Consider the following 252,627-nt stretch of genomic DNA (forward strand, 5'->3'; position numbering starts at 1 on the left):
AGGCTTCATCCGTACTACATTTTCGTTTGAACACGTGTTTCAAGACCCATCCATACTAACACACATGAAAACACTGGTCATCTGATAATAGGTCGTTGTAAAATGCAGAATTTAACTGCACAACAGCTGTTGGCAAAGACAACAGGGTCAACATTTGTAATCGATTATCCATGTTGCTTTCTACACTGGTAGCCCAGGTTAATGGCAGTAGTTTTTTCCTGGAAGGGGGTCTTGTGATAAGAGCTTGACAAATCAGCGAAGGCTCGTGACCAATGAATCCCAATCAGCAAGCGATTGCATGTTTCCAAACATCTCAACTGTTTCTGTTCATCCAGACTAACTACTTCTCAGTTTCAGTGGCTATAAACGTAGAGAAGTGTGGACACCAGGAGTATCTGTTGATGCGTGTTCAAAAGAAAACATAGAGACATGGATGTTGCCAGACTGTGTGTCACACCAGCATGGTTTGCGTGGATTGTGAGGGGGGATAACAAACAAGCTATCTCCCTCTTCCTCTCTTCCTTCCTTCCTTCCTTCCTCTCCTCTCCTCTCCTGTCAGTCATTTCTCATCCATAGGACTGCATCATGATGGTGGTGTGCCTCTAAAGTGTGGCCTACTTTCCTGCTCTCACACAGAATGGAAATGAGCTCAACTTATTTCTTTGGGACCGTCTGTCTGATTTTAATTAACATCACAGTCAGTGTGATACAACAGCGCTCTGTCTATATCTTACAGCAACAAGATCCCCCCCATCCGCCTGCTGTGTGTGCATGTGTGTGTGTGTGTGTGAGGCGCAGTGACAGAGACAGTGAACTGAAATCTATAATTTAACCGAATGCCCAAGAGCTGCACACAGCAGCACTGATTTCAACACGCTTCTCTCAGGTCTCACATGAACAAGTGTTGCTGAACACACATGAACACACAAACACACACCCACAGCCTCTCGCACAAACCCAGCCTTCTCCTGTATTTTTAATTGTTGTTCGTGTTGTGTCCTCCCCCAAACATATAGCATCGCAGAATTCTGTTTTGTGTTAGTGTGGCACTGTCCCCTTTCTCTCACTGTGTGTGTTTGTCAGACGGTGCACAGATTGTATTTATAGCATGTTCTGTCAGACAGCGTGGTGCATTTGTGTGTATTCATTTGGAAATAATAACATTGACAAGTGCTCGTGAGATAGAGGGGCTGAGAGAGGGAGAGGGACTCATTCTGAGCATGTATCCACTAACGAGCTGTATTGTGCTCCAGGCAAAGTGTATGATAGCTTGAAGCCGCTGTGTGTGTGTGTGTGTGTGTGTGTGTGTGTGTGTGTGGGTGTGTGTGTGTGTGTGTGTGTGTGTGCATGTGTGCATGTGTGCATGTGTGCGTGTGCGCCCACTTATTGGCAGCTGAAAGATCTTAACAGTCTCATTTTTTCAAAATGTTCTCTTCTCTCTCCTCTCTCCTCTCACTTCTTCTACTTTCCTCTCTCCATCTCTTTTCCTTTCACCCTCTCTCCCTTCCCTCACCTTCTCTCTCTCCTCCTATCTGCTCTCCTCTCCTCCAGCATTTTTCACACTTAAAAGTAGGTTTTGTTCTATTACGGCCTAAACTCCCTCTTCCATGCTGTTGTTTAGAGTGTAATGCATTATCCATCTCCATTCCACTTTGCTCACTCCACTTCTCTTCGAGTAGCTGCAGCTTATGAGCAACTCACCCTCACACGCATGCACACACAAGTACAGAAGACACGCGTATGCGACAGGCAAGCGGTACCACGATCCCATTAGCTTTAATATTTCAGCAGCGTCATAGCATTCACCAGCGGTCTTGTCACCGCCTGGTCCCCCGGGATGCAGATCCTAGATCCACACGGGTCGACCTTGCCCTCCAACAACACCGCTACCACCAGGACGGGGGGGAAAGCACTCAGCTGACCTCAGAGCTGAGCCCATTCTGTGCCCACCCCCCCCCCCCCCCCCCCCCCCCCCACCATACCCATCTTCCCCTGCCATCACCACCGCCCCTGCCGTCTCAAGGGAGGTGCAGGGAGAGGGGAAGGGGAGAGGAAAGAGGGCTGGAAGGGGGGGAGAGCGGAAGAATGCCGAGGCAAGTCCGTGGGGGGAGAAGGAATAAAAATAAGATGAGCAGAAAAAGGAGAGAGATACAGAGAGAGGTTGTGTGGGTGGGCTATGGGGTGCTGATTAGGCCCTTGGTTTCAAGTGCTCAGCGGCTTACCCTTATGGATGTGCACACACACACACACACACATTGTTTCACACTGTATAACTCATTCAGTGTTACAAAGGTATAAGAAGTATACAGTGAAGACAATGTGCTGCGTTCAGCTATTCTGTTAGAAATTCCCTGCACTTTGAGGTGGAATATTTCCCCTTTTGTTCTGAAATTCATGCCTGTGATAAATTGGATGGAGTGGCCCTCTGCAAAATATAGCTGCCCATGCATGTGTGCATCTATACATACATATGTAGCTGCATTTTATCTGCCTGCCCGTGTCTGTCCATCTGTGTGTAAAGAATAAAGCTGAATGCGAAGAACTGGCGACAACTCTCTGATACGCCAGGCAGAATTTTGTCTTTGTGCTCACCTGAGGCATAAAAAAACCCTCATCACAGCAGAGAGGGCGCTTTTGTACTCGGACAACACAATGCTCTAACTCCGCTCTGTTCATTTCGCCAAGGTCTTAGCGCTCTTTGGCTATATGGAGGCTGTGAGAGCGTGTGGACACAAATCCAGACACACACACACACACACACACACCCAAACAGCGTAAGCTATGTCCTGGGAGTTATAACTCATGCATGATCACTAAATGGAAACATTTGTTATCTCCACAACAATACAGCCAGAGGAGCTGAATCTTTTATGGTTCCCTTGGCCCCCCACCAAAGCCCACACACACTCACACATACACCAACGCACACCGAGACACACACAACACACCCAAACGGAAAACGCCTGCCACACGTTGGAGCTCACAGGTCATTCTCTTGTGAATAAACCCAAAGAGGACGCACCGAGGCATAAACAACCACACAACAGCTTCCGCCTCAAATCTCAAACCTTCATCAAACATTAAAACTGGGCTGGGCACACACCTTCATGCAGACACACACACACACACACACACACAGGCCTTCACGCCTTGATAATAGTACAGCTATGAAACATTAACACAAATGTATCCCAATTGTCTTGCTATGAAACATTGAGGATCTTGTTCAGACTGATACATGCTCTCGATGCTCATCGTCTATGCATGTGGCCTAATCCGTGACTTCAGCATCTCGTCTGCCACCTCAACAAATGTCTGACTTCCCAACTTGAAGTTCTGACCTACTTAACAGAGCAACACAGACATGTCCACTGTAGATACATCAGTCCTGATGAAGAACCATATCAGAGTTTCTGCTTGTTTTATTGAGTCGACTTCGCACCGTATGAACTTTGTATTACTGCCGACTAAATGGAGCTGCACGTTTTCAGATGGATTCATTCAGTCATTTCACTCCAGTGTAAAAATCGACTTAGGACTTCCTTGAGCTCAGTATTCAGTCATAAGATTTACTTTAATAATAGTAATAATGTATGTCCTACCCAGGCACCCCCCCTCACCTGATGTCCCAGACAATCTTCTGTTGTGTTCATAGGTGAAAGGAAAACTCCAGAAATTTTCCAGACTTTTCTGGAGTTCCTGTCTGAAACCAGCTATAACTGAATACACATCTGAGGTACTTCACTTGATTATTTACACTTTACACTCTTTTGTACATTGAATCTACTCCACTCCATGTAGATAGCAATCTTCTATTGTAGATAGCAATATTAAGATGTAGTTACAAGGTTTTTCAGTTGATGGTTTTTATTCTTTTTATCTAACTTTTTGTTTTATGTTTTTTTCCCTATTATTGGTGACTTCTCCTGCTGGGTTCTGGAAAAAGTTCTGTTCCAGACAGTTTCTGGAGTTCATGTAGAAAACCTTTTGGTTGGCAGTCGATCAGATAGATAGAGATAAAAATAGATAGATAGATAGGTAGATAGATAGACAGATGAGAGAGAAATAGATGGATGGATAGAGAGAGAGAGAGAGTTGGACAGACAGACAGATAGATAGATAGATGTTAAACAAGTACAGGCATTGGAGTTAAAGTGAGAGACACACTAGGAAAAAAAGAACCACAAAGCAGCACCATGAAGAATGCCTGGTTGGAGAATGGAGAGAGAGGGGTTGAGTGAACACACGTTCGCGCACACACACACACACACACACACACACACACACACACACACACACACACACACACACACACACAGAACCTAAATCATCATTGGAAAATCATTAGAAATCTGGCGAAGTAGAGGGGCACAGATTGAGGGACAAACCCCCCATTCAAGCACACACAAAGACAGCGCTGCACACACACACTAACACACTCACAGAGAGGCAGCCGGGTGGAAGGGAAGTGGGGCGGTTCCAACGATACACTGATGCACACACACACACACACACACACACACACACACACACACACACACACACACACACACACACACACACACACACACACACAAACACAAATCGCTCCAACCTCACAAACAACCTTCCATACTTCCCACCCTGCCATGCCCGCCCACCTCCATCGACATTTATTGCTCCTTCTGTGTGAATGTCTGAGTTTCATTCACATGTCAGCCACTGTGTCACTGTGTGTGTGCGCGTGCACAAGTATCTATGGGTTTGTCGCTGTGAATGAGTGCTCCATTAGTGATTCATTTGTGTGTAGTTAACCATTGTGGAGAGAAGGCTACATTTTATTTGTCTGAACCCAACCCTGACCATATGGCAACACCTACCCCTCACTCACTCCTCTTCCTCCACTGCACTTCCCTCTGGACTTAACACTTCTCTCTCTCTTTTACTCCCCACTTTTCTTCTTCACCCACTGTTCATTTGTTCACCCCTTCTCGTCTGCATTTTCTACCACCCTCCCTGCCTCCTTCCTTCAGCTGACTTTTGGAAAGCTATCATACAGCGTGTGTGCACATCTGTGTGTGTGTGAGTGTGTTTGTTCTAGGTCGATGGGGACAGGCCTCTTTGGCTGTCAGCTACAATCAGCCCTCACGTGTGCCAGTAATGTTGTGTATTGTCCGAACACATCACTGGAGGAGCATCTGAGACGTCCATTAAAGTTCAAAGCAATTTATCACAATCTCCCTCCTCCTCCTCCCTCCGTCTCCCATCTTCCCTCGCTCCCTCCACATTCTCCCCATGCTGTCACTTATTTCCTCCTTCTCTGCTCCTCCTTCTACTCCTCTGCCTCCATCCATCCGCCCTACCTCTTTTCCTTGAATTAAAATTAAAATGCGATTAATCAGCACGGTTTTAATTTGTTGGCTCCAGTACGATGTGCAATGTGCAAAATGTAAACATAATTTCAAAATTAAGATAAAAAAAATATATATTTTGGAGGCGCTCTTCCTCTGTGTGATTATGTTTTGTATGCGTCTGTCTCCCTGCCTCTGTCTGTCACACTTGCTAATGCTACGATGCCCTTGACATCTTGAGTGTGATTTGTGACAAGCTGAAACTCCTGAAGGCTTTGAGCGTGCACTTCCAAATGTGTGTGTGTGTGTGTGTGTGTGTGTGTGTGTGTGTGTGTGTGTGTGTGTGTGTGTGTGTGTGTGTGTGTGTGTGTGTGTGTGTGTGTGTGTGTGTGTGTGTGTGTGTGTATGTGTGTTTTTTTCCTGTTTGGCAGGAGCCACCCTGGGGCATGATAACTTTAGATGCCGAGTTTAAATATTAAACTGGCCTTAACAACTGACAGCTCTCCAGCACCCGTTCAACAGCCGTTCAACATGCATGTGTGTGCTCTGTTTCGCAAACACTCGCCCACACATGTTCCTGCCTTGACAGTAAGTAGCTTTCCTCAGCATACATGGATGTGTGTGTGTGTGCAAATTGTATATGTGTGTGTGTATGCGCGACACAAGGTTGGATTTGGACTTGTTTTTAATCAGTGGGATTTTGCAAATGGCCTCGGGCTTCTCCCAGGGACTAATTAGTGATGTGACTTCGGCATAATAAATAAACATGCACGCACACACATACACACAAACACACGTGCGCTCCAATACAGCATCAAAACACAAAAAAGAACACAGAGGAGAGAGTAACGGGGAGTCAGGATTTCCAGATCAGATGAAGAAATTGTACATTTACAAGCGAAGTAAACAAATGTGCTGATTCTGCCTCCACGTTGTTGCTTCCTGACTCCAGCTTAATTTCTTCTCTTTTTCGCCTTTACGGTGTGTTATAGTCGAGTTTTCACTTTCTATTTCTCTCCCTCTGTCACACACAAGCACACACACGCTCATAGATTCCACAATTTAATGTGTTGACAGCCTGCGCCCAAGTGAGAGCAGAAGGTTGACGGCCTAAGAGAATTCCTCAGGCTTTTCCACAGTGCACCTTAATGCGCACACACACACACACACACACACACACACACACACACACACACACACGCAAACACACACACACACACACACACACATATTCTGGCTGTGTAAACCAGAGAGATTAGCAGCTCATTACCATACCACAGGGGGCCTACACACAAGGGACTGTGTATTTTTGTGTATGTGTGTGAGTGTGTGTGCCAGCGCACCTCAGAGCATTGTCTTCTGGTCATAACAACAACTGTTCCATTATTTGTGTGTCTGTGTGTTAGTGGGTGTGCGCCAGAATGAAATTGTCTTTAATCAGGAGGAAAGAAAAAAACAGCAGCTAGAGAGAATTACTGAATATGTTTTCATCGTCGACACAATTATCAGATTAAACAAATTCACCTCGTTAGGCACTTAATCCATCTATCCAATCAGCAGGCAGGACAGAGGCACTAACACCTGCTCCCCAGTGGTGACCCCGGACAGATGTGGGGATGTGGCGATGATCCACTTTCACGGGCGCTGCTCAGATTAGAAGGAGGATTGTTTCATCCTTTTGAAGTCTCAGTTTTGGCATGAAAAGGAGAATACAACCTAGTTTACAAAAACTGTACTTTCATTTGGAAAGTTGATTGAGCTAATGGCACTTTACAAATAAAAGTTCTGCTTGACTGCTTGACTTTCCTGCAGTAGATTCACCACAGCGTCACTTGGTATCATAAAAAAAGTTTCTTTAGAGTGTAAGGCTACTATAACCTTTGACCTGGAGATGAGGTTTGGACTAATAAATCAATATTTCCTCAGTCTTCATTTCAGAGTAATTATTGCTCACACCTCCACCAAACAGCCTCCTTATGTTCAGTCATGCTGCACCAAATTTCATACACTCATAGACATCAGTTCCTTGAATATTAATTTTAAAATCGATATCCATGATCTATTACCTGGGAAATTGGTGAACATGTCAAAAAATACCCTGTCCTGCAATATTGAAAAAAGTGGAAAGAAATTTCTGGATCCGTCTCTTTGTCCAGATCCACAACAAAACATAATGGGTCCTTCTTGGCCCATGTCCAATCAAGTTCAGAGTCTCATCATAAAATCGTAACTATTTTGCCAAAATGGATTGTCAATAATGTTAAACAGAAGTTATGTGTAATTTATGTTATATGAGCGGTAGATGTTAACACCCGCAGACCTATAGGCTGTCTTCCTAAATATGGAAGAAAGGTACTCAGTAAAGCGCATAGGCTGCCAAGTTCCCCACATTTAATCAAGCTTTACCAAATTTCACGCATATGTAAATATCAGTTCCTTAAATCTGCCTTACTTTTTAATCAAGATCCAGAAATGATTCCCTGATAAATCCGTGAAATGTCAGAAAATGCCTGGCAATGTTAAAGAAAGTGATTTTAAAAACCTGTATCTGCCCCCTTCTCTGTATACCCACCAAAATTTAATGGATTCTTTTCTGACCTATACAGCATCTTTTCAAGTTTCCAGAAATCTTGTTGACAAACACACATATACCAACAACAAACAAACAGGCAGGAGGTGAAGAGATAACCTCCTCGGCGGAGGTGAAAAAATCCATAAATTACGCTGATACACTCATGTTTTGATGTACCGAGCTTTGCATTCAACTTATGCTTTTTAACAACTGCACTGTGGTTTTACAGAGGTAAATAAAAAAACAGCTATCACTCACTTCAGTCAGCCTTGGTTAGGTAAATCCAGCACAGTCTGAATCAGATTAAGTGATTAAAGGCTTAGAGGCTCATTTGGAAACCAGTGATTTTATGTGTGAATTATTTCCTGTTAATTATTTCTGATTTATAACAGGTTTAAAAACTGTGTACTAAACTTTGAAATAGCAGAAATATGGAAACTTTTATCGTCAAGAAATCACAAGACTGGATCAAGATGTCATTTTCAACTTCAGTCAAAAGTGTTGTCTCTATGCTGGTTTTTGTTTGGTGTGATAGTCAGAGGAAAGTGATAGTCGAAATACAGCAAATACATAGAAAAAAACTATCTAAGATTACACCTGCTTTTTATTTCAAATAGACGTATATGACTTTATGTGAAATGTATATTTACAATTATATCATCTTTGCCACCTGTATTTATATTTTCAACTTTACAAATGCTTTGTTAATCATATTTGTTGTTATAACAGTAAAAAATACAACTTTATGTTGATATACTTTGTCAGAAAAAAACACCTAATTGCCTGTTCTTAAAGGCAATGCTGTGTTGAAAAAAGATACAAAACAATGGAGAGATAAACATGTTTTCTATGTATTAAAAAGGAGTCCTTCAGGACCCCCAAGAGTTAATCTAACCAGACGCTTTGTGAAAGATGATGAGAGATCTTTTAACTGGAGATTCTCAGTGAGGTCTGTTCAGCACATGTGTGAACAAACCTCTAACAATGAATCTTTAAACTGACACTGATCAACGTTGCCTCTGAAACAATCAACAGCAGTGGAGCTGCTCACTGTTGTCAGTGATTCAGAGTGAGTTACTTTCTTGTTAAAAGCTAATGAAAAGACAGTGACAGCCACAGAAACAATCACAGCCTGACGACTCTGTCAGATAACAGGCTGTCGAGCTAACAGCCCTGTGTGCAGCGTACCATACTGAACTGAAGAATATGAGTCATGATGTATGAATCATGACGCGTCCACTTGTTCATACTGAGGTTAATTTGATATGTAATGCAACCAACACAAGTGAGTAAACTACATTATCAGTGAAGACAAATCTTTCAACTGAAGTCAACAAATCTATATAATAAGTCTGGAAAACTCTGTCTGTCTGTATGTGACTCATATATCTCGAGGAACCGTTCAACTTATTCTTGAGAAGGCCCCAATGAGGCGCAGTGTCGAATGTGGTGTGATTTGGACACACAGTACATTCAGACCAGCACTCTACAGTAGCGGTGTCGGGATGTAAGTGGTTGTAGATCATGCCACTGTGTTCACAACGGGTTCATTCATGACAACAGCTAGGACAACTGATTCTCCAGGTCAGGATTGTGCTTGGATCAAACTGGTAAACAGCTCTTTGTGGAGCAGCGGGGGTGCAGCTTCTGGTTCTGTGGACTGAGTCCAGCAGCACATCTTCTCTTGTCACAGCTCAATTTCTGCAGGTCACACTGACCTGCTTCCATCATTAAATTGAGTCAAAACCAGAGGTCAAAGTAAGTTTGTATTGCAGAATCTCAAAACTAATGTTACGTACTAACTATCTGTTTTAGTCACAATGATCAAAATGCAGTATAGCCACTCACATACTAAATATTTAAAATAGAGCACCTCTTGTGCAGTGAAACTGAATTATAGCCTTCATGATCTTCTGAAGATCGATTGAGTATGATGGACTATTCAGCTTGAAATGAAGAATTGCTGCATCTTTGTTTTCATTGAAAAATGACACAGCAACAGGACACAGCCATAGATGAATGGGCTAACTTGCTACTGAAACAACAGCAAATCATCGCTGCCTCATGACAGCAGCAGATCTCCTGCTGGGACATTTCCCAATGGCCTGAGGGTCGTTTTGACCTGCTGACAGTTAACTTGACCAGAAATAATACAGCAAGCAGGAATGAGTTGATGCACCTCACGTATCAGGTGAGACTCTCACTCCTGGAGCAGTATCAAAATTTACCTAATCATGTTGACTCCAGTGTAGCTTTAAGACATACACTGAACTCCAGTAACTGAAATTATCCAGAGGGGCTGTCAGTTTCTACTGACATTCTACTGAGTTATTCCTGCCAGCTCCCTTGAAAAATGTCTGGAGAACGTCCCAGTGAGCCCATGTGAGAATACTGCAGGACAATGTTTGCAGTATTCACAGTGAGCGAGTGAGCATGCTAATGACATTGAAACATGGGATTGAAGCAAAACTGAAAAAAAAACAAGGGAATACAAATATCCCAGGATGAAAATGTGGTGCCATACATTTAGTAGTGGGAGCCTGGGCAGGGTGAGCGCTGGATGGCAGGTCCGTTAGTGACAGGCAGGTACAACTGACGTGTTTATTACAATCCTTTGAGGGCCACTGACATCTGAAAGTCTGAACAACTCTACTCTAACGCTCTATGCAGACAAAACACCTTACTGTTATATACCCTATATGTACTTCTATATATACATTAGACTGTAAACAAACTTGTTTTGCATACACTTGTACTGTATGAAATTCCATCTCTCAAACAAACTTGTGTTTGTATTGAAAAACAAGACAAAATCTAATCAACTACAAAGCAGCTCTGGTCCTGTCAGACGCTTCCTACAATTATTTATTGTTTTTCTATTTTCCTGGGCATTAGTGAGACATCATAGGCAAAGGACAAGCAGACTCTTGACTCATGTTTCTGGCTGCAGGAGACAGCAGGTGGTGTACACAACAGACACATCCTGGGGCAAATCTATTTTAAAGATGATAGTCGGCAACGATCTCCTTTAAGAAAACGGAAGTGCAACATGAAGCCTTGATCAGGACAAAGGTTGAGATTTATTTAGACTTAGGAAATGATCACAGCCGTGGCGGTGAAAGTGAGTAAGTAAAGTGTGTGTGTGTGTGTGTGTGTGTGTGTGTGTGTGTGTGTGTGTGTGTGTGTGTGTGTGTGTGTGTGTGTGTGTGTGTGTGTGTGTGTGCGTGTGTGTGCGTGCGTGTGTGTGTGTTTTACCCACACACACACACACCTCTTCACAATCAGAAATCAGTGCCTGGCTGCAGAGAGAAAAGAGAATTCATTAAACTCAGCCACCCACGCTGGGCCATGGAATAGACGGGGGGTAGCGAGAGATGGAAGGCGGGTAGGATGATGATGATGAGAGAGAGAGAGAGAGAGTGAGCAAAGATGGTGAGAAAAGAGAGAGTGAGAGGGAGGAAGATGAGGGAGACATGAGAAAGAGAAGGGGATGGAGTCCTCTTAGCAGGGGCCCATCAAATGAAGTGGAGAGGAGGTCAGATGAACAGAAAAGCTCTTTAGGAGCAAAAGGATGAGAGAGGAAGGAGTAAAGAAATAACAGAACACCAGAGGAGTGAAGGGAGCGTGACTGTGTGTGAGAGAGGTGTTAGATACAGTAGACTCTGTCCCTAAACAGAAGTAAAAAAAATTAACCTCACAGAACTATTTTGTATTGTATCATCGAGTATCATCGAACCATCTCACCTCCAGCCAATAGCACACTGTAGCTCAGTAAGTCAATAGGCTATCCAACGAACTTCTCCCAAACCTGAATACCAATCAGATGATGCAGTCCTGGTCATCGTGGATGTGAGCTGGGGCCGACACATCAGCCTTTCTCTATCCTCATCCACGGGCCTTAATCCACACTGAGCTAATCTGGTTAACTAGAGCTGTTTCTGAAATGAACAAAAACCTAATCTAATTCCCATTTAGCACTAATTAAGAGATTATTGACCTCACATCCTATTATCATAATCATCAAGCTTTGGTAAACCATCAATCAGACAGACACAAAGCAATCAATAAAATGATGGAAAGAGTTAAGAATCAGACTCTGGTGTGATGTTGAGGTTTCTGTGTGTGACAACAGAGCTCACTCAGATAAGAAGCAGAGATACACCGCAGGAAGAATTGTGAGGTCCCTCAATCTCTCCATCTGCCTTTGACGCACACACACACACACACACACACACACACACACACACACTCCCCACCTTGAGCCTTTTACTGTCCAGAATGTCAGCAGGCATCACCGGCACCATGGCCTGTCACACAAAGTGAGGGAGAGGAAGAGCGAGAGTGTGTGAAGTTGGTGTGTACATCTGAAGTGTGTGTGCGTGTGCCTGTGTGTGTGCCTGTGTGTGTGCCTGTGAGTGCCTGTGTGTGCCTGCGTGTGTGTGTGAGCAAGAAAGAGAGAGACAGGGAAAGAAGCTGAGGGACGGAGACATGCAGGAGGGAGGGGTGTCCTTGAAAGAGGACAGAGGTGTTCAGCTGGATCTAATATGACAGAGGAAACAACTGGAGCACACAGATACACACACACACACACACACACACACACACACACACACACACACACACACACAAACACTACTGTTGCATCAATAACATTCCTTTCCAGGGGAAAAAAAAAACATTTGTTGGAATAAATTCACATGAATCCGCAATCCGGCCGGGCCAACTAAATCTGTTTGTCCCATTCAGCCCTCGACAGACCAGCCTTTTATATCGCCAGTATAGGAATGGGAGTGAGAGCCCCGGCCTGGGTCTCTGCAATGGGCCTCAGCATCATTATCATCAGCAGCGGGCCCTCTCAGATGCACCAGCACAAGATCAAAGGAAAGCCTCTCAATCTTCTCCCCTCACTGAGGCAGCACAGAGCTGCTCTATAACTGGCATCTTGGTCCTGCGATAATCCTCCCATTGATCTACTTCACAGAGTTCAGTCAGTGCCGAGGCTTCTGGGTTGGGGGTTAAAGATGCCGAGGAATGTCTGTCAGTTTGCAGCGCCGGGTGCCAGATTTTATTAAACCATAAGCTGGACGAGCTGTACTTTGCAGTGTCCTTTTTTATTGAGGCAACTTGTTTTCAAGGTGCTTCGCTTATGAGGTAATGTTTAATGTTTTATGAGGGCTTCTAGCATTTGCATAGATTCTACCCAGATCATCATTTAGGCATTTATTATGAATACAAAAATAGGTTATGTATTTAGCACAAGCAATTAAAAAGCATATCCGCTGCAACATGTAGGCATGGAATGGGGGGGTGGGGGGTGGGGTGGGGGGGAGAATTAATTCACCTTATTTTCTAGTTCCTTCCTTTCCTTTGAAGTCCATAGGGTGGTGGTTAGACTGGAAGGCAAAAGCAGAGGGTGGATGGTGAAGATGAATACAGGGAACAATAGACCAGAGCCATTACCTCAGCTCTGCCACTGGGCCTCCCTCCATTCAACGTCTCCACCTAATGGAGGCTCAATGAACTGCTGGCTTGTGCCGCACTGTTCTGCTGACTGGCACTGCTTAGTTGACAACATGGACGTCAGTTATTATAATGTCTAAACCAAAATTTCAAAGGAAAAAGTAAAGTATGCCGCACTGCATTTTGAGACTTGTCAAATATATAGTCTCTGTAAACACATTTCTAGGGACAAGTGGAGCAGTTACAGCAGAAGAGTTTGACCAAACCCAACAGAAACACGTAGCCTTGCTCTGTCCAAAGGTTAAACAAAAGTCTGCCTTCCAGTACCTATAAAGTTCTCTAATCATCACATAATATCTCGTTTGCTTACTACTTTCAAATATCCAAGTGTAAAATCAATATATTGTGGTTTTTCTGCTGAAATTCTTGAGAGGCTTTAAGCGAGAAAGGAAATGTCCAAGTGAGAGGCTCAAAACTTTGTGCGGAGTTTTCCCAGTCCACCATCTGGTATGATCCATGGAGTGAGTAGATGTGATGATGATATTTGTAACAGACAAAAAAATTACAAAAACGAAAAGAATACAAATATCTCTGGATGAATGAGAGGTGCCACACACGTAAAAGGACACCAACGACGAGAGCTTCTTATGATACTGGCCGACACTGGTGTAGATGTGCTGTTAAAAAAAACACATAGTAGTGGAATTTATACGTTATGTGATGTTGAGTGTTACCGGAGAATCTCCTGCGATGTTCATCAGGACAGATAAACCTCTGAGAAAGTCCAGGCCCTGATGTGCGGACATCCTCCAGAGTTCATGTCTGAAAATGGCTCTCGTCGCCAAGCAGAGTGCTTCATTTTTATGCTATGGTTGTCCCATATTTTACCCTTGAATTAAAAATCGCAAGTCATCTATTTTGAAGGATTTAAGATGTTAGTGAATGAGGATTTTGTGTATCATGGTTTAAAACTTATCAAAGTGGATAAAGACCATTGTTGTCTATCTTCTCGTGTAAGTCTTGGTAAGAGAACAATAGTTTTTTCTCAAATTGTCAAAATTTCAATGAATCGAGCCAGATTTGCCAGCTTATCATACATAGCATGCACAGGTGAAGCAGGTAGAAGCCACAAAGCAAGGAGTTAGTCTCAGGCTTTATATTCCAGATTCCATAATTTACACTAAGATGACCTGCTGTGGGCTGTGGCTTCATATTCATCACACACGCATGGTGAAAAAAACAAATGTCCTAAAATGTAAAACTAGTCTAATAATCTTTTCACTTGGATGTGGACATGGATCAAAGTGAGGAATGTGCTTGCTCTTTGTAAACCAGTGCGTGTGAGAAATAAGAGATTGAGCAACAATGTGGTGTAGAGGCATGTGCTTTGGTCAGCATGTATTAATGTGAGTGTGTTATTTGTAGCCAACTGTGAATGTATGTGTGTTGAATGAGACTTATCGCATGTGTTTTTTGCCTCATAAATACTATAAACACACACACACACACGCACACACACACACACAAGCCTCTGCTTCAACCATACGATTTTCCAAGCATTGATAAGCAAGCATACACACACACACACACACACTGCAGTGTGAAATTGGGTCAGCAGTGGAGAGTGGGCTTTAATGCTGAGCACATACGCTCTCTAAAACTGATCTGCATATTCATGTGGGTGGCTATCCAAATGACACACACACACACACAAGTAATCATGCGCAGATACATGCACGCACATAAGTAAGTATGCATGTAGACACTGGCCTAAACTTATCCATCCCACACACATTCACCCATGCTCACGTACATGCACATGCAAATACACACACACACACACACACACACACACACACACACACACACACACACACACACACACACACACACACACACACACACACACACACACACACACACACAGTGACAACCAAGCTCAAAGAAAACCCTGACTTCATCGATATGGTTACTGTCAGGAAGCTACAGGGGGCATTTATGTTCTACTCATTCTCATTCTGTGGCTAAAAATGAGCTTCTTCTTCTCCCAGCGACACCATGTCAATCATTTTTCTTCCATTCAATTCACTTCTCTTCCTCTATTTGCCTCCCTCTCCCGCCGGCAGAATCAGTGACCACCTTTCAGATTCCTGCTGATGTCGGCCACCGAGCAGAGCAGCCTTTGTCGAAAGTCCAATAATTGTACACTAAAAACTAAAGAAACTAAAGTAAATTAAAATTTAGATTGCCAAGAAACATTCTACAGAAAGAGAGGCAGAGTGAAAGAGAGGTGGGATAGAGGGAGCGGGGCAAAGGAGAAAAATAGGAGAAAGATGGAGAGAGGCAGAGAAAATAAGAGGTCTCTCCCTAAGGATACACTTGTCAAAAACCCCTACTTTGCGTTTCTGACTTTTGCGGCAATGAACAACAGTTTTCTCTGACAAAGCATTTTCCTGCTTATTTGCAGACGGAGGGAGGAGACGGGGCTCAAGTGGGAACGTGAGAAACTGAAAGGATGCAACAAAGGATTCGGAGCTAGTAAGCAGATAGCTCTGAAGGCCGCTAGGGGCTGGGTATGGGGGGGTGTTGGTGGGGGTGGGGAGGAGGAGGAGGAGGTGTGGGCTGGTGGTGTCTTTTGAAGAGAGAGATGGTTGAGGGAAAGAGAAAGGAGGAGATGGAGCGAATGAGACTGAGAGTGTGTGTCTCCTGTGTATGTGTTTGGGGACCCACACAGTGAGGCCCGAGCATGTGATTTATTTCAGAATACTAATGTCTCTTTGATCTGCTCTGCTTAAAAAAAAACACCCTGCTGGGATTGCGGGTACACACACACACACACACAGGCACACACTAACACACACAAATGCATATATGTATTTATCCACACACTCCCGCACATACCTATCAGTGTGAACACACACACACACACTCACTCCAGGGCGTCTAATCTACTTTAACTATCGTCCATAGAGATCCAATTACAAAGATAGAGGCATATTTGTTTTTCTCTGTGCATCCTAAAAGACTAATTAAATTTTCATGTAAAGATGAAATTATTTGATAAAACACAAATGTCTTTTGATTTTGATAATTGTAATTTAATATGTTTTAACCGGGAATCCTATGACTGTCTCTGTCTATTTCAGCTGTACCTCTAGGCCTGTACAGACAGAACAGTGACTTTCACTACTTACCTTTCTTTCTCGTATCATTCTGTCATTATTCCAAGTTGGCCATGGGAGCCAGAATGTCCCAGTGTTCCCTGGGCAGGAGGTAATCGATCACAGGGCTAAGTTGAAACACAGACAAACAAATAGTGACTCAAAGCTCCAAATTTTCTGAGTTATTGTCTTGCACCCATAGACTATAAGTATTACTCTGTAAATATATAAACATAGACTGTATGTTTAGGAGATAGAAGTAGGCAAACAATAAGAATTTAATGAAAAAGAACAGAATCCCATTTACAGCTCTGAGTCATTTCCTGCCAATGTATAATTGTATATATAAAAATGTTAATTAACCATATTTCGTGAACAATACTACCCTCCACTGCAAGTCGTGACCTCTTGTGAAGGAAGCAGCACAGTGAAGAAAATTAACATCACGTCTGAACAATCCTAATGTCCTGAGGTGCCATACGACATAAGTGTTGTATCTCCCAATGTCTCGAACCCAAACCAATTAAAACTGGATCACACAGGACAGACATGTTTACTTCAACACTCTCCAAGCAGACTGATAAGAGTTTCTCTTGAAACTTTTCTCTGTATTCTTACATCTTTCACACGTTTTATTTAGCAAGTAGTTTTTTAAAATGAAATGAAAAATTAGGGACACATTCAAAAAGTAAACAAATATATATATTTAATAATAATATATTTAAATTGTCAGCTCTGGAAAGCTGCTGACAACTTCTAGTAGTCTAACTTTGGTCAGATATCTGCAGCAATGAGGAAAACTACGCCACAAAGCAACACAACAGACCCAGGAGTGGTTGGTGGAATGTCAATGGCTGTTGTCCGGGTTAAAAATGTTTTACGGTGTGTTTTCTCTCAACATGTCCATCCATTCTGCTCAGGCTTGAAATAGAAAGGGCTTTAGTAAATTATCTCCCCCTGCCAGCACCTACAGTGTCAGTTGATACATGGTATCTGTTTCAAACTCCAGTTCCTCCTTGATGAACACCTTCAACAGCCTCAGGGAAGTTAGCGCGTGCAGCTGCCGATCAGGCACTTCTAGGTTTTCCGACCTTCCTCCTCGCATCGAACAGCAGATGTAGCAGCTGGGTGATGCCACCTTTCATAACAGGCTGCTGCAGGGTGGCACCATGCACTCCAGCCGGTTATGGACTCTGATGTGTTCAACAAAGGTGTAGATTTTCTGACCTGACGTTTCAATGAGACACCTCAAAAAACGAGCTAGCACCTATAGCAGAGGATTTCAAAGTTTAAGAGCCCTGATATGTGGAGACCAAAACAGAGCAAAAAAGAGTAATGAATGTTGTTATCTGGCCAGCAACTTGAATTGCAAAGTGATGTAATAGATAACTAGCAGTTAATGTGTTAACAAATATCAATATCCTATCAACCTGTGATAATATGCCAGCGTTGGATTTTACTGCCAAAATAATGAATTGATGCAATAATGCAGCACAAACAAACAAACATAAAATGAAACCTACTACAGTTATTCATCCATAGACCTGTGTACACTTTTCAAGGGGACAGTAGCACTGTCGCCTCACAGCAAGAAGGTTACCAGTTTGAATCCCAGCTGGGCAGGGTTAGGTTTACTGGAGAATCCAAATCAAACATAGGAGTGAATGTGAGTGGGAATGGTTGTTCGTCTCTGTGTGGTGGCCCTGTGATACACTGATGACGTGTCCAGTGTCCCCTGGGAAGGGCTCTGTGACACTTTGCTTAGAGATTCATGAATGAAATTCTTGCATTGCTTCATGAAGCTGCACACCTTATTACCAAGGAGGTTATGTCTTCACCCTTGTCCAATTGTTTTGGCCTGTGCATACTGTATGTGAAATTGGTAGCAGCGTGAGTGAATTTAAGGGAACTGTTGGGTGCTCGACTGATAACCATCATAGTCTGATTTGAGTTCAGACTTTGATGAATGCACCCTGCACAGCTTTGAATGTTATTGTTTGTAACACCGTTGTTACTGACTCTACACCTGCATGTGATATTTGTGAAGAGTGTAATATTGACTGAGTCATGAGGTTTCAGCTGCAGCACTCATGAGTCAGCCTTTAGTCTTCAGAGCGTTTACCTGTGTGCAATAGAAAGCTTTCTTCATCTGCTTCCCCACTCTCAGATCTATGGGGTTCGGTGAAGCACCAGGAAAATGTGGGAATCAGTTTACTGTGGAAAATAAAGCAGGGAGGCCAAAACACTGGTGGTCATACAGCATGTTGCTTTACGTCACGGATCTCAGACCATCACAGACTGTGACACCCTCCTTGGACAAGCAGGTGTCGGGCAGTGACTTTCAGCCTGAGAGATGCTGAAGCTCTCAGGCTTCCTGTGGATCTCTGCAGGAAATCTATTTCATTTACATACTGCAGTTTACAAAGCCGATGGCGCCATCTAGTGGTCTTTGTGTGACTAAACCGGAGTGGGTGGAGCTACGTAAGAGGATCGTGATTGGACTAGCTGTGGTTTCTGTTGTTTAGTTTCTCAGGAAGTGAGAAGGCCAAGATGGTGAGTGAGGAGTTGCTGCTTCGTCTCAACGACAGTGAGTATAAGAACTGGCTGAAGGCAGGACGGTGTCTGCTCATTCTGAAGAGTGGCCTCCATCCATTCACCAGCCAGCACATGAGAGGTTTCCACAGAGATCTGCTCACACACAGCCCGGGGCTCAGGAGGCCCTGTGAGACCAATGCATGCAGACCCAGAGGGAACAAGGTGAGATCAGCCTGTCATGTTAAGACATGATTTGTCAAGTGATGCATTAAAGTGTCAGTGGATGATTGTATGGTTTTACAAATGTTTCTCACTTCGGACGAATGTTACTTTTCCAGAGCATGAACTTTCTCCAGGAACTGAGAATCTTTGCAGGAACCAGGGTCTGAGTTATGTTCCAGACAAAGCTCTTTTTACCCCTCAAAATATAATCAGGTGGATAGCACTTGTTTTTGCCAGCTTTAACCTTTAGTAAAATTGCATTTGGTCTCTTAATGGATGAGAGTAATTTGACCACTTGCCTGAGATTCAGCACGTTTTTGAAAGAATTGGAAAAGCCCCACTATTTATATAAATATTATTTATCATACAAATATATAATATTGAATTGAAGTTTTTTATTTAAATGTTTAAAGGTCTTTGCAAACTGATTCTCTGCTTTTGTTATTAAATAAAAATCATCTCGGGACTACAGTGGAAATGCAAGACAACAATGATCTCCCGGAACCATTTAGTTCTTTGCGAAAGTTCCTGGGACTAAAGGATTTTAGTCGAAAATTAACTAAACATTCCCAAATTATTCTCACTGCGTATTATTCTCATGTTTGTGTGTGTAGCCCTCCTGGGCATGTAGGGTGTGTAGCGAGTGGAAGACGTTGATCCTGGCGCACCACAGACAGCCAAATGTCACCGTGCACTGGGATAACTGTTCCCCTCCCTCCTGGGGAACAGACTTCTGGGAAGTGGCCAAGGTATCAATATTAAGAGTAGTAATTTCAAACCAGCATATTACTATATTTATTTAGGGCTGCAGCCTACACACACACACACACACACACACACACACACATATTAGTCTGCAGACCTGAGTTTTCTGAAAAAATCAAGAAGCTCCTTGACTCAATTCGTTCAAATTATGTCATGTTAAGTCAAATATATCACTGTAAATCTTTTTCTCTCTCTCTCACTCTCTCACTCACTGACTCACTCAATCTCTCAATCTCTCACTCGCTCACTCACTCTCTCACTGTAGGCCTACATGCCACGGGGTCAGGGGAAAGTGAAGGGGGCCAATCAGTGCGATGCCTCTGCTTTGCTCAACCTCATCAACTTCTGTGACTATTTCCAGACTGTGGATCCAAAAATAGTGAGAGAGGTACTTTTTATTATTTATTTTTTTATTATTATTTATTAAAATGTATGTATTTTTTTAAATGGACACACTGTTCTACTGTTGGTCACTCACTGATGAGCTGTTGAATCAGAAAATGATGACAGGACCTATACCACAGGGGGGCTGCGGGTCAAAGTCATGTCTTAAATTCAATGTAACAAATATTAGTGCTTTTAGTGTTCAGGCATATCACTGCCAAAGGTCAACAAGAAAATGTTCTAATGAGGAATTTGTACTTTGTGTTATTAGTTCTGTTTGTGGTTAGGTTTTAGGTTTCAACCTCGTGCTCTTCTAGCAAGCCTGTTATGTACCTTAAAGTTTACAGATAAGTGGCTTCAGAAGAGAACTTGTGATGTTTAGAGCCACTGTGAGGAAGTGAAGATGAACTTTGAATAAATTTGACATGAAAGTGATCATTTTGAGGTGTGTGTGGGTGTGTGTGTGTGTGTTCCAGGTGATCCAATACAGGAACGACTTAATGCATTCTTGTGAGTTGCGTATGAAAGACGAGTGGATGAGACGTTACCAGACAACTCTGAAACACTTTGTGCGGCAGTTCAGCCACGTACCTCAGATGGCAACAGTTGGAAAAGAAATTGATGAGGTGAGTGTGTATGTGTGCATGTTGTTGCTGTTAAAATATATGTCCAGTGTTGAGAACCACTCTGTCACATTACTGTTATTTTGCCTCACAGCTTGTTTGCATGTTTTGAACAGATGCTGACTGTCGATTTGTCTGTATGTGTCTCTGGTTTGGACCAAATGGACGCTGCTACTGCACAGGGTCTAGAGTGTGATTCTTTCGGCCAATCGAGGGCCATCGTTGACTTAGTGAGCCAATGGGAAACTGAGTTGCTCCAAGAGAAGCTGCAGGAGTTACTGCATACTGATGACGATGAGGATGCTGAGACACGGGTGCGTAAAACAAACAACACATGTCCATATACACTTTCGCTGTGAGTTAAACTAAGACATAAACAGATGAAAATAAATATGGCATGTCATTTGAACTGTTTCTTCATTAGGACACTGAGCAGCTGAAGAGGCTTGGTGGTTTCCTGCAAGCGAACAGAGATTTGGGGGAGAGGTTTTCTGCAGAGCTTCAGGCCATCGACTCACTACAGGCCAGATGAATGAGAAAAGACGAACAAGGAGCAAATTGAACACTATGTATTTTATTTGTATTTGAATTTAAGTTGAAGATTTGTCACAGTGTATGTACATGCATATAATATTTTATTAAAAATGTAAATGATTTTCAGTGTTTTTCTTAACTGATGATTGATCAAAACTGAAACACCTTTACAGCTTCATAATAATGTCTTATTGTCAAAGCAAGGTTATACAGTAATAGTGACCAAAAGAAAAGTGTTTAGCTTATATTTTATTACACTTCTACCTTTACCTCTTACAATACAATTTTCACAAACAAGTAAACGGTTTCTTCTTTACTGAGTGAGTGGAAAAAGCAAATTACACTTATATATTAACCTTAAAATAAACAATGAACAATAAATACCTCTTAGAGCAATAAGCCCCCTATGCTCGTGTACAGAGATATTTTGAATCCTTTGTTATCATCTCACGTTTCTATATAATTTTTTTAGCTCAACAGAGTTTGTCACCTGCACACCACATCCTGGTGGGGTGACATCTACTGCCATCAGAGTGAGACTGTCTTATGTGTAAAATTTACATGAATTCCCACGAAAGAATGTGACAAACAAATGTTTACACACAGGCTTTTAGAAAGCAAACTAGTGTGGTGTGTGTAGTAGAACATGAGAGAAATAAGTAGATTTCTCTTTTTTGTGATGTGCCAAGGTCCTCAAGTAAATATCTTTTCATTAGAGAACGTTTTATTTAGGTCACAGTGCACAGCGTGAGCTGCAAGTTTCATGACATAAAAGTGTGAAAACCAAAGATGCTTTTCCTGCTTCTTCTCCTTACAGACCCTCATCTGCTGCATCGGCACTCATTCTACACTCACATGAGTGCTGGCCTCAGAGGCGACATGGAGCACGAGGGGGAGCTGGTCCAGTCCATTTACTTTGGGAGAATTGGGAGTGAGACCACGGAGAGGCTGCTGGAGAGGTTTGGACATGATGGCAGCTTTCTGCTGAGAGACAGCGACACCATGCAGGGGGCCTACTGTCTATGTGTGAGGTGAGATGTGAGGTGGTGGTGCCAATAACACCTTATTTTTTGTGGGTTATACACTTGAGGGTTTGTAGGATAGTTTTTCATTTAAACAGTTTATTCCTCCTCTGTCCCTGTTGTATTTACAGTTTATATATCATTTAGAGACAAGCTGAGAAAGCCAGTCTCTGTAAAATAATTTTGATATAAGTCATTCATAAAACTTTTCAGCCATGTAAAGCTGGCATAGATGTTAATATATTGTCTTAAAGCTTTAAACCTCTCTTGGATTGTATTTGTTGTAATAATCTCAGATTCTAATAGATACTACTGTTTAATTTCTTGTTCCTCAGCACAATTATACTGAACTATCAGCAAAAGCTACGCTAGATGTTCCTCTTCTTAAGAAATAACACGTCATTTTACACATGAATTAAGTTTCCATCTGGTTACTTACTGAAAAATTATATCATAAACACTATATGGCAATTTCCTTCCAGCTGCCAGAAAGGTATGCACTATGTGGTAAATTTGCAGTGCTGCGTTGTGGCTTATTTATTATGTGCTACACTGTTCAAATGTTTTCACTTTTAACCACAGGTGATTTTTATAAAAATTAACAAAAATATGAAATAATTATAACAGCAGTCCAGAAAAACTCGATTGATGATGCCAGTGTAAAACAGAGATGGTAAAAATGTATTTTGAGGGCATGTGTGTGGTAAAGTTGCTCATATCAATGTTGATATGATGAGTATTTTTAGTTTTACATAAATTAATTTGCGATGAACATGAGTAAATATTTACTGAAACAGTCGGTGACTGGAGTAAAAAACATGTTGTGGATTTCCAATCACCATTTCAATTGTATAAGCTATGCTTGTACAGTGCTTTCAATTGACTTCCTATACATTAACATTAAGCTAAAATCCTGTGCTGTGACCTTGACATTTTATAGATTTGAAAAAAAACATAAAGTGTAAATAATGAACCTTCTTAATGTTTATTGCCATTATAGTTTTGCTCGATTTCTACGAGTCATTTATGCCGTCACCTGGTGGAATAGAGTTGAACATCATGTTGTGACATTGGTTGTTCATACATCGGGTTAATTTATCTCACCTCTCCTGCTCTATAGTGCAGTAGAAACGCAGGAGAACAATGGACTGCAGGAACAATTTAGTTTCCTGTAAAAAGTACCTAGGACTAGAGGTTCAAGGTGATTTTGGTCAAAGTGTATATATAGAATAATCATATATTTCACATGAAGTGAATCGGTTATACAACTCTACAACAGAGGCAAATCCAGGGTTGGGTATTTAGATAAACTACTCACTGACTAACAATAGCAACAATAAATATGACAATTTCTCAAGAATCTTTATTTTCAAAGCTTTTTTAAAGTATAAAAATGAGCTTGAACAAGGAACAATTTTCAAAAATAAATTCAATGATATGTAACTTTGCTCAGAGCAACGGAGATACAGTAAATGAATGCTTTAAATGTGCACCTTACTGAATCAGGAGTTTTGCATGGATGTTTTACATATAATTGGTCCCTCTGTGTAAATTGTGGCCTCTTTTTTTCCCCCATATTTAAAATAAAAATCTTTAATCTGACACTGCATTACAAAGATTTGTAAGGAGGAAATGGAAGTTTGTTTCACTTTCAGTGTGTTCAACATGAAAGTGAAATCAGTCATTCTTTGCTCCAGGTTCACTTAAAATCTCTTTCAGATTGAATCACTCATTTCAAACAGGAATGTACATGTAGTCAAATCATACAAATTTCACAGTAAACCATTTAAATCTCAGAAATGCATGTTTTCCAGGAAATCTCCATTTGTGTACACCTACCGGCTCGTTCACACCACCGACGGCTGGAGTCCTCAGGTGAGGGAACATCAGCATCCAGATCGCACATAACATATCACAAACATATAAACAAGGAGGTTATTTGTGGTTTGTGTGTTTGTGTTTGTGTTTGTGTTTGTGTTTGTCAGCGTCAGCAATCAGGCCTCAGACAGCAGAGCTTTAGGACACTGGAAACACTGATAAAGAGCTACAGAGAAGGTTCAGCCTCTGGTGTCCCAACAGTCCCCCTCACACACCCACTGGACAGAACACAGCTACAGTACATCAGTACTGGACAAGGTATGACACACACATACACACATGCTTTCCTCAGTATGTTACAACATAAAGTATTTTATTTTGTGTCAAATGAAAAACACACACATTTTCTTCAGCATGATATGATATAAAGTATTAAAATGTTCTTTAATAATTAAAAACTCATGTGTTTATATTTTCTTCAGAGTGTTAAGATGTAAAGTGTTTTATTTTATGTCGAACTGAAAACATACACATTCACACAAACGCAGATCACGCATGGTCGTGTTTTTGGATCATCAGTTTCCTTTTGCAGCGGTTTGTGGTGACTCATGACCTTCTCACTCAGTTCTTTCACAGTTCCTGTGGTTTCTTCTACAGAGTTGTCCTACATGGAAATGAGCAGCTGAAGCAGCTGAAGCAGCTTCGTCTGTTAAGGTTGTGCTTTTAGACGAGTGGACCAATGCTGTTAATCAGGTGGACAAACTGAAGATGAGAGAAACATGCAGAATGTGGCAAACCAGGGATCTGCCATATTTTTGGTGTTTATTTTTTTTATCTTTATTTGTGTCACTTTAATATCAGTTTGAAATTTGATGCATGGCTGTTTTAAACCCGTGGCTGCAGACCTTTCACCATGATTCACATGTGACCCACAATAATGTGCTCACTTCAACTTAACTATACTGATAGAGTTCAGCAAGACTATAATTTCCTCTATGTGTGTCAGAGTCTGCAGCTCACTGTAATTGTTCTTTTGCTTTGTTGTTTTCAGTGATTCTGTTCATTGGTGCTGTAATATTTTATTCTTATTTATAGTCTGTGCATTTGTTGCTCTGTGGCCAAACCTGGTTTAGTTTGTTAGGTTCATTCAAGTCAGGCTTATTACACTTTTGAACCATGGAGGTTATCCTATTGGTCTGTTGGTAGACGACACTTTATCTTTCTTATTATATAAAGAGGAAGTCCCAGCCTAAAAAAGTCCAACTTTCTTCAACTTTTTATACACACATTTCTCTTAGTTAGACAACAAAGAGCTCTCTGAGACAACATGTAGAAGAGTGTAGGTTGTCCTTGAGGTGGGTGAGAAGGACTTCAAAAGCAGTCAACATAGTTTGTTGCGATACTAAGCGAATCTAACTGCAGTTTCATGTTTAACGGAAAGATGGTGTAACAGTGGTGTTCTCACCATCTTCTCATCTAACCCTCTGCCAGAAAGCAAATGAGCAAATTTCATAAAATGTCAAACTTTTGCTTTTATTTATTCTCCATCTTATTTATTAAATGCTGCTTTGATGCTTTTTTTTTTTACAGTTCCCTTAGTGTTAACATTTGTCTAAATGCTGGATTTTAGCTTTTGCTGATATCATCCTGTAAACAATGAGCTGCAATAATAAAGACTGCAAACTGCTGTACAAATAAAGGTTGATAAATTAATAAATGAATGACTGGATTTTAAAAGAGCAGATGATGCATCGCTGAACTTTATTACACACACACACACACACAAAGGTACATACATTTTGTCAAAGTGAAAAGCTGCTGGTAGAGGTGTGTGTGTGTGTGTGTGTGTGAGAGAGAGAGTTTAAAATCTATAAAAGAATCTGCAAATGTGTTCTGAAATGTATGAAATGAAAGCGTATTTAGATTTATACATGTATAGACAAAGTTGTAAATGCATAAATATATCTGTGAATATGTAGACACGTCTGCAAATGCGTGTGGACATTTGACCATATCAAAAAACTTTTTGTTCACCCTGAGCTAAGGTGTGACAAGCGAAACGGCCAACAAGGATTGAACCATATTAAAGTGTAAACCTAAGCTAATGCTCTTGACCTTGAGACCATTGAATATAAGGCTGTAAAACACACGACCCCCCCAAAAAGTGGTGGGGGTAAACACTGTCAATTTGAAAGTGTCCCTCCTGTATTGCTTTTAAAATGTCTTTCAAGGGTTTTCCTCTTTGTCCTCCACCTTAGTGATCACCTCCTCAGCCTTAGATTGCAGCATAGGATGGAAGAACTGCAAACACAACGCAAGAAGCAAAACAATGGCACCCCTCGTTCATGAATGTGGCTTGGTAAGTGATTGACATGATATGAATATGTGTGCGAACAGTACTTACAATGAACGTTTCATTTTCTTCCAGAAAATATATGTACTTTGGCGGTGGGCAAGGAATCGGAGGAAACAGAAGTTTAGACAGCCTAAAACACACACACACAAACAGACTGCAAAGTAAGTTAAGTGTGTTATGTTTGGTGGTGACTTATCATAGAATAACAACACCCACCCAGCCCTTCTCATTTCTTTTCTTTGTTTTCTCGCCTAACTAGACTGTGTCTGCTGACATAAGTATCAGCTCAGACTTCTGTTTGACACTGATCATTTTCAAATTCAAAATAGAGGACACACTTTCTGCATCAGGCAGTGAGGAGTCTGTGAGGAACTGTGTTTATATCTGGATAAGTGCGTTTGTGTACCTCTGATGGTGCACCAACAGCAGCAAAGCCAGGAGGATCATGGGTATTCCCAATGAAATCGAGATGATCAACAGCATGTTGAGTTTATCTGGCTGACTTGACGATTCCACCGCTGCAAACAGATGCACACATGAATATTAAGATCACTGTGTCAGCAAATGTAACATTAGCGTAATCGTCTGTCCAGTTATCAACAAATCAAAAAATGAATAAAGATGACGACAATAAGTCGACACCAGTTTTTGGTTCAAATCTACTGTGACATCACTCACTGACAGTAGGACTCCATTCACTCCACTGAGCAGATCCAATGCACTTGTCTGTCTTCCTTGTCCTCATCCTCACTCTGTAGGTGAAGGTAGGATCTGCACTCAGCTCTGTGTAAGACAGCTGGGAGCGCAGGTGTTTAGGAGGTTCCTATTATGAAAAGGGTTATCAGTTCAAAAAAACAGTAGGTTTATATCATTTACTGTGTTCATAGAGCTGATCAAGTCTAACAAGCAGACTTGAACATTGTTCCCATTACTATGTGCAACAGAAAACAAGATGATAAATGTTATGTTAATCTTTAATGAATGGCACTCAGTAGAGAGCATACCATAGGTATGAATTAGTTCTTGTATTAGAAATATCAAAGAAAAATCAAGTAGTTTGCTACTTTGAGTTATTCATTTTTCATAAAACATTGTTAAAAAAGTGAAAAAAAAAGAATTCTTCCCCCTGATATGCATCCGCACCTAAATTTAAAGGGCACTTCCCAGTCTTGATCTCTCCAGCAAGCTAGAAATTTGTTCAGTAGTTTTTGTGTAATCCTGCTAACAAATAAACAAACCAAGAAACAGACACAGATGAAAACATAACCTCTTTAGCTGAAATAAATTGAATGCATAACTACACCAAGGCCTAACAGTCCCCTTACGAAACTACATTTAAATTCACTGTATACAGATTTTTATTTAGATCAGCACCAAATTGCACTCAAGATCCATGATTTCTTTTATCTAAGAAACCTACCAAAATGTTGTAAAATGCCCTATCTCACAATGTTGAAGAAAGTGAAAAAACAGTCCTAGATCTGGTCCCTGATCTGGATCCACACCATGACTTAGGTCTTGGCCCATGCCCTAATCTAACCTGTAGTTTTTGCGCTATCCTGCTAACTATAAAACGGACAAACAAACAAGATGAAAATATTCCTCAAACATACCTCCACCAAAAATAATTGGTTCACAAAATCCGAGCCGTTATTCAGATCCACATCAAATTTCACCTGCTCATAGGTATTAGCTCTATACATGTGACTTATTTATTTTAATCATGATCCATATATTATTCTCTGAGTAATTAAGGAAAATGTTGAAAAAGCAATAATCTCACGATGTTGAAGACAGTAAAAAAATTCCTGGATCCGCCTCCTGACATGAATGTACACCACAATCTAGTGGGTTCGTCTTTGACCCAAACTACTCACTAACACTAAAAACAAGACTAATGCCGATGAAAACATAGCCTCCTTGGCCGAAGTAATAATTAACCTCCACAGTAATACTTACACACACACACATGTACTGTACCTGGTTATCCAGGTCTAGCTGGTATTCAAAGCAGGGTGGTGGGTCATTTTTGGGTCTTCTCCACGTCACCAACAGGCTTCCATCTTTGACTGCTGCAGAGATGTTTGAGGGTGGGGACAAAACCTCTGTGGCGAAAAAACACATTCACTGTAAAGTTCAGCTGTGGATTATCCTAACATCAACCTTCGGTTTACTAAAATAATGATTTTATCCCTCAACATTTACTGCATACAGTGCCATTAAATATTCTACATTCATTCATGCTCCCCAGAGGATATATATTCATGACTGTGATCCTTTGATATTTCCTCTAGCACCACAGTGAACTTGACATTTGTAGTTATGAGTAAAATGCCTTAACAGCTACTCTCTCTAATCTGTCTACAGTGTCTAATTTAAACACTGCTAAGACTTTCTTACTTGTGCAGCTTCAACATTTAAGAAGATGCATCTAGAAGGAACATGCCTTGCATCAAAATAATCTGACTTGCTAATTTGATAGCTGTTAACCAATGTCTAAAGTTAAAGACAGCACATTTAATAATATGCTGCCTAATGGCACTGTTTTTATATTTTGGACTGAACAGAATATCTTTTATTACAATAGATTCTTCATTTTTCCATGGACTTTTGTGTGAAGCACTTTGTAACCTCCTTTAGAGTTATTATTCTTATTATTATTGTTGTTATTATTATATTAAATATCTATTTGTCCACTGTTGAGCCTAGTGGAATCAAAGTTAAGTGATACCTTGTGCATTATTCATTAATTAAGACCATCTATCAAATTAACATTTTCAAATACTCAAAAACAACTCAACGCTTTACTCTGGAGACTCACCCAGGTCATCCAATTCATACATGTAGGTGTAGACTGTCCACTTGTCGTGCTGGGACATGTTGAATTGAAGTATTACAAACAAGTCCTTATGCTGCTGCAGAACTAAAGACTTGGATCCGACGTGTTCCTCAGTCGATTGGCTCAGAGACTGAACCATTGTGTCATCATCACAGACACTTGATGAACACACAGAGAAACAGTTACACTGCAACTGATACAGCTGAACTTGACTTTGATGTAAATGTATGAATATTTCATCTCGTAAACGTGAACAGTTTTCCACTATAAACATGGCAAATTGTATGGTTTGTGGAACTTGATTGTGTTATTGTTTCATCTAGAACCACATGAATACCTGATACAGACAGAGAGCTGCATATCCTCCTCTATGAGGAATGACCAGGAGCAGTTGAGTCGATTTGATGGGTAAAGGAGGCAGGTGAAGGTTTCCTTTACATCAGTCTTCTCTAAACGTATCTCATGGAGCGAAGAATTCCTGACGTGGAGCTGAAATAGTTTTTAAAAAATAAAAAAATCTATATAAATCCAGCAAACTTCTATTGTGCATGCATGATTTTTAAGGTTATTAGAGTGTTTCGATTCTCACCTCCTCAAAAAACTTTTCCCCCTGACAGACGTCCTGATTGTTGCCCTCCATCACTGTTAAGAGAACACATAGTTCATGCGGACTTAAAGCATGAGGAGGACCAATAGTAGTACAGATTTTAGCCGTAGATTGTCAACTTGCACTCGATTGCATGCAGGTAAAGTCCATCAAAAATAAATAAACACATATTGTGCTTTTCATGTTTTTATTTCCTCTAGTGTTTTGTAGGTTTGATTAGCACATCTGCAAAGCGGTACTGAGCTGATACTTCTGGGGTTTCATCCTGTCCAACATTTGCTTAATGCACACTTAACAAAGAGCTGGGTACTCTGCTACTTTAGAAATGTTGTTGCTAAATTCCACCTCACCCTATGCGAGTACATAGTCTGAGATGCAAAGCCAGAGCTCACAAATGTTTGGTCGGATTGTTTGACACGACCTGACTGCTCAAACTGTACATGGTCGTTGGCTTCTCCACACCAGCTCCATGTTTTTGTCAAAGAAGGAGTTGAAGTTTGTTCTAACAATGCTAACAAGGGAGAAACACTCTGCCATGAGCCATTCTGTGACAAAACATAAAAAAAAGAGGCATTGGCATATGGACACATTGTTTTGTCGCTGCACAACACACAACACACAACACACACCGAAACAGAAAATCTAATCTACAACTAAAAAATCACGTCAAGCCACCCACCGCCTTCTGATTGCCACATAACCAGGAAACTGGACCAAAGAACAAGGAGCAGCATCACAGCCAAACTACAGGACACACACACACAGAGAGTGAGAGAGAGAAAGAGTGAGAGAGATGCATGAACAGTGACGAGTTACAGAAAGAACAGTCAAGCTCCTCCACACTGAATAATTTCATGGCTTTTTTAAACTTCCCCTTTTTCAAGAGCTCACAAATAGAGGTGGTCTGACACATCAAATAAAATCTTCATCTCGTTCTCCTCTAAGTTACATCTGATTGTGAGTTTTAACAACGCATGCATTACCGCCACATACAGAAACCTTTAAAATATCTCTCAAATAAATAAAAAATAAAAAATAGCTAAGTTATCAGTGTTTTGTTTACACACTCAGCTACACCACTCTCTGAAAAAGGACAAATGAACATACTCATGAACAATTATCTCTCTCATGGGTAAGTTACACCAAGTCCTACACAGAACATATTTTAATATAATAACAGTACTACTGTGAATATGATAAAAAGAGGCTGTTACCGTCTGTTGTCCTTCCACTCTGTCGCTTTCACGCACAGGCTTAAGACAATGACACATTTCTGGAGAAAGAGGAAGCATGACGTCACGTACTGTACAGATGTTTAGGAAACCAAGAGCCTCCTTCTGATTCATACTCTGTAGATTGTTGGTGTCTATCAAGGACCAGAAATGACTTAAGTATGAATAAATAAATGTATAAATAAATGTGGAAATAAATAAATAAATGCATAAATAAATGTGGAAATAGACAAATAAATGTCTCAATTTTATTTCCACATTTCGTTCTTTCTGTATTTCTGTGTCCATATGCAAATGAGTAAAGGCGGTCCTAACCTCAGTCTTGGGCAGGAGTGTGATGATCCAGTTGTACTACTTCAGCTGTTTGCAGTGTTGTGTCAGTTCACACTTAAAAAGAAGAAGTTTATAGTTCATCTATTATTGGGATGATTGAGTAACCACCTACTCATGGTTTTTGTTATTAATCGATGGTGTCGGATCATGTCTGCATGTCGATCCAGTCATTTAATCATGAGTCATTTCTCATGATGTTTATGAGTCTCATGAACTCTGGAATCAAACAAACACTGAGTTACTTCATGTACTGATCAGGTCCTGATAACTAGTGATGAGAGTTTATTATGGTGTTAGTTAGTTACAGTGAGAGCAGGTCAGAGTGGAGGAGGAAACAGAATTAACTAGTGATGGTGTTAGTTAGTTATAGTGAGAGCAGGTCAGAGTGGAGGAGGAAACAGATTTAACTAGTGATGGTGTTAGTTAGTTATAGTGAGAGCAGGTCAGAGTGGAGGAGGAAACAGAATTAACTAGTGATGGTGTTAGTTAGTTATAGTGAGAGCAGGTCAGAGTGGAGGAGGAAACAGAATTAACTAGTGATGGTGTTAGTTAGTTATAGTGAGAGCAGGTCAGAGTGGAGGAGGAAACAGATTTAACTAGTGATGGTGTTAGTTAGTTATAGTGAGAGCAGGTCAGAGTGGAGGAGGAAACAGAATTAACTAGTGATGGTGTTAGTTAGTTATAGTGAGAGCAGGTCAGAGTGGAGGAGGAAACAGATTTAACTAGTGATGGTGTTAGTTAGTTATAGTGAGAGCAGGTCAGAGTGGAGGAGGAAACAGATTTAACTAGGGATGAATGTTAGATTCCGGGTCCACAAAACGTGTTCCCTGACCGGGAATCGAACCCGGGCCGCGGCGGTGAGAGCGCCGAATCCTAACCACTAGACCACCAGGGACAATTGCTCGGCTCTTTGAACCATACAGTGTAACGGCTCATCACTGCCCCCTCTTGGTGGGAAAACACCATAGACTGTATATAAGGAGGAGAACACAGAAGTGTTCAGGAAACCGAGTGTTTCCGGCTCGGGGCCGCCCCGCCCCGCCCACGGCGTCACTACCGCTTCGAGTTGGAGGGAATGCTTCGAACGGTTCCTGGTTTGTAATAAAGTCTTTATCTGATAACTGTGTGCTACGACAAGTTCACAGTACCGTTCTTCATTTAAGCTATTTTGGATGACCGCAGGGTTTAAGTTAGCTCGGTTGAATTCGGACTGTATAACTGCGTGATGCTATAATGTTTCCAGTGGAGGAAGTTAAAATGGATCGAAATCCTACTTGCTGTTAACCATTAACATACATGAAAGGCATCAAATCAAAGTTTGCAGAAGAAGTTAGCTGATAAAATCTTTTGCCTCATTCTCGCTCCTGTGCGAAGTAGTCGGGAATACGTCGTAATGAACATGTGTCATATCGTGATACTACAATGGTACTACCATAGACTGTATAGGCCGACGAATGTCCTCACTGAAATTGATGCACAAACATGTATTTAGTTTAGATGTCAGATCATGAATCGGGATTGTATCTGTCACTTTTTCAATACATTTTATGTCAATTGCCCAGCCCTACTTCAATATGAGCAGAAATAAAGACACATTTGTGTAGCTGTTTTCTTGAATATTGTTTTTCTCTGTGTTATCTCAGAATCAACATGTCTGCCAAAAACAACCTGCGGTGCAATAAAACAGAAATTATAAGGGTTTTGTCTGCAGACCACAGGCTGATCCTAAACAAAGCTCAGGAGACAGAACTGATAAACCAACGTGAGTACAATAACCTGAAAAGCATCAACAAAGAAGATGTGGAGGGACACGTCACTGAGCTTGTGGATAAGATCATGAACAAAGGAGAGGACTCCTGCAAATATTTCATGGACCTCCTGCAAACCGACGACATAATAAGTACTTACCCTGAGCTGAAGAAGATACTGAATGACACCTGCCATCTACCTAAGCCTGTCCAAGAGTCAGCAGGTATGTTAACATACACAGATTGATTTGAGCCTATAGTGTGTTTCACATGGAGCTTCAACCAAAAAAATGTTTTATGTTTGGAGGTTTCATTCTGTTTCACTCTGGTTTCCTCAGATGCTATGCCACCAGAGAGCAAGAGGGTCAAGAGGGTGAAGTTTCTGCCTGATATTCAAATAGTGCATGATATGTGACAATGCATGAGTAGTACTTTTAAGTACATTTTGATAAAAAGACTTAAGAAGGGAATTGCATACTTTTTCCTCAGATAATCCCAAGACATATTTTGTGTCTCCAGACAGATGCGTAGTACTTTGTATTAACATAAAGAATATTTGTTCTTATTTTTCTGTCTTTATTCAAGAAAATGGTGTTTCAGTTCTAGAGTAGGACTTATTGAATATATATTCAGATTTTAGGATTCTCTCACTCAAAACCTGCGCTCGCACTGAATTACACCTGCTCTTCAGCTTCATCTCCTCTCCTTGTGCTCTCACTGATTCTGTGCACATGAAACCTCCGCTATTAGATATTTTCTCCTGCCCTTGGATTTTTTTGTGTGACAAGTCCATAGTCTTGCTCTGAAACTGAAAGACCACACTTTTGAATAAAGAAAGGAAAAATAACCATAGAATATTTGCTTTGTAATACAGTAGTATAATAGCATTCAAAATGTAATCTAGTGAAAACTCAACTCTTAATGTTAAGTCTTTCTTATGTTGGTCTTCAGTTGCTTTCATTGTTTTAAGGAGGAGCAGTACCAGTTGAAGAGTCAGCCCGTCGGCCTCTGTGTCATCATAAACAATGAAAACTTCAATGAAAGCAAAATGAGAAGAGGAACCAATAAAGATGCTCGTATGTTACATAACAGACAGCTGCACTGTTTTACACCATTCTCTCTTTTGTTAGTGTTTGAGGCTTAACTGAGTTTTTTTTTTTTTAACCCTGTCCTGCAGAATGTTTGGCAGAGGTGTTCACCTGGCTGCGCTTCAGAGTGCTGATGTGTAAAGACCAAACCAAGGACCAGATGGAGCGAGCGCTGAGCTGCTTTGCCTCTCTGAGCGACCCCTCTCAGCTGCAGGAGTTCAATCTTAAGGAGTGGATTGACAGCAGATTTGCTGAACTCCAGCAGACACCTCTGAAGCATGGAGATGCCTTCATCTGCTGCATTCTGAGCCACGGATCAAATGGGGTAGTCATCGGGACAGATGGGTTGCCCCTCCCCATTAAAAAAATTACTCAAACTTTCAAGTCGAGCGACCAGTCTGCCCTCACCGGTAAACCCAAAGTGTTCCTGATCCAGGCCTGCCAAGGAAAGCAGATACAGCTTGGAGTGTTGTCAAAAGACCTGGAGGCTGACGATTCAACCTCACCATTCATTCCTGAAGGGGCCGATGTTCTGGTTGCTATCGCTACTGTTGAGGAATGTGTATCATTTAGACACCCAATCGACGGGAGCTGGTTCATCCAATCAGTGTGCCAGCAGCTAAAGGAGGGCTGTCCCAGGTAAATATAAAACTCTAAATGAAGTATGTATACGATGCATAAAATATAAAAGTGACAATATATTGTAGATCTGGTGACATAACCATTAATATAGATTCATTAATGAATTGCCTTTCAGGGAAAAATAAAGTTGTTTTGAATTTGAACTAATATTCACTTTGTACTATGCATTATTTGATCATAATCTGTGCCATGATAGTTATATTAATGTTTTTGTACATTTTATTTATTCAAGGCATGATGATATCAACACCATCCTCAACCGTGTGAATAATGAAGTAAGCCAGAAAGAGGGCTGTAAACAATGTGGAGCAGCAAAGCAGATGCCTGAAGTCAGGTTCACCCTGAGGAAAACACTTGTGCTGTCACCCCCTTAATTTAGTGTGAATTGTTAACTCGGGAAGAGTTTTCTTAATTGTACTCAATCATTTTTTATCTTTCTGAATTATCTCTCAATCATAAGAATGAGGACTTTTATACTTTTCCAGACATGTCAAAAAATAAAGTTTACTAGTGGTGGTTTTAATGAAGCTTCAAACCGTGTGTTTATTGTGTGGTACCACAAAAGTAGAACAGACAGAAGCCCATGCAGCTGAATCCTGGTGTTATTTAAAACCCAAAAGAAAAGATTCTCATTAGAGTAACACTATCAATAAGTCATTAATGTTTAAAACAAGACCAATACAGCTTTAACATATTTATATGGGGGATGTAAACAACGTAATTATTATAGAATAATGTACATTTTGACAGAGAGGAAACATTTGATAAGCGTCGGTACTTTCTTTTTAAATATTTAAGTGATTATTATCCTTATTCCATATAATTGTGCAACTACTAAGTTGTGTTGTTACAACTGATGTTTGGGTCATAACTGACTCATGTCATATATTGTCATTTTTATCTTCTTGATTTTTAGTGGCTTTTTATTGCCATAGATATATTGTTTTAACTCTTGTAGTATTTACATAGCTTAAAGCATCAGGATCATATAATTTGTTGTGTTCTTACAAAATCTGTCTACTGTATGTGCTGATTTACAATTTTCCATTCACAGTAACAAAACAGACAAAATGTAACATTGAGTGGAAATATATAAACTAAACAAACAGACAAATTGACAGTGAATTTGAGAAATCTGGGATCAACATATTATACCTTTCTGTAATCCTTTAGAAGTTTTCTAACCACACCAGAAGAAATAATGGAGATCTCATACTCAGAGGAGACACAACTCAGATTTGAGTATTCTCTGCCAAAAAGGAAAATTCTGCCTGAAGTTGATGATCTGGGACGGGTCACTTTGTAATCTGTATTTTATTCATAGAAATCTCCTTCATTAATTTTGACTTATAAAAATCCTATTTCTTTCATAAGGAACCCTTGAATAAATAAAGAAACAATGAAATCAATTTAAAACATTCTATTTAAAGTTTATCATAAAAAACAATTTGGTAATTCACCATTCTGTTGGGGCTGCTTGTGGAACCTTTTAGCTGAGAGACCATCATCATCGATCACTCCACATGCTCACTGAAACCAATGGATGCAGATCACAGAACGGATTACGTTGGGCTAACTCAACAGACAGGGGCAGACTGTATTTGCCATTAATTCCTGTCTGACAACTGCAGATCAGATGCTACATCTCTTTAGTTTACCATTGTTTTAATTCAGTCCCTGAATGTATATTTCCCACATTTGGAAAATGTAAATGACTGTCCCAGATTATCCAAAGCATGATGTCCCACATTATCAATCATGTTTGATAAAGTGGGACGACTATTTTTTTTTTTTAAAACAACTCAATGCACATTTTGTTGCTTCAAAGATCACAAACATAATTAGGAACAATTAGGAACATTGTCTTAATAATTGCACATTTATATCGTTAACATGAATCTTATCAGAATATTAATTCATTTGTGGCATGTTGTGAGCAGGTATTACGGTAATTTACTTCCGGATTCAACCGCGCACGTACTACCGTCTCTATGGTACCGCAGCGTCGTTGTCATGACTACTGGAAACCGTTCGTCTTCTTTTCCGATGAGGCTGTAGAAACAAGTCCCGCAGATTAAAACAACTAAAGATGATAAAAACGAGCTCAGAGTCTCAAATGTCCTTCTCTTAAAGCTGATCCAGACACACTGGGACTTATTGCACTTCCTGGATTATCTGCCTGAGGTAAAGGCACAAACAATGGAAGCCTCTCTGGAGGTTAAGACTCCTGCAGCAGCTTTAACTGTGGGTGAAGGACCAAGTCATGGAGAAGAGCTGAAAGCCTCTGATGAAGCCATCACGTTCATGTCCAGCATTGGTGAGAGACTTTTCTGTTTAATGTCTGAGTCTGGAGCCTCAGCAGCAAACAGAACCTGTCTATGTCTGAGAGTCAGCACCACCTGCTTTTGACACATCAGCCACGTAGAGCTTCTACATTTCATGGGAGCAAAGATCAGTAAATAGATTTGTCGTCTTTAGCATTTTCTTTTTAAAAGCTGCCCATTGTGGCTTTGTTCTCCTCTGTCCCCTGCAGAGCCTGCCGAGCTGCAGAGGTGTGTGTTCCCAGACTCTCTGGTGACTGTGTCAGAGGGCGGCAGACAGGTGGGGAGCTTCAGTGTGACTGTGGAGTTCGCCCGCAGGATCCAGCAGCCCTGTGTGCGGCTGCACGCTCAGAGCCAGGGAGCCATCGACGACTCCCCCTGTGGAACAACAGTGACAGGTGACTGGGAGGCAGGGGCCGCTCCTGATGATCTCCATTGTTTCGTCAGTTTCTACACATGTGTCCGAGAGAATTTTAGAAAACACATGCAAGTTGAAATTGCAAATTAAGAAAACAACTTAGTCAATCTGAGAACACATTTGTGAAGTTATTGGTCTGCTACTCATCAGTGGTGATGGAACTTCACAAAGCATTAAAGTACAACCAGGTTCATCACTTTTTTTGGATCCTCTGGAAACATTTCCATCGTCATTTTTCGCAATTTGCAGCACGTTTCTGTATTTGCATGTGTTGTGACTTTTTGCAGTGCACGTGTCATCAAATTGATGAAGTTGTTTTCCTAACTTGCACGTGTACTTTTCTTTTCAATTTGTAATGTGTTGACTTCTCTCGGCCACCGTACATGTTGTCTTCACTGGCAGAGTAAACTTCCATCTATATGACACATAGCTGCATATTTAACCCCACTGACTCTGATCAAGTTGATAGTCTCAATGGCTGTATCCTGGATATAAAATGATGGAAGGCTCAACATTTCTCACAGTTAAATATTGGCAATAGTGAGGTAATGACGATTGGCCCTGACACTGTCTTTACATTGCAACACACACACAAAACATTGGGTACAAATGTAAAAACCTTATTATCACATTTCATTATGACCTCACCTTAAATAAGATTGTCAACACAGTTGTCCAGTCGTGTTTTTTGCATCTCAGGAAACTCTCTAACATCAGCATGTTTTTATCCAGATGCTTTAATTACATAATAATATAAATTACAAGTCTTCCGAAATGCAGCAACCAGACTTCTCACTAAATCTACCAAAAGGGAGCACATTATTCTGATTTTAGCCTCTCTTCATTGTCTTCCAGTTAATTTTAGAATTGATTTAGAAATCTTAACTTTTAGGCTTGTTCTGGACTTGCTCCCAAGTACAATTCAGATCTTTCAACACCATATGTGAAGACCATAACCGGAGCTCCTCAGTGAAGGCCTTGCTCACAATTCCACTGAGGACCAAAGGGGAGTGGGTCTTTTCTGTCAGGGCTCCCAGTCTTTGGAACAATTTCGCTGAATAGATCATTCAGGCAAACTCCTCATCCTCTTTTAAATCTCTCTTAAAGACACATTTTTATAGGTTCGCTTTCTCAGCAATTAAGAAACACTTTTTTAAATTGTTCTGACCTTGCCAATTATTTTAATCATTTAACAATATTTTATTTTATCTTGTTTTCCTTTTTTATTTTTGTATTTGTGCTCTAATGCTATTATTGATAATTTCCAAGTATACCTGACTACAAACCTGGAGCTGCTGGAGGAAGATTACCACGAGTATGTGAAGGTAAGTCATTGCTGGCTTTCACCTACACATCTACATCACCTTATGTGCCCTTGTCTGTCTTACATTGTTGTGCCACGTCTTTCTGGTTTCATTTTTCATTTTTCATTTTGTCTTTAAATATCCTTTTTTCAGCTTGAAGGCCACATTTTGGAGAAGAGGTGTCACATGGTGCAGCATGACGGGCAGATGATGATCAATAAAGTTACTACTGTAGGAGAGGTAAGAGAGGAATGTCTGGAGTGAGCGTTAACAGCCTAAAATCCTGACGACAATAAAAAATACGTTCTATCAGCTCAAGACCTATTGTAAACATTAGTATTTTGAATAGATGCCTCTACTGTATTATGGCTTTTGTCATAGTTAAAAACCTGAGACAACAAAGCTGCTTCCATTTAGCAAAACTGGGATCTAATGACTCTGATATTGTTGTGATTTGACTCATGTTTCTCTCAATGCTATTCTACCATCCATAAAATTCTTGTATGAAGATGTAAACAAAGCTCGTGAGGTGTAGTCCTTTTTGTGTGAACGTGCATATAGGAGGTGACGAAGGAGAGTGTCTCGTATCCCACATCTGTCACAAGAGGGCTGGTAACCGAGGGCTCCATCCTGCTGCTGATGCGCCTGATCGCTCTGAGGAAGACGATGCCCCAGAACATGACCTTCATCTCCTTCAACCAAGGGTTCCACATGTCCCACATCACCTTTGTAAGTGTTAATTAGATTTCTTGTTCCGTCAATGGCTTCTATGAAAAGTGAACTCTGGTTATATGTGTGTCTGTGTTTAGAGTGAGCTGGGTGTGAAGCAGATGGACATCGGGGGTGAGACAGTGGAAGTTTTTGGGATGGAGAGGACTGTTCACTCTGTGGAGGACGGCCCAGCTACCTGGCAGTGCTACTTCCTGGAGGACGGGTAGGTTCAATGACAGCCTCTTAAGGTTCTTACACTTTGTAGACACTGCCCACCCCAGTGCCCACCCACTGTCTCACTGCTCAACACAGTGGATCAAGTAGGCTTCGACTGTTGATTTTACACCATTTCAATTATTTTGAAAGGGCCATGTAATCAATTATCAAAAAGTTTTGCTACCTGATTTTTAAAATGAAGATGCGTGCATAAAAAAAGAAAAGAAACTGTTAATGTAACTTGATGAATAAAATGTTCTGTGATCAGGCACTTGGCCAGTAGAGTGCACGTGGGATCACCAGTCACTGTAAGGCTTCTGCAGCTGCCATCACAGCCAGGAAAAGGTAATTTCTGATTCTCTAATAAAAGTCAGTGATGTTTGTGTGTGGGCTTAGAATGTGTGTGTTCACTAAATCTGTTCACACTGTCACATTATGGTAAATTGTCTTCCATATGGTGACAAAAAACAAAGCAGATGAAGGTATTAAATGTCCAGTGTGTAAGATTTAGGTGACAGGGATCAAAAAAAGTAATCCTAGTGATGTTTTCACTAGTGTGTTTCATCTAAATTGTGTGAATTGTATACTTCATATTTACATCAGGAGTGGGTCCATTCTATGGAGGCCACCATGTTTTTTTACAGCAGGTCAGACTAACAAACTAAACAACTTTAGAGTTTTGTGACCACTGAAGGCTCCCACAGGTTCTCTTTCATGTTTGGGAGCGGAGGTGAGGAGTATTCAGTTGCAAAATGCAACTTCATCACTAAATGTCACTAAATTCTACACACTGAACCTTTTAGGTGAAGACATGTCTTACGGTTTAGGTTTTTATGGGGGAACCGTGTGAACTGTTAGTGTTGCTGGGAATGATTGCAAACCTTGGTAATGGTTCATATTGAAAAATGATATTGTTGCGTAAATGTGGATGAAATGAGTCAGTGATGCTGTGCTTACGACACTAGTGGTGACTAACACATATGTCACATCTATGTCAACAAGAGCTCCTTAGACCTCCACTCAGTGGCTGAACAAGTGTGTGCGTGTGTGTGGTTTTAGGTTTTGAGAAAATCCCCCTGGTTTGGGAAGAAGACATGGAGATGTGCTCTAAGTTCCTGGACAGAAAGGTGAAGGTGGATTTAAATGGACTTAGACATTAGCTGAATAATCAGGTCTGTCATACATCTCCTCCTATTCAATAAAACAGAATGTAAATGTGTGTGAATGTCTCCCTGCGGCAGGAGGAACTGAGGGTGGACAACAGCTCGTACTTTAGTAAGCACCCAGAGATCCGTGCTCTCATATCTGACTTTCTGCAGTTGTTGTTGCTGAGGAAACCAGATGATGTCTTCCGATTTGCCAGCGAGTACTTCCTCCCATTCGCTTCCCAGCGAGCTCCAGACTCAAACCAGAAAGCCTCATTGTTCTGAAGGCACACTCAAGGGCTCACACAATCAAAACTGTATTTCATAACTTGCTGTTAATTTATCACTATCACTTATGCTTTTTCTTTTCTTCAGAGTGATAGACAACTAGATGGTCCTGAAGAAAATATGGTGGAAATGAACAGGAACTTTTAAACATGAGACTTCACCTGAGCGATGTGATTTTGCAAAAAAAACAAAAGAAAATTGAATCAAAATGAATTGTGAATAAAGTGGTTTGTTTCAAAGTGTTTGTAGTTTGGTTTTGCTCATGGATGTGCATTGCAGAGGGCTAAGGTTAGCCTTTAGTTGCCCCTCTGAAGAAACGTTTTTATCATTATTGTATAATAGCTGCATGAATATGAATAGCTGCTAGTTTGACTAAATTACATACCAATATCATCCAGTCATAAAAGATTCAAGACAATGATGTGGAGCGATGCCCCCTGCCCCTAATCATGTGAAGCCGTCCAAACTGATGCTTATGTAGTGACTCAGACTCGGAATTTCCAAAATTTACATTTTAAAGTTTATTTTTAAGTTTGAATATTGTGGTTTGCAATCGGATATATGTCAGTGCTAAGTCAGGGTGCAAAATCACATCACTGCTTAAAGTAGTTTACAGGAAACTATATCCCATCTGTACTAATGTGTTCATTTACACGAGCATGGAAGATGGTTTGTTTTTTTCAGGTTTGAGCAAAGGCCCCTCAAAGTGTCTGTTCAAGACAAATGTAAAGTTACACCACGTCTAAGTCAAAGCCTGACTGCTTAGAAAATAAAAGCAAAAAATGTAAATAAACCTTCTCCACACTTGTCAAACTGGAGCTGTAGGCCAGTCTTTTCCACTGTGCTAATCATCACTGTGACAGGGAGATAAACGCTTGATGATGTCATTTGAGTTTTGTATATTAAATGCCTCTGAATATTCATTTTCCGTAAACAAGGCGTTTATTTTGAAGGAAAGCGGAAACGTCTACTCGTCACTGACATATTGGACAACATATTACTTCCGCTGAAAGTGAAACCCAGGAACACTCGAGAACTCAATGTTAGACTTGAGGAAAAAGTTTTGTCGAGTTGAAGAAGACGAAGAGTTCCGCTCTGTGAAGGCGAAGAGAAGGAGACAGACGAGTCCTCAGCGGAAACCTTTTAACTTCGTAAGTTACCGATGTTGAATTTCGTCTGTTGAGAAGTCAATTCAAAGTGAACTTGTCGTCACTGTTCCGCCGCCCAGGCTCGAGTAAGACAAACTCTATAACTTCAAACCTTAAGAAAGTTTCCATGTTGTGAGATCTGACGTCACAGGCGATAGGCAGGGTGGTAGCAATGCTAATACTAATGAAGGTTAGCTTCAAACTGTTTAGATCAAAATGTGACAAACAAATGTGAAAATGTATGATATTAACAATTATATAGCAGCTTTCATCCCAAAGTTCAATTTTCTTCACAATAAGACACAGATGTTGACATGAAGACGGATGTACTTAAATAATAATGTAATTATTAAAATAATAGCAGAGATTGAAATGATGCTAATGTATCCCTTCTCAGGGGTATTCAATTCAAAATCAAAGAGGTCCAGTTTGAGAGAATTTCCCCAAGCAAAGGTCAGAAACATCATAATGTCTCACGTGTTATGATTCAGTGCCATACCTGTTGAAGTAGGCTGGTAGTTTTATCAATGTCTGTATGAAGTCAAAAACTAAGTTCTATTCAATAGTAATTCAACAATGTTTATTATTAATTTTCACATTGAACTGGAGGGTACTCTGACAATAAAATAAAAGTTATTTTCTTGTTTCAAGTAAAATAAGGTTTGGTTTAAAAATAAAGAGCTTTTGAAAAAGGCATCTTTAAATAAAGTGAAATAGAAACACTCAAAATCGAATAATATTTCTGGGTCTGGATCTGGTCCACCCATTGGTGACCTATCGTATAATTTACATTAAAACGCCCACTCAGCTGTCAACATCCATCAGTTTTCTGACTAGTCCACTGTAGAGGTGCTGATTAGTATTTCTCTAGTTATTTGAATGTTATTGTGATATCCGTTGGTATATTTACTTTATTAAAGCAACATTATGCAACTTGTTTAACCTTTAAATAAAAGATTCTAAACTAGTTTGATGTTACACTGACTTAGATTAGGGAGAATTGAGCTTTTTTCATTTCAGCTCGTCACCCTGAGCACCTCTTGCACCTCTTGTATTTTTGGTGAGCGGGTAGGATCTCCTGTAAGAATTTTGTAACTGACTGGTTGTCACATCTTAAAGGTAGTGTTTTTATGTTTTAATCTTATTTGTTGAAATCCTCTTCACGTCCCAACAGCCATCAAGGAATAAAATCATCTGAGAAAAAAAGAGAAGAAAAAAAGCCAGCACCTGTGGCCATCGCAGGACTTTAATAAACACGACCAAGAATGAAATGATTGGTCGATGTACCTGTCTGTCATTCACCAACCTGTCAGCCAACCAACCTCTGGTTTATTAACTTCTCTGTCTTCTCCGACAGCACTGACCTTTGAGCAGAGCACCTGGCTTGTGTGGGAGGGAGTGGGCCTGTGATGGATAGACTGAAGCTGTCCCGCATAGATGAGGAGCTGGACTCCTCTGAGGTGGCAGCACTTTGCTTCTTGTGTCTTGATGTTGTCAACAAGAAACGCTTGGAGGGGGTGAGCACCACACATTTTTATAAACAGTATATGGTGCAGAGTGAACTTTGTTTTGCATGTGTGCAGCTTATATATAAGTTTGATGGATGTAGGCTATTTCAGAGGTGAGTAAAAACCAGAGTTCAAAACTTTTCGCAGTAATCGATCTGAAGCATTGCAGCCATAATATGAATCTTGTACTTTTACTTTGAAGGCAACTTGCCAAACAGGAAGTGATTCTATAAATGTTGATGGAGACCCTCACCTCCACTACAGTGCTTTTTCTAAAAAGTCAGTGTGTTATCATAGAGACATTCTACTTACATCTTCTGAAATTATGTTTTATTTTCCCCATTTTCTTTTGACATCAACCTGTATTAATAATCATTTGTTTTTCTATTTCATTATGTAGGAACACTGTCTAAGGTGACTCTTATTTGTTATCATTCATTGGTTCGGCACCCTGTCCCACTTCAATGTTGATCTTCTCAAAATGTTGTGAACTGTTGTTTTGTCTGATTCTCGGTTTGATCTCATACAGATCAAGGATGCAAAAGGGCTGTTCTTGAGACTAGAAGAAAAGGGTCTGCTGGAAAACAGTTTGTTCCTTTCTCAGCTGCTCCAAACTATCCGTCGAACAGATCTCCTCAGCTACCTGGAGACAGACAGCAGGCAACCAGAGGAAACAGATGCCAGTCCCACCCTGTCGAGTTACAGGTAAGAGCAGTACGGATTTTACAGAAACTGTAAGAGGTGAAGATATGGCTCGATTACACTGCAGTCTTTATAAGCCCCAGATCTTGTGAGTGTTTTGTTGTCTGTCTCTTCCCTCTTTTTCTCTCGTCTCTATTCTTTCTGTCAGGGTGATGCTGTACAACATATACGACGACATGACTCGGGAGAATCTTGAGAAGTTGAAGTTTCTGTTGAGCAGCAAGTTAAACAAGAGACAAATAGAGGCCAGCGATGTGAGAACACACCCACCACTGTCACATAAGAAATTATGACATGCTGATTTTACTTCGTACTTCTGAATGAAAAATCCTCTCCACAAGATTAGGAACTAAACGTATAGTTAAATTCTCTTCACGGTAATGTGCATGTCATCATGATTGCGCCTCCCATGAACATACATAAAGTTACATCCAAAGTGCAATGTAAACTGCAATTTAAGGGAAATCTTGTTTCGTCTTTTTGTTTTTATGAGTCAACAACATATTACCCTTGTAAACTTTGTAACTCAGCTCAGTAAAGTTAAAACTAAAGTTTTTGCCAATTATGTGCAATTTATACAGTTAAGTACATTTTATTGTGGTAAATATGTATCTTTTCATCCAACATATTTAGGCAGGAGCTGCTGAGGGTAGTTTCAAATAGGCCTAAGAGATTTATTATATTTATATATATGTCTTTATGTTCAGTGCAACCGTTTCATATCAAATTGGAATTAGATGTATTTTTTTTTGCATGTTAGTCGAATATGAACATCATTTGATTTGATACGATGATTTGAAAGCTGTACATATTTTGTTACCATTGTGACCTCGAGCCATTTTGCCTAAACATTTTTTGTGTTTATATTATGTTTTATGTGTTTCATTGATTGTTTTCATGTTCTTTACCAGTTGCTATCACTGCACCAGCCTCTATACACACAGATAAAAGTGTCTTCTTTTCTTAATTCGCAGACTGCATTGGATTTATTCATTAAAATGGAAAAGACCGGTTTACTGTCAGACACAAATCTCCTGGAGCTGCATGGAGCTCTGCAGGAGTTCGATCAACAACTGGCCTTGACTGTGCAGAACCGTATGAGACCCACTCACACACACAAGCACAAGCACATGTGCATTTTAATGTTTTGTTACTGTGAATTTCATCAAGCGATTGTTCTTTTTGCAGAGATAACCCCACAGGATCAGACAAGAGTACTGCCTCAGGTCAGTATGGATTACCAGGTGTGTGTGTGTGGGTGTGGGTGTGTGTAAATGTGGGGTTTATTTAACAGTCAATCCTCCAGTGAGTCAGTTTACTGAATGCTGTGACTCTTTTTGTCCACAGAGTGTCAACAACCGCTCTCAACCTTCACTGTCCATATCAGAGACTTGGCCCAGTTGTAAGAATTCATTTCTCATTACTCACAAACTTCCCATTCATTCATACAGAGTCACTGAACTATCTACCACATTATTCTTATCACACACCCAAGAGATGTCATTTTCAACTGTTTCTGTTCTTCAGATGATCAAGACAGAATTAACTGTGACGCAGAACCAAATGAAGAGCCATCCTCTCTTTCTGATGAGGTAACCATTCACAAAAGCACAAATCCCTCTCATTCATCCAGTTCAATTTTAAATGAAAAATTAGCGTTTATGATTTGTCTGTGTGTCTGTGTGGACCCTGTAGTCGGAGTACTACACTCTGAAACATAACCCTCGTGGTTTGTGCGTGGTCATCAACAATGAGAAATTCCCGGGACTACAGCTGAAAAATAGACCTGGAACTCAGGAGGATGCAAGTACGCATTTTTGTATTTGAACAGGATTTATATATGTGCTGTTATCTAGTGCCTCATATACTTAATATTTATCATGTGTGATACTATGTTGGTATTCTTCAATTTGTCTCGTTTCTATGTGATTCAGAGGCTCTGCGTTCAGTGTTCACCCGCCTTGGCTTCACATTGGTGTTACTGAATGACATGACTGCTGACGCCATGCGACAGGAGTTAAACAATCTGGGCAGAAATAACTTTATTGATCATGATGCCTTGGTGAGTAATAGCACACACACTCAGTGCATTATCATCAGTGCCTACTGTTAATACTTTATTATTCACACTATAAGGCAATAGTTTAGAAAGGCCCTTTTTGCTTAATTGCATAGAGTCAGGTGACATCAATAGCACTTTCATATCTGTGCTGTAAATATGAAGTTATATCCAGCCAGTAGCCTGGAATGGTTTGCCACTCAACCGCCTGTGTAACTGCAACTAGTGAACTTAAAAGTTGCTGCATCTCTGTAAAGAGACAAACAAACAATTGTATCCCCTTTCTCTAAACTCACTCACGCTCCCGCTACTTCTGCACATGGGAAATGTCTGCTCCTGGATTTTTCTTCTGCACTTGGACTTTTTGTGCCATGAGTTTGTCAAAATTCCCCAACTAATGGAAAGCTGGGAGATTGAGCACAGGGGAGAGAGCATTAAAACATTTCAAACATGAAATCAAAAACTCCTGCTCTCGTCCTGAAGACCTGAAAACATTTTCTTTAAACAATGGTCAGAGTTTCTGTATTTATTGTAATTCCTTGCATATGAAATTATCTCATGTTTGAACCCCAGCTAAGTTTTATTATGTATCATCCTGAAACATCTCTAAAATCAAAAGTTGAAAGGAGCCATAATGAAAACTTTAAAGACATATTCATCTGTGATCTCAGGTGGTTTGTGTGCTCTCCCACGGAGAAAAGGGATGTGTCTTTGGGATAGATGAGCAGGAGGTGTCACTGCGAGAATTGACAGAGCCCTTCACGAGCAAAAGAGCCTGCACCCTGGCAGGGAAGCCCAAACTGTTCTTTATCCAGGCATGCCAGGGAAGTGGCTACCAGAGAGGATCCCTGCCATGTCCCCCGACACCCAGACAGGAGGAGGAGGTCAAACAGAGTCGTCTGGAGGAAGATGCAGGCCGCATCCATGGTGAGACGGTGCCTTGGGATGCAGACTTCCTGCTCGGCATGGCCACCGTGCCTGAGTGCAGATCATTTCGAAACACTAGCACAGGCTCCATCTACATCCAGGAGCTGTGCAGGCAGCTGGTCCGATCAGCAGAAAGGTGAGAGATTCTTCCACACAAAGTTAAGTAAGAAGGGTTTTTGTTGAGCTTTGACATCTTTATTAATAAAGAAAGTGTTTATATAAGTAGTATATGAAAATGTTTTTCTCTGTATCAGTTATAATGCCAATCCAAAATAAAACACATGAAAATGCATTTCATGTGACCTATCGTGTGCAATGGTCATGTGCATACAGTAGTAAACAGGAAGCAGATTGTCCACTCTGCAGTCGGTGGCTTAGTTGCTGAAAATACTACAAACCAGAAACCAATGAATATGTGAAAATGTTACTGGCAATAAGTGTCATGACTGCAAAGAGACAATCACAAAGCTAATGCAGGTGACTGTCTCATTGATCCCTAATTTTTGTGCTTGCCCAGAGAGAACTAGAACGTAGCTGGGTCAGCAGTGTTTACAAACTTCTCGGTTTAAGGTGCTTGAAAACACCAGAGTAGGGTGGACGGCAGGCTCAAATCACTGTGTGGATGCTGATTTAGTCGGTCTGTCTGAAAGCTGCATTAGGTGAGCACTTCCGGTTAGCTCCAACTCAAGATGGCAGCATAGGTAATTAGCTCCCGATCAGCACTCGATAAAAAAATCTCCGAACTCGACAAACCTGATAGATATAGACACATCTGAGGCAAAGATGGAAAGGGTAGGAAAGTCAAGAAGACAAACAAACCAAAAGATTCCAATAAAACAACCTAGAATGACCACCGAAGAAGGAGGCGTTAATGCGGACGACCCTGACGGAGAAGACGCACACGCGGAGACTGAAGCGGCTGTGGCAATACGAAAAGTACAGAAAGACATCATTAAGGAAATCTAGGATTTTAAAGCCGAGTTAAAAGGACCTCACCACATTCAAAAAAGAAATTTAAAAAAAATGAAAGAAGAACTTGAGGATTTTGAGAAAGGCTTCAACCAACAGCCCAGAAAAACAACAACAGAGCTGGCCACGCAAAATACGAGAATCGCGGAAGCCGAACAGAGAATTAAAGAGCTGGAAAACTGGAACATAGAGGCAAAAGATGCTCTAATTCAATCCATAAAACAACAGAAAATCCAGCCTGACCCGCTACTTCATGTAAAAAAGCAATAACAAGGAACTGGTGTAAGAGTGAACCACCTACTATAACTCAGTGGTTAGAAATCTTGAGAAAGAATGATCTACAAGCTAAGAATGAAGGAAAAAGTTTCTATAGTGAAATGGGAAAAATGGATACAGTATGACACAGAGAAGAATACTTGAAACATGACTGATTATGATTTATGTACAATTAATTTTGAAAATGGATGCAGATAACCATGCCTACTATGCCTTGTCTTTTTCGTCTTTCTGGTTGTTTTATTTTCCATCGTAACACACTTTCCTTGTTTAAATTGTAAAACCTAGTTTAAAAAGAAAAAAAAAGCTGCATTAGGTGGGATCACTAGAAAGATAGTTGATTGTTGAGTCTCAACCAATGGATGTTAAATATTTACATGAGCTATACATGCACATGCAACAGGTGACTCTGGAGCCTTGTCAGACTTTATATTAGACTCTTATCAATCAAAAAGCATTGTTGTGCTGTAGCTTCTGCCATCGACTTTTAATAATACATTTTTTGGTTGCTAGTAATAAGTGATAAATTGTTAAATTGCATCATTTGTCATGTGTCCTTGTGTTTTTGTGCAGCCTGGAGGATGATGACATACTCACTGTTCTGACACGTGTGAACAGGAACGTCAGCCGAAAAGAGTATTTGAACTTCAAACAAATGCCGGAGCCCAAGTACACTCTGACCAGGAAGCTTGTCCTCAAATTTGTATGAGCTTACTGCAACCAAGTGCAATTGCAAATGCAAAAAAGTCCAACTGCAAATGTTTCCTCATCCTCATTCCCTCATCCGTGTGTGTGTCTGTTTTGGGGTGTTTGTATGTTTATTGTCCCTGTATGATACAGATTGCTGAATGAATTTGTTGTTGTTATCCTGAGAAGCAGATTTCCGTTTATTTAGAGAACAAATCACTGCAGCAAATTAAAACGCTTACTAAAGTCTCTCAGTAGAAATGTAATATTTGAAAGATTAACATTCATTCCCATGTGATTCATAAATCCTAAACACAATGACACAACCTGAAGAGTAATTATTTTCAACGTTTGCATTATTACATTATTACATTAGTGAATGTACATTGAATGTTTTATCAATTGTTATTTTCTTGAACTTCTCTTGTACAAGTGACATATATTGCACTTCTCTCCATCCTGTGAGAGAGATGCTTCCTATGTGACTCACTCTAACGTCTCTGTGTTTGTCTACCTTGTTGCAATTAAAGCCCTATCAGGCAAATTGTGAATATAGTTTCTACAAATAATAAGCACATTGCACAACAGTTTCAGAGTTGTGTGTAAATTATAGGAGTGAACTCATCATAATTTACTTGCCTTATACTTTGAATTGGTCGAGGTAGTACACAAAAACACAAACATCATCAAGAAGTACCCTCTTTTGTACCTCAGGAAAAAAATAAGTACGTGTTTAAATATACTAAAAGTATTAAAAGTGAAAGTACTTTTTTACTTTAAGAGTGTTTTTAATTACATCATTATGGGTGAGTGTCATCCTCTGGATTCATTTCAGTTTTTTCATCTTCACCAGTGATGTTGCTGATTTAATGTGACATGTCTGCTCTGATTGGATCAGTGGATCAATTCCATTCTATGAAATTGATTACTTTTTAAAATATAAAGATAAAATCAATGCAAGGCAAAGCATTGAAAACTTGTAACGGAGTATTTTCTGGTATTTTCTGATATATAGTGAAAGTGCAAAGTACTGATACATGAAAAATGTACTCAAGTAAACAACGAACGAAATAAATGTAACTTCTGGTTGCTATGTCTTTCATTCAGTAATCTGAGACGTGCCTGTAGAAAGTGAGTCAGCTGGGAGTGACAGGCCCTGTAGACACACACACACACACACACACACACACACACACACACACACACACTCCCTCCATCTGGACTCCACCCTGGTTCTCACTATGCCAGGATATGTTCTGTTCATCTGCAGCAGCTCCACACACACAAACACACACACACGTGAGGACAGGGGACAGCCGCTGGACACGCTGACAGTGTCCTCGTCTCTCAGTGTTTTGTGGAGTTTGTAGTTTATTTGGAGCAGAAGGGCGTGGCTGTGGCTGACGACAGGAAGCTCTGACATTTTGGGTGCGACGAAAGTGCCTGCTGCGTTCACACCTCACAGTCGGTAAGTGAAGCTACTTTTTCAAACTGTTTGTAACGATGTAAAGCCGCAGAAACATATTTCAAACCAGGCTGTTGTTAGTGTAATGTGCTCAAGGTGCTGCGGGGCCACCTCTCCCCCCCTGGGACGTTTGTGACTGGGTGTTATTCATGGTTGTTTATCGTGAGTCACCTGAAAAGGCTGTTTGTTAGCTGAGGTCCGCTGCTGGCGGAAAGGGTGGAGCGGGCTGCTGGAGGCTCAGTGCCCGGCCTCGGGTTCCTCTGCTGGGCACAGCCCTCTGAAGTGACCCCTCTGTGGGAAAACTTGGACTTCTTATCTTGTTCTCAACACTCTTCAACCCAGAGTGGACATTCAGTATAACGCAGGGCGGACATTTTGACAGCTGTCACGTGAAGATAAGGACAGGTGTCACTAATAACATGTTATGGCTCAGCATCCATCCTGTCATTATCCTGGAACCTAAAGGGAATTAAATACCAATCAAATCGTATTTTACAGCCCATATTCACAGTTTGTCTCATAGGGCTTAACAAGGTGTATTGTCCTCTGTCTTTAACCCTCAACAAGAGTAAGAAAAAACTACAAAAAAGACCTGTTAACAGGAAAAAACCTAGAAACCTCAGAGAGCCACATGTGAGGGTCCCTCTCCCAGGACAGAAAAGCAACAGATGCTGTGTAAATGAGAACATCAACAATATAATAGTATTAACATCACTGATTAGAAAGAAACGTTGTTAACAAAATGGAAAGGTTAGTCAATGTTTGAAGTATTTATAGATGAGAAAGTGTCTGATAGAGATGAAGGGAGAAGCAGTGACAATTGAAATGGGAGTTATTGCCAGTAATGGTAGGATATGTGAGTAGTCACACTGTATATCAATCAGTCTTGTTATTATAATCCTTGATCAGCCCCCACCATGATCCACAATCCACTGTTACGATCCTAGATCAGCTGCCACTACAATCAAGATCCACTATCTCGATCTCTGAATCGCAATCCACCTTCATATGGTCCACGATCACATTATAGAATCATGTTATTATTAGTACTGCTGTCTCCCCACATGTGAACTACTCTGTAGTAGTCCAACAACCCACAACCCAAAGATATTCAGTTAACCATAGTTAAACATTGTAGAAACTAGAACCTTTATGGGTTTTTGCACTTTTTACAGAAAAAAAACTGAATTGATTGATCAGAAATGTTCTGTCAACTAATTAATTGACTACTATTGTAAGATATTACCTATATGAAATAAAAAATATAATCAATGCAATAAAAGACATATATATAAATAAGGGAATATAATACCCTCAACATTTCCTGATTCCCCTTCTCTGCTACGAATTTAAATTGCACCTACTAACTAACTTTTCTGTGGATGAACTCAGCAATGTTCTGCAATAGTACTGTAATTAAAATTCACAGTTAATTTAATAAGAAAGTTTGTTTGTTTCAAGTTGTTAACATTTGATAATGACATACAAGTCATGATGACTAAGGACAAAAACAGGAAGATGTCAGTTGTGAGATAAGTCCTTGACATTTAATAAAACTCTTATTTCTTCAACAACAGCCTCAAAGTCAAATCAAAAGCTTAGACGGTCTCAACGAAATGTGAAACATTCTTTGCTGAACCTGTTCTGACTGATGTTGTCTTGTAAAGTCTTTGTTATTTTGTCCACCCACACGATAGACTTCACAAGCCTGTTGGGCACAGTGACGTGTAAACAGATATTCTATTTGAGGAACTGTAGTTTTCATTATGCAACGTCATGGAAGTAATTCCGACGTTAACAGGGTGTATACTTTACAACTAGGGCTGGCTGACATAACTTGTAGAGCAGAGTTACGTCCTGCTAAACTACTTAAGTCCTGTCATTTTCTAGCTGTGACCCAAGAGTGATTTGGTCCAGCTCCTCCGCGCATGTTTCTGTTATTCTGCAGATACTCTGAGGCACTTTTTTCCATTTAGTGTTTTCTGTCCTGTTGCTTGGCGCTCGGGTGATGTAACGTCAGCACAAGGTGGAGCCAGCTCTTGAATTCCTTTACTGTGTGTATTCCCAGTGAAATGGGAACTTTGAGAACATTTGGCATTTTCTAAATAAATGATCAAATAGGAGCAAACTAGTAAGACAAATAATAATGCAATGGCTTAGTTTCTATTGGAATATAATGAGGAGAAAAATGACACGATTTTCTACTAAATGTTATGAGTGTAAATCCATTATGGATTAGTCTCTATGAGTAACATTGTAGATATTTCCCTCAGCTGAACCATGCACTTTAACCTGATAAAACCCCACATGCATCTTATTAGTTTAGTTCAAGTATGATTGTCACCCAGCCAAATCCAGTTGTTGGATAAAACGTCTTTATCTTGTATATCTTTGGTTTTTGGTCAACTTGCGAATTTGAAAGTGCCCCACACCCATGGAACATTAAATTTGTATTTCCACCTCTCAGGACTGTATGTAATAGGACACTGTTTCTACTCCAGCTCAGCTTTGCTGCCCCATTTTCTGAACCACCATTTGTTGTTCATTAAGCAAGCGTCAATATATTGTGTCAGGCCCAGGCTCAGACTCATCTGACTAAGCCAACAGTGTTGTTTCTTTTTTACTGAAAGCTGCTGAAAAACACACTTTGTCACTACTACCTCTTTTACATAAATTTAGTCATTTAATCAGTTCTCCAATGCATAAATATTAATTAGATGCGCATTAAAAGCCTGTCTACAAGTGGATGTGTTTCGATTAAAGCCAGTGCATATTGGCCGTGGCTGGGAATGGTTCTCGTTGTTTGTTCTCTGCTTATCACACACTCCATTGTCGCCTTTTGTACATAAAAGTGTGAAACAGATATGACCTGCATTTTCTCATACTTCCCTCCTTTACAGACATCATGTCCAGGTCAGACTACCCTCCAGGGTATGAGGAATCTCATGGCCCGCTGTATGCACCTCAGGACGGACCTTACCAACCTCCCCCTGCCTATGGCTTTCCATCTTATGGTGGTTTCCAGCCAGGCCAGCCGTCTGCTCCCTACCCCACTGGACCAAACACTCCTTTGTACCCAGGCCAGCCAGCTGGCTACCCTCCTGGCCCATACCCAGGACAGCCTTACCACGCTGGGCCTCCAGGGGCAGGCTACCCCAATCCACCTCCCATGCCCCCTATTATTCCACCTACCATACCATCAGATGTCCTGAGCTCTGGTAAGAGCAGGGTACCAAGCATGTCAGTGTGTTTTATAATGGAGCTATCCCTTTTTTAAAGCAAAGTGAAATACATTGACAGTATTCTCTTCTTTTTTGACAAATAATACAAATAATTTCAATGCATTATTCAATCAATTGGACAAAAACAGAAAGATCAAAACAGCAGATTAAGACAAACCTTAATACCAATAGTCAAGACCAATAGTCACAACCAACTCCAAGACATTTTGGTTTAAGATCAGAAACATAATTATGCAAAAAGACTTCCAAGTTTCAGCTTTTGTTTCCTGGTATTTGCATCTATTACCCCATATACACCTGGCATTACAATGCTTTTTTGGTAACTGGATTGCAATCAGATAAAGCTCGACCGCATACGTAAATGTCGAAACATTGAGAACAAAATAAGATCTGATCAGAAAAACCACAGCAGAAGCTGGTCAGGGATGCATGTGACTACATTTAATAACTACAATGCTCAATCAAATCTCACTGTGGATACTGACATGTTTAAATGTAAACAGGTCAAAACCATATTTATATACAATGAAAAACATTTTAATCCCAGGTCTATGAGTCAAACAACTTGGGATATTGCACCTCTTGTATCCGACCACACCAATTTTAACTGAGCAAAAGTGAAGGAACAGATAAGTCATTTAACTTCAGCTTTTAACATTTCAGCTATGGAAGCAGATTTCTTGCTGCATGGGTGTAGGACTAGTAAAAATTGCACAGAAAAAAATAGAAGTTACACTAGACTGTTGCATTCTTCGTTAGTGTTGCTTTTATCAGACCTCGACCGCAGCCTCTCTCAGATCTTGTTTGTTTGTTTGTCTGTTTCTTCTCATAAGGACAGGAAATACTGCTCAGTTGGGTTATGATCAAATATTTGTCAGTCACATGTTCCAGTATTTTTTGCTCACTTGAAAAATGGGTGGTTTCAAACAGAAGGAGCTATGTAGTATGTTGTGTAACATGTCTGGATGCAAAAACCAGGAAGTAAAAAGTGAAATTCTCTCATTCATGATCTGTAGCCTAAATGTCTTCAGTGTACTAAGACAACAAAAACAAATTAATAGCTCCTGTAGTTCAAACACATTTTTTCCAACCATATATGAATGGACTTTTTGTAATTTAAGTTTTATTTGGCATTAACTACTTTCAATTGGAAACAGCTAAATCCGGCTCATACATTTTTACATGTCATATGATGTAATATGGATATTCATGAAAGACCGTCATATTTACATTCTGCTAACTCAGTCATTTGAACTCTTAATTAATCTGCTTCTCTCTTCTACTCTCTATGCTCAAATACATTATATACACATACATCAGAATTCATAATGATCATTTGCATGATGTTTGGTTTCTGTTGTTAAACAGAACAAGTATGAAATAGTGACTGAAACATGGTACATTAATAATTATATTTTAACCAGCAGTCATTGCAGAGGACATTTCTAAGCTTCTGCTCTGCCATAATTTTATAACCTAAAACAAACCTTTTCTGAAAAACTTCACTGTTCACATAATTCAAAGACAACACAGACAAGAACCATTCACTCTTACAGTCAATTTAGAGTCTCCAATTAACCCTAACCCCAAACTGTATGTGTTAGGCATGTGGGAGGAAACTGGAGTACCCAGAGAAAACTAATACAGACATGGGTAGAACATGGAACACAGAAAGACCACCATGCTGCGTGCAATTTCATATTTACCTGTAAAATGATATGTTGCAGGGAAAGTGAATTCACTCAGACTATGTTAGTTGAATTAGACAGAAATATCAGCAGAGGGGTTGCCTGACATCACACTTGAGAAGCTGCTGTCTTATAATTCAGGGTTGAAGAACTTTGTTTTGTGCAAGCACAAAGAAATCGCTGGAAGCGTCATCCACCGATCAAATTCTGCCTTAATTTACAAAGGAAAATGAAAAATGTAAAAAATTGGCAAATATATACTGAAAATATAAAAATAAGCTACATAAAGTAGCCAAGAGTTCAACAAAAAGTTTAGTTTTTCTTGGTAGAAAGTCGCCTGTAGGAAGTCTGTAAAATTGATGAATGTAGTTACAAAAGTGCTCTATTTGCTCAGTGCTCATAATCTGTCTGTTCTGGTGATGTCACAGGTGATGAGTTTGCTGCAAGCGGCAGCAACTGGGACAGTCTGAGTATTCGGCATGCCTTCATCAGAAAGGTACAGTATTCTGGCCATGCAAACCTATGTTGGTTAAGTACCAGTTTGGGAAACATTACACTGGAGTCAGAGCTAAGCTTGTGATGAAAGATACATTCATTCATTCCACAGACTCTTTCTAAATGCATTATTTTGTTTTAAGCTTTGACTGTTTCACAGCAGTTATGTTCCAAAGCACAAAATCAACCTGCTGGAAGAGGTTGCATTGCTAGGATGTGTGTAAATACAGATATGAATTCAGCCCAGTGCAGCTTGTCTGCTGTGAGTGACAGAGACACCTCCAATCACACACGTAGCTCTCTGTCATGCAGAGGCACGTTTTTGATTCAAACTGTATTCACGTGTAGAGGTTTCTTGTAGATATCTACAATTCAGTTGGATTGTTACTGTTATCTTTAATTCCAGTTTCCGATATTTACACTTTAATTCTGACTAGTCTTGATATAGCTGCATGGTATCTACACCATTCTGACTAGTTCAATTAATAATTTCACATATTTGTGTAAGATTGTATATTTTTCTTCTGTTGTATGACATATGTAAGACAAGATAAAAAACTCCAGGGTGTAATGTCCCTTTTGGTTTGTTTGTGTTTTTAGGTGTATTTGATTTTGGCGACTCAGCTCCTCGTCACCACAGGCATCGTGGCTGTGTTCACCTTTGTGTGAGTAGACTGAGTGTGTGTCTGTGGCTGTTTGTACATGTGTCTGCGTGTATCATGCTGTAACCTTGCTTGTGTTCCCCACAGTGAACCTGTCAAATATTTCATACAGCGAAACCAAGCTCTCTACTGGACAGCCTAGTAAGTCTTTCTCAGTTTCAACAGTTTCTTTTCAGTGTATGAAAATAAACGTTTTTGAATGTTGACATTATTTCTTTCAGCGGTGTATATATCGTCGTCCACCTTGTACTAGTCTGTTGTAAAGGCCCCCGGTGAGTGATTGCTCAGTTTTACAACCAATAATAATATAAAGAATGCTTATAGCAGTTCTATTGATCAGACACATTTAAAGTTCTACAGTGTGATATATCTGGTGCTTATAATACTTATAGAAAACCCCTGCTGTGAATTTTTCTAATCCCACTCTCTCTTTGTAGGAGGAAGTTCCCATGGAACGTCATCCTGCTTGTCATCTTTGTAAGTGATCTTCAGACTTCAGACAGGAAATAAACAAACACAATTAATGATGCTTTCCTGGACTTGGATTAAATTTATTTTTAGACTGATATACATTAACTTTGAGCTAACTAGCCTGTGTTTGTGTTGGAGATTGAAGTTTGATGTTGATATCAGAGCTAACAGTTCCCACACTTGACTCGGCCTGTTTGCATAATGGTTTTGATACGTTGTTTTCATTTTATCAGCTCTGAGAGCAAAAAGGCCCCGTGTGTTACTTCATGACTCGGATTAGTCAGTAGAGGTGGACTGATGTTATTCAGCTTTGTTATTACACATACACAGACTCATTTCTACATTTCATTGTCAGCCTGTTTGGGATCTGACAGGCACGCGCACACACACACACACACACACACTCTTTGAACTGCTGGCTGAGACAGCCGCCTGGGCAGGTAGGCGTGACTCAGCCCCACCCCGCCAATATTTTTTATAAACATTTTTTTTTATTTCCATGGAGAGACACTTCAGCCAAATGTTGAGGGTGAAGTTACACTTAAACTATTTCAGGCTACGTTTCATTATAGTCTGAAAGATTCCGTTTTTCCCACATTATGCTATTGCATGATCATTTGTGGGTACTTTACCTTGTTTCATCTTTTTTCTAAAATTAACTTTATTTTGGTTGGATAAATTGGTTTGTTGCTATTAAACCTTCACTTATGCTTATTTTTTATCAGACGCTGGCTTTGTCCTACTTGACTGGAACAATATCCAGGTACTTATTAACTTTTACAGTTCAGATAGTATGAAAACTTCCAGGCACTTTCCTTCTGTATTAACTGCATGGTGCTGTTTTAGTTCCTATGACACAAAAGCAGTGTTTCTCGCACTGGGGATCACCGCTGTTGTCTGCATCGCTGTGACCGTATTCTGCTTCCAAACAAAGGTAGGGTGTGAGTGAGTGTGTGTGAGGATGTTTGTGACAGTGTAAGAGAGAGTTTTTGAGTGTGTGTGAAAGAGAGAGCCCTTTTCTTGTTTAAATGCCAGCAGTCTTTTGTAAGTAATCAACATGGCTGTTGGTTGTTTCTCTTTCTCACAGGTCGACTTCACCAAGTGTCAGGGTCTCTTTTGTGTCCTGGGGATCGTAGTATTTGTCACCGGCATCATTACAACCATTGTGCTGTCCTTCAAATATGTAAGATAAAGCTAATGTGTACAACACAACACTGTTCTTTACGACACATCTTCAAGATGTCCTCATTGGAATAACTGTTTGTTGTTGCAGATTCCGTGGCTTCACATGCTTTATGCAGCTTTGGGAGCCATAGCCTTCACTTTGGTGAGTATTGAACGTAATAAGTAATAACCTCTATTTGTATAACACTTTTCTTAACAAAGTTACAAAAAGCTTCACAAGAGGATAAAACTATATAGAATTAAAAGAAAAGAAATTGGATAAAAGCAAACAAAAATAAATGTATTTATTTATTATTTAGTTTAAAGAGAAAAAAAATCTGTTCCAGATGAAGCTTTTCTGATCTCAGCTGCCTAGTCTTTCCAGAGTTTGGGGGCCTGTACTGCAAAAGCACAATGGCCTTCACAAATCAGGATCTGGGAAGACGATCAGCTGATCTAAGATGCTTGCAGGCTCATAGGGAGTCATCAATAAAATCTTAAAATCAATGCGAAAAAACAAACAGGAAGCCAATGCAACACATCTAGAATCTGTGTTATGTGGTTAGGATTTCTTGATCCAGTTATAATCCTAGCAGTAGCATTAGCCATTACCATGGTATTTTACTTAGAAGCTGTGTAAACAGTTTCAACTATTTGTCACACCTCCGTATGAAGTTTATCTATTGCCCTTTTACACTGCATGTTTTTATGATTTTTTTTTTTGTGCTTGTAGTTCCTAGCGTACCACACACAGCTGCTGATCGGCAACAGAAAACACTCCATCAGTCCAGAGGAATACGTGTTCGCTGCTCTCTCTCTCTACGTCGACATTGTCCAGATCTTCCTCTTCCTGCTGCAGATTATTGGCGCTTCAACCAAATAAGTCCACAAGGTGCAAACAAGCATCCAGCTGCAAAACCATTCAATACTTTTTTAAACCTCTGCTTGTTCTCACTCAGAATGAGAACAAATGCATGAAGTCATGTTGTACTTCAGGGAACACAAAAGGAAGAATTTGAGATTTTGAGATTTTGTCATAGTGTAGTTTCATCATATGCACAAAAAAATGCACTTTTTTCTGAAATCGGTATTTGTCTGTATCTGCATTAACAACTATCCAATATTAGCTATTACCAAGAATATTAATACTACACTATAGATATCTGTTGACATTTGAAGCTGCAACATTTATTCATCCTTGCTGGACTTCAGTTAAATTGATCGGTGTCACATTTTTCTCTCCATGAACATGTACTGCTACATATAAGCTGTTATCTATTCTGTATACATTTTGAGATTTTTGATGTAATAGTCAGTCAGATATTGCCAACTTTATCGCTGTTTCTAGTAGGGGTGGGCATTATCCAAACCTCTAAACCAAGTAACCTGGCCAGGATTGTGAAATCCATACAAACTTTGAATCATTAATATTCATATTCATTATTGACAGTAACAAATGTAGAAATGTGCCCTAATTTGTGACATGAATTTATAATTAATAGGCTGCATATAAGTATGTTTCACTTACCGTGGGATGTGACTTACCGTTTCTTTCCGATTCTCTGTCATTTAAAGGGATAGTTCAGGATGAGCATTAGATTGTGTGATTAAAACCATCCATAAGTCTGTTCTCTAAATTAAAAGTCTGCAGACAGTAGACGCTTAGCTTGGCTTAGCATAAAAAGCTGTAAATAGAGGGAAACAGCTAGCCTGGCTCAGTCTGATGATTCAAAAAAAGAAAAATCAGCCTACCTGCAGCTGTAATGCTCACAAACGAATGTGACACATCTTTAGTTAAATCTGTATAAAAACTGGAGTACAACACAACAAATATGTGTGTGGGGAGGGGGTTCAATCTTACTATACTAGGTTTCAGGAGTGCAGCACATGACCTCTAGTAAAAACAAATGGATATTTTTACACCAACATATACGTTTCCTCAGCAGCATCTGTGAAGTTTGTATAATCTATGATGTGTATATTAGGGTCAGAGGCTGGGAGGTGGGTTTCGTTTCTTTTGAGAGAGCCAGGCTCATTGTTTCCCTCTCTTCCAACCATCATGCTATACTTAGCATGATTTTACAGAGACCAACAATGAGCATGTTTCTCATTAAGCTATTATATACACGTTAAAAGGCAAAATTGGATGTTAAATAAATGTTAAATGGGAACTCTGACTACTCTTAGAACAGAAGCTAAAAAAAGAAACAGTGCTGCTCTGTAAGAAATGTAAATGTTATGTTTGGTATCGATCCTACTGACTCTTAATGAAATGCAAAACTTCCTAATGATTGTATCAATACTTTGGAGCTTAACATGCCCAGCCCTGAAGTACAGCTCAGTAATGACAGCATCAATGGTCTTTAACACACTTGTTCTAATGTTATCATTAATATTCAACATCACTAGTGCCTTCACCGTGACGATGTTTCAGAGGATTACATCTGTTTTACTTAAAGTGCAGGGTTATATTCAATAAGCTTTTATAGTAGTTACATACTGTAAGTGCCTCTTCATGTATTAGTCAGATTTTGTTCAGACGCTTAGAGTCAGCAGGGCAGGTTTTTCCACTGGAAAGAACAATCAGTGCCATAGTGTTGAATTACTGGAACACTTATGAACGTTGGTGCGTTCCAGCTAAACTGGCACATTGTCCAATATCTTTGACATGATCCGCTCCGACCAGCGGCACCTCCACACACACCTACACACCACTAGCTAATGTTAAATATAACGCTCGACTCTAAATCAACATGGCAAACATTTTGAGTGTGCAGCATGGACAGTATGTTTGGGTTTGTAAATATATAACATCAGTGCTAAAGAATCTGTTTGCTTTTTAATATCAAATAAAACTGTTTAGTTTGAGTTGTGATGTGGTTCATTTGCAGCTATACCAGTTAGAACTCACATTTATCTAGGAACTCATTCATAAATATAAATTTCCATTTATTTCCACTATTATTTAACAGAACATCAGCGAGATGACAAATAAATACATTTTCAATGAAGCTGTCACACTTCACGGCATCATGAGCCATCTCTATCCTTGAATAAGGAAGACTCTTTTAAGATTACAGGCTTTGTCAAACATGTCCTTTCACAGACTTCCTCCATCAACACAAGAGATATTCAGTCCTGAATGTCTCTGAGCTTTCAGGTGTTTTAAAGTTAAGCTCATACAGACGACGTCTCTGTGATCAGTCTTAGAGAGCGGTGCAGTAGCAACATTCAGGCTATGATGCAAATCCTCAGAGCCAACCGTTACCGTTACTGGTCCACGTTCACCCTCTCCGAGTGACGGTGGTAGCGACTACCTTCATATTCTCCCTCATTGGACATTCTCATCCTCTGTCGAACCTTCAGCTGCTTCAGTCGGTTCTTGTCCACCTCTCTCTTGGCTAGGATGAAGCTGATGACCCCTGTGGGGAGGCCAATCATCCTGCACAGAGGCCACAGATATTTAAGCCAGTCAGTAACACAGATCCATGAGCATACAGAACATCAAACAGTAGAAACAATTATTGAACACATATTAGACAGGTAATAAAACGGGTTTTCACTATGTCAACACAGAGCATCCACGTCATGATAAATGAAATGGATGAATGTGGAAACTCGGCCAGTGTGTCACATCTGAAGACCACTGCTTTAAATGACCTTGTGGAGTTTTGTTTTATACATGACACAATCAATAACATGAATAAACAGTAAATAACTTACAAGGCTCATTACTGACGCTGACACAAGTATAGTTGTTGTATGTGCTACAACAACAACAACAACAACAACATCAACAACTAGTGCAATAATTAAAACTTCATCAATGAACTGGTTTCCACTGGTGGGAGTCATTGTTGATCAGGGAGTTATAATCATCATGTGCTCTGGGGCTGTTAAGGAGAGACTCACCAGGCATATCCAATGTTCATCATGGGGTTCTTCGCCTTTCTGTTCGGGATGTCCTCCTCCTCCTCCTCCTCCTCCTCCTCCTCCTCCCTGGCTCTCCTGCCCTCTGTGGGGCTGCTCTTCTGCGGCTCCGTCCTGGAGCTGGAGCTCAGTGAGGCGGCAGGGGAGACGTGGAGGAGCCGACACCGAGCAGCCTGCGGCCGGGCACACTGGCACAACAACGCCGGGGCCTGGCCGCTGTGTGTGAGGAGCCACCGGCCGCGATCGAGGTGTAAACCTGAGGAGACATTTTATCAGAGACTTCAGGGTCACGTGATGAGTTCACTCCACGTGACGAGGAACGAGTCACCTGTGCTTTTCAAACTAATCCGAGCAAACACGACATGACGTCATTCCCACGAGCCTCCGTCCACTGTCATCAGAATGTGACCTCAGTGAGACCGAGCGTAACGAGTTAGTCTTTTACCTTTCACTGTGGACCTGAGCGCTCTCACGTAACCCGCCGCCATGTTTGATGGAACTGTCGGACATGCGCAGTGTGGTCCTCTTCAGACCTCAGACTGCTGCCACCTACTGGACGTTCTGAATGCTGCACTCAGTGAACTGCAGCAAATGAAGAAAAGTCCAGGACCATGATCAGGACTGAAACTGACCAGAGGAAAAAGACACAAAGGAAGAAGTGACTCCGGAACACTCACACGAAATGTACTTTTTAGATTTATTAATTTATTTCCACATTTATTCACGTTATTCCAGGTATATTTCTGTATTTCTATATTTATTTATTTGTCGACCGGTGTGGGGCCAAGAAATATACAATCAATCTATTCACCTCCTGATGAATAGATTGAATATCTTTATAGATATAAAGATATACAGAATTTAAACATCCTCAAATTGACTATTGCACAACAAATTAAATGTGGAAATGTAAAGACATATTCATACTAAATGCAGAAAGAAAGAAATACACGTAGAAGTAAAACAAATGAAGATAAATGTAAAAAAAAATACATTGATAGCCTATTTCATTAAAACTGTGTATTTTAGTATTTATTTTGGCATTTATTCTTTATTTATTTTAACTTTGGCAGTGTCAGTCCTCCACAAAGCAGATTTGTGTTTTTAAACCACAAAGAATAAACTTAATACATTTTGGAACATCTGGAACTTCTGAAGGATAATAATAATGAAGCAGTTCATTTGAATGTAAGTGATCACTACTTAAGGCTGATATTTAAATTGTATTATTTATTTAAAGTGCAACAATGAGGGCTGCAGCATCACAATACCATTATGTACACCATTGTGCATTTGTATATTTTCTGTATATCTACATAAGTTTGAGAGAATAACTGCTGGTATATGTAATTCTTTAGTATAACTACTATTATTACAATAGCACATAGTGTTCATTATTGTGAATTCTACCTGTTAACCTATATGAGCCCTCCTATTCTGTTATAAAATTTTTCAAAAACAAATGGAAAAAACTTGTTTAAGTCAACTTTTTTTTTTTATTTAACCAACATTTCAATCCACATCATAATTTTACAAAAAGACAGAACATGAAACCACAGAAGTGAGCTGCAGCGCACACCCTTAATATACAGTTACAATAACAAACAGCAATTACACAATTCAGGGCAGGTCCCTAAACTCAAACAGGAGCCAGAGAACGACTGGCGGAACGAGCAGCATATTTACATAAGTCCCTCTGACAAAGACAAAGCTTTTTTTTTTTTCTTTAAGAGCCCTAGAAACAAATCTTTTTACATTAGAGATATTAACTCAAAAAACAAGTCTAATAGCATCTCCAGTGCTACTATTATGTACGTGTTACATATGAGCGTTCATATTCAACACCTTGAACTGAAGTTGTGGAAGCAAAACAGTTTAATCCTCCAGGTTGTAGTTGGGGTTGACGACCAGAACACTTTCTTCCTCTGAGCTCTCAGACTCTGAGCCCTTCAGCCCGGTCTGAGACAGCTCGATCAGGATGTGATCCTGGGGAGACACATGCACATTGTCAGTTATGTCCACACACACGCTAAAAAGATCCCAGTTTGTGTGCTGGTTTAGAAAGTGATTGTGTTGTTGAACTGACGCTTGAACTCACATAGTGCACCAGTCTGTGAATGACTTTCTCGATCAAGCCCTTCCTATTGACCAGCTCCTCCTCAGAGTCGATCTCTGACTCGATCTCCTTCAGATACCAGTTCACCACTGTACTCTTCTTCAGCTCCTCCTCTTCCTCAGCTATAGATAACAGGGAAAATGTGAGATTTTAAAATACTATTCATGAAGCAGATGAAGAAGGAGACAGTAAGGAAAGGGAACAGTCCTTACCCTCCTCTGCTCTGCGCAAATGCAGGACGAGCAGGTTGGAGATGCGTCTGTACTCGGGGAAGGACAGGCGGAGAGACGGTTTGGCCTGGCTGCCCGTCTCAGCGTGGCCGTTCACACCATTGGTTTGGCCATTGACACCATTAACATGGCCGTTAACACCATCCACATGACCATTCACTCCATTGGGGATGTTGTTTCCTGAAGAAACAAATTTGCATTAGATGATTTGTTTTCTTTAGATACAAAACCTAAAGCTGTATTCAGACATACACTGAACTCTAGTTAATCTCCTGAAGTTATCCAGAGAGGCCACATTGCAGACATTTTCCAGGGTTGATGCACCTGTGTGCTGGTCTCCAGGAGAGAGTGTTTACTGTGTGACTGTACCTTCCTCCTGCTGCTCCTCTTCCTCCAGCTCTTCGTCCTGCTCCAGGTTGATGTCGGGCGTCTCCACTCGGATGATGGATTTGTTCAGGAGACGGAACGCTTCCTTCACATGTTTGGGCTGCACCTGGAGAAATAAGGATAAAGGACAATGGTATGACTTAGAGTAGTTACATGAGTCAATATTCAAACAATAAAGGGCCACGTTCCTGACTTCATCAAGGACTAAACCCCTTATGTGACTGGCCCTTCACTTAGATGAATGGTGATGTGCTGGTTATTCCCAGAATCCTGTTCGGTGATTAACAGTGACTAGGCCTTTGCAGTTAGAGCCTGAAACTGTGGATCAGTTTGAAATCAGGACGGGCATCATCCTTAATTCCTTTTAAATCTATTCTTTAAGCCTTTTTTTTTTTTTTTTTATCGCAAAGCTATTATGAATGTTATTTTCTGTGTAACTTAACTTTATTGTCGTCTTGTTTTCTTTCTGTTAAGCACTTTGTAAGGAAAGTGCTATAATAATTCATTAGTACACACACAATATATATATATATATATCTTTTGATTTTCTAACTAAAGCAGCTGACTTTCAGATTACCGTCACTGCAGCAGTTTCATAGCTGCTTTATGAAGTATTGTGTTACTTTGTGTGCTTCATTTTGACCTGTACCCAGTGTGTGAAACTTTTACTGTCAAACAAACTGTGCCCAAGTCCCTGCTGGCTGAGCAGGAGAGATTACTTGTACGCACCTCATCACAGCAGTGCATACGCGCCATGGACTCCGACAGGCGGATCATGCTCTCCAGCTGTCGCACCGTGATCCTCCAGGCAGACTTGGACACGCCGCCTGAGCCGTCGCGCTGACGGAGACGCTTGTACTGCTCGACGATGAACTCTTCTGATTCGCTTGAGATCTGCGGACGAACAGAAAAAGATGTAATAATAAGAACCAATAATAAAACCTGTGAGAGCAGGTAGAAACTCAAGAACACACACTCACCTTAGGTTTGAACTGCCTGGCAAAGAGAAGATATCTGCGGATCTCGTCCAGAGAGTAGAGTCTGTCCACTGATTCCTCCACACGGGAGTGCAGGTCCACGATGCGGCGGGCGATGGCGTAGTCTGTCACCTAGGATACAGTATTGAACAAGGTCAGCATTACAAACAGGACGGAAGAAATAAAAGACAGATATGGAATAAACATAATGACCAAACAGCTGAACAAATGAAGGAATCAGAGTGTATAAACAAACACAAACTCTCGTACCTCGTTGCAGTCGTCCACCAGGATGAAGAAGAGGTCAAAGCGGCTCATGATGGGGGCAGACAGGTTGACGTTCTGTTTCAGACTCTTGCTGCGTTCATAGCGGCCACCGACGGGGTTAGCAGCAGCCAGGATGGATGTACGAGCATTGAGCGTGGCCTGGAGGAGACAGAGACGAGGTCGGGTTAGTGCACTTTGGAGATGGTTGAAAGGCCTAATGGGTAAAAGAAACATCTGGTTCACAATGGTGCAACTTGAAGAAAAAAATGTAATTAATTAATTTGTGTATTTTACAAATGCCACCTAGATGAGGTGAGGCAACATTTGCTAGAACAGAGAAAAGCCTTTCATTTCTAACTGTGTTATTTCTTTATACTATAACTGAGCTGTGTGGTGACTAGATTAAGTGGCATGTTGATTTCACTCTGTTACCTTGACTCCAGCCTTTGTGATGCTGATGGTCTGCTGCTCCATGGCTTCATGAATGGCCACCTGGTCCTTCAAGTCCATCTTGTCAAACTCATCAATGCAGCACACACCCTGACAACAAGTAAAGCCATTAACACCAATAAACAGACACGTAATAAAGTCCTTCCCCACCCTCTATAACTCCCATCACTCACGTTGTCGGCCAGCATCAGTGCTCCGGCCTCGATGACAAACTCATTGGACTCTTCGTCTCGGACCACGGCGGCTGTCAGACCCGCGGCACTGCTGGCTTTGCCACTGGTGTACACTGCTCGGGGACTGAACTCCTCCACGTGCCTGTACACACACACACAGTTTGATATCACTATTACAACAAACAGCTCTCCAAACAAGACTAAATACACAACACACACTCAGGCGTGCATGTGAATGCATCTGCACACTTATTGATGTTATTGCTTTTGTCTTTATTTGGTGACACATGCTAATGTTGATTTGTGAGTTTTCTGCCCCCCCGGACTGTATATTATTATTGTACATGTATTTTCTATTTATATTAATTCAGTTTTATATTTTCTAGTTGCTAGTGCAAATTGTGACAGGAGACGGGATATTACCTACATGTGACCCACCATCAAACCAATCAAACACTACACATTCATTTGTATTTATCAGAGTGGATATACTTTTTCACATAATGGTTGCCCTGGAAACTTGTGTGTAACCTGTGCGCTTGTGCTACATACTTGAGGAACTGGCTCTTGGCTGTACTCGGGTCTCCGACGATGCAGACATTGATGTCTCCCCTCAGCGAGGTTCCCTCCATGGTCTTCTTAGGAACGCCTCCGAACAGCATCAGCAGGATGCCGCGCTTCACCTCGTCATTGCCTGTCAATCACAATTATTGTCAGTATTTAGAGGATAATTCACCGTTTTTTTAAACACCCTGAGCTGAAGTATCTCTGACGGTTCACGGCAGCTTCGAGCACTGACCGTGGATGGTGGGGAAGAGGCTGGTGCACAGGTTGTGATACAGGTTTTTGTCCTGGCTCATCTCAAACACTTTCTCCCACTCCCTCTCCGTCATCTGGCTCTTGATGCTCTCTGCAGTCTGCTCCTCCTCCCGCAGCTCCTTTCCACCAAACTACAACAAAGACAACACATTTCTAATTAAACCACTGGCATGTTTAGGGATCATTCATCTCTTTATTATCCTGAAAGGTGGAACAATGACGTACGACTCACTCCTGTCAAAGGGTTTGCGTTCTTTTATGGAAATACAGGCAAGTAATCTGTCTGTGTGTGCGTCTCTTACCCGTGGGTTAGTTGGAGCCACGTTGCAAGCCAGGAAGGCCAGTCTGTATGACAGCTCTCTGACTCCCAGAGCTTTCAGCCCCCTCAGACCCTCAGACTCTGAGCCCTGGGGTCCTCCAGCTACACGGGTGCTGGTCTCTGATCGCACACCTGAAGAGGAAAATCACAAGGTGTTAAAAAACCAATTAACACAATTCTTCTAAGTGCTTTTGTCATCATTTGTAGACTCAAAGAGTGCGGTCATAATTACCAGGAGTGCTGAGCTGAGACACGTCCGGCACCACGATGAGGGTCCCTGTTAAATCACAGCGGTCTCCGGCCTGCGCGGTCTCCACAGCCTCGGCCCTCAGCACGATCTCAAGGGAGCGTGGGATGGAACCACGTGGCAGCTCCGCCTGCGTCTCCTGGATACGCACCTGAACACACAGTTCAACTCAGTCACCAACATCTAGGCCTATGCTGTCGTCTCTACACGTTCTTCTTATACACACACGTCCTGATAGATACCTTCTGGAAGTCGATGAACTTGGATTTGTGTGTGTCCAGGTGGAAGCGGGCGCGGTTGTTGCAGACGGGGTTTCTGCAGATGGTTGGCGGAGAGTATTTGAACTGCTGAGGGACGTCTTTGATCACCGCCTGGCAGTCCATGCACAGGAAGGTGCCGCTCACCTGAAACCACAGACGCAACACAAGCTCATCAGTGTATTTATTCATTACATTGATTCTAATTACCTCCTCCAGGGAATATATGTTTCCACCCCATTTGTTTGTTGGGTGTTTTGTCTATATTTGATTTTTAAACAAGATTACACAAAAAACTACTTGACAAATTATTACAAAACTTAGTGCAGATCAGGAGGGAGAGCCAGGACTTTTTTTCCCCAGGGAATCATTCACTGATGTTGTTGGGAAAAAAGTCTAAATATGTAGGCAACTTGTTTCAATGAGTGTGTGAAATTTGGTGGAGCTTGATTCAATTTCCAGGGACTGTTGGGACTCTAGTGAGTGTAGTGCCATGTGTCTTACCAGTTCAGGGTGTACCGGGTGTGTCCTCACCACCTGACCACTGATCCTCACCAGGGTGCCAATACGCATGGACGACAGCTCACGGATTCTAGATCACACAGTTAACAGATAACCTTTAGATTAACTAGAATAAGAGTGTGCACATATTTAACATGAGTATATATCACAACTAAGAAAAGGGAGATGAACTGAAAACACTGTGCACTACGATTTAGACCGAACCAAGCAGCAGCTTGTTCGGTGTCTTACTTGTGTCTGGTGGGAAGATCCTCGATGGCAACGTAGAACTCTTTGTTGAGAGGAACATTCCCATGATCCCGAGCAAAGTTGCGCACTGCACGACACAGGAAGGGATAAACTCTGGAGGCGGAGAAAGATCCATATTATTGCACAGGTGTAATCAAAACATTTGTTCAATTGAATTCTAACAATTTCATCAATTTGCAACAACTGGTACAAAAAAACTGATGATACAAAATACAAGGGACCTGGTTTATCCTCAGTTCATATCAAATTTAAGACGGTGTAATAATAGCAGCCAGATATTTGAATGGTGTCCATCGTGCATGATGCTCTTCTTGACTGTAGAACTATAAAATGTATCCCAGCTTCACTACTGGGACTAGATTCCAGTTTGTCACACATCAAGGCTGCAGGGGACACGTTGTGTCCACACTCGGGGGTCTGACCTGTAGTACTCCTCCTGGATGGTGGTGGCCAGCTCCTGGTTGAAACCCTCCAGGTCTGTGAAGCTGACCAGCAGCGTGTTCCTCTCGGGCCTGATCAGCTCCTCGGCCTCACGCACGTACTTCACCTCCCCGTCCCCGCTCTGAAACCTGCACAGGACAAACAATGAAATCTAACACACACACACACAGAGCACCTGGTCCTCACAGCTACTGACACAGGATATAGAACTGATGTGTATCCGTGCGATCAGCTCGCGTGCAGCGTGTTGCGACTGTGCAACAGCACAAAGACGAACTTACTCCTCTAAGAAAGCCTGGAATAACTTCTGACATTTCTCTGCCAACTCGTCTTTCACCATCTCCCCGGCATTCTCCGCGGTTGCTGTGGCAACGTCCATGTTGAAATCCCGTGAAAGTGTGAGAAAAGATTCAGAAACTGCCGATGAGCCTCAGACACGCTCAGCTTCTCTCCGGAAACAGACACGCGATCACCTCCTCACAACAGAGACCTCACTTTCGCGCGAAAAGGAGACCACGTGACGTTTGGCGCGCCGCTGCCGACCAATCGGTGTCGCTCTCCAAATGTCCCGGGGCTCGCAGCCAATCAAAGGATGGAGATGTAGAATGACGTATAGTCTCTCTCCTCTTTTCCCGCGGCACACTTCCTGCTTCAAACTTCAATAAAGTTTAGTGAAAAAAACAGTGACATCATCACATCTGTCTTCACACGGTGAACCTGCTGCTGTCCAAACATTTAGAAACTGAGTGATGTAACTGGTGTTGATATTTATAATATCTGTGATCACCAACAATGAGTTTAAAGTATAAATGTTTAGAAATCACAGGATGTAGTTTATGTAGTTTCTCACTGTGGCCGCTAGAGGGCAGTTAACACCCACGACACAATGCATTAATTTCAACTGCTAAACCCACGTCCAGTGGAGTTACTACTACAACTATAACTAGTACTAGTACTACTACTTCTACTACTAATTATAATAATTATAATAACCAATTTGGAATAACGATGTTACAGATGAGAATAGAGTAAAAATGGAATTAAGTAAAACATTATAAAATGATTGAAACAGTTACAAAGATCAGAGTTAGGTTTAAAGTAAATAAACAAATAAAGATAAAGTTGAAGGTGAACTCAGACCCCAAGTCGTAAAGACAAAGTTCTATAGGTTTTCTTTTCTTAAGAGAGATTTAAAAGAGGATGAGGAGTTCTCAGTGGAATGGTCAGCAGGGCCTTCACAGAGGACCTCAGGTTACCGTCTGCACGTATGGTGGGAAAAGATCGGAAATGTACTTTAGAGAGCGTTTTATGTCCGGGATTCAATCATTGAGAATATGAGCTTGATCAGATTCAGCAAGATAATAACTCAGTTAAGATAATACATATATTTGTGGTCCAGGGACAAATGTTATTCCACAACATTGAGCAGAGTTGGTGAGTTGAGCTGTGAACACAGCCTCCTCCTGTAATACTATCATAGTGGTTGTTAATCTAAACATCCATAGACACATTCTTATATGGCTCCTGCAGCATCATCACCTTCTCAACACACTCAGCAGTGTGTAAAGATGCTGGGGCTTGGAGCTTAAAACCGTGTGTATGTTTTACATGTGTGATCAGAGTGTTTGAAACAAACTGACTGTACAGAAGTGGACTATTCTGCCAGACAGATTTGAGACATGAACACTCACCTATTTACACCAACCTTTTGATATTAAAAATCAATTATTTTAATGCAGTATCGCTTTACGAGATAAGTTCTATAATTTCAGTAGGAGTGTGTCCTGGATCCAAAAAAAAAAAAAACCTGCAATCCCAAATGTTCTTCGATCTTTTGTCAGTCTCGTGTCTCATCACACACTGGGATGTTGTCTGAGACAAAAGCATCCCTTAATATGTGGTGTAGTGACTTTGAATGACCACTAGGGGAGGCTGCAATCAGAGAGGAAAATGAGCACCACGGTTATATACTGATCATACCAGGACCATACGTCACAGTTCAAATAACTTTACCAATATAGAAAAGACACTGGCCAGTTGAGGAAAGTGGCACAATCATTTATACATGATATATAAATACAAACAGATAGAACATTTAGATAGTTTTGTTTGAATCAACGTATTTGTCAACTCCTGTGAAAGAGCCAGATCTGGTGTGTAAAAACAAATAATAATTGTAATTGACAATGTAACATAACAGTTGTCAATATGTTCAGTGATAAAATATTAACAATTAGTTGAATATACATGTGTTACACACTGTATTAAAACATTGACTGCAGAAATATAAAATGTATCTCAGCTTTATTACTGGGCCTAGATTACAATTTGTCACACAACCAGGCTGCAGGGGACAAGTTGTTGCCACACTCGGGGGTCTGACCTGTAGTACTCCGCCTCATGTTTTCTTTCCCTGCAACAACTAAGAAAACAGATAAAAAACAAAACATTACAGCTGAGAGAGAAATCTAGTATGTGGAGCTAAGTAAGTATTTTTTGTGAAAGGGACGTTTTCAAGGTTCAGAAATCTTTAAACTCATTTAATCTGAATGAGCTTTATATTACTAAGTTAGTTGATAGAAGTTCTCACTGTTTAGGAGCAGTAGGCTGTTGGCTCCTCAGCTTCCAAGGCCTTGCTCATGAGCAATGGTGGGAGGACAGGAGACTTCTTCTCCTGAAGGACAGTCATGCAGAACAGTGAATGGGCCTCCCAGGACCATCTGTCAGACCAAACACAGATTCACTGTTATCCCATGCATTTCTATTTCTGTTCCCACATCATTCTCACGTCTCCACCTGCTGAGGTTTGAGACAAACACTCTTGGCAAGCTATTGGTTTCACCTGTCACACTGAATGAATCCACCAGGAACAGAGCAGGAAGTTATCCTGGGCCATTTGGACACAGACCAGTCTTTCTCTCCCTCTTTATTTCTCCTTTTGTCTTGACCTCTGGTTTTCCCACGATTGTTCAGCGGCAGGAAGCTCAGCTCTCCTGAGTGTGAGGAGGGAACCTGACCATCTGTAGGTAAACACACACACACGTGCACACACACACACGCACACGCACAAGCACTATCACTAACACATACACACTCATTTGAGCTTCATTGCCATTAAGGTTAGAGAAGATTCATTATTTTTCTTCACAGTATAAAGAGGTATAAGTGTATCTAAATAATATTCATATATTTACTGTACTATTACTGCTGCTACTACTCATGATACATATCTGCATATACACATACAGCAGGTATAGATCAAACCGAGTCTGTAGTAACACCCTGTAATCGTGCAGCAGGCACCAAAGTGGCTCAGTGCAGAGAGATGAAAAGTTTGAGGGTGTCAGGTTTTTGGTAACAGGTGAAAAACAAGACGATTAGAGCAAACAGTTGTGAGAGCAACAGGACATGAAAGAGAAGAGGGGAGAGATGGTTGAATAGTTTCCTGGATTATTTGTATACAAACCGCGACATGTTTTCATTGTTTTTGTGGTTTGCTCACGCACACACGACCTGAAATGAAGCTGCGGCTGAGGAGTAAGTGACTGACAGAAATCAGCAAGAAGTAAAAACAGGGTAAAACAGACCTGGGAGCATCACCTGCAGGACAAAGTGTTTGCTGATGCCTGTGGGTCATTGATTTTAGACAGTCTTCACTGCAAAGTATTGAATATTGAACATGGAACCTAAGTTTTTCTTCACCACAATTATTTTACCATAAACAAAAGTTTACACATGGTCTAATACAGTTTGTGTAATTTCTCCCAAAATACACCTAAAAGGTAGCGCTTAAACCTCATCAAATTAAGTTTAATTATGGATGACATTTGCTATTTAGCACTTAAAGGTCCAGTGTGTAAGATTTAGGTGAAAGGATCTATTGGCAGAGTTTTAATGTAGAATAATCCTCATGATGTTTTGACTTGTTCGTTACATCTAAATTGTATGAACTGTAGTTTTCTTTACCCCAGAAAAGACCCTTAATATTTAAATACTTTATATTTACATCGAGGGGACCCTCTCTACAGAGGCCGCCATGTTTTTTACATTAGTCCAGACTGGACAAAATAAACACCTTTGGAGTTTTTATGACAACTGAAGACTACCACAGATTCTTTTTCATTTTTGGAAGGAGAGGATGAGGTGAGGGGTGTTCAGCTGCAACATGCAATTTCAACACTAGATATCACAAAATTCTACACACTGCACCTTTAACACAAAGTACAGCTGATGGCAATGTCATTAGTTTTGCATGTTTCAACCATTATTTTATACTAATTGAAAAGTGGATCCAAAGGCACAAAAGGAAAAATGAATTGATCACTGACCTCTAGGGAAAATGTGCCTTTCTGCTTTGCTTGCCAGGTATTTGGTAAAAAATCTTAGAACAGAGGTATTTGTGAACGGTGGGGTCAAGAATTGAAGAAAGGCACTGAGCATGTTTCAGAACCATGAAGCCACCCAGTCACAGAATGACAGCTAGTTTGCTGGAACAGCAACAAAGACAGTCTGTCCCACCACGATGTTGTACAGCAGATAGAGACAGACAGTTCTACTGAGATCAGAGAAGGGAGTACGCACATGTCAACATTCTCAAAGAGGCTGGGCACCTCTAAGTCTGATCCTACAATCGGGAGTCACATATAATTCTGTCAAATAGTTGTGGGCGTATTTCACTCTGGATCAAAGTTGTTCACCGACCTGCCAACAGACAAATAAAGCAGAAAAAGTCATTTGGTCAGGTCTTTTCGAGCCTTTATATATTTTCAGTTCTAGTCTTATGTTCTAGAAAGAACAACACAAAGCCTGTAGGTTTTGCTCAAACATATCTTATTAAGAGTCAGGTAAAAATAATATCTCTTGTGTTTGTATTTTCCATAAAAACGAATGACGTGGAGATTTGAATAATGTACTGATTTACTGTATGTTTACACATCTCCATTGTACCTGGTTACAGATTACACTGGATAAGTGTTGAGTGGCCTTCGATGTCTCCCTTGAGTTGTTGGAGTGATTTACTTTGTCGCAGCTCTCTGTGTGGAGCTGCTCGGCTGTTTGATTGTTTTAGTTGCTTGTTTTTCCTAAAATGAGCTGCAGGAAGTCTTTCCTGTTTTGAATACACTATGAATAGACAAGAAGAATTGTGTGTGTGCATGTGTGTGCCTGTGTGTATGAATGTGTGAAGAAAAGAGAAAGAACAGGTTCCAGGTGTGCTTTTTCTTTTACATTTTCTTTCAATATTCCTACACATGCAGCCACTTGAGTGACCCTGATGATTCAGTTAGTCACAGTGTAACAGTCATACCCTTCATTGTGGTTGTGAGTTACTGTATTCTTCCTTTACGTCTCTCTCACAACTCTCCTCTTCATCCTCCTCCTCTCAGCCACAGGAAAGGGGACACAGTAAACTTCCAGCTTCTGTTTCTCTCACTTCCATGTGGAAGTAGGTATGTGGGAAGCACTTTGTGTGTGTTCATGTGTGTATGTTTGTGTGTGTTTGTGTTTGCGTGCATGTGTGTATCAGTGTGTATGCATAAAAGCACTGGAAAATGGACCTCCTGACCCCCTCATGCTCTCCTCTGTCCCACGTAAGAAAAGCAACTGTTTATATCATTAACGCAAATCTTACCTACAGCCTCAAAACACTTGACACATCGACACACACTCCCTCCCTCCCATACACACACACACACAAACAGTGTGTGCGTGTGTGTGTGTGTGTGTGTACACCTGGTTATTACACATCACATTTTCATTTAGCACAGTTTCATTTCTCAGATTTTACCATGTGCATGCTCTGGATCAGTGGATTCAGGTGGCAGACGGCTGTGATCGTGAATGTGATCTGACGCTGATGTAAAGATGAGAAACAAACTACCAAGTGATTGAAACACTTTTTCCATGAAACCTGCCCCTGTGAGCCGCCACCTCTGCCCCCAGATACGTCAAACACAAAGTAAAACCCTAGTTTTTCCAAAAGCAAAGATTATTTCAGGACTTGGCCGAGGCTAACAGCTGTCGACTGACAATGAAACACTGTGTGAGATCAAACTCACTTAATCTGGGCTTGTTGTTTTTCCAATTACTCCTTTCCTGTCTATGTGCTTCAGTGATAAAGCTACATGCCATTAGCTTGATTAAAGACTGGATTATTTGAGTAATCTACAGTATCTAATAATGTGACTTGACCACATAAAAGTGTGGTTGTGATGGAATGGTTCACGTGCAAGCCAGGTGTTAGATAAGCTAAGATAAAACTATATTGATCCCACGCAGGGGAAATTTAAAGAATAAAGAATAAAAAAGGTAATAGACTAAAAATAAAAAATCTAATATATGGATGTATGGATGTATATTTGTAGAGACATTTACTTGAGTAAAGTAGGTGGTAGGAGGATGTATACTGTATAAGTGAATTTGTAAAAGGTAGGTATGGTGTACGAAATGAGTATAAAATGTTAAATACATATTAAAATGGGTATAAATTCAGTGTAGTATACCAGAATATTATATATATATAGTATATCATTATAAAGATGTTTAAATACACATATATAAATTCACAATGGTATACAATATATGAGTGTAAAATGTTTTTTTCACAATAAGAAGTGTACAAGTTAACTCATTTTCATTTAGGAAGTGAGACATGTAGTTCATAATAAAGGCCACTTTCACAAATATGTCTTGTTTTTCTATTTTATTACAAACATGTATAAAACAGTACAAACTCAGCAGGACAACAACTATTTACAAGAGAAAACACCACGATGAGGAAGAGGACGAGTCATGAGCCAGCAGACTGTTCGCTCCTTACTTTCTCAGATACTTTGTGTAAACTTCCTCATGCACACAAGCACACACACAGTATATACAGTACACACACACACACACACACTCAACAGCACAAGTCAACACTAGCTGGAATGTAAACTGGATGACTCAGATTCAGTGGTCGTAGAGGCCCCAGTTCTTCTTCGTGGTAAAATCTTCAAACTGGATGCGCGGCTCAGTGTGAGGGCTCTGCGGGCTGAACTCTTGAACCCGGCCCCTAGGAAGGCGTAAAGCAGCGGGTTCAGGCAGCAGTGTGCGAACGCCATGGGCTCGGCCACAGCCAGCCACACGCCTAGAACAGCCTCCAGCCTGCAGCTGCGTGGCAGGACCTCCAGACGCAGCAGAGCGTCCACAGAGATTCCCGCTCCGTAGGGCAGCCAGCACACAAAGAAGCAGAGCACCAATGCGATGGTGGTCCTCACCGCTCGTCGCTTTTGCCTCTGGCCCCCCAGCGGGCCCCGGGTCAGCCTGGTGACGATGACGCAGTAACACACCAGCAGGACCAAGCCAGGGATCACCAGGCCCACTAGGACCAGCTGGACGTGGAAGACCGCAACCCAGAGAGGAGCGCTGTCTGCTGGGTAGAAGCGCTGGCACAGAGTGGCCCCCTCTCCTCCCTCCTGAGTCCTGGCAAAAATCAAGTCCGGCACTGCCAGAAGGCCAGCAGGCAACCAGGCACCTGAGGGAGGAAGACATGAAAATACATGAGGGACTGTGGGATGAGAGGACACAAGAAGACACAAGGGGGGGACATGTAAGATACATTGTATAACACCCTGGACACTCACCTACATACACCAGTTTGTGAGCCAGCAGCTGCCTCAGCCCACCAGTGTTGGTGTCTGTGGCGCGGACGACTGCCAGGTAGCGGTCCAGACTGATGAACGCCAAGATGAGGACGCTGCCGTACAGGTTGACGGTGTAAATAACGTGCACGCCGGTGCAGGCGGCCTCCCCGAAGCGCCAGTCAGCCAGGGCTGCTTCCACGGCCCAGAACGGCAGCGCCAGAACAAACAGGAGGTCGGCGGCTGAGAGGTGGAGGCGATACCAGTCTGTGAGGCTGCATTTTGACCTGTGAACAAAACACATGAGCACAAATCCAGTCAGGCCACTTCCGACCTTTCAAGGCCACAAATATACCAAGAAATTCACTGAGGTCAAAAAGTCATCAGCCACCAACCCTCCATCCATCTCTCACCTGCGTTGGCAGCCCAGCACGACGACCACCAGGCCGTTTCCAGTGATGCCCAGGATAAAGATAAGTGCGTAGACCACTGGCAAGAAAACATGCTGAAGCTCGGTGGTCATCAAGTGTTCCACCTCGCAGGGCTCCTCCAGATCCACACCCAGCTCGCCAAAGCCAGAACCAGAACCTGAGCCTGTGTCATTTACGTCGTAGTCCAAGAGGATATGCTGGAGACAGAAAGATGGATGATGATGACTGAAGGAACGACGGGAAGGGAAGGGATGGGTGGACAAATTGCATCCTAAACAGAGATTTGTGTGTTTGGATAAAAGTATGCTTGCCTTACCTCATAGTACGACATGATGGAGACAGTTCCTGTCCTTTCTCAGCTGAGCCAGTGGAGCCAGACTTGTCTCCAGAGGCATTTTATAGCTGTGTTCATGCTCCTCCCCTCAACACTCCAGCACATCTGTGTTGCTGCTGAAATGTTTTTCCTGTTTTCGAGGTGTCAGGTGCTGATAGTGGTTCTATCACAGGATACCCACTGACTGTTGCGTTTGTGTGAGCTCTGCTTGAATTGTTTTGGCCCTGAGACCTTTGCTTTGTGATAATCAGGACCTATTGGCAATAGAAAAGAATGATGATGAGAATCAAACAATGTGTTATGTGTGTGTGTGTGTCTCCAAACTCCATGCTCTGATAAATCAGGACAAGTAGCAGCTCTCAGCAGAGTGAACACACTTGTTGTGTTTGCGTCACTGTCTTCTATGATTCCAGCAGGCGTGTACTGTGGGCATGAACACTGTCTTTCACTGGCAACGGACCATTAGTGTGTGTTTGTGTGTGTTCAGAACTTCACCTCTGTCTCATTTAAACACTGATATCATCAACATCTCTCTGCAGTCTGTGCCACTGTAATAATTAAAGACTTATACATTGTTTAACTAAGAATTAATAAAATAACCATTGAAAAATGTGTTATGAATTAATAATAAAATAATTATTTGTTTAGCACCCTTCTTGAACAACTGCCACAGAGTGCTTCACAAAAAGGACAAATAATAAAAAGAATATTCAAAATAAAACATAATTTCAAGTAATCAAGTGATTCTAACATCTGTGTAGTTTATATATAAGTTACATGTGAACAGTAATAAAACTAATTCAGTTTTATTTCAAAACATTCACTATAAAAACTTCATTGCAGATAAACCAGGCAGATTGAAAACATTTTCTAACTTCACTCTGCACCATAAACTCTGTACACAAACAATAAAGTGACAGTATATTGTAGAACTGTTTGAGGAGGACTCACTGATGACAAGGAATCATTCTGAAGCAGCTCCGGAGCATCAACACAGGACGAGAGAACATTCCCAACAGGCAGGTTCAGAACAGACACTGACCTGGTAATGCAAAATCTAAAATTAAAGACAAGAGATAAAATGATGTAACAGCATAACTTAAAAAGAAAAGGATAAAAGAGGTTCCAATTAAATTAGCAATAGGTTAAAAAAGTTATTACATTTGGCAATGTATTGATTGGTTATAACTCTATTTCCTGATTGTGTATTGAATGAATCAGGATTTGATTTTACAACTTGTTTTTCTGTTATTCCACACACTGTTAGTCCATCAAGTTCCATCTCAAAATTGTTTCCTGCTTCTCACATTTACAGTCAATCAACAAATGCCCCTTTGAGATGGAACATGATGGGCAGACACATCAAAAGATATGACGTTAATTTAAAATACAGTTTTAAAGCTTTTGCTCAGGAGCACACGCCCCTCAGAGTATAAACAGTATAGATAATGGATGGATGCATGGATTATAAATCATGCATTCATTGATTAGAATTCAACTCCATGTGTGTAATGCTAAGTCAGACACGTTTCCTAGTTTGGCAGCTCTGACTGTAAATCCCCATCCATCCTCTCACAAAACACTAATCCCACAAGTAAACAGCCCCTTATCTCTTACCCATTTTCCCCACCCTTCCTCCTCATTCACTGGAATCAGCACCAAGATCTCAGAAATAACATTACTGTGTAAAGCTCCTCAAATCTCCAACACTAACTGGTGTTCTAAAAAAGAGCCATACCTGCTTTATCCTCTGCAAAATCATCCAGATACTGTAACTCTGCAAAGTTCCTGCTCCGAAAGAGAGTTTAGAAGAATATTTTATTTCACTGCAGCATATTTTTTAAGGCAAGGCAGTTTCATTTATAAAGGACCTTTAATTTAGAGGTAGATTTAAGGTGATGAGCAGGGTCATCAAAAACAACACAGAGACAAAAATAAAAGAAAGCTAATTTCAGGCAAAATGAACAAATAAAAATAGCAGAATAAAAGAGGTAAAGAGATTCCAAGTGGTACAGAAATAAAAATAGATTTTGATAAATTTAGATATCTAAAGGAAAATGATACAAGAGTCGAGATGTGTGTTAATGAGGAACAGGTCTGAGTCACTGCACTGCTGACGACTGCACTGACTTAGGAACAGGTCTGAGTCACTGCACTGCTGACGACTGCACTGACTTATAGCAACTCTGTGCGTGTCTGTGCTGTGGAAGTGTCTGTGTATTTGTTCTTGGCATTAAGAGAAAGCACAACAAGCGCTACTGGAAGCCAGAACAATTCTATCTATGTTTGCATACTCTTGGATAAAAAGGTGATTGTGAAGAGAAATAGTGCCACCATGTGGACTTTTAGAGGAGGAGTCTGGTTTCCACAAGTCCAAAACTTGCAGATAATCAGTGTGTAGAATTTAATGAGAACATCTAGTGGTGAAGTTGCATGTTGCAGCTGAACACCCCTCAACTCACCCTCCCCTTCCAGACAGAGAAACTGTGGAAGCTTCAGGTGTCATAAAAACTCAAAAGGTTTTTAGTTTGTCCAGTCTGGACTGCTGATGTAAAAGTATCTAAATATGAAGAACCCATTCTAGGGTAAAGAAAACTTTGTACAATTTGTACAATTTAGATGAAAGATACAATTGAAAACATCAGTAAGATCTTTATAATCAATTTCTGAAAATAGATCCCTTTCACCTAAATCTTACACACTGGACCTTTAAATCTACTTGGTAATTAGTGTTACACCTCGTTCAAACCTCTTTATATACAGTCTATGGTTCGAACTGAACACAGCAGGTATCACATTTAAATATTTTGATTTTATTTTAAGTTAGTATAAATTAAATTTCCACTAAAAAGCTAGATTTAGTTTTCTGTGAATGTTCCCAGAATTAAAGCAGCTGCTGTTTTCTTTGAGCACTGCATTGTGGGGGGAAAACTGAGTTCATCCATCATTACTCTGAAAAAACAAGTGTTTATTAGTATGCAGACAGTTTGTTTTGGTAAAATGTTTTAGTCACAAACAACAAACAAAAACCCTGCTCATAAAGATTGTTATGGGCAGTTTACAGTATAAACTAAGATTTATAACATACCAAAGTGAATTAACTTTGAATTTATAAAACATAACTAAGAAATGTGATCGAGGCTCGATATTTTACAGTTTAACAAAACTTTATTATAAATATCTATAAATTAAGAGAAAACACAAATACAACCACATATAAATAACCTGAATTAAGAAAATAAAGATAATTGTTTATGTAAAATGTAAACATAAATGTGCATCTTTTCTGCATTGTTTATTCTATAAAACAAAACTTTTTATATCAGAAAACATAGATAGATACCGATATCTGAAAAAGATCGGCTATATTATCGTCCAACTGAGAAATCGGTCGTGCTCTGGCTCTGAAGTTTTTTACAAACTCACATTCAGAGAACATAGCCAGTACCCCGTACACACCTGGTATTAAACTGTGGTTTTTCCGATCCGATCACAGCTCTAAGTACAGTTCTTTTAGCAGTGTGAACGCAGTGTAAACATCCATCTTGAGCCACAGGGACCTCCTACTCAGCTGACGTCCTCTGAGCTGCTGCAGTTTCACTATGAATCAAATCGTTTTTTTTTCTCATCTCGTTGATTGACACTGATCACCAAATAATGATCGATACTTTCGTCAAATTCGTCAAATCTTTCTTCCCAGCTGCATTCAGAGATTCCTGACTTGCCTCTCTACCTTGTCCTCACTTTCCAAAAATGTCCTCACTTTGTGGGGTCTATGCTTAAAACCGTCCTGACAAATATCTACAGGAACATACACAGTGCCATCGGACCCCTCTGTTAACTCAGACTCAAAACAACATTGTTTGGTCTTAACTAACACAAAAGATGTATGTTTTAATTTGCTTGTAGAGCGGGGGAAGTGAGATCCGATCACAAGAGACACTTTAATGTCAGGTGTGACCACATGTACTTAGCGCTGGCCACTTGTGATCGGATCTCTCAGGACGGATGTTAATACCAGGTGTGTATTGGGCCACTGAAAACCTACAGAGCAGCACAAGAACAAGCTCCATCAGCACTTGAACACAGCAGCTGATTAAAACATTTAAAGAGGAGTGTAAAACAAAGTGAAGTCACCTCACTAACATTTTTCTCTGACGATCATGCTGCTGTTGCCGCGCAGCTGGGAGAGCAGTTCTCTGAATCCACTCTTCTTTGGTGTTTTTTTCTTGGGGGTAAGATCTTTCATCTTGATGGATTCCAGAGTGACTGTGCAGGGTCTCACCTCAACAGACTCAAGTTTGTCGGATCGATTGTCGCTTTTTCGATCGTCACATCTCTCAAAAGCCTGACAGCTGCTCGGACTGCTGGTTGGCTGAGGGCTGCTGCCACAAGTATAGCTTCCACTGAGGTGCTGGTGGGGACTGTTGCTGTGAAGACGTCGTTGCTTAGCAGCACGAGAACCCTGCGAATCACCTCTTGCCCTCTTCCTCCTAATCTTCTTCTTCCTCTCCTTCGTTGGCACTCTGACACAGCACCGAAGGTTCCTGAAGCAAACACACAAACAGGAAAGTCATTTTTGACGGACGGACCTGCTTTGATACTGTAGAAAATCTGCGTTGAATGTAAACAGAAGCCTCACCTCTGTAGGAAAGCGTGCGGTCGTGAGCAGGTTGATGACTTTCTCTCGTACATCTCACTTCGCTTCCCACCTGTCTTGAGTCTTTTCTTAACCAGCTTCACATGGGTCATTAGCTTCCTGACAATACAGAGAGGCAGTAATCATAGGTTCAGACCTGGTATTAACATCCTCCCGAAAAAGATCTAAGTTTGTCTTTTCACACCTGGCATTAAAATGTGTCTCCTGTGAACACTTGTGATCGGATCTCACTTCAACACTCTTATTCCTCATTTGTGTTCTTGAATACCAAATAATGCTGTTGTTTGAGTTTACAGATATGTCCGATGACAGTGTGTGTGTGTGTTTGTGTGGCCAAAAGCAGAGAGAGAAGGAGAGTGAGGGAGGGCTGAATGAACGATGTGTAGCTCTGGTATGAAGAAAGATTTTACCAATTTAATAAAAGTATTGGTCATTATGTGATGATCAGTGTTGATATTGTGACCATGAACAAATCAAACATATGGACACTGAGAAGTGAAAAAATGCTTGTTTCATAGTGAAACTGTAGCAGAAGAATTAGTGAGTAGTTGGTCATTCATAGGTGACCAACTATGCATTTGCTTTAAAACAGTGAAAGGGATGTGGCCACATGTGTCCCAGACCACCTCCCCATGTGGTCCGAGCGATCAGATCTCAGGACCACTTGTGATCAGATGACTCAAGCCGGATGTTACAACCAGGTCTGAGCGGGGTCACACACTCAGGCAGTCTTACCCTCTTGCATAAGTCAGCCTTCTGGGTCTCCACTGCTTGATCAGGACCCAGTGGTCACATGTCAGAGAGTTGGGATCTGAAGAAAAAACCACAAAGAGAGGTCGCCCATGTCAAAATCCATCTGTGCACTGAATACAGACCAGCACAATATGTGCCATAATATTCTTAAATATTTCATACTTATTTACTGCTTTAAGGGGTAGTTCCCACAAAATAATTTTAAAAAGTGATAAATAATGTATTACTAAGGCTGATTTATGTGGAGACTTTGACCACCACTCCATCCATCCATTCACATGGTGAATTTAGTTTCTACCTAACACCAATCTACAAGTCTTTGGACTGTGGGATGAAGCTGGAGTACCGGGAGAAAACCCACGCAAAAACAGGGAGAACATGCAAACACCACACAGAAAGATGTTGTAACCACTCCATCACTGTGCCACCCCACTATGCTATCTTATACTGTCTCTATTCTTTCCTGTGTACTTGCTGTGGCAGTGACCAAATTTCCCTTCAGAGAGATTTTCATCTTGTTTCATACACAAGAAAGAATGGACTCACCATTGTCTAAGAGTTTGTCTTTGATTGGCGTTTTCAACTTCTCTGCTCTCTGGTAGAGCTTCTGACAGGCGGAACATGAGCTCTGTATAGACCTCCATCTCTTGAGGTTGGTGGGACAAAAGGAGGAGGGACCGGAGGCGATGCTGCTGCTGCTGCTGACAGACACGCAGTCTTCATCTGACTCGTCCACTGCTTTAGCACCGACCTCCACAGACTTTCTCTCAACCTCCTCAGCCAGAGGTGTGGCATCATGCGTGTCATTGATGATGTCAATGAGGTCCCAGTTGCTCCACTTATTTGTATTAACTGTATCGTCGCCAGTTTCGGTCTTCTTCTGCCTCTTCTTCCCCTTCAACTTGCGCTTGATATCTTCCTTGTTGGGGCTGGGACTTCTCTGAGGGCTCTTCTTAGAGGCCTTTTTGAGTCTGGAGGAGCGTGTGGAATACATGGACTCTTTCCACTTTAGACAATATTCAAACGAGCTGTGACAGAGAGAAAAAGTGACAATCTGTGATAACACACCTGCAAAGTGCCGTACATGTGATCATTAAGGAGCGTAAGGTTTCACATATATGTGATAATTCACTGGAGTCATAATCTGACTTTCCTTCTTTAGTTTCATATGGGTCCTACCTGTAATATTCTACTCTTATAGACAATGAATGACTGAGCGACTCCAAGTCATCTGCCTCACATTCACTGCCAGACGCAGGTCTGCTCATCTGAAGACAACAAACCACTTTCATAACAGATTACAAATACAGCATGGTATTCAAAATATGATCATGTTTCTGTTTGATGTCACTTGTGACTCGCTTAAAACTTTGTCAATAACACACAACATCTCAACATGTGGGTTCAGAACAGCCCGAGCAGCAGCAGAGTGATCTGTGGGCACAGAGCAGCCCACGTGTGGCAGCTCCATTGTACTTTAGCCTTGAGCCCCAGCAACCAAGCAGAATTATGCTGCAACACATCCTGTTCTCCAGGTGGTGCAGGAAGTACAACTTTTTACACAAGTAAAAATGTAAAGAATAAGTAGAAAAAAACTTCTGACAATTCTAGACTGGGAATGAGAAACTTGTGCTACCGGCTCCCGACATTAGAGATTACACCATCAAGTGAGACAAAAGATGTGGTGTATAAGTATTACTTTAGTGTGTTTAATTTTTTTAAATGCACTGAAGTTTTCATTGGAGAACTATGTATGGGGCTAAAATAGAAAAATAGAAACCAGGGTTTTTGGTCAGTTTAGCCAAAATCCAGATTGTTTACATGACTGGAAAAGAAGATTTCAGGTTTTCTAGGATGCGTGGGAACCCTGTTCTCTCATGCAGCTGTCTACTACATCTTTAATCAGAGTCTCCACCTCTTCTGAAACCATGTGAGATGTGTCTTCATCAGTGATGCTGCTGCTACTGCTACGGGGGGGGGGGGCTCACATTGATTGGAACGATGGACCTATTCACCTGGAGTTACTTATTACTTTAAAAAAATATTTAAAAAAACATTGTAAATCATTCTAATGTTAAAAAGTGTAGTGGAGTAGGAAGTACAGATATTTGTTAATATGTGTAGTGGAGTAACAGTGATATGCACCGGTAAATAGAGTATCAAGTAAAGTACTGATACATGAAAAATGTACTTTGTGTAATCAAGCACAATGTCCACTGATCTCATGATGATCATGGACCAGGACTGACGTTGAGTTTAAACAAACACTGGACTGAAAACTGTCCACACCACTGCTATCGATACAAATACTACTACTACTGGTTTGGAGTAGCTCACGTTAGCATCCGGGCAAAGCTAGCAAGACTAAAATCCAGAGTAAACACTAAACAGACTGCTGCTGATCTTCACTGAAACTCGGTTCACTGTGAGTTTAACACGGACTGCGTGACGTTTACCGTTGACGCAACTTGTGCCGGTTTAGAAACAGCCTGAAAGTGTAGATCAGCTCAGAGTGTGTTGAGTAGGACTTGTTTACGTACTGTCTCCTGTAGAAAGCTCGCGGGGCTCACGTTCACTTTTATTCTTCCACTACAACTTCCCTGAATGTGCGCGCGCTGCAGGTCAGAATTCTTCTTTTACTGCTCTGCCGCGGGGAGTGAGCCGCACGCTACCGCCCTCAGCTGGACAAGCCTCTGAACTGCAGGAACCGATCATTCAAAACATGTTTCATTATTTTAAGTCAAGTCAACTTTATTATCAATAATGCCATATGTGCAGGACATACAGAGAATTGAAATAGCGTTTCCCTCTAATCCCTGGTGCAAACAGCGTTAAACATGAAATATGAAATACAAAAAATATAAGTAATTAAAAGATATAAACAGGCAGTGGCAAATCTAGACGATATAAAGAGTATAAATATGGCAGATATGGCGGGATGAACAGAATGAACAGTATAAATATAAACAGAATTAACTTTACTTCTCTGATGTTTAATCCCAATATTTCTTCTAAAAAACATTATTGAAGATTTTGATAAAGGTTAGACTTATTGATGTGCAAATTAAAATGAGATATTACTTAAATGAATTGAAATTAGAACAACCAGTGTATCCACTGTAACTCTACACAAGTTACCCCCCCTGCAACAGACTCACAGTGTAACAATAAAACTGCAGCAAACTTTGAGCCTGGACTCTGGTTGATTTTCAAACAAGGACTTTGGACACACCTCAAGCTGAAAGGAATTTCAGCAATCCAGAGCCAGAAACGGGAACTTGAGTGTTTGGCTACATGAAGAACTAAGCACAGCCTGGGGGTTGTTTTCTTAACTTGTTTTTTCTTTCACTCTCTTCCACCTTTAATTCTGTCTTGGACACAGTGAGGTGTGTGGACACAGATGAAACAAGAACAATGTGGAAAGCAGCAGTGTTAATGTTCGTGCTGCTGCACATAGATATGCAGGTGATTGGTGATTTAGAGACTGAGACAGAAACGTACGAGCCAGAGAACCAGGAGCAGACAGACGCCATTGTTCCAAGTGATGCTGCCTCCTCTGCATACTCAGGTAAGCTGCTAGTGGTACCCATGGATGGGAGCCACTGGGTGACCCTGAAGGCCATTTCCCAAGAAATGGGTCGCCGTGGACACCAGGTCACCGTGGTGATACCAGAGGTCAGCATGCGGATGGGTCCGGGGAAACACTACGACACTGTGACCTATCCCGTTCCATACGACAAGGCTCATCTTGATTCTGTGGTGTCCATGCACAAAGAAAGGTTACAAAAATCTGCACAGCCTTTCATGGAAAAGATGAAGAAACGATTCTCACAATTCCAGAGAGTGATAGGAGTGATCCACACCACAGCAGAGAGTCTACTGTTCAATAACAGCCTCATTTCACATCTGGCACAGCAGGTGAGTGCAAATACAGTGGCGGAACACAACCTCTGGATCAAAAGTTAGATCCAATATAACAATGTTAACTGCACAAATTCAGCATTTATCAGGAATCTGAATGGGCTACACCTCTGGAGCTACTTGCTGCATCAGATTGCATATAGGTGGTTATGTTACTGAGATAAAACGTTGTATCTACTAACTAATTCCACAAACGTCTGTACCTTGAACACATATCTCGCAAACTGCTCATCTTATTGGTTTCACACAGTTTTGTATATTGCCAGAGAAAGTTCAGGGCTGAGTTTCGTGGGATCCGGACAGGCAATTCATTCTTTATTGATAAAAATGTAATAAGCAGGTGACCAGAACAGTCAGTGGGAGCAGGGCAGCGTGCCGACAGTCAGTCTATGGACCCAGCTGAACAATTTCAACATACCTCCCTTTCTCCTGTATGAGTTATTGCTGACTATGAGTATATTTATCAAAATGAGAACTGAGATGCAATAAAAAAGATTTACCCATCATCCTGTCTCTCTCTCTGCAGGGCTTCGATGCCGTGTTGACAGACCCCCTGATCCCAACAGGGGCACTGATTGCTCGGAAATTGGGTGAGTTCTGACCCACTGGTATTATCTCCATGCTCGTACATCTGCAGTGTTTTGTCCCCTCTCATCGCTGAATCGTTTTCAGGCATCCCCACTGTGAATCTACTGAGAGGAATTCCATGTTCCTTGGATATAAAATCTGCTGGCTGCCCCTCCCCGCCTTCATATGTGCCGCGCTTTTTCACTGGATACACCGATACGATGAACTTCAGGCAGAGAGTTGTCAACACTTTGGTGAGCATGTGTAGGCAGATTCACACTAGCAACAATGTTTTTATTCTTTAAAATGACCACCAATGGCCACATAGCAGGACCACAGATACTTCAACTATAAAACAAATCCTCACTGAGGCAAATCTTGCAGTTTGAAGAAATTAAGTGTTTTTTGTATGCTTATAACCAGCTGCACCAGGAAAACCAGGCTGAGTTGTCCATGTAAAAAGGAGTATTATAATCTCCCCATGTCACAGTCGCCACATACCAATAGTCGTCACGTGGAGCTAATCTATTGGACAAACACCCTGGCACGTCTCACTGAGTCATTGTTGTGTTGTTCCTTTCTGTCGCCTCAGTGTCCTCCAGGTGTTATTTATCTAGCTTCCTAACTCAACCCTGGACCCTGTGCAAATACAGCAGAAGCTCTTGTTGTCAGTCTCCTTTTTACTGCACATTTGCAGTCACACAGTTCATGAGCGGCCAGTTAAGCTAGGTTTACTGATTTACTGCATATTAACTGCTCTGTCAAATATCATCACCTCACTTTGTGCATGTGTTTCCGCTCCTGACGCCTGCAGGTAGCTTTGCTGGAGCCGCTGTTCTGCCGACTGCTATACTGGCATTTTGACCAAATGGCCTATGAGTTCCTAGGAGAGGAGGTGGGCGTCGCTGAGGTGCTGTCAGACTCTGATATCTGGCTGCTGAGGTAACATGGGTTGACGGTCTCATATAACACTAAACAGGAAGATTTTACAGCTGCTTTACTTTCCTTGTGAACGTTCACGCCACTGAATGTCAAATAAATCTCACTCACACATTTTCCGACACTGTGTTCAAATACAGGATCGACTTCACACTGGAGTTCCCACGTCCTCTCATGCCTAATGTAGTGCTAGTTGGTGGCATCAACTGCAATGTGAGAGCTCCTCTCCCTGAGGTGAGATCCCCCATGTTACTGGTTTGGACGAATAGATAAATTAATATATACATTTCCTAAATACTACAAATATATAATATATTTGTTAAAAGGTTTATTTTTAAACATTACCAGTTGAGAAACACAACAGTGTAGATAATTGCAAGGGCATTTGAGGGAATACTAATTATTCATATTTGTTTAAAAACAGAAGGTGAATGTAAACATACCACTAAATATACCACTTTTAAAAAAAATTTGGAAGTATTGTAAAAGTATTAGTTTGTGGATATCATTTAAAGTTTTTAATTATTGGCATGTCAGTTGACATTTGTATCATGTGGATTTTCTAATTGCTCATTGTAATTTGACAAAACTTAGACTTAAAGTGCAGTTTAACAATGAAAAAACAAGAGTGAAAGTCGTGTTTTGATTTTTTTTGCAGGATTTGGAGTCCTGGGTGTCAGGGGAGCACGGGTTTGTGGTGTTCACTCTGGGCACCATAATATCAGATCTGCCAGAAGAAACGTCGTCTATCTTCTTAGAGGCTTTCAGGCAGATTCCACAAAAAGTTAATGAATACATACGAACACGCATTTTACCTAATTGAAAGAATAATAAATGACAAGACAGCTTTTTTTGACAGGTGATATGGAGATATACAGGTCAGGTTCCTGACAACGTCCCAGAAAACGTGAAGATAATGAGCTGGGTGCCTCAGAATGATCTGCTTGGTCAGTGAATGTGTCACATATTAAATATCTTCAGACATCCTCCATTGTTTTGCCTCTTCGACTAACCTTGTGCATTTTTCTGTTAGCACATTCTGGAGCCCGGGCTTTCATCACGCATGCTGGATCACACGGCCTCTTCGAGGGACTGTGTCATGCTGTTCCCATGGTGATGCTGCCAATAGGCGGGGACCAACCTGACAATGCAAAGAGGCTGGCGAGCAGGGGAGCAGGAGTCGAGTTGGATATTTATTCTATCACGACAGAAATCCTGCTTCAGGGACTGAATGAGGTCATAAATGACATCAGGTGAGGGGTCAGGAGACTGCTGTCGCCATGTGGTTGCCAGTTTTCAGGTCTGCTTTGAACTGTTTTATTTCAGTGTTGTGATCTTAAACTCTCCTGTTTCACGTGTCTGTTTCCAGGTATAAAGAAAATATGCAGAAGCTGTCAGCTATCCATAAAGACCGGCAGATCGAGCCTCTCGACTTGGCGCTGTACTGGACAGAATACGTGATGAGGCACAAAGGGGCGAAACATCTTAAATCAGCCAGCCAGAAGCTCAACTGGATCCAGTACTTCTGCCTGGACGTGATAGCGCTCCTAGCTACCGTTGTTCTAGTTTTAGGAATACTGACGGCAAAATGCATGAAACTATGCTTCCGGAAACTGAGCAGGAAAACAAAACAGGACTAAGTGTTTACAGTTTAAATGTGGGAGAGTGTGTAAGAAGAATAAGTGAAGTCATGTGGTGACCAAAAAGACATTTAATAAAGGAAACATAATATTACACTCCAGTATGGTGTGGTTTTGAGGGACTATGATGAGCATTAGTGTCCACCCTTCTTTGGTGGGAACAGGGCGTACTCTACAGCCAGAGCCACAGTAAAGGCAGCAAAGCCCCACTTGAATCCTTTCAGCAGCACCTCTGCAAAAGTCACAGAATGAGCGAAGCCGCCGGAGAACCTCCACGCCTCGTTACTGCAGAGAGAGAGGAGAATGACGGGGAGCAGTGTCAGGAAGCGTACTAGTTACACAATAATGTCAAGTATATCTCATGCAGGTAAAGGCACTGACCGTCCCCACGGGTCCTTGAGGCCCCTGGCTGCCAGCCTCTGCTTTGTGACCTCCAGAGGTGTTCCCTCCACCTTCCACAGCCGCCAGTCTGGCATGGACATTTTGCTGTGGCCATGGTCACCTCCCATTCTGATAACACACACAAAAGCATTTTGTCAGTGGTTGTCTTTGATCTGATATAATGTTAAGTTATAGTAGTGAACTAGAGCTAAACCTCCGCCAAGGCCCAACAGTCCCCTTATGCAACTACATTCAAATTCACTGGATCCAGATTGCACACATTCATAGATATCAGAAACATGCCTGATTTTTTTCATCAAGAACCATGATTTTTTTAACTGAGTATTCACAATCAGACATCTTGGGTTAGTTATTCATGACAATTATGAACTGATGAGAACCATGCCTCATAAAAACAGACCTCAGAAGACTTACGACTAACAGTTGTAGATTTGCATAAAGCTGGAGAATTATAGTAATCTTAAAGAGTTTAGATAATGATCTTTACACACTGACAAACTGTAAACAGAGATGATTTCATTCCTTTGCCCAGAAGTAGTCCAGAGAGGTCTCCATAGACAAAACACAGTACTCAGTGAGGTCAAGTGAAGCACATAATAGGAGCTAAATGATAAAAAATAATCATGGGAGCTGGTAATTATGTCTGCAATTAGTCTACCATCTATAAATCATTGACCTGGCACAGAGACCATGGTAGGTGCACCATGGGCACCGCCACCAAGGACACCTTGACAAACAACACACAACAACACTACTGGAAAAATCTTCTGTGGACTCGGAGGAGTACAGAGCATTACATAAAAACATCTCCAATCGTGTGAAGTAAGGAGCATCATGATTAAAGGTTTGATGCTGCCTCTGAGCCACGAGGGGAAAATCATACCTGTATGCATTGGTATTAATGTGTTTTAAACAAAAACACTTGACCTCCACAGTAGAATTTATACGTTACATCCTGCTTCTGCACCACCCCTCACCTAAATGCTCGGGAGATTACTGTTTTGTTCTGCACATGTTTGAGCCATAGACTGTATATAGGTTTGAGCAGAGATTCTCTTGCTGCTTTATTTACATGTGAAAAGCAAACTCCAGAGAGAGTCTGGACCTGTGGGCATTCTCCTCAGTTCATGACTAAAGGTTACAGCCCCATCACATTACTGCCCAATCTTTGGTTTCTGTCTTTGTTTACATCCAGAAATAATGAGGAAGTGAGGAAACACTTTGGAGTGACAGGTAAGATTTGAGGGCATATTATCTACATGAGCAACGTTTTGGAGAACACAGTGCTCTGTGTCTATCATTTGTATTTCACATAAATGTGATAATCTGTGCAAAAGACAAGAAACAGTAATAAAATCATAAGCACCAGAGAGCAAATAATGTACAGTGCGGGTGCTCTGTGTATAATCCTATTCGGGAAGTTTTGGAATAATGTAATTTCATGATGTCAACATATTGTAACGTCATAGGTTGCAGATATATATATTTATGATTTATATGAAAATTATGAAAGGCATAGTTGGCTGCTTGTTCATTGTGGCACTCATAACCTGATCATGTTAAATATTATTTTTTTAAACTCCTGGAGAGGTGACGCAGATACTTCACCTCACTCTTGTTCATGGGGGACCTCCACTGTCAGTATGAGAAACTTGACATGCAGACACTGGGGGTCGTCACTGATCATCTGACACAAGGCTAAAGTTATCAACTCTGAAACCAATCACTGTCATTGATTTCTCTGGTAAACTGCAGAATAAAGTAAACGTTCATTCCATACATCGTGAAATCAAATGATGAGAACTTGAATGTGTGGCGGAGGCGAACGTCGTTAGCTGGATAGCATTACGCTAGCTAGCTACGATCGTACGCCTCGTGAATACAACTGTTCTCTGACACTTTGTTGACGTAAGTCTTCGTGTGTACAGATATGGTATCATCCAGTGAGACAGAGTGAGCAGATGCCATGATGAAATCAGATTTATGAAGAAAACCCACGTACCTGAGCGGTTTGTTGTGACCTCTGCTGCTGGACTAAACGTTGCGACAGACAGCGACAATTTACGACAGAGCTACGGCAGTGCGCCAGGACCAAAACACGAACGCGGTTGTCTGTGGAGAGCAGAGCAGAGCCCATCCATTGATACTCAGAAACTCTGCGGTTTCTCCATTTAATATCAAAGATTCTTAACATTACACTATTAGGGTTTCGACCTTTTCCTTTATTGCTGTTGCAATATCAGTTTGATGGTTTATGGAAATGATAAGGCAGAAGCTGTTTGAGCTTCACAATATAGAACAGAATATTAATAACCCACATTTATCATGAATCGTTTCCAAGATGTTACTAACATGCAGGATCCTAAGAGATAACTCAAAATGTTTTTAAAGTACACACTTATCCCATCATAAATCTTCTAGTAGGCTGTTTTAAAAGTAATTTGCATCCACTGACATTTTTTGTGATATAAATATATATTTTTTATTATTTTACTATTTTAATGACAACATTTTTTACATCTGTATCATCCCCTTCAAATTAAAATGCAAAGAAAAAACAGCATAACATGTCATGATTTTATACAAAGATGTGTTTGGTAACATGTTCCACTAAGATGGTGTCAGTATACATTATAACCGCGTGTCAAAGACATTTTCAAAGACTTTCACCATTTTCCAGAATTATTTACAAATATTACATTCTTGCTTGTGTCTCTTGTGTTGTTTTTTTGCGAAGCGCTTTGCAACAATTTGGCAATTGTTTTAAACAGCAGTATGTTTAATTACAAAGTGATTTGAGAAAGAAAATTGCGCTTCATATTTTATGTCACCCACAATTAGCCAAGAAATAATGCACTAATGTTGCTGTTACAAAAACAATTATGTACACAACTGGAATAATCAAAAAACATCCATGATGCCTATTGGCTAATTGTGCCTTAATGTATTATAGTCAGACTGCATTACAGTTTGCTTTGTGGGTGGAGCAGGTCTTTCAGAGCATCCAGGTTCTCGCCCTCTGGGGCTTCAGGCCAAGAACTATGGTCTGGAGAAAAACAAACAAGAAGTTAGAACATACTGCAAACATGCATTAACGATAAAAGTGTAGAAGAATGGATGCTTGTATCTTAAAAGTGTTCATACTGGGTATCTCCCACATGGAGTGGTATAGACTCTGTCCTGCATCAACCCTCAGAGTGGCTCCAGAGATGTAGGAGGCAGCGGGAGAGAGCAGGAAGCACACAGCTGATGAGATCTGCAGAGAAACAGAGATATTACAAGGCCAGACAACAGTTATTGACGTGTGGTGTTTTTAATAAGCAGTGTCAGCTATGATTGCACTGATTCTTCACAGAGCAAATGATCATATATAGTCGATGGCCACTGACTGTAGATTAGGTGCACCTCTACACTCAAATGCAATGCAATGCAAAAGCTCTGCCACAAACTGTATCATGATGTTCAGTTAGTCGGAGATGTTGATCCAAACTTATAAGCAGATAAGAGGGCCATTATCAGATCATTCCGCAAAAAACATACTTTCTGTGATTAAAGAATTTGAACATTTTCACTTTACACTATACTTGAACGTGGCAGCTACAGTCTAGTTGAGGAACTTATTTAGATAACTAGCGCAGAGCCTGTTCTGAACCTGCCTGGTAACGCAGGTGGCAGCATTCATTCTGAAACTGAAAAGGTGATCTGCAAAGTAAAGACCTTCTGTGGATAGACAGATAGTTAGATAGATGTATTTAACACTATGAAGTTGCAGTTATTGTGTCACTCAGTACTAACACACCTCTTCTGGTACTCCCAGTCTCTTCGCAGGGCTATGTGGAACAGACATCTTGAAAAGACTTGGTCCAAGCTCTTTGTAGTTCTCCATTGCAGTTTTAGAAAAGATTGTACCCTGCAACCAGAAAAATGCACAGGCATGAAATTGCCACTTAATTAAAAGAAACCTGATTCTGCACCGGTGACCGGTACGTACAGGTGCCACAGCGTTGACTCTGATTCCTGCTTGGGCCCACTCGATGGCCAGAGTCTTGGTTAGATTGTCCACCGCTGCCCTCGCGGCTCCTGTGTGACTGCACAGGAAAGAGGTGTTTCAGGGAAAGAGCGTGCGAGTTTGTATGCTTGTGTGTGAATCTGTAGGGAGGTGGAGCTTACGCCATGCCTGGGAATCCCTTCCACATGTCGGCGATGATGTTGATAATCACACCTCCGTGCTGTTTCATCCATGCAGTGTAGGCTGAGTGGAGAGGACGGCAACACAGTCACAAGCGAGAATTTCAAAACACACTAACTTGGTGTTCGCTGCCTGCAGCTCACCCTCCTTGCAGCAGTGGAAGGTTCCAGTCAGGTTCGTGTCTATCACCGCCTTCCAGCCTTTGGAGGACATGTGTTCTGCTGGGCTGCTGAACTGACCTCCGCCATTGTTCACCAGATAGTCTATCCGGCCAAACTGCTTCAGCACCGAGGACATGAGAGCCTTCACCTGCAGCACAGGGAGTGAAAAAAAAAGAAGATTGTTCCATACATCCAGTTGATGATGCACGATCAACATGGGGGTGGAGGGAGGCTCACCTCGTCCTCGCTGCGGATGTTGCACGTTATAGGAGTGACGCGTGCAGGGCTGGAGGGAGGGATTTTTTGTCTCATCTCCTGAGCTGCCACTTCCAGCCTCTCAGCCTTTCTGCTGGAGATCACCACACTGCAGCCTGAAGTGACAAATGTAGTCAGTTCATCTTGAAAAACAGCTGCTGATTATAAGCTTGTGTTGTGATTACCCTGAGGAAAGGTTTGCAGCCCACAACCGTCTCTTCTTTAACTCATGAGAAATTTTGCATCTTCTTATTGGAACATTACTAAATTCTGATCAGTTTCTCCTAAATCTCCCTTCAGAGAAATAAGAAGCAGAGATAAGATGAATCCAAGACTCAAGTTCATGACCAAGAGTTTTTCTGCTGTGCTCGTTGGTTTCTCAGAGTTTTCTTCTTTGTATCACTAAGACAAATGTCAGCTATTGAAGAGGCTCATGTGTAAAGCCAATCAAATTACTTTTTTTAAATCTAAAGAATCTCCTTATTTGAGCCAAATAAAGATTAGTGGAGGGAGACAGAAACAGGAGCATTTCAAATTTGAAACTTAGGATCAGGCTGAGACAAGAGGAGGGCTATTTTTCAGGGATTGAATTTAAGAATTATGAGAAAATAATATGAATCTCATATTGATCTTTAATTGACCTGTGACAAATAGGAGATCGTATTCTAAATTTTCCTAAGTGAAGACGCTTTGAATAACTGCTCCTGTTACAGCAGCCACTGAAGATCCAGTGAATTTTTGTATCATCTCAGATCATCATGTGAAAATGATCTTCATCCAGCAATATCAATGGTGGAGTACATGTGTATTAAACATTCTTTGACCGTACTGAGATTTCTCTGTTACATTGACAGGTGCTGCCAATGTTTCCATCGTGCTTTAAAACTCACTGCAGTTTGAGTTTGTGCCTCCGCTGGATTTGAACTGTGCCACTGGTGTCGTCAGCACCAAGTGTCTAAGTGTGTCGAAGTTCACTTGAGTGCTGCTGACAGTCAGACACATGCTGTTCACTTCAACAACAGCAACCCGCTGAGAGGACCGAGCCTCGTGCACGCCCCACTCACCCAGCTCCAGCAGCTCAGCAGAAATAGCTTTACCGATACCGGTGCCTCCTCCCGTCACTATTGCGACTTTGTTGTTGAACAAGCCCGGTCTGAAAACACTGGAGGCCGCCATACTTGTTTCTGACGCTGCAGAGCAAGAGTGGGCCTGGCTGCAGAGCTCCACTGTGAGGCCGCTTCCGGTCCGGGCTCCGCTCCCCGGACAAGAAATTCAGGCAAAAAATACAAAATAAAATCGAGTAAACACTTCCGATTTACGCGATTTGTTCGTTGGTTTCATAGACTGTATATAAAGATTTTATCACAGTTTATAACAGGGGTCACCAACCTTTTTGAAACTGAGAGCTACTTAATAGGTACTGAGTCATACGAAGGGCTACCAGTTTGATACACTCTTCTGAACTAACCAATTTGCTCAGTTTGCCTTTAGTTATATATTATTATTAATGATAAATGATACTCATCTATGTGAAGACACTGATCACGTTAATGATTTCTCACAATAATTATCAACAATGACTTAACAAGGTGGGAAACAGATAAAATCAATATTCAACACTTTATTTCTATTAATCTCAGCAATTGTTTAAATTTTCAGATGATCATGACCTATTTATCATGTATACTGTATATATACAGCAGGCTTCTCTGTTGTGCCGGACAGTAGAAAATACCAAGATCTATATTTACTTTTTCTTCAACTATTCATTCAACTTCTAGACTGTAAAAAGTTAGTTTAAATGTATGTATATTGCTCTTGTTTATCATATGGCTTCCCTTGTGCATTTTTATTTTATACACGTATTCCTCCCATTTGGTTCTAACTGCCTGTGCTATTTCCTACCTTGTGCTGCCTGGAACACTTAGCCTTAGTGAGGAGGCAATAAAAGGCTTATCTCGAAATATTATAACAAATTAGATCTGTGATCATCGTGCTTTAATCAAGATTAATAATGAACTGCTTTATGAAATAAAACAGAACACAAACTTAAAACAATCAAACATTCTGTTGCACTTTACTCAATAAAGCACAGAAGAATTTCACATCAATTTTATGAATTGTTGGGAACTCTGAACAGATGTCCGTCCATTGAGAATGAGCTACAGGGCAAGTAAGTTAAATAATTCTAAAGGGAAACAACATTTTACAGAGTCCTTCACTTGTTCCTGCCACCTACACATTTCCTAAGAGCTGTGCAGTATCTGCCTCTCTTTCCCACATCTTGTATGTTTTGTGGCAATTGATGTCTGTGGCGTTACTTTGCTGCCATCTTGAGAAATTCAAATTAATATTAATATAAGGTAAATTTTTCTCAATATGCAGTGTACTTTTAGATTACAGTGTTGTGATTCAAGTGTTGCTTTATTAACTGTTATATTTGGCAAAATCTCCATACTTGCCCCTGCCAATTTGACCTACTCGTTTCACCATGATTTTGTATTTACACCATCATTCCCCTTATTTATAAATGTTTAATTGTAGCAGATTATTTGTGTGTTTTCCCACTGACTCAAAGACTGAGTCACATATAAACTCATGTTATGCAAGTCTGTTCAAAGCAAAAATATCACAATGATACTGATTCACATTAAGACACATGGATACTGGCCTCTTACAGAAGCATTAGTGGAGCATCTAAGAAACACACTGTCATAAGCAGGACAGATACTTGGACTGCAGCCTTTATTGATACTATACCTGGTATCTGTCAAGCCAGTACCTGTATTTAAACATATCTGTATTCCAGAATTAACATAAACATGAGTGTTTATCAAACAACCATTTATAATTTCAGTTTTATCAGCATATGTTACCCCTTTGATCTGAGTCAGTGTTCAATTTGCTGCAGATGTATTGGGCAGAGAGCACTGGGTAAATACAGCACCCTTAACTCAGTGACACCACTGAAATCTGTGGGTTACTCACCAAATTTACTGAAGGAGTAGTGCAGGTGTTGTCTGCAAACATGCAGGACAGGAGAAGACCCTTTCTTCTGTGATATCACCCATGTTTTAATTTGAGTGCTACATTATAAGGCAAATGAACAAAGAGACAAACAAGGGATTCCACTCCAGACCGCTTTATTTTGAGACGTTGTCATGTCCAGCCGGTTGATTTATAGAAAACTAAGTCCCATATCCACCAGTGATTGATTCACTGGTTTACTGGTCCTTCAACTCCTTCAGTCTCCTGATCGCGGACTTGACTGTGACAGCGGAAGTTGTGCTGAAAAATACAAAAAAATATTACTTACAAAAGGTGCATTTTAATGATTAGACCAACTCCAACAAAGTTTGTTTCTCAACAGAATATATTTCTTTAACTTGAAAAACTGGCTACACAAAATTGTTTTGGATGTTGCAAAAAAAACATATCTTCATTTTCCATAAGAGTCTAACAAGGCAATGGCTTTACAATTTCAATTAGGCTTCATGCTGTGTAATTAACAGTTTTCTCCACTCACATATACACCTACTGAATTAATGCATTACTACCTGGGAGGCAATAACCAAGGAATTCCAATTTCTAAAGAGCACAGGTATCTCCAAACTGTCCCATAATTTAAATATCAAAGGATTTAACCCTGAAATTGCAGTATCATTTGCAAAACCTATCCCACAGTTGAAATTATGGTCCTGTTTTCATGTCAAGAGTTCATGCTGAGGGCTGAAACATGATTGAACAGTTGACGCTGCAGTTCTCAAACCAAATCTCATCCACAGAAACTACTTCATTGTGTCATTTCACCGGACAGAGAGAAACTTACTTGTACGTCCAGGCGCCTCCAGCCACTGTCTTCCTACAGGACCCACAGTGCCAGATACCAACAGCCCTCCTCTTCATCTTGGTCTGTGAATATAAGTAAAACAGGTTAATGCCACATAAAGACATCTCAATGTCCAGATTCAAAACACACCCTAATTAAATTTGTGTCAACTTCAAACATCAATCTCAGCCATCTAGTGGTCTGATCCAAAGCTCCTCCAGTCCTTGGACAAGATACTTTAACTAAGACACCAAATGGCCCCTCAACAGTTGAGTGTATGAATGGTGTGAAATGGAAGAGCTGCATGGGTCAGTGTAAATGCATTTTGAGTCATCAATACTGGAAAAGCATTGTATACATTCAGTCCATTTGCCTTGCAATGAGAGGGTTATTAACACCACTTTCTGCACAACATCAACAGAACTCTTAATCATCCCCGGGGCTGTCCTTACTTTGCCACAGAAGGAGCAGGTGTATTTTGCATGCTGGGAGATCTCAATTTTCTTCACCATCTTCCTCAGCGACGCGCCATAACGCGTGCCGTATTTACCAACGATCCCCACCTTCTTGGTGCGCTTGGCCTGTGGACAGGAACATACAATGACACAATCAGCAACATTATCGAAAGTGCAGACATAATACTGAAGGACTACAGACAGATCTGTCATTGAGTTTCCATCAGAACATTTCAGGGTTAAAATGGGTGTAAACAGTGTCCTGAATAGTTTTTAGCAAATCTGAGCTCAAATAACCCTTTGAAAATATATGTATTAAAAAATACCAGCTGTGTTGGAGAAAACACCATGTTGCATCATCTATTTTATTATTGAACATATTCTACTTGCAGGCAGCATCAGTAGAACCTAGCTCCCTTCAGCAGTGGTGTGACCTGCTATATTTCACAAGCTTTCGTTAGCATGTTAGCCACATAGCTAACTTCAACCAATTCAACAACCCCGTACTAAGTTAGGAGACGACGGGCTCCGGTTAGATCAGAATATTCCATTTGACTTTAAAACTGCCGCTCCCCTGATGAACATGAAGTGTGAGCTAACACGACCAGCCTGCCCGGCACTAACACCTAGTGAGTGTAGCTATGGTGGCGGCCATTTCTGTCTCAATGGGACATGAAAACATCGGTTTTTCTGTCAACACGATCACTAAACGAACACAATAAACAATCGGGTGTAAAAGAGGGAACATGACAATTCTACAGAATATTTCATTGAGTCACTTATGGCACAGAAACCCTCAGATTGAGGTGGATTAGACCGCGGACGTTCTTCGCTCACCATCTTTTCAGTGGAGACGTGGGTCCAAAGAGAGAGAGCTCAGTGCGCAGGCGCGATTTACCCACTCCATTCCGCTGCATTGTGGGACATGGAGTTTTTACGATAATCGCATGCAAGACATTTAGATAAAACTTCACCCAGAATAAACAGCTAAATCATCACTGCTTGAGTAAAAATGAATAATAAGCCTTTATAAAATTATAAAAAATAAATGAAGGAACTCGTAACTAGGGACGCTTCAGTCGATCCGCGCATGCGCACGCCTGTGATGGACGACAACATCCTCACTGCAGAGTTGAAATGTTTGCCCGCTCGACATAATGCGGCTTTTGTCGTTAGTGAAGATATTAAACTTTAGCTAAATTATTTATCGTAGACTCGGTTAGCGGATATGAAGCTAACACGGAAACTGGTGCTCGCTAAGGCGAAGGCCTCCGACCTGGACAGCGTGAAGAAACTAAACTGCTGGTACGTGTTTACATCGGAGCAGCTCCCCTCTGGCGTCAGAGCTCATGACAGCTCCAGCTTTTATTTCTACATATTCTATTTGTGGTAACGTTGCTTTTTATCGTTTGCAGGGGATGCAACATTACTGACGTGAGTACTGAAACAGCTGATGGATATCTTATGTATTCTGGTGCAGTGGGGGACAGTAGCTAAGTACATTTACTCAAGTACTGCTTGTACTTTTCATTAGTAATGGCATTTCTACTTTCTACTCCACATTAGTCTGACAGCTGCACTTACTTTACCGATGTCAGTGTAACAATGTTCCTCCAGATGTGTTAATGCTGAATACAACAGTCTGAATACTTCCTCCATCACTGTTCTGACACTAAATGTACTCTTAAAACCCAATCTGACTTCTATTGTTCTCTGTTGTTTATAATATGAATGTTCCTTTATAATCTGTCCTCCAGATTTCTATCTTCTCCCAAATGCCCAACATTAAGGTGCTGACACTGAGGTGGGTCTGACACACGGTTACTGTTTACACTGACATTACTGTTACACTGATTCATTCTGCATTAACAACAATGAATCCTGGCTGTGTTCTCCTTCCTCTCTCTGCAGTGTCAACAGCATCTCATCTCTTGCTCCTCTGGCTGACTGCCTGTCTCTGTGTGAGCTCTATCTGAGGAGGAACATGATTCCTTCTCTATCCGAGCTCTTTCACCTGCGCACGTTGACACGTCTCCGGGTGCTCTGGTTGGCCGAGAACCCCTGCTGTGGAACTGAGTCCAGCCATTATCGGCTGACAGTGCTGCGCTGCCTGCCTCGTCTCCAGAGGCTGGACAACCAGGGTGAGTTTGCAGATGACTGTGATATTTTCAAGGTGATTTGGATCAAACAAAGACCTGTGATGAGGTTAGAAATTATTGTATTAAGGCACATCTGTATGTTGGGGAGGCAATCTTACCTCAGATGCTGATCAGATCACATGATCTTCATTAAAATCAGTTTTCATTTTTCAAATTTTCATATTGGCTTTAAAGTTTTAGGTTCATTCTTACCTTGAAAACAGCAGTTCACAAAACAATGGCAAGCTCATACCTGTGATGTGTATGATGTTTTGTGTGTGCAGTAGTGACAGAGGATGAGATTGCACTCGCTATGATGGACGGTGATGTGGTCACCACGCCACCAGACAGCATCCAACACCCGCTTTCTACAAACGGACTTCCAGAAGCAGAGACAGAGAATGACCCGCTCAACTACAACATGGAGGAGACCAAGTAAACATCACTAATATACACAAATGCTCTAGACTAGCACTCAGTAGAGCTCATACCTCTCCCAAGGCCCAACTGTCCCCTTTCATTCAATCAAGCTGCACTAAATTGAACACACTCATTGATATCAGTCCCCTAAATGTGCCTGATGTCTTTCATCAATATCAATAAATATTCTCTGTGAAAATCACAACATGTTAAATCAAAATTGAATAGCTTCTTACCTGACCCATACCACATACGTCCACCAAGTTGAACAGAAATCCGCTCAGAAGTTTGTGTTACCCTGCTTACAAACAAGCAGAGGTTATTATAGGAGCCTTGGCTGAAAAAGATGCCAGTTTAATGTTGACATGTTAAGATAACATATTCCTTTCTTTTTTAGTAAAATCAGGGAAGAGTTGGGGATGAAGCCCCTTTCCAGAGACAAGTTCTCCTCTCTTTCCTCTCCATCACCCAGAGAAACCAAATTATCTACGAAAAAGGTAGCCTCTCATCTCTTTAACAAAACTCAAAGTGTGATCAATGTTCTAAACATGTCAGCCATTAACTGATCACTGTAAATGTATTTTCAGACACACACCCTTGATGCAGTTCTGCTGCTGCTGAACGATTTGGATGAAGAGGAGCTTCACATTTTGCAAACAGCAACACAGAACCGACTCCAGACGTACACACTGGACCCAGACACACTCAAAGATTCATTGCAGTCACACAAAACCACTGACATCCAACACTGAAACAACATGGTCCGAATCATAGACCGTATATAAAGATGGATGACATATCAGCTCCCCAGAAGTGAAGCCAAAGCATCTTGATCACCCCCTGGTGGCTGGCTGCAGTAAAGGTCATAAACCCAGTTTCCTCCATGTAAGTGGATTGAATCGTATCCTAATAATGTAAGTTCAAGTCTTCAATCTATTAAAACAGGGTGAAAAATATTGATTAACAGCTGAAACTGACTCATGATTTGCCAATTAATGTAAGGAACTCGCTACCGCGGCGCCATGCCTCGATCACTACTGGAATCTGGCTCTAAATGTGCAAGATGGCCGCGTTCATATCTTAAATATTTTAGCCTCATTTCTGGATAGTGGGAGGAAGTGAAGATGTGTTGTCCATATTAGGTCTATGGTTCTAACACACACATGCTCCTTCTGATTTCAATAAGCACGTCTTCATTGCACGTCACATGGAAGAGAACTGAATCATTTCTTTGGCTTTGTTTTTTGTTTTGGAGCAGCATGCCTACCTGCCTTGTAAGAACAAAAGAATGTATGTTTTGCTAAAGGGAAATCTATTTCTGTAATTAGAGAGAATAAATTGCAATACATTAACTTTCAGTGTTTCAGTTTAATTACACAAATGTTGGCAGAAAACATTCTGAACACATTCAAACAGAGTGAATATCACAATGCTACAAGGGGACATTTAGGACAACAGTTCATCAGTAATTTGATTCAAACTGTGCAGAGCCTGGAAGCAGATGTAACTAAGCCTCTGTATCAGTGACTGATCCAGTCAAAGTGTCTCTGCTGTGAGAGCCAGTTCATGAACTCTATTTAACAGGAGTCTCAAGCTTCCACTTTTCAGTCGCCCTCCTCATTCTCCAGGAAGTCCATCAACGTGCTCGCATCCACAGCAACGAGCAGGTACTCCACTCCATCTGCACCCTTGAAAATCATGGAAATATATTTTAGTGAGGGACACTAGAGTCTGAATAGGGTTATAAGACTAAGTTGAAAACTAAACAGAGCTCCACCTTGCGTGTGCGGATCAGTTTGTGGTCTCTGAACTCTGTCAGCTGAGTCCTCAGAGTGAGATCGGAGTTGACCAAGAAAGCCTCTCGACAACGCTGGTAGAAGTCTTGGAATGACAATCCTGCACATAGCAACAGGAAAACTTTAAAATCATCACTATAAAATGCTTTCAGACATGTACTGAACTCCGGATAAATTCCTGAAATTATCCAGAGGGGCTGTATGTGAGAACATGAATGTCTGAGTGAGAGCCTCCGGACATTCTTTCTCCTCCTAATAATAACTCTGGATCTGCATCTGTGCAGAATCTCCCACTGCGTTGTTCATGTGTGAAAGACAAACTCTGGAGAAATTTTAGGGAAAAATCTGTTCAGCATTTTGAAGAATTGAACATTAGTGTACCTGTATATGAAGGATTGTCTTTGTTTTCCAGCTGAAATTTCACCAGCAGTTCGAAAATTCCTCTGCAAAAAGAAAAGACGCATCCATGGGAACTCTAAAAACAATACATCAGCCATTTAAAAGCTCTTCGTATCATCAGGTGTGTGGTACCTCGCATTGGATGTCAAGCTACGGAGCACGTGTGTGAGGGAGGACAGTGCGAGCGCGCCAGTCTGCTGCACCAGGAGAGAGTTTTCATATGATGTCTCCTCTGCGTAGTGCTGAAACGTCACACACTCCCACCACAGCCAGTTAAACTGACTCTGCTTAAACTGGTCCCACACTGAAAACACAGGACATATTCAGCTGCAAGCGTCCATCGCAACATAATTAACCCTGTAGTATACACACACACAAGCACTCACCCAATGGAGCGTTGATGTGGTCTAAAGAAGCCACTAAGTGCAGGTTCGGGAGGGATGCCAGCTGCCCCAGTGCACTCTGGATCTTTTCTCCGCGCAGCATCTGTCCATCGATATTATGGATTAGCAGGTACACATGAAGATCTGGGCCTGTGAGAACATGCTTCATTGTAAGATAAACAATTCCAAGCAACACAAGCTATATGACAGAGATAATTTATATACTTCATTTGTGTTCATGAAGATCAAATGATGCAATTTTTTTCCCCAGAGTGAGTTTACAGATGTATTCGTGTAGCTGTGTCCCAATTCAGGGCTGCCTCCTTCAGACGATGCATTCATGAACAGAACATTTTAATGTCTCTTGGTTTTTAAAGTGTGTACCATGAGCTTTTTCGGTTGAGTTGAAGCATGATAGTTGCAGTATGCATCAGATATCCCGTCGCTTGCCCACAGCATTACCTCTTAAAAAAAGGGTTCATCCCTGAATCGCAATGAACCCTGGGATATGCTGTTTTGAGGGATGGAAGGACGCATTTGGATGTGACTCGAAATTAGACAGCCTAATTGCACCACGCTGCTGTGACACAATCTACCTTTAAATGCAGCCTCTAAAGGATGCAGGCCCTGAATTGAGGCACATCTTCTTTGTCACAGAGTGCGTGCGTCTGTGTCGAGCGAGCAAGTGAGAGAAATGGGGAGCGTAGAGATAGAGTCAGGAGGGTCTGAATGAATCAATGAGCTGCAGCTATATATAAAGATTTAACCCATTTATCGGTGTTCAGAGAAAAATAAAAATCTGTTCTGCACATTGTGAAACTGCAGTGGGTCAGAGGCATCAGCTGGGTAGGCAATCTTTCATATGTGGCCCAGGACACATTAACATGCACTTGAGTGCATTCAGACTTGTATTCAGCGCTGATCACTTGTGCTGGGATTACTCATGACGGTCATTAATAACATGTCTGAACAGGGTCAGAGACACACTCACTGTCTTTAAGGGTCTGAGCGATAAACTGGATCTGGTCTGAAGGTGTTCGGAAACTTCCCTGGTGCTCCAGAATCTCACATGTCAGAGCATTTAAGATCTGCAATGAAAGCATTGATGAAGAAAACCAAATAATCCAACATGATCAATATTGTTTCTTCTTTGAAATTTCAACTTGTAGACTCATTTTGACTTTTGTTCCACTCTTTCTCCAGGTAAAGACTTTAATTTATGATATTGATATTTACTATGATACTGACCGATTTGAGAGTAATGGAGGGGAAGAATCCATTAACCACAAGGTGGATCTCTTCAGCCAAGTGAGACACACGGAAGTCCTCCAGCAGAGATTTTTTACTCCCCAAACCATAGACGAGCACACTGAAGCCCAACCTACATGCAAACACACAAACCTTACGACTTCTACCAGTTTACACAAGCAAAACCCACTAAGCTAAGAAAAAGCAATCAATAACATTCACACTTACTGTAACTGTAACATCCATTTGCTGAAGTGCTTTTGATGTTTGCTGTGGAGCTGCTGGATCTCTTTTACGTAGCCTGACGGCTTTCCGTCTAAAAGCTGCACCAACGTCTCCTATTAGAACAAACAATCAGAAATTCTAGCTCAGAGACTTGGGAAAGCAGCAGCTTTAATAACATGTAGGCTAGAGGCTGCAGTGCACTGACCCTGTCCAGTTTAGGGGTGTTTAAACGCTCGAGGGTGCGGTCTGATGTCAAGACTTTTGAGCTGCCATGGGCCTCAAAATACTCGTCAACCATACTGAGCTGGTTGACGGGCTCAGGCGTGCTCTTACTCCTCTTGGCAGGAGTCTTGTAGAGAGCTGCAGATAAAACTTTACTTGGTGTTCGTGGAGTTTTCACATTTTCTTTATCGTCTTTCTTCACTTTCTGCTCTTCTTCCATTTGATCTTCATCGTCCTCACCAGAGTCTGAGGGCGACAGCTCACTGTCGCTGTCAGAGCGAAGGCTTGGATCTGAAAATATCAGACAAAATAAAATTCATCCTTAAATAGAGGGTGTTAGAGGTGTTAGAGAGGCTACTTTGATTGTAACATAAACTCACTTGTGATTCTCTTCCTGAGCCTGTGGGGTGTTGTAGAGACAAACTGCACCTTCTTGTTCTGTCATACATGAAGCAAAGGTCACACTGAAAAAAACATCATTAACAAAGCAGCAGAGCTACAGCTGAGAGAAAAATTACAAGAAAAAAATATAAGCCTTCGAGTCTCACCCTCTGTGGTGTCCTGCTTTCACCTCGGTGGTCTATAAAGCAAGGGAGAGAGGAAGAATAGATTTAGTTGGGTGTAAATGGACAAAAGACGGGATGGACACAAGGAGATAGGTAAGATGTACTGGACTCACTACGTCCTGTTCTAGTTGGAGTGGAGGGTTCAACGTTAGGGTTCTTGCTGAAGCTCACGCTTTTTCCGGGAGTCCGCGCCAACTCACTTGCTATGTAAAAAAAACACAAAAACTTGTGTAAAGCCTGAAAACAGTTAATAACCATCTGATAAATTTAGTTGATGTTACACAATATAATAAGTGTGTGAGTGGAGGTTCTCACCAGTCTGAGCCATGCTGTGGCCTCGTTTGACTTTCTGAAAGGTGAAAATGGAGGATCCAGCCACTCTGGACATTCCCTCATCGTCCTCTGTTAAACCGAGAAAAGAAAATACAGCATCACTTAGAATCACTACTTTTATATCATCATCTCCAGCACTTATGTTAATATAGGCTGTACCAGGAAGAAGTAGAGTGGTTGACCATGTGTTTAATAATAATAATAACAACTTTTGAGTACCTCCCCCACCTTTCTGCATTGATATAAATGAGAGGTAGAGAGGGTCGTCCACTAACAAGAAGGTCTGTGGTTCGATCTCCAGCTGCTCCTCCTGTATCTTGATGTGTTTAAAGTGTATGATGGAGGAAGCACTGCATAAAACTACTTAACCAATTTCCATGACATACATTTTCAAGTATGGTGAGAATCCCAATCAGTGGGCAGATCTGGGAAAATACAGGGCATTTTGTAACACTTTTTCCTCAGAGAACAATTTAAGGATCTTGATAAAAACAAAAATCTGGCATGTTTAAGGGACTGATATTTATGTGTGTGCACTTTGGTGCAGATACAAATAAAAGATTTAGTGAATTTAAATGTGGTTTCATAAGGGGGCTGTTGTGCCGCGCAGGAGGTATTGCTATTCTAATTTTGCATTATGTGGCTCCAGAAAAGTTTAAATATAAACTATAGGAAAATAAGTGATCCAGCTAACATATATATTTATAGATTCTAAATTGAAAAGGGTTGCCTATCAGCAAGGTTCACCACCCACAGTGGGTTTTCATGGATTACAAATGTCCCACTCACCTTCTGTATTGTCTGTCCCTAAAGCTTGAATATAATTCTGCTCGTCCAAGACTCCATTTTCATCCGCATCATCCTCTGCTTCCACTCTGGCCCGTCGTCCTGCTGGGCTCTTAAACGTTACCATCTTCTGCACAGAGCCACCATTACTCTGAACACCTGACCGTCACAACACACACACACACACACACACAGAGGAGGTCAGAGAGACTGAGGAGTCAATGAACGTATCCAGAACGAACACACTGAAGTGACTCTGCGCTCCATACCCTCCTGTTTGTCCACGATGTGCTCCAGAACGTCCCCATCACTGATGAACTTCACCTCCAACACGCTCATGACTGAAGAGACACACAACGTACACAGTGTTATAAACACAACAAACACACACTCCAGAATGTATAAGGTCACTTAATTTGTTCATGGCAACCAAACCCTATTTCAGAAAGCAAGTTTAGGGAAAACTCAGTTAGTTGACTCAGTCGGTTACAATGGCAACATACTCTGTCCTCCAGTATCCCTGAGTTTCTCCTTCTTTTTAGCAGAAGTGGTCAGACTGAAGGACCAGTCAGGCATAAGCAGTGTCCAAATTCAATGGCTGCATCCTTTAGAGCCTGCATTTGTAGACCGTAACCTATCCAGGTTTCATCGCACTTCAGTGAAGGACCATTTTTCAAAAGGCAACGGTGCTGGCAAGCAACGAGACGTCCAATGCTTGAGTATCAGGCTTCAACTCAGCTGTACAGCTAATAGTACATATGTTAAAAATCTAAGAGGCATTAACATTTTGGGGTGTCCAACTTCAGCTCTGTTGCTAGGCAACAGCAATAAGGGCAGGACAGCTGACCACGGAAATCCTCTGTAGACCAGACCATCTCATTTTGGTCGGTCTATGTGGCCCATGAAAGAGGAGGTCTTTGTGGGCCATGTATGCCGCGTCCTCTGAAGGATGCAGACCCTGAATTGAGACATATCTATGGTGTGATGTTTGCAGTCAGAGACATAATATAATACACTCATTTCTGACCCATCACATAAATGCATGATTCCTCTGTTTTTAGTTTTTTTTGCCCGTCTACCATCCACGACAAACATGCACTGCTGTCAGACACAGCCAAAGACAGTAAAAACATTAGTTGCACCACAAAATGAAAACCTTACTTAGCTAGTCTAGACTAGCTTACTAATAACATATTAGATATACATCCAAACACACACATAGACACTTATGTGCACATGTATTTTGTGTAGATCAGTGGGAATATTATTGCAACTTTGAGTGAATGGAACACTCAAGAGAAAACTTCTTTTTTTATCTAAACTCCTGAAGCAGTTTAACCTTTTTTCTTTATTAAATGCTCATCAGTGAGAGAGAGGAAGGATGACATGATGACAGGCTATCTGTTACAGAGTATCTGCTACAGTTAACTAAACTCAGATTCAAGGTAAACTAATCTTAATCCCAGTGATGAAAGCAGTGACTCAGTCAGGTTCACTCTCAGAGTTTGTGAAACAGGCCGCACATCATCACACAGTGTTCAGAGGAGAGAAGCTGTGATCGGTCCAAACAACACAGCGCCTGTGAACTACAGAACATGTAGCAGCGTAAACTTACTGGATGATGTCCGTCACAATGAGGAGAGACGTCAACAGAAGCTTCACAGCCTGACAGAGACACGGGAGGACGGCGTGACAACTTCCCGCGCCATCCTGCTGATGTTTTTAAATCACGTGACCAGTGAAAGGTCACACGGCGGCCAATCAGAGCGGCCGCTTCGGTGAAAACAGCATTTCCCAGCATGCTCTTCGGCAGACTAAAAAATCTGCTGAGATTCTTTCAAACGAATTTACAATTAATAAAGTTTTATCAAAAACTACAATATAAAAACACTACTTCTACTACTACTGCTACTTATAATAAGTAAATACTAATAGTAATATGGAAATAATTCTTGTTGATGAGAAACTTTCATTAATTCATAAAAAAATCAGCAACATATTAATAGTATTATTATTATTTATAATAATACCATAACAATCATAATAACATCATCATGATCATAATAGAAATGAATATTGCATGTTTCTGGAAAAAAAGTTTATATATATATATAAGTATGCAGAATGACTAAGGGTGTTAACAGTAATTTAAAATTCAACATTAAGTGGGAACATGCAGATCATTGGCTGACTGAAGCATCATACTCTGTCCTTGCCAAAGCAAAATGTTTTGTTTAAATCCACAAACCGACACATTTTAAGAACACGGCAAAGTGACACTGATGGAATGATGAGAAGACAACATTGTCCTAAGGCTTTGATTTATTCAGACATTTAAAAAGTTTGTGTGTATTTTTTCTACATTTCTTTTCCCACATCACTGCAGAGACTCTGGGGAATAAGAACTATATTCTACTACTCATATGTCTTTATTACCCCCAGAGGGGCAGAGAAAGAAGAGGTGAATATTCCTCTGCCACTGGTTTTGAATTCAAATACAGGCATCAAAAGTTGATCCAAGAAGTCGTTCACCAGCCACGAGTAGGTGTCCATGTTCCCAGCAGAAGGCCCTCGGAGTGCACATGGTACACAGGGTGCATCATGGCCGTTGCACAAGACTAAAGAAATTAACAGAGATAGTCAGAGAAGAGAAAGTGACACAGTAAAACCAATCAAGCAATACATTTAGCTCCACATTAAACAGTACTAACGTGGAAGGGGATCAGCATGAGGAGAGAGCCGAGGGGGTGTTTGCTGTAGTCTAGCTCTCCTGAGATAGGCTCCACTCTGCCATGCTCCTGGGTCATAGACAACAACCTGGAGGGGAAAAAATTCTCTCATCAGAACTTCAGTCACACTTTAGCTTAGTGGTAAGATAAGAAGTACGAGTGATATTATTACTTGAGGTTCGGATGTCCTTCAATCACAGCATATCCAGTGGGAAGTTTTCCAGCTCCATCCAGACTGAGAGTGGTGGAAAACAGCAGGTGAAAGGTTATGTCAGGACCATAAATGACATGTTCAACCAGCTAACACTCAGAGTTTTGGAATCCAGGATCTGACTTCATCACTTCCCCAGATATGATTAGATAGATATGACTGGGTGTGGTGAGCAAAAAGGGGGATGAATCTAGAGACATTAATACTGACAAAGAGCAGCAGAGACATTGACAAGCAAAGGCAAAGATGGGAAATCTTAGCAGCTTAAATAGACCATTAAATTGTGAGGGCGTGTATGTTAGCGGGTTGTATAGCTCGACTGCCTGAACTGGCTCACAGTTGAGCCTCGCTCCATTAATATAGCAGTGAGTAATGTATTAGCTTCACTTGCTATAGATACTACTGATTTACACAAATGTATTTTGTCAACTCTTAATGTTTAATGGTTTATCTGTTCAATCTCCAAATTCAAAAAGGGGAAACAATACTAACGAAGGTACCTGAGTCCAGACCATCCGCAGTCGATCAGGAGCTGGTTCCTGTGAGGACAGTGTCCAATGACTCGTGTCAAAACCCTCACAGCCACGTCCTCCAGACTGCAAGAGCCAATCACAGACTGCTGCACATCTAACAAAACACCAAAAATGACCACTGCTGTTTAGTGACACAAACCATTTTCAAACACGAGCTCTGGAAATTCTTTGCCTGGACATTTGCAGCGGGAGATTCTCAGAGTTAGACGCGTTCTCAAAAACAGGAAAATCTTCAGAGCGTTCAGTGGAGGGGTTTCACCTGGGCATATCATTCAGGGGTCAGGACATAACACATACATTTCACTGAAGAGGTCACATTATCTAGAGTTTTTACTAGGGGAAGAGAAGGAAAAACTCCAGAGAATGTCTGGAGCAAGTGACTCGGACATATAGCGTTCTCAAATACATGTCTGTAAGCAGCTTCTTTTTGGTCATTATGGTCATTCCAATTTTTAACCTAAATAAAATGAACTGGTACACTGATGTGACTACATCTACATCCGTCTACACACCAAAGAAGACGTAGTTTCCAGGATGCACCTCACTGAGCTGCTCCATGTCTTTGACTGGGTGACTGCAGGAGGGGGTGGAGCCAATGCTGGATTTACAGGTGATGCCGACGGCCTTCAGTCTGCCAGAAACAAGCCCAGAGAAGTTCATTCATGATCATATCAACACAGCATTCAATAAGGCATAAATCTAAAAATGTATGTTATTAAATAAGTGCTGAGGCCAATACCTATCAGCAGGGTAATACAAGTTAGACCCAACAAGCTGTAAACACGACATTGATTCTGCGTTGAAATAATCAGAAAATTTGTTTCCAACTGGGGAAATTCACGTGAACGTCCTCTTAGGTCTAGACAACTTGGAAAAATGATCCAACTGTCCGACAAGTGTTCTGGACCATCTAATCGCTCCTCACACCCCCTGTACACGGCATGACATGAAGATGCACAACAGAGCTGAAATTCTGTGCAGCTCAAACGTGACTCAGAAATCGCGGCTGTTATGATTGGTCTCATTTGTAGTTTTATTACAGCCAACTATTATTTGTATTACTGAGAGGGAACTGCAACACACAGAGACCTTACAAACTATGTTGCCAAAACATTTAGCTCATTTAAAAGGGCATCGTAAGTAGCCTAAAATGATCATTAACATAAATCTCAAACTCAGTCCTGAATTTAACTGGCAACCAGTAAAGGGACGCAAGGATTGGCGAATTAGAGACCTAGGGTTTGTTTTAGTTCAAATATGAGCAGCAGCATTTAGAACAAGCTGCAAACGGGTTACTAGGGTTTGTATGTATGTATACCGGGCATTGCAATAGTCCAGGTGGGAAAAGACAAAGGCATTTATTAGCTTTTCTAAGTCAGGGAGAGATAGAAGTGATTTAATTTTGGATATATTTCATAAGTAGCAGGGTTTACTAATTTCATTAACAGCAACACACCAATAAATCTTTTATGATGTGAAAACGAGCTGTAGATGTCAGGAGGGACAAATGATTGTACTGCCTCAAAAACAGTGGTACACACCAGTAACAGTTCACATGACTCTTACTTTTCCACAAACTCTAGAGTCAAGCTGGTGGTTTCCCGGGCAACAGCCTGTACTTGCTCCTCTCCCCTGCAGTTGTAGGTGTTCCCACAGTGAGCGTACACTCCCGTTAGCTGCACGCCCTCTGTCTCAGCGATGTCCTGAGCCAATCTGAACGCAGCGGGATCCGAGTACAGCGCACCAGCTACGACAAAAGAGCGAACATACAATCAACACGCGGACAGTCAATGATGACCAGCTGAGTTGTGGTTCCCCTACCTCTCCCATTGCCACAGTCCAGCTTCAGCCAGACGTGCCACTGCCGGCCGTCTCTCAGTGGTCTCTTTCTGAGCTTTTCCAGAGCATCGGGGTGATCCAGTAAAACCTGGAAGAGATCCAGCCTCTCTGACAGAGCTGCACAATGCTCTACCTACATGCACGCACGCACGCACGCACACACACACACACACACATAGCATAAATCACTACGAGTACAAGTAATTTGACCAAGGTCAGAACATTACAATTAACACGTATATTATAATCTGTGTCAAACTAATGTCTGCTTGCACTCAGATAGTTGGTTGCTCGGACAGATTTCCTGCAGTTCAGCCTCAGCTCCTCTCCCTGTGCTTATGCTGCTTCTGTGCGTTCTTGAAACTTCTGCTCTTGGGATTTTTTTCCTCTGCTTTTGTATTTGTTCAGCTAACAAGTCTTTAGTCTGGTATTTCCCAGACTAGTAGATTCCCAGGTGTAGTGACGGTGAATGAAATTGCCTCGCCCTTGTTTTGGTTACAATTGCTGTTGGTCCTGTCCCTATAAAATATAGGAGTAAAAGAAACAGGGCGGTGTCTACAGTGTTTTTAAGTTGCTAGCAACAGTGTTTCCATAAAGTAAAAAAACTTGATTAAGATCCTTGATTTTGCGACTCGGATCTACTGGACTCCTGCTCCATGAAGGTGTCGTCCTTCTTTCTACAAGCACACCAATGGGAAGCCGCTGAATTAATAAAGCTATGGAGTGTGCAAGTGCTTGAACTGAGTTAAAGTAACCGCTCACACAGGGACTCTCAAAGGCATAAGGCCAGCACAACCCCAACAAGGGCAGGGCACTTTTCAACACTACACCGCACATTCTATTGGCTGCGAAATGCAGACTTGCAGACTTTGCAGAAGAGAAGTTCTAGAGAAGAAGTTTCACACACACACACACACACACACACAGAAGTGCAAGGAGAGGAGCTGAAGTCCTGCTCTCAAACTCAAAGACCATGCTTTTGAATAAAGATAGGGAAAAAAATCATACACCTGTCCTCCTGCTATGATGAATAATGTCTTCGGTGTCCAATTCCAATCTATATATTCAACATGTAAAGTATGTGCTACATAATATTTGTCGTATAAGGTGAGTTGAGAGAACCTTATCAAAGGGAACAGAGTATGCATATAGGATGTCATCATATCCATGGTCAGCATAGAAACAGGCCTCTGCAAGTGTTGATACCACGATGCACCTCCGTGATCCACCCGTCATTATGTCAGCACACTCACTAGACATGAACAGTAACACACATACTCAAGACCTGAGCAGTACTCTCTCAATATGACTGAGCTATATGAAGTATTGTATCAGTGTGAGAGTGTGTATTCGTACAGGGTCTTGTGTGTCTTCATGTGAGGACGAAGCTGGACCCCCAGCTTCTGACAGCGTTCAGTCATCCTCTGGGCATTTCTCTTCACTTTGTCCACATCCACCACCAGAGCAGGGGAACACAGGGCTGAGAGGGGCTCCCCATTCATACTGACAGCAACTGCAGCACACACACACACACCGAACACACACACATACAATTCTCTTGCAATTAAATTTTAGCGCATGAATGGCTTCAACTAGTCCCACAATGACACTATTATTATGATAACAAACATACATGAATAAACTGTTACATAATCAGCATACAAGAGTTATTATTTTTTACAGTCCTGTTGCAATGCTTCAGGTTCTGGAATGTTAAGACCATTAATCTTTGAATAGTAAACACCAAGATTTTAAAGGAATGTTCCACTACATACTTACAACCTTTGAATGGCATAAAGAAAACAATTAAATAACCAAAAAATCATTAGAAATTTAGACATGGGCTGGGCAATAAAACAATCAATCAATCCATCTCAATATAATTTTCATTAATAGCAGTATAACAAAGGTTCAATATATATCTTGATATATTGCTTATGCAGTGTAACATAAACCATCAACCTCAGATTTCTAAAATGTTTTCTTGTTTGTCATGTGTTTGCCATTCGCTACTCATAAAGATGAGTTTAAAGCCTTCACATACTGACTGATATTAACACTTTCATCTTGATATTTTGGACCATATCACTCAGTCCTACTTTATATTACCATGAAGCGTAAGCTACAAGTATTTAAAAACACACCAGATTTGTAATGCTCTAGATCTGTCTTTCTTTCTTTTATCAATCAATAATACTTTGATATATCTCAACAGATATTCATAGTAGACTCTGTATTAAGCTACACATCATTAAAGATGACTTACCAGTTGGCAGCTGTAGGTGAGGCTGGATGGTTCAGTAAAGGTAATGGTGGCCAGGCGGTGGAGCGTGATTGGTTTAATGGTGAGTATAGGGTGGATGACTGTGTGTATATGGTCTGCAGGAAACAAACATATGCAAGATCCACCATGAACAATCAGGTTACACATTAAGTGTTATTATAATCAAAATACCACAGACTGTAACTTACCATATAGAGACTGCAGGTTCAAACTATGCATGCACTCCTACATCAAGGACAGATGTAAACATTGAGAGCTGTTGCTCAACGCTTCACCTCAGTCTGAACTCTTGGACTCTCTTGTTTAACTTGACCTCTTTCCTCAAATACCTGCACATCTACACAGGCTCTGCTGCAAAACTATTTACAAATATGAGTCTCAGTCCGTCTGTGTGTTATCAGATTTGTGAATGTGTACAACTGCATTGCATCTGCAAATCCGGGTTTAGAATGTGTGTGTGTAAACAGATTTGAAAATGTGTAAATATCTGCACACACACCGACATGATCTGGCGGCTGAGGGGGTGGAGTAAAAAAAAAAATCACACAAAGGATACAAACACAAGCTGAACTAACAAATATGCTCTTACTTTTCTTAACTGACGCTGACGACAGGACACTCACTGCTGGTTTCAGTGGCCGGCTGCAAGTGTCTCTGGCTTCTTTCCCCTGCTTCCCTCCAGAGCTGCAGAATGTGGCACAGTGAGCGGGCATGCGTCTCAACCCCTATAGCCTGAACCTATGGTCACAATCATGGTGGTGAAACTAACAAGCCGCTGCTTCAAATGTGAGGCTCCTCTATTCTGGGTGCTACGGTACAGGTGCTGGGAGCATCCAAAAAGGACCAAGTGGAAAACGTGCATCACATTGTACATCACATAACAGCAATAACAACAATAAGCAAAATATAGCAGTCTCTTATATAGCACAATAATGTCACATAATATGTACATGTTACATGTGACTTTATGGAAAACAGACAAACATAACAATCTAAAGCTCAACTCATTTTAATCCTTGGGGCAATTTAAGTTTTTAATCTCACTTTATTTTACCTCCACCTGTTTTAGTTAATTCATTTGCTTCAATTGATTCATTTGCTGTAAAATTAAATTTCATGAACTGTATTTATTCCTTAGGCTTTTACTTTTGCACTTGTTTTTACTATTCTTATTTGTGTTTTCTTGTTGTCCCTTTAATGTTTTGTTTAATTTATGTACTTTACTATATATATATTTTACTTTAGGTCTCAATGTATTCGCATGAAGTTTACATGTCGAATTTAAAAATAAATCTTGAAAGTTGACATGAAACTTTAAATGGATTCCTGTTTACAATGACATCTAGTCTCTGTCAATGTCAAGTTTTGAACAATTTCACTTCAGAGTTCAAGTTATATGAACACACATTCATAACTTTCTCATATTAAAAATGCAATAGATGTCAGGACAGTTTTGTATTCCTTTGTCCAGCAGAGGGAGCCAAACATTAGTTGGACAAAAAGGGAAGGCTCTTAAAGAAAAAAATCTGGTACATTTAAGTAATTGATATCTATGAGTGGGTGGAAGTTTAGTTTAGCTTCATTGTATTCAAGGGGACTGTTGGCCTTAGCAGAGGAACGTGTTCTACTGAGTGCCAAACATTATAAGAAGCATAGAAGGAAAGTTCTCTACTGGGATCAAAATGAAATACATTTCTCTTATGGGGAGAGGATAAATGTAACATTGTAGCAATTGGAAATATGCATTCTTTTCCTACATATTTATTCTTTCTTTTTCTGTCATTGCTGTAAGGTAACAGTGATTAAATGACATATTGCACATGGATCAAAAACACATTCATATGTACATCTTGCAAACAAAAAACGCAGTATTGGAGTGACCACATTAGGCTTTATTTGGACTTCATTTTTACAGAATGGGTTCTTTTTTCTGTCTAATTAACTACACTATATGTGTGTGTTTATATGTGATTCCTTTGTTTCCATGGAGATGACATGTCTGCATGTGCTTTTTTTATCCCCTGAACAAACTACAGTTATTACAGCATTAACATGATGTACAAAAAAAGTTTCAGAACCAGTCAGATGGCTTTATCCTTTTTTCTGTTTTAGCACCTTTAATGAAAATAATGTGACTGTGAAGAGAGAGAGAGAGAGGGAGAGGGAGAGGGAGAGAGAGAGAGAGAGAGAGAGAGTCTATTTTCTGCAAACTGAAAATCAATACAAAAAAAACAAAATAAAGAATACAATTTGTTTCATACCCATTCAATAATCATACACCTCTCCACTATATGTATGAGTGTCTTTGGTTGGAAGAGCTGACCCTGGTTTAGGGCAAATAGTACTAAGTTACAAATGATACTGCAAGCCTACGTTTTTGAGTCTGTGTGTGCTACTGCTACGTGGATTGTATTGTCTTCTGTAAATTAACCTTCACCAATAAAAAGATGAATGTGGCTGTTTCAGCACCTTATATCCATCATTCATAATGATAATGACAGCAGAGGTTGGTTGATGACTGTGTGTGTTTACACTGAAGGCATTTCTTTCCCTCCATAGATTCTAAGTCTGTGGTGGAGAGCATTACAGTTCCTCACTAGCATATCCAGCGGATGAAGCGCTCAAAGAATGAGGGTTTGTTCATAATGGTGTAGTCATCTCCTCTAAAGATGGCCGACATGTCCCCTAGCGACACCTTCCGCAGCACCTCTTCGTCTGTGTCGGTTCCCATGGCGATCACCGTGGGAACGCCTTCCGCTCGTCTCATGGCGGTTATGCCCTCATCCAGCTGCTCAGTTGATGTGATGCCATCAGTGATGAACACAAAGGCCACCTCAGCATTACGGCGAGTCTTGCGCTCTCCCCTCTACAAACACAACAGGGCCATGATGAAAGAATAAGTCAGAACATTTTTAGGAAATACACATTTTCTTTCTTTTAACACGTTGACACATACCAGCAAAACTATTAATTGTCATTTACTTTTATATATTAAACAAAGAAATACAGTGTTTTAATTAAATGTATTCTCAGGTTTATTTTTGAACTTTGGAGAGAACCATGCAAGCTGTTTTCCTGATTCCTCTAAGCTAAGCTAAGCTGAGCTAAACTTAACTAAGCTACACAAAAAAGCTCCAGGCTCCAGCTCTATACTTAAATTAATAATTTTAATTTTGGAAATTGCAGAATGTTAGATGAAAATACAGTGGTTGGACGAACAAGTTTCACTTATAAGCCAGTGGACATAATTTTAGAATCAGCTCTAAAGCGTAGCTTCTACTGTCAACTTGTCAAATGTTACACTTGTGTCATTTGCAAACACAAACTGAAGGTTTAGCTCTCACAAGCCACACCATACACCATACCTTTTAGCCAAAACAGACATTTTTTCATTATTATGCAAATATTGGAAAGCTGTGTCAAGATGTTTTTCGATTTAATGTTTTTTCTACATTCCAACTTCAAAGACCTTCCGAGGAGCACGTGAATGCACAGTAATTCTTGGTTGATTGCAGTGACTATAGTGGGAAGTCCCTATGTCTGGCCAAGAAATAATTCCATGTGAAATCCCCAAGAAATCCACAGATCATCAGTTTTTGTATGGTTAAAACAAAAACCGATAATGAAATTTGTGAGTTTCTGGTGAATGCAATTTAATTTTTGGACAGAGCGAGGCTAGATTGTGTGCTAGTGTGTATGTAATACACGTACCTGTAAAATCAGCACATTGTTGACAGCATGGATGATAGCGCTGCCCAGAGCAGAAGAGGAGTCCATGTAGTTCACAGACCCCAGTGAATCAGCGATCAGAGTGAGATTGTGTGTGAGCGGGAACTCCACTCTCTGTTCTGTGGGGCTGCCGTACTGCAGCAGAGCCAAGCGGGCATTCCTCTCATCTGATGGGCCGTTGGCCAGGGTGAGGCGACTGGCCACATTTTCAATGAACTCTTTGGCCCTGCGGTGGTTCTCTATTCCCATCCTCTCAGAACCGTCCAGCATGAACACTACATCCACTGGTCTCTGAACACAGCTGGCCACAGCAGGCTCTGGAACAGACAAACACATATAAAGTTTTTAATCAAACATCGTGTTCAGTGAGATACAGTTGGAATGTAGATCCTCAGTTGTCAAAGCCAGCAAAAATATCATGAAACATGCTATTTTTTAAAACATGCTGGTCCCAGTGAAGCTTAGTCTAAACCTTCTTGGGTCTCTCGTGTCATGATTAAGAAAGCTCTTTTAGTTTGCTCTGGCATTTTATTATCTTGAGACAACAGTACAAGAATACACTCCATTTTATATAAAACAATATAATTCACATCAGCAAGTTGCAGTCAAAGAGCTTAAATTTGGTTATGGCAGCTCTGTAGTCATTTTCCACTAGTCACCTTACTTACTAGCTAAGCCACATGCAAAAAACTAAACATGCACCAGTCAAGGGCATAACATACAATAGTTCCTTCATTGTCAGTGCCAAGTAAATTAACCAACCAACCAACCAACCACATATACCCACTTCTGACTCATATACAGTATACTGTGTCATGTATAAAACCAGATATTTTCCACATGTAATGGCCTTTTCATCAACATGAGTCATTCACACAACACAATAAAAAAACACATTAAGGCCGTAACCATGGATATGTGCAAAACAGCAAAAAAAAAGAGTGATTCAGCGAGCTGATGATTCACAGTGGAAATGAGGTTTCATCAAAGAGCTACTGTTCTCTATGGGAGCAACATGAATGGCTCTACAGAGGAATTGGTCTCCAACAAATGGATGACATCCGCTTTCCATGTGAATGAAATATGTTCATCCACTAAGGTGGAAGAAGTGATATGTATCATATAATTAACGGAGTTACTTTTCTGAGAGACAGCCCCACCTACGTACAGTAAGTTAACTGAGAAATACTCAGTGAGGAGACATGAATCCACATTTTGACTTTTGGCTTTCATATGCAGCAACTATACATATGGCTCCTATATAGCGTTATGAGGCCTGCTTCATATCATGCGGTTCTTTTGCATTAGCCCAGGTATGTACTGTACCCACAGAGTTAAAAGAAATGCCCAAAGTTTTAATAAAATATATTCTATGTCCAGCATTAAGCTTATTAGTCATTGGCATCCATTTTTGCGAGGTAGCATGGTTAGGATATTAGCATTAGCAGAGTCCTATTGCTTTCTCTGGATCTCCCATTATGTCCCCGTAGACATATTTGAAGGAGTTGATGAACAGCTGGGTCCACTGCTGCCTGTCCGCTCCCTGGGCAAGTTTGGCTCTCTGGGCTGTGTATGCCATGGTCGCCACGCCAACCCCATACTGCTGCTCGCTCAGGCCGCTCAGTAGGCTGGCCACACTCTCCAAAGAGGTGGGAACCAACGAGGGGCTGCCTTCCTCGGCCAGTGGCTTCCAGGGGGGAGGGGCTTGCCCCACAGTGCTGCCCCCTCCTGCAACAAGTGGGCGGAATAACATTGTGGGCGGGGTCCCACAGACACGACGCATCAACACAGCCAACTATGATGCCAAACGTATATCGAGGTGAACAAAAAGGCAACAGTGATTGTGTCTGTTGGTCTTATAGCCACATAAATGATTAGATAAATTGAACTCAGCTAAAAATGCAATGCTTCTAATACTTAACATGGATTAATGGCAATATGCTTCAAATGTATGGACATTTATAAAGGCAAAATGTTTTACCTGGCAGCATAGAGAGGGATAAGATGGGATGAATCATATAAAAGGGAATAGCAGTGTACACTTTCAGATAGTCATTAGTCATTCATATACATACACTTGGTTGTGATGGAAGAAGTTGTGAAAAGAAAGAAAACCTAAATCCTTCCTCACTTCCACATACCAAAGTGAGCATACACTCTGATGTCTGATTTCAAGCAATTTGCTTAAACAATACTGACGCCATTATAATGCTGGTAATCCAGGCATTAAATTATGATTCAATGTGTATGAACTTTGATCAGAAAAGCCAAAGCTTTGAACAATGATTCAAACTTTTACCTGATTTACACGGGAGATCAGGACACACAATGATAGGTTCTGAAACCAAAGACAGAGACACAATGTCAGACAATAGGGTCGAAGCCAAAATAATTCCTCACAACAAATCTGAACACAATGCACAATGTGTTTCTGAAAAGTACCTGGGCAGAGCACGTGTTCAATCTTATCAATGAACTCCTCGGCCACCAGGTCTGCAAAGCGCCTCATGCCCAGCACCCTGCCGTCCTTCTGGCAGGCAATACTCCTCAGACTCTCATTCTCCTCAAACTGGTCGAACATGTCTCCGATACCGATGGCACTCACATCAACACTGGCATCGCTGCTCACATGCACCCAACATATAAATACAAGTAATAAGATAAAAAGTTAAGTCTCCTTCAAAAATGTTATCATACAGCCATGGTGTCAGGCAGGCACCTGCAGAGGTAGGTGAGCAGTGAGTCGTCATCTCTAGGGTCGAAGCGTCCATCAGTGATGACCACGACAGTGACGTTGGCTTTCGCTCTGCGGCTGTCCCTGATCAGGTTGTCGTAGGCGTACTTCAGAGCAGATGGAGTCCACGTTCCACCAGCGATCCACTCCAGACGCTTCACTGCATTCTGAATGGCGGAGAAGGCAGCAAGTGAGCGATGTGTTCACTGTGTAGTTGAATATGATGTAACTACTCATTTTGGTATGCATTGGAGCATGTTGGAAAAGAGGAGATACCAACAGCTATCAGCTGTTTTCTATAGAGGATCCATGACAAGATTAATGTTTCTATGCTATGTGCTAGAATACCTGTGGCTAGCATACATGGTCTTCCAGCTGTTAAAGATTAAAATTTCTGAGTATTCAAAATGGCCACCTTGAGGACAGATTTGCTCAAAATTCATTTTTTGCAAACTAAATATAGTGTAAGAGAAGATATTTTACTTAACTTAACTTGTAAAGATTATTTCAATAAGTAAAGGGTAGATATGAACTTGAGGTTTTTCCATTCCTAGTATTTACCTAAAACATTTAGGTTGTATAGTTTGTAGCAAAAGTTAAACGACAATAGACAGAGCATTTGTTTGAAACAATTTTCAGCAGTGGATTAATACACATTGGGAGTATGTAGGATATTCCAAATAAACCTAATTAAAGAGTAGGTAAAAAGTTAGAAAATCACCACATTTTTTATCAGAAGTTATCTTTCTAGGTGCGTCTACCATTTTGCATCCCAGATTACATATAAATGTACATTTTGGTAAATGTAAGAAATATATGCAACTGCTATGACTTCCATCTGCTTTATGCGTGCAGACTGCACATGTGGTCTGATCCGGCCTGATTAATTATGGAACATCTGTACACTGAGATAAATGAACAGTCTGTGTTACGTCCTAAAAATAGACTTCAAAGCAGTTTGCATGTTTGTATCTGGTTGTGTGTGAGACCTTGAAAGCAGACAGTGAGTCGATCTTGGGGTCATCGAGTTGGATGGCCTGGAATGTCCCGTTGTGACTGTACTGAACAACTCCCACTCTTGTACCTGGGAACACAAGCCACGTTTACGCATTTGAGCTCGTAGACAATTGGAAATTTCTAGGACAACCTCAGATTTTGACACCACATAAAAGAAAAAGGTTGCGCGTTCACCTGTGTCTGACTTAGGGTCTTTGGCAAGCGATCCCAGTCTGTTGATGGTGTTTATGACAAAGTTCTTCTCCAGGGTGAAGTTGGTGAGGCCCACTGACTCTGAGCTGTCAATCACAAACACAATGTCCAAGGCTCCGCAGCGTTTCTCGCAGTCTGGAAACAAAAAAACACAAACTGTAATAATCTGACAGCCTATCAGAGTGTGCTTACATCAAGAGTGGGAACGCAATGCTGGATATATTCACCACAGCAGCCACATGTCTCCCTGATGTAGTTCATGACGTCACATTCCTGCAGGAAAAAATAAGACACATCATTATATCCACTGTATCATCTGTGTGTTTCTGCTGATGAATCAGTGGTTAGAGGAGAAGCTCTTACAGTGAGGCCGGGGTCTCCCTCAGGACCTGGATCTCCCTGTAGAGGACACACCAAATCACATCCTGTCTCTCAGCTTATGTCTGATAGATAATAATGCTCATGACTTTAAACATACAAACATGTCAGCTTTTTTCTGTTTGGATGCAACTGGATTTTAGACAGTCAGTGAACAGGAAAGCATATGTATGCATAGTATTCGAGGTACTTACATCACGCCCAAGATCTCCTCTTGGTCCTCTCAGTCCAGGCTCACCCTGAGGCCCTGGCTCACCCTATTATAAACAAAGAAATCAGAAAAATGTAATTATACCAACACTTTTTCTGAAGTAATAAAATACAGTGTATCCAACTACAGCAGGTTACTCACTTCTTCTCCTGGATCTGCTTTAACTCCAGGCCCGCCTTTTTGACCACAGTCTCCCCTGCTGCCGCGAGGTCCACGGTTACCCTTCTCTCCTCTGTCACCCTGTAGAAGAGCGGAGGGAAGCTTTGTTAGCAGAGTGTTTTATTGCAACTGACAAAATGTAAGGATATGCAGTGCATGTGTATGTTACCGATGGTCCTCTAGGTCCAGGATAGCTAAAGCCAGGTCTTCCAGGGTCTCCCTGAATTGAGATGAAATAAGAGATGAAAACAGCCCAAGGAACATACTGCCAAATATACACACTTTAAGACTTAGTATACTCTCTGGGATAATTTAATAATTTATTTATACACCTTACCTATACATTGCACTTTTCAATGCTGCACTATTATATTGCACATCATATACTTTTTTAATTGGTGTTGTCATTTATGTAATTTTGCTGTATCTATCCATCCAGCCATCCATGTGTTGTTGTGTTATTGTTATGTCTGTATGTGAATATTGTCATTGTATAATCTGTGCTCTGTTGAAAGCTGATTTTCCCAAAACGGAACAATAAAGTACTGAACGGAACTGAACACAAAAACCGACCTTTGGTCCAACCTGTCCGGACTCTCCTCTAGGTCCAGCATCACCAGGGTCACCTCTGGTACCCTACCATACAAACAGTGTTAAAACAAGCTAAATAAGACACTTTTTGATATGATGCCCACAGTTTATCTTTAACCTACATTTCTCCCAGGCTCTCCTGGTGTTCCTGGTGATCCTCTGGGGCCTGGCAGACCATTGTCTCCCTTTTCAGAGCAGATAAGAGTGTTAACAAGATGTGCAGTGGAAGGGAGGGAAAATCATGACGTCCATATGAACATATACAGATTGTAGGGATTGTAATTTAATTCTTCTTACCTTTGTACCTTTGTTTCCTGATTCTCCTGGAAGCCCTCTCAAGCCCTCTGGCCCCATTTCACCCTGAATCAAAGTAGAATAAGCCATGAGCCCTCTTGTGGTGGAATCATATTTTCAAGTACATCTGAATAGATATAATTTAAGCCGATGCAAAAACTTCACCATGTAGAAAAGTTTTACACTGACAGTGACTGTGTGCATGAAATTATACCTTGTCTCCATTAGCTCCATCTGGCCCTTGACCACCTTTTGGCCCGTAGTCCCCTCTTCTTCCCTAGAACAGAAAAGCCATTAGAGAACAATCTGGCAATGCAAAGACAGACAAAGACAGACGAAGGGGTCATTAGGTGAGTCAGGTTTTCTTACCGGCTCTCCTTTGGATCCTGCACCTCCAGGTGTTCCCTAAGAAACAAAGCACACAGGTGAGCCACCTAATATACAAACCTGTTTGATGTATTTCTGTTCATTGTGATGGACTTAGTCTTACTTTGATTCCTCTCTGTCCAGGCACACCAGGTATTCCAGGACCTCCCCTCTCCCCCTGTAGAAGAGAGATCATATGTTAGCCTTTTACGTCCACTACTGAACGCTAAACATGACTTCTGGCCTTCTCCTCTGTCACAGGAAAGGGACTGGTTTACCTTTGGGCCAGCCTCTCCAGACAAGCCAGGGGGTCCAGATCTACCAGGACGTCCAGGATCTCCCTGAAGACAGAACACAAACACAAATGTATTACATGTTGGACAAATGATGGTTTGTGTTTTGAGTGGAGAAAAGACTGTTTACCTTCTCTCCATCAGTTCCGGAAGGACCACGCTCGCCAACATCTCCGGGGTGACCATCAGGACCCTTCAAGGCATCAAATACACATCATAAATATGCCACAACACAGTATGGATGTACCAAAATGTTTTGTTTTTGGTCCAATGTCATACTCTGTCGCCTGGGTCTCCTTTGCAGCCAGGAGCACCGATTCGTCCAATTTTACCCTATAAAATAGGAAAAGACATAAAATTACATCAAAAAAACCCATACAACCAAAATTAGATCTTCATGTCAAAATCAGACAACCACTATTTGAAATTTCAGATTTGAACATTTGTACAGTTCAACACAAGCTGTTCTTTAAAATTAAGTCTCTAAAATGTCCTACCTTCTGTCCATCAGTCCCGTTGCGTCCTGAAATTCCAGCAACACCCTAAAAAACAAAGAGAGAGACAATTAGAGTAGAAAAGACAATCACTATCCAGGATGAGGAATGACTGACACGATTGTTAGTAAATTAGACATAGACAATGCAAGACGTACCTTCTTCCCCTCAGCTCCTATCTCTCCCTGTGGCCAGACAGAAGATCAATAGTCATTTCAGGTGCAATGAGTCAGAGCACAGCTTTTAACAGATTCATATGTCATCACCATGGGAACTGATCATGCATTCATCTAAAAACCTAGTTATTTATTCAAAATCTCAGCTACTTGAATTGATGTCTCACCTTGTCGCCTTTAAGACCTGGTTCTCCCTATGGAGAGGGAAAAAAGGAAAACACTCAAAATAATTAATGTATGTATATATCATTTGTTGCAGTGAGTGATGGGTAAGAAAAAATATGGAGTCTTACTTTGATACCGGGCTGGCCAATGGGACCCTCGATACCTGGGTCTCCTGGGCGACCTCTCTCTCCTTTCTGACCGGGGTCGCCATTGTCACCTTTAGCTCCCTGCAGTCAGTGAGTTAGAGGACAAAATGTCTGTGAGGACAAAAGTGACTGATGCATAGAAAATAAAGTGTGTGTGTGTGTGTGTATATCAGTGTGTGTGTGTACTTGTACAGATATCTTTGTGAGACCATAGCCTAGGATTTATGGAGTGAGGTCATATTGGGAAAGAGAGGACATTTTGGCCGGTCCTCACCTCTTCAATGGGCCATTTGAGGATAAAGACTTGCTTTTAAGGTAAGATTAGGGTTGGAATAAGGGTTCTGCAATTAGGTGTGATGATGAAGGTTAGCGTAAGGGGCTAGGGAATGCATTATACCAAATTGTGTGTTTGTTTGTGTGTGTGTGTGTGTGTGTGTGTGTGTGTGTGTGTGTGTATGAAACTCACTTTTTGTCCTCTGTGGCCTGTTGGACCTGAAGACCCTTGTGTATTCAAACAGGAAACGTTGTAGCACTGTTTTAAATAAGTAATGAAGAGAAACAGTCAGTAAAGAAACCGTCTGAAACATAAAAATTCACATTTCTGATTATTTGCTCTGACTGCAGTCTTACCTCTACATATGCCAATTGTTTCTGTGAAGGCAAAAAAGACAAGGTGTTAATATAGAGGCAAAGATCATGTTTAATAGTTATCTGTGTGTCTTTGTGTGTGTGTGTATATTACCATAGTCTTAATGATGCGGTCAATGGTATCCGTTTGTATGATGGCTCTCCCCTGGCTCAGATCCACGGCCATGAAGTCCCTCCTGTAGACTGTTGCAGGAGAGTTGGCGATCTCCTTCAGATTTGTTTCCTCAACATTCTTCGATGCTGCTACGACAAATATCCGGATGCGATCTTCACGTGCCCTCTCTGCTGCCACCTTGATGCCTCCACATAACTCTCCGGTCTCATGGCCATCAGTGATGACCACAGCAAATCGGAGGGCCCCCGGTCTGGAGGGTGAATTCTTCATTTCCTGGGTCATGCTGGTAAGAGCGCAGTCGATGTAGGTGCCTTTACCCAGGTAGCTGATTCCTCTGAGAGACTGGAAATAGTGGTAGGTGAGTTGTCATCAAGGTGGGATTATTGACTGTGTATTTTATTTTTTCATTATTTTTAAAGATGTATGCTTGTATGATTGGAGATAGATGAGAGAAGCAATACCACTCACATGACTGTCTGTGAAATATGTGACTATAGCCAGCAGCAGGTTTGTTTGTTTTAAGAACGTTGGCCTAGCTGTGTCTACAGGAAAGGAACCCCGTCTACAACAACCCTTTACAGACCCACACATTCTGAATCTGTACACAAATCACAAGTACAATTTTTTTTAAAAGGGGCTGCATGCTGGATTGCTTTTTCTTGGCAGTGTGCATTGCCAAGAGAGAAACATGTGAAGATGTTAGGAAATTACTGCTCCCAGGCAAAAAAGAGCCCAACAAAAAATCATGTATAAAACGCAATATTGACATTTTAACACTAGTGGCTGGAGGCTAAATGGACAGCTCTGAGAGTGGTACTGATCTTCTCATCTTACTTTCCAAGGAAAAAAAAAGGTCTGAAACAAAGTGAAGAAAAATGTCATTCTAATTCATTAACGTAAACAGTCTTGAGCATTTTCTTAACAATGCCATGAACAAAACATTTTGCTTGAGGCTGAGTCTTTAGTCACTATAATAGTGTTGAAGCCATTTTGTTTTTATTTGATAGCACAGTGAGACAGGAGACACCTGTTGAGAGAAGGTTCATTGATGGAATCAAAATGATAACCTGCAGTCTCATAGTAAACCACTAGGCCACAAGTACAGACTTTGTTTAAAGATGGAATAAGTGAATCCATCTTTCAGTGCAAATAGCTTCAACACTACTTGTATGTAGTAATAGTTTGAAATGTCTTATTTTAGTGGGTCCACAGCTAACTGTTGATTTTTGCCCCTGGGCCCCTCAGCAGCTGAACCCAGCCATAGTCGTGTCAATGTTAAATTGCCAAATTAAATTTTAAAATTATAAAAGAACTATATTTTTAGTCTGGTATCTGTGGTTTAGCAAATTTTCCTAAAGGCAACAACTTTTCACACATCTAACTGTCATCGGGTCTGGTCACAGGTAAGAAATATTCAAGACGAGTTTTGTAATTTTAACATTTCCCTCCATTTAGAGCTGCCAACACAAGATGAATATATAGTTCAGGATTTAGGTCAAACTCAAATACCTCTATTTCAATACTTATGTATACACATAACACAACTAAATTAAGTCTGAGCTGAGTGTATGTGATATATATGTGTATGTGATGGTGCATCACTCACAGTGATAAAATTGTTCTTGGGTCCAATGGCACTGAACACCTTTTGCTGCTGGGAGAAGTGCAGTCCTCCGATGTTCCAGTTGATCTTCACAGCACCTCTGAACTCATCATCCTCTAACTTCAGAACGAATTCTTCTGTGAATTTCTACAACAAGACACCCAGACATTATACATCAAGACAAATACAGTTTGGTCCAAAACAAACAAGATATTTTGTGTAGATGATAACATTTCAGATAAACAAGAAACCTTAATGCTCTCCACTAGTGATCCAGGGGGCGGCTCCTGCAGGGCGATAGTCTCAGATGTGTCGATGGTGAAGTAAACGTCTATGGGACATTCATTCTTTCCTGAAGGGAGCACACAGAAATTAACACATATGAAACCTTAATGGAAAATACATTCAAATCAACAAAACCAGTTGTTCCTGTCAGTAAAGCTTTGTTGACATGTTACTCTGGCTGTGAAACGACTACAGTTCAGGTTCAGGGCACTCACCGCCGCACTGTGTTGTCTGGCAGTGAGCCAGGGCTCCAAACAGAAGACAGGGCACGATGACCTCTAACCCCAGCATCTTACCCCTTCTCCTGTCACACACAAAGAGGAACATGGCACATGCTTGAGCCAACGATCAGTTTGTTTCCTTTTTTATTAGATGTGGTGAAAATGTCAAAGAAAAATGGAAAGGAAAGAATCAGGAAAATAGTTTCAAATTTTATGTTTTAAATAACATTGTCCTAGCCTTTACAGTAATATAGTCTGATGTGTGGAATTTCTTCATCATTTAACTCACAATAATAATAAAAAGAAATGATGATAATATATGATATATAATATAATATAATATGAAGAAGAAGAAGAAGAAGAGGAAAGGAAAATTATTAACTTTATTCATATTGCACTTACACAAATACAAGAAGCACTTTGTATTTGTGTTTTTTTTATAGAGTATAAGTTATAAAACTGAAAATAGAGTAAATGTAAATGCATGAGAAATACCATAAAAACTAACAGATGAGTGGTTTAAAGCAGTATACTCATACCAAAACTAAAATAAAGCAATAAAACCATTATTGTCATGTGGCATTAGTAAACTTCTGAGACACTTCATGAATAATAATTTCCTTCATCTTGATTCTGCACCTGGTGTCAGTTTAGCAAAGTCGTATAAACAAATGTCTAATGACTGTTGCCAAGGGAACAAAATGGCTGCCACAGTTATGTAATGGGTTTTGGGGCCATGACATGAGTCGAACATGGCTCCTCTTTTTGTTTTTAATGATACAACTATGAGTAGAATAAGTGACTCGATGTCAACATACAATGACATTTGCTGCATTACAGCTTATTCATGTTGACACCAGGACAAAGGCCTATCAGTAATCAACAGACTGTTTGACCAAATTAAACTGAAGACCAAAACTGGAACAAATTGTCAAAACATAATACAACACTACTCTTCAAATATTCATTTTGTTGACAACATTAAAATTATGAATTTAGTTTTGGCGCCTGATTCCTGACGGAACATGGTTAGTCTTACCTCTCAGTTTGAACCACAGGATTTTACAAGGCCACAGTCTGCTGCCCCCCAGAGGATTTCCCTGCACTCACACTACGCCCAGGTTTAGTTCGATGCCATGTCCGATTGTCCCACAGGGAGTGTTTTAGTGCACTGACCCATTTTTATAATTTTGGTAAATTGCCTTATCATTTGAGGGGTGCGTATCCCAAGACAAATGTGTAATCAATAAAATCACCAAAACCACTCAATTGAAATTGAATAGAAGGCCTTTGGGGCGCTTGACGGTCTGGCTGTGAGGCCTCCGGAGGATAGATGACTGCCCTCAAACCCAGTTAACAATTGACACTACAAGCAACATGTCACTGGACCACATGCCAATCACTGACCATTAGAGCAAATTGTTCTTTTCGCTGTGGCTCCCTCTAGCGGACAAACAACTGTGATCTGCGGAGGATTTGAGTGGCAGTCCCCAATTTTTTTGTTGCAACACAGCACAAGTAAATATAATGCAAAGTTGTATTGAGTAAAAAAAAACACTACTTGTAGCATTCACAACCTCCATAAGCAAGTACTTTGTGGATTTTAAAGAATCAACTCATCCAAAGTTTGTTGGCGCAACAGTTTGGTTTGGCTGAAAAAAAGAACAATGCAGCGGATGAGAGTTAGATTGAGATGCAAAGAGAATGAGGAGAGACAGAGAGAAAGACGGAGAGAGATACACGAGGAGGACAGGGGAGAAATAGACAGGGAGAGAACAGAGTCCTGCGCAAAGTGGTGCGTAAAAGCCGTACATACCTAAACTCTTTCCAACAGCTTCAAAACTTCGTGGGCAGTTGATGTTGTGCTGATTATCTCATCTCAGCAGTAAAGCCAGTTCAGGAAGAAAAGGAGACCCGAGATGAGAAAAATGGGAAATAAAGCCTCGGATGCGCGTTGACTTCACGCAGAAGACCCGTGCGCTCGATCTCCTGTCCCGGTCCAGCCCCAGCAGCAGATCTCTGATCCCTCCTCCTGTACGCGCACAGCGTACCCCCAGTGCCCGCCACTGTCCGCTTGGAGGCGCCGTGGCTCCGCCGGAACCCGTGTGTGTACGCGTGCGCGTGTACAGATGTGCATTGTACCAGTATTGCTGCAATGCACCAGTAGAAGCAGATGCCAAAGCACAGCTGGTTTTGAACCCCCCCCCCCCCCCCCCCCCCCCCCCCTCGGAGGCGCCTAGAACCCCACCAATAGATTTGAATGCCTGTTTAGCATCAGGACATGACAATTGTATGGATGTGGCCTCAAGCAGAACAACATGGCAGCACCCCTGGGGGCCTCACTGATCTTACATGTCCCTGGGATAGAATATTTGGGAGGTTTTACAGTTATTCTCCTACAATGTGTAAGTCAGGATGAAATAGAACAGCATGAAAAGCAGACTTATTCCCGCCTCCATACTAATACTCATAAACACACACACACACTCACAAATGGCCCTTGCTTGGTCTGGTGGTCTGGTTGCAATTAGTAGGCAGAGTTAGAGGAGTTTATACTCGGCATAAACATGGAGGCTGTCCATGAATCTGCTCACCATGTTTATATGCATGTAGGTGCCTCTGCCGCCCGTTTGCCTATTTGTATGTGTCAAAATCTTCTGCAACACAGTGGGAGGTCTCTCTTCCAGAGGATTTACCAGTACACATCTGCATACATATTTACAGTGTAAAGCATTTTCTTAATTTAACATTGTTGGTGGATGTGCTCCGGTCGCAGCAGCTGCAGCAACGTGAACATATCAGAGAGTCCGATTTGCTGGGATTCTCTTATGTGGGCCTGCAGATCTCCCAGTGCATTAACCAGTAACACTGCCACTAATGTGTTAACCAGCCCAGTACACAGGAGGCCATGTCAGCAAACAGGGGTTTCATCCAAGTCTACATCCGTTACATGATAGGATCAGATTGGAGAAGGAGATGAAGGGGTCATTTTGGTTAGATCAGTATGGAAGATGCTGATGTGAATGACCAGAAATGGGCCAGAGATCAATTTGCGAGTTATATCTCCAAGAAAATCACCTTTAAGAATTAAGGAGAAGATTTCTCACTAAAATTAAGAACCTAGATCTGATCTATACAGTCATCACAAATTGTTTTCATCACTTAATATGACACAACAGTGGGTTACGTTGTGGATGGAGATGAGGCAGTAGTCAGCATTTTACTAAGGGAACCAATTAGGAGGGGTGGGGGGTGAGAAAGAAAAGAAGAGGAGAAGCCAGCTGCTGACCAGAGTTATTACGTGAAGCTCTTCTCTTTGTCTTGGCCAGGGAAAAGTTTTTCCTTAAAAAGAGAAGAAGAGAGGAGATGAGCGAAATGCAACCTCCCCCCTCTTTCTGTGTGTGTGTACGTGATGGAGAGATGTGGAGGTGGAGGGAGTCAAGCAGGGGGAGTTCTGGTCTCTCTTAAAACTGTGACTCATAGAATCGGAATTACATCCCTCCCCAATAAGAGTAAACCAGTCTCTGCCTCTCTTTCTCTCTCTCTCTTTCTCACACACATTTTCTCTAACTTTATTTTTCTTTCTTTACTTCTTTCACATGGACTCAAAGACTTTTTCAGTCTGGGGGGATTTCTGCATAATCAGTTCCAGAATCACAAACAACCTAATATTGCTGCAACTTTTCTCCCAGTATTCCACAGCAAACGCACAAATAATGACTCAGTCAATTTCACATGCAAACAAAGACACAGACTGTTTGACAATAAAAACACAAAAGCAAATCAAGGGAGTGCATCCAAATGTGAATGCACAAACGGTAGATACATGCACACATGCAAAGTAACGACTCCAAAGATTAATTACAAGGCTGTGCTAATCTCAGTGACTGTATGCAACAGATCTGCTTCTTCCAGATGTTATGACGTGCAGCTCTTGAATAAGAAATGTTATACCATAGAACAAACAGGATATTACAAGAAACGTATCATAAGCTCAAGTTAACTGCCCTTTTCTTTTGCTTCTTTTCTGAGTCTTTTTCCTGTCCTTTTCACCAGATGTGCTCTGTGTTCAGACAAGGCAGCTGGGAGTAGTTACCCCAGTGCATCGTGAACATGTGCACACACACACATGGGGTTATGCACACAAGTGTACACACAGGGTCAAGTCTATGTGTGAAAGATATGTCATTGCCAGTGAATTTCTGTGGAAACGCTCTTTTGAGGTTGGAGAATAAGATGGCAGTGAAAGTTCTGATTGCTGCGGCTCCAGAAAACAGGAGGAAGGAAGAAACACAGTCTGAAGCCAAGATAAATATCTGACCAAAAGTCCCCTCTACACACACACACACACGCACACACAAATCTCACCGATTTACAGACTCACTCCACACACCGACATGCTGTAAATCATCCACAGAAATATGCATCATCATGCAAGGGGGCACACCCATGCAAACAAACAAACACACACTCACACACAACCATCAAAAGCAACCCAGACAGAGGAAGAAATATATCAAACAAAAAAAGTGCTTGCAAGTGCACACACAAATGCATCGAGCCAAGATTAAAACTGACTCAAAATCTGGACCAAAGGGAAAAAATTAGGAAAATAATTCAAACCGAGACAGTTCTACTGAAATTCAGCTGCAGTCTGAGTGTGAAGCTTTAATATAAAACATCTGTCTGGAGCCACAGGAAGAGCGTTTAACTTCTGCTTGTCCATGAACTGTGTATATTGTTTTGTCCACTAGTAAAGCGTAAAATACAATAAAAAAGATGTTTGTAGTGATACACCATTGACCCCTGACAGAGGAATTCTTTCTTCTCTTGTCTGTCTTCATCAGCGGGATGAAATGTCAGAGACTGGTACAGGTCAAGTGTTGCTCAAGGGCACGTTAGCAGGCAGACTCTTGCAGTGGTTAGGACTTTGTGTTTTAAGGAGTCTGTCGACGTTCATTATAGACGATCAGTGTGCTACATCCATAGCTATCAGAGAATAAATGTTTGGTTACAGAACTGCTTTTGATTATAGCCAGGGTCTAACTTTTAACAATATTTAATTTAATTTATTGTTTATTAATGGTACAAGTGAGTCCTGGTCAGGCTGGGGGACAAAATCAGATAAAAAGGTTTCATATAAAAGTATCTAGTTTTAAGATTGTATTGTTTGTTGGTAAAAATCGTACATTATATATTCTTAGAGATAAATATCAATTTTAATTTAAAGAGACATTAGAAGCCCTAAGTGCAGTTTGTTGTTTGCTTGCTTGGATTGGTGCCAGGACTTGTCTTTGGTGACTTTCATTCTGTATGTTTTTCGCAAAATTCTATCACATGAATGTTGCGCTCATGTTTGGGTATATTTCAACTCGAGTGAGTGTAGCTGTTCGCATTGCCCGAGGGGAGTGACGCGGAAATCGCGTCTATTTGTTACTTTATATTGACTTTGAATATTATCCCATTATGAGAAAAATTTGCTTCGCGTTTGGTGTGGACCCACCCCAAAAAGCGTAAATGAGAAGTAAATGTCGCGGGTCAGAGTTCAACAAACTCCAAGCACACACTGAGATTTGCCCGCAGCACAGGAAGTGATTGATAGAGTAAATCAAAGGAAGTAAATCAATGTCAAAGGGAAATCATAATAATGTACACATGAAAATGTAACTTTATGATCTGGCTTATAGAGATTTGAGATTTTAACATGTTGATGTGTGTGATTCTGGACAAAAGTGAGCTGAGAGAGTTTGGTGTAGCAACCTTTATTGAAGGAGCTCTTACAACAGTATTGAGGCTGTGTATCCTCAGGAAAAAATATCTTCTTTAACATCATGGGCAGAGGTTGATACACTGAGACTAATAGCACCACAGATAATAAAAACAGTACAGCAGCTCTCGGCCACTGATGACAACAACATTTAAGGTCTAGAATTTACAGCTGAGGGGAATTAAATGGTGTGTGTGTGTGTGTTTGGGAGTGTGATGGTACCAGTCCCTTTAGATTTGTTTTCCAGTCTTTAACTATGACAGATGTTTTCCTACCTTACTGATTAAGTTCAAAGATGTGTGTGTGTGTGTGTGTGTGTTTGACAGAGGCTGATGTGTTGCACAGACACTAAAGAACAGGTTTCTGTCGTTCTGTCTTTTGAACCACTGACCCCTGCACAACTGTTTATAGAGCAATCGCCCACGGCTACACACGAAAACACCTCACCAAACACATATATGTAAGTCACACAAGCAGACACACCCTCGGACAGACTCACACATGTTGTATCCAGCTGTTGTGTCCTAATCACTACCTGGTTGAAGTGCTGATGGTTTTTTGTGTGACATATCCCGTTTCCCCAGTCGGTTTGGTCTCCTTTCAAGTGATGTTGGAGTCCTGTACATGTGACGGCTTTTCTAACTCATCTTTCCATCAGCTTCATGAGGGAAAACTTAAAATATAGCTGACTTTTAGCTACAGCAGTCACTCACCAAAGAATTTGTTTCTTTATTTTTTACGTCCACAGCTCTGGTTGGTTCATTTGTGTTCTTAAGATGAGAAAATGTGACACTACTCATTCAGCACCACTTGAACGAGTGGTAAGAGCTATGAAAATAACCCCACATTAAACCCTAAACACAATCCTTCAAATGGCAGGAGTTCCAGTCCTGGAGAGACCTCAGTGTGCCATTTTCAACTCACACTTGAAGTAAGTCACAGCTCATAGTGATACAGGGATGAAGAATACCTGAGTAGAAATCAGCCCAATGCTAGCGAAAGCTAGAAATAATTTTAGATGTTACCATTTCTGATGTCTCCCCAGGACTAAAGTAATCCTTTTTGGGACATTTTCACCCTGGTCTTTACCTTCCAGGAGTTCTCTTCAATTGTTTGTTGTCACGTCAACCTCTAAAACTCTAAAATGGTAGCATCACTTGGGTTATTGGCAAATTATTTAAACATATAAAGTGGAATTGGTACACAGCCTGAGATGGTTTTCATTGGAGGCTCAACTCAGGGTCAAAAAGTCCCATGGACATTTCATGAAGACGTTTCCATTTGCATGCCACACAATCATTTGTTGTTTGTGACCTCTTTTTTAGTACTTGAACACAGTGTATGGTAAATGAGTGAGACTGATTATTCTTAATGGGACTACAAATCTAAAGCATGTTGGTCCTGTTGTTTGGGGCCCTGCATTTAGGGCATGGACACCCTGCGGGAGACGGTTTGGGCGAAGACACCACGGAGCAGAGAGGGGTAATCTGCGACACGGATCATGTGGCGCTGGGCGTAGCTGATGTCGTCCAGCCGCCCCCTGCTCGCTAGTGTGCGCAAGTTGACTTCATTGACCTGGCTGCCAACAGCAATAACAAAGAGCTCCACCCCTGCGTCTGCCACCTCGCGGACACGCTTCTCCAGCACAGGCTCGGTGACGGCCTGAGACCTGCCATCAGAGAACAGCAACAGCTTCTTTATGCCTCCCGATGCATCCCCACGGCCACGTAAACTGCTAACAGCAAATTCCATGGCCTGTAAGACATCGGTGCCATCATTTTGGTAGGTGGCCTCTTCAACTTGATGAGACAGCAGGGTCAAATTGGTGGTCAGCGGCTGCTCCATGCGAGCACTTCGGCTATACTGGGCCACACCCACTCTGACAGTAGCACCGGGGCTCCTCTTTGCGGTCAAGAAACGATCGGCCAGACGGCGGACAAAGGTCTTACTTGTCTCAAAGTTCTTCTGGCCCACACTAGCTGAGCTGTCCATCATCACCAAAATATCAGCACCTTGATTGAAAGTGACTGCAATATACACACAAACAGACAATGATTTATTAGTTTTTACAGGTAAGTCACAGACAAGAGAGTTAACAATGGGCAACACAGCGAAATAGCATTAATAAAGTTTCAATACACTCGTAAAAGAAAAACAGACTTACTGGGACATTTGTAGTCTGGGCATCTCTTATCTGGATGAGGGAACAACAGACATTTAGTCAGTTTATTTGGAGCTGCTACATACTATTTGGTTGATGCAAATTTCCCGAGGATGTACATTTGTGTGCAGGTATGTGTGTGTGTGTGTTAACCTTGACAGATTCTGGATGTAAGGTTCTGCAGGAAAGTGTCATCTAGGAGCTCAGCAAAGTTATCCAGGACGAAGGAGAAGCCTGGTTTGGGGTCACTCTTACACACCACATCGTCGAGCTGCTCCTGGTTGGGCTGACGACCTGAGTAGTCCTTCACTCCTAAACCACCCACCTAGAGATAAGGAAGGAGGTTCTTAGGCCAATTCATGGGTGAAGGATGTGGAACCGTTATTTGTAGTGTCTATCGAGTTACTCACCCGGATGTTTTTACCACAGAGTACATTAAGGGGAACCTTGTCCCTGATAATATCGGAGCGTCCATCAGTGAGGACCAGAACAACTCGGTTCTCTTGCCTCATCAGTTTGATTGTGTTGTCCAGGGCATAATCGAGGGCCTCACCTGTGTATGTGGCCTCGGCCAGCCAATTCAAGCCTCTCACCTTCCTGTGCACAGACAGAGAGACATTGGATTTCACCAAAATCCATTTGTTGATATTGAAAAGAAGCACTCCAACAAACACAATAAGCTTGTTTATTGCCTTATCTAGAACGAAAGAGAAAGTTATTGGGGACAGAAATCAACCTTGGATGTAGTGCTAAGCTAAGATAATTGGGTTAAGTTGTGACGTGTGAGATCTGTTCCTGGGTCCAAGCTCTGGTATCAAGATGTCGCTGAGTCGTTTCCTGTAATTGTGTAATTGTGAATGTTTTAGATGGCGGGGGAAGATTTAATCTGAAGCAGAACCAAGTTTATCTTTTGTTATTTTTACTTGAGTAAACTAGACAGAACTGTGCTGAAACTAATTTCCGTCCCTTTTTAAGCTAATTGGGGGGGGGGGGGGGGGGGGGGGGGGGGGTTCTAAGGCAGGTGATATTGTGATTATTATTATCACTTTCATTAAGACACTAAACAAGAGACAATACTGTTGGAATTGTGAATTTCTAACTAACAATTGCACTGCTTGTCCTCGAGGATTATGAGCATCATGTAATTCTAAAAATACTGTCTTTGGAATTTGGAGAGGATGTAACTTGAAGTGAAACATTAAAACCAAACCTGCGGCTATACTGACTCATAATGAATCACCATTATGCTACACATTCAAAGAGCAAGCCACAGAAAAAGCATTGAGGCAGGCAGGATTGTGACTGCGTGTAAGTGAACTCACCGTTTAAATTCGGTGAGATTGAGAGTGCTGTCCAGCTGGACAACTTCTTGAGCTTGTGCTCCACTGTACTGGACTACGCTCACCCTGGACTCATTGCCTGTAAACTGGAAAGAAAAGCAGTGCATGGTGACCGTGTGTTTTGGTCTGTGCATTATGTGTCCAAAAACCACGTGTTTTCTTCTGTCAACATTTCTACGTCCCCACCCATCCTGACTAATTATATCCAAACTGGAAGAAGAGAGTCACTGGAGAGACATAAAAGCAAGTTCCAAAACCAGAGTTAATTTCTCTCATTCACACTTTCTATTTTGAGGTCTGTTCTCAAGGAGAGAAGTTCATCTCAGAAAAATAGATTTCGCAACATCATTGGTATCATGAGTAAATGACATGGTGCACAAAGGTCAAACATGGGTTATCCTGCAGATGTCAGGCAAAGATATGGGATGAAAATGAAATATAGTGTAGTCACATGTCAAGAGACGGAATAAATTCAGGGAAGGAATTTACTGTACCTTGACTTGCTGGTCTTTCACCAGTCTGTCTATGACTGTGATGATGAAGTCTTTGGCAAGACCAAAGTTAGTGAGACCGATACTCTCTGAGCTGTCCACAATGAATGCCAGGTCCAGAGGTGCACACTTACACTCTAAAATGAGAGAAATAAACAAATAAAATCATAAAGGATTGGATTAGCTATGGAGTAGAGTCAATAATTGTGATATTGACTGTGTTTTATTTATTAGTGAGTCCAAACTTACCACAGCAAGCTGCCAAGTGATTAGGAGAGTATGACAAAAAAAACAAATCAAAGTTAATTGACTGTGCAAAAAAAAAAAAAAAGACATAACACAAAGTAACCTGCGTAATCCTCACATTCTCCTGGTTTCAATTACATGTTTGGCTAATCAACATCGGGTGGAAGAGGGCAAAGCATTTAATGAGGACGACATGTGGCTTCCTGTATGTTTAAGTGTGAGTGTCTAACTTACAGCAGAGCTTCATGATGATATCCAGAATTTCACATTCCTGCAGAGAGAGGTAGAATTCATTGGACTATTGCAAAGCTCTGCTAAATCACATTACATAACTTTCAAACACAACACATAGCTTAAGGTGATGTTTTACTTTGACGTCTGGTTGACGAGTGGCTATGGGTTTCACTTTCAGGAAATTGGATTCGACTGAACATACAGTTTCAGTTTCAGGTTCAAAACTAGTGCAACCTAAAGGGAGAATTAATTCTGCGATGCTTTGCCTGGTTAGGGTCTGTGGCTCAAATGAGGGCAGGGGCTCAGATTAAACAGACTGATTGAATTAATTTATACTCACATCAGTTCCTGGTGGTCCAGGAGGCCCAGAAGGTCCCTGAATGGAGAGAGAAAATGAAGATGAGCAAAGGGAGACTGATTCATCCCCCTGATAGATGTGCATGTTTATCTGTTTGAGGAAATACAGGCCAAACAAAAGTTCTTGTCTTGACTTCAGGGTGACAGACTCCTGGAGGAGTCTTTTTTATTTTCACTGGAGAGAAATGGTGACTCTTTGGAAAACTTTTCCTCTTTTGAGTGCAAACCGGAATCCCTAAGTCACAAAACCCACATCCACACCCACACATTTTGAGTTAGCCGCTATCTTTCTGCAACAACATGTGGATCTTCCAAAAGTTCGTTGCCACAGCATTTAGTTGTTTTTTTTTTGCTCGGCTGCAGGAAAACCATCTGTTTTGGTTTAACAGACATTAAACTCAGTTTAAGAGCATTCTTCTCTGTGACAAAGACGCCAGTGTAGCTTGCATAAGAGAGAGGGAGAGAAGGAAATGAAAGAAAGAGAGGGAGAGAAAGAAAAGAAAGAAAGAGAGGGACAGCCGTTAATTGTAGACTGAGAATCATATGATGCAAAGTTTTCATAAAAAATATGCAGCAGAGGAAAGGGAGGAGAAGGCGGGGGGCAGAGGCAGAGGAGGAGGAGAACGAAAGTAAGGACGTTGACTTCCAGCCTTGGAGAACAAGCCTTCATACACTGTGTTATATTTAGATCCTCTCTTTGTTCATTTTTTCACACGATCCGATACCACAAGCTTTACTTGCCAATTGGTGAATTATTCCATCTTTCCTTCTTCCGCTGAGCCAAACACAGTGATGCCATTTTGTTATGTCTTGGTATGTGGTTTTGTTATTATGATGAGTGGTGATCTGAGCTCCATTAGTGGATCTGGTACGGGATCTGAAAAAACCCCTACCCACAAGTAGCGCTTAAGGTTTGCTTGCCCAATCTGTGAAGGCCTTCACACAGTAGATGCATCTTTTTCCTGAAATTCATTTGCAAATAATTCCTATTTTTCAAACCTGTATCCACTCAATACAAGCTTTTAAATACGTGAGGGAATTTTGCTAAGTGATATTAGCAGCTTTTATCTTTTAAGACCAAGGCCAGAGGGTCAAAGGTTGCTGAGTGTAATAACTGACTGTTATTTTTGTCTTTAAACGGACATACTGCAGATGACTTGGAGCTAGGTTCCATCAACAGGTGACTCAACTCCGGTTGAAGAGAACAAATTAACCAAATACTCACAGTTCGAACTGTTCACAGTCAAACAGGATCTGCCTCAAATTAAACAGTCCAGAAAAAACTATGATCTTGGTTCCAGCTGTTGCAGCAGTTCTTTAATCTGTCTCAGGAACATCTCTGAACCAACTTATGAATCTCACCATGCTCTCCTCTCTTTTCTGTCTCTATTGTGTAACCAGTTATTTCACCTTTTTTTTCTTTTTAGTTAGTAAAAGGAGCACAAGATCATCACAGCTTCATGTAGTTTCCATCGTTCTTTTCCAGAAGCGCGATTCTTTTTCTATCCTCGTGATTTATTTGCTAAATCTTGTCGCACTTTGAAATTCTGCTCCAAGTTATTCACTATTTCCTGCTGTTTATTAGCATTGATGCACAAAGGTCTTTAAAGTATAAGTTTGGTGATTTTCCTTTTACTCCTTAAGAAAAAAAAGACCAAAGTCGACAATTAATTGATTTGCAGCCAAATCCTAAAATAGACCTCTGTGTTCAAAATCTATTAAAACCACATTAGTGAGCCACAACAATGTAGTAAGTGACATGTTCCCATAAACAAAGGGACTTTGTGGTTTATTCTATTTCATGTCCTGGTGCCGGGACGGGCAGGATTTTCACTACATTCTTTACATACATTATGTGAGCTGCAGAACATTCAGTGTCTCAGTTGCTTACATCTGGAAACAAGCCCTTAACACACACACACACGCACGCACACACACACTTTTTTCTTCTTACCGGGTTGCCCTCAGGTCCTCTGTGACCTTTGGCCCCTTTGGGTCCTGGAAGCCCTGGTTTGTTGTTCTGTGAAAAGAGAAAATTACACGAAGATTAAGAGAGGGGCCCACACCTGCATACGATTCTTTTTTCTTAAATAAATACGTACACTTTTTGAAACTACAGGAGAAACAATTGTTTTAGATTTACATACAACAGAAGTACAGTGCAAATATCAGTCAAATCCAAGGGTCAGCTTTTCACTGCAATTACACAGCATTTACAAGGCAACTTACAGGACCTGTTCAGTTGTTTGAAATAAATAGGTCAGTACTTAAAAGTGATACAGATATATATCATATATATATATTCATAGATTAGAAGATTTTCCTATATTTGGTCATCATAGCTTATTTCATAGAGGTAGAGCAAGTAAATTTTTACTTTACTTAATTTTAAAGAACAAACATTTATATAAAGACTGGGAAGTCAAATAAGGTTGTACCCAAAGTCACTAAGCTGCAATAACAACATGGGAGGAATATGAAGCCACTTAAGTTCAATCTTAGTTGGTGTTGTGTATCTAAATATTTTCTTTTGCATTGATGCTGCAGTGTTTTGGACAAAATTTAAAGTTCAGCAATTATGGAATTTGGAATACTAGATAACAAATCATCGTGGAAGTCTATTGAGGAAGTTACCAAATAACATCTCCAGTTAGAAACTAATGGTCCTACTATGGAGCCTTGATGTAGTCCCATTGAAAAGAATGTGAAATTATGAATTACACAGAAGCATGAAGCAAGTAATGGTAATCAGGCTTTCAAATGAGTCAAAGGTGAGCTTGACTTGAGGAGAATAAGAATTGAAGAATAAAGAATAGTTGAAAAATGAATATTAATTTAGTTATTATTCCAATTACTTTGCAGATTAACAGGGACCTGTTTGGGCTTTTTTCCAGCACATCCAAAAAAAATCCTCTCTTCAACACTATGGAAATGTTTTTCTTACTTATTTATTTGTGTTTTTACTCGATATCTTACTGTATTTTGACCCCACTGAACCCATATACAGCCATATATTACAGGCATTATTTGAGAGGGGGTATTGCCAACATGTAAAGCCATTCAGTGAAAGCCTCTAAACCCATTTCAAAACTTTATAGTTACCAGATCTGACTCTTTTCTCTCCAGCTATCTGCCACATCAGTGCAGCTGTAGGAACTGAGAGCAGCTAAAGCCCCTGCAGCTGCTTCTCTGTGACCTGCTGCTGATCACTGTGAGATTATGGCTCAGACGCCACAAGTATGGAAAATGAAGCGCTTAACTCTGTAAATCAATTTAGGAGAATTAGCTCATCTTTAAGGTCCTTGTTCCCACAGATACTGTTACACACTTTTAACTATTGTGGGCAGTTTGGTTTGAGGAGGACTGTCGGAAGCTTCTGAGTATTTCACATTGATGCAAAGGGACACTTTCAGGACTTATTTTTTGAATTTGAATTTATTCTTTTCAAATCAAAATTTAAGAAAAGTAGAAATGTCAGAGAGCCCTTGCTAGTGTTAGAACAGACACATCATTTTCTCATCTAGTGCCCATGTTGTTTAAATAGCAAAGGCACTGGGTGAGTTGGTCATAATTGTTGGCAAATTTCTATCTGAAGGTCTGAAGTCAGTGACTCTAGAATGCACGATTATTTTAAGGGTGTATTAACTAGATACTAATATGAGCCTACATAGTTGGGGTGTGCAATCTGGATGTTAAACTCCACTGTGCACACAAAGTGTTTCTTCTGCAGAGAAGCATTCTCTCTTACTATTTGTCATTAATAATAACAGCAATCTACCATGACTTTTAAAGGGAATGGGTGTTGGCATGTTGCATGTTACGCCTTAAAAAAACCCCCATGATTGATTAAGAGACCATAAGTACAATGTTTGTGAGCCATGCACCTGGTGCAATGAGCTTTTTTTCCACTGTTAAACTCACAAAGGTGGATTTGGACGCAAATGCATTTTCTCCATGCACTTAACACCATGTGCTGAATTCATTTAAATGGAGCCCAATGTTTTCAAATGCTAATTTAATGCCAATTATTTGACCAACTTTAACCTAAAATCTCTGGTCCAAATTATTCTGATTTGTTGTCTCATAAAAACTATTTTATTTCACCAGTCCAACATGTCAGACAGAATAAGATGCAGTGAGGTCACAAATCCTCACTATAAATCTTTCTCTGATGTTTCAGCTCGAAGCCGACTCAAATGAGCAGATCTGCACTTCTATTACTCATGTGGAAGATAGGTTAGAGTCGGAGAGAGAGAGAAGGTAATGTCAGACACATGCACGCACACACATATACACACAGACATACACACTCACACAGTTACAAACACACGTTTCCAATTAGTGCACACTCAACTTCAAACACTATGATGTAAAGAACATGGGTCATATCATCCACACACACATAGGATTCGCACATGTGATGCCCTTGATGTCACAGCGTCTTATTTTACATTGCAGCCAAAGGCCAGTGTTGAACCTTGACAACTGTGTATATTATCATTCTTAAGAATGTTTTTAACAAGTCAAACAACTTTATCTCCTCTGACACACAAATGTGTCCTCCCTGCCCCTCTGGCCAGAGAGACAGGTCAAGTGTCAACATACATGTCTGTACAGTGTGAAAATATTCAAACAATTTAAATGAGACATCCAGTTGTGGCCAGTGACATTAGATTCTCTGAAAACGTTGTTAACCCATCTGATGTCTCATGAACTCAAGCCAAACTGATTCCACTGAACTGTCCAAAATAACGGCTGAGAGTGAAAACTGTGGAAACAAACAAGTGATTGTCAAGAGACAAATGAGGAATGTAATGGATTCACTTTTTCCATAGAGATAAATTAAATATGGCATTCTGTATTTTTGTTAAAGGCTTTGTAATGGACAATAAAACAGCAGATCGAGGAAAGATTAACACTGATATCATGTTTAACGCAGATGTTAAGAACAATTTTGGTCTATAGCTTAGCATGGCACAAAAACTGGATACAACCTGACACAAGTAGACTGGCTCTGTCTAAGGTCTATAAAATTTAATCAATGCAATATTTGAAATATAGAAGTGAAGAATTGCAGTTTTATGGAGTTGGCCAATGTTACGAACTTAAAGACGTTACTGCGGCTGCCAGCCAGGAGAATAGTCTGGCACCTACAGTTACTCACGTAAAACTGCTGCGAGTCATTAATACTCTTTTTCCATTCATTAATGAGACATAAATTTAATATGTGAGCTTTAAAGGTGTTGGTAGGTTGAGTATAATACCTGAAGGTAGAGGAAGCAAGTTCTCCAACCTACTTATTTTAAGTTTTCTACTAAGCTAACTGGGTGCTGGCTGTAGCCTAAAGTAGTATCAACCTTTTTATTTAACTCTTGGCATTAAAGATTTTCACCATTTCACCATTAGTAATGCATATGTCTAGAAAATGCGAAAGTGGAATTCATTAGAGGACCATATGGTTTATTTTAAGTTGTTGTCCATTTTCTTTACATTCCTGCCAAACCACTTCCCAGATACTAACCCAAGTTTGCAGACTGATTAATTCTTGGTGTTGATTATTTATATTTCAGTAAAATAACCAGTCTTTGAAAAAGTCACAAACAAGTGGCTCTTACAAGTTTAAAATCGAGAAGATTTTTTAGGCTTCCAAAACAGTTTCTTCTAAAATGATGCAACACATTTTCAGTATGGGGATATGGCAGCAGCACATCTGTAGAATCAGCTCAGGTTCAGGTTTCAGTCATGAAACACAAATAATTTTTACGTAAACACGACCAAGTTGAACCGGGGGTTAAAGTATTAAAGTTGGCGTGCTGCACGGATACATTACTGTCGCCACACACACACACACACACACACACACACACACACACACACACACACACACACACACATTCACTCATTCACTCATGCACACATTAGAAGAGTAATGCAGTTCCTTCATCATACTCATTTCCTGGTATCCTTGACAACGACATATACACAGCTGCATCACATCACGGCCCTCTTCCCAAGTAACACACACACACACACACACAAACACACACTCAAGAAAGCATGTCCAGCTGCAGAACAGAAGGAGAGTGTGAGAGCATGGATAAAAAAAAAGTGCAGTAAAGCATGTGAGGGTCTAACACAGAAAAACAAAATGAAAGACAGAAATCAAAAGACGAAACATATGATTATATTGTACTTCAAGTTAAAAAAAGGAAATATGTAAATGTGATAATAAAACGAGACACGTGATTCACATCCTGTCTGCTCTGTCTGCCAAGAAGGGATTGAGGAAAAGATAAAATCAGATCAAGAGCGAGGAGCAACTCAAAATGGAGACTCACATCGGGGCCTGGGTCTCCGGGCTCTCCGTCATCTCCTTTGGGTCCAGGCGTTCCTTTGCCACCCTGAAGGCCACACAGCAAATGTTAGAGGTCATGAGTGAACATGAGATTGATTTTTATTGAACTTAAAGCAAGAAAACGTATATTTAGTCTGGATGTTACACTTTTATAACAGTACTAACTGGACCGAGACACAGTATCTGATCTCAAACTCTAAAACAGTAACAGCCTGATTTCTAAGTTTCAGGAAATTTAAAGATGACCTACCGGCTCACCAGCGTCTCCGCGAGGCCCAGGATAACCCTAAAAGAGACATAAATATTCAACATGTAAAATCATAAATGTATCATACATGACTTACAGACCATTAACTACTATCACTACACACCTGGAAACCAGGACAACCTGCAGTTCCATTTCCTGGGACACCATCTTCTCCCTGAAACAAAGAAAGAGAGACACTTACAGATCCATTCGCACAGAGACACATATGCAAACCTCATGACAGGGCTTATGATGGATGACACACATATGTCCCCCTCTCTATCTCCCACACTCACCCTCCCCCCCATCTGGCCTCTGTCTCCCGGGGCTCCTTTGATTCCTCTCGGTCCTTTGGGTCCCTGGAAGACAAAAGGAAGGATTGGATTAGAAACATATGAAATGTTATAAGACGTGTTGTCAAGGCAGCATGTGTGCAAGCGTGTGTGTGTTTGTGTGTGTGTGTGTGTATAGGGGGGGAATAAAAACTTTAAACTGAATTCTACATGTTGCAAACTTACTTCGAATAATAATCCATTGCGTAACTATGTCGTTACAGGTCCTGGCTGATTAACCAGATTATGTGAGGGTGAGTTTCCATCACTTTAAATATATTGTTATAATGAATGCTTATTTTTTTATTATTCACAGATAATGATGATAATGGGATTTTGATTGTGACTCATTTTACGTTTATATGCACAATGGATCTAAATCCGTGGGGTACAGTGTCAAGTTGCTTTAGGCTTTACCGTTTCCAACCCCTTAAACGCCATAGTTTTATACATAACCATGACAGAAAAAGCACCAATCACAACTTAAAACAAATGTGTCAGTGTTTCCCCTACGTTCATTTTGCAGCATTATTGCCACTGCTGCTACATAATGAATCAGGTGTCTTTGTACCGTGCTGTGTTAGTCTGCTGCATGTCATCCCTGCTCACCCCCCACTGACCTGCACTCACCTTACACCTTAATAATAAACACCATCACTAATCAGAAGTTATATGGACACGTACAGTATTGAAGTTTACTTTACGTTTGTTTGATTTGCTCAAAAGCTTATAAGACACGTTTTTTTAACCCACTGACCATCATTTTGTGTGCACTCAGTTCACCTGCCACAAACAACATGAGAAGAGAGGTGACATGATCTGCAACATCATCGATTAATAACCAAATAAATGTGATGGGACGGACAGACATAATCCTACAGACAGGAGAAAAGTTCTTCCCACAGATAATGATGCAGTGTTTTAACTTCATTGTTAAGAAGAAGCGACGCCCCATTTATCCAGGAACATAAATATGAATTGAGCTGGTTTTAATAAAGATAAGTTCAACGTGTGAGTGATAAGAAAACATCACAGGAGCAGGGTCACTTGATGACCGGCACTGAGTCAAAATCCTGGGGGAAACACTGTGTATTCAGTATTTTATGAGTTCTAACACTCAAATGTCTTGATTTGAAACATTATGTCCCTCTCTCTAAAATAGAATTAACATTATTATTAATGATATAACTAATACATTTAGGAGTAAATAAGAAAATGGTCTTTTGTATAGTGGTCTTATTTATGAAGAGTTTAATAATCCAACACTGAACTGCTTCATCAGGGCTGTTTGAATAACTGTGACCAGACAAGCCACCAATCATCAAATTCTAATTTTAATACTGCTAAATAATGGTTGGTGCATTGAGGCACTTTAAGTCAGATCACATCATTTTTCATGTTTCATCTCCACCAACTTGAAACACATGACCAACAGTCAGACTAAAAACAGAAATACAAAAACCTGTCATGTAAATTAACTCAAATCTTTTCTAAATTTGTCAGATAATCTGTGGATTTTCAGAAATTATCAATAATCTGCATGTGTGTGCTGTTGGACTCACCTCAGGTCCAGGGGGGCCTTCATCTCCTCTGTAGCCAGGAGATCCAGCCCTGCCAGGATCACCCTGCAAAACAGTCATGACGTCAATTCAAGTTTCTTTATTGACTGAAAATGTGGTGGCTAAAATGTGATATTCTGAAGTGATTGATAACGTATTAAAGTATTATAGCAATCTTCCAGCTAAAGTTGTCGAATGTTGATGAAGTAAAAAGAAATTCAAAATAAGATCATAGAATGTCAGTGTATAACAGTGTTCTCAAAGTACTGCAACTAGTACTATGCTTAAGCTACTTATCAGCGGCTGCCAGGAGTTTTTCATCTCACACAGTTTGTAAAAGATGAAAGTGGAAACATGAGGTTTAACTGTTAGATGTGGAAGTAATCTCAGGAAAAAAGTAATTCAACATCCAAATGTGTCTGATGTACACAATATATCTTGTGAATTTGATGTATGATCTGAAGGGGGAAAAAAACAACAAAATGCTGTTTTTTTAAAATATAGAATTGCTCCCAAATCCTGACAACAGCTGGACCCAGCTGCTTCATGCAGCTCAGTCAGACAGTTACTCTTTGCACACTGCTGAAAAGGATCAAATCTCATGAATTTATTGATGGCTAAGGACAAAGTAAAGTTTGGGAGTTCTTGTGAGAACTGTTTTTCTGTTTTGTCTGAGGGTTAATGTTTCTTGTTTCCTGTTTTTGGGCACACCCAGGCTAAATCACATCGGGACCTGTCTATGTCGTGGATGTACCGAGCTGTGCCTGTGTAACACAGGAAAAAATAACGTTTGCAATCATTTCAAAGAGACTTTGAAAAATGACTACAAAATTGCAATTAAGTGTAATAATTCAATGGCAGTAAAAGTATAATGACAGCAAATGATGTGCAGTTTATAAGTGCATGTGAGGATACAGTTTTTCCTGAGTGTATGAGGTCGGCCTAACAAGTCACTTATTCCATGTTTTCTGTACTATTCAGTTCTGATGAGGAACGGAGGCCCAGTCGAAAGCACAAAAGAGCCATTGAAACCACTGACATCACGGAGGTTACCACAACTAACGCTTGTAACGTATTATTATTATTACAGCGCCCGGAGCCTTATTAAGAAAAAACGTACTGAGGCTTTGGCTGCAGCGAATGGAGAGAATAACTGAGTCAGAGGGGAAAGAGTGAGTGTCGATGTTCCCAGGAAAAGAAAAAAAAATATGAGAATGAGAGAGGAGAGGGGAGCTGGAGGATTTGGGAGTGGGCAGCATTCTGGGGCATGGGCCAGGATCATGTCTGCTCACTGTGCTACCCCTCAACATGAATTATGGATGCAGCGTGCTCACATGTGCACGCACACAAGAAAGCATGTGCACGTTCCCTCTGTGACTGGAAAAAAGGGATGCTGCCAGAGAGAAAAGTGGGTGGTTCATTTTTATGGCTGTGCCGCCTCTTGAAACTCAGGCTAGTGACCAAACACAGCCTGTAGCTCCTGTTTGTACCTATTTTAATTTCTGTGAATTATATTCAAATGTGTGTGTGTATGTCTTACGGGGTCTCCGTTGGGGCCAGTTGAGCCCTCCCTCCCCTGCTCTCCACGGGGTCCTGGCTCCCCCTGGAAAGAAGAACACCAAAGGTTTAAGGCAACATAAAGCCCAACAACAGACAGAGCAGCACAGACAAAGCTGAGTAAGAACAGAGACTAAGAACAATCGTATGGGTTCTATTAAGGACAGTGTGGTTGCAGTCTACTCAATACGAGTGCCAAACTGCATTTCCCATGAATTTCTAAGGAAGGGATACAGAAATTAGAAAGACCACATCCCTCCTTATGATCATCCGTATCATCACTCACCACTTCTCCCCTCCGCCCTCTGTTTCCACGGGAACCTTGCTCCCCCTTCTCTCCAACTTGTCCCTATAGACATTTTAAAGATGTTAATGTATACTTTGGCAGCTCTCAGAAACAAACAGACTAATTTAAAGTCAATGTTAATCAATATCACTTACTCTCTCGCCGCGAGGTCCATCCGGTCCAGGCGAGCCCTGAAACACACATTGCAAGATATTAGACAGGTCGTGAAAGGTCAAAAGGTTGATATTTATTTAAGGTTGTCAAGTAGAATTATTACTTACATCATCACCACGCTCTCCTTTGTCACCATCAGCTCCGCGAGGGCCCGGTTCACCCTGTCACAAAACAGATATACACGAGTCATATCTCTACTCTGCCGCCTGTCATTTTCCTCTATTTATCTTTGCACTGATTTACCCCAGGTCCCATAGGTCCATAGTTTCCAGGCCTTCCTGGTTCGCCGTCTTTTCCACCATCTCCCTAAAATAAACACAATATGTCTGATCACAGACCACAAAAGGCCAAATCTGACAGTCATTGACAGCACAAGGATTTCCTATATCTTACTTTTGCTCCTTTCTGTCCGTAAGGACCGGGGTCTCCCTTTGGTCCTTGGTCTCCCTGCAGACCCTGCAAACATGAAACACAGAGAGAGCTTCGGTGCATGATCGCAACCAGCTGAGTCCCAACACTCCATCTCAGAGGTTGCTGCGTATGTACTCTCATGTATGTGAGTGTGTTTGTTTACAGTGTGACTATATGGCTTCATTTAAACAACCTGACAGCAGAGTATGTAAACGCAATGGTGATTAAAGAGCCAGTGGCCTCAGTCTGTCTGCTTCACCGACAGCAACGTTCGTAAACACGGAACTTTGGCTAATGGCTAATGCGTAAACAATGAAGCTGAGCCCTGGGCAGATACAGAAGTGACTCGTCTGAGTGTGTTAATGTGTTCAAGAGAGAAATGAGGACACAAAAATAGAAATGTAGAGTGTGTGTTTGTTTCCTAACATCTACAGCTCTGATTGAATGTCCTTAAACCTGATGTCAATGTGTGTAAACATCTAATGACTGGTTTCCATCTGGTTGTGAATCATACTGTTGACACTGTGTGAAGGTGTGAGCATCACTCCTGTCGCAGCCAAAATGCAAGGCCATAGAAGTGGGATTATCCTCAGTTTGAGATGCACGACTCACGTCTGATCCGGGAGATCCTTTACAGCCGGCGAGACCAGGGAAACCAGCTTCACCCTGAAGGCGAAAATCACAGAAACATGGAAGATAATGAAACTCATTAACTTTATCAAAGAAAGAGCAAAAGCTGCGCTTATCAGATGTTGGGGTTTGTAACTCACCTTGCGTCCATCAACTCCATCATTTCCGCTTTGACCTTTCTCTCCCTGAGAAGAAGAATCAAATACAGAAGTAGAATTAACAAGGATAAAGTGATGGAAGAAGAAATAAACCATTAAATTGAAAAAGAGTGTCGATCTGGGGATCCGCCGATCAAGAAGAGCTCACCTTGTAGCCTTTGTGTCCTCTATCACCCTGCACCAAACACAGACCACATTAGTGAGTCAGGAATCATACAGGACCCAACATTTACAGAATCCTTTTTTAAGAGTAAACATTTGTTTTTCATGTGTTCATACCTTCTCTCCTCTGGAACCGCGGTCTCCCTGGTAACAGAAATACACACATTATTACCATCATCAGTATAAACAGCATGGTGGTCACTGATAAGGTGAGTATAGAGTCAGTGATCAGTGACTTAAATCAATATGACTCCTAAATGTCTAGGTCATAAATATGTGAAGCAAAAGAAATTGTGGCACAGTGGAGGATTTAGACGTGGGCAGATGCCCAGAATGGCATCTTGCCAGGGATGGCGGCAAGTGCTTATATTCACCCTGATGGTTTTCTATTTATCTATGTAAGGTCACCTTTTGGGTCAATATAATTTTTTGGAGTTGGCACCCTAGTTCCAGTTGTGACCTTGGGGAGATAGGGAGGGAGGGAGTGTGTGTAGGGTTCGCACCAAATCTTTCCACTGAAAACCTGAAGTAGGGGGGACCAGGGGAATCTAGCACATTTTGTTCAGTAGCCTTCTGAAGCAATACGTAAAATCACACGACAAAATCCTGCCATATAAACCACAATTCATTCATGATATTGTAAATATGTAGTTATATTGACACATTGTTGTATCATTTCTGGGTCATGGGGGTTGGGTAATCAGCAATATACTATAATTTGTGAAAATTCTTCACACTTAATATAAAGGGGATTTGCCCAGATCACCATACAAGCGAGAACCACCACTGTCTTTTTTAATACTTGGCGACTAACAAGAAAGCTATCAAAAATCTGTATGGTGAATTTGACCGTTATTTTAAGACTACAATATGAACCATATGAAACCCCCAAAAAGACTGTCTGTATTCATTTACATGTTACATCAAAGACACTGTTCCCCTGCAAGTTAAGTGTCGACCAGGTAAGCCCATTCATCTGGCTGGATGAATTCAGTGTGGTATCTCCATTAAACCCTACTGTGACATGAGGGAATGATCTTGTATCATCTGTTACCCACAGCTCCATGATAGGTGCAACTGCTAAGTCTCATTAGCACACAATGATTCATTCATGATTCCCTTCTTTCAGATATGTACCCAATGTTGTGTTAGTGGTAGAGCTGCACATTACCTTCATTCCATTGTAACCGACAGGACCAGGATCTCCGGTGTTACCCTGTAACACAGCAGAAGAGTTCATCATTATCATGAGGTGGTGCTCCGTGATAAATACGAGCAAATATGCTGATAGTTGTGTATTTCTTCGTGTTAGTGTTGTGTATGAGGATGATTGTGGAAATCACTTACATCAGCACCACTATCTCCTTTCTCTCCGGGCATTCCTGGTCTACCTGTCTCTCCCTTTTGAGAAGAAAAAGAAACATGAGTTCATTAGTTCAGTTTTCAATATTTACCCATGCAACTGAATGCACTGACTGTATTGAGGTTCTGACATAAAATGCATTCATATGATAATCACACCTTTGCGCCAGGCTCTCCGACTTGTCCTTTAGGCCCATCTGGAGCCTGCATACAAAACAGCATAAACACAAGCAATGACCCGATTGCTGACAAATTGAATCCAAGAATGGTTTGAACTGGCAGAGATGTAATCATACTTACATTGCAGTCAAAAGAGCAACACTAGAAAAGAAATATATAAAAGAAAGATTATTAACACAGAAAATTGTCTTCATCAAATCAAAGAAGGAAACATGATACGATCCTGTGTTTTCCGAGATGGTCTCAAAGAGAAAGACTTAAATAATAACAGTGGAGTCTGAACTTAACAGCATGAAGTACAATTGATTCAACATTTTTCATATTTAACTTCTAACTGTGAGTACTTCTAAGTGATTTCATTGGAGATTGTGATGCAGCAAAAATCCTGAACATCGCAGAACTCTTAATTTGTTTATGTGATAATTTCAGCTTCCTGTGCCTGTCCTGAGTGTCCCCTACCTGTTTGATGAGAATGAGGGAGTTTAGCTCCATCAGAAAAAGAAACATCACATTTCTAATGTTCACACAATTACTGTGGATTTTACTTTAAATTCACCAACAGACATGAAAATATTTCCTTAGAAACACATGTGAAAATCACATACCACATCCTTTGTCTGGTTTGTCTGAAAAGAAGGAAAGAAAACAAAGGTTGATTTAAAATTAAAGTAAATGAATTTCTGTCCACAAAAGAGAAGAGCAGAGACGATACATACGATCATATCGATGATGGTTCGGATGGCTTCCAGCTTGTTGGCTTTGGTGTTGTCTGCAGCGGTGAAGTTCTGTCTGTAGTTCTGGTCTGTGGCGATGATCGACAGCCTGGTCTCCTGGTAGAGCGCAAAACATACATACTACATCAGCTACTGGCCTGAAAGTAGCACCTACACCCACATATTTATATTTTCGGATTGTTAAAACTGATCTCTAAAAGCTTTATACTGTGACCGCTTTCTTTGTAGGATCTCACTTAGCTTCAGCTAATGTTTTCACTAGTCCTCTTGGTATTAGATATAACTGACTATCTACAGTTAGATTTCCATGTAGAACATGAAGAACAATGATTGTTTAGTTACTATCTGAGCATCACACAAAAAATTTGGGTCACCTCCGTTTTTCCTCAGTTCCGACAGTGTCAACAATTAATAAATGTGTTGAAATATTGTATTATTTCCAATGACTGTAAAATGCTTGAATCTTTCAATTAAGCTTTATTTTGGAAGGTTAGGGTATTTAATTTTTTACCTCCCCTCACTTTACACTACACTGCACTTCACTTTACTCAATTTATTTAATGTCACAACACTTCACTTTACATAACTACACTTCACTTTACTTTATTTATTTAATGTCACATCACTACACTTCATTTCACTTTCATTTATTTAATGTCACATCACTTCACTTCATTTATTTAATGTCACATCACTACACTTTACATAACTACACTTCACTTCATTTATTTAATTTCACATCACTTCACTTCACTTTAACCAATGTATCTAATTCCACCTCACTTTACCTCACACAACTGCATTTCACTGCAATTGACTTAAATTACTTCATTTAATATCACTTCACTTCACTCTTCACTCTCTAAACTTTACATAACTACATTTCACTTTATCTAATGTCACCTCACTACACATGACTGTACTCCACTGTATGTGATTCACTTCTCTTCATTCTAAATTGCCTTAAGTCATTTTAAGTCCATTCACTTTGACCTCACACCATTTCACTACCAGAGTTTTGATTACAGGGTGGTAACGAGGCTCAGTTCAGTGTCAGCAGCACTAAATACAGACACACAGATTGTTAGATGCATTTCAAGGTTAAATTAATTTCTGTGGAAAAATCCATTTAAAAGTTGGCTGAAGCAAATATGAGGTGTCAGGGAGTTATTTGAAATGTCTTTGTGTTTCTGAAATTTGAAATGTATTTCTACACTGGACTTTGTACAAGATCTTTTTACATTCTAGTTAAATGTGTCGATCTTAAAAAGCTCCTAATAACTTCATATGTCAAGTTTGATTCATTTGATTGCAACCAGAAAAGGCCTTCAACTGTCATTAAATTCTGATTCAAATTTTATGAATTTCTGATTGATGCATGAAAGTACGTGACATCCCCTTTACCTTGTCAACAGAAAAACTACAACAGAAATCTTTCTGCAAAATAATCAAAACTGTTCTGACTTTGGCAGAAAACAGTGAAATACTCATATTCAGAAAGTGATTGAGAAAAAGGGTTTTCTTAACCTTTATATATATATCGGGACTGTGCGTGGAGTTGTATTGGTAAATCTAAAGTTAGGGGCCAAGGGCATGTGGGTTCTCACGAGGGTAGAAGCAAAGGTGAGTGTTTTGTACCTGCTGGTCAGGTGAGATGGCGACAGCGAACACTTTGACTCCATGTTGCTTGGCTTCATTAGCGGCCTCCTGCACACCTCCACACGGCTCTTTGTACCCAGTGATGGGATGACCATCAGTCACCACCACAATGTACTTGTTCTCTTGGTAGTGGGAGCCTCTGCATGCAGGTACATACACAAACACACACTTGACAATGACATCACTGCTTTCATCACTTAATCTGCCAAAATGTACCAGTTTGTGTTATTATTACCCAATTAGCAGCTCAGCAAGGCCCCTCTTGATGGCACAGTCGGTGTATGTGCCCTTGCCGATGTAGTTGATGCCGTTGACGGCAGTCTTCAAGGCCTCACGATCCGTGGCCATGTCACTCAGCTCTCGCACCATGATGACTTCGTCACTGTAGTGCAGTGCTCCTGAGTTCCACGTCAGGATGCGATCACATTGGTGGCGCCTGGACACATAGAAGTATTAATACAGTCAACACATTAACACAACATTACTATGCAACATGGTACTGTTTTGAGGTACTTGTAATGTCAAAGGCAGATACTAATAAATACACTTTCACTCCAGTACAATTATCTGGCAACTGAAGTTACTAAATAATTTGAAAATTAGGGTTTTACATTTAAACCTTTGCTCTGTTGCTGCACAGGGAGTACCTTCACTTTGGTACATTAGCATTTTGCTGATGATATTTGTAATTGTAATTAACTTCACACCAGGCTGGAAAACACTGTTTAAAGAACAGTCAGCATCAGTGAGGGGTGTGGTCAGTGATGTGCAGTATTGAGTCTGTGTCCCAGTGTCCCAGAATGCACCTGGACTTCAGGACTGGGGGTTTTAAGTTATTATTTGACTAATTGATTAAATAATTGTGGACTTTGCAATGGAGTAGCTTTGGGTTGGGTTTCTGCAATCAACCTTGATTAAGGTTATGGTTGTTATGCCAATGAGAATCTTCATATGGATAGAAGTACAAACGTGTGTGTGTGTGTGTGTGTGTGTGTATTTGTCTTACATGTCCTTGAGTTCGTCTATGAAGAGCTTGGTGAAGTCTTTGATCTGGTTGATATAACGGCTGGGAGGTTTCTGTCTGAGGGCGACACTCTCAGACGTGTCCAACACGAAGTAAAGATCCACAGGACACTCTGCTCACAGAGGAAACAAAGATGGTTGTCAACAACAACTATTCTATTAATAATAATAATTCATTCATCCATTTAAATCTCTTATCTCTTCAAGAACCGGTGAATCCAAAATGCATGCACATCCATCTACCCATCAACTCAAGTGACGTCAGCATGGACGTCACTGCTGCAGTAATGAAGGCCTACAGGTCTACGGCACCCAACTGTCACAGTGGGTGTCATAGGTTCGCTCTACCTGATCCATCCTCACACAGGTAGGTTTATGACTGCACACTGTTGGTCTGCATATCCACTGGAACTATAACAGCACCTTGGTGGAGATGCATGTCTGCAATTTCATAACATGCTTTGATTCTTCTCCACATGAATCAGTTTGGCATCCACACCTCTGTATGTTCTTCTGCATCTCACCCAGAGACTATTCCACAATGCTCAGGTCCAAAAGAGAACCCCAGGACAGACCCAGGGCCTGCTCAGTGTGGGCTAGGCTACTGTCATCATCACATCTTACTTTTTCTTATTGCTGCGTCTCTGCTGCTGATTTGAAGGGAAAAAAACTCCCCAACTATGCAACCCAAAGGCAACGAACATCTGGATGAGCTCTTGCAACAAACATCAGTAGTATCAAGAACAGAGATCACTTCACAAGCAAATTGTGTCATAAACAACATATACTAGAAATTATGTTTTAAAGGTACAATAATGGTTCAGCAAACTTACCCGCAAGCCTGCTTCTTTGGTTATTAATCTGCGCTCCAGCCAGGAGGACGCTCAGCAGCGCCAGGAGCCCCCTGAGAGTCTCCATGATCAAACTGCGATTAAAAATGAAAACTCAACGATACACGACAGAACCACCCAGTACCCCCAAACAACACAAACACACCGGACCCCCCAAAAGTCCGTTTCTTCTTAAAGAAAACCAAATCAACGAAAACTTTTTAGTGATTCCAGCGCCTCCGTCGCAGTTTCTCCGAGGCGAGACCCAGAGCGCGCAGAGGAGGACCAGAGCGCACGGTGCTGAGGGAGGGAGGGAGGGAGGGAGGAGGAGGAGGAAGGAGAGGAAGTTTTTTTCTTTCTCTTGGATGGTGAGCAGGAATACTACACGAGAGCGCGCACGGACCTGGAGTTTACACAAAATCCAAGATATGTCTGCTTCCTTAAAAGGGCTCCACACGGGACAGGAACAGTGGATCCACAGGAATAAACAAGTCTGAGTGTAAATGAGGCCCCAACACGCACAGATGATGTTTGTTTCTTTGCAGCAAAAGTGACCTCGACTGTGTTTTAATAATTTTAGAAAATGTCTGCAGAAACCAGAGAAAAGGCTACTTGTTTGTCATTTCACAGTTTCCATGTAGATAATTAAGCAGTGAAACCCCGAATAGATGCACATTGGAGTAATTTCATCAGGCCTAATGAAAAGCAGCTGAAGAACATCTTAGATCTTTCTTTGTGTAAAACTCCCCATTCTGTGGAATTTCAATACATCTGGATCACTTCAGTGTCCAGACCTGAACATAAAAGAGGAGGGGAAGGGAGGAAGAATGGGACGTGGAGGGGGTCTCCACTCCCCGCTCCTCTGAAGCAGGAAGAGACACAGTGCCATCTACTGCTCCCTGTGTGTAGCTCTTGGCGAGGCCTTTGGAAAAAGCAGTTTTTAGGGGGTTTGTGTGAGGCTGGGAGGTGCAGTATTCATTTGGCAAAGTGTAGATGGGGGTGGATGTTCCTGCAAGCTGCTGTGGACATGCATGTGCTCCGGGTTCTAGGGAAGCTCTGGGCCTGGACTCAGAGTTTCCAATGAGATCACTGTTTCAGTGTTGGAGAGAGGGAGAAGAGGAAAGGAGGAGGGATGAGGAGGGGGTACATCTGGTAATGATCTTTGTTTATTAGCAGGCTCTCATAGTAAATCTGTTGGCTTTTTGGTGCTGTGCGGGTGTGTTAAATCTAGATGCATGCATTCTGTGAGATGTCCCAATAACAAACATATTACTCCATACTCCATTAAAGTCATGTGGGATTCATAGGAGAAGCAGCTGGGGGTGTTTTCAGGTTCCACACTAGGTTTTACTGCAGTGCTCTTTTTACAGTCTTCACACTGGCAGGTGGGATTGAGCTCAGTCTGTTAGATTCTTTCAGCCTTAGGAGACACACACACAGGTCATGTCCTTGATAATTTAAAACAGAGTTTTACGACAAGAGAAAAGCAGTAACACATTCTGTCTGTACAACAGAGGGGTTCTGCATAATGTCCTGGGCACGGCCTGATGGCAGACAGGAGTTTCCGCAGGATTCTGATGTTTACTGGAGACACAGATGAGATACAGCTGAGAGCAGCCAGTGTCTCCAGTCTGAGGATTATTACAGTTTGCGGTGGGGTTTTTTTCTTCAAAATTTGGGGCTGTGCTTCCCTGTGAATGGCAAAAGATTTGAATTTGTTTCAGACAATGTGATTCAATAATCACCAAGCATGTGAGCGCAGATGAGATGAAACAAGAGCGTGAAACAAGGGAAAAAACAGCTTCGCTTTTCCAGCAAAAACATAAGTCAGCACAGATGGAAGAGATTAATCCCAATGTGGACGTTACAATATGACTCAAGAGCTTGTTCACCTGAGGTTCACGTTAACATGAAAGGGAGCTCAAACTGTGATCTGAGCTACGATGGAATCACGCAAACAGGTCTTAAAAATTGTGAGGGAACCAGTGCGAGATCTTTTTTAGAACAGTAAACAACTGGCATCGTGAAACACTTTGTTCAATAACAGTAAAAAAACAGTGAGAAATACTGTTTTTGTATTTTCAAACAGTTTTAATGTAATTTAACATTCAAGATTACCAAGCAATTGAATAATCCTGTAAAATTTCCCATGATTTACATTTATGGATTTCAACTTTTTCCTTTATGGTTTTTATTTTTTTAAAGTAATTTACTGTATTTTTGTGGCATCTACACCTTATTTAACTTTTGCTGAAAAACACATTGTTGTTAAAGTGACTTCTCTTTATTACGGTTTAAACCACTTCAGATTCTGATGGGCGCCTTAAAAAATCAGGTAATTGCAGTGTAATCAAGTTTCCGAACCACGCCAAAAACAAAGTTAATGACAGGAAATGAGTCAGATTAACTTCCGCTGCATTAGTCCCTCATCAATCTCTAGTGTCCTCAAAGGTCCTTTCTCTACTTGGCTGCAGTACAGATCATATGACTTAAATAAGCAGTAATTTACTGCATGAAGTTTCAATTAAAGCAATCTACGGGTTGCAACAGTTAGATATGGTCGCAACCTGATAAGAGGATCATGGGGAAATGGTAAATGGTCAACTACTGCCCTCTAGTGACACTTTCTATTCTGATTATAGGTACAACTTCCACCTCTACTTTCCACTCAGAGGGACACATATACTCTTTATTGCAGTGTTTTGTCTTGAATAAATTAAATCAATTTACATGCATGAGGTGTAACAAGGTCATTTAATCTGAAATCCATGAACCACAGTTGGGATATAAATGGCCAAGAGGAATAAAGTGATGTCATTTTGAAATCGTTATTTTCACTTACAGTATTTGTCTTTCATCTTATTTACAGAGCAACAAATGTTCACTTGTTACTTTTCAATAGTCCTCAAGAAATGGCAACGTTGGAACTAGATTTATTTTACAATAACTGTAAAATTTGAGCATTTAACTCAATTTGAACAGCAACTGTGCAACATCTGTCTATAGTCCTTCGTGTATTGCTTGGTTGAGTGCATCAATACATTGCAGTTTCAGTAGCCACCCTGTCAAAGGAAGTGTTTCAGTATATTTGTATAAGTGTCACTGGATTGTGCTCCACTTTTTCTCCATGTGTGGCTCAGTTCATGTTGGAGTGGCTTTTCAGGTGCCTCCTCAGGTGGTTCAGACACGTGTACGTCTTGGGACAGATCTGGCAGTGGTATGGTCTCACTCCTGAGTGGTTAAGCATGTGTTGCTTCAGCACACTTCCATCTGAGAAGGCTTTCCCGCACTGAGTGCACACGTACGGCCGCTCCCCAGTATGAACGCGCATGTGAACCGTTACCTTGTGTGCCATTGTGAAACCTTTGCCACAGACCGTGCACTTGAATGGCCGTTCTCCTGTGTGGGTGAGCCTGTGCGTGCGCATTGCACCAATCTGGGAGAAGCCCTTCCCGCAATCTGGACAAACGTGCGGCTTCTCGCCTGTGTGAACCCGTGTGTGACTCCTCAGTCCTCCTGCAGTGGAGAAACACTGTGAACAGTGGGTGCACTGGTAAGGTCGCTCTCCTGTGTGGGTGCGCATGTGCTGCTTCAAGTCATAGCGGTTTCTAAAGCCGCGGCCGCAGACCAGACAGCTCTCTGGTCTGTCATTGTTGTGGCGTAGCTCGTGATTGGCGAGGCATTTTTCAGACAGGAAACACTTGCCACATTCCTGACACTGGTAGGGTTTCTCATGGTCAACCCTCTGATGGTACTTCAGTTCGCTGATCCCAGGGAAAGTCTCCTCACAGTATCTGCACCTGAAGCGATGGTTGGGGCTGTAGGGAAGCTGGTGTTCACTCATCTGATGGTTCCTGAGCAGGTGTGCCATCTTGAAGGTCTTCCCGCAGTGAGAACACTCGTATTTTGTCAGCAGCTGCACACACTGGTGTCTGAGGCGTTCGTGCAGAGACCTGAACTGACAGCCACATTTGGTGCAGATATGGGCAGCATTTTTACACTTTCTCCTCCTGTGTCCGGAGAGGTGGACCTCAGTGCGGAAGGATTTGCCACACTGGGAGCATTTATATGGCTTCACTGCCGTGTGGAACCTCTGGTGTTCCAGGAATTCAAAGCGATACTTAAAGCTCCTCCCACACAGAGGGCAGTTATGAATGACTCGTCCGCGAGGGTAGACAGATTTGTTAGACGTCTTCCTGGACGATAGAGAGGATGAAGAAGTGCGATGAGCTGAGCCACTTTTTCTATGTTTACCTCCACTCATTAATTTGGCCGTCTCCATTTCACCAACCTCTTGATGACGTTGTTGATGTTTTGCCAGACACTTGGAGGTGATAAAGCTCTTTCCGCACTGTTTACACTGGTATGGCTTATCATGATCCACCTGCTGATGATACTTCAGATCACCAATCCCTGAAAACCCCACCCCACAATGGCTACACTTGAAAAGCCGGTTTTGAACGTGAGTTAGCAGATGCTCCTTTAAGCTGCTAGACTTTTGAAATCTCTTTCCACAATGCCCACAGTCGTAGTGACGGCCCCGTTTCGGGCAGTGGTGTCTGAATTTGTCCAGTGAGGTTGGGAAACTGTTCCCACATTTTATACATAGATATGCAGCATTTTTGCATTTGCGCAGCCTGTGACCGGCCAGCAGGGTGGCTGTTCTGAAAGCCCTCCCACATTCTGAGCAGTTGTAAGGCTGCAGCCCGGTGTGAACTCTCTGGTGCTCGATGAGGACTGAATGATGCTTGAAACACTTGTCACACTCGGAGCATTTGTGCATTGCTGACTGCTGTCTTCTGTGAGGAGACGTTGGGATGTCAGTCTGTTTTGGTGATTCAGGAAAGTCAGTTGAGGTGGAAGGGTTTGTAGACAATTCTTCATCGAACATAACAATCTGAGGAACGTCATTGTTTTCATCGTCACAAGCACTCGGGTGGGAAGCGATGGCTACTTCCAGCGATGGAGGGAGAGACAGAGAGGGGATGAGCAGATCATCTGACTGAAACGGAGCTGTAGAAAATAAGAGAAGAGAATTAGTCATATTGGTCTCATATGTCTTCAGCTTATGCACTTTTATTGAGTAGTTTATAGTGGATGTGCACATACCAATGCTGCTCTTTGCCAGTTTTCCATGGCACTGTTTGCTCTGGAGGAGAAACTTCAGGTCATCTCCATTTGAGACACACTGCATGTACTCCTCTAAGACCGAGGGGGCAGCACTGATCCAGGAGGCAGTCTGTACAAAAGTAAAACATTTTGAAATTCAAATTCACAGCACTCATATGTTTTTGTGACTTTGTATCAATCCTCCCCCTACCTGTTTGAAATCTGGTATTGGCAGCAGCTCCTCCAGTCTTGTGAAGAATTCACAAACTAAAGTCTCCAGTGCTGTGTCAAAGTCGGGGCCATACTCCACAGGAAACACGTTCTGTCGGGTAAAAGAAAAGACAGTTTTACACAACCAGAATATGATTGTAATGATCAGACAGACGATATCAACATATTGAGATGAATCGTCTTATGAGATTGGATATTCAGGGAATGATACATTTTATTACATCACAATAATAAAGGCAAATATTAATCTTACCTTGAGGAAATGTTCTCTGCCGTCAGTGTCTTCAATGAGCCCTTGTACCAGCTTCATAAAGTTTGCCTCTGGTGCTTCAATAATAGGATCATTTGTCTGGGAAAACAAAAACGCCAGTCAGAATAAAATATAAAACCACCAGTTTAGTGATTACTTTCTTCCTTTATCAATTTAGTGTTTTATAAATAAATGTCAGGCAATTCTAAGAAATTCACATAACAAGCTTCCAGAGCCCAGCGGGATGTCTTCATGTTGTTTGTTTTCTCAGAGAAACAGTGAAAATCTCATTGATATCAAACACATAAGACAAAAAAGCAGCAAAATCCAAAATCCCTTAAATTGGAACATGTTAACTTGTTACCATTGTTTCTTATAAATGTATTAAAACAATTATCAATCTATTATCAAAATAATTTGATGCTAAATTGTTTAATGACTTAATTGTTGATTTCTGCAGTTGGTCAATAAAAACAATCTTTGCTCACCTCCTCAATGCAAGAAGATCGGATTCGGTTAAGGTGGGTCTCAACAGCCTTGAGGTCTTCAGGATGTTCGGAACGCAACAGTTCAAGAGTTGTCTGTAGAAAATGCAATTTCCATTTTCAACATCAACATTCCTATGACAATCTTTTCCAACACTGCTGAAGTTGAAAGTCTTCTTCAGTTCCCACCCATCACTTACCCTAGCCCTAAGGCCCAGTGAGAGCAGCCTCCCTTCCCTTTTACTCATCAGCTCAGGAACTGCATCTGTCACCATGGACACAAACTCCTCCAGTTTCCCATAATGCTTTATGTTGCGCTGGCGCACAACTTCCCACATCACTGCTGACATCAGCCGAAGCGGTGGGACCAGGAGCGCCAGTGAGGACAGGGGGACGCTGAATTCTTCAGAGAGAAATTAGATTGGCTTAAACAAAACTTAAAAACATCAGAACCATGTTCAGTGAAGCTGCTGTTGAATAAACCCAGAGGTTTCTTCACAAATGTTTAGTCACAAAGGGTAAATGGAAATGATATGGAATAATGCAGAAAAAAAAAAACATCGAGAATCAGGTTAAAGACAAAAATATCATACAAAAACATAAAAATATATACATGCATGTCCATACAAAGAGAATTAACTACTTTAAACATCGATGTGTTTAGATGTTTAAAGCTACACAACCTGAGACCAGAGATTAAATGTTATTTATGGAGCCAGTCTTCCCTGCTTCCTCTTTTAAACAACCTATTTTGAGGAGATCAGTGGTAAAGAATCCAGTGCTAATAGAAGTCTAGAAAGGATTCTCTCATTGACACAGTTCTATAAAGCCAGTCCATCCACCGAGGTTAGGATTGACCCTTCCCTCTCTGGTAAACACTGGATCTCTGTGATGCTAACGCTACAAACACAGCAGATAATGTTCCGTCATCTGAGGCACCAGGCTTCCCACAGAGCAGCTGGCTCAAGTAATGTCTCCAGTCGAACTACCTGAGATACTAAGACTGTGTTGCATTGCAGACTCTGCAGAGCTGCACATCCAGCGGCTAATCCACTGATGGGACTTGGACTGTTTGCTAGCGCTAGCATTTAGCATAACATCAGTCACTTCAGTGCAAAGGAAGCTACCATCTGTTGAAAAGACCCATCAGCGACGTTGCGTCTGGTAACATTAAAACCCTCTAATATTTAAGCGTGGTGCTCACAACAAAGCACCCACGTTAAGATATTAGCTACAGGGCCGCTAGTGATAGAGCCCCGGCTCAGTATTGGGCAAAACAATTCTTGTTCCAGGGATTAGTCGAGGCCTGCTTAGCCTCGGCTAATCCTTTGCTCTAGCTATTCGGCTAGCTGTAAAAGGAGCACACAAAATACATATTTGTGTTAAGCTTGGCGAGCTAATACATACCCATGTCGTTCATTCTGCTACGCTTCAATAACGACGGAAGGTGGAAGCGTTACAACGAGCTCTCTCTCATAGCTTCAGTTAGCGCGCAGGCTAACAGCATACGGGGCTTCAGGCGCCAACTTCTTCCTGAAACACGTTGTTCATAATAAGAGCGTTGGTCCGGCCAGTGTCACACAGCAACATGAGCGCTCGTTTTGTTGTGCGGGGTAGCCCGGATACAAGGACTCCTGTCTCATCTGATGTCAATGTAAATTGCACCGCCCCACCAGACGATCAAATAACTAAATCTGATCAGCTCATTGATCAACTATGTTTTCTAATGGCTCGTGAGATTTTATTCATACAGAGAACTGGAAGATAAAATGTTTAAAATAACTATTGAGAGCTACATTCAAAAATAAGAGTAATAAGTAAACGAAATACAATTTAAAAATCTTGTTTTTCTATACAAGAAAAATATTTCAGAAACGTTCCAGCAGGATGAACAGATGTTTATTTGTCAAATGAATATTTTTTCCCCCATTTGTTTTATTTATTTATTTTTCACTCACTTCAAATACTGATATTGTGAAGGCCACCGCAACATGTTTTAATTTTGGATTTAATCAGAGATTCTGCTTCTGTCAGGAACAAATCAGCTACTTCAGAATACTGTCGCTAAACAACAGAGACGATTGCAAATGATAATAAAGCCAATACATAAAATCCATACAAGTGAAACATTTTACACAGTGCATTATGTCAACTATAAAAAAGGGCTTTCTGATAATCAGACGGTCTGGAGCTCACTGTGAGTCTTTACGTGTCTCCTCAGGTGATTGAGACACGTGTAAGTCTTTGCACACAGCTGACACGCGTACGGTCGAACCCCCGTGTGGTTCATGGTATGTTTCTTCAGTTCGCCTCCACGTGAAAAACCTTTCCCACACACAGAGCAGACATACGGGCGCTCCCCGGTGTGAACGCGCATGTGAAGTGTCAGTTTACTGGCCATGGTGAATGCTCTTTCGCACACAGTGCATTTGTATGGCTTTTCCCCCGTGTGGGTGCGTCTGTGTATCTGCAGCTCGCCCCCTGAAACGAAAGCCTTCCCGCAGTCAGAGCACAGGTATGGTTTCTCTCCGGTGTGAGTTCTAATGTGTACGTTGAGATTTCCGGACACTGAGAAACGTTTCCCACAGTACGTGCACTGAAAAGGCCTCTCACCTGTGTGGCTGCGCATGTGCAGACTCAGGTCATGCTTGTTCTTGAAAGTTTTGCCACAGCGCATGCACATCTGCGTTTTCTGTTGTCTGTGGCGCAGCTCGTGTGCTGTCAGACACGCAGCAGAGCTGAAGATCTTCCCACACTGCATGCACTGATGGGACAGCCTGGGAGGATGAATCCTCTGATGGGATCTCAGCTCGCTCATACTGGGGTAAACCTCGCTGCACTGTTTGCACGTGAAGATGCGGTCCTGGCTGTGAGTCAGCTCATGCTTATCCAGCAGGTACATTTTCTTAAAGCCTTTTCCACACTGAGAACAGTCAAACTTTTGGACACTTTCAACACACTGGTGTCTAAATCTGTCCTGTATAGACTGAAAGCTATTTCCACATTTGATGCAAATATAAGCGGCTTTCGTGCACTGTGTTCGTCTGTGAGTGGACAGGTCAGACGTCCTCCTGAAGGCTTTCCCACACTGAGAGCACTTGTAGGGGTTTTCTCCAGTGTGCAGTCTTTGATGCTCCAGGAGCTCATAACGGTAAATAAAGCACTTCCCACACTGACCGCATTTCTGTGCAACTCTGAGCCGAGGTGGGCCGATCAAAGATCCAGACAACACAGGGCTCTGAGCAGAAGTCGAGGGAGATCTGTCGTCACACTCCTCCACAATGTGACCATCAGGGACCTGGCCGCCGCATTTCTCTCCTGTTTGTTCTGTGCTGCTCGGTCGCATCTCATTCTCATCCGACCGTCTTCTATCCTGTATCATCGTGTCTCCCACCTCCTGAGGAGAAATCACCTCAGATTCGCTTTGGTTTTCAAATGTATTTGTGTTTGATTCCACGTCCTTGGTTGCTCTCAATGAAGGAGGGAGAGATAACGATAAGAAGAGCTGCTGCTCTGATGGAGAGGGCCCTTTTTTTTTTTTTAAAGAAAAGAGAAAACAACTGTTTGTATATTTATGCTAAGTGGTTGAACCATATCTACACTAGAGCTGCAACAAATAATTGCTGTCATTACAAATTAAATTTTTTTCAATTTATTGATAAACCAATTTGTCTATGAATTAGATAAATGACTTACCACTTGAATCCATCTTGGCCATTTTACCATGATGCACCTTGCTTCTGAGCAAAACTCTGAGGTCATCTGTATTGGTCACACACTGCATGTACTCTTCTAGCACAGAGGATGTATCACTGATCCATACTGCCGTCTTTACCAACACAAGATTAGTATTTTGAGGGACTGGAACCAGCAAATATGAACATTTATTGGGGAATTTACACATTTTATTAAAGGAGAATTTTGTCTCTTTACCTGTTTAAAGTTCGGTATAAGCAGAAGCTCTTCCAACCGGCTGAAGAAATCACAAACCATCGTCTCCAGTGCTGTATCAAAGTTGGGGCCAAACTCCACAGGAAACACGTCCTGCCAGGCAGAAAACTTGAATCACATGTATGAATATGAATATGCCTCATTTGACCAGCAAACAAAAAAACTGCTCCTTTTCATGTTAAAGCAATCAAGCACCTCAAGGAAGTGTTCTCTCCCTTTTGCGTCCTCCAGAAGTCTCTGAATAAGTTGGACAAAGTTGTCTTCAAGGCCTTCAGTTTGTGGCCCAAGCTGTCAAGTAGAATATGCACATTTAAAATAAGCAGGATCATGGAGAAACAGCCAAAATTTAATGTCCAGGACTGAAGACGTCACACACCTGTTCTGAGCTGGTCGGCAGGAGGCTGTCTAAGTGTGTTCTAACCTGTCTGAGATCATCTGACCGTCCAGAACGCAACATCTGTAAAGTCACCTGGAAAAGACACTGACAATAAAGAAACGAAAAAATCCCTCTTCATGCTGCCAGCTGATTTCTACTCATCTAACTTTCTGCTTACACACTCAAATCAAAAGAATATAGTGATAGATAATGCATTAAAGGTCCACTCCATTTGTTTATGTGATTGATTTTGTTTGAATCCACCCAATGTATCACCTACAAATGTGATGACCAGTGTACACTTTCCGTGTAAAGTTAATAGTTGTCGTGGGTAAAGACAGTTCTAACAAGCTTTGCATCCATTTTCAAGAGAGAACCAAAGACAGATGTAGACAGTTGTAGACTAGGAGGCTGATAATCATGATTTTTGTCTGGTTAAAACCACAAGGTAATTGTTATGTCTTTTTATCTGTAACAACCAGACTACATATATTTTGTTGTGTTGACTGAAAAAAAAAAAGAACATTACAGTATATTCATGAATATACCATTGTCATGAAGATAAAACCCAAAATTTAGCAAAGAAAAACTTATTGTTAGAGATAATTTGCTCTTTCTAGTAGAGTGTGTGATTTGCACACTTTTAATACATGTTGAGCAGGAATTCTCTTTACCGCAATGTGTCCATATTGATTGAATAAACACAAAACTCTTCACTAAAACAAAATGCACATTGGTCATGATGTCTTTTAGTTTGCTAAAACATAATGCATAGCACTGTCTCATTTTCAAATAAAAAAATTTAAGTGGAAAACTCTGTCAATACATTTTTCATCCTCTGAAACATTTTTCACGTTCCCGAGACCTCTGTATGCTTTCAATAAGGTTTTGTTCTTCCAAGATGTGTAAAGAGAAGAGAAGCTACAAGATGGATACAAGATACCTGGTATATGGTTAACATTTTTAAAAACAAGTTTTATCTGCACTTCAGTACCTAACTAACCCAGGTAAACCTTTACTGATATACAGGATCAGTAGGTGGATCTGATATTTCATACCTTTGCTCTTAATCCCAGAGTGAGCAGTCTCATCTGGCTGTCCGTCAATATATCAGGGATGGCCTCAGTTACCAAGGACACAAACTCCACCACCTTCCCATAATGCTTTACATTCCTCTGACGAACCACCTTCCACATCACAGCCAGCATCACCCGCAGAGGTGCAGCCAGGAGCCTCAGTGAGGACAGGGGCAGGGCACCCTCTGCCAGGGGAGAGAGAGAGAGGCAGCATTAGAACAGTAAACTGATCCAGTCACACACATCTCTCGGTTACAAAAACTAAATTAAGCATAAAAATAATAATCAGTGCCAGAAAGCTGTAGGGAGAAAACATGAGCCCCCTTCAATGGACGTGGATTACTATGACTGGGTATTCGGGCCATGTTGAAGGAAATGTTTTGAATAATGTCGTCATATTATGTGAGTAAAGTTGTAATTTTACAAGAAATAAAGAAGTTGCAATTTAATGGGAATAAAGTCATACTTTTTGGCTGTGTGTCATGTTAGGGAGGTAAAATCAGATGATTGGTGTGTTGCCTGTGTTAAAATGAGTGTGGAGGAACTTCATTAGGTTATTAGCCTACTTTACTTTACTTCTCCAAAATAACATAATACACATCAGCACCACTTTATCACAAGTATCAGGATTTTTTCGTGCAATAAACAGTTTATTCTTAAGAAAAGAGCCACACAGACACAGGAAATGGCCTATTTCTGGAGGAGGAAATGTTTGCTAGTGGGTGACAGCATATCGCTGGTTACATCACTGTGCTGTTCTATTGAGACTCCAGCAAGAGATTCTCCTTGCTGATTTTTCCCAATGATTTTTTTCATTATTCTCATAAAATAACAGAATTTTATCATCAACTTCATTCTCGCAATATTATGAGGTTTTCTCAATTTGAAATGTATAACTTAATTCTTGAATTTTCTCTCAAATGATCTCAGAATTTTCTTTAACGCAATACTCCACCGTAGATTACTCATCAGACACAGAGACAAAGTCCCCGACTCATCTGTCTGCAAGATATTTGGTGTCATAGCAAATAAAACATGAGAGGCAAAGACTGCAGTCATTCACTTTGACTGTGTGTGGGTGTAGTTCCCTCTCTTTTAGTGGGAGGACCTGTTGATGCATGTTTGCAGTGTTGGGTGATGAATAAAGCTTTGTCTTTAGAAATCATCTCAATGGGAAATCAAATACATGTATGAATGAGTCCTTCAGGTGCCAACAGGATTGTTTAGTTTGTTAAATGTTCTGTTTAACTGTGTTTGTTCCTTGTTATTATCATAATCATACTATTATAAAGCCACACATACTTTTATCTTAGTATGTTCTGTCTTATATCTTCATTAAAAACCTGCAGTAATGATTAGAATTATTATGTTTGATAAATCAAAGCGATAACGTGAATGTTAGCAGGCATGCTAACACCAAAACAAACCGATGGTGACACCAGGAAAACACCAAAGCTTACCCATTTTCCTCCAGAGGAGCTGTGCCAGCTGGGTGTCAACAGGGGGATGTGTCCTTGTTAAACAAACCTTCCTCCTGCAGCGACCAGCAGAGAAAATAAAGTTTTACTCCTCGACACTTTCTTCTTGATGCTAAATGCAGCTGGACGCCACTTCTTCTTCAGGCAGCGTTGAATCCAAAATGCTGCACTACTGCCCTCTACTGGAGCAAGTCAACTCATCTGTGGCACACACCGAACATGGCTGAAAAAAGGCAAAATAATTAATTTAAAAAAGCGCCCAGTTTAAAGTAATTACTAAAAACATAGATGAGCAGTTTCATCAGTACTTTGGCAGATACTCTGTGATATAAAATGCTTACACTCCTTCTCCTCTCCTCTTCCTTCGTTCTTCTCCCACAGAAGTTACAGATCCTCTGGTTTCTGTCCAGCTCTTATATCTTACAATCACCTTCCAGATTCTCGTGTCTTTCAGAACAGCCTGTACTGTTGGTGTTCAAACTACAAATACTTTTCCTCATCAATTCTGTTCGCAGAGGGAAACTGACCAACCTTCTCCTGCACGACCCACATGTGTGTTTCTCTTCCCTCTTCGCTCAAATCTTTTGCTAAATACCAGTTAACCAACCAGTTGTCGTCCTACACATTGGGCTGATGGTTGAGTCGACAGTCATCGTCTCACACAGGGACTGAATTGACAGAAACCTGGGGAAATTTAAATGGACTTGATTTATATGACCTCTGAAGGTGCTTGACACAAGTCTACTATATGCTGCTATTTTCAATCACACATTCACACTCTGCTGCAAGCATCAGGGTGAATTCAGGATTCAGCCTGGACCAGGACCTGGGAATCCTTCAAGTTAGGGCAGACCTTTCTTTGACTATATCTTGTCAGAACTATTGAGCTCCCAAGATAAATCTGGTGTTAGATGTTTTACAAACCATGTTTTGCATGTGATGATCCCTGTGTGTTTAAGCAAATGGAACAATCTAAAAAGAATATGAAAGCGTTTGTATTTGTGATCACGACATATGCTGAAATGCTTAAACACACAAGTGAAACACAAGTGAGTACTCTGCTGTCGGCGGTATGAATTTTTAATTTGGCACATTCGGAGAAACGCTTGTTTTTATCTAAGGAGTGTCTGGTGTGTCATACTGATGTTAAACCTGAGCTTTAAGGGAAATATAAAACTAAAACAATCCTTAAGAGATAATAGATTAACAAATAAATAGGCCTCTCTAATCTTTACCACCTGTGCTGCAGTAACACATACATATTACAAGCTGTTGGCCTCTCTGTGCCCCTGACATCTTTTCTTCTGTTTGACTTACACACCGGCCAGATAATCCCCTGCTGCCATCATGTAGTCCATCTATATACTGATCTGTAGATGCATGAAAGCCCTGGTGGCGGCAGTGAAGGATTTCTGACCGTGATGGCCTGCTGAGTATTCATCAGAACTACAGAAGTAATTAGATAGTGCTTCGTCAGACCATCTGGGCAGTGTCAGCCACCATGACTAAGTAAATCCCTGCAATGCATGGTGATTGACAGATGCGGCCGGTTGTCCCTAAAAAGGCTGTTTCCTATTTCCTTCTTTGGATTCACAGCCCTTTAGTGAGGCCAACCTCGGTTTTCTTGTGACTTTCTTCATGACAAACAGCCAACCAGCAGCCAAATACCAAGTCCTGGTTTACCTTTTATTTTGAATGTTTAAAACCTCTGTGGCTCTTTTTTAATAATTTGAAGGTGTTATAGTAGTAGTATAGTTATAGAGAATTTAATTTGGACCATTTTAATTTCATTGGCAGAAACATAACAAGCAGATTCATCAGTTCATTTGCAGCGTAGTGGTGGAGAATATGGGCCGAACTGTGCAGCTACTACCACAGACTGTTAGGCAGCGGTTTTTAACTGTGCGGCTCTAAAAACTCACTGTGGACTATGAACACAGCATCAAACTCCAGACAAGGCGATGATGGCAGCTGTTTGTCTGAAAACAGTGAAGCATTGAGCAGCTAAAGAACCAGATTTTTCCTTTCTGGAGTTGGTGGAGACCAAAACACAGCAAGGAGCAGAGTGAAAATCGGACTTCTTTAAAAGGACAGATGCATGATTCCAAATGAATGATGATGTGTTGGTCATGCAACTATTCTGCAACGAGTTTTGTCATATTAAAACTTGAAAATTAAAAATGTCAGTATTTGTTCCAAGAGATATCTTACACTGCCCCCAAGTTAAAACAGGTCTAACTCCAAAAAAAAAAAAGCCAACATTTTGACATACAAAATCAAAATTCTAAGTATTAAGGTTTTGTTATATTTTTATTTACACTTTTGTGTGTAAAAAAAGATTATTGTTATTATTAAAATATTCTCTTGGTAGAAGAGAGCTTCCATAAAAAACAACCCGCCCTGTGAATAGATGAGACACATGTTGAAAAAAACGATCCCGCTGACCTCTTTGACTGACGATGAGACTTAACGTGACTCATGACCTTTATTTAACTAAATGGTGTGTAAATACATGACATACATGGAACATGCAATTCATCAAATACCTTTTGTATTAGCATTCACCATATCCACATTACATGTAGACGGTTTGTAATGCATTACGTTGACATTGCCTTGTGTTTTACTGTGTGCTGGTGCATTTTGCAATTAGATATAGTGCCTTTTTAATCTTTAAAAAAAAATGTTTTCTCTCTCTGATGAAGCTTTAATCTCCACCACATGTCCACGCGTTTAAAAATCAGATCAATTACCAAGTTACATTCAGTCAAGTCACATTTTTCTGCCACTTCACGCACAAACCCGAGTTAAATAAGCATCTGTCTGCCCTGGGGATGGATGACCGTAGTATGGTGCGTGTTGGCGTAGTAGCCGCGTTGATACATGTATGGCCACATGTTTACTGTATGTACATGTGTGTGAGAGAGAGTAAAAGAGAGAGACTGCGTGTGTTTGTGTGTCTGAGAGTGTGTAATTAAAACAAGTGATTTTTTTTTACACACAGATTATCCCTCTATCCCAGCTGGTCAGAGTTGGATTTGACCACCCCGACAACCAGAGAGGAAATCTCTTTGGGGATAAATCCAAATTGGCACCCTTGATGATTTTTTTTTCCAAACTGAAAATGTTGGAGTGCTCAGCTATTAACTTAGAGATTGGCACCAAAATTTAAATATTACAAAACCTTTTTGACCTATTACTCACTGACGTCTTGAGGAAAGAACATTCCTGCTCTATATACACAAATGTCCCAAAAATTAAATCTGCTATTTCTTTCTGCTGGTCACTATCTACTTTTCAATTTTCCACGATTGCAGTAGAGTGTTTGGTGATTAATCATGCAGCAGAATCACTGTGTAATAGTGTGTGTGGGTGTGTGTATGTGTGAGCACCTGCGCTTCAATGAACATTTCAATGAATAGATGGAATCATTAATGGCACAGATCATGCATTTCTGGAAGCATTATAAACAAACTCAACCTTTAAAGGGCAACACACTCACAACGACAGACAGCCATGGAGATGCAGAGGTTTGTGCACATCTGTCCTGTTTTTTGCAAACATGGACTCAGAGAGAGATTGCATGGTGCCCTGCCTTGTAATGAGGTCGAATCAGCTAACTGGTTCCTCATGTGAAAGTCACAGAGACACTGCACAGTTATGCTTTGTTATTTTTAAGATAAAGAGCCTTAAATTAACTTTTCAGAATAATCCACACATGAATCTATCTGAGCTACATTGACAGTTGGAAAACCAAGAAATAGTCAGTTTTTTATTACCATTTAATAAAGAGCCCATGAAGTGATCGACCTAAATACAAATACAGACCATCAGGTTCTCAAGGAAAGTCTTTTATATAAAAATGAACACAGTATATTTATATAATTTCATCATATTGTGTTATCATGAATTACTGACATTGTCTTTCAATATAAATAAATTACAAAAAAACTGGTAGAAATGAGCTTTACATACATTACAAAGCCCCTTTATACAGTTAGTTACAAAATGAGCTTTCAGTGCATTCATGCTTCTCCACTCCACATCCATCAGATCTGATTCAATGGTCTAAAGAGGTTCAGAGAAGTGTGCGGACGACAATCAATATCAGGCACATAATTCAGGGATTATTAGTTCACACAACCTTTCGTTTTACTAAACACGTTAAAGCTAAACTTGTGCTATGTTTGACCAAACAATAGCAAATTATACTTTATCAATATTGAAGAATATTCAATAATAAATCATATATCATATATATTTATATATATATGTATATATATATCTACATGTACGGAGTGATACATATAGAGTAATAACTGGAAATATGTTTTTTTTGTTTGTTTCTGTGTGATGGAATGAATACATTTAATCCTGTTGAGCCTGCGTCTCTACCCTTACCTCCGCCAAGGAGGTCATGTTTTCACTGCTGTCTGTTGATTGGTTCGTATGTTTGTTTGTTGGTAAGCAAGTTTACACAAAGACCACTGAACAGATTTCCTTTAACATTGCAAGATAGGGTGCTATTCAACAGGAATAATATTTCAGCTTAAGATGAATTAATTATTCTGAAAGAAATCAATAAAAATGTCAAAAAACCCACCCGATCTCGCAAAGAAGGTGACCAAAAAGTCTGGATCTGTTTTTGTATAATTGTGCTTACAAACAAACCAACAAACAAACGGAAAGAGAGAAAGAAAGAGTTCCGAGAGCAGACGTCTCATTCGTGAACAGAAGCAACGTGCGGGGAAGGGCTGGAGCTGGAGCACAGGAAATCTGAGTGTATGCGCACAGTTTGAGCACAAGCAGAGTGAATGTGAGCATAAGCAGGGGCTATTTGAGTGTGAGTGCAGGGTTTCGAGTTAAAGTATAACAAAATCTGAACATGAAATCAAAAAGTCCTACTGACCACACTCTTGAATAAAGAGAGGAAAAAACCGCCATATGCAGGTAACAACTGTAATCCCCTGTGTTATTCATGTATTATATAGGTAGACATTAAAAACAGAGGGCATCGATTTCTTTATTTTCTGGTGAGTGAGGACGGAGCTGTTCTCCTCTAATGGATGAAGGTAGTAACTGTGATTGTGGGTTGTTCAGTTTAAACAGAGGCTGCGAGTTACTTAAAAATAAAGCCTATTTCCTCGGCATCTGCTAATATAAATATATGTGTATATAAAATGTTATCTCTTTGACCACGACATATTTTTAGTTATATTCTCTGCTGTAAACAAAACAGACAAAAACCACACTATCACTCTCCACACAGTCGAGTCTCAAAGAAAGGTTTCTTCATAGTTTTCACCAGGCTCCCCAAGTTCAGAGTCTCTGGATATTGATCTGACCTCTGAGAGGTCGCTGGCTGCCCTGGTCACGCTGTCATACGATGGTGGTGAGGACAATAGAGTGTCCTCTGTGGTCTGTACAGTCTCCACCCCCACAAGCCCATAGTGCTGTATCATGGAGGCTATCAGCCCCTCTGTCTCTGGAGCGTTCTCCACATCCACCACAGTCTCGTGGTTTATTTGTCTGTAGAGGTAGGATGCCTGTTTCATCTGCCGGCGGACCAGGTGCCTCCTGTAACACCTCTGGATGATGATCACGGACACCTCCTCCAGCTTGCGGCGCAGCGTGGAGGTGATGGGCTCGTGGGAAACCTTAGAGGGGTTAGTCACCATGAATTTCTCCTCCATTTGCTGCTTGAGCGCGTCCATCTCGCCCGACTCGCCGAGGACGCGCTTCGTGAAGGCAAACAGGATGTCCAGGCAGTGGATCCTGTCCCCGCTGACCATGGGAAGGTCCATGGAGATCAACTTGATCCTGTTGGGCTTGGCGATGCGCAGCGGCTCAGACAAATTGTCAGCAAAGCTTGACAGCATCGAAAACTCAATGAACTGTGTCGCCTCAGAATCAAACTTCTCCCAAACCTCATAAAACATCTCAAAGTCATCCTCGCTCAGCGGCTCTGTGCTTTCCTCTGTGGCAACACTGAAGTTCTCCAGAATGATAGCTATGTACATATTTACCACAATGAGGAAAGAAATGATAATGTAACTGACGAAGAAAGCAATGCCCACTGACGGGCTGCCACAGTTTCCCCGGGTGTTGGTGCCGGTGTTGACAAAATTAACGTCACACTCGTCTGGCGAGTTGGACATGATTGGACTCAGGAGGTTGTCCCAGCCTGCAGAGGTGCTGATCTGAAAAAGGCAGATCATGCTATTTCCAAAAGTCTCAAAGTTAAACATGTCGTCGACCCCATCTTGTTTTTTCACATAGGCAAAGTTTGCCATTCCAAAGATAGCGTAGATGAACATGACGAGGAAAAGCAGGAGGCCAATGTTAAACAGTGCTGGCATGGACATCATTAAGGCAAACAGTAAAGTTCGTATTCCTTTGGCTGCACGTATAAGTCGAAGTACGCGTCCTATCCTCGCCAGTCTGATGACTCGAAACAGGGTCGGAGATACAAAGTACTTCTCAATGATGTCTGCAAGAACAATCCCTGAAAAGAGAACGAAACACAAAGACAAGATCAGGTTTGTCTCATTAGCTCCAACAAGTTGTTTGCCAGATTACACAATAACTACTCAACGGATTACCACGAAACTTAGTGGAAGGATTTGCAGTGGGTCAGGGAAGAAGCCATTACATTTCCGGTGCAGATCTGGGAACTTTTTTCCACTTTCTTTGACATTGAGAGATCTGTCAACATTTTAGTTAATGTCTCAGAAAATAATTAACTGATTTGATGAAAAAAAATTTGAGACATTTAGGGGGTTGGTATCAATGAGTGTGTGGATAAAAATCTGTATCAAGTGTGATGTCATAGTTACAACTGTAACTACCATCAGTGTATAGCTAAGAACAGTAATGTGGCCTTTGCTATAAGGCATATTTTAATGTAAGGGAACGTTAGGTCTTGGCAGATGTATGCATTGAGTGCTATTCTAGTTTCAAATCCACAATGGCCCAACTCTCCCCTTACATTTAAACAAGCTGCACCAAACTGCATACATGTATAGATATCTCATAGATATAATGTAAAAGATTCTTTCCTGACAAAAAACGCATCCTCCCACCAAGTTTCATCTTCATCTTCATTTTTACTCCATGAGAAAACAAAAAAAAACAATTTCTCTAAATACTAAAATGATATTCTGCTCACAGCAAACAGACAAACCAATGATAGTGAAAAAGAATCCCCTCTTTTGCACTTCTATACGTACCGACAATAGAGAGAATGATAACCACGAAGTCAAAGATGTTCCATGCAACTGTGAAGAAATAACAACGGAGGGCAAAGATCTTGATCAGGCATTCGGTGGTGAAGATCACAATGAAGATCAGGTTGATCTTGTTGAGGATTGACTCCATGCGCTCGGACTGCTCATCTGTTTCCACCATCATGGTCACCATGTTGACGATGATGAGCATCATGATGATGATGTCAAAGGCTTGCTTGGACACGAGATCGAAGAAGAAGGCTTGGATAATATTCTGTGGATAAGGAAAACAAACAGTGATTCATTCAGAGGACAGAGAAACATAATACATTATCAACAATGTTAGCGGATAAATATTTTGTCAATATTTAGAATTCTTTTTGAGGATTATGTCATTTTACCGCAGGCCTTGGTATGGGCTTTTGTGGCTTTTTTGATCCCAACTTCTTCATGGCGTTATAGTACTTTTTCTGTTCTTCAGTCATGAAGATATCCTGTCCACCTAAGTATAGACCCCCCCCCAAGAAAACACATTATTTTGACAAAAATTTTAAAAATCTTTTTTTATATTGATAAATCTAGTTAAAACTTAAATTGCATCCAGATCTAGGTCTATTTATGTGGTAAATATTCCTGACAGTGAAATTACTTGTTGGGCAGGTTACAAAAAGATCAAGAATCATTTTTACTGTCCAATGTAGGTTCCTTGCTTTGTATAATGTGTCTTTTTTTATTTGGTGGATGTCCTATGAATCTTTGGTTGCCAGTGCTATCCTGTTTGTTGAGTTTTAGGGTAGCTGATGCCAAAAGACTCAATACACTGATTTGGACGGCCAGTGATGTGGGGGTGGAGCTGGACTCTGATGGCAGTGTGAGAAAGAAGGATGCTCTCCAAGTTGCTGACTATATTGGACAATGTCTCCTGCACATTCCATGACGTTCTGGCTGAGCACAGGAGCAGATTCAGAAACAGACTCACTCCACCAAGATGCACCACAGAGCGCCACAGAAAGTCATTCCTGTGTCAGACACTGAGTCAATAGACCAGCCCTTGACTTATTTCACCCTGTCAGCACATTAAACTTCATTTATAATAGGTTCTCTTCCATGGTATACACTGTTTATTGTCATAGTTTTGGTCTGTGTATATTTATATATTATAAATATTTTTTTCTGATCCTGATTTTGTTGTGATCCAGGTCTAACGTCTGTGTTGCTAATACTCATCTTTCTTTTCTGCTGATTGAAATTGTCAATGATGACACCAATGAAGAGATTGAGGGTGAAGAAGGAGCCGAATATGATGAAGACGACAAAGTACAGGTACATGTAGAGGTTGATTTCTCTGATGGGCTGCTCCTCCACCTGAAAACAAGCAGTTCTTTAAGTTCTGACAGTAACATGTAGATGATATGCAGTCGGCTGTACAATAACAAAGATACACTTACTCCTCTTGAGTCAACAGCTGCATGCATTATCTCCATCCATCCTTTAAACGTAGCCTATAATACAATACATTACACAATGTTAGGACTTTACACTGTGAACCATTGACTTTTGGAAAACAACATTACAAACTCAACTCAATCAATATTATTGTCACTCCGACTGACATGGTCCCTGATGAAAAAACAGAGAAACCCACCACTTGCAGCAGGGACAGGTACCCGAGTCCCACATTGTCGAAGTTGACCTTCACTTTAGTCCAGTAGAACTGGGTGTCGTTCATGCCGAGGCACTCAGACTTGTTGTTCACCAAGGTGATACTGTGAATGAATCCTGTTCTGTTCACGCATTTGCCGAACTTGCCAGCGAACAAGTTGACTCCCATGATGCTGAAGATGAGCCAGAAGATGAGACACACGAGCAGCACGTTCATGATGGAGGGGATGGCTCCGATAAGAGCGTTCACCACGACCTGGTGAGCAACAGACAAGATGCAGCTCAGGCTCACAGGCAGGAGTTATTCTCTTTGTGCTGCTGCAGGGAGTCAACAGCCACAAACGGCTTAAATTTAAGACTTTAAGACCATTTTAATAGCACTTAAAGTTCAATTAAAAACAAAACTTGTGATAGAAATACACACAAAAAGTGAAAACACCATTTGTGTATGTTTGTTAGACTCCACCGCCTCGATCCCCATCGTCTCCGTCTCAAATTTGAGAGACATGATCACTTCCAGGTACTGGCTCTACCCAAGAGCTCTCTTCATTCTAAAGCCACTTACATTTGCACAACCTCTGAATCACTGGATAAATCTCTGATTTCTTTAGTGATACATGGAAATACAGTCTGATTCTCAAGCTTTTTCCATGTTTTTTATTTAACTAATTGTCGGATTGTTGACTGAATGAAACACAATTTTATCTCAATAAGACATCTAGGATTTCAGCATGACAAAATAATATCTGATAGCTTTGTGTTGACTGAGTTCCTTCACATTGAAATGTGAAATGAAATGTGACCCACTTTTGTCAAACTTTCTCAAGAAATAATACAAATATTGAATACATGTAAATGAAACCCTTCCCTCTTAGGAGGAGGAAATACTCCTGATATTAAGCAGGGTTAGTTAGTAATCACCAGGAGCAGTGTTGAAAATAAAACATGTGACAATTCTCACCCTCATGCCCTCGAATCGGGACAGAGCTCTGAGAGGCCTCAGAGCCCGGAGGGTCCTCAGGGACTTGATGGCAGTGAAGTCGGAATATCCCAGTGAGTTTGCCACCAGGCTTATCAAGGACACCTGCAGGGAGCACAGGAATACATGTAGACTGTGAGAATCAGAACAGGAATTTAAATGTGTGTTTGTTAATAATCCTGGTTTAAACCTTTGGAGGAGAATTTGCAATATTGTCCACAGTGCATAAGACAGTAGAACACATATGTAAAGGAACTGCACATATTTTCTAACCAATAATATAATTTGTAAAGAAAAAAAGCTTGATAAAAGATAATAAAAGACAGGTTAAAAAACATCTGATGAGCCATATTTGATAGTCTTTGTGTATTTTGGGACATTCCACAGTTTGGAACACAACTATTTTACTTTTGAGGTTTAGATTTGGTACGGTTCTTGTATCATTTCGCAAATTTAGATTTCCACTCTATTCTACATCTAAAACAAACAAAACAAAATGGTATTCCGCTGTTGAATGACCCTTGGGTGATGGCTATGAATGAAAATGGAATGATATAAATGGAAGAAACGAGAAATCCATGTCATGATCGATGATGACAGAACACAGACAAGTATGCACAGATGGACAAATGGAGTCCATGAACGCATACTCACCTATATATGCATATGAAATATGTATATATATCAAATAGAGTGAGTTTTATAAAGAATTTATATCGGTCTTTGCCAAATTTATATCCCAATTTGCCTCTGATTAATCCAACAAGTTCATTAAAAACAATTTGGACTAATAAGGTCCCAATAGTCTGTATTTCTTTATAAAAGTCTATTTACACAAGTGTTTGTCCAATATATCTAAAGAAGATACTCAAAGTTTATTCTCAGGACTGGAGAAGTCTTTGGCTCCACAAGACGCAAAAATTCAAAAAGCATTCATTAAAATAAAGTAAGAAAAGAAAAGATACTGTAGCTGCAATGATCAACAAGATTTATAATTTCTTTAAGAACAGACATAACAAATAACACTCAGTGCATGAATTAGACACAGCATTTAAGACATAAACTCAACCAGTGTGTTGCTAAATTGCAAAAATTATGTATTTGTAGGTTTAATATGTGGAATCAGCTACACCAGATCTTCTGTAGATAGACCTCAGAGTACATGGCATTGCATTTGTTTTTGATATAAAAGCCAAGGTCCTGAAGTTACTAATTCAGAGACAGACATCTCATTAGAAACGTGTTTGTTTGGGATCAAGACGGTGGCTTTTGATATCACAACAGAAAGCACTTACGAGTGAAGAAACACAGAAAGCAATTGAGATGCAGATGCGAGTTTCCAATCCACACTCCAGCCCATACTCACCTGAGACCTGCTCACTAGAACTTACCCTAACAATAGAGCGGTCTGTGGCGATCTGTGTAACAGCAGGTGAGATCAGAGGAGAAGTCAGGCCTCGGGCTGAACGCCGCGGGCACTTTGGATGACTAGACGCTTCAGGGCCGCATCCATTTTACCCAAACATGTTCACAGAGTGTTACGTGACTCTGATGCCTTTGAAATGGTTTTTAATTTGTCAGGTCAAATCCTGGCATAAAAGTAAATGCAAGATTTGACAGCTGTTTTGTGTGTGGTGTAGCAATATGTGTGTTTCAGCATTGGGAGTAAGAGATGGTTCAGTATCAGTCAAGAAAAGTAACGGGTTGCTGCAAAGTACAAATGAACTGTCAAGTGCTTTCCTGTATGTGATGACACTTGAATCCTGCAAACATGAAAAGCTACATTCTGATGCAATGAGAGATTATAGATCAACCTGAATTCTCAACATGCAATTCTCAATTGCTGGCATCTTCTCGTGTAGCGTAACAAAATCACAGGAGGCACAGATCAATGTTCACTTACGTCCACGATAAGAAAGTCGAGCCAGCACCAATAGTTGGTGAAATATTTCTTGAAGCCGTAAGCGATCCATTTGAGGAACATCTCCAGCACAAAGATGTAGGAGAATACTTTGTCAGCGTACTCAAGCACCACTTTCACGACTTTTCTCTTCTCGATGTAGATGTCCTCGAATGCCTGCAGCAGTGGAGGAAGAGCAGTGTGAGAAAACACAACTTCAACACACCACTACTGTTGGTTTAACCCTTTAAAAAAACATCAGTCTGGGAAGTTGTGTTTTTTGATCTTTAGTGCAATGATGATTTAGAAGTCATATATTTTAGATATAAGAACTTTACATTACAGTTTTTCTGCCATGTCCATATCGCTCAGTGAAAATAGTTACTGCTGAGGACATGAATGGTGCGTTCACCAGTTGATATTCTCTTAATACAGGAGTTTGCATTGTTAGTGGCACCACTTTTACTGTTAACCGATAACAGCCTCACTTTATTGTCCGTACAGCTGAATGAACGTATGTATTAAGTTACAACTGATGCAAACTATGCTACGTGCACTGTGGTATCAGATCAGATTCGGCACCGTATGATGGAAAAGGGCTGATTGCTGTCTGATATCTTTATTATAACAGTATGATTTTGTTTGGTTGCACTGTAAACAGATTACTTGTTGCTCTTTCTGACAAAGTAGCTCCTCAAAGAGTGTTTGCCGCCTACATAACTCTGGGACCTGTCGTATAAAACCTGCTGTTAACACCAGGAGCCTCTGGTGCTGTTTAATCAACCTGGACTGAAATCTTAAGGATAACAAGTTTTATAAAACTGTACTTTGAATAAAAACAAATACATGAAGTTTATGATAATTGTATTTTTCTATCTATCAGCCGTACCAAAGCTCCGCTGCTGAGCAGGATCATGAAGATGATGAAGGTCTCAAACCAGCTGTGTTCCACGATCTGGTAGCAGGTCTTTCTCAGCCTCCACCAGGCCTCGCCAAGACCGCGACTGGTGTCGATCTCACAGCACTGACAGTGCCTCATGCACACTGAGAGTTAAAGTGAAAACAAATCAGTCACATGGAGGGGAACAGTGAAACACAGCAAAGTAAGTTAGCAGTTGTTGTAAGGTTAAGAAAGGTAATATTCACATTCAGGGAAGCACTCCTCTGGCTCCATGCTCTCCTCAGCGAGCTCTGATATGTTGTCTATCTCTTCACCAGGCTTCCTCAGGTCCACTGTGCTGCCTTCTGACAGGCTGACCATCTCCTGAGAAATGACAGGTCTCAATGTTACCAATCAACATACAGTATATTCTGTTTAGTATAGTACATCTGTTGCACACGGACATTGTTTATGCACCGAAGATGTTATTCACATACAGCACAAAACGTAGATCTACAAACACCTGCTGTGTCATCTCTGACTGGGTTGCGACCAGACGTCCGATGGGCTTTTAAGTTTCAACATGAGCTGATGATGCTGAGTGGTGCAGCAGCATTTTTACCTCTGACATTGTTTTTTCAACCTCTGTTTGTTCTTGTTTGTTTGTGTGTCTGCAGGGTTTTCTAAAAACTACTGGAATGATTTCCATGAAACTTGGTGGAGGGATGGGACATGGGCCAAAAAAGAACCCATTAAATCTTAGGATAGATCAGGACAAGGGGCAGATCCAGGGATGGATTTCTTTAACATTACAAGATAGGGATTTTTTCATGCCCCACAACTCTGAGGCATGAAGAAAGAATTCATTCAATTTTATAGCAGACTAACACTACTACACACAATAATCAGGCAGATCCAGGAATTTTTTATTCAATTCCCTTAACATGGCGAGATATAAGGCATTAGCCGTAGCTGAGGTACCCGCTCTCAGTGTGTCCTTCTAGTTCTCCTCTGTATTCGCCTTTCAATCTCTTCTGAGCCTTAATACAATTCTGATGAGATTTTCTTGTATTATAACAGCAACATATTTAACATGATTTATAGGACAGAGGTGCAGTTTCCATCCTTTAAATGGTATGAAGTCTAATCCAGCATTACAGAGCATCCGCAGGACCTGGAGACAAGATTACCAGCATTACCCTCTTAGTGTTTGAAGACAGAGTGAAGAGAACCTGCACTCAGGGCATTTTGTTGAGTCAGGATTACACGCAGATCAGCAACAACATTAAAACTGGTAAATGGTTCTAATGTTGTGACTGATCAGTGTGTATGACAGCAGTGTCCCTGGTGACTGCCCCATGTATGTGATTTAAAACATGTTAACAATCGGCTGATTGCTCTTTGCTGTAAAGTGGCTCAATAAACCTGTAATAAAATTGAGCATTAATTGTCAAAATAATAATTACAGTCTTGTCATTTTCCTTGTGTTTAAAGCTCTTCAAATGTAAAATGTATCCTCCCAGACTGCTGAGCAGCTGCTGATGTCCTGTTAAGCTGTAGGAGAGTTTTTTTTTTTTTTTTCATTTCCATTTTCCCTGATGCCTAATTCTGGTGTGGTGTAGAGTGGAGCATGGCAGGCAAAGAGGGAGAGAGAGCGCCAGACTGCAGCCTGCTCATCTCAGCCTGGCCCTGCCTGGCTCTGTTCAGCTATGTCAGCTTAATCTGCTCTGCAGGGCCTGGCTCCACATCTGGCCTGCTGTTGACCGCCTGCCAGAGAGGACAGGAGCGACACTCCCTCCACCTCAATAAAGCCCCAACTCTACATCCAGTGGTAGAGCAATACAGGAGAAACACAAGGGCGGGAATGAGCGTGAGGCGAGAGGAAGAAACAGAGAGAGGGATTGTAAAGTCTAATGTGTTTGCTGAGCATGGCTGACCTCCTTTATTTCCGTTACCCATGGAATTATATTATATATTCTCTCATGAGACATAGGAGCTGTTAGGAGGGACTGAAACACAAGACAACACATTAAACTAAAACAGGTCAAACTAGAAAATAGCACTGAGTAGAAGGCCAAGCAGCTCCCTTAAATTCAAAGGTGCATCTAAATTCACACACTCATAGATATCAGTTCCCTTAATGTGTGTATGATTTTTTTCCCATCAAGATCCATGAATTATTCCCTGGGACATCAGAAAAAATATGAAAAATGCCCACAATGTTAAAGAAAGTGATAAAAAATTCCTGGATCTGTACCAAAATCTGTTGGGTTCTTCCCTGACCCTTCCTGCACCCTTCCCTCTGGTTTTGTGGTAATCCGTCCAGTTGTTTTTGTGTAATCTTATTTACAAATAAACAAACATACAAATATATAAACCAACAAACAGCTGTGCCTGTAAAGTTCACTTATTATCTCAACATGTATCTGTATCAATATAAATTCACAAATAAAAAGTGACACCTGACTTTGACAACATAATAATGTGTTAATTATTGAGCTTGAGCTGAGATGTCATTGATTCCCTTTGTTTGGGCTAAAATAAACTTCATATACACAGTACACACATGAAAGTGAAATAGATCTCCGGGTTTTACCAGTTAATCTTACTAATTAATATGCCTCTCAAATTTTTGTAACTATAACGTCAATTATAAATTGTTCCACCAGTGGTCATCTGTCAGCTAAATGTCTAATAATTCTCTACAAGTAATACTAACGACAAATAATACTTACTAGTTTTGCTTAGCTACACCTGTAAGGTTTGTGAAATTACAGTATAGCTGATGTAGTGGTCCAAAGCCACAGAAAGCCCTCATCCATGATCCACCTAAACCAGTTCAGACATCTTCTCACAAGCGTGTGAGCATAAATTACACTGTAAACATGATGGTTAGAGTGGTAAGAAGAAGTGCTGACTAACCTGCCACACCATGAAAAGTACAGGCATCATTAACAATATCATCAACATTACAGTGTCTCTAAAGTCCCAGTAAATCATGGCAGTAAGCACAATACCAGGACCCTCACACTAAAGCAGTGAAATGAGATTCAACCATCGTTAATCAACTAGCATTAATTTGAGTGTTTACACTAAAAAGATACCTTTATCAGACCACACGCAATTTTTGAAAGTCTTTTATCCACATGTTTGTCAGACATTCGATTGAGATTAGGGTTCACAGACATGGTTCTGAATCAGCGAAACAGCACCTTGAACGGTTGATCAGCATAATAACTTGATATTACTGTGAAAATAGCTGAGGCAGGACACTCTGAGACCACAACTGGTTCAAAGTGTTTCCTTTTTTTAGTTTATACAACTCCAAACAGATGAACCATCCCTACATCATCTACTCCAGGCATTTGCTGTAATATTATATAATAATAATAATATTCTCTGTATCGTTTGGCCAGTTGGTTTGTTTGCAAATATATGAAAGTTATATCTTGTGTTATCGTCATCCTTTCTCCGCATAATTCAGCTTTCTGAGAAAACTTTGCCAGATGTTCACTGCGTGATGTTACATTAACTATTAATAACTTAAACTGAAATAAAACAGCTGGATTTCCAACTTCTATTTGTCACACCAGGGCACTAGTCTCCATCAGAGTTCACCTTGTCTGCCTGACAGATTAACAGCTTATGCGTCCGGAAAGCCTCCACATCTGCGTACACTTCACAGCCCACCCCCACCCCTGCTACACGTAATGTCCCTCCCCCTGTCATTTCATCAACCCCTCAATAAGCTTCACTTTTGATTGACAAGAGGAGCAACAAATCAGAGTCTGTGGGCTGGAAACTGGTGAGATTGTTGCTGGATGTTATTTCACTTAAAACTATGAGCCAAAACAAACAGAACTGATGAATCCTTTGAGAAAACTTTCAAGAACATTTTCTGACAACATCTCGGGCACAGAGCCAGTAAACAACTTGCCTTTAATACCATGTGGGTCGTCAGCAAGAAAAATCCAGACATGAAAATTAAGAATTAGTCGTTAGGTCACTTTACCTTTATTAAAATATATATATATATAATCAATTGATCATTTTTGTATTTGTTGCCAGCACATCGAGTTATCGCAGCTGGTTCTGGGCAGAAAGCAGAAAAGCAAGGTTCAATTTGAGTTCCCAGTTTACAAAGACCTACATAAAACACAACAAGGACACTCAAAGTTGGCTTCCACTTGCAGTTTTTTTGAGAAGGTTGCATATGGCATCATCAAAAGCACTTATGTCAGAGCATGTGTTTTCCATCAGTGGTCAAAGGAAAAACACGTGTATGTACATGTTGCACCTGCGGCCACAATCCAGAAATGCAACATGTAGAACGCAGAGCAGCATGTGATTGTGTTGATAGATAACCTCTAAAAGCCATGAGTGTGCTACAGGTGACAAACTCACCGGTTTGTTGTCTTCATCCTCTGACGACTCAGAAATCTCCTCCTCTTCGAGAAACTCCACATCTGACTCTCCAGGTGCGATGGGAACAATGACAGTCAGGTTAGGGTTGGTCATGTAGTTGTCCTCCTCTGGGATCATATATTTCTCTCCATAGCATACAAAAATTCCACCATTGCTCTCCACGTGATTGCCAACCAGCTTGATGGCCTGACTGGCTTCCTTAGCCTTCTGCTTGTCACGCTTCGAGTTACGGTGACTGGCAACGCACGTGATCAGCCAGGAGACGCCTGAATGGATACGGGCGATAGCGATCTGGATGTTGTTCAAATCGCCATCTTCGTCTGGAGCAGAGAGGTTGTCGGAGCTGAAGGAGCTGAGCAGCAAGGCCAGAAAGAGATTCAGCACCTGTTTACAGACAGATGTAATGTTACATTACATTTGATTGGGAGAAATTATCAGAAGATTGTTATAACTTATAACCACCTCACCTGACTGTGTTTAGATAGGGCTTATATCAACAGTTACCTTCCTTCTCAAATCAGAGAATGTTTGACTCATAGGCTGAAGTATTAGAGCATCAATGCATGATACCTACACATGATATCCCACGTTTGTCAACACTAGAAAATCCTGCATTGTAAATTCAAGAAGATATTCTACCCAGCTGTGACATTGAATTCAGCGACAATGAATTCAAGTATCCAAGTTTCCAACTCCCATGTAATACTCTGTATATGTGTGGTCTGTGTGCTCATTACCCGGGTGCATGTGTGATGTGGTACAGTTGGTAAGGATCATCTTTAGCCACTGAGCCAGTCAGAGAAGGAGAGCATGAGCAGATGATTAGTGATGAATGCCCTCCGACCTTCTCGCCCCTAAGCATCCTGGATAATCCCTTGGATTACAGCTTTCCCACGATACATGTGCAGAGAAGGTTTCTGTCCTTAAACTCCATAAGAAGCACTGTTGTGATCTGATGTTGGCCCTAACAAGGCAATGCAGTCACTGAATATGTCTGTATCCAGCAGGTGTATAACAAGACCTATTGTTAAGGTCATTTCATCACTCATCGCATCAAGTTGTCATTGCTGCTGAAAGGATAGAGTTAAATCTACAGTGGTGCTGGAGGTAGAAAGGTGATTTTCCACCTTACCATTCACTCAGCGCCATCCCTTTAGTTATTGTAGCTTTCCTGTTCAGTTTGTGCCCTGACATCACCCATAATGCAATTTAATGGGAAATGTAACACATTTATAGTAAATTTCGAAACAATGGATCTTCAATTTCACACTGAAGTAAATGAAAACAGGCCAATGAACAAGGATATTTTTGGCCTAAAAGATGATGCCATCGGGCGGTGGTGAGGATCAGTCGAAACATGTGCACAACCAATTATGAGTCAGTGTCCGCTATAGGGTTGGGCTGATGTATGATGCCATGTGTGTGTGTGTGTGTGTGTGTGTGTGTGTGTGTGTGTGTGTGTGTGTGTGTGTGTGTGTGTGTGTCAGCGCAAGAGAGCGGAGTTAGGACGAGCTGAATTAATGAATGAATTTGTACAGCTATGAAGAACGATGTTACTCATTTAAGAAAAGAATCAATCATTATGTGGTGATTAGTCTTGATACTGTGGCAATCATTTCAAACTTATCAATGTTTAAACTGTAGCAGGTCAGACACTTGAGACACAGCTGAGTTGGTGTGTGTGTCTATGTGTGTGTGATTGTGCATAACAACCTAACCCCCACCCCACCCCTATTGTCATATGCCAATTAAGATGACATTACCCAACCCTAGTCTCAGCTGTCAATCATGATGTTTCACCCCCTTTTAATAGCATCAAATAACTAATATAAACCTAAACATGAAGAACTGAATATACATCAGTGTAATAAGAACAACCTAAAAAGACAGAAACCATCTTTGAGAAAAATACGTACTTTGAGTTTGGTCCATTTCTAAGTCTTAATTATAAAAAGCCAATAATGCTGTGCTAAAAGTTTAAAGCAGCATGCAATTTGCCTTTGAAAATAATGCCAGCATGGCATGCTAACATTTGCAATTTACATTAGAAGAGTAATCCATTCCTTACACTCTCTTGTATATTTATGTTTTGAAATGCTATATGACATCACCCAGCAAATGTTGCCATACGCTACAAATTATCAGGAGATACAGAGCCTATGAGAAGCCACTACTCTGCTTCCACACTGGAGTTCAAATATTTCTGTCAGTAGATTCTAGACAGTGCCAGTCATCATCTACACAAAGACCATAACAAATATTAAGTATTTAATGGCAGAGGGCATGCTGGCAAACTAACAGGTGTTTAAGCAATATCCAACATGAACGAACATTCAAAGCCTTGTTGCTCAATGAAAAAAAGCCTGTCAGGGTGTCTATCTGAATTTAACCTCGGAAAAAAATACAATGAAAAGAATCAATGATAGTACTAATAGTCAAATTAAAACCCTACAATGTTTGATTTTATCTATTTCATCAATGAGCATTAAAACAAAAGTCACACTTGAAATAGAAGACATTGACTATAAATAAATGCTGCAATCGCTTCTGGGATTCTTTTCTGTTCTCATTAACGTTAGCTTACAGGACACAGCTGGACAACAAATCACCATATGGGTGGACCAATACGAAACTTTGCTATGTGACTGTGTGACGGCTGTTGTGTACAAACAGAACTGTCAAACAGATTAATCACTTTTTCTTTCTTTTTATTTTTTTTTACCGAAACGGCTGCATGCAATAAAGTACTGGCTGCGTTTTGTCCAGTATAAAACATCAATACCTGGAGTTACAGTGAGAACACTAAATGACCTTGTCTGATCTTTTGCACAATACTTAGGTCAACATTTAACCCCGTAAGGCTTAATTCTTTTGCTGTGGATAAAATATCCAGCCCTGTCGACATGAGGCTGCAGCACAGCTGCTGCTGCCGTAGAGTGTGTATATTGTGGCTACACTTTGCACGACAACAAGTGCAGATAATACATATATGAGTAAGAAGGGACAACAGATGGTTTATATGTCGTCCAGACTTGATCTGTTTGCAAGTCTGCTAATGCTAATCTGCAGGACAGTTGGCATGATGCTGTGACATAACCACATCCTCTGTGATTAGTGTGTGTTCAAACTCACTGTAGCTACACGAATATCAGGGTTTGCAAAATTTGTCACAATGACACCAAACACCTGTGGAATGTCCTCATTGGTGCAATGTAATCCCTGATTACTTGTAACATCATCATTTGGATTTGACAGTCGTTACAGTTTTTTCCCCTCCAGGCAGACATCCTGTTATCATAAACTGATAAATGACTAGGCTGGTAAAACTCTGGTAACTCAATTATTTTTGTTAAACCAAAGACCACCAGGATTTGGTTTTACAGCAGCAGGACTATATATGTGGGGTTAACTAAGAATACACTAAAGTGCCTGTGTTCATCATAATAATGGAATATTATAGTACCATAGCATAGCTGTTGAAAAACAATGGGGGTATATGAGACAGAGGAAGAAGATAAACAATAGTTTTTAGTAGGATTAACTCATTTTGCTTTTGGTCTTTTCATAGGATTTGTTGACAATGAGAAAGAAAGAGGTTAAAACATAATTAAAACAGATTGTAAAATGTTTTGCTGTTTATCAAGTATTTGCCAATCTTAGCTCATAAAGAAGAGTTTGAAATTACAACCTTCCCTCAGAAGCAAAAATCTGTCAATTATTGTGATAATTATCGATATTGACTAATATGGAAATGTTAAAATATATGTTTTGGCTTTATTGCCAAGCCCTCCTAATTACAACTTAAATCATGTACAATAATACTCACCACCAAGTTCCCAATGACCATGACCAACATGAAGACCAGAATGCACAGGGGCTGCCCCGCCACTTCCATACAATCCCACATGGTCTCGATCCACTCGCCACAAAGAACCCGGAACACGATCAGGAACGAGTGGAAGAAGTCTTTCATGTGCCAGCGAGGCAGCTGACAGTCGATGGAGATTTTGCACACAAAATCCTGATAGTTTTTGCCGAACAGCTGCATGCCAACCACGGCGAAGATGAAGACGATGATGGCCAACACCAACGTCAAGTTTCCCAGGGCGCCCACAGAGTTGCCGATGATCTTGATGAGAGTGTTGAGAGTTGGCCAGGACTTCGCCAGTTTAAAGACTCGTAACTGAAGAAGCAAACAAGGTGAAGAAGATGAATGACGTTGAATCTTTACAGGAACCTGTGTCCGATGTTGATGTTTGATAGTAAAATGTTTTAAACTTCTAAATTTAATCTTTTAACAATATTCGAACCAGTGTTATGTTATCAAATGAGTAATATAAATAAGAGGTGTTTGTTCAGTCTTAATGAATAGTCAACCCATCCTCAGTCTTAACAGTATGATTTATTCATGTAGCCTATTTATTAAATAATAATACGAAAAGAAACAAAATGCAAAATGCAGCAGTGCTATAATATCAACTATATTAAAGCATGTTGTCCAGCCATAACCATATATCAATTACTCTTGATTTGACATATTTATAACAGGAATAATAAGTGAGATGATTAAGAGTTAAAAACTGTTTTTTGAATGCATAAGTGAAATATAAAATGTTATTTTACCAGTCTAAAGGATCTGAGGACAGACAGCCCCTCCACATTGGAAAGACCCAGCTCCATCAGACTGAGGCAAACGATGACGCCATCAAAGATGTTCCAGCCCTGTTGGAAGTAGTAGTAAGGGTCCATGGCGATCAGCTTCAGCACCATCTCTGCTGTAAAGATCCCTGTAAACACCTGGAAAACACAAATCAATTCTGGGTTATACTTCTGTGTAGGTCTGACACACTACACAAGTGACCTACACTGACATGAACATTTACACTTGTGCACTGGTGTGTCTGTATCACACTGCGGTAACACCACTAAAACATGTCACTGTGTGTATTTCAAACAATGAAACTGAGCAGATCAGTTGAAATTGGAACATGAACATATTGAGCAACGTTTAATTTATTTATAATTTATAATTTATAATTATATTTATTTATTATCAGAGTGACCTTTGAGCTACCTTTGACTACCAAAATCGAATTGGTTCACTCAATAACCTCAAGGCATTCCTGAGATATTTTGTTCACAAGATAGGGAGAGCTGGACAAACAACCTGGAAACATAATGCAGAGGCATAAAACAGTTTTATTCTATGTTTCTTCATTTAAGTGTGTGACAAACCTTTGACAATGGCAGGGTCTATTATTTACCAGTAGGGGGAGATGACAAAATGCAAACGAGGGAATCAGCCGTCCTCCCTCTAAAAATACTTACACTTACCAAAGTTAATCACCAGTAGTATAAAGTAGAGCATTCGACAAAGGAACATCATCTTACCAGCTCAGCGTCACAGGCTATAAAAACACAGCTATCTCATATAGAAATACGTTATCTGATTTATATAATTAGTCTGCCCTCTTGACTGCTCATCTAACACCTCACAACACTTAGTATGAAGTGGGTTAATACCTGGATATCTTTCAGCCTCTATCATTAAAACTCCCTCTTACCAGATTGCCCACTGAGAGCATGGTGTTGAACTCTTCAGTCATGGGGTAGTGCTCCAAGGCCATGAAGAGGGTGTTCAGCACAATGCATATGGTGATGCCTAGATCCAGGAAAGGATCCATCACCATGAACTTCACCCACTCCTTCATCTTCAGCCACCAGGAGCAGCAGTCCCATATCAGGTATTTCTTGGCGAACTTTAACCAGCAGGGATGGCACTTCTGCCTCGACACCTCCAGCTCTGCAAAGAGAAACCAAGATGAACGTTTCATCCTCAGAATCTTTGGTAAATTTCCTCTTAAAGCTACACTAATGTTGTTTTTCATTTATTTTCAAGTACCAGTGGTCATGATCTAAAGCCCAAGCATCAACTTGCCTCAAACTGTAATTGGTGTCTGTGTCTCAACTAAGTGATAATCAAAAGAAGAAAGTTTAAAGGAATAGTTTGGGTTCTTGTTGAGAGTTGGATGAGAGGATGATACTACTTGATGTTTATATACTTATACAAACAATTAAAAAACTATATTTAAAGTATTAATTATTAGGGTTTAGAGGTTCTGATGAGTGGATTTCATAACCCTGCCATTCCTTCCCAGTCTTTGCTGGCCTAAGCCAACTATAGCTGTTTCAGACACGAACTCTGGAGAATGTCTGGAAATTGGAACTGGAAAATGTCGCCTTTCACACAAGAACGCAGCAGGAGATTTTTAAGTTCACAACATCGAACAGGAAACTGTCCAGAACCTTGGTGAGGTGTGGCGCCTGAGTAGAGCTTGCGGGAGGCATGACATGAAGCATAAATTCCACTGCAGAGATCACTTGTCTTTGTTTATAGCACATCGGCACCAATGTCTACCCTTATCGCCAAAAGCTCTTGAATCTCATTGACTTTGCTAGTTGACATCTTTGTCGGTGTTGTTGAGGAATTGTTGACCATACCCACACATTACTGTATATGCCACTGCATATTATGTATATTACACTACATCTGAACAGGAGAATAGTGTTGAGGATTTTTTGTACATTAATGTATATGCCACTATATACTGTAATATGTATATATAGTGTATATTACATTATTCTGTACACCGAGTGCCTGTCTAATTCCACAGATACCCGCTTCTCGCTCTCTCCCAAGGTCAGGTTATAGATAAAGGACCAACCAACAGTGCATTGTAGTGTCTATGCTTAGGGCCTTTCATATCTAACTCAGATGCCCTAGACAGAGAGGCACCAACTCCAACTTGAACTCTTTTGTGTATTACACCAGTGGCAAGACGTACGGACACAATGTGATTTAGGAATGAATATTTAGACTTAACTATCCAACATGTGAACACCTACACGTTACAAAGAGAATGATAGGAATTCTAGCCATTCATTGATGTGCTGTTAGAATGGGTGACGCAAGTAGAGGAAGACATATGGGGATGCTGGGGGAGACATCTTCAGACTTGGGGGTGACAATTGCTCATGTTACTCTGTCAGCATACTTGTATATTGTTCCACCTTCTGGTCTCCTTGATGCATCAAGTCTACATTAAAATCTTCTGCAAGATATCAGCTGCTGCCTGAGCCCTCCTGGCAGCTTCTAGAAAACTTCCATAACAAATAGTGCCTGTCTAATTCCACAGATACTTCTCTCTCTTCACAGTACCAAAGGTCAGGTTATAGATAAAGGACCAACCAACAGTGCATTCTATTGTCTACGCTTAGGGACTTTCATATCTAACTCAGATGCCCCAGACAGAGAGGCACCAACTACACCTCTTTTGCGGATTTCACCAGTGGCAAGACTTAAGGACACAATGTGATTTAGAAATGAATATTTAGACTTAACTATCCAATAGGATGTGAACACCTACAGGTAACATAGAGAGTGGCAGCAATTCTTGCCATTCATGGATGTGCTGTTGGAAGTGGTGACGCAAGTAGAGGACGATATACTGGGATGCTGCAGGAGACATCTTCAGACTTGGAGGTGACAATGGCTGATGTTACTCTGTTAGTGTTTGTATATTGTTTCACCTTCTGGTCTCCTTGATGCAAGTCTACATTAAATTCTTCTGCATAAGACATCAGCTGCTGCCTGAGCTCTCCTTTCACCAGCTTCCAGAAAACTTCCATAATAGGTGCCTTCTTGGTGTATGAATTCCAGTTTCTTTTGTAATTTCCAGGAAGGTCAAATTATTCCCTTGATATTTAAAGGACTCACCATCCATGGCATCACTGAAGAAACTGACAGAGCTCAGGCCTCTTTTCCTGTGCACTGGAGGAGGCTCGGTCACTGTTGGAGAAGGCTGGAGGGGAGGTCTGGGAACTGGGTCCTCTGCATTGCTGGATTTCTGGCAGACAGAAAACACAGAAAAAAATGGTAATTGTTAGTAAATACAGGAGTTTTCCCTAATTACATGCAAGCATCTATTTCTCACTGTGTCTTCTCTGACCCTCTCCATGCTGTACGCAGGGATGGAAGTGGGAGTGTGCAAGCCCACAGTAGTGACTCCATTTTGATCCAGGGAAATGTTGAGACGACCATTGACAGTGAGGCTCGGGGTGAAGACTTGTGAGCAGTGACTCCTCACACTTCCAGTTCTCCTCTTCCAGGGTGTTGCTGTTGAACTGGCACGACTCCTGAAGGCGTCCCCATGAATGCTATACTCGTCGTCCCCAAAGTCGGCCTCCGAGTTGTTGCGTGCCCGGAAGGTGCTAAACATGCTGATCTGGCTTCCTCTCCTCGTGCTGAGGGGGTGAGATGAGAGAGTTGCCAGCAGAGGGTGGACAGGCAAGGGAGACAGAGGTGGCTGAGGAGACACAGAGGACACATTAGCTCCTTTGGCCAAAAACGTAAAAGACTATCAGGAGTGCTGAGTCCATGTTGAGTGAGGTACCATTAGCTCGTCCATTGGTTCAAACTTCTCCTCTGCAGCTTCCTCCTCTGTTTCCTCAGACAAGGTCTGGTGAGATCTTCTTCTTCTGCTGCTGTTTCGTCGTATACTTCCTGTTTTCAGTAAGAATGGAGACAGCTCTGGGGACAACACTGAGTCTGTCTCCTGGGCTTGTCTCCTCGCCAACTGCAAATAGAAAATAAAATGTGTTATAGGATATTATGTTTTTGTTTGTCAAAGGTCCAAAAAACACATGGAAATTGGTGGCTGGTTTTGATGCACTGACTCTTTGCTCTCGTCGCAGGTGCTCCATTGCCAGCTGAAACTCTCTCTCTTTCTGCCAGGCCTCAGCGATGGTTGCCTGATTCTGCTCCTCGTAGGCCATCGCCACCACGGCCAGGATCAGGTTGACCAGGTAGAAGGAGCCCAGAAAGATTACCAGCACAAAGAAAACCATATAGGTCTTCCCTGCTGAGCGCAGGGTCTGAGGAAACAGACATGAAGTCAGTCAAGCTGAAGGAAAAGGAAAATACTATTCTTCTGAAAAGCTGTCATATTTGTTGACACAATATAGTGTATGGTTATGATGGGAAACGGTTGATTCCATAATTTCAGACAGCTTAACAATTAGAGGTAAAGAAATCCTACAGTTTTACAATATTTATCTGAGGTAGTTATTCATTCTAAAAAGATAAAATATGATATATCCATTGTAAAATTTAATTATCAATTTAGAATTGATTATTGCTAATGCAAACATAATGTGCATGTACTATGTTGTACACGTATAGAGAGATAATGCCTAAACTGAAACAGCATTATTTCATTGTTCCCTGGACACAGTGGAATAAGCTCTATACTCAACACTGACACACTATCTATTTAAAATGATTATGGTGAAAATGTCAGCTAACACTTAGTATTGGGTTGGTAACCTAATCCTAAGCCTGCAACAGCTAGCAAGAGCAGTCAGCAATATGCAACCAATCCCATATTTCAACAAATAACATAAAAAAATGTAATTATTAACACATCCAGACTGATGCTGATACTTACAACAGCTTCCTACTACTGTTGGTGAGGGCTGAGAGAGTTAACTGAAATGTCTGACCTGCAGGCTATTAAAGCCAAAACAAAGACAGATGCTAAAACTCTCTCTACATGTGGAGGAACCTGCAGATGATAATTCTCTGTGGGTTTGTCACTATAATTTAATCTTTTCACACAACAGGTAGTAATTGAATAAAAAAGTGTAGCTTTAAAATTCTGCATTAGTTCACTCTTAAAATAGCAGCTCTAAATGGCATGGTTGGATTAGAGAGTTGGTTAAATCCTGTATCAGGTTGTTTGCCTGTATGTACTACGCTGCAAGATTATATTAATTCACTGTGTCCCATGTGTTTCTCCCCAATTAACTGGGTAAACAACATTAAATTATTGAGTTAAAATACTGTATTCTGTACTTGTAGACCAATGAAAGTTTTGTGAAAGAAAAATATAAAGATAATTTTTCTAGGCAAGCAAAAAACATCCCGAATATCAATAGATTAAAACAAAATTGCACCTGATGGAAGAGTTTTTCCCAGTAGTCTTGCGTCATGAGTCGGAACAGTGCCAGAAAAGCCCAGCCGAAAGTATCGAAACTGGTATAGCCATAGTTTGGATTTCTTCCTACTTTTAGGCAGTCAAATCCTTCAGGACACTTCCTGTGAAGCACACAGAGACAGATGATTATGAGACAGGACTGATAAACAAAAGCTGGGACAGATATGGCTGTAGTGGCGTGCAGGCTGCTTTACCAGAGTTAAAAACATCTCCAGTATCTACATGTATGTACATGTAGCCCCGTGGCTTTTGACTCCACAGGAGAGAGAAGCGGATGAGTCAGTAAGTACATACACTGCCACCATCACCATTATTTCAACTGAAGAGGGCACTTGAAACTCATCCAGGCAGGAGCACTAAAATGCACTGGTGGAAAAAAGGATTACACCGAGCCAGATGGATATCAAATTGCAGTTTAAATTTTTTTTTAGCTCGATGCCTCCATATCTGATCTTCATTGTCAGCATAGTGGCATTACAGCAAATATTTAAGTCCAGCAGCTGAGAACAAGCTGGGCTGCCATGTCAGTCTGAGTGCAGAATAATTTCATAATGGCTGGGAAACAGCTGGGCAGGGGAGCGCTGCTGTGAGAACAGCTGTAGATCTCACCAAGCGGCCAGCTGAGCGGGAATGCTCAGTAATGTGCAGGAGTGAGGATAGAGGAGGCTGCGTGAGGCCAGCGACATCTTCTTGTCAGGCTGTCCCCTCCCTCTGCCCCTTTGCAGCACTGCTTGACCTGTCATCTATCTGTTCCCCTCTTTTAATCAACATGACAAAACACTAGGAAAGAATTACATAAATAAAATACATTTGCTGCTTTTCTTTGTTCCTATGTTACAATAAACGAAAAAGCTTATAGAAGTGACGTCACCTTGAGCTTCAGGAAAATGTGATGGGCACTAGCACTTTACAGGTACATAGTAACATTTTTTACTGTTGATTAATCAATAATAGAAAAAAAAATATTAGTTGCTATCTAATGGAAAACACTGCTGCATGGGAATCAGTCTAAATGTATGTAAAAAACATATTTAATATTATCTACAGCATTAAACCTTAATCGACTTCCTATTTTCTGCTTCTGTTTTAAACATTATTGTACCTTCTATTCAGAATGTTGGGTTTGAGTTCACTCTCTCAGGTATAAATTAAGTCACCCTCCGCTGCCTAACATGCAATGAAAACCTAAAGCATACATCATTACATTACATTGCAATCTTATCCATTAGCCATTGCTGTCACTTTAACAACAGTATGAACATATACTACTCTTTTCGCAATTGGATGCTGCTGCAAAAAGCAAAGCACCTGTTTGGCTAATGTCTTACAGGTTTCTATGGGAACTGCCCTGAAGACTGCATGGGTTATTCCTGAAAACAGTCCTCCAGGAGAACTGCTGAGCCGCATGAACCCACTGTGGGATCCGATGAGTCTCCACGCTGAAAACATCCACAGCATCAAGCGGTGATGGCTGCATGAAGGGAAGACTAGAATATGTAGTGTATATCCTAAAGTGTATTAAATTGTTCTCATAGTAATATACTACAGTGTATTACTCTAGATTAACAAATTTGAGCCAATTCAATCTGAAACTACAAATAAGAAAACTACACTCGTGAATAATATTATTAGGAAGACCACACTAATGGCTACTGGGCACGTCCTCCTTATGTTCTCAAACATTGTCAATTCTTTGTGGCATAGATTTGACAAGAGGGTGGCAATATCCGCTCCATGTTAACGTGTTTGCATCACATCTTTTCATCAAGCTGGAGGATGTTTAATTGTGGCAGTCAGCTACTAATACTCAGACTGTGTTCTCAGACTCTTTAAACCTGCTTTTACATCTTCACATTGGTGCAGTGTTGAATGCACTGCTTCGCAACTGTAATGTCACTGACAAAAGCACTGACTAATCAAGTCAAGCAAGTTACACAGAGTTTGCTAAGTCACTTCATACTGTGCAGAAATGAATCAACGCTAAGAAACATACACTAAAATAACCTAAAACTGACAGCAAACATTTTCAAAGATAGTCAACAATGATGTAGTAATTCTAGGGCTGGGCGATAAAACAATATAAAACATTATTACAATATAATTTGTATAGCAATAGCAATATACCAAAGGTTCAATATTTATCGTGCAATACTTATGCATTGTGTACAGTCAAGAGTAAGGCTGGACGATATGACTTAGAATCAATATCACAATGTGTGTGTGTGGGTGTTTGCTCTCATCTCTGTCACTCTTAATACAAACTGACAATCATATTTATTTAGTTATTAATCAATGCTGTCGAATCATGAATCAAGATCGTTCTGATCATTTTAATCCTGATATCCTGGCAGTGCAAGTCGAGTTACGTCTCGAGTTGAGTGTGGCAGGTGAAATGCGCACACAAAATTTATTTTTTGGGTGTTTAAATAATATTTTGGTCCTATCCTAATAACTTCTTAATAGTGATGGAGTTTATTGTTAAAGTGTTAAGTGAGTGCAGGGGAACACAGCATGCAACGCTGTGGAAAATTGACAATACATTTTCTATGAATTGCCAAGCCCTAGAGAGGAGGTATAACACATACTTGTACCACCTCAGATTTGTAAAATGTTTTGCTGTTTATCAAGTTTTTTTCATACTCTGCGTTCTGAGTTTAAAACTGCAACCTTCACCCACGAGCCAAAATCAGTCTTAAAGGTTCAGTGTGTAGAATTTTGTGACATCTAGTGGTGGAGTGTCATGTTGCAGCTATACACCCCTTCCAAACATGAAAGAGAACCTGTGGAAACCTTCAGTTGTAAAAACTCAAAAGGTGTTTGGTTTGTCTAGTTTGGGCTACTGTCAGAACATGGTGGCTTCGGTAGAGAGGACCCGCTCCTGATGTAAATATAAAGTATTTAAATAAAAAGGGCCCATTTTAGAGTAAAGAAAACAACAATTTGTTGTAGATGAAACACACAAGTGAAAACACCACTGGGATTTTTTTATGTAAAATTTCTGCTGATAGATCTCTTTCATTGAAATCTTGAACCTTTAACAGAAATAATAATATGACATTTATGATGATCTTGACTGAATGAATGACTTACATGAAAATGTTAATCTTGATATAATCTTTGGCTTTATCGTCCAACCCTATCAGAGTTAAAGATAAAAATAGCCAAATAATATAGTGTGGTCCTTAACATTCTCATAAACGTCATCTTATGTAACCAAACTATCACAGTCTGTGTGCGCTCTATTGAAGCTCTTTAATAACATGTTTACATTTGTATTCATACTGTGATAGTGCACAATCCACTTCATGAAGTTTAAGTAACAGAACAGCAGCAGAACATCTGTCAACCTCAACAAAGTGTATTCTTTCTATCCTGGGCAGGACTGAGGTGGTGGGTTTCCATGCCCACAATAGTCAAGGGTAAAAGTTGAAACTGTCTATACAATCAGTTATAATCCTGGATGCACAGTGGCTTTAAGATGTGAGGGGATCAGCATTGGCCTTAACTCCACAGTGGGCGTAATGACAAACAGCTGGGACCTTTGAGCAAATCATTTATCACAAACTTGTTAACCATCTCGTCAGAAATCTTTTTAGAATATGTGCGTGTGCATGCGTCCCCACTTGTGTCTGGGGTGTGTTCGTGTGCATGTGTGTGACCGTGTGTGTGAGTGTGTGTCATCATAATGTATCCAAAGCTTTAATTTGGAAATCTACTCAGGGATTACTTGTTGGAATACACTCAAAAGATTAAGCATCCTCTATGTTTTACGTCCTCCATCCTGACCTGCTTAATATCTTGCCCATCTCCACAGCCAGCCTCAGAAAGTTCCATCTGAAATGTCACACAAGTTAAAGGGCGGCCTCATTTTGACAGCAAAACCATAAGCTACCGTGTGGTTCCTTTGGCCTATAACCTGACAGCCATGTCATACAGCTGCTTCATCCTGTTTTTGAGCTGTTATCAATCAGCAAACGGGCAAAGAAATTCAAAAGAAAACACTATAAATGCAATAAATAGCACTTTGTTTGAAACACAAGCGCAATGCATGATAGTATATATTGCTTGGTTAGTGAACACCGTTTGTTCACTTCTTTTCACGATGCATTGTGGGAAACAATGAGTGCACTATAGTGTATAAAAACTTAACATTCAGACACCAATACAAAATGGCAAACTCACTATATAGTGCACAATATAGTGATTAGTGAGTGATGTCAGTCTGTGTCATTCCTCAGCTTGTCGCCAGTAAATCGATTTTTTGTGTCTCGCAGTAGAGCATTCCTCCTCCATGTTAGCGTAAGTATGTTTTTGAACTTTGCTCGTCTTTTGGACTCTTTTTCCTTTGCCTGTGGATTTGTTTGAGTTTATGAAACTGATCTGTTTCGAGTCATGCATCTAAGTCCAAACGGTGCCCCGGTCATTACAATTATCACACCAATTAGACAGGAAAACTGTCAGGAACACAAAAACATCCCACAAATCGAAAATAAAAATAGAGTGAAGGTAAACTCTGGATTGGTAATATCGGTACTAGTATGATCTTACTGACCCACTATTTAAGTGGAATGACATCATTTCACCCTGAACGTCCTCGAATGCATCCGCTTTTGCCCTGAGTTGTACACAAACTACTGAATCAGATTTTAAATCCCTGTGTTTTTGTAGGACAGGTTGCCGAGGGAGATGAAAAAAGAATTGGGCAGGCCACACTGTGAAGCCAAAAAAGATAATCGACTACCCCCACTGTGTCTATACTTTCTCTGTTAATTTATTAAAACTAGGTACTATATGCAGTATTAACTTAATTCAATTTTAAAAAGTCTTATACACACTTGAAATGTCTCATAAAATGACTCAAGAAGGACCTCAAGGTTTCTACCACTAAAATTACTGAAACTTGAGAGGAGAGACACAGGCCGGTTTACACTTAAATCATTTTTTTGATTTGTACCTAAATAACCCAATCTGTTAAAGTGGCTGCTATTTATTGATGCATACTTTCTCTCTGCTTTCAAAGAATCCCAGAGTTTAACTGTGTAAAATGGTTCCATAATGTATTCTTTTTTAGGTGTTACTATTTACCAAAATATAAAAACATAATCAGGTTCTATATAGAAGGAAGAATGAAAAAAAATCCCTGCAAAAACTCCACTACCTTCACTGTTATTGAGGCATTATCATGTATCATTAACTGGAGCACCTAATGGAAGCCATTTGTTGAAGCTGCAGGATTTCAGATTCACACAGATGGGTATTTAGTTCACTATAACCCTTGAACTGGGCCTGGCAGGGGCAGAGTCATCCTGTTGTGCTTGTTTCAAAAGCATTTGGATTTATAGGATTATTCAGCGCGTAAGGCTGAGTAGCAATATTTGGATGGTTTCACACAGTGCCTTTGATTGGGAACAAAGTCCAACAATTTACACATGAAATACTGTCAATGGACATAAACATTTACAGACACTGTATCTGAGAAAGATACTGAGGCTTAATATTCAACTTTCTTCTGCTAAAATTGATTTTTTAATCATGAAAAAGTAGTAGTTGTAGTATTTCTGGTGCTATAAACTTGAAATGAATCTCCTATCAACAATAACAGAATATCAATCTGAAGTGATCCAGTTCGCCCTGTTTTACCTAATCATGTCATAGAGCTTTTGAGACGATGAAATCTCCACAGACCCCCCCTCTCTCCAGCTGGCAACTCCATGTTTCTCAGTAAAGGGTTCCAGTTCCACTGGGTGATTATCCACACCACATGTCGTCTTGTGTACACCCTCTCACGCTACCCCCACCCTCCGTCGGATGGGATCACTCCACTATACATTATGTCCCAGATTGAAAATATGAAGCGGAAAGTGTATCATGTGTTGTTGAGTCTGTTTTTTGTAGATCTGTAAAAACTATTTTAGCACTGAGCCTGATGCTCAATCTGCTAAATCCAATTGTGCACATGACGTGCAGGATCAAAAGCCATTAGATGCTAAACATTGTGATATTATGTAATAGCTCACAGATGATTAACAAGCAGTAAGAAGGACACTCACTTACCCTGCATCACTTCCATATCCACATATTAAGGCATCCTTTGCTCCTTCAACTTTGTAGAAATTATCTAAAACAAGGAAATGGGAAGTTTAAAGAAACAAAATATTTTTTTTCTTTTAACTTCATTTGATAATACTGGCACTACACATTGTACATGTGGGAAATATAAAGCTGCTTTCAGACATGCACTAATTGTGAGAATATTACTGTCTGAGTCAGTTGCTCAGCACATTTTCCTGCCAGAGTACAATAATAGAATGTAAAAAAAGACAGCAGGTATATATATATATATATATAAATAATAGAAATATCTCAGGATGAAGAAGAGGTGCCATACAAGTAGAAGACACTACAGAAAACTTGGAAGAAGTAGTAGGATTTGAGAGCTTGGTAATAAGCAGTGTGGATGTGCTGTAAACAAAATAAAGAAACAGAATTTATACATTATGTCCTTCCTCCTGCTTGCTCTACCCAGGCTCCACCCCTCGTCTGAATGTGGTGGTTGTGAAAATGTCTGACCCAAACCATCTCCTGCTGCTTTCTTCATATGTGAATGGCAAACTTCCTGTCTCAAAACTGCAGAAGTGTGCTTTGTTTCAGCTGACCTTCACTGCTGAGGAAGTCTGCCCTGGAGCTCCAGGTTCTGTTGTTACAGATAAAGGAGGCGTTGGCGCTGTAGGAGGAGTTCACGCAGTGTGCAAGACTGCGGACGCACTTTTGTCGCAAGAGCCCCATGAAGAGCTGCAGGCCGATGAGGGCGAACACGCTGAGACAGAAGACGGTTAGGATCATCACATCTGCCAGCTTCCTCACGGACTGGATCAGGGCACCAACGATGGTCTTGAGACCTTGAGGGAGGACACAAGACAATATGTTAAACTTTGTTTTTACAGTGACACCGGAACATGGAGGTTTGATGTCATGGGCATCTTACCTGGGATAACTGAGATGGTTTTCAGAGCTCGTAGAACTCTGAAGGTCCTCAATGCAGAGACGTTTCCAAGATCTACAAATTCTGTCAAATATCTGTAGATTTGTATGAACAGTAAGAGGATTAAATGAAGAAGGTATTCTATATGATCAACAGCAACACCATCATAATAACATATCTTTAAACCACTTCATCATGTCTTCATAAATACATTTAAATCAAATAAATAAAGCCCCTTTTCCACTGATCAAATAACCTTTTAGCATCCAGTAATATCTGGCTTTTGTCTGCAATAGGAATAGATACAATCTGAATTCACTCCTGTGTCAAATGAATGCAGTAGACACAGGTTTTTATCCGATTGGTGGTGATGGAGATGAGACATACGGGTGAATGTGCTACATTGGCAGGTCAACGAGGTAAGATGATGTCAAACATCACACACTAATGGAAAAAACAGAAAGGCAAACTCATCTCCTGGAAATAGATTTTATCAAGTTTACCCCAAGAAATCTGGGTATCATTTGGATTTAAAAGAGATCAAAGTCTTGATGTAGACTTACATATATGAACAAAAAATTTAAAGATCTCATAGAATGAGTTAGTGGCGACATTATATTAAATTATATATATATTAAATTCAGCAAACAGTTGCCTATTTATATAGCAGACACGTTCTAAAGGATATATCTGGTTCTTTAGCTGCTAAGAGTTCCACTTTATTCACCAAATAGATGCTTTGTTTGTCTGACTGCTGTTTGGTGCAAGGGATGTAGTGCAAAGGTCTTTATTTAATGTGCTTTTGCCAATTATTAGATAACTGCTTCTGTCAGGAAGCAATGCTAATCATGTTGTAAGAGGGTTATTAGTTGATAATAAAAATAACCTATTAACCTTTTACACATGCATATAGTTGTGTGATCCATTGTTTAGGTAAAAACATTGATTTTAGTGTCATTGAGAGCTCAAACAGCACAGTAGCAGGTGCTCTGTGCCTGTGAGAGGCAAATACAGATGAATTAGCTGACTGAACCATAATTAATCAAAAACAGATTAGTCACCGCAGATAATGACAGCTTTCAGAGAGAATATAACCAGTACAAGTAATTTTGTCTCGCTGTTTCCAAACAAAGCAAACGTCCTATCAGGATGATTGGTCTCAGACAATGCAGCAGCATGGAGAGGTCACCTGTCTTATCTTCTACCTGCATCATGGGATCATGGCACACATACCTACGACCTCCACAATAGGCTTATCGTTCATGGTGTTTCATATCAGCACATGAAATTACTAAAGAAAGATGGAACAGGTTTTGGTTCTGCTTATTATTACAGCACAAAAACTATCCCACAAAACATGACTTTTTAAATGAGATTTCTCTAACATCTGCACAATGCAGCCACAGCTAATGGAAATAAATGTCAGGTGAGATTAACAATCTGTTGTGACATTGTTACTTACGCCATGACAATGACGGTGAAGTCCAGCCAGTTCCATGGGTCTCTCAGGAAGGTAAACGGCAACATGCAGAATCCTCTCGCTAATATCTTTATCGCTGACTCAAAGGTGTAAATGGCAGTGAACGTATACCTAGAGAATATTCATGGAGGAGGAAGAAATTCAAAGTTAGCACTCAGTACAATGATGCACACATTTGAGCTTTACAAAATAAATCACTTTTAACAACTGTGAGAAATGAAATCAGACTTGACAATGTATGATGGAAGGCAAACACTATCAACTCAAAATTAATTGGATGATACAAAATTTGTAATAAGAATTATCACTGACTGTGCAGGACATTTATGATCATGGCTCAAACTGTTTTTCATAAATAGCAAGAGCCAGACTAATTTATTTGCCAAAATGAGTCTTTCACAGACATTTCGAGGGTGAATTCGGGTAATCTGGGACATTTTTGAAATTGCTATTTTGATTTCTGTGACCTATATCTGTTTTACACATTAGATCAATATAGTCCACCTTTCTGTAATCCTTAAGATGTTTTCTAACCACACCAGAGGAAAGGATGCAGATATCATACTCAGAGGAGACATGACTCAGCTTTTAGTGTTCTTTCTGCCAAAAAAGAAAATTCTGCCTCATTTTGATAATCTGGGACAGGTCACTTTGTAATCTGGGACATTTGTATTAGGATTTACAAAAAACAACCTAAATCAACTTTCTATTTGCATGTCACGCTCAATATTACCAATTTTTAAAAAGTATTATCAAAAAGGACAGAAAGTCGAATGAGAAAATGTATATTATTCATAGAAATGTCTTTAACTCATATTGACAAAAAAAAGAAACAATACAATTCATTAAAACATTCTATTAAAGGTCTATAACCCTTTTTTATATCAATTAAAAAACGTATCAACAGCAAGCAAAAATAAGATTATTGTTACTAACTGATTCATTCAGTAATTTGGGACTATTCAGGGAACAAACAGGTCCTTGCAGGTGAGAGACCATCATCATTGATCACCCCATTGTCTTCTCCACATGTTTGGTAAAAACAATGGCCGCAGACCACAGGACAGACACTCTTCAGTGCAATCAGTTTAAACAGACTGTATTTACCATTAATTCCTGTCTGACAACTGCAGACCATAAACTGCATATCTTTAGTTTATCTTGTTTTTTTACTTCAGGAAGTCTTTAAATGCATATTCCCTCCATTTATAGAAATTGAATGACCCAGAGATTATCCATAGATGCCCCACATCATCCATCATGTTGGATAAAGGGAAAGCTAAATATTTGAATACATTGAATAAAAAAACTAAAACACATTTTCAACAACTCAATGCATATTTAGTTGCTTGAATACATCACAAACATAATTTGGAACATAGTTTTATTTATAACAGATCTATATATCGTTAAATGAATCCTATCAGACTACTATATCATTGACCTTGTCATGCAATTCCGGGGGGGGGGGGGGCTTCTGATTGACATTTGCCCCGCCCTTTCTGTGACAGCACTCCGATGAAGTCATGGGATTTCAGTGACATGATGTCCGTGCTAATTTATTGTAAAAGTTCTGTCGGCTTGCAGCAAAAAAAGCCAGCTGTTTTGTTTCCTTTCATATGTATTGTAAATTACTTAAAGGTAGAAACAGTCCTTGTCAATGCAGATAGCATGCTATGCTACATGCTAAGAATGCCTCTGCCCCACTGATGATGGTGACAGCTGAGCCGCACCTTGCACATCATGCAAAGCAAAATATTTCTGGAGACTTTGCACTGGTGATTTTCATTCCACATTTCATGCTTTTGTCTGGGGGCTAAGTAAATATGACATGCTTCATATTACTTACATGTCAACTGATTCTTCAGTCATCGCTGTTAAAGCAACAAATCCCAGCAAAGCTCAACATTAGAACACGTATCACAGTTTCTGTGCCACACTCACAGCACACTGTACAGTATGTACTTACTCCAGGTACTTGGTCCATGGTGCCGGGTCGGACATGGCCATGAAGCAACAGTTGGTCAGTATAGTGAACATTATGAACAGGCTAAACAATGTGGAGGAGAGGTTAAGGAACGTTTCCAGCAAAATACTGATTTACAGTCAGTCACAGAAAAAAACTGTAACTGTCACCAACAAGATAACACAATCACAATGTTTCCCATAATCCTATGGAACACATCCATTAGGATAAACTGTGCGTGCCAATGGCATTATGACGACAGGACAGGAAGATTATAGAAAATGATATCATTCTCTCTTATGGATGAATGAAACCATAAGAAACAGACAATTTAAAAATTTTTTAAATCTGGATGAAATTACTGGAAATTAATCAGAATAATCAATTTGTCCTTCAATAAACTAAATTACGTAATGTGAATTTTATTGCTAAATGATCACACAGTTTTAATATCTGGACTATTTAATCGTCACTTTTAGTTATTAAGGTTCTGTTTAGGTTTAAGAGAATAATTTACAGATCAATTGATTCTGTGTAATCTATGACATCGCATGATATCCAGAGGAAAGACCCCCCCCGCATGTAAAGTGCAAATCAGCTATCTGGAAACTAATAGGCAGCAGTCACATGATGTGAAATCGCCTTGCTCTTATTTCATTTCAGAGATTAAAAGAGGGATATGAGAGGATTTGTTTTGTGAAGCCAGAGATGACCAGTACAAAGCTGTTTCCAAAATGGGACTATGGAAAAGTCCAATAGAAATCTATGGGGGCGAATCAGTAAGTATTAGAAATTGGCTTATGTGCCAAAATCAGATGCAAGGAGGTGTTTCTAGTATAAATTAGGTAATTAAATTAATATTTTGGGGGACATTTTTCACAGGATTTTGTTCTCGGAAGACATCATTATTATAATTAAATATATAAACATATTTATATGTCAGTCATTTTCCCCAAATAAGATGTTGACCCATTATTGCTACATTTCAAATTTGGTTAACGTCTCCCTTAAACACACAAACTAAGTCACAAGTATAGAAGTAACCAGCTGTGGTAATTTTAAAAGACTTTTGCAGGAATAAACATAGGCAATGCAAAAGGATATGAATGGACCAAAATTTTTATGGCAATTGATCTGATGAAGTGAAATGGAGTAAATATGTAAACTGCAGATGTGGCACTGAATCTGAAGATGGCCTTCCCTTTGTTAAGTACTATAAAAGTCTGCAAAAGAGAGAGAAACAAACAAATCATTCATAGGAAAAACATGTTTCAATATTAGTGTTCACAATTTGTACATAAGATAAATTATAACAGGACATCTAAAATTATAGATGTATTTCCAAAACGAATTGTTTAATCACGTACAGGAACATTTGTGTTACATCTGCAGAGAAACTCGACAGCAGCCATGAGCAGCAGTTTGGCCTTTTTCTTACCCAGCGGCCAGGATATTATAGCTTCTGTGTTGAGTCTGCATCTTTGTCTACCATCTGTGTTAACTTCCACAATAAGCACTTCTACCCCCAAGAATGTGGTGAGCACCAATGCACGCACATCCCGCGAGGCCAGTTGACTTAATGGAGGCAACTCCAAAGCAAGCTGGACCTCTCCCCAACAGATGTGACATTTATTTAAATATTTTTCTTCTTTGGATAATCCTCCCATCCAGCAGCGCATCACATGCCAAAACAAAGAGACCCTGAGAATGACTGCCACGACCTTTTTCATCTCTCCATAAGCGGCCCATTAATGGGTAGCAGCCTGATCTACCAACTCTGCAAATCAAAACTTGCTAATCCTATTTCCGCATCCACAAGAGATCTAAAGAGATGCAGTCACTGCTGCGGCTCAGCAAGCTGCTCTAAAACACCACTCCAGTGAAAACATCAGCTGATCTGGACAGTCACTGCCATATCATGTTTACAAGTACAGATGACAGCTGTATTGATCATTTAATATACAGCTAGTCTATCAATAAAGCTCATATGTGAATCAAATCGGTGGTATGTTAAGAACAAGACAGGACAGTGTTCTACACAAGAGCAAACCAGTTAATATCAATTTTAATTGTTGATGTCATGAATTGAGTAAAATAACTTTTCTTCAACCTCTGGGTCTTTTATGCTGAAAAGATCAATGTGAGTACTTCCACCAAACACATCATACTCAGTATCTGTCATACCCATCAATTAGGTTTCTGACATATGAACGATACAACAAAAATTAAAAAGAACAAACCAACAATGCATTGATTATTCTAAGATTATTCTATTGAAAACATGGATGTGAAACATGAATGTGCAGTGTCATATGTTTCATTACCATGAATATGGTAACTTTTCTGTCAGTCAAACCCGCATGTCCTGTTTTAAATACTCTGTGCTCTTTTGCTCATGTAATGTGTATTAATTAACAACTGAAAATAGTCCCCAGCAAATGCACTATTAGCCTCCACTAAAAGTGTCAGTATATAGCAATTAGATAAATTAATTGTAAATTAAATAAAAATGAACTGTATTGTAGAGATTTAGAGGATTTTCATCTTCACTATGAATTAATGGTCTTAAGTCAGAAAGTTTCAAGAAACTATAATGTTGTGTCTTTAATTTCATAATGACAACTTGAATTTATATTTTGCCTTTCAAGCTACCAAAGATCACTTTATATAGTTAGGCGGGGGGCGGTGACCAGTTTGTCTGGGTTTGTCCTAACTTGATTTTAAGTTGTTGCTTGTGTCATGGTGTAGAAAAAACTAATATATGTAGAGACAGTTATACTAATACACAGACACAGAACAAGTAAGTTATCATCCTGATATACCAACATGTACAATTATATATATATATATTGTATGTGAATACAACTATGACAGAACTATAAGATGGGAACTCTCACCCTCTGGTTCTTGTAGTAAAACGGATCAATGTCTTCCAGTGGCACCCCGATAAGTTCTGGAGGGATGTCACCGAAGATGCGTGGCAGCTGCTTGCCTGCCTCCAGGTCGGCCCTGGGTTTGAGTGGCTCTGCGTTCCTGTGAGTCTCCTGGCAAATCTTGGTGTTCCTGGCCTGCTCCGCCGCAATCCGCTGCTCCATGGCAGCCAAGGATTCGCGAGTGAACCGCCGCAAGCCATCAGGACCCGTTGGTAACAGCAGGGCTGCCATCTTTTCATCCTGATTCTCCTGTACTAGAATTTACTTACAGCTACAGGAGCAAAGACATGGGAAAAGGACAGAGGAAAGGAGGTGTGAGAAACAAAGATATCTAAATCACAGCATGGAAAATGTTATAGTCATTGCATTCATTATGTTGCATACGTGTGTGTGGTAAATTTGAAGGTTGCACTTTGGAAGTTTGAAAATATGGCTCATGTTTTTTAATATTGTGTTATTGCAATATCAAAAGCTAAAGCCAAAACCTTGATTTTCTGATTTTAAGATGGTGCTGAAGGACAAGACATGAATTCTTCACCCTTCCTACTGACCACTAGATTTCTGTTATCCAACTCTCTCAAACTAGGGCAGTCATAGCTCTGAATCAGAGGGATTAGGTCTGTAGCCCTGACCTGGGGCTTTCACCAGCTATGATTTAGCATGGTGATCACTTGTTTGCCTCTGCCGAACTAAGGGAAACAGCCGGGCCTGGATGTCAAACTGCAAAAAACCCTCAAAGACCTCCTCTGTGATATGGTCACACTTCATAGCAACCACAAATGCAGAAAAGTCTCCCTGGCCCTGAGCTGTGTTTTTAAAATATGTGCCAACGTGTGAGCTCTTTAACAAAATCACTAGCAAGAAGAATGACTTTCATTTCATTTATTCTATATCTTGGGTTTTTCACCCCTTGATTCTAGTCATATTATTGACAGACATGCTGGTGATGCTGATGAACTTAAACTCACATGAATTTTCTTTTGGGCTTTGAGTTTTTTGGCCACTTTGGATCAGCGCACCAAGTTGTAAATAACACAATGTATCACCTTATAAAAGTTGTGGATGATGAAAGTCTTCACATCCAATTTACACTATTTACAGCCCGACAACCGTCACATTAGAAGTCATTTAGAGTCATGTTTCAACTGAGAAATGTCCAACGTTTACTGTCCTTTTAGCTTTGTTTTGGTCTCCACCCTCTCTTGAGGGAAATATCTGGCTCTTTAGCTGCTCAAAGCTCCACTATGTTCCCCAACTAGTCACTATATTTGTTGCTCTGTAGTTTGATTCTGAGCCGATGAAGAAACGTATGCTGTAAAAATAATCGATTGTTTCTGCATTCTAATTAATTCAACAACATTTAGAAATGTATTTTTAAAAATGCAGTACGCAGAAAAAATTACTTTCTCTAAAATCAATTGCATCCCATTTTTAGTATTTCTCTTGGCTGATTCAGACTTATTCGTAACATTGAAATGCCAGTGTCATAAATCCGTCTAAAATCTGATATGTTTTTCTTTTCAGACTCTGCTTATGTGGACTAAATCAAAATAAAGAGGCAGTGTGCAGGTAATCTGATCACAGACCAAAGCCACAATCTAAATAAAGACAATACCAAAGGCCTTTCCACTACCAAATATTCACTGCCTCATTTTAGCAAGTGACAGAGTGATATTTTAATAACCGAAAAAGCTTTCTAAAGAGAGGATTACACCGCTATGAAATACGACTGTATCCTTTTCATATTGACTAGACTCTGACTTTTCCATCTCCTCCTGTCCTGAAATGCATTGATCCTTTCACACGTCCAGCCAGACGCTAGTTATCTGCTTTCACTTGATCTGCTTATTTGGCCCAGGTTGATCTCAGATGAGCTCGTCTCATACACTGAATCCAGTGCTTTCCCATTTGCTATCAAGATAAATAGGTTAAGGTCCATTTGTGGCATCACAAAGCAGATAAACAGGGTTCAGATGAAATTTTGTCCTGATGGGACAGGATGTGACGAATTATTTATAGGCAGTCACGGTATGTTTTCTATTAAAGTTAAAAGTGAAAGAACTGACTATGACCTACACACTGTAGCCTATTCAAACTCTATATGCATATTATGAATACATGGGAAAATCCGAAACATCTACAATGCTACATAGTTTCAATTTGCATGCCGCTTATGAGAGGAAGAGGTGACAAAGAATTAGCACAGTGGGAAATAATATTTTAGTTGAATGAAATTTAATTCCCATAACAGCCAGATGTGGTATCATCATCATCACAGCAAATAATTACAATAATTAGATTGAAAGTAGAGCAGCACAGGACTGGCAGTTCTGACACGCACACAATACCCCTCCTCCACACACACACACACACACACACACACACACACACACACACACACACTTAATGTGACACGTGTTCTCCAATACTAGTGTTTTAAATTCTCATAACTACAAGCTCAGAAATAATTCAACATGTGTTAAGATTTAAGGTCAGCAGCTACCACTGATGTTTTCATGGACAAGGTATTGATTCACCAGCTGCTCCTTGTCCATCATCCCACTATGACAGCAGGTGTACGAGACAGCAAAGGTTCAAATAAAGGACTTGCTGAATGTTTCAACTCTTTCTCATTGGTGGGAAAGGGACATTTAAGTGGTCTTAGTTATTTTTGTGTTTAAAAAAATTCATACCGGTGATTATAGTAATTGTGGTTTAAGTCTGCAAACTATAAACAAATAATAATGAAGCAGTTATTGACTTAGAGTAGTATTCAAATATTGTTTTGTTTTTTGTCATTTGAAAAATAAAAGATAAAGTAAAACTTCCCAGGTTTTTTCGCAGCAGTTTGGTCCACCTGGACTCAACAGATGATGACGAAGGTGACAACACGTAGGCTACAATAACTTCTATCTAATGGCACATTCTTCAAATGCTTTTAGACATGGTGAGACATGAGAAACACTGAAAGCCTCAGCCTTGGTGAATAGAAAACAAGTACATAAAATTAAAAACTAGATTTTCATGCCACACATTAACAATAACAACACCACATCATTAAGGATCATTCAGTCAATTCAGAGTTTTGAAGAAGAAATTATGATGATGATGTAGTTTCATGTATCCCTGCGGAGATTCTCAGTCCTCCTGGTGCAAGAACTCACATGACACACTTCATACATTATGAATGGAATTAATGCAAAAGTGAAACTAACTGATGTAATTTGAGAAATCAAATCACTTTTGTCCCAGTTGGCCAGAGAATTACCTCATTTTATTCTTAGGAACACGAGGTACGAAAATAGAGTGTCCAAACCAATTCCCACTTTCCATGTGTAATTAAAAATGCAATGTCTTAAACAGTCAACCTTTAACAGTTTCTTTTGGTGCCACATGTCTGTAAGATATCAAAAACGTACACACAGTGGATCTCTTCAAATTAAATTAAATGTATTGTGCTGTTTTTGTTGAAATTAATAAATAGATCTTTTCTTTTTCAGTGTTTCATCACACAGTCCCATAACGGGCAAAGTTACCGATCAGACAAGTTTGTATATGATGAGCTTCATTATAGTGTGAAAAAGGAAATGTAAAGAGAATATGAAGTGCACAATTTGCCTCTAAGGAGATTTTAAAATGATTAACTGTCAACAAGAATAGGTGTGTCTTTCTTCTATCAAATATTCCTCCCTGTTTGCCATGGAGTGGTGAGCAGATCGTCAGCTGCATCACATCCGTGCAAAGAAACTGTTTATATATTTCTACATTCGTCTAACTCAATATCAATAATAACTGTGCTGTGTCAGCTTATAGTCCGCTACAACTTTATCAGACAAAAATTATTGTTAAGACATACAAACCAAAGCTTATAGTACTCTATGCTGGCTGTGGACCAGATCACCTGACCTGACTTCGACATATATTGTTTCTTTGTCATCTTATTATCATTCAAGTCATTTTTATCAAATCATTGAAATGTTTCTGTTTGGCTGTAACTGGCTTTTCTTAGCTGAGTTTTTGTCTAATCATATTTTCTAAATGTTTAAAAGTTACAAAAACGAATTTTCAATATTTCCTGTCAATATATTGGATTTCATGTTTTAAAAAAGGAAAAGTGAGGTCACCTCATTGTCATTATGGTCATGACTAAAAATTCTACCAAACATAACAAATGATGGTCATACAATCAGACTATTTTATAAAAGGGGATGTGATGTTAAAAACTGGTATTTTGAATGTTGTGCTGCTGTGTTGCTTTCGCTCTAATATTATGGTTTGGTGCGCTGGATTTATGAGGTAAGAGCCTTAAGAGGGTTATTTTAGGATATTGGAAAACCCAACAAGCATTTTAGTGTTTGCTCACTCATGGTGATAGATTATATAATCTCAAATTAGTGGTTTCAGATAAGACTATTCTGTTTATGTGTTACGGTTTTTATTCATAATTTCCATTTCTTATTGTTTTATATAGCTTTTCGTTGCATTTTGAATCCAAAATTGCCACATGCCATCCATGGTAACATCAGGAATTACATTCTGTCGTCAATACTTTATAACAAGCAAATTTAGAAAAAGACAGACTTTTGGCCATAAGCACAAATATTAAAAAGTTTCAAAAACAAACTTCCACCACAGAATGGTGTCATAGTGAACATACTGTTCTTACAGGCCAACGTTATGCATCAGTTGCCCTCTCAGAGCTGATTCTAGGTGCCCTGGCTGATCTGATGACCCACTTCTTTTGAAAAAACCTTTCAATGTAATTGCAGCAGATAGCTTAAATGCATAGGTTACAGAAGGTACAGACCTACAAAACGAGACGGTAGTGAAAGTGTTAACGTGAAGGGAGAGCTGCAGAAATGAGAAATGATCATTTTGATGAGCTCTGCTGGTTCTCACCCAAAAACTGTGGAACCTTAAAACTAATCCCGAGTTGCATCCGTTACACTGGACAACAAGATGATGGCAACTTAAATAAGTAAAATAAGGACATTTTATCTTAAATGAGTCCCCACTTCCTCACATATTATTATGTAATGTGTTACTCGTTGCAATTTAATGAATTATGAAAGTTGTGCTGGGCTGTGTGATTACATTTTAGCACCAAAAGTGAATGTCATGAATATGAGTGACGAATAAATCTGAGCCTTTAATGCTCAACGGCAGCTTCCTCTTAATAATAATATCCGTCCCTGGGTACAATCTAATGGACAAGCATCACCTGCTTTATATTCATGAAAGTATGGTATTATAACTATAAAAAAAATATTTTTATATTTTGAAAATGAGCAATGACACCACAATGTTTGTATAGTTCTGTTTGGCTCTACAAACAGGTTTCAAAAATAATTACAAATTATGCTCAACCATAAAAAATAAAACATTAAATTTATATTAGACATCATGGATTTTCTGATATTTCAGTCAATACATCATCAAATTCAACCAATCAAATCTTATTTGTGTGGCCCATATTCACAAATCGCAGTTCGCCTCATAGGGCTTGTTTTATGATTACACCATGTAATATAGGTCATATTAGTGCTGTTTTATATTATATATTAAGCCTAGGGCTTTTTAAAATTATTATTGGTTTTCATATGTTTTAATAGATCATCGGGTTAAACGAGTGGCTCTTTCCCTCTTTGGTCATATAGTTACATGCTAAATAAGATCCTCACAGAGGTACTCACATATGAAACTCTGAGATTCACAGCATCGTTTCCAGAGTTGAGTTCTTCAGGTTTCAGGAGAAGGAGCAGCCAAACCCTCCGGGTAAAATCCATGATTTCCTCTCAGCACTTGCTCCTCTTCTGCATGGATGTAAACTCCAGTGAGTCGGTCTGCATGAAGGGCAGAGGAGGAGTGACCAGGAGCCTCAGAGCTGACACCGCAGGTCTCATCACCTCGCACTGGACATTTTCAAACCTGCCACAGGGGGAGTGAGGGGCGGAGAAGTTCTCCTCTTCCACTCCTACGCGTCTTCTGTGTTCATCCCACAGAGGAGAGGTCACGAGCCGCGGAGCAGAGGAGCAGGCGGACACGCGCACCTATAGATGTGGCCCCGAGAGCAGCGCGAGGGAGAGGGGGGGAGAGATGGGTGGGTGGGGGAGAAACAAAAATGTAATTCTAATCGATCCCGTTAATAGAAACTACAACAACACAGATTCGTGTAAAAACAAACAAATACAATAAATAAAAAGGAATACAATCTTAAATTGACAGGCAGGGGGTCTCTCTTACTTAAAACACACACACACACACAAATTACAGCAACATAATATCACGTAATAACACAGAAATTAATAATAATCAGAAAATTGAGAACCAGTTAGTCTCTCTAACAGAGAAAGAGAGAGACCGTTTTAAACAGACCTTTTAATTAATTAATCCTGTTAAAAGGAAAGGTTTGTCATTACAACATAGGGCAGATGCATGTACAAGCTTCAAAATAAATACAAAACAGAAAGAAAATTTGTTAAATATATTATTAAGAGAGAGAGAGAGAGAGAGAGAGAGAGTGAGTGAGAGAGAGAGAGAGAGAGATCAGTTTCCACATCAGTTTCAGTGAAAGCCTCACAGAGGAGACTGTGGCTGGTAAATTTGAATTTGTGTTCATTTGCATTAAATCATTATGTTTGGATAAATTTGTTCGGGGGTGTGGAGGGCATATGGGTTTTTTTAAACAGTATGCATTCACACCACAATACTACTGCAGAGTGATAACCAATTCCTACATCGGTTTATTTATTATTTTTCAATGAAACCACCTGCTGTGTGATCTCACTGTGGAATCAAACCATGTTGCACTTGAATGAAAACCTATGCTCGTGTTTTAAGACAAGCTGTCGGTGTTTTCATTGTGTCTCAATTTAAGAGCTGATGGTTGTACAATACTTGAGTTGTCTTCACCTACCGTGTTGGTATCTTACAGCACCCTCTAGCGCCCAATAACAGACTCTCTTTGTAGGGGAGGCTTTGGTCATTGTTGTTGCAAGTTGTATTTCTTTATGACAGAAAAGAATTAGTGAAGTCACCATAGGAGACATCACTATCATAGAGAACACTGAGATTGATTTCTGATATGTGGGGAGGATTTTACAGTTCATAAAACACAGCCTATGCCATTTTAGGATAATTCTGCTACTGTAAGCAAAGTTTGGTCTCACCTCATGATGTACCCATGTATTCTTTCATTAACATTTCACTGGACTCATGACTTTAGTATTTCTAAAATCCTGACTTATGTCCTGGTCTCAGGTGGGACACCATATGCATTGCACATCCATGTTGGGGAATTATGGTGCAAAAGAAGAAAAAAACACTGAGAGCATATTGAGTCATTTCATTTTAGGATCAGCTACCTGTGAATGTTTGCTGATTTAGCGCTAGCAGTGATAAAAGAAGCATTCTGAAGGTGTTTTGTAAGTTAAATGAGTCTATGGGCATGTATGTTAAAATAGGAATCTAATTAAAGTTTATATCTCAACATCATAGTACAGACAAAGCTGTTTAAAGCCCTTTTGGTGAAGAGCCCAGAGTAGCTGACCTACCTAGGTAATGTTAAAATTCTGTAACCATGTCTCTTTGACTGTTTATGATAAAGTAAAATAGTTAATATAGAAATAAATAGTTCACCCCAAAATAGTAATTCTATCACTATCTACTCACCACTATGCCAGTGGAGTGGTGGGAGTAAACAGTGTTGCAGCCAAATCCAAAACAGTCAAAGTAACTGATGACCACTTCTTCAAACGTACAAAAACAACTGAAAAAACACAAAAAATGCCTCCATACTGCTCCTGTGGTGTCATCCAAGTGATGAGATCACTTACAGCATGTTTTTAGCCTGAATCTAAGCTGTGATCCACACGCAAATCAATTGGATAGGAGGATAGGAGTGGAGATTTAGGTTAAATAGATGGTGCAAATGATGCTGTTCTGAGTTGAATTTTAATGTTGGAGCTTATGGACACTTGGACGACACCACACAGGAGCAGTATAGAGGCATTTTCAGGTTTTTTTGGGTGAACTATCCCTTTAAAGTAATGCTACGTAACTTTAACTAAGCAGCAGCGCCCTCTGCAGCCCAGCGTGATGATTTATTCTGTTGGGCTCCTTGTCCGAGCAATGAAGTGGTTTTCATGTGGAGAAAAATCAAAGTGGATCAATGTGTTAACCAGAGCTCTGACAGTGAGGTTCCACTGAACTGAAACACAACTGGATGGACATTACCCACGTCCCCCGGCCTCCTCAACCAGACGAGTTCCTGCTGTAACAAACAGAAGAATTCTTCATATTTGAAGTTTCTTTGCTGGATATCAGATAAATTCTGGATTTTAATGACTTCTTTAAATCAATCTGCAGTTGAGCTTTACTCTCTAACTTTGGCCTGATTCAATTAGATCCCGACAGAGCAGGAGCACTCTATCAGGATGAGGAGTGGAAATGAAAGAGGCTTGATTCTCTCTATTCTTACTTATTTTGAAGCTGCTATTTGAAGGTCAAAGCTAAGTTGCACAGTGTTGTTTGAGTTGTCCTCTCCCAGGTTGAACCTCCTCTGGTTCCCGGGGCCCTGATCACGGTGACAGTCAGCTGGAAGTGAACACATCCTGAGGGAGCGCCCCCTCCCTGCAGCGAGAGAGGAGGACAGAGTAAAACCACATTACCCATGAAGCTCTGCTGGATATGTTTTCTTTTTTCCGGATGTAGCATCACATGAATTAACTGTCAACATGCAAGATGGCCACGCATCACAGGCAAAATGCTGCTGGGCGGAGAAAAGTACAGGTAATTTATCAGAGTTACGTTTGTGCAGGTTATTCAGTGACGGCTCCAGTGAGGGGTTCACCTTCAGACTGAGCTTTGTGGAGATTTGACGAGGAGCAAAAACCACCCGGAAAAGGCAGCGCAGCTGTTACGAGTCATGACTCAAGCCGGCTAACGTAGCTAGCTTAGCTTAGCTTAGGTGTTGGCGTCTGTTGCTAACGCTAGCGTTTAAATGACCTCATGCTTTTGGAAACGACTCACACATAAAAACACTTGAAATGCGTTATTACAAAACCGACTCACTCGTCGTTTAGCACCAGCTGTTAATGTGTTGTTACGGCAGCAGTTTCATGCTGGTGCCGCGTCAACTTTAGCTTAGCAACACACTGTCCGGGCTCGGTCTAATTGCTGGGAGTACGTACGTGCCGCCGTGGTTCTGTCATGCACCCCGCCACTGGGCATTGTGACCAAATCGAAGCACACTACAAGTACCGGATTCCACCAACCTGACAATAATTATACGAGGATTAAATTCCCGAACATAAATGACATTTAGTTCGGCTACATGTTTCATTAGCTAACTCTGCATGTCCAGAGTGCAGTAAATGAAACCCAGCGTGTGAGAGCATCTTCATGTGTACAGCTGATTTGCTCACTCCCCTCTCTGTGTGTCAGGTGTCCTATGTCATTAGAGATGAGGTGGAGAAGTACAATCGAAATGGGGTGAATGCTCTCCAGCTCGACCCAGCTCTTAACCGGCTCTTCACTGCTGGGAGAGACTCCATCATCCGGATATGGAGCGTCTACCAGCACAAGGTAACACTTCTCTTCCCCTGCTCTGTGTGAAACTGGAAAATCCTCTGTGCGATCAGACAGCTGTGTTGTCCCACGCGTAATTATCTCCTATTCGCACATATTGAAGTGTTACTGGTTAAATTAGCTCCTATGCACATGATGCTTGGTTTCAAGCTAATGTGTTCTTCACCTAGGTTTAGTATTTTTATATACTAAGTGATAATTGTCTTTAATAACTTGTTAAATGTCTGTTAATTGGAAATGTGTAGTATTGTATACATGTACTAATAATCATTTTGCACTGTCCATCTTGAGTGCTTTTCGTGTCCCCTCTGTGTATTTTAAGCTACTGGATATGCACATTTGTTATGGGATCATAAAGTATCTATCTAAGTTTTACTTGGTTTCTCTGTAGCAGGACCCGTACATTGCCTCAATGGAGCATCATACAGACTGGGTCAATGACATAGTTCTCTGCTGCAATGGAAAAACATGTGAGTTTCATGACATGCAGCTGTTTTAATTACAGTTGAGACACAGTTTAGTTTCAAGCTCTGAATTTTACATTCTGCTCCTCTCATTGACTCTCTTCTGTTTTTAGTGATATCTGCCTCATCGGATACAACAGTCAAAGTTTGGAACGCACATAAAGGATTCTGCATGTCCACGTTACGAACACACAAGGACTATGTGAAAGCTTTGGCCTATGCCAAGGACAAGGAGCTGGTAGCATCAGCGGGTCTCGATCGGCAGATCTTTCTTTGGGATGTGAACACACTAACAGCACTCACTGCTTCCAATAACACTGTAACCAGTGAGTAGTGCTTGTGTCACTATTGCACAATTGTATTCAGACTTGGTTGTGTACATGCATTTTTCAGTGGAAGAAATTCTACAACGTATTCTGTTTTGCTTGCCACAGCTTCCTCTCTCAGTGGGAACAAGGACTCTATCTACAGTCTGGCTATGAACCAGATGGGCACAGTTATAGTATCTGGATCCACAGAAAAGGTGGTTACAAGATTTCCAGTTATTGGAAACAGTAAAATTGAAATGATGATTTTATATATTGGCAGTTGAAACACTAATCTCTTTTTGCCTTTGCCTTAAGGTTCTTAGAGTGTGGGATCCTCGAACGTGTGCAAAACTGATGAAGCTAAAAGGTCACACAGACAACGTCAAGTCGTTGCTGTTGAATCGAGATGGCACACAGGTGACTGCAAATGTGTGACCCAAACAGTGGTTGGCAGCTACTTATTAATGATTTATGAATGTTAATCAGCTCCTGTCTGTTTTCCCCAAAGTGCTTGTCAGGCAGCTCAGACGGGACCATCCGCCTTTGGTCCCTCGGCCAGCAGAGGTGTATCGCCACCTACCGGGTGCACGATGAAGGGGTGTGGGCCCTGCAGGTCAACGAGGCCTTTACACACGTTTACTCTGGAGGCAGGGACAAAAAGATCTACTGCACTGACCTGCGTAACCCAGATATCCGTGTGCTCATCTGTGAGGAAAAGGCCCCAGTGCTCAAAGTAAGAGAACAGAAACACACTAACCTGCAACGAATTATCTGTTGTGTAAAAATTACTGAACTTCAGAAGCATCTTCAAAAACCAATAAAGCCGGCAAATGAGATAAGATAAGATCTCCTTCTTCAGCCACCTCCTCAAACATGTCTCGTATATGCATATGTTGCATCTGGTCGAAATGGGTTAAGCAATAAAAACCCACAAGTGTATGTTACTCTACAGGTATTCATTTCATATGAATGGATTTCTGTTTTTTTCATTGAGGCTTGTCTTATCTCTGCTTTGAGGGCAATGGCAGTACTTGTTTTAGGGAAGTTGTGCTTAGTTGCAATTTGCAAGTCAAAATAATAAACCAGGTATTCTCCTCTGTCATATGTGAGTTCATAGCTAACCGTTAGAAGTCATCCAACCTTTTTGCTGCCTTTCTCTATTGTTTAGATGGAACTGGACAGATCTGCTGACCCACCTCCAGCAATCTGGGTCTCTACCACCAAGTCATCCGTTAATAAATGGGTAAGCATGCGTGACACCTCTGAGATCACTGGGCGACTGACAACGTAATGACCTGAACACAGTGTACATTCAGACTTGTGAATGTGGTAGCTCCTAATGCTCTTTGGCTGTAATCCTACTGTAATGTGTGTAGATATTTAAACCAGATTTGCTATGAGGGTGATACACAGAGGATAATTGCATTACATTAATCACAGATGTTGCCGCAGGGAAGAGAGAGAGGAGGCGATTGTTAAAATCCAGGGCAGTCTCTGATAATTATTATGTTCTGTGTGCAGTCATTAAAGGGAATGCACAACTTCAGATCATCAGGGGAGTATGACAATGACTGCACTACCCCTCTGACACCACTGTGTACTCAGCCAGAGCAAGTCATTAAAGGTAAACATGTGTTTTTCTTCTATATAAAACTAGTTTTCCCTAAATCAGTCTTTGTTTTTTTTTAGTAGAATTGTCTGTTGCGTTCACAGGAGGTGCCAGTATTATCCAGTGCCACATTCTCAATGACAAGAGACACATACTTACCAAAGATACCAACAACAACGTGGCATTCTGGGATGTTCTAAAGGTAAATCCATGCTGTATTTATGTTATTCTAAGTATTTTAGAGTGTGTTTGCATCCAATTCATAATGAAACTTACAATAAAATGATTATTAATCACATCACACAATCTGAGAGAAAACTATATCTTCAAGAAAAAAAATTAGTGAGGATTAATACTAAAAGTCATAGTATTACAATCAAAGGAGTTTGGAACAACTCTAATGACAAAATGACAACGTGGCCAACATACTATTAAATAGATGTTTCAAACCAATATACTGAATACATGTGAAATGGATGATTGATCACCTAAATCTAACACACTGGACCTTTAAGACAGGGAATGTCTTTCTTATTTGCCTGTATGTATTTTATTTTAAATGTGTTTGAGATCTAACTATCTAACTGTTATCTATGGTTTCAATTTTTTTTTACCTTCAGGCTTGCAAGGGTGAAGACTTGGGGAAAGTGGAGTTTGATGAAGAGATTAAAAAGCGTTTCAAGATGGTCTATGTGCCAAATTGGTTCTCTGTTGACCTGAAAACTGGGGTGAGGGACAAACCTGGTTACATAAGAAGTTTTCATCTGTCAAGCAGTTGCATCTCCTCTCTGAGCCTGGTTTATAGTCTTATATGTGTGTGTTATTTGTTTGGTGCTGAATAGATGCTCACTATCACATTGGATGAGAGCGACTGCTTTGCTGCCTGGGTGTCTGCAAAGGATGCAGGATTTTCAAGCTCTGATGGTTCTGACCCAAAATGTAAGATATCTGATGAAATTCCATTTTATATTCAAATGCATATAAAATATTGCAGAGGTACTGGTTGTAACTCACATGACTTTAACCCTTGGTCTTTCCAGTGAACCTGGGTGGACTGCTGCTGCAGGCTCTGCTGGAGTTCTGGCCCAGAACTCGCATCAACCCCATGGACGAGGAAGAGAACGAGGTGAACCATGGTATGGAGCTGATATAAAATTAAATCAAATCTCAGAACTTTAATGGGACATTTTCTTTCATTGTTATTCTTTGCATCAAACACACATACACCCATATCTTATTGTCAATAAATACTAGTTGTCCAAGGTTACTTTCAGTTTTACTTACAGCGGGATTGTTCTTGTGTCCACAGTGAACGGCGAGCAGGAGAACCGTGTCCAGAAAGGAAACGGATATTTCCAGGTGCCACCACACACACCAGTCATCTTCGGTGAAGCAGGAGGCAGAACTCTGTTTAGGTATTTGTTTACTTAGACTTTTGCCTGTCAGTGCAGAATAAATGTAAAAGTGCTGCTGTGCACTTAATTGTGTCACCTTGTATCATCTCTGTTCTCACACTTGTCACGGTGTCAGGTGACTCACTGATGGCATCAGCTCCTAAATGTCTCTCATGTAATGACTTATGTTTTTCAGGTTGCTATGTAGAGATTCCGGTGGAGAGACTGAATCAATGCTGTTGAACGAGACAGTCCCACAGTGGGTTATTGACATAACTGTAGATGTGAGTATTATTTCTGTCTCCTCACACATGTTAATAAGGTACAGTCTCTTCAGAAATGTGTGAGTGTTTATGTGCTTTTCTTCTCTTCCTTTCTGTTCCTCTAACTTGAAATGCTTGAACTTTGAACTTCTGTCTCTGCTCCCTTCTTTCTTTTTTATTTTGGCTTTGGCTTGTGTGACCTATCATAAAAATGAGGACGCTAATGTGTGTGTTTGTATATTGTGCGCATACTGTTTTGTGTGTGTATTCTATAAATAATTGTATGTATAAAGCTTATTATACATAGAGGCGAAGACAAATAAAATTGTCACAGGCATTGACAGTTTCAAAGTCCAGCAAAGGCTGACACAATGTTGTCTCAGATTTATTATTAATTAAATGTTAACTACAGAGAATCAGGTGATCTTGTTGTTTACTGGAACTGTGGGTAGACTCTCAAGGCTATGTATGCTAGAAGAATAATTAACTTTTTAGTTCTGAGATTTAAATGGGGGTCAAAGTGTCTTGACACTGTCTTGAAGTGTGTTACGATTTTAGCCATCGATGCAGCAGTGTTACGTCGATTTGAAGTATTACAGCTTTGCTTCTAAAATTCTGTGAATTAACTTCATCTTGAAAAATTCAAGATTGTGAGTCGGAAATGTAAAGTAAGGGATGTTTCTCTCTAGGTGGAAAGCCCTATTTTCTAAGATCTTCCATGTGCTTGTCATGTTTTAATGCATTATATTTACATGTACTGTTTTATCCTTCTATTGCAGAAAAATATGCCCAAGTTCAATAAAATCCCATTCTACCTCCAGCCCCATTCCTCTTCTGGTGCAAAAACTCTGAAGAAGTGAGTTCTTCTCCTCCTTGTATTTTGTTGTGGAATTTGTAAAAAATGTGTGTTTCTTCTAACATGTGAAGCACTGAGCGGTACCTCAAAGGTCTACAGCACGTTTCATCTGGTCTGCTGAGAGCTGATTTTACCTCCTGTGCACTCTGCAGGGACCGTCTCTCGGCCAGTGACATGCTCCAGGTTAGGAAGGTTATGGAGCATGTTTACGAAAAGATCATTAACCTCGACAACGAGTCGCAGACCACCAGCTCCACGGCCAACGACAAACCCGGGGAGCAGGAGAAGGAGGAGGACATGGCCATGCTCGCCGAGGAGAAGATTGAGCTAATGTGTCAAGACCAGGTGAGCACAAACATCCTTGAAGGTCCATACTTGCTGAGTGTCAATTTAGGGGCTGCATTCTTCAAAGAACGTGGTCTACCTGGCCCACGAAGGAGGCGGTCTTCGTGTGCAAGGTTGACAGTCTGAAACGAGATGGTCTCTACATGGGTTTTTTTCGTTCAGCCTCTGAATTGAGACACAGCTGTTGATATGAGTAGATTTGTTGCACCCTGAATTTTAGTTAATGTATTAACCTATTTGTTTTTCACCTCTGACCCAGGTTCTGGATCCCAACATGGACCTGCGAACAGTTAAACATTTTATCTGGAAGAGTGGCGGGGACTTGACGCTTCACTATAGGCAGAAGTCTACGTGAAAGTCATCATTTTTGAAACAAGAACTCTGTCATTTGCCAATCACCACCCACCTCTGACTTGTAGTACCCTTAACCCCATTGTGTGGTCAAGAGTCGCTGTATCAATGAGAATCCAGTAAAATTTGTGAGGACGTGGCTCATGGTGTATCATAGGGAACTGACCAGAACATGCCCGAGCAGCCAACAGACACCTGGGAAATAAGTGGTCCATGTTTTTTCATTTTTTTTTTTTTTTTTACAGTTTGAAGAAAGGACTCTTTAACTTTTTTTTTTTCTTTCCCAATTTGACCGCTAAGTTTGTTTCATTCCTCCTGACTGCCATTTTGTTTTGAAGCGATCGTGTTTGTGAGTGTGTGCGTGTGTATATGCACATGGATGTAGTAGACTGTTCTAGTACATTCCAGAAACTGTCCTTGTTCTACAAACACTCCACAGCCGTCTCAGCAGTGTCACCACTTTAGGAGTACACTTGGTCTCTGGGTAGCATCACAATCCCTCAAAATCAATCCTCTTTCGTTCTGTTGTCGACATCGTACATCTGAACTTGAACCTAACCCTTGGCTTAGACGTCTAATCATTGAACTTTGCTGACAGCAGCACTTGTCTTTGTCTCTTCTGTTTAGCTGTGCTGTTCTAAATGGACTGAATGTTCTTTTTTGTAAATATATGTACAACATTTTTTTGATTTTGTTCAGAGGGGTGAGGGGGTTGCTTCAGTTATATTTTGTTGATGTACAGTTTACTTAAAAAAAAAACAAGTTATTTTTCAAAATCCCTAGAACACATTCGTGGTCATGAAGGTAAATTTTACTTGGATGTTATGAATTGCATTTGTTGTATTCACTACAACCCAGAAATTGCAGTTTAATCTTTAAGAATGTCGGTAGTTGTTCAAGTCATCTAAGCGATTGGGAAATTATATATAAGGCATATTATATCTTACACAATAACTAATGCTTACTCCTCACTCTGTACTCAGCTCATGAGCAGTGACTCTGCTGACAGTGAGGGCTTTTCAAATGTACATTTCCTTTAGATTCAATAGGAGTTCAATGAAACAAATGTACGTAACTTGAAGGGGGGGAATCTCATCCAAGAGAATATATGAACATTCAACCACTGTGGGAAATTCACCAAAGTGAAATAAACGCAACTACCCATTTCTCTCTTGGTGTGTCTCCAAGCAGAACAGCAGATCCTTTCATTGTAAATTTTCTGGAGTTAATTTTGCAATGAGGAGTGTGAGTGTGTATAAGCTGTCGTGAGGGGGATGCATAGAGTGAGCTCTAATTGGCCAAAAACAGGATGGGTGCCGTAATTAGGCCGTAACACTGCAATATCCCTGTTGTAATAACTTGTGAAATATGTATATTTTAGGCATTCAGATAAATAAATTGGAATGATTTAACAATGACAGATCTATGGTAATTATAAATGAATGTTTTCTTGAGTTGTAACGTGTTCAGCTGATGAGTGTGAAATAAGAACAAATGATTTCTTTTTTTTTTAAGTGATATGATTGTTTAACCTTTTAAGATTCACCCATCTCCCATTCATCAAAAGAATCTGCACTCATTCCTAATAAAACATACAAACCATTGATAGTATCTGCAAAAATACTTTTCCTTATTTTACACACTAGCACCTATTTTGACAGTGAAGAACATTAAGTAGCCCCCTAGAAAAAACAAACTATTACCCAACAGCAGTATTACCACATACATATCTCAAAAGACTTATCTATTGAATTTACATTATAAAACACATTGTAAAGTCACAGGCAGCTCTTGTCTACTGTTGCATAGATAACAAGGTAAAAATAGTGTAAAGTAAAACATGGGGGACATAATATCAGCTGTCAAATGTTTTGAAATTGATCACAGACTATATGGCAGATTAAATTAAAGACAAGCATATAAAATGTACTGGCATCATCTGATCTGTTATAAAAGCTTGTGGTAAGTAGTTTAAAATCATAAGTGGACAAATATTTCCCTCCATGCCAGACAGAACCTTCTAAAACCAATGTTCTTCTTAAAATTTGCAATTTAAAAAAAGCTCTATTATGGGAGTCATTTTATAGATAATGCTTCTTCAAAGCACACCAACAATAGATATAACTCTGCACCTTGAGACTTGCAATCGATCCAAACTGTAGTTTTAAAAAACTTTTACGAATATTAAGGTGCAGTTGTTCTTTACTGTAGTAGATGCCTGACATGTGTTTTTTCATTATATTCATTATATTACTTGCTTATCTTTGGAAGTATTCAAGTATTGATCACATTAGTGTCCCAGAAAAAAAGCGTGCTACAAAGTAAAATCTAATCTTGCACCAGACAAATAAAAGAGTTGATAACATAACATCATTTTGGCTAAATAAATTAGCTGTAACTTTAAATTCTCACATATAAAAGAAAAAAAAGGATATTCCTACAGTGACTCAAAGTATCTGTCTACATGTTAATGCTGTAGCTGGTTCCTGTAGTGTAACTAACCTGATGGTACACATTCCTGTAAGACTATCAGTGTAAAATCAGGAAGCCTTCCCTTGTCTATCCTGAATTCCCTCTCTAGTGTTTCTTATAAAAGTGATTGTCAGCTTCACCTTGCATGTTTGTACTTTGTGTTAAAGCCTGATACAAGCTTACTCAACAGGTGTCTCTTCTGGTTCCTCCTCATCGTGCTCATGGCTGCACGGCCGAGCAGGAGCTACATCTAGAGGCTCAGCGGACTCCTCCGCTGACCGTGCTGCATCCTCGACAACCTGAGGAGGAGAATCATCTGCTGTCGTCTCATCAACGGCCGGGGACTGGAGGAGATCAACGGGAAGTGGGGAGGGAGGGTCTTCGATAGAGACAGAGGGCTCAACGGGAGGTTCGGGTGTGTCTACAGGGGGAGACAACGCACTCATAGGTGGACTTGGGCTCTCATTAGACTCCATGAGAAAGCTTTGTGGGGCAGTAGACTCTGTGACCGAGTGATATGGTTCCGCTGGTGGGATGCCTGATTCAGACACAATGTCAGTGGAAGCGAGAGCAGGGGTGAGCTCCATGACCACCTGCGAGCTCAGCTCTTGTGACTCAGTCTGGTCGTCCGCTGATGATGAGAGCAGTACACTGTCGTCCAGCTCCTCTGTACAGCAGGGAAACAAATATATATATTAAAAAAATAAATCTCTTCATCGGACAAAGGTTTACATGAAAGCAGCTGTAAACTGTAATGAGCTGCTGCTGTGATAACTCACCAATGCCAGAGATTTCACCGTCCTTCTCCTCATGCATAGTCAGTGACGTGTTGGTCATGTCTATGGATGACATGGACAGATCCAGCCTGTCCACCACATCTGCAGTGTCAGGGCTCATCACTGCCACTGCAGACTCTGAGAAACCAGGTAAAAAAACGTGAACACACGGGCAACACCATCAGATGAAAGCCAATTATCATCCCAATGAATCCTCTTTAAATTCTGTATAATCTGAACTGACCAGGGTCTGTGACTGTCTGGATGGGAGGAGGAAGAGGAGCTTCCTGCAGGTTGACCTGCTCCACATCTAACACATCTTCACTCAGGCCGGAAGGCGCCATTAAAGGAGCCTGGAAACAAACATTGGTTATCTGTTTAGAGTTTGATCTCATTGAACATTATCAGGAAATCAATGTGGATGTTTAGGAAAACTGAGGAAATGCCAACATAGATCATAACTATTATTATCTTGTCTCCGTATTCTATTACGCACATTTAATCTGCAAATAGATTCGTCAGGACTAAACCAAGGCACAGAAATGAACTAAACAATTAGCCATTAAATCCATTAGTTGCCAACGATTATAGTTGATTTAAGTCATTCGTCACAAAACTGTCAAATGTGAGGATTTATGGTTTATTACATTTCATTCTTATAAAATATATATCTAGAGTGTTTTTTCTTCAGAAAACGCTACCTAAAAATGGAATCCTACAATCTTTTGACTTCTTAAATAAAACAATTACTCAATCAAAATAAATACATAAATGAAAATGACATGAATTTAACACTTACCTCTGTGAATCCATGTGCAGGCGGTGTTGGAGAGGGTTTCTCCTCAGGGACAGGGGTGGGAGGCTTTGCAGTTGATATGTCTGGATTTGCAGGGATTCGGTGCAGGTAACCATAACCAATGCCACAACCCAAACTAAGAGGAAACATTTTTATATCAATTCATATTATAATATCACAATTTAATAAATACACATTTTATAACATATAAAGTAATAATGTATAAGTTATAAGCATTTTACGATAAATAATTTAAAAAAGAAATCAACTGTAAACATTAGGAAGCAAACACAAGAATGAATCTGGATTCACCTTTCTCTTCATTTAGAATCACAACATTTGTGAAGAGAATCTTTTGTGAATGCCATCTTGATCTATCAAAATGCTCCTGAACCAAAAAGATAAATTCCCTGGTATTCTCTGGTGTGTCACTGTGACTCATCCACTCATATTGATCAATGTGTTGCCTCATACCTGCCCTCTCCTCCCCACACTCCATTCGGTGTGACCACCACCTCTCTGCAGGCATCCGTTTGTATGTTGTACACTAGAAGCTTCAGGGGTTTCCCTTCATGGGCCTCGATCAGAGAAAAGAAGTCTTCTGACTGGAAATCAGAAGCTCTGAATTAACTACAACTCTGCTTTCAAAGATAACCTTGGACACAACTTTCAAAATCCCACAAAGGACGCCACTGATGTATGATATCAAAACAAGTCTTACATCTTGCAACAATTGATCCGCTCCAACAATGTAGTCACTGTGTGGCTGGAGCCCTGCCAGAGCAGCAGGTGAACTAACTTCCACATCCTAGGGAGGAAAGACGCTTCAGTTACAGAGTGAACAAAATATGAAGCTACTATATGATGAGGTCATGAGGAAAGAGGCTTAGTTCAGAGATATGTCAGTGGGTTTTACTGGTTCTCATTGAAACTACTCACCAGGACGTGCCACACATTCTCACTGGCTCCTTGGTAGCTGCAGAAGCGTACACTGGCCCCCAGCAGCCCCTGTCCTCCCCACATGTTGCTGGGCACCACCTCCAGCTCACGGACCCTCGTGCTTTTAGTGCTGTACACCTCCATCCTCACTGATTTCTCCATGTTGGCCTTCAGGAGCTCCTTCAGCAGGTCGTTTTCCTCATTCTGCCATGGAAGGGGTCAAAAGTCAAACTATCTATTATACTATTCCTACACAGTATAGTGATGCATATATTTCTAATAATCATGAATATCTGTACATGCCTAATGCATCACCATCATTGTGCTCAATGACCTCAGTACTTATTAAAATGATAAACTTACAAGTCTCCTATTGTCCAGAGACAGAATGAAGTCAAAGAAGGGCTGCAAGCCGGCCATCTCTGCAGGGGACTCCGGCTGCACCTGTCAAAACCAGACACAAACATTTAGATAACATGTTGAGCTTCATCTTTACTTTAGTTTTCTTAAAATAGGATATATTAAATATTATTGGGGGAAATAATTTTCTAATTATTAAAATCCATGAGCAATGAATAAAGCATCTTAAAATAGTAACAGTCCATAAAAGAAACGATTGATGCATGTATTGCTATTTATTAAAGATCAATTTATTCATAATAATAATAATAATAAAAGGGTCTGGGTGATGAAACAAAATCAATAATTATCACAAGATAATATTAATGAATATCAACCTAACAAAGGTTCAATATACATCAACATATTGATTATACATTGTATAAGCATAGTGAGGAGATATAACACAAAACGGATCTATCTTAGTTTCGCTGATTATCGAGTGTTTATCATTCAAATAAAGAAGAGATGCAAACTACAGCTTTCACACAGAAGGAAAATAATCATAATTTAAACTAAACAGAAATAATAATATGACATTTATTGAGATACATATATCGATATCGACTGCAGTGAATATTCTTTTCCTGAGGGGCCAACAACGTCACATTACTGGTTCTATTGACCATCTCATAGAACACAGAACAGCAACTAATGTTTCCTTTAGAGATGGAAGCAATAAACCTTTGGCCTGTTCGATGAATCTGTCCTGGTCGATCGATCAGTTAGACGACTAACGACACTAAGCTACAGGGAAGAGTTGCATCAGTAAAACGTATTTTCTGTATTTCATTGAATCAGACGAAACATCAGCTACTGGAAACGTCTTTGTTTCATGTTGGACGGTGTCACAGTTAAAGTATCAGACCTGGAGGAAGCTTTCTGTGAGTCTAGTTATATTCTGCAGCGTTTTCCTTAACACGTGAAATAAACCAGTCAAAGCTGCAGTGGCATGAATCCGCCCGCGAGTAGAAACAGGTGAAGCTGCCACCTCTTCAGGTTGAACCGGTGAGTGAGCAGCTAAGCTAGCTGTTAGCATACAGTAAGATTTCATGATAAGCTGCTGCACACTCTGCTCCAGCATCAGGAGAATACTACTCACTCCGTGTACGTGGTATCCATACGTCCCTCCTTCAGGTACCTCTGAACTCTGAGACAAACCCATTTCTCCCACTCACTCCTCTGAGATATGATTATTACAAGAAGATAACAGGAGCGGGAGAACGATCACGGCTCACAGCTGGCAGCCATCTTGTCTGTAGACCTGAACAATCGATCACTGCTGGAGTACAGCAGCTGTACAGTACTACAGCTCCAAGCTCACTTTACAATATTCTGGAAATGAGAGGCTTCACCTTCTGTTGCGTTTCAGTGTTGAAGTATGAGAAAACTTAAACAGATGAGATTGTTTTTGATTAATTATATTTTATATATTATTTTTTGGGAATGATGTTAGAAGAATGCAGGCGAGCAAAATTATAAAAACAATACATTCATAATGCCACTGAAAATGAGACTGCACGAGCTGATGAGGATAGTATATTTATTTTGTGGTCATTTGTGTGGTTAATTAATATCAATGTTGTGTGATCACTGGACTGTTGTGGAATATGGAGCGCGCGCACACACACACACACACACACACGCACACACGCACACACACATTTCTTTGCTTTCAATTTCATTTTGCTGAGGAGTCAATACAGAGACCTACAGCTTAAATGTATTTAGTTTGTTACATTCAATACTACACAGTACATATGATTTCAATTTATAAATTAATTCATTTCTTATAAATTAGATTATATATACAACCTAATATATTATATCATATATTTTATATATAAAACAAAGTCTATAAAAGTTATATTGTCAGTGATATTAGACATGCGCTGCATGCAGTCTTCTGTTTATTCAGCATTTTATTTCATCTGTAGTAGGCATCAACCATTTGTATTTTGAAAGTGCAAGTATTGGACAGGTTAAATTGTAAATATCCTGTCTAAATGTATTAAAGGGCAGGTGTTAAAGCAGGTTAGTGTGTCAGATAGGGAGCGGGTCAGATTGTCATCACTTCTGTTACTTGAATCTGCTGCACCTTTACTGAGAATTATTTAGTTTTTGTTTGTGAGTGTTATGTTGTTGTACTTTACAAACCTCTTGACTGAGTTAGATGCTGAAGACTGAACTGAATACATTCATTTTTGTTGCGTGTGTGTGTTTTACTTCTGTGCAGTCTTAGTTTCTTCACCTAAGAACTGAGGATGCAAAATTACCACTCATCAAACAAATCTGAAATCAGTGAAAAAATAAATATAACAGTTTCCTTTTATTACTGCAATACAGGGACTCTTAACACAATGTGAAGCATACCAGTGATAAACCACAATGATCCAGGCAGTTATTCAAGCTAATTCACAAAATAAAGGCTGGAACCATGAGTCAAAGTGGATGATCCTGTTTACATCTCAATACATTTTAAATAATGTCTTGAGAAATATGGTCTTGAAATTGTATCTCTGCATTGACCCTTTGGTAACCTTGTCTAACACTAACTTTGAAAATTAATGTGCACTCTTCATTAATTTAATATTCACCAATATTTTTAGTGGCCATGGAAGATCATTTCATTTTATAGATTCATAAAAAAAAATTAAAAAACTGAACATATATTAGATTACTTAAGCGTAGTTTCTCTGAAACAAAGGAAATTATTTTTAGGCAATAGAGAAAATATCTAGCTTGGAAAAAAATATTTTATAAATCATTCTTTGTACATTTAAATATTCTTACAAATATATAAAAGCAGTGCTCTTTACATAAAATTCTCTCACATAGACTTTTATTATGTTAAAGTTCCATATCACCTAGAAAAGCTGATTTTCTGCGACTGAGTAAACCTGATCTGGGCTCGGTTCAGTCAGGCCGATCAAAGATTCCAGGAGGTAGGTGCTCGACTCGTACTGTGGCAGATTCACAGAGCTGAACAGCTGTAGGTTGCAAATGCTGTCGGGGTGTCTGCATCCTTTAAAGGAGCTGTGCAGCAGTCCAGAGGGGTAGTCACTGTCGAAGAACTCCAGGTCGGAGTCGGAGGACAGACTCAGGTCCATGTACCTCCCTGAGGAATAGTCCACAGTGGGGGAGGGCGTGTTGGGGAAGTCCTCGAGAGAATCATTGTCAAAGAAGTCCGTGGCTTGGTTTGCGTTCTCATCGAGGTAATCTGTCAGCGAGGCCCTGCTTACATTGTCTGTGAGTGTGTTGGCTGTAAGTGGTCCCGTACTGTCAGTAGTTGTGCTGTGTGTGCCCATGTTGTCGCTGTGCTGTGTCAGCGGTTCCCCCGTGTGCATCAGCTGATCGCACATAGAGTAGTTATTGTTTTCAGAGTCACAGATACTAAGGGAACAAGGCAAAGTCTTAGGGTGACTCTGACTCCCAGTGAGGCGTCCTCCTGCGTCTGAGTCAGAGGAGGTGCAGGAGGATTCAGTCATATCACTGCTGCAGCTGTTCTCCTCCATGACTAACCGCTCTGGGATGAAAGTGAAGGAAGGGGTGGGTGGCAGAGTGAGAGAAAGGCCGTCTTCCTCCATGGTGAACCCAAAGGGGCAGATTTTTTCCTGTGGACTCTGCACTGCGCAAGCCTCAGCCTGGTCCTCGTACTCCACAAGGTCCTCTGGAAGCTCCGCCTGGTCCTCTTGGCACAGTGTTTCATCGTGCAGGCGTCTTTCCAGTTCGAGCCTCATCCCAGTGTGGATGTAATGGGTCTGCACGCGTCTGGAGTCAAATTCAGTGCGACCATGAGTGTTTCCGCAGCCGTCTTTAGTGCAGCCACATGGGAAGTTGAAGCGGTCCACCTGAATGTGTGAAAGAATAATGTTGTGGGTACTTTAATGCATACATGTTAAAATACAGATGCATGTGAAATGGTTTTTTTTGCTGATAAATCCAACATTAGCAGACCCTATGACAGTAAAATTTGTTTCCTAAAACAACAGGTTTTAAAATGGCTACTAGAAAAAAACCAAATAGTACCCGGTGGGATGGGGGATTAAAATAATAATGTCTTTATTTTGCATTTCTCAAGAAATAAATATATAAATCAGGGATTGTGGTAAGGTAAAATAAGTTTTAAACTGTGATTTGTATAAAATAAATCAACAGTATATGTACTATTACACCACAAAATGAATATATAGTGAGAAATAAGATTAAGATTAAAATGGAATAGATTGTTTGAACAGTCCAGTCTCCAGTTTCTGCTACTCCAAGAATTAAAGCAAACTGAGCTACATCAACAAAACCATGGTCATTTCAGTTATATTAAAACATATTGTTTTTAAAAAAACCTGCTATACCTGCTAATTTTGATGTAAAAGAGATATAATTTGCCCAAATTTCAGGTGCAGAAAACATCAAACCTCCTCACTGTAAGTAATCATGAGTATATATAAGAACCGTACCTGGCACTTGATTCCTGCCAGACTGCACGCACAGGTCTCTGGCTCACAGAAGCCCTGGCAGTCACATCCACATGCCTCTCTAGAAAGACGCAGGGCGTGAAGCTGTCTCTTCTCCTCCCTGTCGATGCGCTTCAGCCCCGCCGCCTGGAGGAGCGCCTGCCGCTGTTTGGAGGAGTACGGCTGAAGGAAACCTCCGTCTTTCAGCTCTGCATCACTGATGTTGATGTCGCTGTCTTCCTCTGGGATTTGATCCACAGTCAGCTTGTCTGCTTCTCGCTGGTCCATGGCTCCGCTGGTGATCAGCTGGAATCAAAACAACAGGTAAAGTTAGAAGACTGCTGCATAGATGAGCCTTCTAATACAAACTAATGTAAAAAGGCAGTGCACTTACACTCTGCTTAAATGCCTTGAACATCTCTTCTCTTCGTTTTTCTCGGAGCCTCTCTCTGCGTCTGTGCCGTTGCTCCAGTGCATGCTCAGCCACGGTGTAGCTTTGAAGAGTGCTGTGCATCCGCACCATACCCAGGGTGGCACCTCCTCGCCTGGGCACACTGTTGAAGCCCTGGCAGCGTGGGAAACTGAACACTGTCACCCGGTCAAAGCGCACATTGTTCTGTGAACCTCCAAGCTTGGGCCTCTTCAGGATGGAACAAACTGGTTGGGTAAAAAATAAAAAGACACAAATCATAAGAAAAAGTGAAGCAGTTTCAGGACTGATCTTCTGGTAATTTAAAAGACAAAAACATAATAATTTAATTATCATAAACATCTATTGAAGCTATAAATATTAGTAATTATTGTCCTTGCTGAAAGTCATGATAGGAGGCTTCATAAACATCTGTACTTGAGTTCAACATGTAAATACAGGCTAGATTTCAACTGCAGTCCCTGGGAGGTTGATGGTAAAAAAAAATCATACAAATAATAATAGAACATGCACAGACATGAACAAAGGCACATGGAACACACAAACGACCCGCAAAAACAATTAGGAGATTAAACAGAGAAGAAGAAAAAATTACAAAACACAATGACGTAAATGAACCACGACTCCAGATGAAGACCTGTTTGAGGATCCAACAACCATTGTTTTATAGATTAGAGAAGAAGTTGACAGTTGTGGTGTTCCTTGGTTCTTCAGCTACGGAGTTCCAGGTATGAGCTGCTCGATAAGAAAAGGCTGACCGTGCAAAGGTACTTTTTCTGTATGGTACATTACAGCCTCCTCTGGCAGTGGCTCTGGTAAATGAGTTTGATTTGGTTGAATGTATTCTGTGAGTGGAGAGGGGGCTAAGTCTTGCAAGATTTTACGCACGATTTCAAATTTAAATCACGTATTCCCAATTTAAATAAAATATAAATTTAAACTTTGACAATGGTCATAAGCATTAAGTTTTTTTTATCCAATAAAACAAATTATTTGTACTTGTTGTGATGCAGTTCCACCTGTCTGTGTCCAGCTCGTAATCCAATAGTTAATGTGTGAAAGAGTCATGACGCACATATGGCCACTAGGTGACACACTAGTTACTTCACTAAAGTGACTCGGGTCAATAGTTGAACATGCATGAGGAAAAGAAACCCTGAAAAACAGCCGCCTATCGGACGGATCAACCGAGGTGAGCCAGGGTGTACCTGCTCTTCTTTCGAGGTTTACCAGAGTGAAATTAGAGTCTTCCTGCTGGTTGAGTTGTTGATATCCATGAGGTTACTGTTTTGTCTTTGACAAACTGTCCAACCTTGACACATAACTGAGACTGAACTCACGTTGCAAAGGTCAGTAAACAACAGAGAGCAGCTGACTAATCTTGTCTCAGCTGCTCTGTCTGTCCGAGCTGCTCCACACTGGGGCGCTGTTTGCACCGGGTGAGAGTCCTGGTAACTCAAACAAACAAGACTGTACCACACTTACAGTACACAACAATACCTGCAGAGTATTTTGTCATTGCAGCCCTTGTGTGCCGCTTTGTGATCAGTATCAGGCCATTTGATATGACTTCTTTAAAAGGAGCTTGCTATTCAAATCAATACCACAATGCTCTGTCACCCAGGCAAATGATCTTCTACGCCACTGGACAGACAGTCCGTTCTTGGCGCATTATCTAGAACTGCCCATTAGGTTAGCGTTTTCATATAAGCGAGTCATCACAGTGCTGCTGCAGGGCGATAAGAGACACTCCTATTAAACACTGATGGGAGAATGACCAGATAAGGAAGAGGTTTGCATTATTTGAAAGGGGGGGGGAGACAGAGGCCGTTGGTGTGGAGACTTACTGGGTGAACTGGTTAGCGAAGACAGGCTGTGAGGGATGAAATCCCGCTTGTTGGAGGAGGTGCTCTCCCCATCAGACTCCCACTCCGAGCTGGCAGAGGAGGAGAGGGAGGACAGAGGAGAGGAGGAGGAGGAGGAGGAGAGGTAGCAGGGGTTGTCATCCACCTCTGCATACTTCCTCTTAAGTGTGCCTCTCATCGTTTGGCTGTGGTGGTTGATATACATTCTGCAGGAACACAAAGAAAAAAGGTTTAAATATTTATCATATTATAAAGTGATAAATCCACAGATCAATATTATACAAGGCAAAATAAACAGCCCATTGTTGTGTGTATCTATCCAGGGAACAAGATCATAAAATGAAACATTATATAAATCTACAAACTGATAATACATAATAGATAATAGAATAACAACTGGGTAACACATGAACAAGTATTCACACACGCAATAAAACATCTATTGAAAATGACAACCGGTGGAATGACAGCTCTTTCCTGTAGAAAGCCAAAGCTCTGCTGGTCGAGCCGGTTTCAGGCCACAAGTTTGTTTAGGCTAATTACATCTTGATAGTGATTATCCTACAAACTGATGTTTCATGAGTGTGAGTTGAAATCCTGCCTTCACATTCAACCAGCTGAGCACTTTAGAGCAGGAACAAAAATCAACAGCTCTTTTTCTTGTCCCTGGAGAGTAATTAACATTCCAATGATTCCTCAAGTTTTTTTGTGAAGAATATGTGGAAACAGACCGTCCAGTGGCTAAATGCTGAGGGCTGGGAGGTGTTACGGTTCAACTGGCTGCTATTTCTGGATGTGTACTGCAGGGAAAGTAAATCAGAAGACGAGTCATTTTAAGGGTTACAAAGCTAAGCAGGACTGCTGAACGTTACTTAGTCAAAGAAAATCTAAGCAGAGAGACAGCAAACTGTTATGAGACTAGCCTTTTCAATTGTAATCCAAAACACAGAGATAAATATAATATGAAGTGATACTGACAAATCTGTGTGGACTTGTTCTTGGAAGTTGAACTCCTCTTTCCCAACAACCAAAACTATTTGACCTGATGTCTAATCTCCCCCATGTTCCAGTACAACATTAATACAAGCAGCTGACCAGGATTCAGCCTGACCCTCTGTTAGGTCCCGGAAGAGGGAAGAGAACGTTCAACTTAACATGAGCCACGGAAAACAGAACAGCATGTGCGTTTTCTAAATGAAGAAAGAGCCTTCCAGGTGACCAGTGACATCGCTCCTGGTTCAGGGGGAGGCAGTATGAACCAGTGGCTGCCATTTGTGTTTGCACAAGACATGCTGTACTCTGCCACTAATAAACAGGCATCTACGAGACGAGCTGGGTTTCTGATCATCTGTAGTAAGCAAATACTCAAAAACCAATGAAGCTGTGTGTGTGCGTGTGCATGTGTGCGTGTGTGTTAGTGTGTGCGTGTGTGTTAGTGTGTGTGTGTGCACTCTGAGTGAGCAACTTCCTGGATCCATCAGCAAATAAGAGGTGAAACAAGAGACAGCTTATTGTGCCATTTCACAGTTTACACAGTGGAACCCTGCGCTGCGGAGACAGTGAGGTGTGAAGGGATTCATCTGCACTGAACACACACCCGCGCTACTCTTCAGCGTTCCTAAAAATAAAAGAAAATGACAGCATTTCTAATTAGCTCTCCACCGCAGTGGCCGTCTCCTGTCCCAATTACATCACATGTATTACATATAATATCTGACAAGAGCAGAGAGACTTTACTGTGCATGTGGGTATCCAGAGACCACATCAATAATTTAAAGGTTGATAGCAGCAGCAGTAGCAGCAGCAATTGGTGCACGTGCGCGTTCACGTGGAGCAGGAGGTGGTGGTGGGGTTATACTGCATTAATGTACTGGAGCAGTTTACAATAGGCGTCTTTACAGTGACACTACGGCTCATGGGCAATTTGTTTACACTTTATATATTACTTATATTCTATAATTGATGAAGTATTTCCTTGCGTTAATATTGGATGTTAACCTTTCATCACGTTTGTCTGTTTTTATAGAGGATTATCTCATCTCATCTCACATTATGGGGAAATGAGTGCACAGTACTGTCAGTGCTGTGTTGACAACAAGCACTTCACACTGTAAGGTTGATACTTTCCAAAATGAGAGAGAAACCCAGCAGGTGTCCCTTTAAACAGAAACCTCCAACACAACCAGACCCGGCTGGACCCACGTGCCTCGTCCGGTTGTGGTGCGAGGAGAGACGGAGTTTCCTGTTTGTCGTTATTATCTCCGTCATTAGCCAGGTGACCTCTTCACCTCCTCTGGTGGAGGAGACACATTGATCGGGTCAGCTACAACAACACTATCGTCCCCCCTCCTGTCCCCCGTCCTGTCTCTCTCCTGTCTCTCTTCTGTCTCCCTCCTACCTCCTGTCTCCTTCCTGTCTATCTCCTGTCTCTTTTCTGTCTCCCTCCTGTCTCATTTCTGTCTCCCTCCTTCCTCCTGTCTCTCTTCTGTCTCTCTTCTGTCTCCCTCCTGTCTCTTTTCTGTCTCCCTCCTTCCTTCTGTCTCTCATCTGTCTCCCTCCTGTCTCCCTCCTGTCTCCCTCCTATCTCCCGCCTGTCTCCCTCCTGTCTCCCCCTGTCTCTCTCCTGTCTCCCTCCTGTCTCCCCCTGTTTCTCTCCTGTCTCTTTCCTGTCTCTTTCCTGTCTCTCTCCTGTCTCTCTCCTGTCTCCCCCTGTTTCTCTCCTGTCTCTTTCCTGTCTCTCTCCTGTCTCCCTCCTGTCTCCCCCTGTTTCTCTCCTGTCTCCCTCCTGTCTCTCTCCTGTCTCCTCCTGTCTCTTTCCTGTCTCTCTCCTGTCTCCCTCCTGTCTCCCTCCTGTCTCCCCCTGTTTCTCTCCTGTCTCCCTCCTGTCTCCCCCTGTTTCTCTCCTGTCTCCCTCCTGTCTCTCTCCTGTTTCTCTCCTGTCTCCCTCCTGTCTCCCTCCTGTCTCCCTCCTGTCTCCTCCTGTCTCTCTCCTGTCTCTCTCCTGTCTCCCCCTGTCTCTCTCCTGTCTCTCTCCTGTTTCTCTCCTGTCTCTCTCTTGTCTCCCTCCTGTCTCCCCATGTCTCCCCCTGTTTCTCTCCTGTCTCCCTCCTGTCTCCCTCCTGTCTGTCTTTACAGCCACGGTCTCATATCACAGCAGTGAACTTCCTCCGCTCCTCCACAACACGGACTCGCTGGGACAGCAGAACTCGCTCGTGTGTCTTCTGACTCAGCCCCGTGAAGCTGAACTACCCTCAGCTCAGACTCTGGTGCTAATGGTCCATGAGTTCCCAGGTTCCTCGGTAACACAGCTTCCTACACGAAGTCAACACGAAGTGATCAAACAACGACCAGTCGGTGAGTTACTCACCAAGTCCGAGGCAGCGGCATAATACACAGAGGAGCTGAGAGAGACGCGGGTGGATCGTCTGTCCTCGGAGCAGCTGAGCAGTGTGTGTGTGTGTGTGTGTGTGTGTGAGGATACACAGTTGTACTAGTGTGTACAGGAGAGCTGCCAGAGACACAACATGCAGAGTCAAGATAGTTCACCCCTCATCCCCACACACAGCTCGCACATGCGCACAACCCGCGATAGAGCAAGTTAGTTCCTTTTAGTTTCTTTTAGACATAAGCAGAGGTGGTAAAAGTACTCACATTCTGTACTCAAGTGTAAGATATTTGTGTTAAAAAGGGCTCCAGTAAACGTGAGAGTACTTATTAAAACTCTTTATATATAAGTATTATAAGTATTATAAGTATAAGGTACAGGTTCTGAAATGCACTCAAATTATAAACGTAAAAAGTTTTCCTCTGGCTTTATCTGTGCAAAGCAAACTGAGACTTATGTCACATTTATATAGTTTGAAGACTATTTACTTGAAGCACTCTAATTTACTTACTTACCAAAAAAACTTACTACACAGGGTTAAAGCAAGAATATACTTTATCTTTGAGCAGGACGTATTGAATGAAGTTTTCTTCTTTTAAATAAGGCCACTCGTAGACGTTATCAACGTTATCAGTGCTTACTTTCTTCCATGTTATCACTCCCTGTGAAGGACATTTGTGTTGAGCCTCTTCTCTGCGCTTGCTTCTCCCTCTCTTGTCTGTTTCGTCTTGATACGTCCTTTACGTATGTTGTGCTTGATATGCACTGATAGGTTCCTGTGTTATTGGCTATTTAGGTTGAAACTTGTCTTGATAATAATGATAATAATTCCCCTCAAAAAACATAACTAACTAGCCTGTTTTGACAATGTAAGGAGTCGATAGTACAGATATTTGTCTTGAAATGTAGGGAGTAAAAGTAAAAAGTTGTCAGAAAAATACATTATCAAGTAAAGTACAAATACCTTCAAAATCGACTTAAGTACTGTAACCAAGTATTTATACTCTGTTCCCACCTCTGGACATTAGCTATATAGAGTGTAAGTGTCTGTCCACTTTCAGAACAGCTCTGCTTCAAGAAGTAAATTTCCCATTATCTCCACTGACATGTCAGAAACTCCAAAGAGTTGGAAGTGTAGAATCATGAAGACCAGCTACGAGATGAATCGTGACCAACATTTGATTCAAAGCAAAAATAAATAAATATTGGAAAACTGAAGAGAAAGGTACAAGACTGTGTGTATAATTATTTTAAGAGTCCCATAAACCATTATGAACACACTCCAGTACACGACCTGACTTCTAGTGATTTTCCCATTTGGATTCTTTACAAAATCTGTAAAAGAAACGGTGACTGTTAGAACAGGAAACCATGGTTGCTCAGTGATAAACATATAATGTAAAATGGAACAATGCGATCGTAGCCGACCAGAACTTTGCAGTTGTGGTAAGCATTTCCTTTGCAACAGTGAGCTCCACCAATCAAAGGCATCGCCATGACACCTAAGGATTGAAAATAGTATGCTACTTCTTCTTTACATTGTGAATTAAACCTTATTTTTAAAACAAAGTTGATAGTATACAGATTTGTGCCTTCTTCAGGAGCATATATCTTTGTTTCACAATCTCGTAGTTTGAGGTAAGTCTGCCTTGGATGAATAAAATACTTTGCCTGATAATCAAAATCTCTATTCAGAAAATGAACAGGATTTTTATTTTGAAATCATGCTATTGAGCTCTATTTGTATGACAGTAGCATTGTTTGTACAAATTCACACATTGAATTAGTGATCATCAATTAGTTAAACTGAACATCGTCTGGAATAACACAACAATAACACAACTTTAAATTCAAGTTGTCCGACAACAAACCTCCAAATATGTCCTATGCTACATCCTTGAGATATTAAACTAATGCTAGCTTTTGGGATTAGGGGGGATTCCTCTTGCATCACATCCTCTCTGCAGCTCCCTGTCTGTCTTGACGCAGACAGTGACACACTGAGAGGCAGAAATCATGACTGACGCTGCTCTCCACACATTCCTGTCTGTTGTGCTCACACTGCACTGTTACCAACAGTGATGATGGTGGTAAATAGATCACATGTAAACATCCAGCTGGTGATTATCATCAGATGGAAATCAGGCACAATTCTAAATGAAGAAGGACATGTGGACTGTCACTTGAGTCCCATGTTATCAGGCTAGAGGGGCATTTCCTTTATATCTATATTCAAATAAAAAAAACACCAATTAAACTTAGAGGGTGGGCAAAGCGATCAGAAGACTCCACAGTAGATGAAACAAGATTCGAATTTCAAAGCAAGTAAATAGTTGTGGTTGAATTTACAATTAAGTGTTAAATTGTCTGTAAGTCTCCTATTTTATGGCCTTTCTTTGTTTCCATAGACAGTCTGCTGTTTCATGTCTGTAGAAACTGCCTTTAAAACTTTTTTGAAACTGGTGCTCAGACCTCTAGTAAAGGTGACACACACTCCTTGGTATTTATCTTACATTACTGTAATATGACTCATTGTTGTTCCTCTGTTATGATGGTTTTATTCTGACACTCCTAAACTCAAGGAAACTCCCTGAGGCGAAGAGGAGCTGTAGATGGGCAGGATTATGGATTTGGGTTAAAAGCCTCTGAAGAAATCCTCCTCCCTGCTTCCAAGCTTTCACTCCATTTCTTATAAACATATGCATGAACTGAAGTTTATCAATGCACATGTATGCACACACTCAGTTTAAGCTCTGAGGCTCTGCGGAGAGTCTCCTGTCCTGAGTGAGAAAAAGTAAAGCGGCTGGATTAACATTCCAGTGTTTCTGCTTTTAAAGATAATCATAGGCTACTCTGTGTCCCCGACTGGGAGGGAAATGATGCTTGGCGGACAGAGAGGCAGATCAACAGAGCATCAGATTAACAGATGGACCGACAGATCGCAAGGAGCAAAAAAAACTGCACTAAAACCAAAATACCTGTGGGTCTATGGCTCTGGCCGGAGGAGGGACGGCTCGTCCTGACCTCAGCACTGAGTGGAAGTGTGTACGAATAGTGTGACCCACTTTGGCTCAGTGCTGTGCATGTGTGTGTTTTCTATTCCACTGCCCTGCGTGGGTAGTAAACACCATTAGGAATGTACAGTTGAGGATATAGGAAGGGATTAATACAGAGCAAAATATAACCAAACTTGGACTCTGTGAATTAATGATGGGTGTGTACGTTTTTTTATGCAGCTTGAGGGTATGATCAGTCTCTGAGGTCTCAGAGTGTCTTACTCATCATAACACATGATCAAAGTGCTACGTGAGGCTTTGGGCCTATTTATGGCACAATCACACTGTGTGGACAAAAATACTTTTGTGCAATACAGTTGGAGTTTCCTGTTCCCTTTGCTGGCTGCTACCACGCACAGCGGGACTTTGTTGTGTGTCCGGAGGTTGGTCCAGACTCTTCCAGTCCACAGTCACGCTGCACTCACAGAGATGGAGATGAGTCATGGAGGACAATTTATATTTCACTTGGAGAGCACAGCAGTGGTCATTTTTTTAGTTTAGCATGCAGTGCAAATACAAATTGATTTGATCTTTATTCACTTTATCTAAGTCTCCATAGCCTGATTTCTTTGTCATGCCATTCACATGTCATAAGAATGAAGAAGTGACATTCAGGCAGCCAACTTGTCTATTTAAGAAGAGAAAATTTCCCATCACTTTTTTACCCTACTGCTGCATCAGTATTGCTGCCAGTTGCTTCATCCCTTCCACCACCCCAGCATCCACATGTAGGCTCGGACGGGGGGGTTACAAGTATTTGCTCATCACTCCCATCATATCTAAGAAATCATATCTTGGGGAGTGATTAAGTCAAGGTTTAGACGCCACTAACCTGTTCTACTGTTGCAATAAACATTTGAACGTGAGTTGTCTGACTGGATTTATGGTTAACCTACATTCTGGCAGCCTCTCAGGTTTTTGCCACTGGCTCTCGTGGCCCCGTTTCCTCAGTCAAGCTGTGCCAGCAATGGCCCACATACAGCAATATACTGACGGAGTTTGACAAAGCTTCAGGCGTGTGAAACTGTGCCCCAGATTCTTCTTCCTTCCCATGGATTCTATCTCGGGGATTTAAGCCTCGTTTTAATGACCACTCTCAGTTTTCCTGGGCACAGCAGGACATATCAGGTAGTGTCGGAGTGTGTGGGCTGTTGCTCTGTAGACAGGAAATAATGTAAGGTGCCAACTGGAGCCACATGCTGCCTGGAGATAATCTTATTTTCCTGATTCATACTTCCTTGACTACAGAATCAAACATGACAGATAAATAAACAGTATAGTGATGATAAAAGTACTCAGATGAAGTAAAACTACACACAATTTGGGAACATAAACATGCAAAGGAGGTTAAAATTATTACCAATCAATACACTCATGATTTCAATTATATATTTAGAATTAATTCATATATAATAACTATTATATACAGTATATCATAGATAAAATATATAATCTAAAATTATATGCAATATAAGATTTATATACATTCATTTGGTTATGTAATATCCGTATCTGCATGGATGGATGGACAGACAGATAGATAGATAGAAAGATGGTTCAGATGATGTTGAATTGAATTGAGTAGAACAGAACTGAATAGAGATAATAATGTCTCTCTCTCTCCTCGTCTCCCTCTCTCGTCTATTTCCTCTCTGCCTCTCTCTCTCTCTTACTCCACAACTCCTCATGGAAATGTCACGTACAAACGCTCCTCTTTTTTTTTTACGTAGCCTCTGATGTCATATCTTGACAGTCATCACCATGGCCACAGGGGCAAATATTGCCCAGCTGTTTCTATTTTAGAGGCTTGAGAGGGAGGCAGTGGAGCTGTATTTTTGTTTTCATCATCATCATCATCATCACCAGCACCATGAATATAACTATTAATATATTAACTATTAACTATTAACAGTTTTTACATCAGAGGTGTCTTCTCTCTGCATGATCCTTTTTGTGAATTCTGGTTCCCTTATCTTTTTAATTGGTGCATTTATATGTCTGAAGCAGTTATGTCATGTTTCTACTTTTAAAAACGTTTAAATGTGCAGACTGTCCCAGTTTAAGCCCATGAAATTTCAAACAATTCATTATAACATCAAATATAAGCATTCATTTCGGGACAGCCAAAGTACAGTAGTACCAAACACTTATAAACATTGGAAACACTAAATCATGATAATGTCCCATCTGATTATGCTATAAACTGCTTTTTATGTCACTTAAGGGAAATAGATTTTTGCTGAAATGTTGCTGACTCGTCATAGTTTACTATTGTCCATCCTTTGTAAGTTGGTATTTTTAATAACTGCTAATAACTGTTATGTCAAAACACTGTAGGTCATGTATAACGGTGAATTAATCAGCAAATCACTTCAGTAGCCAGGAGGAGCTCGGGCCAGTTAGCTGCCAAATGCTTCGACTACGCATCTCTGTTGATTCACTGTCAATGAACATGCTGCCTTTTTAAAAAAGTATTTAATACAAGCATTGATATAACATTGTAGTTTTTTGTCAACACTCTTCTGGCTTTATGATAGACTTTGGTTGCACATGCAGTTTAGAATTTCAGACAGTTTTCAACATGGCTGTCACACATTTCTTTCAATGTGGAAACATGGTGGATGGCTTCAGGCAGGAAAGTGATTGGGGACAAATTGAGCTCTGGTTGTGGCCATGTTTCAGGGAGAGAATATGTTAACTCAATCGAATCAGAGTATCAAAGTTCACAATGTGATTCATTGCACTTGTATATTCATATTTCCATTACCTCTGACAATGTAGGTACCTAGTTCACTGTCTTGCTTGATTCTCCTTTTTTCTTCCTATAACTATAAACAATTGGGTTAAACCTTAACTCCCCACCTGTTAACCTGTAACCTCTTATACCTCATGTCAGATAATAAGCTTGATGTGTAGCTACTAATTGCCTGTCCATATTTGGTCTTCAGCTGACAATAACTGTTGTCCACTATATCTACAGATCTTTTTAGATTAGAAGAAACATAACATACACTTTCACAATCAGTGCACCAATAAATGGGCTCCATCCTTAACAGATACCTCAGATATACGTGTTCACAGCAAGAGACAGGAGGGCCACACATAAGAGGCATGTGAGTTCAGGGGAAGATAGAGGGTTTCCTTCAAAGATTTATTTTTTATTGTATGGAGATTTGTCCTCCTCACATCTAACAGTTAATCTCTGCACCTCTACCTCCCAATGAGTATCATATTTTGAATCAAATGTTGCTTGACTTTGGATGGTGCCTGAAAATACAGCAAGTGACGTCATCTTTTCCCAAATGAGTTCCACCCCCTTTAAACCAGTGAATGCAGGTAAATCCAGGCATGTGGTTATCTTGTGAAACTGCTCTCACATTGGCAGAAAACATTGTGCTTGTGTAGAATCCTGCTGTGATCGGTTAAAATATTGAATAGAAACTAGAATTAGGGGCTTTAAACTTAACTTTGTGCCAAACGTCTCTTAAAGAGACACCATCCTCACTTTCTCTGCTGAGGAAATGCCATCAGATAAAGAAAATGTCACAACAGTGACACCTTAAGTGATGCATGAACTGCCACTCTTTTGTCTGTGCTGTGGTATCATTTCAGGGGGGGGTGACACCGGAGAACTTCCTGTGACACCCTAATGGTAAGCCCTGGCCTTTTGCCGATGGTACGGCTGCCGAATGCTGGCCCTTCTCCAGGGGTGATATCATATCTCTGTAGGGCTACCACAACCTGGAGTCCGAGAGGCTGCTCTCAGTGTAACATGTAGACTTAAAAAATGAATCTGTAAGAGATCTATTATATAACGAAGAGTAACCTGCATACATAGAGCATGTACTGAGATGAACCTCAATGTATAATTCACGTGCCTTCTCTTATCAGCCTTGTCAGTGCTATAGGAACAGAAGGGCTCAAAGCGGATACACTTAACAATATGGCTATGTACTGTAGATATAGCATTTTAAAACTGATATGATTTAATTCATGTATTTATTTTTATTAAAGGGACTTTTTTTACCCATCTTTACCTCTTCAAACCTCCTCCATGTATGATCACGATATTTTTGCAAAAGCAATACAAGCAGCAGCTGAGTGCAAAGTAGGTTACACAAGTACAGTTTTGAACAGAAGTGATCTTATCTGTCTGCATGTGAGCAGTGCAAGCTGTAACAGCAAAGCAGCTGTGTGATTGGCTTTGACATTCCCCCTTCAACAATGAGTCTCTTGTCAACATTAGCCAGGGAGCTGTGGTGACCTTTCTTACACACTAACAAACTAGCCTGTGTGTCGCTATGTGGACGCAAAATACATTTTCCTTGAAGGAACATATGGTACAATGTTCCACTGCTCAGCTGTATATATCTCTTGTAAATACATGTCAGAGTACATCTCTTTATGTCTCTGTTTTAGCTGCTTTATACGCATTCACAATAACAGACATAGTTGAAAGTGTGCACACACGTTGTGTGTTCCTGTTTTCCTAGTGCCTCTGATTGTGTCTGTCAGCCCTGCAGTGGGAGCTCCTGTGCTCTCTGAGCTCCAGCACAGTGTATTCTGCTGTTGGTGTTTGGCTGTCACATGTGACTCCATGTGAGGCTTTCGCAGGAGCATGCAGCAGCAGCAGGAGGAGGAAGGAGACCTGCTCTGTTCTCAGCTGTTCAGGCCAGAACTCACTGTTCTGTGAAGCAGTGTGGGTGAGACTGTCTGACTCCCCCACCCTCCCACCCCTCCCACGACACACTCAATCCCTCTCTGATTGCCTCTTTTCCACCGCAGCTGGCAAAGCACATGCATTAACGGCTGATAACACAACAGAGACACAACTCAGAAGCAATATTGTACAATCAGTGATATCTGAGTCTGACAGCACTAATGTGTACTATGATACTCTAAAGTTGCATTAGATGTGTTTTGAACAAATGCAATCCAGTAATCCTTTAGTGCTGCATACAGCTGCCATGTATGCATGTGTGCTCACCTCAGTTGTCAGTGCATCAAGACAGGTTCTCTCAGAAAACCAGCAGCTATGATGCCCTTTAACCACATTTTGTAGATGGCGGGAGGTGTGTGGCTCTGGTGCCATCTCCTGGCTCGAAAACAACATTGAGACGGAAATAGATGTTATTTTTTACATGAGGTAATGAATGAGCCATCTTCTTTACTAGAAAATGATATGGTTGATTTTAATGACAAACAAAGGCATCAAATAAAGGAAGTGGAACACATACTGACTGATGACAATGTCTAAAATGTAAAAATTTTAAAAGGGCCTTTAAGAATACAAAACATGAAAGTGGCAGCTTAGTCAGAAACAGTTTATATAGACTGACACCTGATAGCACCTTTGTACCTGATGCCCAATATTCTCACTCCTTTTACATAGTGGTGGATCTAGAATTTTTCAAAATCAGGGGCCACATAGGGGCCACATAGGGGCCACAATTTACAGATAGGTGGCCAGTTATATGTCCAACATCCAAACACCATTCCTGATTCAGTAAGGAGCACATTTTAAGTTATTCATAGTTTACTGTTAGCTGTATAGCTTGGAGCAAAGCCCCACATCATTGAATCTATTTTGTGAAAGACTTGTTATAAGTTATAAACTATGTTCATAATTTAGTCACTAGTGTACAGTGGGTTTTTACCTCAATGAGTCAGAAACAGTGTCCAGATGAGTGATGACAGTAGTGAACATGAACCTTTAACAATGAAGTTAGCTGAAGTAAGTTTAAGGATATCTATTCTGAAGAGACGACAAAAATACATATCACTCGGGTGCTACTTAATATACAACTAGTCATCTGATCCATGGTTAATATGAAAATATATATTACAGCAGATTTAATGTTTACACCAAGGTAAACACCAAAATACAAGCAACTACTAAGTAAAGAAGAAACTGCTAGCCATGTTAGAATATGTTTGCTTACTTAGCTTCTGAGTTAAAGAATATATAGTTAAACACAAGTCTGTTGCTTTGCTCTTTCTGATGCCAGTCATGACTGTGGCACATTCAGTTTCTACTGTTGTTTATAGGCTAAAACGGAAATCAGCCTAGAGTTTGATAAAGTGACCATAAACAATACAATAAAAACTTACACGACAGGGTTTGGGGGTGCAATAAACAGGACATGAGTATTTTTCATTTGCATTTTGCAACCAGATATAAAAATAACAAAACAAAAATGTGGATTAAAGGAACTTTATCTGTCATATTTTAGATTAAATAAACAGCACACTAGTGAATCTTTAAAGTTACTGGCTACCTCATGTTTCCTGTGTCCTAGTTAAGTAAAATATAAAGTTCCCTTTTGAACATCTTGTGCCAAAACTAAGCCAGAATTGTAACTTGACAGTTTGATCTCTGGCTGTAATCATCAACATGAGCTCCATGCAGCTTTTCCTGTACTTTGAGACCTGTGATGGCAGAAAAGCACCAGCAGCTTACCACACTATCATCGAAGCACATTAAAGAATACTGGCACGTTATGTGAATGAGTGAATGAATGTGACTCCTGCTCCAGCAGTAAGGTCACTAATAGTAAGCATGTGAGGTGGAGA

At 40.7% G+C, this 252,627-nt stretch overlaps 25 protein-coding genes, 1 long non-coding RNA gene and 1 other non-coding gene across 44 annotated transcripts; 9 read left to right on the top strand and 18 right to left on the bottom strand.

Moving 5' to 3' along the window:
• The first annotated feature begins 19,030 nt into the window (after nt 1–19,030).
• Nucleotides 19,031–21,707, top strand: LOC109638448 (uncharacterized protein CXorf38). Of its 2 annotated transcripts, none has more exons than XM_069510917.1 (6): nt 19,031–19,280; nt 19,895–20,029; nt 20,311–20,433; nt 20,906–21,055; nt 21,235–21,366; nt 21,477–21,707. In XM_069510917.1, the coding sequence occupies exons 1-6, from the start codon at nt 19,074–19,076 to the stop codon at nt 21,582–21,584; spliced, it is 855 nt and encodes a 284-aa protein (XP_069367018.1). In that variant the 5' UTR covers nt 19,031–19,073; the 3' UTR covers nt 21,585–21,707. The 2 variants fall into 2 exon arrangements, with proteins under 2 accessions (XP_069367018.1, XP_069367017.1); XM_069510916.1 differs by having other exon boundaries at nt 19,032–19,280; nt 21,169–21,366.
• Nucleotides 21,708–22,145: 438 nt separating this feature from the next.
• Nucleotides 22,146–26,143, top strand: LOC109641218 (SH2 domain-containing protein 1A-like). Of its 2 annotated transcripts, XM_069510919.1 has the most exons (5): nt 22,146–22,283; nt 22,404–22,617; nt 24,423–24,483; nt 24,594–24,744; nt 25,084–26,143. In XM_069510919.1, exons 2-5 carry the CDS (start codon nt 22,442–22,444, stop codon nt 25,110–25,112), a joined length of 417 nt encoding a protein of 138 aa, XP_069367020.1. In that variant the 5' UTR covers nt 22,146–22,283; nt 22,404–22,441; the 3' UTR covers nt 25,113–26,143. The 2 variants fall into 2 exon arrangements, with proteins under 2 accessions (XP_069367020.1, XP_069367019.1); XM_069510918.1 differs by having other exon boundaries at nt 22,227–22,617.
• A 12-nt stretch (nt 26,144–26,155) lies between these two features.
• LOC109642109 (interleukin-5 receptor subunit alpha-like) lies at nt 26,156–31,816 on the bottom strand. 2 transcript variants are annotated; one of them, XM_020106780.2, is made up of 11 exons: nt 31,776–31,816; nt 31,443–31,501; nt 30,908–30,972; nt 30,211–30,263; nt 29,959–30,110; nt 29,604–29,779; nt 28,763–28,887; nt 27,461–27,605; nt 27,189–27,300; nt 26,831–26,912; nt 26,156–26,727 (listed from the first exon to the last, which is right to left on the bottom strand). In XM_020106780.2, the coding sequence occupies exons 3-11, from the start codon at nt 30,960–30,962 to the stop codon at nt 26,653–26,655; spliced, it is 975 nt and encodes a 324-aa protein (XP_019962339.2). In that variant the 5' UTR covers nt 30,963–30,972; nt 31,443–31,501; nt 31,776–31,816; the 3' UTR covers nt 26,156–26,652. The 2 variants fall into 2 exon arrangements, with proteins under 2 accessions (XP_019962339.2, XP_069367016.1); XM_069510915.1 differs by lacking the exons at nt 30,908–30,972; nt 31,776–31,816.
• An 800-nt stretch (nt 31,817–32,616) lies between these two features.
• On the bottom strand, nt 32,617–32,688 carry trnae-cuc (transfer RNA glutamic acid (anticodon CUC)). The gene has a single exon. It is a non-coding gene; the product is annotated as a tRNA-Glu (tRNA).
• Nucleotides 32,689–32,794: 106 nt separating this feature from the next.
• LOC109641073 (caspase-8-like) lies at nt 32,795–35,798 on the top strand. Its single transcript, XM_020105387.2, has 6 exons — nt 32,795–32,887; nt 33,437–33,765; nt 33,880–33,914; nt 34,512–34,617; nt 34,719–35,268; nt 35,504–35,798. Exons 2-6 carry the CDS (start codon nt 33,444–33,446, stop codon nt 35,643–35,645), a joined length of 1,155 nt encoding a protein of 384 aa, XP_019960946.2. The 5' UTR covers nt 32,795–32,887; nt 33,437–33,443; the 3' UTR covers nt 35,646–35,798.
• A 1,477-nt stretch (nt 35,799–37,275) lies between these two features.
• catip (ciliogenesis associated TTC17 interacting protein) lies at nt 37,276–41,916 on the top strand. Of its 2 annotated transcripts, XM_069510649.1 has the most exons (10): nt 37,276–37,588; nt 37,805–37,990; nt 39,280–39,335; nt 39,468–39,554; nt 39,876–40,043; nt 40,124–40,248; nt 40,510–40,586; nt 41,301–41,368; nt 41,483–41,516; nt 41,762–41,916. In XM_069510649.1, exons 1-10 carry the CDS (start codon nt 37,471–37,473, stop codon nt 41,764–41,766), a joined length of 924 nt encoding a protein of 307 aa, XP_069366750.1. In that variant the 5' UTR covers nt 37,276–37,470; the 3' UTR covers nt 41,767–41,916. The 2 variants fall into 2 exon arrangements, with proteins under 2 accessions (XP_069366750.1, XP_019961909.2); XM_020106350.2 differs by having other exon boundaries at nt 41,483–41,916.
• Nucleotides 41,917–42,653: 737 nt separating this feature from the next.
• casp8 (caspase 8, apoptosis-related cysteine peptidase) lies at nt 42,654–51,039 on the top strand. Of its 5 annotated transcripts, none has more exons than XR_011238682.1 (12): nt 42,654–42,825; nt 44,180–44,339; nt 44,860–45,035; nt 45,181–45,286; nt 46,007–46,127; nt 46,221–46,258; nt 46,380–46,434; nt 46,560–46,624; nt 46,728–46,839; nt 46,967–47,094; nt 47,763–48,441; nt 48,496–51,039. XR_011238682.1 is itself a non-coding variant. In XM_020099653.2 (12 exons), the coding sequence occupies exons 2-12, from the start codon at nt 44,232–44,234 to the stop codon at nt 49,970–49,972; spliced, it is 1,455 nt and encodes a 484-aa protein (XP_019955212.2). In that variant the 5' UTR covers nt 42,654–42,825; nt 44,180–44,231; the 3' UTR covers nt 49,973–51,039. The 5 variants fall into 5 exon arrangements, 4 of the variants coding, with proteins under 4 accessions (XP_019955212.2, XP_019955218.2, XP_069366747.1 ...); XM_020099653.2 differs by having other exon boundaries at nt 46,221–46,276; nt 47,763–48,154; nt 49,837–51,039; XM_020099659.2 differs by having other exon boundaries at nt 47,763–48,154; nt 49,837–51,039.
• Nucleotides 51,040–51,048: 9 nt separating this feature from the next.
• On the top strand, nt 51,049–62,005 carry tmbim1a (transmembrane BAX inhibitor motif containing 1a). Its single transcript, XM_020111341.2, has 12 exons — nt 51,049–51,418; nt 54,316–54,633; nt 56,774–56,841; nt 57,441–57,505; nt 57,590–57,643; nt 57,724–57,774; nt 57,940–57,979; nt 58,699–58,736; nt 58,820–58,907; nt 59,061–59,156; nt 59,247–59,300; nt 59,871–62,005. Exons 2-12 carry the CDS (start codon nt 54,321–54,323, stop codon nt 60,018–60,020), a joined length of 1,017 nt encoding a protein of 338 aa, XP_019966900.1. The 5' UTR covers nt 51,049–51,418; nt 54,316–54,320; the 3' UTR covers nt 60,021–62,005.
• Nucleotides 62,006–62,069: 64 nt separating this feature from the next.
• On the bottom strand, nt 62,070–63,688 carry LOC138405033 (uncharacterized). The gene is made up of 3 exons (XM_069510650.1): nt 63,513–63,688; nt 63,050–63,323; nt 62,070–62,579 (listed from the first exon to the last, which is right to left on the bottom strand). Exons 1-3 carry the CDS (start codon nt 63,553–63,555, stop codon nt 62,408–62,410), a joined length of 489 nt encoding a protein of 162 aa, XP_069366751.1. The 5' UTR covers nt 63,556–63,688; the 3' UTR covers nt 62,070–62,407.
• Nucleotides 63,689–64,543: 855 nt separating this feature from the next.
• Nucleotides 64,544–71,022, bottom strand: mcm6 (minichromosome maintenance complex component 6). Its single transcript, XM_020112335.2, has 18 exons — nt 70,803–71,022; nt 70,503–70,649; nt 70,063–70,173; nt 69,814–69,901; nt 69,295–69,456; nt 69,038–69,203; nt 68,789–68,937; nt 68,467–68,617; nt 68,220–68,361; nt 67,668–67,809; nt 67,477–67,584; nt 67,048–67,203; nt 66,781–66,909; nt 66,530–66,694; nt 65,783–65,906; nt 65,396–65,593; nt 65,166–65,305; nt 64,544–65,053 (listed from the first exon to the last, which is right to left on the bottom strand). Exons 1-18 carry the CDS (start codon nt 70,898–70,900, stop codon nt 64,943–64,945), a joined length of 2,487 nt encoding a protein of 828 aa, XP_019967894.1. The 5' UTR covers nt 70,901–71,022; the 3' UTR covers nt 64,544–64,942.
• A 1,587-nt stretch (nt 71,023–72,609) lies between these two features.
• LOC138405039 (uncharacterized) lies at nt 72,610–73,541 on the bottom strand. Its single transcript, XR_011238695.1, has 3 exons — nt 73,364–73,541; nt 73,112–73,241; nt 72,610–72,943 (listed from the first exon to the last, which is right to left on the bottom strand). It is a non-coding gene; the product is annotated as an uncharacterized lncRNA (long non-coding RNA).
• A 3,665-nt stretch (nt 73,542–77,206) lies between these two features.
• On the bottom strand, nt 77,207–79,039 carry LOC109647982 (C-X-C chemokine receptor type 4-like). Its single transcript, XM_020113785.2, has 4 exons — nt 78,888–79,039; nt 78,554–78,768; nt 78,144–78,427; nt 77,207–78,034 (listed from the first exon to the last, which is right to left on the bottom strand). Exons 1-4 carry the CDS (start codon nt 78,900–78,902, stop codon nt 77,439–77,441), a joined length of 1,110 nt encoding a protein of 369 aa, XP_019969344.2. The 5' UTR covers nt 78,903–79,039; the 3' UTR covers nt 77,207–77,438.
• Nucleotides 79,040–81,852: 2,813 nt separating this feature from the next.
• LOC109637791 (uncharacterized) lies at nt 81,853–86,999 on the bottom strand. Of its 4 annotated transcripts, none has more exons than XM_020100358.2 (6): nt 86,859–86,985; nt 85,498–85,586; nt 84,865–85,346; nt 84,301–84,376; nt 83,548–83,664; nt 81,853–83,452 (listed from the first exon to the last, which is right to left on the bottom strand). In XM_020100358.2, exons 2-6 carry the CDS (start codon nt 85,584–85,586, stop codon nt 83,047–83,049), a joined length of 1,170 nt encoding a protein of 389 aa, XP_019955917.2. In that variant the 5' UTR covers nt 86,859–86,985; the 3' UTR covers nt 81,853–83,046. The 4 variants fall into 4 exon arrangements, with proteins under 4 accessions (XP_019955917.2, XP_069366752.1, XP_069366753.1 ...); XM_069510651.1 differs by having other exon boundaries at nt 86,775–86,908; XM_069510652.1 differs by lacking the exon at nt 85,498–85,586 and having other exon boundaries at nt 86,859–86,999.
• Nucleotides 87,000–87,526: 527 nt separating this feature from the next.
• On the top strand, nt 87,527–91,481 carry LOC109647733 (UDP-glucuronosyltransferase-like). The gene is made up of 9 exons (XM_020113544.2): nt 87,527–88,236; nt 88,766–88,829; nt 88,912–89,060; nt 89,621–89,748; nt 89,886–89,979; nt 90,404–90,529; nt 90,605–90,692; nt 90,779–90,998; nt 91,115–91,481. The coding sequence occupies exons 1-9, from the start codon at nt 87,733–87,735 to the stop codon at nt 91,383–91,385; spliced, it is 1,644 nt and encodes a 547-aa protein (XP_019969103.2). The 5' UTR covers nt 87,527–87,732; the 3' UTR covers nt 91,386–91,481.
• On the bottom strand, nt 91,439–93,920 carry ndufb3 (NADH:ubiquinone oxidoreductase subunit B3). The gene is made up of 3 exons (XM_020113555.2): nt 93,790–93,920; nt 91,767–91,895; nt 91,439–91,670 (listed from the first exon to the last, which is right to left on the bottom strand). Exons 2-3 carry the CDS (start codon nt 91,892–91,894, stop codon nt 91,520–91,522), a joined length of 279 nt encoding a protein of 92 aa, XP_019969114.1. The 5' UTR covers nt 91,895; nt 93,790–93,920; the 3' UTR covers nt 91,439–91,519.
• A 323-nt stretch (nt 93,921–94,243) lies between these two features.
• Nucleotides 94,244–97,628, bottom strand: pecr (peroxisomal trans-2-enoyl-CoA reductase). The gene is made up of 8 exons (XM_020105564.2): nt 97,457–97,628; nt 96,375–96,508; nt 96,120–96,285; nt 95,958–96,039; nt 95,779–95,875; nt 95,587–95,697; nt 94,932–95,043; nt 94,244–94,833 (listed from the first exon to the last, which is right to left on the bottom strand). The coding sequence occupies exons 1-8, from the start codon at nt 97,566–97,568 to the stop codon at nt 94,751–94,753; spliced, it is 897 nt and encodes a 298-aa protein (XP_019961123.1). The 5' UTR covers nt 97,569–97,628; the 3' UTR covers nt 94,244–94,750.
• Nucleotides 97,629–99,518: 1,890 nt separating this feature from the next.
• On the bottom strand, nt 99,519–101,655 carry rpl37a (ribosomal protein L37a). The gene is made up of 4 exons (XM_020109708.2): nt 101,514–101,655; nt 100,674–100,802; nt 100,222–100,304; nt 99,519–99,680 (listed from the first exon to the last, which is right to left on the bottom strand). Exons 1-4 carry the CDS (start codon nt 101,514–101,516, stop codon nt 99,617–99,619), a joined length of 279 nt encoding a protein of 92 aa, XP_019965267.1. The 5' UTR covers nt 101,517–101,655; the 3' UTR covers nt 99,519–99,616.
• Nucleotides 101,656–101,755: 100 nt separating this feature from the next.
• On the top strand, nt 101,756–104,586 carry cfap410 (cilia and flagella associated protein 410). The gene is made up of 7 exons (XM_020109699.2): nt 101,756–101,981; nt 102,092–102,110; nt 102,434–102,480; nt 102,588–102,817; nt 103,099–103,249; nt 103,632–103,731; nt 103,822–104,586. Exons 1-7 carry the CDS (start codon nt 101,905–101,907, stop codon nt 103,984–103,986), a joined length of 789 nt encoding a protein of 262 aa, XP_019965258.2. The 5' UTR covers nt 101,756–101,904; the 3' UTR covers nt 103,987–104,586.
• On the bottom strand, nt 104,583–110,948 carry orc2 (origin recognition complex, subunit 2). Its single transcript, XM_020109688.2, has 16 exons — nt 110,808–110,948; nt 109,462–109,533; nt 109,196–109,351; nt 108,389–108,475; nt 108,187–108,276; nt 108,056–108,087; nt 107,888–107,945; nt 107,491–107,798; nt 107,289–107,398; nt 107,061–107,193; nt 106,804–106,900; nt 105,816–105,962; nt 105,562–105,733; nt 105,412–105,473; nt 105,012–105,130; nt 104,583–104,922 (listed from the first exon to the last, which is right to left on the bottom strand). Exons 2-16 carry the CDS (start codon nt 109,529–109,531, stop codon nt 104,839–104,841), a joined length of 1,725 nt encoding a protein of 574 aa, XP_019965247.2. The 5' UTR covers nt 109,532–109,533; nt 110,808–110,948; the 3' UTR covers nt 104,583–104,838.
• A 548-nt stretch (nt 110,949–111,496) lies between these two features.
• LOC109641196 (D-serine dehydratase) lies at nt 111,497–117,583 on the bottom strand. Of its 3 annotated transcripts, none has more exons than XM_020105592.2 (12): nt 117,378–117,583; nt 116,977–117,013; nt 116,771–116,883; nt 115,861–116,017; nt 115,627–115,756; nt 114,487–114,637; nt 114,232–114,412; nt 113,178–113,296; nt 112,633–112,759; nt 112,094–112,156; nt 111,904–112,009; nt 111,497–111,810 (listed from the first exon to the last, which is right to left on the bottom strand). In XM_020105592.2, exons 4-12 carry the CDS (start codon nt 116,004–116,006, stop codon nt 111,721–111,723), a joined length of 1,113 nt encoding a protein of 370 aa, XP_019961151.1. In that variant the 5' UTR covers nt 116,007–116,017; nt 116,771–116,883; nt 116,977–117,013; nt 117,378–117,583; the 3' UTR covers nt 111,497–111,720. The 3 variants fall into 3 exon arrangements, with proteins under 3 accessions (XP_019961151.1, XP_019961136.1, XP_019961144.1); XM_020105577.2 differs by having other exon boundaries at nt 116,977–117,147; XM_020105585.2 differs by lacking the exon at nt 116,977–117,013.
• A 1,076-nt stretch (nt 117,584–118,659) lies between these two features.
• On the bottom strand, nt 118,660–132,703 carry col6a2 (collagen, type VI, alpha 2). Of its 2 annotated transcripts, XM_020110482.2 has the most exons (32): nt 132,422–132,703; nt 130,600–130,688; nt 130,351–130,451; nt 130,103–130,246; nt 128,476–128,838; nt 128,364–128,384; nt 128,200–128,265; nt 127,716–127,814; nt 127,590–127,616; nt 127,405–127,431; nt 127,250–127,294; nt 127,032–127,085; nt 126,883–126,945; nt 126,738–126,800; nt 126,584–126,637; nt 126,463–126,498; nt 126,308–126,370; nt 126,097–126,159; nt 125,922–125,984; nt 125,782–125,844; nt 125,378–125,428; nt 125,191–125,289; nt 125,033–125,095; nt 124,824–124,859; nt 124,688–124,733; nt 124,443–124,595; nt 124,241–124,335; nt 123,237–123,418; nt 122,960–123,138; nt 122,817–122,855; nt 120,500–120,834; nt 118,660–119,654 (listed from the first exon to the last, which is right to left on the bottom strand). In XM_020110482.2, the coding sequence occupies exons 2-32, from the start codon at nt 130,673–130,675 to the stop codon at nt 119,385–119,387; spliced, it is 3,039 nt and encodes a 1,012-aa protein (XP_019966041.1). In that variant the 5' UTR covers nt 130,676–130,688; nt 132,422–132,703; the 3' UTR covers nt 118,660–119,384. The 2 variants fall into 2 exon arrangements, with proteins under 2 accessions (XP_019966041.1, XP_019966049.1); XM_020110490.2 differs by lacking the exons at nt 118,660–119,654; nt 120,500–120,834 and adding an exon at nt 121,829–122,245 and having other exon boundaries at nt 132,422–132,584.
• Nucleotides 132,704–136,351: 3,648 nt separating this feature from the next.
• col6a1 (collagen, type VI, alpha 1) lies at nt 136,352–159,166 on the bottom strand. The gene is made up of 35 exons (XM_020109888.2): nt 158,864–159,166; nt 158,014–158,143; nt 157,243–157,443; nt 156,987–157,146; nt 155,331–155,444; nt 155,220–155,240; nt 154,735–154,755; nt 154,594–154,638; nt 154,420–154,473; nt 154,244–154,288; nt 153,190–153,216; nt 153,059–153,085; nt 152,893–152,937; nt 152,735–152,788; nt 152,105–152,167; nt 151,955–152,017; nt 151,819–151,872; nt 151,693–151,728; nt 151,538–151,600; nt 151,235–151,297; nt 149,698–149,760; nt 148,100–148,162; nt 147,928–147,978; nt 147,807–147,842; nt 147,540–147,602; nt 143,156–143,221; nt 141,185–141,220; nt 140,845–140,881; nt 140,614–140,622; nt 140,368–140,501; nt 139,856–139,959; nt 138,944–139,130; nt 138,687–138,858; nt 138,537–138,566; nt 136,352–138,399 (listed from the first exon to the last, which is right to left on the bottom strand). The coding sequence occupies exons 1-35, from the start codon at nt 158,946–158,948 to the stop codon at nt 137,795–137,797; spliced, it is 3,027 nt and encodes a 1,008-aa protein (XP_019965447.1). The 5' UTR covers nt 158,949–159,166; the 3' UTR covers nt 136,352–137,794.
• A 2,362-nt stretch (nt 159,167–161,528) lies between these two features.
• LOC109640461 (zinc finger protein 665-like) lies at nt 161,529–171,940 on the bottom strand. Of its 3 annotated transcripts, none has more exons than XM_020104477.2 (12): nt 171,799–171,940; nt 170,321–170,523; nt 169,263–169,355; nt 169,082–169,174; nt 168,869–168,979; nt 168,632–168,764; nt 165,136–165,338; nt 164,939–165,031; nt 164,454–164,549; nt 164,181–164,291; nt 163,970–164,099; nt 161,529–163,873 (listed from the first exon to the last, which is right to left on the bottom strand). In XM_020104477.2, the coding sequence occupies exons 1-12, from the start codon at nt 171,800–171,802 to the stop codon at nt 161,997–161,999; spliced, it is 3,147 nt and encodes a 1,048-aa protein (XP_019960036.2). In that variant the 5' UTR covers nt 171,803–171,940; the 3' UTR covers nt 161,529–161,996. The 3 variants fall into 3 exon arrangements, with proteins under 3 accessions (XP_019960036.2, XP_069367411.1, XP_019960054.1); XM_069511310.1 differs by having other exon boundaries at nt 168,869–168,994; XM_020104495.2 differs by lacking the exons at nt 168,632–168,764; nt 168,869–168,979; nt 169,082–169,174; ... (1 more) ...; nt 170,321–170,523; nt 171,799–171,940 and adding an exon at nt 166,343–166,572.
• A 2,347-nt stretch (nt 171,941–174,287) lies between these two features.
• On the bottom strand, nt 174,288–218,350 carry LOC109640420 (sodium channel protein type 2 subunit alpha-like). The gene is made up of 28 exons (XM_069510922.1): nt 218,233–218,350; nt 217,998–218,147; nt 212,269–212,575; nt 210,474–210,594; nt 209,375–209,462; nt 207,388–207,516; nt 205,929–206,020; nt 205,600–205,842; nt 204,998–205,061; nt 198,903–199,044; nt 197,625–197,822; nt 197,342–197,524; nt 196,898–197,254; nt 196,666–196,795; nt 194,453–194,691; nt 193,512–193,685; nt 192,715–193,071; nt 188,868–189,272; nt 184,730–184,847; nt 184,473–184,627; nt 183,587–183,760; nt 181,666–181,788; nt 180,688–180,960; nt 180,491–180,544; nt 180,270–180,407; nt 179,444–179,548; nt 179,046–179,316; nt 174,288–178,321 (listed from the first exon to the last, which is right to left on the bottom strand). Exons 3-28 carry the CDS (start codon nt 212,533–212,535, stop codon nt 177,093–177,095), a joined length of 5,829 nt encoding a protein of 1,942 aa, XP_069367023.1. The 5' UTR covers nt 212,536–212,575; nt 217,998–218,147; nt 218,233–218,350; the 3' UTR covers nt 174,288–177,092.
• Nucleotides 218,351–220,942: 2,592 nt separating this feature from the next.
• Nucleotides 220,943–228,900, top strand: LOC109640499 (WD repeat-containing protein 48). 2 transcript variants are annotated; one of them, XM_020104553.2, is made up of 18 exons: nt 220,943–221,094; nt 221,749–221,889; nt 222,284–222,362; nt 222,470–222,682; nt 222,791–222,879; nt 222,980–223,081; nt 223,173–223,397; nt 223,833–223,907; nt 224,186–224,288; nt 224,378–224,475; nt 224,894–225,001; nt 225,116–225,212; nt 225,314–225,409; nt 225,583–225,688; nt 225,864–225,951; nt 226,710–226,786; nt 226,939–227,131; nt 227,391–228,900. In XM_020104553.2, exons 1-18 carry the CDS (start codon nt 221,047–221,049, stop codon nt 227,484–227,486), a joined length of 2,034 nt encoding a protein of 677 aa, XP_019960112.1. In that variant the 5' UTR covers nt 220,943–221,046; the 3' UTR covers nt 227,487–228,900. The 2 variants fall into 2 exon arrangements, with proteins under 2 accessions (XP_019960112.1, XP_019960122.1); XM_020104563.2 differs by having other exon boundaries at nt 222,287–222,362.
• An 80-nt stretch (nt 228,901–228,980) lies between these two features.
• Nucleotides 228,981–234,140, bottom strand: gorasp1a (golgi reassembly stacking protein 1a). Its single transcript, XM_020104657.2, has 9 exons — nt 233,967–234,140; nt 232,829–232,909; nt 232,466–232,669; nt 232,248–232,334; nt 232,001–232,131; nt 231,530–231,662; nt 230,975–231,083; nt 230,734–230,868; nt 228,981–230,621 (listed from the first exon to the last, which is right to left on the bottom strand). The coding sequence occupies exons 1-9, from the start codon at nt 234,027–234,029 to the stop codon at nt 230,134–230,136; spliced, it is 1,431 nt and encodes a 476-aa protein (XP_019960216.2). The 5' UTR covers nt 234,030–234,140; the 3' UTR covers nt 228,981–230,133.
• A 1,034-nt stretch (nt 234,141–235,174) lies between these two features.
• On the bottom strand, nt 235,175–243,169 carry LOC109640529 (cysteine/serine-rich nuclear protein 1-like). The gene is made up of 5 exons (XM_020104595.2): nt 242,981–243,169; nt 239,596–239,819; nt 237,713–237,975; nt 237,322–237,624; nt 235,175–236,715 (listed from the first exon to the last, which is right to left on the bottom strand). Exons 2-5 carry the CDS (start codon nt 239,816–239,818, stop codon nt 235,732–235,734), a joined length of 1,773 nt encoding a protein of 590 aa, XP_019960154.1. The 5' UTR covers nt 239,819; nt 242,981–243,169; the 3' UTR covers nt 235,175–235,731.
• Nucleotides 243,170–252,627: the final 9,458 nt, after the last annotated feature.

The sequence above is a fragment of the Paralichthys olivaceus genome, chromosome 16 (genome assembly GCF_024713975.1).
Source record: "Paralichthys olivaceus isolate ysfri-2021 chromosome 16, ASM2471397v2, whole genome shotgun sequence".
NCBI classification, from domain to species: Eukaryota; Metazoa; Chordata; class Actinopteri; order Pleuronectiformes; family Paralichthyidae; genus Paralichthys; species Paralichthys olivaceus.

What these genes read in the sequence shown, in the direction of transcription:
- LOC109637791 (XM_020100358.2), bottom strand. Translation starts at nt 85,586, where the DNA reads ATGAGCAGACCTGCGTCTGGCAGTGAATGTGAGGCAGATGACTTGGAG. An exon ending in ATAAGAGTAGAATATTACAG is followed by an intron (nt 85,347 to 85,497) that starts GTAGGACCCATA and finishes TCTCTGTCACAG; the next exon opens with CTCGTTTGAATATTGTCTAA. An exon ending in AGACAAACTCTTAGACAATG is followed by an intron (nt 84,377 to 84,864) that starts GTGAGTCCATTC and finishes TTTTTTCTTCAG; the next exon opens with ATCCCAACTCTCTGACATGT.
- col6a2 (XM_020110482.2), bottom strand. Translation starts at nt 130,675, where the DNA reads ATGCTGGGGTTAGAGGTCATCGTGCCCTGTCTTCTGTTTGGAGCCCTG. An exon ending in AAGGAGACCCAGGCGACAGA is followed by an intron (nt 126,946 to 127,031) that starts GTATGACATTGG and finishes GATGCCTTGAAG; the next exon opens with GGTCCTGATGGTCACCCCGG. An exon ending in AGACCCTAAGTCAGACACAG is followed by an intron (nt 124,336 to 124,442) that starts GTGAACGCGCAA and finishes TTGTGTTCCCAG; the next exon opens with GTACAAGAGTGGGAGTTGTT.
- LOC109647733 (XM_020113544.2), top strand. Translation starts at nt 87,733, where the DNA reads ATGTGGAAAGCAGCAGTGTTAATGTTCGTGCTGCTGCACATAGATATG. An exon ending in AGAGAGTTGTCAACACTTTG is followed by an intron (nt 89,061 to 89,620) that starts GTGAGCATGTGT and finishes TGACGCCTGCAG; the next exon opens with GTAGCTTTGCTGGAGCCGCT. An exon ending in TCTGATATCTGGCTGCTGAG is followed by an intron (nt 89,749 to 89,885) that starts GTAACATGGGTT and finishes GTTCAAATACAG; the next exon opens with GATCGACTTCACACTGGAGT.
- LOC109640461 (XM_069511310.1), bottom strand. An exon ending in TTATACCGAACTTTAAACAG is followed by an intron (nt 168,765 to 168,868) that starts GTAAAGAGACAA and finishes GTGTTGGTAAAG; the next exon opens with ACGGCAGTATGGATCAGTGA. An exon ending in CAATACCAGATTTCAAACAG is followed by an intron (nt 164,100 to 164,180) that starts GTAGGGGGAGGA and finishes ACTTTTGTACAG; the next exon opens with ACTGCCTCCTGGATCAGTGC.
- LOC109641218 (XM_069510918.1), top strand. Translation starts at nt 22,376, where the DNA reads ATGCTTTTCCTGCTTCTTCTCCTTACAGACCCTCATCTGCTGCATCGG. An exon ending in GCCTACTGTCTATGTGTGAG is followed by an intron (nt 22,618 to 24,422) that starts GTGAGATGTGAG and finishes CATGTTTTCCAG; the next exon opens with GAAATCTCCATTTGTGTACA. An exon ending in CCGACGGCTGGAGTCCTCAG is followed by an intron (nt 24,484 to 24,593) that starts GTGAGGGAACAT and finishes TGTGTTTGTCAG; the next exon opens with CGTCAGCAATCAGGCCTCAG.
- ndufb3 (XM_020113555.2), bottom strand. Translation starts at nt 91,894, where the DNA reads ATGGGAGGTGACCATGGCCACAGCAAAATGTCCATGCCAGACTGGCGG. An exon ending in CTCAAGGACCCGTGGGGACG is followed by an intron (nt 91,671 to 91,766) that starts GTCAGTGCCTTT and finishes CTCTCTCTGCAG; the next exon opens with TAACGAGGCGTGGAGGTTCT.
- LOC109642109 (XM_020106780.2), bottom strand. Translation starts at nt 30,962, where the DNA reads ATGCTGCTCCTTGTTCTTTGGTCCAGTTTCCTGGTTATGTGGCAATCA. An exon ending in AGCTAGACCTGGATAACCAG is followed by an intron (nt 27,606 to 28,762) that starts GTACAGTACATG and finishes TTTTCATAATAG; the next exon opens with GAACCTCCTAAACACCTGCG. An exon ending in CTGTTGGTGCACCATCAGAG is followed by an intron (nt 26,913 to 27,188) that starts GTACACAAACGC and finishes TGTGTGTTTTAG; the next exon opens with GCTGTCTAAACTTCTGTTTC.
- catip (XM_020106350.2), top strand. Translation starts at nt 37,471, where the DNA reads ATGGAAGCCTCTCTGGAGGTTAAGACTCCTGCAGCAGCTTTAACTGTG. An exon ending in CACGTTCATGTCCAGCATTG is followed by an intron (nt 37,589 to 37,804) that starts GTGAGAGACTTT and finishes TGTCCCCTGCAG; the next exon opens with AGCCTGCCGAGCTGCAGAGG. An exon ending in CTGTGGAACAACAGTGACAG is followed by an intron (nt 37,991 to 39,279) that starts GTGACTGGGAGG and finishes ATAATTTCCAAG; the next exon opens with TATACCTGACTACAAACCTG.
- LOC109641196 (XM_020105585.2), bottom strand. Translation starts at nt 116,006, where the DNA reads ATGAATGGGGAGCCCCTCTCAGCCCTGTGTTCCCCTGCTCTGGTGGTG. An exon ending in GGACTGTGGCAATGGGAGAG is followed by an intron (nt 114,413 to 114,486) that starts GTAGGGGAACCA and finishes CTTTTGTCGTAG; the next exon opens with CTGGTGCGCTGTACTCGGAT. An exon ending in TCATGCTGATCCCCTTCCAC is followed by an intron (nt 111,811 to 111,903) that starts GTTAGTACTGTT and finishes TAATTTCTTTAG; the next exon opens with TCTTGTGCAACGGCCATGAT.
- LOC109640529 (XM_020104595.2), bottom strand. Translation starts at nt 239,818, where the DNA reads ATGTATATCAACCACCACAGCCAAACGATGAGAGGCACACTTAAGAGG. An exon ending in TTCGCTAACCAGTTCACCCA is followed by an intron (nt 237,976 to 239,595) that starts GTAAGTCTCCAC and finishes TTACCCAACCAG; the next exon opens with TTTGTTCCATCCTGAAGAGG. An exon ending in TCAAGGCATTTAAGCAGAGT is followed by an intron (nt 237,625 to 237,712) that starts GTAAGTGCACTG and finishes TTTTGATTCCAG; the next exon opens with CTGATCACCAGCGGAGCCAT.
- casp8 (XM_020099653.2), top strand. Translation starts at nt 44,232, where the DNA reads ATGGATAGACTGAAGCTGTCCCGCATAGATGAGGAGCTGGACTCCTCT. An exon ending in ACAAGAAACGCTTGGAGGGG is followed by an intron (nt 44,340 to 44,859) that starts GTGAGCACCACA and finishes GATCTCATACAG; the next exon opens with ATCAAGGATGCAAAAGGGCT. An exon ending in CTGGTCCGATCAGCAGAAAG is followed by an intron (nt 48,155 to 49,836) that starts GTGAGAGATTCT and finishes GTTTTTGTGCAG; the next exon opens with CCTGGAGGATGATGACATAC.
- LOC109640499 (XM_020104553.2), top strand. Translation starts at nt 221,047, where the DNA reads ATGGCCACGCATCACAGGCAAAATGCTGCTGGGCGGAGAAAAGTACAG. An exon ending in CTGGGCGGAGAAAAGTACAG is followed by an intron (nt 221,095 to 221,748) that starts GTAATTTATCAG and finishes TCTGTGTGTCAG; the next exon opens with GTGTCCTATGTCATTAGAGA. An exon ending in TTATTGACATAACTGTAGAT is followed by an intron (nt 225,952 to 226,709) that starts GTGAGTATTATT and finishes CTTCTATTGCAG; the next exon opens with AAAAATATGCCCAAGTTCAA.
- cfap410 (XM_020109699.2), top strand. Translation starts at nt 101,905, where the DNA reads ATGAAGCTAACACGGAAACTGGTGCTCGCTAAGGCGAAGGCCTCCGAC. An exon ending in TACAACATGGAGGAGACCAA is followed by an intron (nt 103,250 to 103,631) that starts GTAAACATCACT and finishes TTTCTTTTTTAG; the next exon opens with TAAAATCAGGGAAGAGTTGG. An exon ending in CCAAATTATCTACGAAAAAG is followed by an intron (nt 103,732 to 103,821) that starts GTAGCCTCTCAT and finishes ATGTATTTTCAG; the next exon opens with ACACACACCCTTGATGCAGT.
- orc2 (XM_020109688.2), bottom strand. Translation starts at nt 109,531, where the DNA reads ATGAGCGTGTTGGAGGTGAAGTTCATCAGTGATGGGGACGTTCTGGAG. An exon ending in AAAGCAGGACACCACAGAGG is followed by an intron (nt 107,946 to 108,055) that starts GTGAGACTCGAA and finishes CATGTATGACAG; the next exon opens with AACAAGAAGGTGCAGTTTGT. An exon ending in ACACCCCTAAACTGGACAGG is followed by an intron (nt 107,399 to 107,490) that starts GTCAGTGCACTG and finishes TTGTTCTAATAG; the next exon opens with GAGACGTTGGTGCAGCTTTT.
- LOC109647982 (XM_020113785.2), bottom strand. An exon ending in GTGCTGGGCTGCCAACGCAG is followed by an intron (nt 78,428 to 78,553) that starts GTGAGAGATGGA and finishes TTTTGTTCACAG; the next exon opens with GTCAAAATGCAGCCTCACAG. An exon ending in TCACAAACTGGTGTATGTAG is followed by an intron (nt 78,035 to 78,143) that starts GTGAGTGTCCAG and finishes TTCCTCCCTCAG; the next exon opens with GTGCCTGGTTGCCTGCTGGC.
- tmbim1a (XM_020111341.2), top strand. Translation starts at nt 54,321, where the DNA reads ATGTCCAGGTCAGACTACCCTCCAGGGTATGAGGAATCTCATGGCCCG. An exon ending in GGCATGCCTTCATCAGAAAG is followed by an intron (nt 56,842 to 57,440) that starts GTACAGTATTCT and finishes TTGTGTTTTTAG; the next exon opens with GTGTATTTGATTTTGGCGAC. An exon ending in TTGTGCTGTCCTTCAAATAT is followed by an intron (nt 59,157 to 59,246) that starts GTAAGATAAAGC and finishes TTGTTGTTGCAG; the next exon opens with ATTCCGTGGCTTCACATGCT.
- gorasp1a (XM_020104657.2), bottom strand. Translation starts at nt 234,029, where the DNA reads ATGGGTTTGTCTCAGAGTTCAGAGGTACCTGAAGGAGGGACGTATGGA. An exon ending in CTCTGGACAATAGGAGACTT is followed by an intron (nt 232,670 to 232,828) that starts GTAAGTTTATCA and finishes CTTCCATGGCAG; the next exon opens with AATGAGGAAAACGACCTGCT. An exon ending in CGGATCAATTGTTGCAAGAT is followed by an intron (nt 232,132 to 232,247) that starts GTAAGACTTGTT and finishes TCTGATTTCCAG; the next exon opens with TCAGAAGACTTCTTTTCTCT.
- rpl37a (XM_020109708.2), bottom strand. An exon ending in CCTGCTCCTTCTGTGGCAAA is followed by an intron (nt 100,305 to 100,673) that starts GTAAGGACAGCC and finishes TTATATTCACAG; the next exon opens with ACCAAGATGAAGAGGAGGGC. An exon ending in GGAGGCGCCTGGACGTACAA is followed by an intron (nt 99,681 to 100,221) that starts GTAAGTTTCTCT and finishes TGTATTTTTCAG; the next exon opens with CACAACTTCCGCTGTCACAG.
- LOC109640420 (XM_069510922.1), bottom strand. Translation starts at nt 212,535, where the DNA reads ATGGCAGCCCTGCTGTTACCAACGGGTCCTGATGGCTTGCGGCGGTTC. An exon ending in TGGTCATTGGGAACTTGGTG is followed by an intron (nt 189,273 to 192,714) that starts GTGAGTATTATT and finishes GTCTGTAAACAG; the next exon opens with GTGCTGAATCTCTTTCTGGC. An exon ending in TCAATCAGCAGAAAAGAAAG is followed by an intron (nt 179,549 to 180,269) that starts ATGAGTATTAGC and finishes GGGGGTCTATAC; the next exon opens with TTAGGTGGACAGGATATCTT.
- pecr (XM_020105564.2), bottom strand. Translation starts at nt 97,568, where the DNA reads ATGGCGGCCTCCAGTGTTTTCAGACCGGGCTTGTTCAACAACAAAGTC. An exon ending in GAGTCAACGCTGTGGCACCT is followed by an intron (nt 95,698 to 95,778) that starts GTACGTACCGGT and finishes TTCTGGTTGCAG; the next exon opens with GGTACAATCTTTTCTAAAAC. An exon ending in GACTGGGAGTACCAGAAGAG is followed by an intron (nt 95,044 to 95,586) that starts GTGTGTTAGTAC and finishes GTTTCTCTGCAG; the next exon opens with ATCTCATCAGCTGTGTGCTT.
- LOC138405033 (XM_069510650.1), bottom strand. Translation starts at nt 63,555, where the DNA reads ATGGCGGCGGGTTACGTGAGAGCGCTCAGGTCCACAGTGAAAG. An exon ending in GCTCAGGTCCACAGTGAAAG is followed by an intron (nt 63,324 to 63,512) that starts GTAAAAGACTAA and finishes ATGTCTCCTCAG; the next exon opens with GTTTACACCTCGATCGCGGC. An exon ending in ATGAACATTGGATATGCCTG is followed by an intron (nt 62,580 to 63,049) that starts GTGAGTCTCTCC and finishes GCCTCTGTGCAG; the next exon opens with GATGATTGGCCTCCCCACAG.
- LOC109638448 (XM_069510916.1), top strand. Translation starts at nt 19,074, where the DNA reads ATGGTGAGTGAGGAGTTGCTGCTTCGTCTCAACGACAGTGAGTATAAG. An exon ending in ACTTCTGGGAAGTGGCCAAG is followed by an intron (nt 20,030 to 20,310) that starts GTATCAATATTA and finishes CTCTCACTGTAG; the next exon opens with GCCTACATGCCACGGGGTCA. An exon ending in ATCCAAAAATAGTGAGAGAG is followed by an intron (nt 20,434 to 20,905) that starts GTACTTTTTATT and finishes TGTGTGTTCCAG; the next exon opens with GTGATCCAATACAGGAACGA.
- mcm6 (XM_020112335.2), bottom strand. Translation starts at nt 70,900, where the DNA reads ATGGACGTTGCCACAGCAACCGCGGAGAATGCCGGGGAGATGGTGAAA. An exon ending in GTCTCAGCTCAGCACTCCTG is followed by an intron (nt 68,938 to 69,037) that starts GTAATTATGACC and finishes TTTCCTCTTCAG; the next exon opens with GTGTGCGATCAGAGACCAGC. An exon ending in GCCAAGAGCCAGTTCCTCAA is followed by an intron (nt 67,810 to 68,219) that starts GTATGTAGCACA and finishes GTGTGTGTACAG; the next exon opens with GCACGTGGAGGAGTTCAGTC.
- col6a1 (XM_020109888.2), bottom strand. Translation starts at nt 158,948, where the DNA reads ATGGAGACTCTCAGGGGGCTCCTGGCGCTGCTGAGCGTCCTCCTGGCT. An exon ending in AAGGAGAGCGTGGTGATGAT is followed by an intron (nt 151,729 to 151,818) that starts GTAAGTAATAAT and finishes TGTGTGTTTCAG; the next exon opens with GGCTCGCCTGGACCGGATGG. An exon ending in CCCAGACTACAAATGTCCCA is followed by an intron (nt 138,400 to 138,536) that starts GTAAGTCTGTTT and finishes TGTATATTGCAG; the next exon opens with TCACTTTCAATCAAGGTGCT.
- LOC109641073 (XM_020105387.2), top strand. Translation starts at nt 33,444, where the DNA reads ATGTCTGCCAAAAACAACCTGCGGTGCAATAAAACAGAAATTATAAGG. An exon ending in AGAGCAAGAGGGTCAAGAGG is followed by an intron (nt 33,915 to 34,511) that starts GTGAAGTTTCTG and finishes CATTGTTTTAAG; the next exon opens with GAGGAGCAGTACCAGTTGAA. An exon ending in CTAAAGGAGGGCTGTCCCAG is followed by an intron (nt 35,269 to 35,503) that starts GTAAATATAAAA and finishes TATTTATTCAAG; the next exon opens with GCATGATGATATCAACACCA.